The sequence below is a fragment of the Salvelinus alpinus genome, chromosome 14 (genome assembly GCF_045679555.1).
Source record: "Salvelinus alpinus chromosome 14, SLU_Salpinus.1, whole genome shotgun sequence".
NCBI classification, from domain to species: Eukaryota; Metazoa; Chordata; class Actinopteri; order Salmoniformes; family Salmonidae; genus Salvelinus; species Salvelinus alpinus.
Window position 1 is genome coordinate 14059335 of NC_092099.1, and position 235451 is coordinate 14294785.

General features: G+C 43.1%; 3 protein-coding genes across 6 annotated transcripts; 2 read left to right on the plus strand and 1 right to left on the minus strand.

Moving 5' to 3' along the window:
- Window positions 1-25299: 25299 nt before the first annotated feature.
- On the plus strand, window positions 25300-50210 carry xirp2b (xin actin binding repeat containing 2b). Its single transcript, XM_071340533.1, has 9 exons — window positions 25300-25460; window positions 33071-33311; window positions 34349-34477; window positions 35311-35403; window positions 35717-35777; window positions 35931-36019; window positions 36452-48038; window positions 48534-48664; window positions 48917-50210. The coding sequence occupies exons 2-8, from the start codon at window positions 33252-33254 to the stop codon at window positions 48623-48625; spliced, it is 12111 nt and encodes a 4036-aa protein (XP_071196634.1). The 5' UTR covers window positions 25300-25460; window positions 33071-33251; the 3' UTR covers window positions 48626-48664; window positions 48917-50210.
- A 16581-nt stretch (window positions 50211-66791) lies between these two features.
- On the plus strand, window positions 66792-199702 carry b3galt1b (UDP-Gal:betaGlcNAc beta 1,3-galactosyltransferase, polypeptide 1b). 3 transcript variants are annotated; one of them, XM_071340536.1, is made up of 3 exons: window positions 66799-66913; window positions 109217-109320; window positions 198435-199702. In XM_071340536.1, exon 3 carries the CDS (start codon window positions 198678-198680, stop codon window positions 199665-199667), a length of 990 nt encoding a protein of 329 aa, XP_071196637.1. In that variant the 5' UTR covers window positions 66799-66913; window positions 109217-109320; window positions 198435-198677; the 3' UTR covers window positions 199668-199702. The 3 variants fall into 3 exon arrangements, with proteins under 3 accessions (XP_071196638.1, XP_071196637.1, XP_071196639.1); XM_071340537.1 differs by lacking the exon at window positions 109217-109320 and having other exon boundaries at window positions 66792-66913; XM_071340538.1 differs by lacking the exons at window positions 66799-66913; window positions 109217-109320 and adding an exon at window positions 186231-186419.
- A 2153-nt stretch (window positions 199703-201855) lies between these two features.
- On the minus strand, window positions 201856-234809 carry stk39 (serine threonine kinase 39). Of its 2 annotated transcripts, XM_071340534.1 has the most exons (19): window positions 234461-234809; window positions 232795-232907; window positions 232362-232470; window positions 231892-232033; window positions 228715-228770; window positions 225406-225515; window positions 225212-225313; window positions 224922-225055; window positions 224571-224619; window positions 224401-224466; window positions 222218-222289; window positions 221685-221807; window positions 221080-221121; window positions 218821-218877; window positions 217924-217991; window positions 205980-206032; window positions 205768-205836; window positions 205366-205430; window positions 201856-203360 (listed from the first exon to the last, which is right to left on the minus strand). In XM_071340534.1, the coding sequence occupies exons 1-19, from the start codon at window positions 234564-234566 to the stop codon at window positions 203286-203288; spliced, it is 1611 nt and encodes a 536-aa protein (XP_071196635.1). In that variant the 5' UTR covers window positions 234567-234809; the 3' UTR covers window positions 201856-203285. The 2 variants fall into 2 exon arrangements, with proteins under 2 accessions (XP_071196635.1, XP_071196636.1); XM_071340535.1 differs by lacking the exon at window positions 222218-222289 and having other exon boundaries at window positions 234461-234807.
- Between the last annotated feature and the right edge of the window lie 642 nt (window positions 234810-235451).

A 235451-nucleotide genomic window follows, 5' to 3' on the forward strand; every position in this document is an offset into this window, starting at 1 on the left:
CAAAGACTCGGAACACATGGTTAATCACCAACTCAGCTGTTTCCTTGGCAGAAGGTAATTTGGTCAAGGGAACAAACCTGGCCGCCTTAGAAAACCTGTCGATGATGACTAGGATCGTAGTATTACCATGGGACGGAGGAAGGCCAGTAATAAAGTCCAACGAGATATGGGACCAGGGTCGGTGGGGAATAGATAAAGGGTGAAGGAGTCCTTGAGGGCGGAGGTGAGAAGATTTGCCCTGGCAGCACACGGAACAGGCCTTGACGAAAGTGGCAACGTCGTCCTTTATGGTGGGCCACCAGAACTTACGCTGGATGAACTCCAAGGTGCGACCTACGCCCGGGTGACAGGTGAGGCGAGAGGAGTGCCCCCACAGAAGGACTTGGGACCTTGCTGCCTTGGGAACAAACAACCGATTGGCCGGACCTCCTCCAGGACCCGGTTCGATGGCTTGAGCTTGTTTCACGGTATCCTCCACTTGCCACGAGATCGGAGCCACGATCTTAGCGGCCGGAAGGACAGTCTTGTCAATATCTTCTCGAATGGCAGGAGAGTAGATTCGTGACAAGGCGTCCGGTTTGAGATTCTTCGACCCGGGTCTATAGGTGAGGATAAACTGAAATCGGCTGAAGAAAAGAGACCATCGAGCTTGTCTGGAGTTCAACCGCTTCGCCTGCTGGATATACTCCAGATTTTTGTGGTCCGTAAGCACTTGAAACGGTTGAGAAGCCCCCTCGAGCCAGTGTCTCCATTCCTTCAATGCCATCTTAACCGCTAGGAGTTCACGATCCCCCACATCGTAATTCCTCTCGGCCGGGGTAAGCCGGTGAGAGAAGAAGGCGCAAGGATGAAGCTTCTTGTCTTCACCCCTCTGAGACAGGACAGCTCCAACCCCAACCTCTGATGCGTCTACCTCCACCACAAAAGGTTCATCCGCCGTTGGTAGTGTCAGGATGGGAGCAGAGAGGATGCGCTGCTTGAGTCCTTGGAAGGCCGTCTCAGCCTCTCTTCCCCACAGAAACCTTGTGTTGCCACCCTTGGTTACAGCTGAGAGAGGGGCTGCCACCGAGCTGAAGTTCTTGATGAACTTGCGATAAAAGTTGGTGAAGCCCAGGAAACGCTGAACTTCCTTAACGGACTTGGGGGTGGGCCAATCCGCTACCGCCCCTACCTTCTTGGGGTCCATCTGGACTCGACCGGGTTCCACTATAAATCCCAGGAATTGTACTCGAGAGGAATGGAATTCACACTTTTCCGGCTTAACGTACAAATGGCTGTCTAGGAGGCGTTTGAGCACTTGTCTGACATGCTTAGTGTGTTCTTGAAGGGAGCTCGAAAAGATGAGGATGTCATCCAAGTAAACAAACACGAAGATGTTAAGCATATCCCTAAGCACATCGTTTATGAGCGCTTGGAACACAGCCGGGGCGTTGGTCAGGCCGAAGGGCATCACCGAGTATTCGTAGTGACCAGTAGGCGTGTTGAAAGCGGTCTTCCACTCGTCCCCGGGTTTGATCCGCACAAGATGGTATGCGTTCCGCAGGTCAAGCTTAGTGAAGACAACTGCTTCCTGGAGCAGCTCAAAGGCTGTGGCCATAAGGGGTAGCGGGTAGCGGTTACGGACGGTTATGGCATTGAGTCCCCGGTAGTCAATGCAAGGTCGTAATCCACCGTCTTTCTTGGCCACAAAGAAAAACCCTGCTCCCGCCGGCGAGGTAGATGGACGCATGAGGCCTGCTGCCAGAGCGTCCTTGATGTAGGTATCCATAGCAGCTCGTTCGGGAGGAGAAAGGGAAAAGATCCGACCCCTGGGAGGACAGGTCCCCGGAAACAGGTCGATGGTGCAATCGTAAGGTCTATGGGGTGGTAGTTTGGTGGCCCTCTGTTTGCTAAATACCAGTTTGAGGTCATGGTAACACTCGGGAACTCGGGACAGGTCGATGGATTCTAGAGACTCGGAAGGGGAACTCTGGGAACTCGGGAAGATACAAGTGGCTTGGCACGTTGGACCCCACTGCTTGATAGTGCCCACAGACCAGTCGATGTGAGGGTTATGGCTGTGAAGCCAGGGATAACCAAGGACGAGAGGGAACTCGGAACAGGAGATCAGATGAAAGTTCATCACTTCCTGGTGTTGGGAAACTGAAAGTCGCAAGGGGGTAGTGGCACGAGTGACAAGTCCAGATCCCAAAGGGCTTCTATCCAACGTAGTAACCCTTATGGGGTCACTTAGAGGTTCAGAAGGAACGCCATTCTCCTTCGCCCAGACCCCATCCATGAAGTTACCTGCGGCTCCAGAGTCTACCAAGGCTTGAAGAGAAAACTCGTGGTCGTCCCAGGAAAGGGTAACTGGAATGAGCAGGCGGGAGTTGGATGGATGGGAGGAGGTTATGTTTCCCGTTACAGTCCTCCCAGGCCTGCACGGGAGAGTGCGTTTCCCTGGAGCCCGGGACACGTGGAGCGGAAATGGCCCGGTTTGCCGCAATATAGACAGCATCGCTCCCTCATCCGGCGGTCTCTCTCAGCCTGGGAGATGCGTCCAAACTGCATGGGTTCTGGTGGAGCCAGCGAGGATAAAGGTGGAGACTCGGAGCTGGAACCGATAGGAGCTAGGGTGAGCGGTCTACGGTTGAGTTCTCTCTCTCTGACGCTGGTCTATGCGTGAAGCTAACTTGATAAGGGACTCGAGGTTGTCCGGTGGTTCCCGAGTGGCCAGTTCATCTTGGATGGTGTCAGAAAGACCCTTCAAAAAACACACTGTGAGCGCCTCGTCGTTCCAGCCACTTGCTGCTGCCACAGTGCGGAACTGGATGGCATAGTCCGTCACGCTGCGCCGACCTTGGCGGAGAGTCAGGAGCTGTTTGGCTGAGTCAGGGCCGTTGGTAGGACCTTGAAACACTCGCTTGAATTCTTCAGCAAAGGTAGAGTAGCTGGCACAGCAGGGACTTTGGGCATCCCACACAGCAGTAGCCCAGGCTAGGGCTTTTTCCGACAGCAGGGTGATGATATATGCTATCTGGGACCGGTCGGTGGGAAACGACGATGGTTGCAGCTCAAAGGAGAGAGAACATTGGGTGAAAAACCCCTTACAAACACTCGGATCCCCTGAGAACCGTTGGGGAGGCGGCAGACGAGGTTCAGCCAGGGGGTTAACTGCCAGGGGCACTTGAATCGGATGAACTGGAGCAGAAGCGGTTGCCGGGGAAAGTCGATCCGAAATCTGCTTTATGGAAGTCAGCATCTCTGACAGAAGTTGAGAATGTCTAGCCATTAAGGCCTCTTGCTGAACCAGAGCAGCTTCGTGGCGTTGGACAGTCCCCTCGTGGTGGGACAGCATGGGAAAAAATCCTGGGTACTGGCTGCCTCTGGGTTCATTATAATGGCTCAGTGTTTCTGTCAGGACCCGGTGCGAGAAACAGTCACTAATAATCGTCAGAACCCAGAAGATGAGGCAGACACAGCAGTACTAGAGATGGTGGTTTAATTAAAGAACAAAATCTTCAGGCAAAGAAACTAAATCCACAATGTCCAAAAATAAAGCCAAGAGGCACAAAATGGAAATCCTCCAAAATACAAAAGAAACTCCACAAAGTGGTAAAAAACATCAGGGAAAAACAAACCTCAAAAGACTACTCAAATAATACTCAAGAACTAAACCAGAGAACCTCTGGAAAATCCAACAAGAGAAATATCTGTATAAAACAAGGCTTGGGCTGGGGCTGGGTGCTAACTTACAAACACTGAGCAAGGAACTGAGGAACACACAGGGTTTAAATACTAACAAGGGAACGACCCACAGGTGCAAACAATAATTAGAGCAAGAAAAAACAAAAGGTACAAAAAAGGTGCAATGGGGACATCTAGTGACCAAAACCCGAACAGTCTTGGCCAAAACCTGACAATCTCACTGTGTAGGCTTTTTTAAACTATCTGTAGAGTTAAATGCGATGGAAACTCGTTTTAAAAAATGTATTCAGTACATAGGAATTTAACAGCAAAAGTTATTTTTATGTGCACTAAGTCATCACGCACAGCCTTTTATCTGCAACAAGTCAATTTGATGGAAACGCATCTGGTGAGAAAATGAGCATATTGTTTTTATTCAGATTTAGAATATTCGTATGAAAATCTGTCGCCATTTGGATGTAAACCTAGCTATGGTCTCTTCTTTAATTTGTTAAGTCTTTTCATGAGAGAATGGACTGAATAAGGCTATAGGGTCAGAATGGTGTAGGACAGTATCTCACTTCTCTGGGCCACGACTACAGCTGGACGCCATCCTCGTGGTGTCTCCACGTGCTTTAGCACCTGGTTGCAGCCATTGAGTGGGTTGCAGCTCTGGGAGTGGTTTTGCACCTCTGTTGTAGTAGTGCTCTTGTTGCTCTTGTAGATGCTGCAGCATTGTTTGGTCACTTTGTGGTTGGAGGACTGTGCTGGAGCTTGGAAGAATGCTCCTGAGTACTTTACCCATGAGGATCTGTGCTGGGGAGAACTCCATACCTGTCACAGGTGTATTTTTCAATGTGAGGTGATGATCTGTGGCTGTTTGTTCAGCTTTCTTTAGCTTGTGTTTCACTGTTTTGACCATTCTTTCAGCCAGTCCGTTCTATTGTGCGTAGCCAGGACTTGAATGAGTCAGTTTTATACCTGAGGCAGTTGCAAAGCTTCTCATTTCAGTGCTTGCAAATGAAACATGGTCGCACACAAGTTCTCTAGCTATTTAATTTCTAGCGAACACTGCTTTCATTCTGCTGATGACTGTTTGTGCTGTTTTGCATGACTGTTCTCATTGTTTTGGGAATGATGATTCTGTCTCCTGCTAAGAATCTACTGCCACTGTGTGTACGATTGACCAGTATTGTTGCAGTCTTGGGTCAAGCTGCCTCCTGTGTTGTGGCCAACCTTTGCTGTGGACCTCGTGTAGCGGTTGTTTTCTTTTTGTGTTGCCTCACTGAGCTGTTTCAGCATGTCTTCACCCAGGGCGTCTGTTGTCTCCAGAGTGTAGATGGTTTTCTCATCTGTAGGTTCATCAGTCTGTGTGTTGACTCAAATCTCCACGACCGCTCGTGACAGCGTGTTTTCTGTGCTGCCACTAAGCTTCACACACGTTTGAATGTTTAATCCACCCACATCCTCGAGACCCAGGTATCCTTGGTGAGGGAAAGCAATATGCTCTCTGCCTCAGCATTAATTATTTCAACAAAAAGTAGTATCTTCAAGGACACCCTGTCGCAGACCACCACAATACAGTTTATTAGATAATACAATCAGGGGTTTTATACAGAATATGGAACATTGTTTGTTTTGCAGAACATATGTACTGTCCCTGCAGACATTGTAGAAAATTTCTGCCACACTCCACTCCCTGAGATCCACAAGCATGTTAGCGTTGTGAGGAACAGGTTTCAATTGCAAACCTCAGTAGTATATGAAAAAGTAACTGTGGTAATAACGCTCATGTTGACTAGGATTCTATTGCAACCTATTCATTCCTAATTTGATTGTTCGGGTAGAGTCGTGGATCCAGTTCGTTATACAGGTAATTTCCAAAATAATAGAAACGCTTGTGCTTCCACACAGGTGTGGTTCCTAAATTAAGCAGTTGACATCCCATCATGCTTAGGGTCATGTAAAAAATAGATAAATAAACATGTTTTTTTATTCTGACTTTTCAGGGGGTGAATGCAGCACCCTCAGCACCCCTACTTCCCGTGGCTATGCACAGGTGTCTTTCAGAGTAAAGTAAAAACCCACTAGGCACTCACTGGTTGAATCAACGTTCTTTACTCTTAATTTCAACAAAATTACATTGAACCAAGGTGGAATAGATGTTGAATTGAGGTCTGTGTCCAGTGGGGAGACATTTTCATAAATGGAGCCTGGTTTGTTGCCATGGCAAACTGAAATCAAGCTCTAGTGAAATAAATGGTTATAATGGGAACCTTGAAAGTAATTTCCGCAGCATGCATCAAGTGATCATTACAGGAGGATGGTCTAATTGAATATTCCGGTTCAAGAATGTCTAGGTAGCACCATTGTATTTCATCCACTAATTAGAGACACACACAACACTGCATTTCATTTGACCAAATAGTTGTAGTAGTAGTGTAGGGATGGCCTGGGTTGGTCATCTCACTGGTTGGTTGTCACAGTGCTTATTACACCCAATCTAGGGTGCTGTTTAATCATTTTGAAGAGAAAATGTGTGAATTATTTGAAATTGCTCATCCACCAGGCCAGTTCATGTCAGCAGGACAAAACATTTAGGTGAGGGGAATTTGTGGTTTTCATAGCTGAAGGAAAAAATGTTCTTCATAAATGTTTGAGTTATGGGATTATACATGAACAATTATCTATGTTGAAAAGCAACCTGGTCTCAGATCATTTTGTATTATTCTGTATGTAAATCCACAATCTGAGACACTCCATTTAGTATGATATGTTACGTTTTGTTAGGCATGTATTCATTTGTAGGTGTCCATCACTCATTTCGTCTATGTTATGTTACGAATTACAATTTGTATTATATGTTACGAATTAGCTAGCTGGCTAATGTTATCTAGGCTTGGGGTTAGGAATAAGGTTAGGGTTAAGTTTTGGAGTTAGGTTGAAGGGTTAGTGTTAGGAGAAGGGTTAGCTAAAAGGGTTAAGGTTAGAGTTAGGGGAAGGGTACGCTAACATGCTAAGTAGTTGCAAAGTAACTAAAAAGTATTAAGTAGTTAAAAAGTTGCTTAAATGCTAAAGTAGTCCTTGATGAGATTCGAACTTGCAACCTTTGGGTTGCTAGATGTCCGCGTATGCCGACCCATCCACCCCGACCTACCACTCTACTTTCATTTTTGGCCTTAACTAACCATCTGTCTTATGTAACCATACCAAACGTAACATACCATACTAATTTGAGTGTCATGGACTTACTTTTACTATATTATGTCTAGTCTATTAGACCAGGCTGTGAAAAGAAGACGGTGAAAGCTACATCCCAAACCTATGTCTGAGTTGATATGTCAAGCCATGTGGTAACAGCTCCATTATAACCACATTGTTTGGGGACATTGCCACTGCCAGTATACACAATAAATCCCAAGCTCTATTGTGCTGTTGTTATAAAGACCTCCCGTACCAATAATCACAAACACCTTTCTCCAACATATCAAAATGTGTTGGAACTATGTAGTGCGGATAGCATTTGCACATTGGGAAGGCGTTGCCGAGACATCAGAATGGAATGTTGATGCCTGGCCGGCGTATAAACAATGTAGAACTGTAGAATTTAGAATGTAGGTATCTGTGAGTCTTGCCAATTAGCAAACGATGTCTAAACTGCATCTTCCTGATGCATCATGTATACATCTGTTGGGCAGAGGTAACTATGGTATCTGAGTTTGTTGCCTCTTTCTCTCATACACCCATTTTCTATCACACAACCATACAAAGAACGGCTTGGCTATTTCTAAGACTCGTTATATGCTATATTGCTTCATTTCCTATTATGAAAGGAGTAAGCTACTAGCAAGCATTGTGACAACCAACCCCATACTGTGTGATAACCAACCCCGCGATGGGGCTGGTTGTCACAAGTGGACAGAGTGTGTTTGATGGCTTATAACGCCATGTTGAATTACGATAGGATGCTGAAAATGGTCCCCATTTCAATCCAAGACCTTGGTCTTTCCATTGAAGTTTAAAAGAGGCTTGTAAGATATACTGGTGCTAAGAAATACACACAAAAGTCAATCACGTGACAACCAACTCCGGTCTCCCCTAAAGCACAAAATATTTCCTCGTAGGTGTCATCAACATCATAATGTATTTGCCCAGATATACACTAAACCAAAATATAAACAAAATATGCAACAATTTCACAGATTTTACAGAGTTACAGTTCATATAAGGAAATCAGTCAATTGAAATAAATTCATTAGACGGTAATCTATGGATTTCACGACTGGGAATACAGATATGCATCTGTTGGTCAAAGATAACTTTTTTTTAAAGTGAGGGGCGTGGATCAGAAAACCAGTCAGTATTTGGTGTGACCAGCATTTTCCTCATGCAGTGCGATACATGTCCTTCGCATAGAGTTGATCAGGCTGTTGATTGCGGCCTGTGGAATGTTGTCCCACTCCTCTTCGGTGGCTGTGCGAAGTTGCTGGATATTGGCAGGAACTGGAACATGCTGTTGGACATGTCAATCCAGAGCACCCCAAATATGGGATATACAGTATGTCTGGTGAGTATACATGCCATGGAAGAACTTGGACATTTTCAGCTTCCAGGAATTGTGTACAGATCCTTACGACATGGGGTCATGCTGAAATATGAGGTGATGGCGGCGGAGGAACAGCGGATGAATGGCCCTCAGGATCTCGTCATTGTGTAATTGTGTTAATTGTCCATTAACTTATGCCTGCCCATACCATAACCGCACAGCCACCGTGGGGCAGGTACTCTGTTCACAATATTGACGTCAGCAAACCACTGCCCACAATATGCCATACATCTGCCTTCTGCCCAGCGCAGTTGACACCGGTATTCATCCTTGAAAGGCACACTTCTCCAGTGTGCCAGTGGCCATCGAAGGTGAGCATTTTCCCACTGCAGTCGGTTACGATGTCGAACTGCAGTCAGGTCAAGACCCTGGTGAGGACGACAAGCATGCAGATGAGCTTCCCTGAGACTGTTTCTGACAGTTTGTGCATATATTCTATAGTCGTGCAAACTAGAGGTCGACCGATTAGGATTTTTCAACGCCGATACCGATTATTGGAGGACCAAAAAAAGCAGATACCCATTAATTGGACGATTTTTAAAAATGTATTTGTAATAATGACAATTACAACAATACTGAAGGAACAATTATTTTAACTTAATATAATACATCAATAAAATCAATTTAGCCTCAAATAAATAATGAAACATGTTCAATTTGGTTTAAATAATGCAAAAACAAAGTGTTGGAGAAGAAAGTAAAAGTGCAATATGTGCCATGTAAGAAAGCTAACGTTTAAGTTCCTTGCTCAGAACATGAGAACATATGAAAGCTGGTGGTTCCTTTTAACATGAGTCTTCAAAATTCCCAGGTAAGAAGTTTTAGGTTGTAGTTATTATAGGAATTATAGGACTATTTCTCTCTATACCATTTGTATTTCATATACCTTTGACTATTGGATGTTCTTATAGGCACTTTAGTATTGCCAGCGTAACAGTATAGCTTCCGTCCCTCTCCTCGCTCCTACCTGGGCTCAAACGAGGAACACATCAACAACAGCCACCCTCGAAGCAGCGTTACCCATGCAGAGCAAGGGGAACAACTACTCCAAGTCTCAGAGCGAGTGACGTTTGAAACGCTATTAGCGCACCCCGCTAACTAGCTAGCCATTTCACATCGGTTACACCAGCCTAATCTCGAGAGTTGATAGGCTTGAAGTCAGAAACAGCAGAGCTGCTGGCGAAACGCACGAAACTGCTGTTTGAATGAATGCTTACGAGCCTACTGGTGCCTACCATCGCTAAGTCAGACTGCTCTATCAAATCATAGACTTATTATAACATAATAACACACAGAAATACGAGCCTTTGGTCAATAATATGGTAGAATCCGGAAACTATCATCTCGAAAACAAAACGTTATTCTTTCAGTGAAATACGGAACCATTACGTATTTATTCTAACGGGTGGCATCCTTAAGTCTAAATATTCCTGTTACATTGCACAACCTTCAATGTTATGTCATAATTACGTAAAATTCTGGCAAATTAGTTCGCAACGAGCCAGGCGGCCCAAACTGTTGCATATACCATGACTCTGCGTGCAATGAACGCTAGAGAAGTGACACAATTTCACCTGGTTAATATTGCCTGGTAACCTGGATGTCTTTTAGCTAAATATGCAGGTTTAAAAATATATACTTCTGTGTATTGATTTTAAGAAAGGCATTGATGTATATGGTTAGGTACAGTTGTGCAACGATTGTGCATTTTTCGCAAATACGCTTTTGTTAAATCATCCCCCGTTTGGCGTAGTTGGCTGTCTTTGTTAGGAAGAAATAGTCTTCACACAGTTCGCAATAAAGCCAGGCGGCCCAAACTGCTGCACATACCCTGACTCTGTTGCAAGAGAAGTGACACAATTTTCCTAGTTAACAGAAATTCATGTTAGCAGGCAATATTAACTAAATATCCAGGTTTAAAAATATATACTTGTGTATTGATTTTAAGAAAGGCATTGATGTTTATGGTTAGGTACACGTTGGAGCAACGACAGTCCTTTTCCCGAATGCGCACCACATCGATTATATGCAACGCAGGACACGCTAGATAAACTAGTAATATCATCAACCATGTGTAGTTAACTAGTGATTATGATTGATTGATTGATTGTTTTTTATAAGATAAGTTTAATGTTAGCTAGCAACTTACCTTGGCTTCTTACTGCATTCGCGTAACAGGCAGGCTCCTCGTGGAGTGCAAAGTAAGGCAGGTGGTTAGAGAGTTGGACTAGTTAACCGTGTTTTTGCAAGATTGAATCCCTGAGCTGACAAGGTAAAAATCTGTCATTCTGCCCCTGAACAAGGCAGTTAACGCACCATTCCTAGGCCGTCATTGAAAATAAGAATGTGTTCTTAACTGACTTGCCTAGTTAAATAAAGGTGTAAAAAAATATTTTTAAAATTGGCCAGATCGGTGTCCAAAAATTCCGATTTCCCGATTGCTATGAAAATGAATGACCTAATTAATCGGCCATTCCGATTGATTAATCGGTCGACCTCTAGTGCAAACCCACAGTTTCATCCAGTCCGGGTTGCTGGTGTCAGACAATACCACAGGTAAAGAAGCCGGATGTGGAGTTCCTGGGCTGGCGTGGTTACACGTGGTCTGCGCTTGTGAAGCCGGTTGGACGTACTGCCAAATTCTCTAAACCAACGTTGGATGCGACTTATGGTAGAAAAATTTACATTCATTTCTCTGGCAACAGCTCTGGTGGACATTCATGCAGTCAGCATGCCAATTACATGCTCCCTCAAAACTTGAGACATCTGTGGCATTGTGTTGTGTGACACAACTGCACATTTAGGGTGTTCTTTTATTATCCCCAGCACTAGGTGCACCTGTGTAATGATCATTCTGTTAAATCAGCTTCTTGATATGCCACACCTGTCAGGTGGATGGATTTTCTTGGCAAATGAGAAATGCTTAGTAACAGGGATGTAAACAAATGTTTGCACAAAATCTGAGAGAAATGCGCTCGTGCGCATGGAACAAAATTCTAGGATCTTTTATTTCAGCTCATGAAACATGGGTCCAACACTTGCATGTTACGTTTATATTTTTGTTCAGTGTAACAACAACCACATGATCTCAATGTATGTACTGTAGTACTAAAGGCCACAAACAGTCCTCAGACTTCCACTCTGACAATCCCATAAGCCCAGTTAGCCTACCCTCTCCCGTGCTTGAATGGTGGTAAAGCCCTAGAAGCCTGTTCAATGCAGCATTGAGCCTGTTGTGTCTGAGACAGTGGCAGAGCTGTCTCTGCAGCTCCATGGCTGATGCATGTAGGCAAAGACAGGATATCCTCCTGACAAAGCCTCCTGTCATCCATCATCAGTACTGACGGACAGTACACTTGGACCAGAGTGTGTCTCCAATTACCATCTCTCTCTCTCTCACATGCGCGCGCACATACTGTGCCTGGAGAAGAAGCAGACCTCATTCATGGTCCTTTGTCATCCCACTCCTCCTCTCACATCAGAAACAAAGAACTTCTGCCTCGGTTTCTGTCTCCCTCTCCCTCGTACAGGGAGGATAGTTGTGAGTCTGGCTGTGTGGAGTGTTGACGGGCGATCATGCCTTGCTGCCTGTGCCTGCGTGGGCTGGCTGTTCCAGGAGGTTCTGGTGATATTTTTTTCTTCTAGACACCTCTTCCCCCTGTGCATCAAAGGCCCTAAGCCTAATGGGGAAAGTGAGGGTCTACAGTTGGGGAGAGTTGAGTAAGTTGAGCAATTTTTTACATTCAGCACTCTGTCAAGGGAAATATACTATTTTTTCTAACAAAGATAACTACATATTTCGTGATGTTGTGCATACCTGGCAATAATCATAATTAATGTAAACATTCGTTTTGCAATCATAGCTTGGCACAACTTGGTATGGGTAAGTTGAACCACGCCACAGGATAAATTAAACCACATACACATTTCTGTACTGAATGAAATATTACCACTACCTTTTTAAAACCATATCTATCTTTATTTCCCAAACACAATTCAAAACAATCACAATCGCTTTTTTATCTTTTAATCATTTTAATTATCTCACATAAAAAACACTTCATACTTTTTTAAAACACTTAATTAGGCCAGGCCCTGTTACCTAATATCCCAGCGATAATGCCTTGCATTACGCCTGGGAAGAAAACACTTCAATTGGCTCAACTTACCCCAAGGCAAACATTTTGACCATATTACCCCACACCGCTACAAGGATGCACTTTCATACTAGGTTTAGGAGCTCATATTGAAGCTTATAGAGACCCCAAATGATGTGTGGAACAATCTTAAAATAGTCTACTTTGGTTTACATACAAGCATCATAAAACCTCTAACACAATATATTAATTTCGACTTGATGGAAATCTGTTTTTTGGACCTAACTTGCTTACCACTTTTTCCATGTTGTTTCTTCTTTCACAGACTACATGAAATGATGACCTCTTCCTAAACATTTGGTCATATGATTCATTTTGTGTATGGTTTCCTAGAAACAAGAGGGGCTCAACTTACCCCTTTGGCTCAACTTACCCCTTTGGCTCAATTTACCCCTTTGGCTCAATTTAACCTACTCTCCCCTAAAGACATAGAGCATCATAGTGGTGCTCCAATGCTCATGCTAATGTAGATTTTAAAAAGACACCTACGTACATTGACTGTTTTGCTCAGAATCAATATGGACAAAGACTTCTGCAATGCTTGAGGCTAGGTACTGCAAATCACATGAAAGATATATACTTGCAGCTTAATGTCCTCAGCTTTGATATCCATAAGACATTATTTTTCTGTCTGTGTTATCAACTGATCCTGGAATAGGCCTGTTGAATATGTCCACCTTTTTAGGAATAAAATTGATACTATCAACAGCAAAGACTTGACAGAGATTTGCAACAGAGAATGCTTCAATCCAGAAAACAATTGTGCAAGGCAGTTATGCACAAAATGATGAGCCTGAGAGAGAGACCTGGTATTTGAATTGAACAATCCTCTGAACACAGTCACGCATGAGCTGCCTCTGTCCATCAGCTTTTTCAAATGAGTCTTCCCCCAAAGGCCGTCCTTGCCAAGCTGGGAGGAAGAGATAGAGCTGCGAGCTGCTTCTCACATAAAACCCTGAGCTTCCTATCATCTGTGGTGCTCAACAGTCTACAGCAGCACAGTTTACATCTCAATCTGTTTGGCTGATCAGCGTAATCTCAATTGGAAGTCACCCCAAACAACTGACAGACAGATCCACACTGTTTGATACGTGGTGGTGGGAATGTCTTTCCCCAGGACTTGTTGACAGTGTTTGGTGAATGATACCATAGTGATTGCACCATGAGTGTAGAATGATAAGAAATGTTGCAATTGTGCTGATTATTTTAATAATAATAAATCATATTTCTATAGCGCTTTTCATTTGAATCTCAAAGCGCTTAGCATATTTAGTGTATTAATTCGACCATTTTAAAAACAAGCACACATAATACTTGAAAAAAACACAGAAAAGTAATCGAGTATAACATACAATAAAGTCTGGGACTTACAGTATTTACATTGTGGTCCTCTTGATAGTTCAGAAGAGTATGTGTATTGTCAGTGTATATTCAAACTGTTGCAGTTTAGAAACGGATGACTCGTTGACTAGGTAGGTGTATAGATGAGTAGTGAACGAACCTTGACCAATGTACAAAACAATGAAGTTTATTAGCAGACCTCAAACTACATGTTCATTCATCTGAAAGCTTCAAGACCAGAACTTCTTTCCAACTGCATGACAACCCTGTAATACTACACACTTGTCATTGGTAGTATGAGTGTGCCGTACTGTATACCAGGGTTTCCAAAACTCTGTCCTGGTGCCCCACCCTGAGTGCACATTTTGGTTTTTGCCATTGCACTACACAGCCGATTCAAATAATCAAAGCATGATGATGAGTTTTTGTTATTTGAATCAGCTGTGTAGTGCACCCATGGGGGACCCAGGACAGAGTTTGGGAAACCTTGCTATATACTACATCCCCCATTTTCACTCTTAGGATATCAACAAACATTCATGGAAAACATTCTTGTTCTTAAATAAACTCATGATTGAAAGTGTCAAATATAATTGTATAAAAGAGAACATATTAACTCAATGTTTCTATTCAGCATGAACATAAACACACATTTCATTCAACTCTGTGTTCTTCTGTTACAGGTAAGTTTCACCTGGTAACTTTTTCTCAACGTCAACAGCAATTCCTAACACTTGTGATAATGAACATTCTCTTTTCACATTCAGTTTCAATCTTTTCACTAACCAGTTTCCATCCAATCTTTTCACTAACCAGTTTCCATCCAATCTTTTTACGTGAGTAAATTACGTGTCGGATAAAAAAATGTCACTACAGGCCTGATGGAAACATCAGATTTGTTGGTAAACTTGACAAATGTCAACAAAACAAAATACGTAAAACAAGGTGGGATCTTTTTGTGTTGGTAAAATTAATTATGTGAGAAATGGCGGTGGAAACACTTTCATGCGCAAATAGTGATATAATAATCATCATATCGAAGTAAACATGGAGTCACGCGATGACATGTTACGTGGTCTCTCCACTACGACTCGGGAAAGCATGCAGTTTATTAGGCTGTAGATTAAATGATTTGTGATGAACTTCACAGGGTGGTGAATGTGCAAGTTGATGAGCTAGATGGTCCTTTCCAATAAATATTGAGGGTCTTATTCTGGTGACATGAGGATCGATGCTTGGCTGCCGTTTGACAAATATAAATGATCTCACTCTTTTGTCCATAATAATCTCATCAAGTGGGCTATACTCACACTGCATCTGTGAGCTGCCAATACCAGAGTGGGCACAGTCACTATCTAACTCAACTTTTTTTATTGTGACAAAACCATCAGTGGAGTTGAAAATACGATGGAAATGCATTACATTGTTTATGTGCACTACGTCATCACGCACAGCTTTTTATCCGCAACAAGTCAATTTGTTAAACACATCTCTGGTGGGGAAAATGCGCATGTTGTCACCAATTGGATGGAAACCTAGCTATTGTCTCTTCTCTCTTTTTTTGTTGTCTTTTCTTTTCATGAGAGAATGGACTGAATAAGGCTATAGGGTCACAGGTTACTATCACTTTACCCTTTGGTGGAGCTAAACCTTTACCGTCGGGTTACAAGGAAGTTTTTATACCTTACCGCTTACTGGTGGCTTGATTTCTATGCCACTTCTGGTGTGTGTGGTAATTGTGATGGGTGAGAGCTCTGTGTTCACACGCTTTTCTTCTGGAACTGTGGTGGGTGTGATGTGTGGCTCTTCTCCAGGTAAGTCAGTATCAGTGTGTTGCTTGATGTTCTTCTCAGGTGTCTCCTGTTGCGTCTGTACTGCTGACCTGATGACGATTCAATGGTGTGGGACCGTGGCTCACTTCTCTGGGTCACGACTACAGCTGGACGCCATCCTCGTGGTGTCTCCACGTACTGAGCCACCTGGTTGCAGCCATTGAGTGGGTTGCAGCTCTGCGAGTGGTTTCACACCTCCGGTTGTAATAGTGCTCTTGTCGCTCTTGTAGATGCTGCAGCGTTGTGTGGGAACTTTGTGCTATCGCAGGTTGGAGTAGTGTTGCCATAGAACAGTTCTGTATAGGTCGCAGGTATCCCAGCAAACCTGCAGTTTCCCGCTCTTCCTCCGTGACTACCAGACTGCTGACCCATGCAGTGGGCTCTGTCAAACGGTCGACAACATCAGCCTCCAGTAGCTGATTCAGTGGGCTTTTCAGTCTGTCTATTACTGCCATTGTAATCTTTCTGAAGCCATGTATGATAGGTGGGACGTCTGGGTTCACATGGATGTGAAAATGATGAGCCTCAGAGAGAGAGAGACCTGGAATGGGAATTGAACAGTCCTCCTGAACACAGTCACACATGAGCTCCCACACGTCAGATTTTTCAAATGAGTCTTCCCCCAAAGGCCAGCCTTGCCAAGCTGGGAGGGAGAGATAGAGCTGCGAGCTGCTTCTCACATAAAACCCTGGGCTTCCTATCATCTGTGGTGCTCAACAGTCTACAGCAGCACAGTTTACATCTCAATCTGTCCGGCTGATCAGAGTAATCACCATTTGGAAATCTGTTGGCACAATGCAAACAAGTGACAGACAGATCCACACTGTTTGATACGTGGTGGTGGGAATGCTTTTCCTCAGGACTTGTTGACAGCGTTTGGTGTATGATAACATAGTGGCTGCACCATGAGTGTAGAAAGATAAGACCTTTTTGAATTGGGCTGCTACTAGTTGAGATTGGAATGTGTACCTTCTGTGTATATTCTAACATATTGTTATATTACATTTATTTTAGGACTAACTGATTTAATTCAGTTCATTTAATTGAGTCCCAATGGCTGCAAATGCTATTTACTTTTATAAATATGTATGTTTTCCTTTTTAAGCATGCAGTAGCCAGATTAGGTGTGGGGAAACCACCTTTTCGGTTGAATGCATTCAGTTGTGCAGCTGACTTTGGTTTCCCCTTTCCCCTTTCCTTTCTACAGTGACCCAACACCCTCAGTGACCTAAATATATACGAGACAAACATAGATATGGACATGTTCCTGAAACCCAGACTCCAAACTTCCGTTAAAACCCTGCACGCTTAATCCTGCCTTCAAACGCAGCACACGTCTATATGCATCAGCATTGATCTGTCAGTAAGACATAGCACATAAATATTTTCTTTTGACCTCGCTGCAAGACGCAATAGAATGCAAGAATGGAGAGCAATCTGTGTTGTTTGCTATGAGCTGCAGTGTGGGATACAAAAGATCCGTGTCTTTTTGAGGTATGTTAAAGAGGGAAAACAGGCGTTCTGAGGAAAGTCAGGAAGAAGGCAGACATATGATCCAGAGGGAGGCTCCTCCTGAAGAGAGCTTCTTTCAATTCTGTTTTTCTTCCCTCTGACTGTTTAGCATTGCTGATCTTCCTTGGCTTCAAAGATTCCAGGCAGGCAGCGCACAAAGCTTTACGAGTGAGATTTGAGTTGCGGGTGCTGTACTGGTTGTTAGAGGTTTGGCTCTGTCTGCCTCCCCATTCTCTACCTAATCCCCCAGAGAGCCTGTTCGGAAGCGCTGTCAGGGGTGTATTTTATTTGCAAACAAATGTGAAAACAGGGCTGGTTAGCAGCTAGGAATATATACTCACAGCTTTAGTTTCTTGCTTTTATACAAAAACACGAGGTAAGCATATTTTATGTGTGATGTCTAGGGCTGTGACAGTCTTGTAATTTGAGGTTACGGTAATTGGCAAGGTACACGGTCACCAACATAACCGTTCGGGTTATAGTGCTACTTCACTATAACCATTAAACTTTGTTATCAGCAGGATTTCATTATTATTATTCAAGTTATTACCTTTTAATATTAGTCAAGTATACCAATTAAGAAATGTCAAATTGGAGAGGAATTCCGAAAAAATACAGCAAGTCCAGTGCATCTTTCTCTCCACTTTTCAGAACAATTTGTATAACGTCACCAACGCTGCTGCGGTCACTCTCAGTGGTGGAAAAAGTATCCAATTGTCATACTTGAGTAAAAGTAAAGATATGTTAATTGAAAATGACTCAGGTAAAAGTGAAAGTAATGTTTAGAGGGAAGGAGGAGACTTCACCTAAATTGGGGTATATATACTTGTGTTGGTGGGAACATGTCTTTGTCTGTTAAGCTGTCTGACCCATTGGGTGAATTAACTTGGTTTGAGCTTTAATAATCATCCGTGAGTTTTTGCTCGGTTCATTTATAACATAACAGTGAGAAAGGGACTTTACTGAAAATAAGGCTTTAACAAGATGAAATCATAACCGCGGCGTTTGTTTTAGGAAACTTTCTAAATGGACATATAGACCTATAGAGAGAATCAGCGAACTTACACACGCACACCCCCGTAAAAGGACCCGTCAATCAAAGCCACCAGTGTATATCAGAGACGAGCAAATATTTGAGCTTTCCTTGAAACGTATTCAAAAACCTAGGCTTACCAAAAGTAGGCTATAAGATAATGAATTAACAAGGAAAGTATGAAGGGGAGAGAGACAGCTATGTGAAAGTAGCATATGAAGATGAAATTGACAGTCATTAAAATTGAAACAATAACACACAACATGTCTATACAGTCGTGGCCAAAAGTTTTGAGAATGACACAAATATAAATTTTCACAAAGTCTGCTGCCTCAGTTTGTATGATGGCAATTTGCATATACTCCAGAATGTTATGAAGAGTGATCAGATGAATTGCAATTAATTGCAAAGTCCCTCTTTGCCATGCAAATGAACTGAATCCTCCAAAAACATTTCCACTGCATTTCAGCCCTGCCACAAAAGGACCAGCTGACATCATGTCAGTGATTCTCTCGTTAACACAGGTGTGAGTGTTGACGAGGACAAGGCTGGAGATCACTCTGTCATGCTGATAGAGTTCGAATAACAGACTGGAAGCTTCAAAAGGAGGGTGGTGCTTGGAATCATTGTTCTCTGTCAACCATGGTTACCTGCAAGGAAACACGTGCCGTCATCATTGCTTTGCACCAAAAGGGCTTCACAGGCAAGGATATTGCTGCCAGTAAGATTGCACCTACATCAACCATTTTCAAGGAGAGCGGTTCAATTGTTTTGAAGAAGGCTTCAGGGCGCCCAAGAAAGTCCAGCAAGCGCCAGGACCATCTCCTAAAGTTGATTCAGCTGCGGGATCGGGGCATCACCAGTACAGAGCTTGCTCAGGAATGGCAGCAGGCAGGTGTGAGTGCATCTGCACGCACAGTGAGGCAAAGACTTTGGAGATTGGCCTGGTGTCAAGAAGAGCAGCAAAGAAGCCACTTCTCTCCAGGAAAAACATCAGGGACAGACATAGATTCTGCAAAAGGTACAGGGATTGGACTGCTGAGGACTGGGGTAAAGTCATTTTCTCTGATGAATCCCCTTTCCGATTGTTTGGGGAATCTGGAAAAAAGCTTGTCCGGAGAAGACAAGGTGAGCACTACCATCAGTCCTGTGTCATGCCAACAGTAAAGCATCCTGGGACCATTCATGTGTGGGGTTGCTTCTCAGCCAAGGGAGTGGGCTCACTCACAAGTTTGCCGAAGAACACAGCCATGAATAAAAATGGTACCAAAAAATCCTCCAAGAGCAACTTCTCCCAGCCATCCAGGAACAGTTTGGTGACGAACAATGCCTTTTCCAGCATGATGGAGCACCTTGCCATAAGGCAAAACAAAACATCGGAACAAAACATCGATATTTTGGGTCCATGGCCAGGAAACTCCCCAGACCTTAATCCCATTGAGAACTTGTGGTCAATCCTCAAGAGGCGGATGGACAAACAAAAACCCACAAATTCTGACAAACTCCGAGCATTGATTATGCAAGAATGGGCTGCCATCAGTCAGGATGTGGCCCAGAAGTTAATTGACAGCATGCCAGGGCGGATTGCAGAGGTATTGAAAAATATTGACTCTTTGCATCAACTTCATGTAATTGTCAATAAAAGCCTGTGACACTTATAAAATGCTTGTAATTATACTTCAGTATTCCATAGTAACATCTGACAAAAATATCTAAAGACACTGAGGTGGCAGACTTTGAAAATTAATATTTGTGTCATTCTCAAAACTTTTGGCCACGACTGTAGTCTATAGTCTATAAATTAAGAAAAAGTTCTGTATCAAATGATACCATGCCAGGTTGGATAGGATTGGCATATTGTCCATTCAACACAACGGTAACGCATTATAGGCCTCAGAGCCTAGTCAGACACATCCAACCTTTTTTAAAAGAAGAAAGATATATTGATTTAATAGCAAGCAATGAAAACGTGCATTGTATAAATGAAAGTCCAAACATCCCCAAAAAATGTTCTACTGAAATGCCATAGCCTATAGGCTAGCGCTTCTACACCCCGCGTATCTAGCAGATCAGCTGTTTGAGTGTCAAACGAAAGTTGGAAAGAGGAGGGGATGTAGACAGAATTTAGCAAAACAATTGCTTATAATCATTAGTAAATACACCTGCTATTAGGTAGGTAAAGTTTATCTACATAAAAAATAAAGGAAATAAAAAAAGTGACTGTTTGCCTATTTTAAAGGGTTTTGACGTTTTTTTTTATATTCTTGCTGTCTTCATCCATAACCGTTAGTTACACGGTTATTCAATTGCATCACAGCCCTAGTGATGTCACTTATCTTCTCTTCCATGGCAATTAGGATACAGCTGCATCAGATCTGTTGCAGTGAAACATTTCTATCCTTTTGGGACATACCTCACAAAACCTGCTCCAAATTATGTATGGAATGTGAGTGGAATTTATCTGAATACAATTTGAACCAGTAAGTATATGCAAAAGACCCATCTTGCAGCAAGATTTGATTATTTTTAGGGTATGCTGTTAAGCCGGGGAGCAAGAATAGCGCTGCCATCATCACTCCTTGGTTGCCCTCACCCCCATCTCTCTCTTGCTGCACTGGGACACAAATGTCAGACAGTACATCAGCCATTACATTACAGACATGGGGAGACGTGTCTGGCTGGCCTGTAGGTCAAAGGAAAAGACCACCAGTGTGAGAGATGTCTGCATCCCAAATGGTACTGTATACCCTACATAGTGCACTACTTTTGGTCAAAAGGGTGCCATTAGGGTGCCATTTGGGACGCAAGCCAGAGAGTTTGCACGCTCTAGTGAGTACATCAGTAGAGTTTAGTGCCAGGGTTCTCTTGGTCATCAAAACAAAACTGCATTATATTTAGAAAATGTTCAAGTCATACACCATAACTACAGACGAGGTAGATACAGTACACTTCAGAAAGGAAACAGTTCATATATTAGCTTTATGAGTGTCAGGTGTGCCGGATTTCTTTAATGTTTATATCCTCTAGGGAAATTTGCTTTTACAGACAAAACATGAAAGTATGTCAGGAAAGGAAAAGCAAGGGAGTGTGGGCATACAGTAGCAAGGGATTGATTTAAAAATGAATGACGGACTTGGTGAGTTCTGACTTCTAATCTTGAAATGTTGTTAATCATCAGGTATCCTATGGCAAGGAGAAGGCCACAGTCTGGTTGTTACACCAGAAGTTAATGGTTATTTGTAGGAGGAATGTCCTTATTGATGAATATGTACGTGCTGTGTATTTCTCGACTCGATGCAGACAGCAAAATATGCATATTTTTATGTTTATTGTAAAAACGTCATCCAGTAGGCCAAATTAAATATTTAGCTAAAGGCTATAATTACCCTTTATACCCTTATCTGAATATATTTGAGTAGGCTACAGAACATTGTGCTTGTAATAATTTCCTTGATTTGATCTATTAACATAACATTACTGTAAAACGTTTCCACCACTGCAGTATTCCACCTTTTTATACAAGCAAACAAGGGATAAAACCAAAAATAATGAAACAAGAGGGAATAGTTATTTACACTTAATTTTAAGATCAACTCAGTATATCTTGTAGTGGTGAAAGACCTGTATAGAGTATTTTATTTATAGGACTATCCTCCCAGTCACCTTGTCCTTCCAGTGACTGGGTGTGAAGACTGAGGTCTCAACGTTTTGGGATTTGGCACAGATTCCAGTGTGTCCATGAGTTTGTGTGCACACAGCTGTCCTAGTGTCATGCAGATTAACAGAGTCCTCCTACAGTAGAGCTACCTTCAGCCCTCACATCTGACTGTGTGTGTACGTAGTACTTAGACACTGCACTAGCCAACTACACTACGACCATACACTACGTAGCAATCAGCCTCTCGTAGACAGTACTTAGACACTGCACTATCGCAGGAATGAAGCATGTACGTGTTGAGTAACCCGAGGCTCTAGAGAGAGTCATTTGGTACTATACTACGGCGTGTTTATGACTGCTAATGTATTAATGATAGTGTGGTGTCAATCGCAGTCATATAGTCAGATGTGTGTAATACTGGTTCATCGAAGACACTTTGTCGTTTCGTTTTCCATTTCTAATAGCATATGTAATAGCATCTCACCTCATTGTGATGCACCACACCGTGGTATCTACTGTATCTGCCTCTCGTCTGCCTGCCCTGTAGTGCTCAATGAACTGAGCAGTAATACCAGCAACACTCTCACTTCTAGACCCAGAATAAAAGCAGTTCTATTGCAGCAGCAATTGCTCTACAGACGCTGTGATGAGGCTAGTAAAATAGCTCAATGTGCCAACCAGTCTGGGAGAGAGGCCACGGCTGGACACGGGCAGTGAAATCCCTCTCTGAGGTGCCAGCTGTGGGCACTCTGTATTATGCTGAAGTGGTGTTGACGGGGATGCTAATTCCTTACACGGGGGTCAGTTGTAGACCACCAGATGATGGTATCGCTGAAACCCTGGAATTGAAATGGGCAACTAATTCCTTGCTCAGACATTATCTGCAGTGTGCAGGATCGTCACTCACTTCACATAAACCAGACAAGGGAAAGAGGTGACATTCAGGTCACAGCAATAAACAGCAGTGACGATACAGTAATTTCAGTTGATGTAGGTGATGGCAGGGCTATTTAATTAACTCTGGCAACATTCTGCATGATTCTCCAATGATTAAACTGTTGTACTAAAAGCACTGGAGGAAGGTTACATTCGTATTGTAATTTTAGAATGTCAGGAAAACATTAGCATTCAGTATAGAACAACAGTGTTTTTGTAGATCAACATTAAACAAACAAATGGGTTTTTATTAGCTAGAATATGATTATGTTTCGCAGCCTAAAACATGATCGTTACAGAGGAAAATGCTGCTTCCTGCACATTTTCATGCATTTATAATTTGGTCTGTGTCTAACTGTAAGCCAACTGTACAATTTATGCTAATAAAAAGACATTCATAAAATATAATTAACTAGCTTTTGCAGTTACCTACGTTACTGCCCACTCCTTCTTTCAGACAGAGTAGGAAAAGCTAGCAAATCAAGTAAAAAAGATTTGAGTTAAAAAAAAATCCCAGTGTGTTCAGTTAAATCGTGTACAGATTTAGACACTCTATTTGATGACTAACAGGATGTTAAAAAAAAAAAAAACATTACAAAAGGAGCAGAAATAATGTGCTTCTCTCAGGCAAAGGAGATTGCGCCAAAAATACATGAGACCAAGCTATTTGGTGGCTTGTGTGATTTTAATTTGTCTTAGCTCTGTCTGAACTCTCTTAACCCTGTCAGCAGAACCAAACATGTTGTGCTTTAACCAAGTGTCTGTTTATAGAAATATAGCTTGAAGACATGTTTCACTAGTCTCTCTTGAAAGGTACAGGATGTGTAGGTCTGTTCATCATCCCAACATGCTTTGCACAGAGCAGTCCTGGACTTTTCTCGTCTCCCTTGCGGAGGTCTTTTCTGTCACATAGAACATGTCCCTTATACATTTTCCCTCAAGCTCCTCTAGAAAGTACATGTATGTACATGTCTTTTGAAGATTTACATTGTCTTCTTTGCAGTAAATAGTCAACAGAAAGGAAAATGTATAGGAAAATATGTAAAGACATTCCTGTATGTAAAAGACAATGAATAGGCTCACGCTACAGTTTCTCTTGAGACCAGTCTAGATAGTTTTCATGTGTAAAATATTATGCATCATGTACTTATCTGTCCTCACTGGTAGCTTAATCTAAACATACACTTACATAATCACTCGTTACCTACAGTATGTACCTGAGGTTCTGATCTACTGTATACTAAAGCTGTCGGTAGAGAAAAACTAACTCATTGTAGCATATATCTGCGGGCAGCATGGATGACATCATGGCACTTCTCCCATGGAAATATACTGCCTCTGAAACAGTTCATTATTCCTCCTGTTCACTGTGACTGGGTCTTTCTCTTTCCTGGCACGCTTGGCATGTTCAGTGATATGTAAAGGCTCTAAGTGTCTGATGGAAGTCACTTCTTATCTCCAGTGAGGGGCTGGGGATGGGTCCACCTGATGAGCTCTGCTGGTGGGGAGCGGTGGAATGGCTCTGAGGCTGCCTCCTCTCCACCTCTCTGCATGACTTACCCCTCTGTTACGGATCAGAGAAGACAAAACTTGAAGCAGAACAAAAAGAGCTGCTATGAAAATAACATGAGGCTTAATCAATTCACTGAAAGTTGGCAGAATTTATTTCCATTGCCAGTTTATTTCACTCACTGAGATTGACTGGAAATACACCAACACCTCGGCACCTCCCTGCCCTTTAAGAGTAGTCTGACTTGTTGATTGGACATTTACTCAAGCCACGAAGAGAGACCTGTATGAAATGAATTCAGGCTGTCTCCATGATCAAGAATCCTCGGAGAGTGTTGTGTTTCTGAAGGATCTCCTTGCGTTTCAGGCTTCCGTGGCGGTAGGAATGCGGCAGACGTGGTTCTTTAGGGCAGGTGTGGGTTACACATGGGGTAGACAGCACTGCAGGGATGCATGTCTGCCACGTCTGGCCTCCGCACATCCCCAGCTTTCAGGGATACCAGAGTCAGCCTGGCGCCGCTGCTCTCCAGCTGGGCAAAAGAGGACAAGGGAGAGGAGCGAGAGCTCTCCGAGCCTCGGGTGTCTCTTGTGATGTCTGCTTTTAGCATTTAAAATCACCACTGACCCCATTCAAAACCCCTGGACGACACATCACATGGGACTGTTTTCTCTCTGACATTAACTGTCATCATTTCAAATGAGCAGCACTTTCCTAGAATCCACCAGCTCACGCTGTGAGGGGTAATTTAAGACTGTAGAAGGGTAGAGATACCTAAAGCATTACATATAGGACTGAATGTGTGTGGTTTTGGCATATAAAGATGGGTCATGACAGCTGTAGTGGCAGAGTGGACAGTGAGCTATGATGGAATCTGTGATGATGAAACTGCAGTGACCTGATTTATTAGTAGAGTGGCCTGTAGAAGATGGTGGCCTACAGGAAGTATTTACATGTAGATTTCGCAGACTTGACATGGACGGTACGAAGGCCTCACCCTCTAAAAAAAGGGGGCGGGGTGTCTGAAATAAAATCAGCTTGTCACCGTCTGCTCCTTGGACAGAGGTGATCACGTACTGCTGGAGCGGGACTCCAACACCAAAAGGGATTTGACTTGTGGTGAGGAAAGACGTCCTACGGGCCAGGGGTTTTAGTGGCCTTCCTGTGGGATTCTATCGTCTGAGTTATATTTTTCTATTCTTCACCGACCTGGTAGGTGGCATCTTGGAGCAACTGTGCCTGTGTTGTTTGGGTGGTCTTTAACCTCCTACATAATGTTGTTGTTCATCAGCTATTCAAAAGGGATTCATTGATGCATGCATAAATGCCACTGTTTGCTACTCTTGTACATCATAGGCGTTTTGACTCTCAATAAATGTAGCGTTCATTGATTTCAGTCAATAATATGCTGTCAGGAAGTAAAACAGTGCAATCAATATGGAGAAATAACAACGTGCTTTGCAGACCTGAGTTCTCTTTTCCCATGGGTTCATTATGTGCCAGTATTTGATGGTGTTTTTTAATGCATGGAAATAATTAGTAGTTAGAAGGAGAACTGAGGGGGGAGGTTTTGTTCTTGTGCCCCACTGAAAGCATTAGTATTGTCCTCACAAAGCAGACATTGTTATGGAGGTCCTGGCTCGGAAGTAATAGGCCAATCAGAAGTATTGTCATTTTACATTTTGGATTCAGACAGTAAGCTAACCTTGAGTAATGTAAACTCCATTTTTCCCTGGAAAATACTGGATTTGCCTCTGTAGCCTCATTGACTAAGGAGACAGACAGTCATTCCTTGTTTTGTCATCACTGATAGCAGTAGCTCTGGCATAGACCACAGCTTAGTTCAATATAGCTTTAGAGCTCTGCATATCAAAAGCGAGGCCCCGGTTTGTCTGATAACTGTTCCTCAGAAGGTAATTGCTGCCATAGACTACTGAAAGTGTTGAATGGCCAAAATAATTCAACTCACTTGATGAAATCGATGTATGAACATTATGGTATGACCTCGGACGCCACTATCGGTGCACTAAAGATTTGTTATATTAAGCCTAAGGCAGGACAGTGTCCGGATTCTGGAACTGGGTCTTCCAATCTTTAAAAATCTTGTCCTCACTGTTTGTCTCCAGCTCTTACTAAGAAATACGACTCTGCAGGCCAGCAACGTTTAAAATAGTGTTGATTTATTTTTGCAGGTAGTTGGCGCCTACATTACTTCACTTTCCTGTTATGTGAGCTCTCAACTGAACATAAAATGTCACAAGATCTCCCAAGATTGTTGACACATTTCTTGGCCTCAAAGTTTCACACATCCATAATAAACATTATAGCTGGTCTATGGTTGCAAAAGGCAATGGTAGACATTGAACTTTCTCCTACAGTATAAGAAACAATTTTCTTGTGGCGTCAAGCATGTTGAAGCTGCCAGGATTTATGGTTTTAGAGTAGGAAACCTATCTTATTTTGGGACGTATCTGTGCTTGTCCCCCATCCCTCTTTACAGGGTCATAGGTTTATACTAGCGTGCCAATCATGCCTAAAAATAGGCTAAAATAGATGGTCAGAGACTGTTTTGCCCTAAGACAGTCTTGTCCACACAATCCTATGACGCTGTACTGATCAACAGCATCAACCAGCAGCAGGACTATCTATGCCTATCAGCATGTTTTAATTGTCCTCTTAAGTGGTCAAGTGTTTATAGACTCAAATAAGGTTAGCGCATAAATAGGTTACTAGTCACTGTTAATTTAAGAGTATACTTATTTATTTGCGGCTGAAAAGCAGCAGATTAAAAAATAACTGATTTGACATGTTCCCGTTGACAGAGAACTTCACATCATTTAAAGCTATTTGATATAGGGATTCAATATGTGCTTTGCTGTCATAAATCATATTACGTAAGTGAAATATCATCTCCAGCCCGACTGCCTTTTTTGCTGACGGTGTTCTGCAGTTTTCATTCAGTTTGATAAAGTAGCATTTGAGGCTGTTCAGAGACCCTACTTTGTCTAATGCATGTTGAATCTGTTTTTAATTGGATTAATGCTGATTAGGGTTCACACCGCATACCAATTCAAAAACCTGAAATTATTGTAAATGAGGACTTTACTCTTAATGAGTGCCCCCTGTGGGATTCCAAAGCGATGCTTAACGGCTGGGTTTCCTAAACTCGGTCCTGGGGATCGTTTGGGTTTTTGCCCTAGCACTACACAGCTGATTCAAATAATCAACTAATCATCAAGCTTTGAAATTTGAATCAGCTGTGTAGTGCAAGGGCAAAAAACAAAACGGTGCTTTGATAATGTATGTTCTACAAACCCAAAATAATATTTAGTGCTTCTGTAGTGCAACGTGAAACTGTACGTCCACGCTTCCCTAAAACCAGAACACAAGAGCTGAGGTACAGCCATCCCATCACATCATGAGGTTTCCATGCTGGCTTAGTGCACATTAGCCTAGGTGCTATGTGTGGAGTGTTAACAGTCTGAGGTGTCAGAGAGTCATTACCCTAACCACGTTTTACACACAGACTAACATAAATCTGTATTCTCCCAGTCTTTAATTTACCATCCACTGGAATGGCTGTAATTGATTTTAATGATTCTCCTGTGTTGGAGAGGGACTGTCTTATTCACTAGAGCACCTGCATTCTCATGGAAAATATCATTGTGAATTCCCTTTGTACTGGGTGTGTGCTGTCACTGTATAAGAAACGGTTACAATACAGAACGACTCACCCACTATCCATGACATGATGTTGATTACAGAACACATTAATAGTCTACTACAGTGTTTCTCAAACTCGGCCCTCGGAACCCCAAGGGGTGCACGTTTTGGTTTTTGCCCTAGCACTACACAGCTGATTCAAATAATCAACTAATCATCCAGCTTTAATCATTTGAATCAGCTGTGTAGTGTTCGGGCAAAAAACGAAACTTGAACCCCTTCGGGTCACAAGGACCGAGTTTGGAAAACGCTGGTCTATTGTCAATGTCAGATTTAAAAGCTCATTTGACAGTCATTCATATGGATGTTTGTGTACCCTTATTTTATAATAATGGCTGTACTGTAAACTCCTTGTAAGGTCTTCAGCTATATTTAAAACATAGTTGCCTTTTTGCTCTTATGTATGTTTACAGTCAAAAGCATACATTTTATGTCCAACGTTTCGACAGACAAGCTGTCTTCATCAGGGTATAATGACAAACACTGCAGGGTGGCTCATTTATATAGTGTCAAAAGACACACACAGGTGTCTGTAATCATGGCCGGGTGTGGCCTGATGTCATTGGTTAATTCTCATATATTAAAATAGCATACAAAAAACATTAATGGATAGCGCACGATCATAGATACAATTAGGCTACATAAGCCTACAAACATTTACAATAGCAAAATCACAATAATCACAAGAATAGCTTCAGCTCAAAGTCTAGTTGAGACCAAAGGGAGCAAAGGTCTTTAAATTAAAGATCCAGGCAGCCTCTCGTTTTAACAATAAATTGTCTAGGTCACCCCCTCACCTAGGGAGGGTAACATGTTCGATGCCAATATAACGTAGAGACGAAATCAAGTAGTTTTCTTCCAAAAAGTGGGCCGCAACTGGGTAAGTCGAGTTTTTGCACCTAATGGTGCTACGATGCTCTGAGATACGTATTTTAAATTCATGCTTTGTTTTACCCACATCATTTTTACCACAAGGACAAGTTATAAGATAAATAACTGCCTTAGTGGAGCACATGATAACACCTTTGATTGGGATCTGCTTCCCTGTTTGGGGGGGTTTGTGTTACGTTCGTCTTCCTCCTCTTCTGAGGAGGAGTAGTTGGAAGGATCGGAGGACCAATATGCAGCATGGTAAGTGTTCATCTTGAATTTATTTAGAAAAGAGAACACTGAACGAACTAAACAAAAATAACAAACAACGAACGTGAAGCTATCGAATAATAGTGCTGACACAAAACACTACACATAGACAATCACCCACAACCCACAATGACAAAACAGGCTACCTAAATATGGCTCCCAATCAGAGACAACGACAAACACCTGCCTCTGATTGAGAACCATATCAGGCCAAACACATAGAAATAGACAAACTAGACATACAACATAGAATGCCCACTCAGATCACACCCTGACCAAACAAAACATACAAACATACAAAGCAAACTATGGTCAGGGCGTGACAGTACCCCCCTCCCCAAGGTGCGGACTCCGGCCGCAAAACCTAAACCTATAGCTAAAACCTAATAAAGGGCCCCACTGGACTGAGGAGCGCCTCTGGACTGAGGGGCCCTCTGGACTGAGGGGCAGCTCCGGACTGAGGGGCAGCTCACAGCTCAGGACTGAGGGGCAGCTCCGGACTGAGGGGCAGCTCCGGACTGAAGGGCAGCTCCGGACTGAAGGGCAGCTCCGGACTGAAGGGCGGCTCTGGCGGCTCCTGACTGAAGGGCGGCTCTGGCGGCTCCTGACTGACGGACGGCTCTGGCGGCTCCTGACTGACGGACGGCTCTGGCGGCTCCTGACTGACGGACGGCGCTGGACAGGGGGGAGACTCAGGCGGCGCTGGACAGGGGGGAGATTCAGGCGGCGCTGGACAGGGGGGGAGACTCAGGCGGCGCTGGACAGGGGGGAGACTCAGGCGGCGCTGGACAGGGGGGAGACTCAGGCGGCGCTGGACAGGGGGGAGACTCAGGCGGCGCTGGACAGGGGGGAGACTCAGGCGGCGCTGGACAGGGGGGAGACTCAGGCGGCGCTGGACAGGGGGGAGACTCAGGCGGCGCTGGACAGGGGGGAGACTCAGGCGGCGCTGGACAGGGGGAGACTCAGGCGGCGCTGGACAGGGGGGAGACTCAGGCGGCGCTGGACAGGGGGGAGACTCAGGCGGCGCTGGACAGGGGGGAGACTCAGGCGGCGCTGGACAGGGGGGAGACTCAGGCGGCGCTGGACAGGGGGGAGACTCAGGCGGCGCTGGACAGGGGGGAGACTCAGGCGGCGCTGGACAGGGGGGAGACTCAGGCGGCGCTGGACAGGGGGGAGACTCAGGCGGCGCTGGACAGGGGGGAGACTCAGGCGGCGCTGGACAGGGGGGAGACTCAGGCGGCGCTGGACAGGAGGGAGACTCAGGCGGCGCTGGACAGGAGGGAGACTCAGGCGGCGCTGGACAGGAGGAAGACTCTGGCAGCGCTGAACAGGCGGGAGCACCTGTAGTGCGGAGACGGAGGGACAGGAGGAAGACTCTGGCAGCGCTGAACAGGCGGGAGCACCTGTAGTGCGGAGACGGAGAGACAGCCTGGTGCGGGGGGCTGCCACCGGAGAGCTGGTGCGTGGAGGTGGCACCGGATAGACCGGACCGTGAAGGCGCACTACAGGTCTCGAGCACCGAGCCTGCCCAACCCTACCTGGCTGAATGCTCCCCGTAGCCAAGCCAGTGCGGCGAGGTGGAATAGGCCGCACTGGGCTGTGCTGGCGAACCGGGGACACCATGCGTAGGGCTGGTGCCATGTACCCCGGCCCAAGGAGACGCAATGGAGACCAGATGCGTTGAGCCGGCTTCATGGCACCTGGCTCGATGCCCACTCTAGCCCAGCCGATACGAGGCGCTGCTATGTACCGCACCGGGCTATGCCTGCCCACCGGGGACACCGTGCGCCTCACGGCATAACACGGTGCCTGCCCGGTCCCTCTCTCTCCACGGTAGGCACGGGGAGTTGGCTCAGGTCTCCTACCTGACTTAACCACACTCCCCGTGTGCCTCCCCCCAAGACATTTTTGGGGCTGCCTCTCGGGCTTCCAACCGCGCTTTCGTGCTGCCTCCATATACCACCGCCTCTCAGCTCTCGCTGCCTCCAGCTCTGCTTTGGGGCGGCGATATTCACCAACCTGAGCCCAGGGTCCTTCTCCGTTTAAAATCTCCTCCCATGTCCAGGAGTCCTGCGATTTCTGCTGCTGCCCGTTACCACGCTGCTTGGTCCTTTGGTGGTGGGTGATTCTGTCACGTTCGACTTCCTCCTCTTCTGACGAGGAGTAGTTGGAAGGATCGGAGGATGCAGCATGGTAAGTATTCATCTTGAATTCATTTAGAAAAGAGAACACTGAACGAACTAAACAAAAATAACAAACAACGAACGTGAAGCTATCGAATAATAGTGCTGACACAAAACACTACACATAGACAATCACCCACAACCCACAATGACAAAACAGGCTACCTAAATATGGCTCCCAATCAGAGACAACGACAAACACCAGCCTCTGATTGAGAACCATATCAGGCCAAAAACATAGAAATAGACAAACTAGACATACAACATAGAATGCCCACTCAGATCACACCCTGACCAAACAAAACATAGAAACATACAAAGCAAACTATGGTCAGGGCGTGACAGTTTGCAGGATTTACATTTACAATTGCCATTGCATTGAGCACAGCCATTACACTTGTAGTTTCCATCCAATAGGGGAGCAAATACACATTGTGCAGGGATATCTTGGGGTGGTAAATCAGAGTTTACCAATTGATCTCTGAGGTTTCTGCCCTGCGAGAATACGACCACGATACTATCGTCGGATCTTAGAATGTGCCAATGTTTGTGAACGATTCCCTTAATTTGTTCAGAGCACTTTGAATAGCGGGTAGTTAGAATGCAATGCTTCTTCCAAACATTTTGGGGCATCTGAGCTCCTAGACTGTGCGGCTCTCCTTTATTTTTTTAAGTGTTACACTCTGCTAGCCAGCACCTCGCCTAAATAGGTGTGCGTTTCTTTTGCCTCTAGATTACAGTCAAAAGCATGCCATGTGATTGCACTGTTCCAGTCATAAATGCACTCTGTAGCTGCAAAATAGATCTGCGTCTCTTAAATCTGTGTCCCCTATTTAAAATGGTGAGGGAGGTCTTGATATTGTAGCCTCGCAAGCCGCCTGACCTCGCAAGCTTACATGAATGTTGGCTCTGTGCAGCGGCTTGCGAGACTATTAACATAGAGTAGCTCAATGTAATGCACCTCTTTTTATAAGCATGTTTATAATTGCACCCATGGAAACTCAATGCTGGTCAAAGAGAACACTAGCTGTGTATAGTAAATGATCTACTGGTGATATAGGCTAGTCAAACCATAATATTGTGTATAGCAGTGTTTCACAAACTAGGGGTAGCAACCCCATGTGGGGTCACCTGATTTAAAAAAAATAATGGGATCAAGAGAGATCTCCGCCCAAAAATATTGCGCTTGGTTCAAAGAACCGGTTTATGTCAGTAACCTCCAATATAAGCTGATGTGGTTGTAATAAACAGAACGGTTTCTGTTTCCTGCCTACAGTGGCTCTGTCTTCTAAATGGTTTAAGATACAAAATAAAGATAAATGAAAGATAAGATTCTCAGTAAAAAGTATGGGTTTTCTGTTTCCCTCTACAATGCCCACAAGCCACGCAGGACACATTAGAAGAGAGTGGACAAGACCAGGCTCTAAATCGGACTGGGGGAAAAATAACATTATCAATGATGAGGTTAATTTTCTACACAGAATATCATACAAAATTATTGCCTGATGATCTTCTGAACTTCCCAATACCTTTCTGATGCATTACAGTCACTTCAAACCATACTTCCTTCAGATTGAAATACTGACAAAAGTACTGTCAGACTGATTTGTAACCGACTGTCATAGTACCAATTTAATTATTATTTTTTACATGGTGGGATGCAATTGTTTTTTGGGGATCAAAATTAAGTTGCAGGCCCAAAAACATTTGGGAACCCCTGGTGTACAACATAGGCTGTGGGGTAAATGTTATAATTAATGACTGCTGTTCCCTTAGCTGCTGGCAGCGCAGGTGTAACTACCAGGGTAGGACTTCTTGAGGAAGCTGTGAACCCAGAGGAACAGGATTCACTCTGAAGACTCAGATCCAATTGACAGGACCTACTGACAAGACCCACTGGCGCCGGGAATCCACTGACACCAGGAGCCACTGACACCAGATCCCACTGATCGTACCCATGGCCATGTACCAGCAGGCAGCTGTCTCCAAGCAGCAGGACAACACCTTCTCCAGCGTGGTAGGCAGACACACACAATACACTATGGATATGGTCATACATTTATCAATCTATTCTTCAATTACCAGTTTTAGCTCATAGACTTACTGACAAACATTCTAAACTTAGAAGCTTCTAACAATGTAGGTGATAAGATTTTTAAAAGTATCATTTATTTTCGATGATTGTCCAAGTGTTTGAAATCTTTGTGTCCATTCTAATGAGCTAAATGCATATTTTTTTTAATTAATTTTGTGTGTGTGTGTTTCATCATGCCTGTTAACCATGCCATGTCATGTGTGACTGTACGACCATTCCATTTTTAATGAGGTTGCATAATACGGGATATTTACAGTAGATAATTATGACCATGTTTTACAGTAGTCGCTGTCATGCAAAAAGTCAGAGTGGCCTGATTGTTGTGATAGCCACTGATGGCTTTGTGGTGCCATATTAGTGGAAAGTGATGACAGCTGACTAGTAGGAGAGTTCAGTGGCCCTGCAGGCCCAGGGAAGCACGACTCCTCTCATGGGGCTCAGAGTGGAAATGGGAGCAGACAGGCAACACAATGGGGTATCTGTGCCCCCTGCAGGATCCCATTAGTCATATTCTAGACCTCAAAGCTGTCAACTGGACTCTGCAGGGTGGGCAAAACAACTATCTGCCTGGACAACATGCTGTGTTGCACCACCCAAAAAGCAACCAACTAGAGAGATTGCTCTGCCATTGTGTAAACAAAATGCCACATGCTGTCAGGAGGCCTACATTGAAATGTGTGTGTGTGTGTGTGTGTGTGTGTGTGTGTGTGTGTGTGTGTGTGTGTGTGTGTGTGTGTGTGTGTGTGTGTGTGTGTGTGTGTGTGTGTGTGTGTGTGTGTGTGTGTGTGTGTGTGTGTGTGTGTAAACACACTGCAATCTAAGTAATGGCTGCTCCAGTATTTTCTATTAACTTGCAGAAGTCTGTAATGAAACCCAAGCTCAATAGCCTATTAGGCATCTGTCTGATCCCAGGCCATGTAGGAGTGCAGGCAGCTAATGATGTTCCACTGCTTCATTAGGTCATGGAGGAGTCTGAGGTCTGCTCTGTGCCTGGGGGGCTCGCCAGCGTCAGGGCACAATTCGAGAACCAGGAAACTGCACCATCGCACAATGTCTCCCAGTTCCACTTCCACCGCAGAGCTGTGCAGGTACTGTAATTAATGCAGGCAGGCTAATGTCAGACATGCGATGCATGGGGGAACGTGCAGATTTAGTATGACCTACGCTGGTCTAATTCCAGCCTACCATTCAGCTTTCCATCCATCCATCCACACCACTGTGTTCCTGCCCTCGTAACTTCCCCTGCTGAGTGGAAGTCACTCACTCAGTGAGCAAGCACACATCTTGGTGAATATTGAATGATTGAAGAGGCTGGGAAGATGCCCTCTACTATATTATCTTTCGCCTAGTCGTGCTCCAAAGGCTCAAGTTACAGATGTTAGATTTCATACAGATCCCTGTAGACTGTCTGTCAAAACCCTTGGATTTCCCACTCTAATTGCTGCTGCTTTGAATGGGACTGTTTCTATAGCTGGGAATCCTAAACTGAAGTGGCACAAAGGGGCATAAAACAAATGAAGTATTTTTTTGTCCCTTTATGCATGGTGACAGCTGCTGTGTGTGATTTAAGGTGAAACATCCATGGAATCGTCCTCCTCTCCTGTCATCCTTCCTTTGTCTGTGATTAGTATAATTTGACTGCAGTAGGCCATCTAATTATCAGCTTCTATCCCATATTGTTTTCAGTGATGCACAGTCTATCTGCTGCTGTTTGAGCATTCATTAAACTCAGCCCCTTTTAGTGCTGGGCTGTCAAAAAGTGGGAGCCATTCCCTGCTGTGTGTCTGTCTGTCTGGTCTGTCTGTGTTTTTGCGTGCGTGCGTGCGTGCGTGCGTGCGTGCGTGTGTGTGTGTGTGTGTGTGTGTGTGTGTGTGTGAGAGAGTGTACCTGTATGTGACACTCAATGTCTTCCATCTCTCAGGAAGTGCAATTGAACTCTGAGGTGACAATGAGGAGCAGTTCCAGAGAAGTCATCCCAGCCTCTCAGCAGGCTATTTTCCACCAGGATGAACAGGTACATTTTGACCTTCTGGATTTCTCTGTTTCATCACATGACAGTGAAGCTGTGCTGACTACCCAGATACGTTTGTCTTAGCTATATGTGTTAACAATTGTAAATCAGTGTTTTAAATCAGTTGTTCAGTAGACAAAAACTCTACAGACCACAGTCAGTACACTGAAAGACCTAGTAGAGAGTGGATTAACTCTAAACAGCTTGATTCGTTCTTTAGTTAATTGCCATTACATAACACAGATTCACTTTACATGTCCGCATACGTTTCAGAATAGGTGAGTTTTTTTCTAATAGACGTGCCTTTCTGATTCAGGTCACACATGAAGAAAACAACTTTACCTCCGTTTATGACAACAAGCATAATGATGAAAGAGGTAGGATGTTACTTCACTATGTGCTCATTATATTTTACACTCTACACCATCATTATGATCAATAGCACTGTTCAAGTGATTCTAAATTCAATCATGTGAAGTAGATGGACGAATCTTTAGGATGATGTTGTTCTGACGTTTTTGAATCTTTAGAGGAGGAAGGTCCTAGATTTACAACCAAGGAATTAAGAGATCACTTTGAGAGAACCATTGAAGAAGCTGCCCCAAGCAAGCCAATTAAGGTAATTGGACAAGGTTATTTAACATGCTTGGTCTTAAACACATTTTATTTCAACGGACAAAAACGGTATAATTTTGGGTTAGGTTACTGTACACAAACCCTGCTGCTTTGTAATCCCCATTGCTGAAAAAGTTATTAACTTTATTTGAATGGTAATTAGTAGCAGTGTAGCTAATGTGTAATTACAGCTTGTTAATTAAATAACACAGAAGTTTTCCCTTGTTTTCAAAATTCTAAAAATGATTTTATCAAACCATGTTCGGGCACCAATCCCTCAGTTAATAACGATGAGATTGAATATTGACAATTCGTGATAAACAAAGAGTCGGCATGCTTAAACAAGCTATACATGTCATGTTTGCATTTAAATGTTGTTTCTTAAAACATGTCGGGGACCTCTAATGACCCCAATAATTATTTTCTTCCCAAAAAGATTGGCCGAGCTGACATCAATAGGTCTCATTGGGCTTCAAATATATCCGAAAAACAAGTCTCAACAAGTGAGATACAAAATGTATCAAGTGCGATACAGAATTTCTCATCAAGTGAGATACATAATGTCTCATCAAGTGATATATGGAAAAATGCTGCTACTGAAGTGATAGAGGACACATCTGCTATTGCAGTTGACTACGAGGACACCGAATATTTCCCTCCACCACCTCCAGAAGATTTAGAGTACTTCCCACCTCCACCCCCAGACTTACTGCTGGTCCCATCAGAAAGTCCAGATATGCCAGTAGAGTGCTACTTATCACCTGAGCCCCCGGAATCAGCTTACCCTTCTAAACGTCCACTCAGTAGACAAGAATACTTCAGGCAGAGAAACCAGTATGAGTTAAAGCGCCTTTACAAGCATATCCATCCTGAGGTGCGTAAAAACCTAGAGATGTATAGTGATGTGGCTGAGTATGAAAACACCCAACAAGAGAGTCAGGAGGAGTTCACAGGGGAGACCAGGTATATATACGAGGATAACGGTAGCAGCCCCAACGACTGCATTAGCCCAGAAGAAGAATACCTGGAATGGGACGAGATCCTCAGAGGGGAGGTCCAATCAATGCGCTGGATGTTTGAGAACAAACCTCTGGATGCCATCAAAGACGACGCCTCAAATGAGGGTGACGCCCAAAACATGGAACAGGAGATGATTGTTGGGAGTGATGTAAGAAGCAAAGCATGGATGTTTGAGACCAAGCCCATGGATGCATTGGGATCAGACAACATAGCTTCAACTAAATATAGACACAAGTTCAATACGTTGGACAAAGGAGATGTCCGTGCTGCAGCCTGGTTGTTTGAAAACCAACCCATGGAGACCCTGAACAAACTGCATGGCGATGAAGAGCTAACCAAAGAGATAGTGTTTACCCAGGAAGATGGCAGCTCTACCATACACATGCTTGAATCTCAGTACATGGAAACTTTAGGCCATACTGAGACCATTGATGACAGTCACCTCCTGAGTCTGAGATCAGTGCTTGAGGAAATAAAGGGAGAAGTGAAGACAATCACAAGCACATTTGAGACTCGGTTTATGTGCGTCCTCATGGGACAGTCAGGCCAGATGTTGGAGATAACATCTATACGCAAAGTGGAGACTGAGAAGGTGGACACTAAAACATCGACCTGGCTTTTTGATACCCAAGCCCTGGACATGACTAATAAACCCGCTGCCCCAGTGAAACTTGTGTGTAGCCTGTCCATGGAAGACAACTATAAAGGAGATGTTCACCGGAGTAGATGGTTGTTTGAGACAAAGACCTTAGACTCCGTTAATGAAGATGAATGGGAGAGCTCAACCCTGCAAAAGGAAGAGATAATTGGAGCCGATGTTCGAAAGCATTGCTTAGCGTTTGAAACTCAGCCAATGAATTCTCTGAAAGATGACGCAAATGCTAGACCCCCGACTATCGGTGGTAATGTTAGATCTGCGAGACACTTCTTTGAAACTAGTCCCGAGGCAGCTTTGAAGGACCTCAATGAGGTAGGGAGCCTCAGAAAGTTAGTGGCAGCTGAAGAACAGAAGGGTGATATAAGACACCAAAAATGGATGTTTGAGAATGAACGACTAGAGAACATAAGAGACGAGAAGAAGGAGATTATTCGTACTGTGAACTTCGACAATCTCACTGAAGATCAAGGTACAAGCTACAACGCAGATGTCCGTAAGAATTGCATGGTATTTGAGACTCAGCCAATGGATACTTTGAAAGACGATTCAAATGCTAGAGCCTTGTCCAAGGCGGAAATTGTCAGAGGTAATGTCAGATCAGCAAGACATTACTTTGAAACCACTCCAGCTGACAATTTAAAAGACCTGGCTGAGGTTGGGAAACTACAAAAAATGGTGAGACTTGATGAAGAGAAGGGGGATGTGAGACACCAGAAATGGGTTTTCGAAAGTCAACCCCTGGAGCACATTCAAGAGGAAAAGAAGGAAGTTATTCGAACCATTAACCTGGAGGAAATCGATAAAGTGGATGTCTCAAACTACAAGCAAATATTTGAAACCACAGACTTAACCAGATGGGATGAATCTCAAAAGATACTCGTGGAGGGTGTAACATGTGGCTCTGTGAGATCTAACAAACATCTGTTTGAGTCTACACCAATGTACGCCATGCAAGACAGCTCTGGCCATTACCATGAGGTGAAAACAGTGCATCGGGAAGAGGTTGTCAAGGGAGACGTAACAAGCTGCAAATGGATGTTTGAAACATGCCCCATTGACCAGTTTGATGAAAGTATCACTAATTATGAAGTTATTAAGGGAATATCCAAAGAAGAAGTTGAGTCTGGTGATGTTAAAACTGCCAAGTGGCTGTTTGAAACACAGCCTCTTGATGCAATTAAATACTTCAGCAATATTGAAGATGAGGAAAGTACAACTAAGGAAAGTGTTGAGATAGTAAAAGGTGACGTTAAAACCGGTAAGTGGTTATTCGAGACTAAACTAATGAATGTCCCATATGAGAAGGAGGAGTTGAAGAGTGAAAATGAGAGTGAGGAGATACGCAAAGGAGATGTAAAAATATGCACATGGTTGTTTGAGACACAGGCACTTGACACTATTCGAGATGAAACAGAAACTGTTCTACAAACATGCACTGTGAATCAAGAAGATGTCCAGGGCAAAGATGTACGAATGGCTCGTTTTTTATTTGAGACGGAGAATCTTGAGAACATCACAGGGGAGGATGAGAGCTTTAAGAGGGTTACAGAGATTGACATTCAGTCAGGAGATGTCAATAGAATGAAGTATATCTTTGAGAATCAGTCCTCTGATATCATGACCTCAACATCTGAGGAGTTCATGCAAAGGCTCAAAACTACACAATCAGAGAACATCCAGAAAGGAAATGTGGTGAACTGCAAATGGCTCTTTGAGAACCAGTCCATAGATTCCATACGTGATATCCAAGAAGAGACTCTGTACACCCGCACTGTGACTGATGTACAAGGAGGTAATGTGGACAAAGGTCGTTTTATTTTTGAGAGGTACTCCTTAGACAAAATCCAGGAGGCTTCCTCAGAAATAGATATTACAAAGTTGCAGAAAATAACTTGTGAGGAGGAAGAGAAAGGGGATGTGAGGAACTACACCATGATGTTTGAAACTCAGCCTCTTTATGCCATTCAAGACAAAGAGGGCCATTATCATGAGGTCACCACAGTCACAAGCGAGGAGATATTGAAGGGTGATGTGATCGGGTCCCAGTGGTTGTTTGAAACCAAGCCTCTTGATTCTATCAGGGATACAGATGAGGTCTATATCATCAAATCTGTCACACAGGAGGATGTTCAGAAAGGAGATGTTACTTCAGCCAAGTGGAGATTTGAAACACAGCCACTTGATACGATTACAGAGGATATAAAAATGTCAGTTAAAACTGTTGAAGATATTCAAGGAGGAGATGTTAGAATGAATAAACAGCGTTTTGAATCTGATGAGCTGTCACAGAAGTCTGTGCGAACAGTTAATGTGAGTGAAATCCAGAAAGGTGATGTCAGGACAGCAAAATGGATGTTCGAAACTCAAACAATGGATAAAATACGTAGCCAGAGCGAAGAAAATTTAATAGAAACAGTCATGAAAGAGGAGGTGTTAAGGGGAGATGTTAGACAATCAGTGTGGCTCTTTGAACAGAATCCCCTTGACCATATAAAGGAGATAGATGAGGAAGATACAGTAGTTATTCAAGATGAAATCCCCAAAGCCGATGTAAAGACAACAACATGGCTGTTTGAAACAACTCCGTTCCATGACTTTAATGAGAACAATTTTGAGAAGTCGGAAATCCTGGGTAAAAGTATCAAAGGAACCCTTGAAGAACTTTATAGCCAGAAAATGGTTAATTCAAAAGGAGTACTCATTGAAGCAGATGAAATTGGGGACGTTAGAATGGCAAAATACCAGCTAATGAATAAGGATTCTCCAGAGATCCAAAGAGAGGAAATCATCAGCGGGGATCTGAGCAACATTATGATGAATCTTTTGAACCGTCGGGAAAGAATTGAGAGGGGAGTAGTGGTAGAGTCAGAGGAGAAGGGTAATATCAGTACAACAGTGCATCAACTGTTCAACCAAGAGAGGGGCATCAGTGTGGAAAAGGAGGAAATATTAAGAGGTGACATCCAGGAAGCTGTAAACAATCTTCTCAAGGAGGGAGGATCTGCTAAACGTGGTATACTCCTTCAAGAGGATGAGAAGGGAGATGTGCGAATGACTATATATTCTCTTCTAAATAAAGAAGAAGACATCAGTGTTGAAAAAGAGGATATAATCAAAGGCAATATAAGAAATGCACTCCAAAGACTATCCAACCCAGAAAACCAAGAGCAGATAAGGATAAAGGTGGATGAGAACGAAAAGGGAAACGTGAACTTTTACTCCACATGCATTGAATCTGGGGCGCTTGACTATCTCAAACAACTCCAGGTAGAGCCAGATGAGACTCCACCTGAAAGGGTAGAGAAAGAGGAGATTATTAGAGGAGATATAAAGGGGACAAAACTCATTCTTGACAGTAATCGAGCACAAATTGAACGTACAGTATATGAAGAGGACATAGTGCGCGGAGATGTTCACAACTCAGTCAAGGTTTTCATGACTGAACCCACACTCTCACTGGATGGCCTACAGAAAGAGGAAATTGTGAGGGGTGATTTGAAAGCCGCTATGAACTCGCTGTCTCAGTTTGTAAATCAGACAGTGGTTGTAGAGAAAGAGGAGGTGGTAAGAGGTAACATACACAAAGCCCGAAGGCACCTTGAGTTGGCTCAAAGACGGCCCAAGGAGGTGGAAAAGCCAGAGATTGTCCGCGGCAACATCAAAGGTGCATTGAGGTCCCTAGAGAAATCTGCAACCTCTAAAGTTGAAGTTGTCATCGAAGATTTAATACCTGGAGACATCAAAGGTACCTTAAAATCCCTGGAGCAGGCAAAGCAAACAGTCAGGGCGATCGAGAAGGAAGAGATTGTAAAGGGTAACATTCATACAGCCAAGCAATGTTTACAAGAGGCTTCTAATGACAGGAGGACATGCCAACAGGAAATGGATGTTCAGGGAAATGTGAGAGGCACTATTGAGCTCTTATTGGAACCACCAGCTTCTCCAAGATTGACACGGAGACCCAGCTTCGAGGGTGATGTGAAAATGTCCATTAAGTCACTCTACGAGACACATGAGGTGCAGGAGGCAAGGGAGGAACAAACTCAACCAGAGAAAGAGGAGGTGATAAAGGGTGATGTTAAAGGCACAATCAAATCCTTGCTGGAATCAGCTCAGCGTGCAGCTCCTAAAATCAGAGTGGGAGCTAGAAGGGTCAAAGTTCCTGTGAGCTCTCCATTGTGCTCACAGCAAGGAAGCCCTCTATTACGTTCACAGCAAGGTAGCCCTGAATGTTCTGTTGTAAACAAAACTGAGAGTGAGACACTTAAAAATAGGTCTCAAAGCATTGAAGCACAAAGAAACTTACGAAAAATAAAGACGGCTAATTCAGTCAAAACGGAGAGCTCAGAGAATCAATCCCTCTCAACTCAAACCACAATCAATACATCTGAATCACAGACTACTCAACAATCAACGGAAGTAATACAACACACAACCATCACTCAAAACCATGGTATTAAAACATTGGAGACTAAGTTCTGTAACCTCAATTCAAGTAGAAAGGGTTTGATCAGACTAGATAAAACCAAAGTGAAAACAAATGTTCTTACCCCAACACGGACATTGTCTGAGTCTGAACTTTCTCTCCCTCCCCCACCTCCATGTGATGATCAATCATCCCTAACCCCAGCCTCCTCTATCAATAGGCTGGACTTGGACCTTCCTCCTCCCCCAACTCCTCCTCCCCCACCACCTGTTGAGACTGATCATTTTCCTCCCCCACCACCACAGGATTTCCTTCCACCCCCACCCTCGCAGTATGAACTGGACTCTATGTCATCCCAGACACCTCATCAATCATTAGCTAAAGCCACAAAAGTTACTGTCAAAAAGGTGAAAGGTCCTGCATTGCACCAAGTGTCAAAACATGAGCCAACCGGTCAGATTCAGAAAATTCAACAGGCAACCTCAGAGAAACATACAACCATAGCCAACAAATCTGTGATGGAAATCAGCAAAACTCAAATTGAATCAACATCATTTTCATCAAAAACAGTTTCGTCAGAAATCCCAAAACCACCAGAATCACCACGACAATTAAAGAAAGTTTATGTTGCCCCTATAAGATTTACACATCCACCCTCTCCCCCTCCCTTCCTGAAATCCACTCAATTCAAAACTCCATTAATAAAGGCAGAGGAAAAGTACAGAAAACAGAAAGATGATAGTACATCGCCTGCTACACTGAGTCCCATTTTCATGCATGAGCCAGTAACTGCTGCCCTTGAAATGCTCTCCTCTGAGGAGACCAGAATGGAGCAATCAAACAAGAGCATGATGTTTGGTTTCACTCAAGAGAATGCTGAAAAGACTGTGACCAATGTCAAGTCAGACACACTGTCATCTGATTTTTCCAAGCACGCCCAAATCTCAGATACTCCTTCAAGCACGAATTTGATCTCTGCTGGGAATGGGCAAAATCTCCCTGAATCTGCTGTTACTTATGCAAATATACATCATATTGTCTCTAATGAAACATCCAAAGTCTCCTCCATTCAGCACCAGACATCTATTTCCTCCACAAAGCAACAGACAGTTACTGCAGCTAAACAACAGGTATCGTCAGCATACACAGAGCATTCACACTTTGCTGTAAGTAGCTCTCAAGTCCAGATCTCGACCAGTGATGCTAAAAAGGTTGAAAATATGAAAAAAGATGTCAGGAAAGATGTCAAAAACCTCAAAACCAACTCTCAAGTCCAGATCTCGACCAGTGACGATAAAAAGGTTGAAAAAGTGAATAAAGATGTCAGGAAAGATGTCAAAAACCTCAAAACCAACTCTCAAGTCCAGATCTCGACCAGTGACGATAAAAAGGTTGAAAATGTGAATAAAGATGTCAGGAAAGATGTCAAAAACCTCAAAACCAACTCTCAAGTCCAGATCTCGACCAGTGACGATAAAAAGGTTGAAAATGTGAATAAAGATGTCAGGAAAGATGTCAAAAACCTCAAAACCAACTCTCAAGTCCAGATTTCGAACAGTGACGATAAAAAGGTTGAAAATGTGAATAAAGATGTCAGGAAAGATGTCAAAAACCTCAAAACCAACTCTCAAGTCCAGATTTCGACCAGTGACGATAAAAAGGTTGAAAATGTGAAAAAAGATGTCAGGAAAGATGTCAAAAACCTCAAAACCAACTCTCAAGTCCAGATCTCGACCAGTGACGATAAAAAGGTTGAAAATGTGAAAAAAGATGTCAGGGAAGATGTCAAAAACCTCAAAACCAACTCTCAACTCCAGATCTCGACCAGTGACGATAAAAAGGTTGAAAATGTGAATAAAGATGTCAGGAAAGATGTCAAAAACCTCAAAACCAACTCTCAAGTCCAGATCTCGACAAGTGACGATAAAAAGGTTGAAAATATGAATAAAGATGTCAGGAAAGATGTCAAAAATCTCAAAAACAACTCTCAAGTCCAGATCTCGACCAGTGATACTAAAAAGGTTGAAGATACAAAAACAGATGCCATGAAAGATGTCAGAAATCTAAAAACTAAAGATTCCCATAAATCTGAGGACAAGAAGAAGAAGAAGGATAATTCTGCATCCCAAGGACCCGAAAAGGTTTCTGACCAGCCTACCAAAACAGAAAAGGTAACCCAAGAAACAATTGTCAAAGCAGCCAAATCACCCTTGGAAGACAAAAATAAATATGATAACTATGTATCACAAGCACCTGAGAAGGTTCCTAGTCAGTCAATTAAAGTAGAAAAGGTAACCTCAGAAACTACTGTCAAAATAGTCAAAAAGAAGGCCAAAGGGAAAGAAAAGCAAGTAGAAGTAAAAGACATGAAACAGCCAGATGAAACTAAGAAGGAAATAATTTCACAGGTGAAGGATGTAAAGGTGGAAGTGAAGGTTGTCACTAAGGTAAAGGTTTCTAGTGAGCAAACGCATCATGAGACTGAGGACAAAGTCAAGGTCAAGGAGGACATTCAGAAAGCTCTTGCTGTTAATGACAACCAACCAGCAACTCCAACTCCCGCAAGAAAGAAGAAGAAGAAGAAGAAGAGGTCAAAAGCCAAAGATGTGGCTGCCTCTGCAGAATCAACTAAATCTGTTTCTGAAAGTTCCACTCAAAGTCAGGAGATCACTGTAGTGCAGACGCACAACGCCCATCAAGAGGAGCACATTCAGGTACATAAGGAAGTGATTATCACTGAAAGCAAAGTTGAAAGCAAAGTTCATCAAAGTATCCAGGAACAAGGAACAGTGAAAGTCGAAAAACAAGTCAAGGCATCGCAAAAGAAGAAAGAGGTGACCGCAAACCAGCAGATTCAAGAGAAACCAACGGAGGAATACAGAAATGTTCCAGTGAAAGTGGAAAGTGGGAAAATGACAAGCCAGTCAGCACAAAAGGAACCTGCGAAGCCCTCAACAGGGAGCACTGAGGATTCTCAAAGACGAGAACATGTCCAGAAGTTAATCTCACATATAACAGAGTTAGAGGGAGCTACAGGACAAATGGATTCTAAATCTGTGAAGACATTGCTCAATACTATTCCAGAGTGGCTCATTGGTCCTGAGGAAACAATTTATTTGGAGGGAACTGCAGTTGAACATAATATACAAAAGCTTACAGAAATTGTTTCAAATGTGAAAAAACTAGCAAAAGCAAAGCTGATGTGTTTAGAGGGAACCCACACTACTCTGGAAAAGCATAAGAGTAAACCTACTTCTGAAAAGATCATTGTTGGTGGTGCAACTCAAAAAATACGTAAGATAAGTGTTGGCTCTTCGAAAGTTGAAAGTCAAAAGAAAGTTGTGGAAAGTAAAAAGACATCACATGAAAGCAAAAAGCAAGAGTTGAGTGTAAAATATATTGATCGTAGCGCACCCTCACCCTTACTACGGATGCGCTCACCCTCACCCACCTTTATTACCATTGAATCTACCCAGAGAACGGACTCACCTCGGAGAATAACCCCATCACCTATCACAACGCTCAGACCAGCCACTCCCCCAACGCCTCCCCCTCGCAAATTTGAACCTCCTACATCACACATCAATAGGGCTACACCCTCTCCCACCTTTCCTAGAGCAGAGAACTTGGCGTGGATAAAAGATACTACAGCCCAGCTTTCTTGTGGAGTGATGCCACCTCCAGTTCCTCTTCCTATGCAAGTCACAGAAAATAAATCTGACATTGTGGAATCCCCCGCATCATTCTATCGGCAGATCAAAATTGAGGAACAAACTGAGGAAACTTCTGAAATGTTAGCCAAGACAATTGTCACTGCCAAAAAACACAAAAAAGAATTATATGAAGAGGCTCAAAAGGCTGCTGTGGAGGTCACAGGTGGAAAGTCATTCCCTCAAATGGATAAAGAAGACATGGACGCTTCAGAAATCTCAGACTCATCAATGGTGACTACATCAGTGAGAGACAAGAGGGATTTTTTTGAAGAAGCACAAAAAGCTGCAGAAAATAAGACTTATGTGCGAAAGGATCCCATTGACATACCCGAGCGCTTGGGCCCAGACATGGAGGAGCCCAAAACAACAAACCAAGACAGTAAGGATGAAACACAAAGCACATATGAGAAAATCACAGAGAACAGCACTGAAGTAGTGGGATCTACAGAGTCAACCGATAAAGAATTGATGGAAGCTTCAAAAATGTCAGAGTCGTCAATAGTGACTACATCCGTGAGAGACAAGAGAGAGTTTTTTGAAGAGGCACAAAAAGCTGAAACAAATAAGACCTATGTACGAAAAGACCCTATTGATGTCCTAGAGCACTTAGGTCCAGCCATTATGGAGCCTGAAACAGAAAACCAAGAGAGGAAGGAAGATGTACAAAACACAACTGAGAAAATCCCAGAGAAAATCTCTGAAGAAGTGGGATTTATGTGGGATGACCAGTGGGAGTCAGCTGCCATAGAGGCTATGGAAACTTCTGAATTGTCAGACTCATCAGCAGTGACATCAGTAAGAGACAAGAGAGAGTTTTTTGAAGAGACTCATAAAGCTAAAGTAAATAAGACTTATGTGCGAAAGGATCCCATTGACATACCCGAGCGCTTGGGCCCAGACATGGAGGAGCCCAAAACAACAAACCAAGACAGTAAGGATGAAACACAAAGCACATCTGAGAAGATCACAGAGAACAGCACTGAAGTAGTGGGATCTACAGAGTCAACCGATAAAGAATTGATGGAAGCTTCAGAGTCATCAATAGCGACTACATCAGTGAGAGACAAGAGAGAGTTTTTTGAAGAGGCACAAAAAGCTGAAATAAGTAAGACCTATGTACGAAAAGACCTTATGGATATCCTAGTGCACTTAGGTACAGCCATTATGGATCCTGAAAGAGAGAACCAAGAGAGGAAGGAAGACGTACAAAACACAACTGAGCAAATCACAGAGAAAATCTCTGAAGAAGTGGGATTTATGTGGGATGACCGGTGGGAGTCCGTTGCCATAGAGGCTATGGAAACTTCTGAATTATCAGACTCATCAGCAGTGACATCAGTGAGAGACAAGAGAGAGTTTTTTGAAGAGACTCATAAAGCTAAAGTAAATAAAACTTATGTGCGAAAGGATCCCATTGACATCCCCGAGCGCTTGGGCCCAGATATGGAGGAGCTCGAACCAGAAAACCAAGAGAATGAGAAGCAGAACCTTCCAAAGGTGGACTTGTCTGGATTAGTCAACAAATTTGAAACACCAGAAGAGAAAGTTTATGTCAGAAAGCCTATCACAATGAGAGAAAGACGTGGGAGTGAGACGGAATACACAAAGTCTGACATAGAAAATACAGAAACTCAAGAGGAGGAAATGCTTACTTTTGACATCAAGGCTATTAAAAATGTTTTTGAAATGAGTGAGCAAAGTCCATCTTTCAAAGACAAGAAAAATCAACCAGATGAGCTGGAGTCAAACCTGAGTGAAAACACAACAGCCAGTTCAAAGCAGGAGAACACCCAGGAGACACAGAGGGGCTCCGGGCAGATTTCGCCCCTGCCTTCCCAGATAGAAGTGCAACAAATGTCAGCAGACCCAACAGACTCTGAAACCAAGTTAGTCACAGAGCATTTCCTGAACTTAGGTGAATTAGGCAACAAGACTATTGGATCACTGAGCAGCACAACTGTTTCCCAGCACTCAAAGAGCGTAACAACCCACCGTCCCCCCTTCTCATATGCTGACGTGGTAAAAAAAAAAGTTTCTCAGGTGACGCCGTCTGAAACACCTGATGAGGCTTCCACTGAAGAGATGCTGAGGAATTTCCACAAAACATGGACGGAGAGTGAGAGTGTTTTCAAGAGTCTCGGCTACAGTGTCTCGGAGGAGAGAACATCACATGTTGTGTCACATCAAATGAAGACTGTTGTTACTGGTAAAGAGTTGTGCTGCCTGCATGACAGAACTTAAACTAACTGTTAATAATGGCATGTAAAAATGCCCCCTCTGATATTCAATGAGACCTAACATATTTACATGTGCCTGCTTCAACATGGAGAGAGATTATTGCGAATGAAAAAAGAACAAATGCGTCAATGAATAAAACATGGCAAAAGAACAAGACCTAAGCATGTTATGATGACATGCCGGAATAGAATCTCACACATACAATATATTGTAATGATCCTATTTAAATACAACCGTTCTCATTGTTGACCTTCAAAACCAACACAAAGTACAAGATTGCATCAATAGTGTATATCAGTAAATCATGTTTTTTTGATTGTGCCTATAGTGTGATTGTGCCTGTTTGATGATTTACTATACTACGCATGGTCATGTAATTACGCCTTGATAACATTTCTTAATAACTGAGTCATTGTATGTTGTGATAAAAAAGGCTATAATGGTGTTCACTTTTCTCTGGCAGACTCGAGTACCCAAGTCGGAGCTTTGCACTGTATGTCGGAGGAGGGTCTATCCGATGGAGGCTCTAATAGCGGACAGAAAAAAATTCCATAAATCTTGTTTCTGCTGCGAGCACTGCAGAAATAAATTAAGGTAAAGTACATATCAACCAAACCAAGTGGAATTCAAAGTACTGTGAGTGGATTTTTGCTGTGAACTGGTAAGCAGTGCTTGAATGGTTGTGGTCCCAACAGTTTGTTGCTGCACATAAGACACCAATTCTATTGTGTTATGTTTGCAAATTAAGCAGTAAAAAGTTTGACATGTTTGTGGAATCTTGGAATTAATCGTAGTCCTTCTTCACACTTCACTGTTTTGAAAAATAATTAGTTCTGTCTCCTCCAGCCTTGGCAACTATGTCTCTCTCCACGGACATCTGTACTGTTTACCACACTACAAACAACTTTTCAAGTCCAAAGGGAACTACGATAATCGATTTGGTCAGACACTTCACAATGAAAAGAATGTCAATGAAAGTGGCAGACTCATCACCTCATCAGAGCAACTTGATTGGAGGTATTCAAGGAGCAGCATAGGCACAACAGAAAAGGACACCCTTGAAAAAGAATTTATGAAATCAATTGACGAGAACAAACTAAATTGTAATAAGATATCTGTTGTGTGGCCTCCACAAGCCCACTCCCCACAGAAAGCCTTTAAAGTAGAGGAGGACATAAAGCTGACTAAGCCACACTGGCCTCCACAGGACAATTCCCCAAAGTCACCCAAACAACAACATAGAAAAGCTATTTCCAGGAGCTCTCTTTGAAAGAGAGCATTCCCACCACCATCATGTATGCCACAGAAAACAGACGGAACCACAAGCAGTCGATGGTAAGGCAACCTATGAGGGCAAAAAGTTGGAATTGGGAAAAGTCTGAGATTGAAGGACAAAAGGACAAGTGCAGTTGATACGAAGGGAATAAATGGTAGAAATGGTATATATATTTATGGTGTGTGAGAGTGGAAGAAGATGGTTAGGAAAGTACTGAGGGTCAGAGAGAAAGAGGAGTAGAATGACAGATGGAAACACGGAATGTTATGCTTAGAAATGGCACAGCCTACCTCATTGGTCATTCAAGATTGATCATTGAAGACATTAGCTCTAGATTTCACATGGAATTGACTCAGATTACTCATGTTTACTTGATCTCTAAAATATAATGTTGATGTGTTCAATGGGTCTCAGAAATATTTGACTAATATATTTAGGGTAATGTACTTTAATTGGTTAAATGTATTTTTATCAATTAGTTTAAGTCCATGGAGAGAGTATTGTAGATTTTGAACACAGTCATTATTTTCTCTTGGCTATTTCTTTCAACATAAAGTATCAACATTTTTACATTGAACTTTTTCTAGCACCTGGTGTGCAGCCTAGTAAAAATGATCTTGGAAATACTTTCTTTTTAATAAAATACAGTATATATCCTGTTAATTGGTATTAATATGGTTTGTTTTGGACATTTGTATCCTATTTTAAAGAGCAAATATTTTGCAATGCACATTAGATTCTTTAGATTAGACTACCTTGCTTTGTACAAGATAATTCCTGATTCTTTCATCCTGTCAGGCTGGTTACTCAACAATTCTTTCAAATGTATTGCTGATCCAAGAGCAATAAAATTATTGAATTGGATAGTCTCAATTGACTTATTTTACATACATTTTACACAACATTCATACTAAATCTGTATAGAAACATACTATATGAAAAACAGGTTTTGCAAAAGTGAAGATTTCTCCACACGTACACATTTCATGAAGCTAAGATTTACACTATACATACAAAAGTATGTGAACACCCCTTCAAATGAGTGGATTCGGCTATTTCAGTCACACCCGTTGCTGACAGGTGTATAAAATTGAACACACAGTCATGCAATCTCCATAGACAAACATTGGCAATAGAATGGCCTTACTGAAGAGCTCAGTGACTTTCAACGTGGCACCATTATAGGATGCCAACTTTCCAAGTCAGTTGGTAAAATTTCTGCCATGCTAGAGCTGCCCCGGTCAACTGCAAGTGCTGTTATTGTGAAATTGAAACGTCTAGAAGCAACAACGGCTCTGCAGCGAAGTGGTAGGCCACACAAACTCACAGAACAGGATTGCAGAGTGCTGAAGCACGTAGCGTGTAAAAATAGTCTGTCCTCGGTTGCAACACTCACTACTGAGTTCCAAACTGCCTCTGGAAGCAACATCAGCACAATAACTGTTCCCATGGCCGAGCAGCCGCACACAAGCCTAAGATCACCATGCACAATGCCAAGCGTCGGCTAGAGTGGTGTAAAGCTCGCCGCCATTGGACTCTGGAGCAGTGGAAATGCATTCTCTGGGTTGCCAGGAGAACGCTACCTGCCAGAATGCTTAGTGGCAACTGTACAGTTTGGTGGAGTTGGAATAATAGTCTGGGGCTGTTTTTCATGGTTTGGGCTAACACAAAGCACGGTCCCTCAGTTCCAGTGAAGGGAAATCTTAACTCTACAGCATACAATGACATTATCAACGATTCTGTGCTTCCAACTTTGTGGTAACAGTTTAGGGAAGGCTTTTTCCTATTTCAGCATGACAATGCCCCCGTGCACAAAGCGAGGTCCATACAGAAATAATTTGTTGATCGTGTGGAAGAACTTGACTGAGCTTAACTGAATCGAACGCCTTTGAGATGAATTGCAATGCCGACTGCGAGCCAGGCCTAACCACCCAACATCAGTGCCCAACCTCACTAATGCTCTTGTGGCTGAATGGAAGCAAGTCCCCGCAGCAATGTTGCATCATCTAGTGGAAAGCCTTCCCAGAAGAATGGAGGCTGTTATAGCAACAAGAGGGGGACCAACTCCATATTAATGGCCATGATTTTGGAATGAGATGTTCGACGAGCAGGTGTCCTACTTTTGGTCATGTAGTGTATGTGTAATAAAAATGTAACTGCTGAAGAACCTGACTATAAACACTTAACTGATAAATACTGCAGTTTACTCCTAGACAGCCCAAATAACATGTTATCTGCTACAGAGGAACTCACATATGTCAGCTATTGATAGGTTAAATGTTTGCTGAAGGAAAGGGTGCTTTAACAAGAGATCATCCTGTAAGTTAACAACATGGTCCATACTGTTTTGAAGCTTTTACATTCCCTATAATGCTTATAAGTCACATTGATTGATTAATTGATTGATTACTAGCCTACTATCATCAAATAATTACTTAGACTATGTTAAACCTTTGTTTCAATCCACTCGGGACAACACAGGCTTTAAAGGCATGGGGGTTGTTAAGTCATTATCCATTTGGCAGTTTTTTATTTAACCTTTATTTAACTAGGCAAGTCAGTTAAGAACAAGTTCGTATTTACATTGACAGCCTACCAAAAGGCAAAGGCCTCCTGTGGGGACGGGGGACTGGTATTTCTTTTTTTTACGACAAGTGAGAACACACAACACGACATAAAGAGAGAACTAAGACAATAAAATAGAAAGGCAGCAACACATGACAACACAACATGGTAGCAACACAACATGACAACAACATGGTAGCAACACAACATGGTAGCAACACAACATGATAGCAACACAACATGGTAGCAGCTCAAAACATGGTACAAACATTATTGGGCACAGACAACAGCACAAAGGGCAAGAAGGTAGAGACAACAATACACGACGCAAAGCTCCCACAACTGTCAGTAAAAGTGTCCATGATTGAGTCTTTGAATGAAGAGATTGAGATAAAACTGTCTTGTTTGAGTGTTTGTTGCAGCTCGTTTGTCACGCCCTGACCTTAGATATCTCTGTTTTTCTATATATTTTGGTTAGGTCAGGGTGTGACTAGGGTGGGTACGCTAGTTTTTGTATGTCTCTGGTTTTTGTATGTCTATGAGTTTTTGTATGTCTATGTTGGCCTGATATTTAGGTAGTCATTTCCCTTGTTTGTGTTGTGGGATCTTGTTCTATGTTTAGTTGCCTGTCTGCACTATTCGTATAGCGTCACGTTTCGTTCGGTTGTTTGTTGTTCTGTTAGGTGAGTTTCAGTTGATTAAAATTATGTGGAACTCTACTCACGCTGCACCTTGGTCTCATCTTTACAACGATCATGACAGAAGATCCCACCGAAAATGGACCAAGCAGCGTGTACAGAAGGAGTGGACTTGGGAGGAGATCCTGGAGGGAAAAGGACCCTGGCCAGGGAGTACCGCCGACCTAAGGAGGAGATAGAGGCAGCAAAAGAGGAACGGCGACGATATTAGGAGATAGCTCAACGGAGCAAGCACTAGAGGCAACCCCAATAAAAAAATTTGGGGGGGGCACATGGAGCAGTGGGCGGAGCCGAGGAGCGAACCAGAGCCAGTCAGGGAGTCGGATGAGGAGCTCGACGCAAGATTCCGTAGAGAGGTGCTAGCATTGAGAGCGCTGCAGAGCGGGAGTGCTGAGGTGTGTGTCATCAGCGCGGTGTCACCTGTACCGGTCCCACGCATCAGATCTCCAGTGCGCATCCACAGTCCAGTACGTCCTGTGCCTCCTCTCCGCACTCGCCCTGAGGTGCGTGTCATCAGCCCGGTGCCACCTCTACCGGTCCCACGTATCAGGTCTCCAGTGCGCCTCCACAGTCCAGTACGTCCTGTGCCTCCCCTCCGCACTCGCCCTGAGGTGTGTGTCATCAGCCCGGTGCCACCTGTACCGATCCCACGCATCAGATCTCCAGTGCGCATCCACAGTCCAGTATGTCCTGTGCCTCTTCACCGCACTCGCCCTGAGGTGCGTGTCATCAGCCCGGTGCCACTGGTACCGGTCCCACGCATCAGGCCTCCAGTGCGCCTCCACAGTCCAGAGCTTCCGGCGACAGTTCACAGTCCAGAGCTTCCGGCGACAGTTCCCAGTCCAGAGCATCCGGCGACAGGTCCCAGTCCAGAGCTTCCGGCGACAGGTCCCAGTCCAGAGCTTCCGGCGACAGTTCCCAGTCCAGAGCATCCGGCGACAGGTCCCAGTCCAGAGCTTCCGGCGACAGTTCCCAGTCCAGAGCTTCCGGCGACAGTTCCCAGTCCAGCGCTGCAGAGCGGGAGTGCGGAGGGGTGTGTCATCAGCGCGGTGTCACCTCTACCGGTCCCATGCATCAGGTCTCCAGTGCGCCTCCACAGTCCAGTACGTCCTGTGCCTCCTCTCCGCACTCGCCCTGAGGTGCGTGTCATCAGCCCGGTGCCACCTCTACCGGTCCCACGTATCAGGTCTCCAGTGCGCCTCCACAGTCCAGTACGTCCTGTGCCTCCCCTCCGCACTCGCCCTGAGGTGCGTGTCATCAGCCCGGTGCCACCTGTACCGGTCCCACGCATCAGATCTCCAGTGCGCATCCACAGTCCAGTACGTCAAGTCAAGTCAAGTTTATTTTATATAGCCCTTCGTACATCAGCTAATATCTCGAAGTGCTGAACAGAAACCCAGCCTAAAACCCCAAACAGCAAGCAATGCAGGTGTAGAAGCACGGCGGCTAGGAAAAACTCCCTAGAAAGGCCAAAACCTAGGAAGAAACCTAGAGACGAACCAGGCTATGAGGGGTGGCCAGTCCTCTTCTGGCTGTGCCGGGTGGAGATTATAACAGAACATGGCCAAGATGTTCAAAATGTTCATAAATGACCAGCATGGTCAAATAATAATCAGGAATAAATGTCAGTTGGCTTTTCATAGCCGATCATTAAGAGTTGAAAACAGCAGGTCTGGGACAGGTAGCACGCCCTGTGCCTCTTCACCGCACTTGCCCTGAGGTGCGTGTCATCAGCCCGGTGCCACTGGTACAGGACCCACGCATCAGGCCTCCAGTGCGCCTCCACAGTCCAGAGCTTCCGGCGACAGTTCACAGTCCAGAGCTTCCGGCGACAGTTCCCAGTCCAGAGCATCTGGCGACAGGTCCCAGTCCGTTTCACAGTCCGGAACCTCCAACGATGGTCTACAGTCCGGAACCTCCTGAGACGGTCTACCGTCCGGAACATCCTGAGACGGTCTACAGTCCGGAGCTTCCAGTGACGGTCCCCAGTCCGGAGCCCCCAGCGACGGTCCCCAGTCCGGAGCCTCCAGCGACGGTCCCCAGTCCGGAGCCTCCAGAGACGATCCCCAGTCCGGAGCCTCCAGAGACGGTCCCCAGTCCGGAGCCTCCAGCGACGGTCCCCAGTCCGGAGTCTCCAGCGACGAAGCCTCCAGCGACGGTCGGCGGTCCAGAGCCTCCAGCGACGGTCGGCGGTCCAGAGCCTCCAGCGACGGTCGGCGGTCCAGAGCCTTCAGCAGGGGTTCTCAGTCCAGAGCCTCCTGCGACGATCTACGGTTCGGTTCCTCCGGCGACGATCCACGGTCCGGAGCCTCTGGCGACAATCCATGGTCCGGGGCCTCCAGAGACGACCCACGGTCTGGAGCTTCCAGCGCTGCGTCCAGAACCGGAGCCGCCACCAAGGGTAGATGCCCACCCAGACCCTCCCCTATAGGTTCAGGTTTGCGGCCGGGAGTCCGCACCTTTGGGGGGGTACTGTCACGCCCTGACCTTAGATATCTCTGTTTTTCTATATATTTTGGTTAGGTCAGGGTGTGACTAGTGTGGGTACGCTAGTTTTTGTATGTCTCGGGTTTTTGTATGTCTAGGGTTTTTTGTATGTCTAGGAGTTTTTGTATGTCTATGTTGGCCTGATATGGTTCCCAATCAGAGACAGCTGTTTATCATTGTCTCTGATTGGGGATCATATTTAGGTAGCCATTTTCCTCGTTTGTGTTGTGGGATCTTGTTCTATGTTTAGTTGCCTGTCTGCACTATTCGTATAGCATCACGTTTCGTTCGGTTGTTTGTTGTTCTGTTAGGTGAGTTTCAGTTGATCGTTCCAGTCGCTAGCTGCAACGAACTGAAAAGAGAAGCGACCCAGGGATGTGTGTGCTTTGGTGCTTTGGGGACCTTTAACAGAATGTGACTGGCAGAATGAGTTTTGTATGTGGAGGATGAGGGCTGCAGTAGATTTCTCAGATAGGGGGGAGTGAGGCTTAAGAGGGTTTTATAAATAAGCATCAACCAGTGGGTCTAGCGACGGGTATACAGAGATGACCAGTTTACAGAGGAGTATAGAGTGCAATGATGTGTCCTATAAGGAGCATTGGTGGCAAAACTGTTGGCCAAATGGTAAAGAACATCTAGCCGCTTGAGAGCACCCTTACCTGCCAATCTATAAATGATATCTCCGTAATCTAGCATGGTCATCTGAATCAGGGTTAGTTTGGCAGATGGGGTGAAAGAGGAGCGATTACGATAGAGGAATCCACGTCTAGATTGAACTTTAGCCTGCAGCTTTGATATGTGCTGAGAGAAGGACAGTGTACCTTCTAGCCATACTCCCAAGTACTTGTATGAGGTGACTACATCATGCTCTAAACCCTCAGAGGTAGTAATCAGACCTGTGGGGAGAGTGGCATTCTTCTTTCCAAACCACATTAAGGGTAGAGAAAGCCACTAAGAAATCTTTGTTGTGGAGTGTTTGACACAAAATCTGGGGAGGAGCAAGCTGAGTATAAGACTGTATCATCTGCAAATAAATGGATGAGAGAGCTTCCTACTGCCTGAGCTATGTTGTTGATGTAAATTGAGAAGAGCGTGGGGCCTAGGATTGAGCTTTTGGGTACTCCGTTGGTGACAGGCAGTGGCGGACACAGCAGATGTTCTGACTTCATACACTGTGCTCTTTGAGAGAGGTAGTAAGCAAACCAGGCCAAAGAACTTTATGAGACACCAATACTCCTTAGCCGGCCCACAAGAATGGAATGGTCTACTGTATCAAAAGCTTTGGCCAAGTCAATAAAAATAGCAGCAACAAATTGCTTAGAATCAAGGGCAATGGTGACATCATTGAGGACCATTTAAGGTTGCAGTGACACATCCATAACCTGAGCAGAAACCAGATTGCATACCAGAGAGAATACTATAGACATCAAGAAACCAATCAGTTGATTATTGACAAGTTTTTCCAACACTTTTGATAAACATGGCAAAAATAGAAATAGGCCTATAACAGTTAGGATCAGCTTGATCTTCCCCTTTAAATAAAGGACGGACGGTCGCTGCCTTCCAAGCAATGGGAACCTCCCCAGAAAGGAGAAACAGGTACAAAAAGGTCAGAGATAGCTGCCCCTATCATCGCCAAGCCTATCTTAAAGAAGAAAGGGTCTAAACCATCTGACCCAGATGTTTTTTGGGGGGTCAAGATTCAGGAGCTCCTTTACCACCCCGGACTCAGTGACCGCCTGCAAGAAGAAACTTTGTAGCGGGGCAGTGGTAAAAGAGGGAGAAGCGTTGGGGCTAGTCCCATTAGAATGGGTGGGAGATAAGGAAATGTTGGACGGGCAAGGAGGCATGGTTGAGTCAAATAGGAATCCTGACTTCATGAAGTGGTGATTAAAGAGCTCAGTCATGTGCTTCATGTCAGTTACAACCACATCATCAACTTAAAGGGACATGGGCAGCTGTGAGGAGGAGGGTTTATTCTTCATGGTGTTAGACCCACAGAGAGAGAACTGCTCCTTAAAGTAACTAACTTTGGCCTTCCGGATAGCCTGAGTGCACTTACTTCTCATTTGCCTGAACAAGAGCCGGTCAGCCTGAGAATGCGTGTGCCGAGCCTTTCGCCAAATGCAATTCTTGAGGTGGAGTAACTCCGCAAGATCACAGTCGAACCAGGGGCTCAACCTGTTTTTAATTCTCATTTTCTTTATGGGGGCGTGTTTGTTAAGAATACCGCTGAAAATATCAAAAAATAAGGTCCAAGCATCTTTGACAGAAGGGATCAAGCTGATTCTTTACCATTTTACGGTTAACATACAGTACCAGTCAAAAGTAGTTTGGATACCATTTTACGGTTAACATACAGTACCAGTCAAAAGTTTGGACACTCCTTGTCACGTCCTGACCATAGTTCTTATGTGTTTTGCTTGTTTTAGTGTTGGTCAGGACGTGAGCTGGGTGGGCATTCTATGTTGTGTGTCTAGTTTGTCTGTTTCTGTGTTCGGCCTAATATGGTTCTCAATCAGAGGCAGCTGTCAATCGTTGTCCCTGATTGAGAATCATATATAGGTGGCTTGTTTTGTGTTGGGGATTTGTGGGTGGTTGTTACCTGTCTCTGTGTTTTCTCTGCACCAGCTAGGACTGTATCGGTTTGCCACTTTTTGTTATTTTGTCATTGTTAAGTGTTCACTGTTTTTCATAATTAAACACGTTGAGCACTGGCTACGCTGCGTGTTGGTCCGATCCCTGCTACACCTCCTCTTCTCGTGAAGAGAAGGAAGGCTGCCGTTACACTCCTACTCATTCAAGTTTTTTTTTTTTTTTTACTATTTTCTATAATGTGGAATACTAGTGAAGACATCAACACTATGAAATAACACATATGGAATATTTTTTAAATCAAAGTAGCCCTGTTGGTGTCACGTTCTGACCTTTATTTCCTTTGTTTTGGTAACCATACATGCCGAGATCATCCGTTCACTTACTCTGCGTCTCACAAAGACATGGCGGTTGGAACCAAAAATCAGACCAAAGGACAGATTTCCAACGGTTTAATGTCCATTGCTTGTGTTTCTTGTCCCAAGCAAGTCTCTTGTTATTATTGGAGTCCTTTAGTAGGGGTTTCTTTGCAGCAATTCGACCGTGAAGGCCTCATCCTCACCAACCTGCCCTCCAAATACACCTCTGCTGTCTTCAACCAGGATCTTAGCGATCACTGCCTCATTGCCTGCGTCCGTAATTGGTCTGCGGTCAAACGACCACCCCTCATCACTGTCAAACGCTCCCTAAAACACTTCAGCGAGCAGGCCTTTCTAATCGACCTGGCCCGGGTCTCCTGGAAGGATATTGACCTCATTCCGTCAGTAGAGGAAAAAGTGCCTTCCTCACCATCTTAAATAAGCATGCCCCATTCAAAAAATGTAGAACCAGGAACAGATATAGCCCTTGGTTCACTCCAGACCTGACTGCCCTTGACCAGCACAAAAACATCATGTGGCGTACTGCATTAGCATCGAAGAGCCCCCACGATATGCAACTTTTCAGGAAAGTAAGGAACCAATATACACAGGCAGTTAGGAAAGCAAAGGCTAGCTTTTTCAAACAGAAATTTGTTCAACCTCTCTTTCATATTGTCTGAGATCCCCAAAGATTGGAAAGCTGCTGCTGTCATCCCCCACTTCAAAGGGGGAGACACTCTAGACCCAAACTGCTATAGACCTATATCTATCCTACCCTGCCTTTCTAAGGTCTTCGAAAGCCAAGTTAACAAACAGATCAACGACCATTTCGAATCCCACCGTACCTTCTCTGCTATGCAATCTGGTTTCGGAGCTGGTCACGGGTGCACCTCAGCCACGCTCAAGGTCCTAAACGATATCATAATCGCCATCGATCAGACACAATACTGTGCAGCTGTATTCATCGACCTGGCCAAGGCGTTCGACTCTGTCAATCACCACATTCTTATCGGCAGACTCAACAGCCTTGGTTTTTCAAATGACTGCCTCGCCTGGTTCACCAACTACTTCTCAGACAGAGTTCAGTGTGTCAAATCAGAGGGCCTGTTGTCCGGACCTCTGGCAGTCTCTATGGGGGTGCCACAGGGTTCAATCCTCGGGCCGACTCTTTTCTCTGTATACATCAATGATGTCGCTCTTGCTGCTGGTGATTCTCTGATCCACCTCTACGCAGACGAAACCATTCTGCATACTTCTGGCCCTTCTTTGGACACTGTGTTAACTAACCTCCAGAAGAGCTTCAATGCCATACAACACTCCATCTGTGGCCTCCAACTGCTCTTAAATGCAAGTAAAACTAAGTGCATGCTCTTCAATCGATCACTGCCCACACCTGCCCGCCGGTCCAGCATCACTACTCTGGACGGTTCTGACTTAGAATATGTGAATAACTACAAATACCTAGGTGTCTGGTTAGACTGTAAACTCTCCTTCCAGACTCACATTAATCATCTCCAATCCAAAATTAAATCTAGAATCGGCTTCCTATTTCACAACAAAGCATCCTTCACTCATGCAGCCAAACATACCCTCGTAAAACGGACTATCCTACCGATCCTTAACTTCGGCAATGTCATTTACAAAATAGCCTCCAACACTCTACTCAGCAAATTGGATGCAGTCTATTACAGTGCTATCCGTTTTGTCACCAAAGCCCCATATACTACCCACCACTGCGACTGTATGCTCTCGTTGGCTGGCCCTCACTTCATATTCGTTGCCAAACCCACTGGCTCCAGGTCATCTATAAGGCTTTGCTAGGTAAAGACCCACCTTATCTCAGCTCACTGGTCACCATAGCAGCACCCACCCGTAGCACACGCTCCAGCAGGTATATTTCACTGTTCACCCCCAAAGCCAATTCCTCTTCGTCCGCCTTTCCTTCCAGTTCTCTGCTGCCGATGACTGGAACAAACTGCAAAAAGCACTGAAGCTGGAGACTCATATCTCCCTCACTATCTTTAAGCACCAGCTGTCAGAGCAGTACACAGATCACTGCACATGTACATAGCCCATCTGTAAATAGCCCATCCAACTACCTCATCCCCATACTGTTATTTATTTGATTTATTTTGCTCCTTTGCACCCCAGTATCTCTACTTGCACACTCATCTTCTGCACATCTATCACTCCAGTGTTTAATTGCTATATTGTAATTATTTTCCCACAATGGTCTATTTATTGCCTTACCTCCCTTATCCTACCTCATTTGCACACACTGTATATATACTTTTTTTCTATTGTATTATTGACTGTATGTTTGTTTTTTCCATGTGTAACTCTGTGTTGTTTGTGTCGTACTGCTTTGCTTTATCTTGGCCAGGTCGCAGTTGTAAATGAGAACATGTTCTCAACTAGCCTACCTGGTTAAATAAAGGTTCAATAAAAACATTTAAACATTTATTCATGCAGTCTCCTCTGAACAGTTGATGTTGAGATGTGTCCGTTATTGAACTCTGAAGTATTTTTTGGGGCTGCAATTTCTGAAGCTGGTAACTCTATTGAACTTGTCCTTTGCAGCAGAGGTAACTCTGGGTCTTCCTTTTCTGTGGCGGTCCTCAAGAGAGCCAGTTTCCTCATAGCACTTGATGGTTTTTGTGACCGCACTTGAAGACTGACCTTCATGTCTTAAAGTAATGATGGACTGTCATTTCTCTTTGCTCATTTGAGCTGTGCTTGCCATAATATTGACTTATAGGGCTATCTTTTGTGTACCACCCCTACCTTGTCACAACAAAGCACACATGTTAATTGAAATGCATTCCAGGTGACTACCTCATGAAGCTGGTTGAGAGAATGCCAAGAATGTGCAAAGCTGTCATCAAGGCAAAGGGTGGCTGAAATATAAAATATATTTTGATTTAACACTTTTTTTGTTACTACATGATTCCATGTGTGTTATTTCATCATTTTGATGTCTTCACTATCATTCTACAATGTGGAAAATAGTGAAAATAAAGAAAAACCCTGGAATGAGTAGGTGTGTCCAAACTTTTGACTGGTACTGTATGTGATTAAGTAGAACTTAAAATCAATCCCCAGGTGTGCCAGAAAGACGTTCAATGTAAGATGTCACTCCCCTGACGGAAAAACCACATGATTTTACATGTGAAAAATCAAATATGAAAATGTGTTTCTGGAACACTTCACGTGACATTTCACATGTGAAAACGTGTTTTTGGAATGCTTCATATGTGACATTTCACATGTGAAACCATGTGTTTTCAAATCGTTATCATACACACCCACAGTGCCTTTAACACAGTGTTTTCATCTTACATTTTTGACACACTTTAACATACAGTACTAGTCAAAAGTTTAGACACACCTACTCATTCCAGGGTTTTTCTTTATTTTTTACTATTTTCTACATTGTAGAATAATAGTTAAGACATCAAATCGATGAAATAATGGAATCATGTAGTAACCACAAAAGTATTAAACAAATTTGAGATTCTTCAAAGTAGCCATGGCATTGTCTCAACCAGCTTCATGAGGTAGTCACCTGGAATGTATTTCAATTAACAAGAATTTAAGCTTTCTGCCAATATCAGATACAGTTGAAGTCGGAAGTTTACATACACCTTAGCCAAATACATTTAAACTCAGTTTTTCACAACTCCTGACATTTAATCCTAGTAAAAATTATCTGTCTTAGGTCAGTTAGTATTTGGTAGCATTGCCTTTAAATTGTTTAACTTGGGTCAAATGTTTTGGGTAGCCTTCCACAAGCTTCCCACAATAAGTTGCGGGAATTTTGGCCCATTTCTCCTGACAGAGCTGATGTGACTGAGTCAGGTTTGTAGGCCTCCTTGCTCGCACACACTTTTTCAGTTTTGCCCACAAATTGTCTGTATGATTGAGGTCAGGGCTTTGTGACGGCCACTCCAATACCTTGACTTTGTTGTCCTAAGGCTATTTTGCCACAACTTTGGAAGTATGATTGGGGTCATTATCCATTTGGAAGACCCACTTGCGACCAAGCTTTAACTTCCTGACTGATGTCTTGAGATGTTGCTTCATTCCTCATGATGCCATCTATATTGTGAAGTACACCAGGCCCTCCTGCAGCAAAGCACCCCCACAATATGATGCTGCCACCCCCGTGCTTCACGGTTGGGATGGTGTTCTTTGGCTTGGAAGCCTCCCCCTTCTTCCTCCAAACATAACGATGGTCATTATGGCCAAACAGTTCTATTTTTGTTTCATCAGACCAGAGGACATTTCTCCGAAAAGTACGATCTTTGTCCCCATGTGCAGTTGCAAACTGTAGTCTGACTTTTTTATGGCGGTTTCGGAGCAGTGGCTTCTTCCTTGCTGAGCGGTCTTTTAGGTTATGTCGATATACGACTGGTTTTACTGTGGATATAGATACTTTTGTACCTGTTTCAACCAGCGTCTTCACAAGGTCCTTTGCTGTTGTTCTGGGATTGATTGCACTTTTCGCACCAAAGTACATTCATCTCTAAGAGACAGAACGTGTCTCTTTCCTGAGCAGAATGAACCAGAATTGTGGAGGTCTACAATTTTTTGTAGACCTCCACAAGGTCTTGGCTGATTTATTTTGATTTTCCCATGATTTCAATCAAAGAGACACTGAGTTTGAAGGTAGGCCTTGAAATACATCCACAGGTACACCTCCAATTGACTCAAATTATGTCAATTAGCCTGTCAGAAGCTTCTAAAGCTATGACATAATTTTTGGAATTTTCCAAGCTGTTTAAAGGCACATTCAACTTAGTGTATGTAAACTTCTGACCTACTAGAATTGTGATACAGTGAATTATAAGTGAAATAATCTGTCTGTAAACAAATGTTGGAAAAATGACTTGTGTAATGCACAAAGTAGATATCCTAACCGACTTGTCAAAACTATAGTTTGTTAACAAGAAATTTGTGGAGTGGTTGAAAAACTACTTTTACTCCAACCTAAATGTATGTAAACTTCCGACTTCAACTGCATGTCTATGTCCTGGGAAAGGTTATTGTTACTTACAACCTCATGCTAATTGCATTAGCCTATGTTAGCTCAACCGTCCCACAGGGGACCCACCAATCTTGAATAAGTTTTTAAGGACACCAATAAGAAGAAGAGACTTGCATGGGCCAAGAAACACGAGCAATGGACATTAGACCACTGGAAATCTGTATTTTGGTTTGATGAGCCCAAATTTTAGATTTTTGGTTCCAACCGCCGTGTCTTTGTGAGACGCAGGGTAGGTGAACGGATGATCTCGGCATGTGTGGTTCCCACCGTGAAGCATGGAGGAGGAGGTGTGATGGTGTGGGGGTGCTTTGCTGGTGACACTGTCTGTGATTTATTTTGAATTCAAGGCACACTTAACCAGCATGGCTGCCACAGCATTATGCAGCGATACACCATCCCATCTGGTTTGCATTTAGTGTGACTATAATTCGTTTTTCAACAGGACAATGACCCAAAACACACCTCCAGGCTGTGTAAGGGCTATTTGACCAAGAAGGAGAGTGATGCAGTTCTGCATCAGATGACCCGGTCTCCACAATCACCCGACCTCAACCCAATTGAAATGGTTTGGGATGAGTTGGACCGCAGAGTGAAGGAAAAGCAGCCAACAAGTGCTCATCATATGTGGGAACTCCTTCAAGACTGTTGTAAAAGCATTCCAGGTGAAGCTGGTTGAGAGAATGCCAAGAGTGTGCAAGCTGTCATCAAGGCAAAGGGTGGCTACTTAGAAGAATCTAAAATCTAAAATATATTTTGATTTGTTTAACACTACATGATTCCATATGTGTTATTTCATCATTTTGATGTCTTCACTACCATTCTGCACTGTAGAAAATAGTACAAATAAAGAAAAACCCTTCAATGAGTAGGTGTGTCCAAACTTTTGACTGCAATGACTATATTGTGTATATTTATTTATACAGTTATTCTTATTCAATGTGTCCTCACCTGGGATTTGATCTCACAACCTCTTGGTTCACGGCCTTCTGATATTTCTGCTACATCACCACGCCTGTGTCAATGGCTGATTTTACCTGTATTCCGACACTTTGGACTTCAAAGCACAGTGCCTTCAGAAAGTATTCACACTCCTTTACTTTTTCCACATTTCTGTTGTTTACAAAGTTGGATGAAATTGCATGTAATTGTAATTTTTAGTCAACAATCTACACACAATACTCTGTAATGTCAAAGTGGACATTATGTGATGGGAATGTGATGAAAGAAATAAAAGTTTAAATAAATCATTCTCTCTACTATTATCTTGACACTCACATTTTTTAAATAAAGTGGTGATCCTAACTGACCTAAGACAGGGAATTTTTACTAGGATTAAATGTCAGGAATTGTGAAAAACGAAGTTTAAATGTATTTGGCTAAGGTGTATGTAAACTTCTGACTTCAACTGTATGCCCCACTAACATTAGACAACGTTACAGAAAACCCTCAAACTGCTGAAATAATTAAATTAAATCAATAATGAGTGAACTGTCAGATTAACTGATAACTAAAATAGCAGTGCAGATGGTACTATTTTGCTACAGTATGTGAAGAGATTTGTATTATAGGTAATGAGTGTGTAGCATACTGCTACAGACTTTGTGGTGCAGTAGAAAGATCAGCACGCCTCAAATCCAGAGGTTGAAAGTTCAAATTCCAGGAGGGGTCCTATTTTTTATGAACAGTGTACCACTTACTTTAAGACCACCATACTATTACTTTATTTATAATGGTTTGGGACCATCTGGGACCATCATGTGAGCTCCTGATGACTGGTAAAACAAATATCTTGAGAACGTCTTACAAAAATCTTAACATGATCCTCACCCTTACGGGAAAAACCACATCAATTTCACATGATCAGTTGTTTCACATGTGATCTCATGTGATAAGTGAAGCGATGACATGACATGTAAAGTATCATGTGACGGCATGAAACTAAACATGTGAGCACGGGATAACATAGAGGGACTTCTATTAACCTGAGCTGCGGTGCACCTGGCTATTGCCCGTGACTTGAACAGGCAAAAGTGCTGAGGGAGGAGCGCCCTTCTCAAATGGAACAGTAATCTCTGCCGCTCGTTCATGTTGTCCACAAGAGAGCATAGCGCATCATCCACAAACATACATCTCTTTTCCATCAAATATATGTTAGAATTTTCAAACTAGTTGTTTTCATTGGCAGATAAAGCGTTTTTTTCAAAAGCAATCCCTTTTGCTTGTTAAAACGCAGAATCCGACTATTTTCTCCACGTGCTGAATCTAAGTTACTTTGGTTTTGAGCCGACTTCGCCGTGGGCTTTGAACGGGGAACCTGGCTCACGCCCGAGAGGCGGCCCGATTCCAAAATAAAAAATGCGATCACTTTTTACATTTTCACCTGGTGCAAACTCCTCCCACCGGGGAAACCTATGCCAGATAATCCCATCCCCTCAATATCTCATGTGAAGTCTTCCAAAAAAGTGTTTTGCACATGATTTCACATGTGAAATTTCACATGCAGTTTTATAGTATCACATATTGAAAGTTTCCAACCCAATGTTGTCATATTTATTTAACATCAGACCATGTTCTCATGAGATCACGTGTTCACATGTGGAATTCATGTGGTTTTTCCTATAAGGGTCACACTCAGATTTAAAAATATATATTTAGAGGATTCAAGAAAGGCAAGATATTTGTGAAAAATGCATGTGCTGTTTCGATAGCTCATCATATAGCCAACACCCCTGTCTTAAAATATGTGCAACTACCATTTTAAAGTAGACTTATGACCAAATGTAGCAGGTCATCCATCCCCTTCCTCTCCGCTACCTCCTTTGGCATGGCTCCATTTGCGGACTCCACCCTGTTTAGCCATTCCATCCACACCGGTCAATGTGCAAATCCGTTTCTATTTTTCAACACCCCCAGACCTGTGCTGTGGTGGTACATGTATCATATATCTGCTTCTTCTGTGAGTTTAGTCAATCTCTACATCAATTGAGCATGATCTAATTTACACATTTTACACAAGCTATTATACTCAAAGTTATTATAGCCTAGTCATTTTTTACTTATACAGAGTTTAAGCTCTTTTAATATAGGCTATTAAATATAGCCTAATATAGGCTATTCTTACTTGTTACAATAGACCGTATATGAGATTTTTTCCCCAGAAGTTTTCCCCATGCTGATCTTTGGCTTTTCGAGCAGTTTTTCCCCTGCCTGCCTTGCAGGTAAATTACATTTCTGGTAGGCTGCATTTATATGTCATTAATCCTGTCTGGGGATGAGCATTGAGTACTGTATGTGCTAAGAGGTCTGTAATGTGGTTGCCACTGTGGTACAGAAAGGAAATCTAGGATTTGCCTCACCACATTTTTACACTTAAGAAATAGGAGTGAATATAATGTCCCTCTTGTGTAGTTATTTTTTGTTTCTTGTCTTGTTATTTCTTTAAACATAAAAATATATCCAGTTTATCCCATAAGCAAGTAGTTTAGCCTAGCCAGTTGGTGTTACAATTAAAGAACTGGGCTATAAAGCCAGTCATTCCGCAAATTCATAACAATTGTTGGTTGAATGGAAATACCCTTATAACGTCAATCTACCTTGCTACAGTATGTAAAGTAGCTTTCTTTCTCTCAAGTGGATTGGCTACGACTCCATCGGATTACTTTCTGATTGGGCCGGTCTCTTGTCAATGTATGAGCTCTAACTCCAGGCACTACGATCTTTTTTCTTCGAGACAAATAGCGTTTCGCTTTAGGATGCTGAAGGCACCGCTCTCGCATCAGGACCAGAAGTCTGAATGGGATGGAGACGATAAAATAGGTAGGCTCAGCTTGCTTGTTTCTGCCGTCTATTGTACTGTTTCAGAGCCACTTTAATCAACTGTTTAGTAGCCTATGCCGGGGATTTGACTCCATGTAAATGAGTTTACCCTAATATTTACACGGTTGCGTTCACGGTCCCAACCAGCTCATATCAGGCTACTGTTCAAATCTTTTTTTATTCAGTCGCGAGGTATTTCCTTAATTAACTCCTAAAAATCCACAGTGTAGCTCTAGCATCTGCGTGTTCCTGTACCCTCCGCTGGACGCGAGCCCACTGATAATAGATTTAGTATTTCTACTCAATTGTGCAGCACTGGGCAACTCTTGATGGGGGTTATTTTGATAATGACAGTGGACTAGCCTGCTTCAAAATGAACTGCCCCCCCAAAGTACACTTCATTTTGGCGATTAGAAACTTGGTGTGAAGAAGTCTTCTAATAATCAAAATAAACGGGCAGGTTGTCTTACTGTATGTAGCCCTGTTCTAGGCACTGTTGTCTATGTGGCATGTAGTGTCTGTGTAGTTTCTTCTGATATCTCTAAAAACTCCTGCTGTCCTCTTGGCTGTACAGAGGCATATTCATCTTATAGTACCATCATGTCTGTTATATCTCCCGTCCTATGTCCAACCTCCAGAAAGATGAGAAGACTGAAAGACAGGAATGCCTATGGGCCAATGTTAGCCTAGACACAGGTATAGGAGTTACTTAATTTAAAGTGTTACCATAAAGTTACATACTCTGTGTCTGTGTACAATACATTATGGCAATTTGGCTAAATTATATTGCGTTGCAGTTAAGTCATTTTAATAGTGCGTTTATTAAATCGTGCTGTGCCCACGCACATGATGCATCCCATATGGCCATGCATATGATTATGCGTTTAGGCTTACTGTAGCTTAGGAACATGATATATGCCAATTCTCTCTGTATGATTTGTCTGATACTAAAAAGCATAATTGTGATTTGAAACATAACCATGATAATGTGATAGGCAGCATATCAACAATACAAAGGCATAGCCTACACAATCTTCTTTTGGCAGAGATTTAGGTGTTTACAGAGAAAATGAAAATGTCAGCCTTTGACTGCAATCACTTTCATTTATGTAGTTTTGTGCTGCTGTCAAAGAGTTCTGCTCCCTTACACGTTGAGAGCCTGTAGGTCTCTCGTCAGTGCCGTCAATGTGACTGCCTCCTTTCAACAGGCGCTCACAGGCTTACATTCATGTTGAATATGCTGAGTCCTTGGTTTTTGCCTTTTTGACCTCAAATATGTGGTGAATTTGTTTAGCACATCTATTTTATTATATGAGATTCCTCTTGAAGTCTGCAAAGGGGGACTGCTTATATAAATGTTCTCCCTTTGGCTTTTCATCCCTGGCAGTCATGTAGTTGTAGGTTCTGCCTTAACCTTGATGTGGAGTGTGTGGTGTCCAATTTAATTTCAGTTATTGGTTTGGTATCTAACAAATGCTACTGTGCATCTCATCCATCTTCCTTAGAGCTCCACTGTAATAATCTTTGTCCTTGCCATTTTGCACTCGATTGGATCACATAATCCCTTTAGCCAAAGCATCAATATAAATCAAAACTCTTGCTCATCCTACCACACACGCACCAATAAAACATGCACATCTGCAGAACATATAGACACAGGTGTGTGAACAAATCCTGGCAGGCACAGGCTCTATCGCATCCCCATTTCTGCCTTATGTCTTAATTACAGCTTTGAATCCAGTTCCTTGACATTGATATATCGATTGCAGCTTCAATAGACGTGGGAGTTAATTTATTCAACTTTTTGCATTGACATACTGTGACATTTGCTGCACCAGGAGGCCAAATGGGGAACCACACAACAATTAATGTGAAATGTATTCCAAGGAATGATTTTCAAAGATGGGTCTGGTTGGGTTCACTACTCCTGCAGAATTTCTAGTGGAAAATATAATGCCAAGGAAATCATTTAAGTGGGTGAATATGAAAATCTGCAGCCCTATAATTAAAACAATAGGACTTGGTTTGTAATACATCTATTCAGAACAGATGAAGCCATTTGAAGCAGGTTACCAGTAGGTAAATCTGTTAGATATTTGTTTCATCGCCCAATATCTTTTCATGATATTCTTCATTCCCAAACATCTGAAAGATGGGGGCAAAATAAAATAAGTATTTTTGCAGGAATGGGTGTTTTTGCAGAGCTTTAGTAAAGCTTTAGGAGTTGCCTTTACCTGTTCCCTTTGGGTGGTGCATTATACAGTGGGTAGAAGAAGTATTTGATACACTGCCGATTTTGCAGGTTTTCCTTTTGCATACAATTTTGCATACAATGTAATTCTAGACGGTTCTGTGCTTCCAACTTTGTGGCAACAGTTTGGGAAAGGCCATTTTCTGTTTCAGCATGACAATGCCCTCGTGCACAAAGCGAGGTCCTGCACAGAGCCCTGACCTCAACCCCATCAAACACCTTTGTGATGAATTGAAACGCCGACTGAAAGCCAGGCCTAATTGCCCAACATTAGTGCCCGACCTCACTAATGCTCTTGTGGCTGAATGGGAGGAAGTCCCTGCAGTAATGTTCCAACATCTAGTGGAAAGCCTTCACAGAAGAGTGGAGGCTGTTATAGCAGCAAAGGGGGGACCAACTCCATATTAATGCCCATGATTTTGGAATGTGATGTTCAACGAGCAGGTGTCCATATACTTTTGGTCATGTAGTGTACTTACTGAAGGCACTGTATGTCACTGTTGTGCATCAGATTTTTCACAAGGGGGCACCTTTCTTTCATTGGGCGGCCGTTTAGGAAATTATTGGCAAAATTTGAGTATACAGTGGGGAGAAGAAGTATTTGATACACTGCCGATTTTGCAGGTTTTCCTACTTACAAAGCATGTAGAGGTCTGTAATTTTTATCATAGGTACACTTCAACTGTGAGAGACGGAATCTAAAACAAAAATCCAGAAAATCACATTGTATGGTTTTTAAGTAATTAATTTGCATTTTATTGCATGACATAAGTATTTGATACATCATAAAAGCAGAACTTAATATTTGGTACAGAAACCTTTGTTTGCAATTACAGAGATCATACGTTTCCTGTAGTTCTTGACCAGGTTTGCACACACTGCAGCAGGGATTTTGGCCCACTCCTCCATACAGACCTTCTCCAGATCCTTCAGGTTTCGGGGCTGTCGCTGGGCAATACGGACTTTCAGCTCCCTCCAAAGATTTTCTATTGGGTTCAGGTCTGGAGACTGGCTAGGCCACTCCAGGACCTTGAGATGCTTCTTACGGAGCCACTCCTTAGTTGCCCTGGCTATGTGTTTCGGGTCGTTGTCATGCTGGAAGACCCAGCCACGACCCATCTTCAATGCTCTTACTGAGGGAAGGAGGTTGTTTTTTCCAACCCAAGGAGGTTGCTTTTCCAACCCAAGGAGTTCCCACATATGCTGAGCATTTGTTGGCTTATTTTCCTTCACTTTGCGGTCCAACTCATCCCAAACCATCTCAATTGGGTTGAGGTCGGGTGATTGTGGAGGCCAGGTCATCTGATGCACCACTCCATCAATCTCCTTCTTGGTCAAATAGCCCTTACATAGGGGCCTTCCGAGTGGCGCGGTGGTCGCAGTGCTAGCTGTGCCACTAGAGATTCTGGGTTCGAGTCCAGGCTCTGTCGCAGCCGGCCATGACTGGGAGACCCATGGGGCGGGGCACAATTGGCTCAGCGTCGTCCGGGTTAGGAGAGTGTTCGGCCGGCAGGGATGTCGTTGTCCCATCGCGCACTAGTGGCTCCTGTGGCGTGCCGGGCACAGTGCACACTGACACGGTTGCCAGGTGTACGGTGATTCCTCCGACACATTTGTGCGGCTGGCTTCCAGGTTAAGTGGGCATTGTGTCAAGAAGCATTGCGGCTTGGTTGGGTTGTGTTTCGGAGGACGCACGGCTCTCGACCTTCGCCTCTCCCGAGTCCATACGGGAGTTGCAGCGATGAGACAAGACTGTAACTACTAATTGGATACTACGAAGTTGGGGAGAAAAAGCGGTAAAAAAAAAAAAAATTAAGTAAAATTTACCTTACACAGCCTGGAGGTGTTTTGGGTCATTGTCCTGTTGAAAAACAAATGAAAGTCCCACTAAGCGCAAACCAGATAAGATAGCGTATCGCTGCAGAATGCTGTGTAGCCATGCTGGGTAAGTGAATTCTAAATAAATCATCGACAGTGTCACCAGCAAAGCACCATCACACCTCCTCCTCCATGCTTCACAGTGGGAACCACACATGCATAGATAATCCGTTCACCTACTCTGCGTCTCACAAAGACACGGCGGTTGGAACAGATTTGGACTATCGTTTCTCTTTGCTTATTTAAGCTGTTCTTGCCATAATATGGACTTGGTATTTTACCTAATAGGGCTATCTTCTGTATACCACCCCTACCGTGTCACAACTCAAATGATTGTCTCAAACGCATTAAGAAGGCACACCTGTTAATTGAAATGCATTCCAGGTGACTACTTCATGAAGCTGGTTGAGAGAATGCCAAGAGTGTGCAAAGCTGTCATCAAGGCAAAGGGTGGCTACTTTGAAGAATCTCAAATATAAATAATATTTTGATTTGTTTAACACTTTTTTGGTTACTACATGATTCCATATGTGTTATTTAATAGTTTTGATGTCTTCACTATTATTCTACAATGTAGAAAATAGTCAAAAATAAAGAAAAACCCTGGAATGAGTAGGTGCGTCCAAACTTTTCACTGGTACTGTATGTAAATGAGATTTAATTACATTTTCTATAAATTAGCACCATTTTCTAAAAACATGTTTTCACCTTGCCATTATGGCGTATTGTGTATAGATGAGTTCAATATATATATATATATATATATATATATATATATATATATATATATATATATATATCCATTTGGAATTCAGGCTGTAACACAACAAAATGTGGAATAAGTCAAGTGGTATAAATTCAATATATATATATATATATATATATAAAAGTATGTGGACACCCCTTCAAATTAGTGGATTCGACTATTTCAGCCACACCCGTTGTTGACAGGTGTATAAAATCGAGCACAGAGCCATGCAATCTCCATAGACAAACATTGGTAGTAGAATGGCCTTACTGAAGAGCTCAGTGACCTTCAACGTGGCACCTTCATTGGATGCCACCTTTCCAACAAGTCAGTTAGTCAAATTTCTCCCCTGCTAGAGCTGCCCCAGGCAACTGTAAGTGCTGTTATTGTGAAGTGGAAAGGTATAGCAGCAACAACGGATCAGCCGCGAGGTGGTAGGCCACAAAAAACAGTACAGCTGAGTGCTGAAGTGTGTAGCACATCAACATTTTCTGTCCTCGGTTGCAACACTCACTACTGTTCCAAACTGCCTCTGGAAGCAACGTCAGCACAAGAACTGTTCGTCGGTAGCTTCATGAAATGCTTTCCATGGCCGAGCAGCCGCACACAAGCCTAAAATCACCATGCACAATGCCAAATGTCGGCTGGAGTGGTGTAAACTCGTTGCCATTGGACTCTGGAGCAGTGGAAACGAGTTCACTGGAGTGATGAATCACAAATCTGGGTTTGGTGGATGCCAGGAGAATGCCACCTGCCCGAATGCATAGTGCCAACTGTAAAGTTTGGTGGAGGAGGAATAATGGTCTGTGGCTGTTTTTCATGGTTCGGGCTAGGCCCCTTAGTTCCAGTGAAAGGAAATCTTAACTCTATAGCATACAATGTAATTCTAGACGGTTCTGTGCTTCCAACTTTGTGGCAACAGTTTGGGAAAGGCCATTTTCTGTTTCAGCATGACAATGCCCTCGTGCACAAAGCGAGGTCCTGCACAGAGCCCTGACCTCAACCCCATCAAACACCTTTGTGATGAATTGAAACGCCGACTGAAAGCCAGGCCTAATTGCCCAACATTAGTGCCCGACCTCACTAATGCTCTTGTGGCTGAATGGGAGGAAGTCCCTGCAGTAATGTTCCAACATCTAGTGGAAAGCCTTCACAGAAGAGTGGAGGCTGTTATAGCAGCAAAGGGGGGACCAACTCCATATTAATGCCCATGATTTTGGAATGTGATGTTCAACGAGCAGGTGTCCATATACTTTTGGTCATGTAGTGTACTTACTGAAGGCACTGTATGTCACTGTTGTGCATCAGATTTTTCACAAGGGGGCACCTTTCTTTCATTGGGCGGCCGTTTAGGAAATTATTGGCAAAATTTGAGTATACAGTGGGGAGAAGAAGTATTTGATACACTGCCGATTTTGCAGGTTTTCCTACTTACAAAGCATGTAGAGGTCTGTAATTTTTATCATAGGTACACTTCAACTGTGAGAGACGGAATCTAAAACAAAAATCCAGAAAATCACATTGTATGGTTTTTAAGTAATTAATTTGCATTTTATTGCATGACATAAGTATTTGATACATCATAAAAGCAGAACTTAATATTTGGTACAGAAACCTTTGTTTGCAATTACAGAGATCATACGTTTCCTGTAGTTCTTGACCAGGTTTGCACACACTGCAGTGTTTGCACACACTGACCAGAGAATCTTGTTTCTCATGGTTTGTGAGTCCTTAAGGTGCCTTTTGGCAAACTGCAAGCGGGCTCTTGGTCACCTCTCGACCAAGGCCCCTTTCCCCCGATTACTCAGTTTGGCCGGGCAGCCAGCTCTAGGAAGAGTCTTGGTGGTTCCAAACTTCTTCCATTTCAGAATGATGGAGGCCACTTTGTTCTTGGGGACCTTCAATGCTTCAGACATTTTTTGGTACCCTTCCCCAGATCTGTGCCTTGATACAATCCTGTCTCGGAGCTCTACTGTCACACCCTGATCTGTTTCACCTGTCCTTGTGATTGTCTCCACCCCCTCCAAGTGTCGCTTGTTTTCCCCAGTGTATTTATCCCTGTGTTTCCTGTCTCTCTGTGCCAGTGTATTTATCCCTGTGTTTCCTGTCTCTCAGTGCCAGTTCTTCTTGTATGCTTCCAAGTCAACCAGTGTTTTTCCCGTTCTCCTGCTTTTTGCTATTCTCCTTTTTCTGGTCCTCCCGGTTTTGACCCTTTCCTGTTTCTGGACTCTCTACCTGCCTGCCTGACCATTCTGCCTGCCTTGACCTCAAGTCTGTCTGCCACTCTGTACCACCTGGACTGGTTTTGACCTTTGCCTGTCCACGACCATTCTCTTGCCTACAACTTTTGGATTATTAAACATCTTAAACTTCAACCATCTTCCTCCTGTGTCTGCATCTGAGTTTCGCCTTGTGTCATGATATCTACAGACAGATCCTTCGACCTCATGGCTTTGTTTTTGCTCTGACATGCACTGTCAACTGTGGGACCTTATATAGACAGGTGTGTGCCTTTTAAAATCATGTCCAATCAATTGAATTTACCACAGGTGGACTCCAATCAAGTTGTAGAAACATCTCAAGGATGATCAATGGAAACAGGATGCACCTGAGCTCAATTTCGAGTCTCATGGCAATGTTCTGAATACCTATGTAAATAAGGGATTTCTGTTTTACATGTTTAATAGATTTGCTAAATATTCAAAAAAACTGTTTTCGCTTTGTCATTATAGTGTATAGTGTGTAGATTGATGAGGGACTTAAAAAAAAATCCATTATAGAATAAGGCTGTAACGTAACAAAATGTGGAAAAGTGAAGGTGTCTGAATACTTTCCGAATGCACTGTACCTATATCCCCCACTACGCCACAGCTGAGTATTGTTTCAGTAACACATCTTCAGTTGCTTTCATGTTTTTGGTATCCAAACAGAAATATACATTTTGTAAATGTGGCAAATGCTAGAGGGTTGTCTTTTTGGTTTTCCTGATATTGTCGTTTTGATTGTATCATTCACTAAATTTGATGGCATCATTGTGAACCAACTCTCTATACTCATGTGGCACATTATCACTATACTGATTAGCCCTGGTCTCATGTCTTGATTCCATAGTTGGACCCAAAATCTGATTAGGAAGTATGCATTGTATCTTCTGATAACATTAGAAATGACTTTTTATCTTATCAGTATGCAGGATAGTATTTTGCATTCTCAGTGTTTCATCTATTTTATGCAATCTACAATTTCATGGGCAAGTGATTTCACTTTAGATAGAATCCCAGATTCCCAGTTTAGCCTTGTGTGGTACTTTGAATCACTGCACAGAACTGTTTTTAGTAATTTGGATTTCAGTAACGCTATTATTTAATATTTTAGTACATGTTTTTTAAAATGAAAACGTTGAAATGCAAGTATTCATAGGAGATGCGTATGGTGTATGGTGAGAGGTGTTGGAGTGCATTTAAGTCTTGCTGTAAGCATCCATCAGTTGGCTCCTGTTCGTATAATATACCCTTTTACTAAGCCATCCAAGTACATGGGACCTCAAGATACGTCTAGGAATTCAGATTTTGATTAAGCAGAGTATTCAGGTTTACAATGTTGAAATGTACCATGCTATGTTACTAACAGGACATGACACAAAAGATTGTTCCAGTATATAAACCCAGGCAATTTACAAGCATAAAAACAAACTGAAAGAAATGTGCTTGAATTGTAGGATTAGTGTCCTACCTTTACTCTATTTACTTATTTATCTCTTTAAGCTGCCCCAATATCTCATCGCAGTGAGAGTGCAATCAATGCTCAGAGAGCTGCATAGTGCTTAAGAGATGGAAAACAATCCCTGTCCCAGCTTCCCGCTCCATTTCTGACACCTCTCTGCTACAATATTGGGCATCGTAATTTTTGGGGGAGGTACGTGTGGATGCAGCAGTTGTCTTAAAATCAAATAAATAACTCTCTGTGCACAGCAAAAACAAGCTCTGAATACTTCCCAGCCTCTAGACAATATCCCAGGCTTACTTGCTCTCAGCTGTTTGTGTGGCTGGCTGGCTACTGCATCCTGGTTTTATGCTCATTCTGTTGTTAGCATTCCAATCCCCCTGCACAGGTCTCATTACTTGTCTCTTCCGTCTTTAACGGAAGGTCTCTGAAGGAAACATTAGCAATCAAATGAAACTCTGGAGCATACACCGCAGGTGTTCCTCTCAGTGCATACTGATGAGCTGCTGCTAACTGACTGAAACACTGCACTTGTACACTGCTATCCAAAATGGCAGCAGACAAAGACATGGTGTTGAGTGGGAACTTTGTTGTTAACCAGTAAGTGTTGTATAGGAGAGATGCCAGTAATCATCCATGGAAACGTTTGTCTGGTTGTTTACCTCAACACCGAAGTCAGTAAACAAAGCTTGGAGTAGACACTCTTTTCCTGGTCCTTATGCTTGAATGTCATCCAAGTTTAGATGTATCATTCTTTTGTAATAAGCCACTGTATATGCTGTTTGAAGCCACAACATGCAAAACATAATTATTGAAATGCGTGGCCGCTCCACAAAATGTTTAATATTATGTAGAGACTTAAATCATTGATCATTGTTTATCTTGCTTTGTTTTTCTATGATTTTGCCTGTACACGAAGATGATTGACAACCAGCTGTAGAAACTGCATGTATCACTTGCAACCCGTTTATTTAGTAATCACATTTTACACAGAATTATGTATGAACATTTCCTTCCTTCTCCAGTCGGTGATAAATATGCAAACGTTCACAAAGAATGGAGGAAATTTCAAAGAAAACAATATGGGAAAGGAGCAATTGCGGAATATTGGTCTGCCTCCCTCCCTGTCCCAGCTGCCTGATAGGAGAAGAGTGGTTCTGAGGCCTCTTGAGAATTTTACTTGATTTCCCTTGTGATCAGGGCATGTTTTCAGTGATTTCACAAAGCTTTCCCTTCCATGTAGTCAACTGAACCCATGACCTTGAGATGACGGGAAGTCTAAAGGCAGCCATGAAAAGTAGGGCTAGGAATTGCCATGGACCTCACCATACAATATTATCACGATACTTAGGTGCCGATACAATATTTATTGCGATTCTCACGATTCTATATGTATTGCGATTCGATACTGTGATGTTATTGCGATTTGATGTTCCAAACATATTGCTCACTATAAAATGCATTTGGAAAGTATTCAGACCCCTTGACTTTTTCCCCATTTTGAATAATTAATTACATAAGTATTTAGATCCTTTGATATGAGACTCGAAATTGAGCTCAGATGCATTCTGTTTCCATTGATCATCCTTGAGATTCTTCTACAACTTGATTGGAGTCCACCTGTGGTAAATTCAATTGATTGGAGATGATTTGGAAAGGCACACACCTGTTTATATAAGGTCCCACCGTTGACAGTGTTTATCAGAACAAAAATCAAGCCATGAGGTTGAAGGAATTGTCCATAGAGCTCCGAGACAGGATTGTGTCGAGGCACAGATTAGGAGAAGGGTACCAAAAAATGTCTGCATTGAAGGTCTCCAAGAACACAGTGGCCTCCATCATTCTTAAATGGAAAACGTTTGGAACCACCAAGACTCTTCCTAGAGCTGGCCACCCGGCCAAACTGAGCAATCGGGGGAGAAGGGCCTTAGTCAGAACCCGATGGTCACTCTGACAGAGCTCCAGAGTTCCTCTGTAGAGATGGGGGAAACTTCCAGAAGGACAACCATCTCTGCAGCACTCCACCAATCAGGCCTTTATGGTAGAGTGGCCAGATGGAAGCCACTCCTTAGTAAAAGGCACATGACAGCCTGCTTGGAGTTTGCCAAAAGGCACCAAAAGACTCACAGACCAAGAGAAACAAGATTCTCTGGTCTAATGAAACCAAGATTGAACTCTTTGGCCTGAATGTCAAGCGTCACATCTGGAGGAAACCTGGCACCTATGATGAAGCATGGTGGTGGCAGAGTCATGATGTGGGGATGTTTTTCAGTGGCAGGGACTGGGAGTCTAGTCAGCATCGAGGGAAAGATGAACAGAGCAAAGTACAGAGAGATCCTTGATGAAAACCTGCTCCAGACCACTCAGGACCTCTGGGGTGAAGGTTCACCTTCCAACAGGACAATGACCCTAAGCACACAGCCAAGACAATGCAGGAGTGGCTTCGGGACAAGTCTCTGAAGGTCCTTGAGTGGCCCAGCCAGAGCCTGGACTTAAACCTGATCGAACATCTCTGTAGATATCTGAAAATAGCTTTGCAGCAACACTCCCCATCCAACCTTACAGCGCTTGAGAGGATCTGCAGGGAAATAATGGGAGAAACTCCCCAAATACAGTTGTGCCAAGCTTGTAGGGTCGAGGCTGTAATCCCTGCTAAAGGTGTGTCAACAAAGTACTGATTAAAGGGATTTGCTTATGTGCTTATGTAATTTCAGTTTTTTATTTTTAATACATTTGCAAAAAGTTTAAAAACGTGTTTTTGCTTTGTCATTATGGGGTATTGTGTGTAGATTGATGAAGGAAAAAAATAATTTAATACATTTTAGAATAAGGCTGTAATGTAACAAAATGTGGAAAAAGTCAAGGAGTCTGAATACTTTCCGAATTCACTGTATGTCTGCTGCAGAGAGACGAGAGATCACGAGAAAACGAGTTTTGATCAGTCATGGAATGGAAAGTGCTGAAAACATGTTTGCTCACTATTTAAAAAGAAAATGGAGAACAAGCTATAGGATAAAAAAAATACCTAGCAATTTATTTTTTATCGATACTTGGAGTCAAAGCATCGATATTATATAATCCAAAATAATATTGCGATATTTAACTGTAGCGATCCCCGTCCGTCCGTCCGTCCGTCACTAATGAAAAAACAAATGGACTGTTACAGTGTTGCAACTGTAATATACAATAATAACCCCATTTTAGGGGGTTGATGAGAGAAACACAGATGTTGTTGTTTATGTTCTGTTCTTTCTAGTGGCGTTTTAGACATGCTGCTAGAGCCCTGTGTGTGGAATAAAGGGCTGTGAAAGACAGGATTAGTTTTCTGCAGTGCACTGCACACATAATCATGTAAACCTCAGTCTGCCGCTCGCTGTCTGGCTGTTTAGGATTAAGCTGGGGAATCCAACTGGAGCAGTTTGACTTTTCAGCTCTTCTGCTTTTTGAGCCAGACACCCCATTGGAATAATTGCATTTCCTCCTATTTTCCCCTCAAAAACCTACCTTTTAATATTAAAGTCCTTTTACACTATCAATAATCTTAGTCATATACCGAAATATGCTGAGTTGTATAGCTTATGTGTTGTTTCCATTGTAAGCGCAAGGACTACAGCAACCTCATCTATATGTCTTCACAATTGATTACGACACTTCAATCGAATGATAAGTATTTCACAAATTCATTTAAAGGTCAATGGTTTGATTATGCATTCATGTCCCTTTTATCTATAACTGATGTCCAGGCAATGATGACAATGACTATAGGAGTCTGCTTATAGGAATCTGCATATCAGTCTTGTTATACGGTGTGCCTTTAGACTTACTAACAGAGCCTTGTTGTAATCCCCTCTAGACTCGACTTTCTCTTGCTGACAATCTGTCTCAGTCAGACGAGCAACTTCCCAGCCCTCCCTGTCTGAAAGCTGAATTTAAATCTGATTTATTCTGTCCTTCCGTGCTGTCCTTCTGTGCTTCCGTTTTGAAATGCCTCAAAAGTCAGTTCACCAAAACCTTACTAAATCCAGGCATCTCAAGAGAATAAATATTTTTCAACCCCCAAAAATTGACTTAACATATTATACTGTCAATTTGTTTAGTTCCCCTGTAAACAACCAAAATAAATGTGCATTCTCTACAGTTTAAAGCAATTGAATAACATCGACTTGATTTTTAAATACTCGTCTATAGTGTCGTGCCAGTATATTGATGATAATGGTTTATTTTTGCTGACATGTTTGTCATAGAGCTTCAGAGGAAGTCTATGTGGGATATGAAGGAGAGCAGTAGCTCTGTGGATAGTGTCCTTCTGCTTTGCCTGTTTTAGGTTTTGCCTCTTCATCAATACAAAATTATGCTTTCGGCAGTCGTATGCAAACAACTCCACTGTACAATGAACAAAGTAACACAGTCCATTTTGATCTTCCATTGCATAACTGTGCAGAGGACGAGCCTATATATGTAGGATCTTAATTTGATCCCTTTTTTGTTGCTGAGAATTTTCCTGCACTGCAGGAAATGCAGATGAGTTTTGTGATTTACATAATTTCACTGAATGCCGACACAGTTATATTAACAGTATTGCACTTTTCATGTAGCCTATTTTTGGCCAGCTAATGGCCCAACCACCGATCAAGCAACATTATGGACTAAACGTTCAAATTCTGTTGCTGCAGGATTACTTTGCTCTGACAATATAGGTCAAATTAAGATCCTACATCTGTGTCACCGCAGGGAACTGGGTTGGCATTTTCAAAGCGGCACTGTACCCACATCTAGAAGTATAGAAATCATTTTTGCAGAGATAGATCTTCTTTAGTCCCCTGTATTAATCACATAAGTTCTTGCTGATAGTCAGACTGATATCTTCAACCTTTTCTTGAACCCTTCAACCGAAGGACCATAGTGTATTTTTTATTTTCAGATGATTACAGATGTTGTGTCTTTATATCTTTTGTATTAGAAGTTCACTGTAATGTCCAGAGTTCTCAACAGAAATGTACATGTATTGTACATGTTGTCCATTTTTTGTATGTAATATCAAGACTCTGGATGATTCATATTGACTATACAACTAGAAATATACCATATCACTAACATTTCCCAAAATTGAGATACATGGTTCTTTCATTGAAGGGTTCAATTGAGCTTATTGGGGTGGTGAATTCTACAAAGAGGTGAGAGCAAATCCCTGAAGGTCAATAGTCCTACAGCTAATAGGTGAATTAAGGTACAGTAAAGTTCATTGGAAATGCTGAAAACCCTTGCTCTCTTTCCTGCCCCCTCTCTCTGACCTTCCACCGCCTCATAAAAATTGGGCTTGAGTTACAGCCTTCGGAAATTATTCAGACCCTGTGACTTTTTCCACATTTTGGAAGGTTACAGCCTTATTCTAACATTGATTACATTGTTTAAAGAATAAACAGAAATATCACATTTACATAAGTATTCAGACCCTTTGCTCAGTACTTTGTTGAAGCACCTTTGACAGCGATTACAGCCTTGAGTCTTCTTGAGTATGACGCTACAAACGTGGCACACCTGTATTTGGGGAGTTTCTTCCATTCTTCTCTGCAGATCCTCTCAAGCTCTGTCAGGTTGGATGAGGAGTGTTGCTGCACAGCTATTTCCACGTCTCTCCAGAGATGTTTGATTGCATTATTTTAGAAGAAAAACGTAATCTAGTGCAGAAGAGTAATTTGTGAAGTCATGGAGTAAATTAGCTCTCTATCTGAGAGGATGGAGTGGTCCAAATGTATTTGGGTCCCCTCATTTAAACTGCATGCCACTAAAGTTCCAGCAGAGGAAGGGCTCGGAGGACTCACACAGAGCTTAGGTAAATATTGTATACAGCACGCCTCAGTGCCCAACTTAACCAGAGAACTTCACTCTTCACACATTTAACATAATCAAATCAACCACTTAGAGTATTTTGACTCACTACTGAAACAGATGACGTGCTTAACTGTCATAAGGCCATTTATTTTTAACCTATTTTGGGCAGTTTTTCTTCTGCTCATGTCATTACATTTTGGGGGGCTATTCTCTAGTCTTCTTTGTGAGATTAGATTCATAAACTGTAGTTGTTGTTCTGGATAGGGTTGCAAAGGGATGGTATAAAACATTCAAAGTTTACCAGTAAACTACCAGAATTGTTCTAACTTATGTAATTTATCACAAGTGATCTAGTGGCCCTTTAGGGTAATTCATATTATCACAGGTGTCTGTAATTATATCTGTCCCTCATAAATTATCATAAATATAAACCATTGGTGTTTAATATGTGGGTTTCAACATGAAATATCCTTTAAATTGTTTTTACACAATAAAAAAAAAATGTCCATATGTCTTTGTTATACATATTTTGTCAAGGAATTGGTTGCAGTTGTGTGTAACGATTCTCGTTGGTGGAAGGAGAGGAGGACCAAAATGCAGCGTGGTCCGTCATATTTAATAGAAACTGAACACTACACAAAACAACAACGAGGAAAAAATGAAAATGAAACAGTTCTGCCAGGTGAACATACACTAAACAGAAAACAATCACCCACAACACACAATGGAAAACAGGCTACCTAAGTATAGCTCCAAATCAGAGACAACGATAGACAGCTGCCTCTGATTGGGAACAACACCAGGCCAAACACAGAAATAGACAACCTAGACATACAACATAGAATGCCCACCCACATCACACCCTGACCAAACAAAACATAGAAACATACAAAGCAATCTATGGTCAGGGCGTGACAGTACCCCACCCCCCCCAAAGGTGCGGACTCCGGCCGCAAAACCTGAACCTATAGGGGAGGGTCTGGGTGGGTATCTGTCCGCGGTGGCGGCTCTGGCGCGGCGGACGTGGATCCCACTCCACCATAGTCTTAGCCCACTTAGGTGGTGCCTTTGGAGCGCCGACCCCGGACTGGGAACCCTATCAGCGGGCCCCGAATAGACGGGAGACTCCGGCAGCGCCGGAGTGAAGGGCGGCTCCGGCAGCGCCGGAGTGACGGGCAGCTCCTGACTGATGGACGGCTCCTGACTGACGGCCGGCTCCGGCTGCACCGGACAGGAGGGTGACTCCGGCTGCTCCGGACAGGAGGGAGACTCCGTCTGCTCCGGACAAGAGGGCGTCGCTGGAGGCTCCGGACTAGAGGGCGTCGCTGGAGGCTCCGGACTAGAGGGCGTCGCTGGAGGCTCCGGACTAGCTTCCTTCGTTGGAGGCCTCATGCCATGGATCCTCACCGGAGGCTTCGTGCCATGGATCATCACTGGAGGCTTCGTGCCATGGATCATCACTGGAGGCTTCGTGCCATGGATCATCACCGGAGGCTTCGTGCCATGGATCATCACTGGAGGCTTCGTGCCATGGATCATCACTGGAGGCTTCGTGCCATGGATCATCACTGGAGGCCTTGTGCCATGGATCATCAATGGAGGCTTCTTGCCATAGATCATCACTGGAGGCTTCGTGCCATGGATTATCACTGGAGGCTTCGTGCCATGGATCATCACTGGAGGCTTCGTGCCATGGATCATCACTGGAGGCTTCGTGCCATGGATCATCACTGGAGTCTTCTTGCCATGGATCATCACTGGAGGCTTCTTGCCATGGATCACCACTGGAGGCTTCTTGCCATTGATCACCACTGGAGGCTTCGTGCCATGGATTATCACTGGAGGCTTCTTGCCATGGATCATCACTGGAGGCTTCGTGCCATGGATTATCACAGGATTGGAGAGACACACAGAAGGCCTGGCTCTGGGAGAAGGCACAGGACTCACCAGGCTGGGGAGACATGCAGGAGGGTTAGTGCTTAGCACAGACACAGAACTCACCGGGCTGGGGAGACATGCAGGAGACCTTGTCCTTGGCCGAGGCACCGGATGCACTGGACCGTGGAGGCGCACTGGCGGTCTCGAGCGCAGAGCTAGCACCACTCGTCCTGGCTGGATCCCCCCTGTAGCCCGGCAAGTGCGGGGAGTTGGAACAGGCCGCATTGGGCTGTGCTAGCGAACTGGAGACACCATGCGTAGGGCTGGTGCAGTATACCCCGGGCCGAGAAGACGCACTGGAGACCAGATGCGCTGAGCCGGCATCATCCCTCCTGGCTCGATGCCTACTCTAGCCCGGCCGATTCGAGGAGATGTGATGTAGCGCACCGGGCTATGCGTGCGCACTGGGGACACCTTGTGCTTCTCCGCATAACACGGTGCCTGCCCAGTCACTCTCTCGCCACGGTAAGCACGGGGAGTTGGCTCAGGTCTCCTACCTGAGTCCGCCAATCTACCCGTGTGCCACCCCCCAAAAAATTCTGGGGCTGCCTATCGTGCCCGTTACCTCGCGCCAATTCCTCGTAGTGGCGCCGCTCCGCTCTAGCTGCCTCCAGCTCCTCTTTCGGACGGCGATACTCCCCCGGCTGTGCCCAGGGTCCTTTGCCGTCCAAAATGTCCTCCCAAGTCCAGGAGTCCAGAACCCTCTGCTCCTGGTTACCACGCTGCTTGGTCCTTGGTTGGTGGGTGGTTCTGTAACGATTCTCGTTGGTGGAAGGAGAGGAGGACCAAAATGCAGCGTGGTAAGTGTCTGTCATATTTAATAGAAACTGAACACTATACAAAACAACAACGAGGAAAAAACGAAAATGAAACAGTTCTGCCAGGTGAACATACACTAAACAGAAAACAATCACCCACAACACACAATGGAAAACAGGCTACCTAAGTATAGCTCCCAATCAGAGACAACGATAGACAGCTGTCTCTGATTGGGAACCACACCAGGCCAAACACAGAAATAGACAACCTAGACGTACAACATAGAATGCCCACCCACATCACACCCTGACCAAACAAAACATAGAAACATACAAAGCAATCTATGGTCAGGGCGTGACATTGTGAAAAAAGTAAATAGTTGGAAGAGTTGCAGTTAATTGAAATGAATTCCATTGTTGATTAGATACTTTTTTTCATTAATTAGGTTATTTTCTCTTGAACCATATGGTCTAACCACTAGAAACTCATGGACAATATGGACACAATTATGAATACTATATAGGAATACATTTTATACTGTAGTATTTGCAGTTTACTATAGTATAAATACTGTAGTAAAAATTATTTTGTAAATACTATAGTAATTACTGTAGTCTTTTTTTGTGGACTGTGGTATACTGTATCAATCAATCAAATATATTTCTAAAGGCCTTTTTACATCAGCAGATGTCACAAAATGTTTATTCAGAAACCCAGCCTATAGCTCAAAAGAGCAAGCAATGCAGATGTAGATGCACGGTGGCTAGGAAAAACTCTAGAAATGCAGGAACCTAGGAAGAAACAGAGAGTAACTAGGCACTTCTGGCTGTGCCTGGTGGAGATTACAAGAGTACATGTCCATTAAGGCCAGATCGTTCTTCAAGACGTTCAAACGATCATAGATGACCAGCAGGTCAAATAATAATCACAGTAGTTATAAAGGGTGCACCTCAGGAGTGAATGTCAGTTGGCTTTTCATAGCCAAGCATTCAGATGTCGAGACAGCAGGTGCGGTAGAAAGAGCGAGAAGGAGCGAGATAGGGAGAGAGAGGGTCAAAATAGCAGGTCTGAGAAAGGGTAGCATGTCCGGTGAACAGGTCAGAGTTCCATAGCTGCAGGCAGAACAGAAGAAACTGGAGCAGTAGCATGACCAGGTGGACTGGGGACGGGGACAGCCAGGAATCATCAGTCCATGTAGTCCTGAGGCATGGTCCTAGGGCTTAGATCCTCCAGGAGGGGAGAGAGAAAGCGAGAGAGAGAGATGGGAGAATTAGAGGGAGCATACTTAAGATCACACAGGACGCCAGATAAGACAGGAGAATTACACCAATTAGGACAGACTGACCCTAGCCCCCCGGCACAGACTACTATTGCAGCATAGATACTGGCGACTGAGACGGGGGTGGGGAGACACTGTGGCCCTATCCGACGATACCCCCAGACAGGGCCAACCAGGCAGGATATTTATTTTGTATTTTTATTTAACCTTAATTTAACTAGGCAAGTCAGTTAAGAACAAATTCTTATTTACAATGATGGCCTAACAAAAGGCAAAAGGCCTCCTGCAGGGACGGGGGCTGGGATTAAAAATAAAAATACTTTTAACAGAAATAGGACAACACACACATCACGACAAGAGAGACAACACAACACTACATGAAGAGAGACCTAAGACGACAACATAGCATGGCAGCAACACATGGCAATACAGCATGGTAGCAACACAACATGATAACAACATGGTAGAAACACAACATGGCAGCAGCACAACATGGTAGCAGCACAAAACAGGGTACAAACATTATTGTGCACAGACAACAGCACAAAGGGCAAGAAGGTAGAGACAACAATACGTCACGCAAAGCAGCCACAACTGTCAGTAAGAGTGTCCATGATTGAGTCTATGAATGAAGAGATGGAGATAGAACTGTCCAGTTTGAGTGTTTGTTGCAGCTCGTTCCAGTCGCTAGCTGCAGCAAACTGAAAAGAGGAGCAACCCAGGGATGTGTGTGCTTTGGGGACCTTTAACAGAATGTGACTGGCAGAATGGGTGTTGTATGTGGAGGATGAGGGCTGCAGTAGATATCTCAGATAGGGGGGAGTGAGGCCTGAGAGAGCTTTATAAATAAGCGTCAACCGACGGGTATGCAGAGATGACCAGTTTATGGAGGAGTATAGAGTGTAGAGTGCAGTGATGTGTCCTATAAGGAGCATTGGTGCATAATCTGATGGCCGAATGGTGAAGAACATCTAGCCGCTTGAGAGCACCCTTACCTGCCGATCTATAAATTATGTCTCCGTATTCTAGCAGGGGTACAGTGGTGGAAAAAGTACTCAATTGTCGTACTTGAGTAAAAGTACAGATACCTTAATAGAAAATTACTCAAGTAAAAGTGAAAGTCACCAAGTAAAATACTTCTTGAGTAAAAGTATCTGGTTTTAAATGTACTTAAGTACTGGTGTAAAAAGTACTCAATCATCATACTTGAATAAAATAAAAAGTAAAAGTAAATGTTATACAGTTTAAGTCAGAAGTTTACATACACCTTAGCCAAATACATTTAAACTCAGTTTTTCACAATTCCTGACATTTAATCCTAGTAAATATTCCCTGTCTTAAGTTAGTTAGGATCACCACTTTATTTTATGAATGTGAAATGTCAGAATAATAGTAGAGAGAATGATTTATTTCAGCTTTTATTTCTTTCATCACATTCCTAGTGGGTCAGAAGTTTACATACACTCAATTAGTATTTGGTAGCATTGCCTTTAAATTGTTTAACTTGGGTCAAACGTTTCGGGTAGCCTTCCACAAGCTTCCCATAATAAGTTGAGTGAATTATGAACCATTCCTCCTGACAGAGCTGGTGTAACTGAGTCAGGTTTGTAGGCCTCCTTGCTCGCACACGCTTTTTCAGTTCTGCCCACACATTTTCTATAGGATTGAGGCCAGGGTAAAGTGATGGCCACTCCAATACCTTGACTTTGTTGTCCTTAAGCCATTTTGCCACAACTTTGGAAGTATGCTTGGTGTCATTGTCCATTTGGAAGACCCATTTGCGACCAAGTTTTAACTTCCTGACTGATGTCTTGAGATGTTGCTTCAATATATCCACATAATTTTCCTCCCTCATGAGCCATCTATTTTGTGAAGTACACCAGTCCCTCCTGCAGCAAAGCACCCCCACAACATGATGCTGCCACCCCCGTGCTTCACATCTGGGATGGTGTTCTTCGGCTTGCAAGCATCCCCCTTCTTCCTCCAAACATAACGATGGTCATTATGGCCAAACAGTTCTATTTTTGTTTCATCAGACCAGAGGACATTTCTCCAAAAACTACGATCTTTGTCCCCATGTGCCGTTGCAAACCGTAGTCTGGCTTTTTTATGGCGGTTTTGGAGCAGTGGCTTCTTTCTTGCTGAGCAGCCTTTCAAGTTATGTCAATATAGGGCTCGTTTTACTGTGGATATAGATACTTTTGTACCTGTTTCCTCCAGCGTCTTTACAAGGTCCTTTGCGGTTGTTCTGGGATTGATTTACACTTTTCGCACCAAAGTACGTTCATCTCTAGGAGACAGAGGGGGGGGGGGGGGGAGAAAGGACTCCTGTATACTTGGGGATGGTTGTAGATGTAACAGGACTGAGTACAGTTTTTGATCCCCACAGGATACAGCAAGACCTAGAGCCAAGAGGACAGTATCCGGGAGAGGGTCTCTTGGGGGACCTATTCTTTTCTTTTGAACGATTATTTTAATGAACACCTTTGAAACTGAGCTAATCCTACTCTGTCTGATCTGTGTAAACGTTTTGACCCAACCCCCTGGTCTGCCACAGTATGTAAACTTCTGACCTACTGGAATTGTGATACAGTGAAATAATCTGTAAACAATTGTTGGAAAAATTACTTGTGTCATAAACAAAGTAGATGTCCTAACCGACTTGCCAAAACTATAGTTTGTTAACAAGAAATGTGTGGAGTGGTTGAAAACAAGTTTTAATGACTACAACCTAAGTGTATGTAAACTTCTGACTTCAACTATACATATTCTTGGTACCATTTGAAAGGAAACACTTTGAAGATTGTGGAAATGTGAAAGGAATGTAGGATAATATAACACAATAGACCTGGTAAAAGATAATACAAAGAAAAAACCAACAGTTTTTTTTTTTTTTTCATAATCTTTGAAATGCAAGAGAAAGGCCATCATGTATTTTTCCAGCCCAGCTGCAATTTAGAGTTTGGCCACTAGATGGCAGCAGTATGTGCAACGTTTTAGACTGATCCAATGAACCATTGCATTTCTGTTAAAACTTTTGTATCAAGACTGCCCAATAAAAAATAGCAGCACAACATTGCTTAGAATCAAAGGCAATGGTGACATCATTGAGGACCTTTAAGGTTGCAGTGACACATCCATAACCTGAGCGGAAACCAGATTGCATACCAGAGAGAATACTATAGACATCAATATATATCCCCACCCACTTTGCCAAAGCACGGCCCCCACACCACCAGCAGGATATCAACAGACCATCAATGTACTAACCTGAGACAAGGCCTGAGACAAGCCCTCAAAGATCTCCCCCGCCGCACAAGCACGAGGGGGTGCAAAACTGGACAGGAAAATGACGTCAGTGACTCAACCCTCTCAAATCGAGTATAGCGGAAAAGCCTGGCACGACGTGATGCACCCATTCTAGGGACGTTATGGGAGAGCACTAGCAAGCCCGTAACTCAGCCCCTGTAATAGGGTCAGAGGCAGAGAATACCAGTGGAGAGAGGGTAGCCGGCCAGGCATAGACAGCAAGAGTGGTCCGTCACTCCAGTGCCTTGCCGTTCACCTTCGCACCCCTGTGCCAGACAACACTCAATTATAGGACCTACTGAAGAGATGAGTCTTCAGTAAAGACTTAAAGGTCGAGACGAAGTTTCCGTCTCTCACATTGATCGGCAGACCATTACATAAAAATAGGAGAAACCCCTACCTTCAGCTGTTTTCTTCGAAATTCTAAGAACAATAAGGAGGCCTGCGTCTTGTGACCGTAGTGTACGTGCATGTATGCACAGCAGGACGAAATCGGAGAGATAGGTAGGAAGGAGCAAGTCCATGCAATGCTTTGTAGGTCAGCAGTATTTTTTATATGTTCATCATAAGAGAGATCAAGGTCCAAATACCGTAGTAGTATTTACTAGTGTTTTTGCGGACTGTAGTACGGTATATTGTAGTATTTACTGTAGTGTTTTTGCCGTCTGTAGTATACTGTAGTATTTACTGTAGACTTTTGGGGGATATTACTATCGTATTTACAAAAGTTTTTTGTTTTAATATCTTTGACATAGAAGTGGAGGGCTTTCTCCTTGAGGAAAACTACTGGAGAAATACTAAAAGAGCAAATGTTCCATAACCTGTAGGTACTGTAGGTAGGACTGTGTTCTGAATGGAGAGTTCAAAGCTTCTGCTCTTTTCTATAACCATAGGGAACACAATATATGGTCTATACTTGGCATGTAGGTTTTTCAGTTACTGGTGGCACAAATTGGGGATGGAATGGGCAGGGTATATGCAAATGAAATGTCTGAAGCTCACTAGTCCCTATGAGGTGTCTAGTGATAGAGGTTATGGGCTCTATTGGCGATTAGTTGTTGGTAGCGGAATCGAGGGAACAAGCAGGGTTGGACATGAACACGCTATTATCCCATACCCAGTCTCCTTGGTTCATATGAACCCCCAAATGAGCTGTCTGTCTCCAGCTCAACGCTTTTCATTCCTGGGAATTAGATTCAATTTCGAATCGCCCCTGTCTGTTACCACAGAAAGGGTACATTTTTGAGAGCTATCTGTCCCATTCCCAACTAGGTTACAAAGGGCTTTGTCACCAGTACCTACGACTAGTCGGTAGGGTGACCTCCATGGTAAAAAAATGCCAAGGGTCTGTTTTTAATACTGCTGTCCAGCGCTGGGTGCCAGCCGGGTACCGGAACGTATCTTATCGCCTCGGAGTTCCACAGTGTTCACGGGTGTTAAAAATGTTGTCTCCCGTATGTGAGTTCAATGAAAAGAGTTCCTTTTCCATGTTCAGAAACACGATTGTCAAGAGTGGTGGAAATGTAAGAAGAACCAATTTCTCCCAGTCCACAAAATGGAGTACCTCCCCTTCAGATAGCACTTCACGGGAGTCTCGCTGTCTGCTCCAACCAGGGCAGACAGTGACATCAGGGTACAGTTTGTTGTGCGTCCCCCACACTTCAGCAGCGTCATCCCGTCGACTGTTCCTGAGTGCCGGTTTTGAGGTAGGAAATATCCTTCTATCTCCAGAAGCAGGCAATCCGAATGGTTCCTATGTTGAAGAACCGGGACTGCTGGTACAGCTGGTATTCCTGGTTACGAAAAGGGATGGGACTTTGCAACTGACTCTAGACCTACGTGCCCCCAACAAGCATCTCAGAGTCTACAAACTCTGCTCATGAGCTGAATGCTCACGAGCTGCCGGCTATTACAACGATTGGCTGGTAGCGGCGGAGACGAGTGGCAAGCAGTGTTCCACACATCCATGCTACTGTCATTTATTCAGTTTCTAGACTTAATAAGAAACCAGAAAAAGAGCTGTCTGACTCCATCTCAGCGCATTCTGTTTCTGGGTCTCGAGCTAAGCTCAAGCTAGACTCAAGCTATTGTATGTTCCGGCTCTGCTTAGCCAAATTTTGTCTCGGTCACAAACTGCGTTTTTGCCAGTGCCTATGCCTACTGGGGACGATGGCTTCTGTGATAGAAGTCGTTCCTGTAGGGCAATTGTTGATACGGCCCTTACAGCGCTGAGTGGTAGCCACTTACCTGAACGCATCTCACAGCCTAATCCAGTTACGTTGGATGTCCCTGTCAGGGCTACGGGCCATGGCCCAGTGTTGGGACCCTCTGCTATTGTCAGGGGGCTCATATGGGCTGAATTGTATCCCGCAATGTGATCACAACAGACGCATCCCACAGACGCATCCCACCGCTGTACGAAGGCAACTTGATTCGGGGGCTAATGGACACTGGTGCGGAGCGCACTGCAAGTCAATTAGTATCTGGCGCTCAGCTCCTTCCCCAATATTTTAGTGATGGCGTGCATCAACAGATGGGGAGAGACTGCCTCTCTCCCTCCTAATCTTGGCTCGTTCCCTATTCCTGGGGAGCAGTGTGCACATGCTTTCTCTTTGAGCGACGCATGTCCCTGGTTGCCTCAACTCGGGTGCAGATATTATATCCAGGTGTGGGACCCTCTCTCTCTCAGTAGTGGAGGCTCTCCCAGGAATGGGATATTTTCGTCAGGGCCGACGTAGATCTTTACGCATCGCGAGAAAACACTCAGTGTTGTCTCGATGAGGGACCCGATTGCCCTATTGGGAACGGACGCTCTGGTGCACTAGTGGCTTCGACCCTCCTTTACGTGTTTCCGCAAGTTGTTCTGATTCAGTCCACGTTGGAGTGGGTGCACCAGGAGGGCTAACCATTGATTCTTGTGGCTCCCCATTGGCCCAGGCACCATTGGTTCACCGAGATCATTCACCTTTTAGGCTGGGACCCGTGAAAGCTCCCATTACGCAGGGACCTGTTGTTCCTATGGGCCTGGCCACTAAGAGGGCCAATCTGATGGCTAGCGGTTTACCTCCGAATGTTATTGCTACCATTCAGTATGCAAGGGCATCCTCCACGAGAGGGCTGTATGTGAATAAGTGGCAAGAGTTTGAGCTCTGGTGCCAAGATAAAGGACTTGTCAGTGCTCATGGCTTTGGCTGAACGTGCTGGGGACCTCCACGCATTATCCATACATCCTTCCTGTGCTCAGTTCGCCCAGGCAACTCTATGGTGACGTTTCATCCAAATGCGGCCTTCATCCCGAAAGTCATGGCTGTGTCCTACAGGTCCTTAGCTTTTGAGCTATTTCCCTTTTTCGCCTCCTATTTTTTGCTTTACAAGACAGAGGTTACATGCCCTTTGTCTGGTGCGAGCTTTACGCACGTACATTGAACAGACTGTGGATATCCAGTTATGTGACTAACTTTTTGTCTGTTTTGCTAATCCAGCTAGCGGCAGGGTGCTCTTTAAGCAGCGTCTCCCCCACTGTTTTGTGGAGGCTATCTCCCTAGCATATAGCAGCAAGGGGCAAGGGTTACCTAGGTTTTATCCCTTGGATGTCACTGCTCCCAGTATTGCACACAGTGTGCTTACAGCTGGGAGAGGGGAAAGTCACTAGGCAGCGTGACATGTGCGCAGTATCCAGACTGCTGCATCTGGCGGGGTCAGGACCGGGTGGACCGTTTCATTTAGTATCCGTTGGGGTCAGCTTGGGGCGTGATTATATTTCCCTATAGTATGTTGTACCAAAGTTGACTGACTGAAAGGGAAAGTAACTTTTTGTTATGACTAAGTACTGTTCCCTGAAGGAGGGAAAAGAGGCACCGCCCATTCCTGGGCTCGGTGAAGAGCGGTATTAAATTGAAGGAATGAATCCTAGCCTCACGCTTATCACCTGTGGAAGACAGGGCTTGCAGCAAGGCTCGTATTTAACTTGCCTTGTCACGCATGATTGTATATCCTTCAACCAAAGTCGCAAGAGTGCGACTCCCCCGTAGTATGTTGTACCTTGTTTTCCTCCTTCTGGGAACAGTAGTTATAGTCATAATGTTACGTTTTTGTGGACTGTAGTGTTTTTGCGGACATTTCTGTAGTATTTACTTCAATGTTTTCTTTATAATACTGAAGTATTTACTATGGTATTCCACAGTACACTATAACATTAAAAAGTACTACACATGATCAAGGGATACTACAGTATGTAGTATAGTATTCTACAGTATACTACAGTTTAATACAGAATTATATATTATTCTATTGTAATTCTATAGTGTTTTGTTATGTGGGCATGCTCAAGAACATTTTGATTACTAACTTACGTTTGTCTTACCACCTTGTGTAGATTTCACCCTATTGACACATTTCTCTACCAACTCAGAGTGTTGGCAGATGAACTGTGTAGAAGAAAGGGTACCTTCAAAGCAGGAACAATTCTTTCCTAGGCAGTGTTTGTATGATCCTGGATTGAGGCAGTTGGCTTTGTTTGAAACTTTTGAAACAGACACCTAACCTCGTCTTGGGTGCAAGCAGCAGGCTTGAGGTTCCTAATAACCCTTTTAGTTTCTCAAGCACTGTTTACACACCAGTTCAACGAAATATAAAATAAAAACTATAGCTGAGATTAGCAATGAACGGCATTTACATAATGACAGAAAGGACACAAGATCAGTTGGATAACAAAGCAAGCACTCTGTCATGTAGGAACTACCTTCCTTTATGTACAATCAGTGAAAGCATGACCATGTTTATCTCTCTACCACAAGAATGACGCAAGTGAAGTTTAGTCTAGTTTGTGTAAATTATTTAAATCTCAGTTGGTACTCTCCACATTAGCTTTCTAAAATAGTTCAACTACACTCAAAGCTGTAATACGCTGACGAGCAAGCGACAGGACTTCCGGTTTCCGAAAATATCCACTTTTCAGTATGTTCAGACCACATAATAGGGCAACAATATGTGATTATACAGATATACAAATCACAATATTTCACATTGTTTGTCTGTATAATATAAGTCTAACATTCATTTGCATGAGACAAAGTCTACTTGATCAATAGTTATTGCTCTAGGACCCTATGGTGCCACTGGTGCCAATGACATCTATAGTGCCACCAACTGGTCTGGTGTAGCCACCTGAGGTTGCAGTGAATTTATATTCACACAGCTTCCAAGGACATATACATAAGGTTTACATACCAAATGTCATGGCCCCATGTCCATCGGTTCAGTTCTTATATCCCTGGTGTGATATGGTGCCATCTAGTAGTTTAGCGTGGCCCACTTTGAATGCAGCAACTAATCATTCTCAAATTCATTAGAGGCTAATTCATTGAGTCTATGTACCACATCTGAAGTCAATCTGATGTATGATTCATGAGAAGATTTTTAAAGTATTTTTAGCGTTAGCATATGTGCTAGTGTGCATCTGTAGGTACAGTGCAGTCATATTTGAATGCAACAACAATAATTTCTCAAAAACATTAAATACTGAGTCTAAAAACAAAATCGGACATATGATCCATGAGGAGAAGATGATTGCAGATGATTTTAAGGATGTGTTACTGTACATATGCAAATAATTAGTTGTTAATAGTTTCCTTGTTTGAGATATAAATACCAAATTCAGTGTGGTTCATTTTAGTGACGTCCATGATAGCTAACAATTTCACAACAATACACACAAATCTAAAGTAAAGTAATGAAATTAAGAATATATAAATATTTGGGCGAGCAATGTCAGAACGGCATAGACTAAGATACAGTAGAATAGGATAGAATACAGTATATACATATGAAATGAGTAATGCAAAATATGTAAACATTATTAAAGTGGAGAGTGATTCCAAGTCTGTGTATATAGGGCAGCAGCCTCTAATGTGCTAGTGATGGCTATTTAACAGTATTTAACATTCTGATGGCCTTGAGATAGAAGCTGTTTTTCAGTCTCTCGGTCCCAGCTTTGATGCACATGTACTGACCTCGCCTTCTGGATGATAGCGGGGTGAACAGGCAGTGGCTCGGGTGGTTGTTGTCCTTGATCAGCTTTTTGGCCTTCCTGTGACATCGGGTGCTATAGGTGTCCTGGAGGGTTAGGTGTTCTGGAGGGATAGGTGTCCTGGAGGGTTAGGTGTCCTGGAGTGATAGGTGTCCTGGAGGGTTAGGTGTCCTGGAGGGTTAGGTGTTCTGGAGGGTTAGGTGTCCTGGAGGGATAGGTGTCCTGGAGGGTTAGGTGTCCTGGAGGGATAGGTGTCCTGGAGGGTTAGGTGTCCTGGAGGGATAGGTGTCCTGGAGGGATAGGTGTCCTGGAGGGTTAGGTGTCCTGGAGGGATAGGTTATCACAGCTTCGCTGTGAACCCCAAAATATTAACAGAACTAAATTGGTCATCCGCAAACATTCTCCAGTCACTCCGAGAATGTAATCACATTGTCAAATAGCGGTTTACTCATTGTTTACTCTCTATTCCTATTGGTAAACACATTATTATTATTATTATTTTTGTACTTTTTACCCCATTTTCGTGATATCCAATTGGTAGTTACAGTCTTCGCTGCAGCTCCCGAATGGACTCGGAAGAGGAAAAGGTTGAGATCCATGCGTCCTCCGAATTACAGCCCTGCCGAGCCCCACTGCTTCATGACACACTGCTCGCTTAACCCGGAAGCCAGCCACACCAATGTGTCGGAGGAAACACTATACAACTGGGGACCAAAGTCATCATCAGGACAGGGACAACCCGCTGGCCTAACCCGGACGACGCTGGGCCAATTGTGAGTTGCCTCATGGGTCTGCCGGTTGCGGCCGGCTGCGACACAGCCTGGGATCACTGCGCCACTGGGGAGGCTCCCCTATTGGTAAACTTTTGTTCCCTCTGTAGATGTTCAGACCGTCAACACACCACTTCAACCAAGTTATTGCAGTGGGCTATTTTCATTGCTGTGAGATTAGGTCTAAGACACTTTGCCAATCTCCATCAGTTGACAATGATCACACAGAGCACCTTTTGATGGCACTAAAAACCTACCTTTATCATTACTACTGCGGGCACTGTGAATGTGACACTGTTACAGTCAGCGACCTGCACTGGGCATGCCAGAGTCTATCTGTACTGTAATTGATATTCCCAATGATCCCTAGCGAGTTGCCAATAGAAAGGCTTGTGGCTGACTTTGCAGAAAATTCACTTGGCATGGCTCAAAGGGGATGACAGGAGTTTTGGTCAGGTGACATACAGTGGGGAGAACAAGTATTTGATACACTGCCGATTTTGAAGTTTTTCCTACTTACAAAGCATGTAGAGGTCTGTAATTTTTATCATAGGTACACTTCAACTGTGAGAGACGGAATCTAAAACAAAAATCCAGAAAATCACATTGTATGATTTTTAAGTAATTAATTTGCATTTTATTGCATGACATAAGTATTTGATACATCAGAAAAGCAGAACTTAATATTTGGTACAGAAACCTTTGTTTGCAATTACAGAGATCATACGTTTCCTGTAGTTATTGACCAGGTTTGCACACACTGCAGCAGGGATTTTGGCCCACTCCTCCATACATACCTTCTCCAGATCCTTCAGGTTTCGGGGCTGTCGCTGGGCAATACGGACGTTCAGCTCCCTCCAAAGATTTTCTATTGGGTTCAGGTCTGGAGACTGGCTAGGCCACTCCAGGACCTTGAGATGCTTCTTACGGAGCCACTCCTTAGTTGCCCTGGCTGTGTGTTTCGGGTCGTTGTCATGCTGGAAGATCCAGCCACGACCCATCTTCAATGCTCTTACTGAGGGAAGGAGGTTTTTGGCCAAGATCTCGCGATACATGGCCCCATCCATCCTCCCCTCAATACGGTGCAGTCGTCCTGTCCCCTTTGCAGAAAAGCATCCCCAAAGAATTATGTTTCCACCTCCATGCTTCACGGTTGGGAGGGTGTTCTTGGGGTTGTACTCAACCTTCTTCTTCCTCCAAACACGGCGAGTGGAGTTTAGACCAAAAAGCTCTATTTTTGTCTCATCAGACCACATGACCTTCTCCCATTCCTCCTCTGGATCATCCAGATGGTCATTGGCAAACTTCAGACGGGCCTGGACATGCGCTGGCTTGAGCAGGGGGACCTTGCGTGCGCTGCAGGATTTCAATCCATGACGGCGTAGTGTGTTACTAATGGTTTTCTTTGAGACTGTGGTCCCAGCTCTCTTCAGGTCATTGACCAGGTCCTGCCGTGTAGTTCTGGGCTGATCCCTCACCTTCCTTATGATCATTGATGCCCCACGAGGTGAGATCTTGCATGGAGCCCCAGACCGAGGGTGGTTGACCGTCATCTTCAACTTCTTCCATTTTCTAATAATTGCACCAACAGTTGTTGCCTTCTCACCAAGCTGCTTGCCTATTGTCCTGTAGCCCATCCCAGCCTTGTGCAGGTCTACAATTTTATCCCTGATGTCCTTACACAGCTCTCTGGTCTTGGCCATTGTGGAGAGATTGGAGTCTGTTTGATTGAGTGTGTGTACAGGTGTCTTTTATACAGGTAACAAGTTCAAACAGGTGCAGTTAATACAGGTAATGAGTGGAGAACAGGAGGGCTTCTAAAAGAAAAACGAACAGGTCTGTGAGAGCCGGAATTCTTACTGGTTGGTAGGTGATCAAATACTTATGTCACGCAATAAAATGCAAAGTAATTACTTAAAAATCATACAATGTGATTTTCTGGATTTTTGTTTTAGATTCCGTCTCTCACAGTTGATGTGTACCTATGATACAAATGACAGACCTCTACATGCTTTGTAAGTAGGAAAACCTGCAAAATCGGCAGTGTATCAAATACTTGTTCTCCCCACTGTATGTGCTTTAAGGCCAACATCATCTCAGTTGTTCAAGTGGTTACCTATACAGAATGCACAGTGCCTTCAGAAAGTATTCATAACCCTTGGCTTATTCCACATTTTATTGTGTTACAGCCTGAATTCAAAATGGATTAAAATTCTGTTTCTTCTACACACAATACCTCATAATGACAAAGTGAAAACATGTTTTTCGAAATGTTAGCTAATTTATTTAAAATGAAATACAGAAATATCTAATTTACAGAAGTATTCACACCCCTGTCTTCTTGGTAAGCAACTCCAGTGCAAACTTGTCCTTGTGTTTTAGGTTATTGTCCTGCTGATAGGTGAATTCATCTCCCAGTGTCTGGTGGAAAGCAGACTGAACCAGGTTTTCCTCTAGGATTTTGCCTGTGCTTAGCTCCGTTCCATTTCTTTATTTATCCTGAAAAACTCCTCATTCCTTAATGACTACAATCATACCCATAATATGATGCAGCCACCACTATGCTTGAACAACTGGAGAGTGGTACTCAGTAAGGTGTTGTATTGGATTTGCCCCAAACATAACACTTTGTATTCAGGACAAAATGTTAATTGCTTTGCCAATTTTTTTTGCAGTATTACTTTAGTGCCTTGTTGCAAACAGGATGCATGTTTTGGAATATTTTTATTCTGTACAGGCTTCCTTTTCACTCTGGGTGACTGGGTGTCACGTTCTGACCTTAGTTCCTTTTTTATGTCTTTATTTTAGTTTGGTCAGGGCGTGAGTTGGGGTGGGTATTCTATGTTTTTCTATGTTGTGTTCTAGTCGTTATATTTCTATGTGTTTGGCCTAGTATGGTTCTCAATCAGAGGCAGGTGTCGATCGTTGTCTCTGATTGAGAATCATACTTAGGTAGCCTGTTTTCCCACTATGGGTTGTGGGTAGTTATTTTCTGTTTAGTGTTTTTGTTTGCACCTTTCAGAACTGTTCGTTTGTCGGTTTGTTGTTTTTGTTCAGTATTCATTCTTTATTAAATTATTATGAATACGTACCACGCTGCACTTTGGTCCTCTTCTCCTTCCACCAACGACAACCGTTACACTGGGTGTATTGATACAACATCCAAAGTGTAATTAATAACTTCACCATGCACAATGATCATGTTAAACACTATTATTGTACACAGAATGAGTCATGTAGCTTATTATGTGACTTGTTAAGCAAATTTTTAATCATGAACTTATGTAGGCTTGGCATAAAAAGGGGTTGAATACCTATATCCGCTTTAATCCCAAATTCAGACTGTAACACAACAAAATTTGGAACAACTCAAGAAATGTGAATATTTTCTGAAGGCACTGTATATCCTGCAGTGTGGGAGCTGTCACAATCAGGGTTGTTTGAAACAAATATTTTTGTACAGGCGTGAGTGAGACTCATTGCTGCTATGAGGGCCAGTGGGGATGTTACTGAAGAAAAGACGTCCCTGCACCACATTATCACTCCCCTCCAGTTTTCGTCAATAATTTTCTTCCAATTGTCAAGTGTGGCTGTGCCTTGACATGTTTCTTTAGTAAATTCCACACTACAGCTGCATCTTTCAAGCACCTATATTAGCATGTCAATTATGTTGAATGTAAACATAATGTATATTATTTATCCAATTTCTCTTGAGCTTTTTACATTATTAGGAAACCTGAGCAGAATGATTGATGTCCACAGAATTTGTGTGGCAACACCTCTCAGTACTGAGACAATTTCACACAGGAGAGAAGAAAAGCTCAACTCTTCAGCACCTTTTGGATTATGTTTATTGATGTGTGGCTAGCAATATCACAGACAGAGACCTCTATCGGTTCTGTCAAGCTGCAAGAGTAAATTGCTCTCCCGTTAGGCCAGTTTAATGAGAAAATTTGACTGGTATTAGCTGGGACCTAGATTAACTATTGATTTTTTTTGTGGGAGACTGTAGACTTGCAGTCAAAAGAATGTGTTGTTTCAGGTCTGTCCACAGAAAATCTTAAGTAATGTGTTTGGCTGGGATGTTCTTATCTAAAACATGAGGAATGCAATCACTGCACAGTGTTAACCACACCTACTCACCCAACGATCAGAAAGCCATGTAGTCATTAACAAGCTGTGTACATTAAACAGGCTGGGAATGTGTACATTGTTGATCTGCCCCTGTGGTGTGGTGTTTATCCCTCATCATAACGCTATCCTATTTTCAGCTATTCTCTCAAGGTAGGCCAGTAATTGCATCAATTAGCGGGGATAGCGAAACAAAAACACACGAGCAGCCCCCTTAACAATAGGTAATGGTTGCATTTTCAAAGACAGAGACAGAGATAAATGCTCTGGATCTTCCAGCTCCATTAGCGCCCATTTTATCCCAAGATTAAAGGGCGTCTCGTGGAGGGTCTTGATGCTTGGAACAGGGCAATATTGGTCAGGAGTGGATGAAAGGATCAGAGGTAGAGAGAGAAAGAGCAAGGCAGTCCTGCAGTGGTGGAAAGTGATGAAGATTGAACAGCCTGCAGCGGGGTGAAGAGGCCGCTCCACAGGCCAGTGAAATTCGCAGCAGCAGAACAGACCTGCTTTTGGGAAATCAAAGGAATTTTCATCAAGGGAGAAGGTCTCTTTATCTCTTAACTATGATAAGGTACGGTGCTAATGGACGTGGGAGAAGGCCACTGTAGACACAGGCAGTGGAAGAACGAGCAGGGTGTGGATCCATTGGAAACTAAGGGAATATATATATTTATCGCTCTGGTGTCTGCCTGAGATGTCATTAGTCAGAGCAATTCCATTCAGCCATAGACTTTTAGGTAAAGGGTTAGGGGACACTTAGTCAGTTGCAAATGTTAATGCATTCAACTGAAATGTGTCTTCCGTATTTAACCCAACCCTTCTGAATCAGAGCGGCGCGGGGGGCTGCCTTAATCGACGTCCACGTCATCGGCACCCGGGGAGAAGTTGTTGTTGGGGGTTAACTGCCTTGCTCGTATTTGATGGATGCATGCTGGGTTCCAACTGGAGGAAAGAAGTATAGCAGCAATAATTAGATTTTGCAGATTTTTTGATTCTTTTCAGATGAAGGACAGATTTCTTCCTCCGGGTTTGGTTTTCTTCTCAGGAGCTCCATGTGACTATTTCAGTGGGTGTTCCCTGTCTGGGTCCTCTTGAGGGTGGTGTGTGGGTGCTTCATATAGGTATGGAAATGGATGGTTTGATTTTTCTGAGACTCACATGTTAAAGTAAATGCCAACTGTAGAATAGTAGATAATCTACTAAGAACAATATTTTCACCTGCTTTACTTAGTCTTGCATACACTCACTGGCCAGTTTATTAGGTACACCACCCCGTTCACGAAAATGGTTCGCTCCTACAGACGGTGAGTCACGTGGCCGTGGCTTGCTTAAATAAAGCATTCGTTACTGTTTGATTGAACATTAGAAAGGGAAAACGAGTGACCTAAACGACTTTGTGTGGTATGATCGTCGGTGCCAGGCACGCTGGATCCATATCTCAGAAACGGCAGGCCGTCCTGGGCTATTCACACACGGCAGTGTCTGGGGTTTACCGAGAATGGGGCGACAAACAAAAAACATCCAGTCAGCGGCAGTCCTGTGGGCGAAAACAGCTAAGAGATTGAAGGAGAATGGTAAGAATTGAGCAAGCTAAAAGGAGGGCCACAAACAGACAAATAACGGCGCAGTACATTTACATTAACATTTTAGTAAGCAGTGGTGTGCAGAACGGCATCTCGGAAAGCACAACTCGACGATCCTTGTCATGGATGGGCTATTGCAGCAGACAACCACATCGGATTCACTCCTATCAGCTAAAAGCAAGAACAAGCGGTTCCAGTGGGCACGTGATCACCAACACTGGACAATTGAGGAGTAGAAAAATATTGCCTGGAACATGACAGTGAGTTCAGTTTACTTGAGTGGCCTACGCAGTCCCCAGACCTAAACCCAGTACTAATACATCTTTGGGATGATATGGAACGGACTGTTCGCAGCATGAATGTATTGCCGTCCAATCTGCCGCAACTGCGTGATGTCATCGAGTCAGCATGGACCAATATCTCTGTGGAACATTTCCGACACCTTGTAGAATGCCCTGAAGGATTCAGGCTGTTCTGGAGGCAAAGGGGGGTCCGACCCGGTACCAGATGGGAGTACCTAATAAACTGGCCAGAGAGTGTATATGTTGCAGATATTACAGACTCAAAAGTAGCAACAGTTGATGTTAAAATGGCAGAAATATGTCTTAAATCGAATCATACAAAAGTACTAAGACATATTCACACTCGTACCCATATACAGGTTGAAAATGGATGAATTGGACATGGATAAGCATCTAAATTGGAACGCAGTGGCTGTACAGCAGAGTTCCACAACTAGCGGCCATGTTGGTTTTATTTGCCCCCCCAAGTCCTCTGAGCAAAATTTTTTTTAATAATACTGTTACGGTTTATTATTATTTTGTTATTATTTAGAATTTTCTTTGTTGGACATAAGACTGTAAAAACACCAGTAAGTGATTATAATTTTCTAAATCTGTTCCCAAGTATTCCCACGCATAATACAGAGACACGTGATCATATACAAATGTAAGACAAGTTTGAAATGTACCTTTACATGCTGACCACACCGCTCGTGTCGCGTGTGTGAGCTTTGCAAAATAAATGTACACATACACGTTATTCAATAATTGCACCCACACTGCTTGTGCACGTCAATGAGCGTCTGCGTAGCCAGGTGCTAAAATAGAACTTGGTTTGTGACGCTTGACGCGCTGCAAGTCCCGCCTGTCCAATCTCCTCATTGGTTTTTAGGAGCATATACCCACGTGGGTGATTGAAAGATGAAGTGAGGTTCACACTCCAGTCCAGTTGGTGGTGGTAATGCACCTTAAAGTTGATGGCCACCCGCTATATAAAGGCCAAAGCAGAAGAAGCCTAAAGGAGGAGAGATTACTAGAAACAAACTCGATTTACCCTTTTTTCTGTGGATTAACTGTCAGAGTAGAGGACCTTGTGCATTTCAGGTAAAATAACAACCCAAAGTTTATATCCCAGGACAAATTAGCTAGCAACAGCAAGCTAGATAGCTACATTGCCATAAATGTTTAATGCTTTTTGACCTGTCCCCAAATAAATATAGTTGATCCAGAGTTTGTTTTGATAGTTCAACCTGTATGTCCTGATCACATCTGGTGTGGGGGGACTAAATCAACATGCGCGTGATGCCGGACGCACTCGCGCGAGTGGTCTGATCAGCATGTTGGCCTAATCATTTTCCCATCATCTCCAAACTATTCCCCTTTAATTGCTATCATGGTTATGCATATGCCCTATCCATATAGGCCCATTCCCATGAGTGTAAGGGGTTTTAATAATTGCTCATGGAAATACATCACATGGAAATTTCTCGGAAAGAAAGGGCTCCTTTTTCATTTCATTGTCAATGTTGAGGTGTATCATGTCTGTAACACGCTCCGGTGCACTGCAGGGAAGATTTAGAGGGGGAGGTACGGCACTTCAATCACAGGATTATCTGTCACGTGCACGTCTCTGTGTCTCTCGGTGTGGGTGGAACTGGTAATGTGCGTTCACATCTGATATCGAGTGAGTGTTGAGGTGTTTGTCTCTGAGGGGATTTGCTGGGTCGACTGTTGTTTGACCACACTAAAGAAGTGCAACCGGTGTGAGACAGCTAGCTAGTTAGCGGTGAGACCTTGAAGTAGTTATTTCCCTTGGGCCGCGGCTTTTGTGAAGCGATAGGTAACGATGCTTCGTGGGTGACTGTTTTCGACGTGTGCAGATGGTCCCTGGTTCGAGCGCAGGTTGGGGCAGGGAGAGCGACGGAAGAAATACTGTGCTAATGAGCACTCAGAGAGACTAGTCTATGTAGTAGAGCTCTGCTACCCGACCTACTCATGACTAAATTGATCACTAGCTAATATTTTGAAGCTGAGTTGTTTGCTCGTGCTCTTTGGTGCAGTGTCTCTGTATAGTCATATCTTACTAAGATCGTAACATGGTGTCAGAAGTGCTTCAACATCGTCAAATATAAGACCAGAACATTGTCCAAGTCGACAGGAGAGATTATTTCACAGACAATAATAGTGTTCCTTAAGTTTTGTCAAAGTTGAGAGTGACGAAAAGTAGCTAGCTAACTTCAGACTCTCTTCAGACTCTTTCATGTCTTGAGAGCAGTCCAAGCAGAGCCGTTGCTATGGATATTCACATGCTGGAGCGGGAGCAGCGCAGGGAGCAGGGGGAAGATAGTATGCATTAGCTACTCATTTCTAATGGAAGACACTTTTTCTGATTTTGGATTCGTGCAATAACTCAGTGCTCATCTATTACAAAAGCAATCGGGCTCGGGTAGGTTAGGGCCTGAACATCATGGGCATGGGTAGGGCTTGGTCTTCAGATTCATGTCCGTGCAGGGCTCTACTGTGCAGGCCAGTCTGTGGTGGAGTGTGTGGCATCAATAACCCAGTGCTCATCTATTCATTACTGCTTCTGAAATAACAGGTCATCCAGGGTCCCTGGAGGTCCCTGGAGGTCCCTGGAGGTCTCTGGGTTAGGACTGAGGCGTGTCGCTGAGAGGTGACCTGACGGTGCTGATCAAACCCTGGCTATCATCAAAGCCTAATTGCAATTAAAAGTTTCCTGAATACCATCCACTGTGGGGCTGGGGATTGCCAGGGAACACACGATACAATATTATAATGATTCTTAGGTGCCGATATGATGTGTTGCAATTCGATACTGCAATTTCTTTTTTTGTTGCGATTTGATGGTCCAAACATATTGCTCACTATACAGTATGTCTGCTGCAGAGAGACAAGAGAGAGCCATAATAAAAACCTGTTTTGATCAGTCAGGGAAATAAAAGTACTGAAAACATGTTGGCTCACTATTTAAAAAGAAGATGGAGAACGTGCTATAGGATGAAAAATACCAGAGTTTTGGCGCAAGTACAGCCGACTAGCACTAGCTGACTCAACCTGAGTCAAATATCAATATATCATCAAAAAAGATTGCGAGATGTAACTGTATCGATTCCCCCCCCCCCCCCTCCCTGCCGCTAATCTACTGGCCTCAAGGGGGTCTAGTCAAGTAGTCTAAAGTCATTGTCACGCCCTGGCTATAGAGAGGCTTTTTATTCTCTATTTTGGTTAGGCCAGGGTGTGACTAGGGTGGGCAGTCTATGTTCTTTTTTCTATATTGTTGTGTTTCTATGTGTTTGGCCTGGTGTGGTTCCCAATCAGAGGCAGCTGTCTATCGTTGTCTCTGATTGGGAGCTATACTTAGGTAGCCTGTTCCAATCAGTGTTTGTGGGTAGTCGTTTTTTGTTTCGTATCTGTACCAGACAGTGCTGTTTCGGTTATTATTTTTGTCATTTTCGTGTTTAGTGTTCGGTTGTTATTAAATTAATTATGAACACGCACCACGCTGCACCTTGGTCCTCATCTTCTTCTCTTGAATGCCGTGACAGAACTACCCACCACAAACGGACCAAGCAGCGTGGTGAGGAGCAGCAGCATTATCTGGACTCATGGACATGGGAGGAGATTTTGGACGGAAAGGGACCCTGGGCACAGACTGGGGAGTATCGCCGTCCGCAGGAGGAATTGGAGGCAGCTAAGGCTGAGCGGAGACACTATGAGGAGTTAGCACGGCAGTGCAACAGGCACGAGAGGCAACGGGGAGAGACCTGAGCCAACTCCCCGTGCTTACCGGAAGCGGCATGGCACTGGTCAGACACCGTGTTATGCGATGAAGCGCACGGTGTCGCCAGTGCGCGCTCATAGCCCAGAGGGCTATATGCCAGCCCCCCGCAAGTGCCATGCGAGAGTGGGCATCCAGCCAGGGCGGATTGTGCCTGCGCAGCGCGTTTGGTCTCCGGTGCGCCGTTTTGGTCCAGGATATCCTGCGCCGGCGCTGCGTACTGTGTCTCCAGGGCGTTGGGAGGGTGCAGTTCGCCCTATGCGAACTGCACCGGGCGAATGTGGGCCGGGCGAATGTGGGCATTGAGCCTAAGGGAGAGGTGCGTGTGCTATGCACCAGATCTCCAGTGTTCCCCCACAGCCTGGTTCGACCTGTGCCTGCACTCTGGATGGTCCGGGCTAAAGTGGTCATCCAGCCTGGAGGAGTGGTACCAAGGCTGCGCACCAGGGCTCCAGTGCTCCCCCACAGCCCAGTCTATCCGGTGCCTCCTCCACGTACCAAGCTTCCTGTAGGTCTCTCCAGCCTGGTGGGCCCTGTGGCATCTCCACGCACCAGGCTGTCTCTCCGTCTCCTCCTTCCAGGTTCGCCCTCCAGTCCGGAGCCTCCAGAGCCGCCCGTCAGTCCGGAGCCGCCAGATCCGCCCGTCTGTCCGGAGCCGCCAGAGCCGCCCGTCAGTCCGGTGGCGCCCTCTACGAGGGTCTTCAGTCCGGGGCCCGCTGTGAGGGAGCGGGGTCCACGTCCCGCACCCGAGCCGCCCCCGTAAAGAAGGCCCACCCGGACCCTCCCCTTTAGAGTCAGGTTTTGCGGCCGGAGTCCGCACCTTTGGGGAGGGTACTGTCATGCCCTGGCTATAGAGAGGCTTTTTATTCTCTATTTTGGTTAGGCCAGGGTGTGACTAGGGTGGGCAGTCTGTGTTCTCTTGAATGCCGTGACAGTCATGGTATTAACCAATGGGGTAAAAATGGCTTAAGTGACAAATGTCAACGTCTTTTCAACCAAAAATACGTATTTTAAATGTCTTGTGCTCATAGGGACCCTGGATTGAAATCTATTTGACAGAACATAGGCTACGTGATGTTCCTACTTGTTTAATGTCCATTCTTGAGAGCGTCTTTGCACTAATGATGTCTGACAGGCTTTTGTGGGGACGTTTTGAAGCTGAAGGTTAATGGCTGTGTATCCTAGAGCTCTGAGAGAACCAGGCAGTATCTTTCAGCTGCTCTGCTGCTCTTTTGTATTTAGAAACCGTATCCACAGTTACCTGTTTCTCACTATAATTGGTGTCCAGGAAGCTATCGTTACAGGACATTTAGACAAAATAATGGCTGATGTCGTAAAACCTAAAATCGCATTTTGTTGCTTTAAAGTCAATATTGTTGATCAAATGTTATGAAAGGGGTGAAAATGCATGTTTATGTATGAATGTAATAATTGATGTATTAATGCAAAGCTTATGCAAATCTATTTCTGTTTAGTTTATTGTGTATCCCTCTATTTGGCATGGGCAAATGTAATTTAGTTTTCAGTCAATAATTCCTGGAACACAAGATGACTGAGAAGGATGTTAATTTGGACTTGAGCACTTAATTGCCTAAAGAACCTGTCAACTTATTACCATTTTTAAGCTCTCACGTCCAGCAGTGTTTTGGAAGGGAGAGTTAAGTGAATGAAGAGTTGCAGAGAAATGCTGAGAAGAGGGACACACGACCACACATGAGCACACACACACACACACACACACAGTAGCATGCCAGCAGCAGCCCTCCCACTGCGATCCATCACTTTACATATCAAACTGCTGTAAATAATGGTGAAATCTATTTTCATGTTAAACCGAGTTGTGCTTCCAAACCAGGCTTATTAAGGGTTTTACAGGTTTTCGCAATCGCGTACAAGCATTTTTGGGGGGGGATCTGTGTTGAAACGTATCTATGACAGAACAACAAATGGTCAAATGCATTTACAGAACTTCTGATAATTTTATTGCCTTTGTACCCGAGTTGCAGATCTTAGACCCCCTTTTACAAAACTTTAAATAGAAATGTCAACAGTGAAAAGACAATTCACTGATAAGTGTTTTCTTCACAGAATATGAACACATTGTTTTCATCAGAAGAGAAATGTGAGCAATTGTGTTCACTGTTTTCAGCAATCAGTAAATACTAGAGCACAAAAAGTATATCACCAAATCACTGTCATACCATGTAATATATAGGGAAAGATCTAGGCAATGGGGAATGTCTATTTGTTATGATTCTTTACAATATTGCGGACCTGCAGAGATCCAGAAAATGAAGTCATCAACTCCAACATTGTGATCTTCCATTATATAGCTTTGCTTTGGTGTGGTTTGAGGCCTATAAATTCATATCAGTTGTGTTCCTCCATTGTATTCACCTTTCCTTATTTTCTATTGTTTGATTTTGTTTCTGTGTGCCAAAGGAAAGTCTACAAAACTATGCACAAACCAACCTATGTATTGAGTACATGAAATTGGATTGTGATGAATGAATCCTGTACACACTGTGCTTATTTATTTATTTTACCAGGAATAATATTTAATTTGATGTGTATGAAATTGTTTGGTGAAATATGCATAAAAGGACAGTAATTGCTCATAATTCTGCTCCTTTGGATAGTTGTACTTCCAATTTTGATCATTATGATTTAGTGACGGCAAAGAAAATCTATTGATCTACTGGGATTTTAAAAGAGAGATAAGTACGGAGATAAGTATTAGTGCATTTAATCTTTTTGCAGACAGCTGTGTTCTTTTTATGAATGTATTTGAAATGTTGAAATTATAATATAGTTGTGATGAATGTATTTATGTTTTGAGAAGGTAACTACATTTTTAAAACACATTTACTGTTTTGCAAAAGGCCACAGAGTTCTGTGTCTTCTGGACTCTGTTTTGAAAATCGACAACATTGTTCCTAATAATGCTTGTACACAATTGAGAAAAACTGTAATGCCATGCCACATCAAGTGCCAAGCTACAGTGGTGCACAAACGATGCATATTATTCACACTAATCTTTACAGTTGCTGTTTATGTGGGAAGGTGAATTGAGATGTTCTTGATTTGCTATCTAATATGTTGCTAGGTAGAATTAAAGGAATAGGGATTGCTCACATACAGTATTTCACAGAGTAGCAAATGCGCTATTGTCATTGTATTTTCCCCCAATAAGGTGTCAGGTTATTAGGAACATTCAACCCACCAAATTCAATTTCCATCTTCATTTTCTGTGATGAGCACAGATATTTGGTTATACTGGGGGAAATTGACTTGTAAGCAGTAATATGGGGTTAGTTTCACTAATGGCCCATGGTGTACACTTCTGAAAAGTGAGTGGTGGTCATTGCATGATTGGTCAATTGACCTCTGACCTGGGGCATATGGTTCATTGGTGATATAAGTGTGACAGGCTACCTATGGCTATGGCCCCTTCGATTGCTATTGAGACACCGTCAGCTAAAGGGGACTGTGTTTCAGCAGGGATCAGAATGATTATTTTCTGTTTTGGCCTTTGAGTGTGAATAGAATAATTCCTCAGTTACCACAGACATTGTCCTCTTACACCTTTTCACCCGCTAGTGAAATCCAGGGCTGCAATGACATATCTCTCAGCTGTCTGGGCTCACCCAACGAACTGCCCACCAGGATTACCTCCTCTCGCTCTCTCTCTTTACCATGACACCCTCTCTCTCCATCTCTCTCTTGCTCTCCATCTCTCTCTCGCTCTCCATCTCTCTCTTTCTCCCGCTGTCTGACAGCATGATTATAGGACTCTATACCTACTCTAGGACAGACTTGTGCTGCTGCTCTTTGGTCTCCAATAAGTTCTCCCCACAACTCTGGCAGGTGCTTGAGACGGCATTATGTAAACATCCACCTTGGTGAATATTCTAGCACTTTGCTGTTTACCAACTGATGTGATACTGAGAGAGAAGCTGTACTGTCTTCTCATTGCCACTTTCTCTCAATCTAGATCTGGAGCTGAGAAACATGCCATGAGTCAGAGTATTTCCGTTCTGTATCTGAGAGGTCTTAGCAAGCCAGCCAGGAACCTGACATCAAAAGAATGCACACAAGGTACTAAATTAATATTATTAAGAAAAGTGTCAACACTGTTTATTGTGTGTAATATCCACATCTGAATTCCATAGTTAACTGCTTCCTTTTCCCTTTACCAAACAGTCATTCAGTTTTTACTATGCAGAAAAATGTGCTTCGCTTATTAACACAGGACTGGTTGAATAGGAGTTTATAGACACCATTTAGTTTCCTTTCAGTTTTATTTATGGTCTTCTGCAACCTCTTGCACGTTCAACCATTTGCGATTAGAGGAAGTTTATTCTCAATTGGACTCATCTGAGAATCACAGTCACATCACTGTGATAGAAGTGTGGACAGTAAATATGATGAATGTCCCTCTGTAATTACACTGCGATTCCATTTCACTAGTCATTAACTCTCTGCGTCAATTAATATCTGTAGAATGACTCATCCTTTTGGCAAAGTTAAGTATTGAAATGTGACCTACTGCAAATGCTGGGTTGTTGGATAACAACATCATTTACAGCTGATGTCTTACAACTAACAAATACAAATGTATGGTCGAGCATGTATTTTCATTGACAGAAGGCTTTCATACAAAGAGCTCTCATGGCAAATCAGATGACACATGTTGAAATGCACAACCGCACACAAACTCTTGATGATGACATCTTCGATATGGGAGGACAGATCAGCGTCCCGTCAACGGGACAGTTGTAAATCATGCAGCGTGTTATGTCAAGATCGCAGATTTTAGAGAAACAACAAATGTCGGTACATATAAGTGTCTTATATCAGCCGAGAGCTTAACTTCTTGTTAATCTAACTGCACTGTCCAATTTACAGTAGCTTTTACTGCGAACAAATGCCATGCTATTGTTTGAGGAGAGCTCCTAACAACAAAACACTTTTTTCACCACGATAGGTTTGATACATTCACCTCTGAAGGTGAAATGTGTACTTACATTCTGAAATCTTGCTCTGATTTATCATCCAAAGGGTCCCAGAGATAACATGAAGTGTTGTTTGTTAGATAAAATCCTTTAACATATCCTAAAAAGGTCCATATAGCATGCACAATCGATTTTGTATTTCCACTCGTTCAATTTGCAAAGAAAGGAATCTTGAAAATTTCACCCTAAATCTTGTTTCAACGAGTCAAATCACGTTTGTATGTATTCCTCAGAGATCCTAGAAGGTAACAATACTTCACTATATCAGTAGGGGTGTAGTATATCCTATAGGACACCATATTTGGTCAGAGAGCGACGCCTTCATATCACGCCGATGACGCGGGCGGTCATCTCTTGAACAACTATCTTTGTTAAATAAGCACCAATCGGGGTCAAACAAAGCTAGTTAGATAGCCAATGAGCTGGGCTTTACGGGAGTATCCGGAAACCATGTATATGTCGTAAAATGTAGCTACTAACCTTGTACGACAGCATGCCTTTTCATTTTGGACAAAAACTTGTTATGAAGATATGAAAACTGGTTGTTTTGCAAATGTTGAACTTATAATATGGCTACTAACACTTGGAAAGCTAAATCAAAGTCCAAGTATACAGATTTGACGATATTCTTGCAGAAAAAATGTTATATGAATGCGAATGTCTCCTTCACAATTTGCCCAAATGTACCTGGGGACTTCACACTAAGTCTTGTAGTTCACTCATACTTCAAGTTATCCATCTGAAACTTTGCACATACACTGCTGCCATATTGTGGACACTATCGGAACCAGCGTGATGGCTAGAACTGTGAACTTTCTCTTGCATTTCAAAGATGGTGGTAGAAAAAGACCGGTTGGTTTTTTTCTTTGCATTTTCTTCTACCAGATCTATTGTGTTATATTCTCCTACATTCAATTCACATTTACACAAACTTCAAAGTGTTTCCTTTCAAATGGTACCAAGAATATGCATATCCTTGCTTCAGGGCTTGAGCTACAGGCAGTTAGATTTGGGTATGTCATTTAGGCGAAAATTGAAAAAAGGGGGATATCCCTAAGAAGATATGGGAGGACAGATGACAGGCCTGATGAGTATATGAGTAAACACATTGCCTTTCACAGAACCATCTCAATTCATTCTCTTGAGCTAGATTGTCAAATCCATTGATGAGTGAATAAATATATACACTGATGAGTGGATTTGATGCCTGTCAATGCTGTCAACCATGGAAACATCCTAATCAGGTCAGAAACACTTTCATAAGAGAATATTCCATGATACTAATATCCCATAGAGGAGCATGCATCAGTACGTTTACATTTTACAGTACATTGGCTAAAAGAGAAGTGAGATGCTGCCACAGCTTTGAAATGAAACCATTTATAGCAATTAAAGAGCATGTTCTGTAATCAGTGTCAATTAAGATTTGGATGAGATGACAATATCAACCGTATGTAGTCTATTCTTAATGATGTATTCATTTAGTAGTCAATATTACAACTTAGGCCAACGTCTACCTACCTTGTAATATGATTTAGAAGATCAGATCGCCTGATGATGAGCAGTGTATAGTATGGGCCAAGAACAGATGCTTATGCAGTTGACCTTCAAATTGTGACGATTTTGCATCTGTGCAACAGAGTGGAAAGGTTACTCATGTGCTGGCATCAGTGTAAATTCAAGATGCATTATATTCTCCTTCAATTTGTAATGCAGTGGAATTACCGCTAGGCATTGAACAGCCTTGTTCCCATTGCACACAATTATAGTTTCCCGTCGGGAAACATTGAATTTATATTATTGAGTTAAAGGCTATGTGGTGAGCATTTTCCACTAGTGTTATTTGAAATGCCCTATAATGCCTAATGGTCTTTAATTAACATGCTGAATTCATGAAGTATCAATAATAATGAATTACATTGCTAATTCATATACCAATGGTCTGGCTAAGCCTTAAGGTCTTCGACAATTAATTTGTGACCATTTAGCAATTAAGTGATAGCACATTAATTATTTTTATTGAAAGAAAAAATAATCATGTTCTGTGTTGAAATCATGTTCTGTGTTTGTGGTGAAGAGTTTGACAAATTAGTCTGTGGTGAATTTGCCTTGGTCTGAAAATTATCTCAAGTATGAATAAAAATTCAGCCTGAGGAGGATATTGGAGTTTGATCTCTGCTTCAAAAAAGGAACTATTTGTATTCATCACAACATCAATTACTTTGTAGCTTGTGATCTATAATACCTGCAATGAGCTCTGATTTCCCTGTTTCTGTCAATAGCTCTTTAGTCCACTGGAAAAATAAGAATTGATTTACATGCATTTTCGGTGAAATACTGTGAATCTCCTGGAACGATTCATAGGATCATCTTTGTTTGACCGCTCACCACAAAGACTCAGGTCTACAGATGAGGCTTTATATTGAATTTATGTGTAGTAACTTTTCTAAATGATATACATTAGGCCTACTAATATAAATAATGTAAATTGATACCCTTTTATATTTTGTAAAAATCTGAATAATGTTTGTGAAGCTCAGTATAAATCACCCCAGTGTCACTCAAACCTGGCAATGAAACTCTGATGAATAACTTTGACCTTAAGGAATGACTATGTTAATACAGTGTGATCAATCCAGCCTAGAGAGAATAATAAAAGGTCACCAGTAGCTAGGTTTCCATCCAATTGGCAACAGGTCTTCATGCGACTATTCAAAAATAAGCTCATTTTCCCACCAGTGTTGTTTTTCCACCAAACAGACTTGTTGCCGATAAAAATGAGTGTGTGATGACGTACAGTGGTGCACACAAAATGTACTTTTTCAGTTACCCAAAACAAATACTGTGTGTTCCATTGCTTTTTCAACTCTACCAATAGTTTTGTCACAAAAACTGTTAAATAGCAAATGTGCCTAATCTGGTTTTGACACGTATGCTCTAGCCAACAGCTCACAGGTAGGCTGCGGGAAGGCTGGACGGGTAGGGTTGTCTACATGATGAGATTATTATGGATAAGAGCGAAACTATTTGTATTTGTCAAACAGCAGTCAAGCATCAATCACCATGTCACCAGAATAAAACCCTCTGTATTTATTGGACAGGAGCATCAAGATCCCCGTGCACCATCCTCTGAAGTTCATGATAACTTATTTCATCTGTAGCCTAATAACCTGTTTGGTTTCCCCCAGTCATAGTGGGAGGACCACACACCATATAATTGTGTGACTCCAAGTTTACTTCGATATGATGGTAATATTTGTACAAAGTTTCTCGCATAATGCATTTTTTCTGACACAAAAAGATCCCACCATGTCGAATGAACAAATTATTTTATAAAATTGTACCGAAACTACCTGTTTCCATCACAGCTGTCATAATGTTTTTGACACAGTATGACTACTCGCATAAAAACTGTGGATGGAAACGTGGTTAGTGTTTTCGAGATTTCCAAAGACCTTTTGAAGAATGTTCAAAGCCGTATTCAAATGCCATGTGCAGTTACGGTGTCTCTTCCATAATTATTGTCATTAAAGTATAGAGGTCGACCGATTATGATTTTTCAATGGCGATACCGATTATTGGAGGACCAAAAAAGCCGATACCGATTAATCGGCCGATTTTTTAAACATTTATTTGTAATAATGACAATTACAACAATACTGAATGAACACTTATTTTAACTTAATATAATACATCAATAAAATCAATTTAGCCTCAAATAAAAAATGAAACATGTTCAATTTGGTTTAAATAATGCAAAAACAAAGTGTTGGAGAAGAAAGTAAAAGTGCAATATGTGCCATGTAAGAAAGCTAACATTTAAGTTCCTTGCTCAGAACATGAGAACATATGAAAGCTGGTGGTTCCTTTTAACATGAGTCTTCAATATTCCCAGGTAAAAGGTTTTAGGTTGTAGTTATTATAGGAATTATAGGACTATTTCTCTATAATTTTGTATTTCATATACCTTTAACTATTGGATGTTCTTATAGGCACTTTAGTATTGCCAGTGTAACAGTATAGCTTCCGTCCCTCTCCTCGCTCCTACCTGGGCTCGAACCAGGAACACATCGACAACAGCCACCCTCGAAGCAGCGTTACCCATGCAGAGCAAGGGGAACAACTACTCCAAGTCTCAGAGCGAGTGACGTTTGAAACGCTATTAGCGCGCACCCCACTAACTAGCTAGCCATTTCACATCGGTTACACCAGCCTAATCTCGGAAGTTGATAGGCTTGAAGTCATAAACAGCGCAATGCTTGAAGCACAGCGACGAGCTGCTGGCAAAACGCATGAAAGTGCTGTTTGAATGAATGCTTACGAGCCTGCTGGTGCCTACCATCGCTCAGTCAGACTGCTCTATCAAATCATAGACTTAATTATAACATAATAACACACAGAAATACGAGCCTTAGGTCATTAATATGGTCGAATCCGGAAACTATCATCTCGAAAACAAGACGGTTATTCTTTCAGTGAAATACGGAACCGTTCCGTATTTTATCTAACGGGTGGCATCCATAAGTCTAAATATTCCTGTTACATTGCACAACCTTCAATGTTATGTCATAATTACGTAAAATTTGGGCAAATTAGTTTGTAACTGAAAACTTGAAATCGGCCCTAATTAATCGGCCATTCCGATTAATCGGCCGACCTCTATTAAGGTAATATTTCCTCAACAGAAATGATGATGATTATCCACATTTTTGTAGTTACGAGTTGAGTCCTAGTGTCTAATGTTGCTTGGAACTCTACCAGTGCATGATTTACATGACTGTTCAAGTCCAGTTAGGATTCAGTCCGACAATTTATGAATGGTCATATTCCCTTCTCTAGACAAAAGGTGTCAGGACAATTAAGTGGTGGCCTAATCATCTAGGAAAGGCTTTTGTGTGACAGTGGTTCTCCTCAAGCCCAAGTAAAGCTCAGCCACCGGAGCTGCTAAATTAATGACCTTTTTACCACAGCCTTTCTCATTTTTATTAATCAATATCACCAATCAATTGGGTCTGAATTATAGTGGGTAATTAAGAAGATGCACCATTAACACAGGCCTCAGGGACTCCTTGTAGCTAGAGGGTGGATAAAGCTTGGTTGCCCACAAATGTGTCCATTACCCTAAGCCTACAAGAATGACTCTAGTTCAAGGGTTCATTTGTGGGATGTGGCTTACTGTATACAGTGAGGGAAAAAAGCATTTGATCCCCTGCTGATTTTGTACGTTTGCCCAATGACAAAGAAATGATCCGTCTATAATTTTAATGGTAGGTTTATTTGAACAGTGAGAGACAGAATAACAACAAAAATATCCAGAAAAACGCATGTCAAAAATGTTATAAATTGATTTGATTTTAATGAGGGAAATAAGTATTTGACCCCCTCTCAATCAGAAAGATTTCTGGCTCCCAGGTGTCTTTTATACAGGTAACGAGCTGAGATTAGGAGCACACTCTTAAAGGGAGTGCTCCTAATCTCAGCTTGTTACCTGTATAAAAGACACCTGTCCACAGAAGCAATCAATCAATCAGATTACAAACTCTCCACCATGGCCAAGACCAAAAAGCTCTCCAAGGATGTCAGGGACAAGATTGTAGATCTACACAAGGCTGGAATGGGCTACAAGACCATTGCCAAGCAGCTTGGTGAGAAGGTGACAACAGTTGGTGCGATTATTCTCAAATGGAAGAAACACAAAAGAACTGTCAATCTCCCTCGGCCTGGGGCTCCATGCAAGATCTCACCTCGTGGAGTTGCAATGATCAGGAGAACGGTGAGGAATCAGCCCAGAACTACACAGGAGGATCTTGTCAATGATCTCAAGGCAGCTGGGACCATAGTCACCAAGAAAACAATTGGTAACACACTACGCCGTGAAGGACTGAAATCCTGCAGCGCCCGCAAGGTCCCCCTGCTCAAAAAAACACATATACATGCCCATCTGAAGTTTGCCAATGAACATCTGAATGATTCAGAGGACAACTGGGTGAAAGTGTTGTGGTCAGATGAGACCAAAATGGAGCTCTTTGGCATCAACTGAACTTGCCGTGTTTGGAGGAGCAATGCTGCCTATGACCCCAAGACACCATCCCCACCGTCAAACATGGAGGTGGAAACATTATGCTTTGGGGGTGTTTTTCTGCTAAGGGGACAGGACAACTTCAACGCATCAAAGGGACGATGGACGGGGCCATGTACCGTCAAATCTTGGGTGAAAACCTCCTTCCCTCAGCCAGGGTATTGAAAATGGGTCGTGGATGGGTATTCCAGCATGACAATGACCCAAAACACACGGCCAAGGCAACAAAGGAGTGGCTCAAGAAAAAGCACATTAAGGTCCTGTAGTGGCCTAGCCAGTCTCCAGACCTTAATCCCATAGAAAATCTGTGGAGGGAGCTGAAGGTTCGAGTTGCCAAACGTCAGCCTCGAAACCTTAATGACTTGAAGAAGATCTGCAAAGAGGAGTGGGACAAAATCCCTCCTGAGATGTGTGCAAACCTGGTGGCCAACTACAAGAAACGTCTGACCTCTGTGATTGCCAACAAGGGTTTTGCCACCAAGTACTAAGTCATGTTTTGCAGAGGGGTCAAATACTTATTTCCCTCATTAAAATGCAAATCAATTTATAACATTTTTGACATGCGTTTTTCTGGATTTTTTTGTTGATATTCTGTCTCTCACTGTTCAAATAAACCTACCATTAAAATTACAGACTGATCATTTCTTTGTCAGTGGGCAAACGTACAAAATCAGCAGGGGATCAAATACTTTTTCCCTCACTGTATATACAGTTGATGTCGGAAGTTTACATACACTTAGGTTGGAGTCATTAAAACTCGTTTTTCAACCACTCCACAAATTTCTTGTTGACAAACTATAGTTTTGTCAAGTCGGTTAGGACATCTACTTTGTGCAACAATTGTTTACAGACAGATTAGTGGGTCAGAAGTTTACATACACTAAGTTGACTGTGCCTTTAAACAGCTTGGAAAATTCCAGATAATGATGTCATGGCTTTAGAAGCTTCTGATAGGCTAATTGACATCATTTGAGTCAATTGGAGATGTACCTGTGGATGTATTTCAAGGCCTACCTTCAAACTCAGTGCCTCTTCGCTTGACATCATGGGAAAATAAAAAGAAATCAGCCAAGACCTCAGAAAAACAATTGTAGACCTCCACAAGTCTGATTCATCCTTGGGGAGCAATTTCCAAACGCCTGAAGGTACCACGTTCATCTGTACAAACAATAGTACACAAGTATAAATACCATGGGAACACACAGCCGTCATACAGCTCAGGAAGGAGACACATTCTGTCTCCTAGAGATGAACGTACCTTGGTGCGAAAAGTGCAAATCAATCCCAGAACAACAGCAAAGGACCTTGTGAAGACGCTGGAGGAAACCGGTACAAAAGTATCTATATCCACAGTAAAAGGAGTCCTACATCGACATAACCTGAAAGGCCGCTCAGCAAGGAAGAAGACATTGCTCCAAAACTGCCATAAAAAAGCCAGACTACGGTTTGCAACTGCACATGGGGACAAAGATCGTACTTTTTGGAGAAATGTCCTCTGGTCTGATGCAACAAAAATAGAACTGTTTGGCCATAATGAACATCGTTATGTTTGGAGGAAAAAGGGGGAGGCTTGCAAGCCGAAGAACACCATCCCAACCGTGTGTCATGCCCTGACCTTAGTATTCTTTGTTTTATTTCTTTATTTTGGGTAGTTCAGGGTGTGACAAGGGTGGTATGTGTGTTTTTGAGCCGCCTGAGCCACCCTTCAGTCCAGAGGCGCCTGAGCCACCCTTCAGTCCAGAGGCGCCTGAGCCGCCCTTCAGTCCAGAGGCGCCTGAGCCGCCCTTCAGTCCAGAGGCGCCTGAGCCGCCCTTCAGTCCAGAGGCGCCTGAGCCGCCCTTCAGCCCAGAGGCGCCTGAGCCGCCCTTCAGCCCAGAGGCGCCTGAGCCGCCCTTCAGTCCAGAGGCGTCTGAGCCGCCCTTCAGTCCGGAGCTGCCCCTCAGTCCGGAGCTGCCCTTCAGTCCGGAGCTGCCCCTCAGTCCGGAGCTGCCCCTCAGTCCGGAGCTGCCCCTCAGTACGGAGCTGCCCCTCAGTCCGGAGCTGCCCCTCAGTCCGGAGCCGCCCCTCAGTCCGGAGCCGCCCCTCAGTCCGGAGCCGCCCCTCAGTCCGGAGCCGCCCCTCAGTCCTGAGCCGCCCCTCAGTCCTGAGCCGCCCCTCAGTCCTGAGCCGCCCCTCAGTCCGGAGCCGCCCCTCAGTCCGGAGCCGCCCTTCAGTCCGGAGCCGCCCCTCAGTCCGGAGATGCCCCTCAGTCCGGAGATGCCCCTCAGTCCAGAGACGCTCTTCAGTCCAGTGGGGCCCTTTATTAGGGTCCCCAGTCCAAGGTCGGTGGTGAGGTTTCCCGCTCCAGAGACATTATGTAAGTGGGCCGAGTCAGAAGTGGAGCGGGGTCCACGTCCCTCACCAGAACCGCCACCGTGGAGTTTAACCCACCCAGACCCTCCCATATAGGCTTAGGTGTGCGGCCGGGAGTCTGCATCTTTGGGGGGGGGGGGGGTACTGTCACGCCCTGACCTTCGTATTCTTTGTTTTTATTTCTTTATTTTGGTTAGGTCAGGGTGTGACGAGGGTGGTATGTGTGTTTTTGTCTTGTCTATGGTTTTTTGTATGTCTAGGTGTGTGTGTCTAGTATAGACATATGTAGGTCTATGGTGGCCTAGATTGGTTCCCAATCAGAGGCAGCTGTTGATCGTTGCCTCTGATTGGGGGATCCTATTTAGGTTGCCATTTTCCAGTTTGGTTTGTGGGTTATTGTCTATGTGAAGTTGCATGTCTGCACTCATTGTTTATAGCGTTCACGTTCGTTTTGTTGTTTTGTATTAGTTTGTTTAGTGTTCTTCGTGTTCATTCGTCTTACATTAAAAGTATGTATTCACATCACGCTGCGCTTTGGTCTCCTCACTACGACGAACGTGACACCGTGAAGCACGGGGGTGGCAGCATCATGTTGTGGGGGTGCTTTGCTGTAGGAAAGACTGGTGCACTTCACAGAATAGATGGCCTCATAAGAAAGGAAAATTATGTGGATATATTGAAACAACATCTCAAGACATCAGTCAGGAAGTTAAAGCTTCGTCGCAAATGGGTCTGCCAAATGGACAATGACCCCAAGCATACTTCCAAAGTTGTGGCAAAATGGCCTCAGGACAACAAAGTCAAGGTATTGGAGTGGCCATCACAAAGCCCTGACCTCAATCCTATAGATAATTTGTGGGCAGATCTGAAAAAGCGTGTGCGAGGAAGGAGGCCTACAAACCTGACTCAATTACACTAGCTCTGTCAGGAGGAATGGGCCAAAATTCACCCAACTTATTGTGGGAAGCTTGTGGAAGGTTACCTGAAATGTTTGACCCAAGTTAAACAATTTAAAGGCAATGCTACCAAATACTAATTGAGTGTACATAAACTTCTGACCCACTGGGAATGTGATGAAAGAAATAAAAGCTGAAATAAATAATTATTAGGAATTGTGTCAGGAATTGTGTCAGGAATTGTGAAAAACTGAGTTTAAATGTATTTGGCTAAGGTGTATGTAAACTTCCGATTTCAACTGTATACACACACACACACACACACACACACACACACACACACACACACACACACACACACACACACACACACACACACACACACACACACACACACACACAGTCAAAAGTTTGGACACATCTACTCATTCAAGGGTTTTTCTCTATTTTTACTTTTTTCTACATTGTAGAATAATAGTGAAGACATCAAAGCTATGAAATAACACATATGGAATCATGTAGTAACCAAAAAAAGTGTTAAACAAATCAAAATATATACGCTTGGCATTCTCTCAACCAGCTTCAGCTGGAATGCTTTTCCAACAGTCTTCACGGAGTTCCCACATATGCTGAGCACTTGTTTTCCTTCTCTGCGGTCCAACTCATCCCAAACCATCTCAATTGGGTTGAGGTTGGTTGATTGTGGAGGCCAGGTCATCTGATGCAGCACTCCATTATTCTTCTTCCTGGTAAAATAGCCCTTACACAGCCTGGTGGTGTGTTGGGTCATTGTCCTGTTAAAAAAAATATTATTGTCCCACTAAGCGCAAACCAGATGGGATGGCATATCGCTGCAGATGCATAATGCTGTGGTAGACATGCTGGTTAAGTGTGCCTTGAATTCTAAATAAATCACAGACAGTGTCACCAGCAAAGAACCCCCACACCATCAAACCTCTTCCTCCATACTTCAGTGGGAACCACACATGCGGAGATCATCCGTTCACCTACTCTGCGTCTCACAAAGACACGGAGGTTGGAACCAAAGATGTCAAATTTGGACTCTATTTGGACACTATCAGAACAAAGAACAGATTTCCACCAGTCTAATGTCCATTGCTCGTGTTTCTTGGCTCAAGCAAGCCTCTTCTTCTTATTGGTGTCCATTCGTAGTGGTTTCTTTGCAGCAATTCGACCATGAAGGCCTGATTCACGCAGTCTCCTCTGAACAGTTGATGTTGAGATGTGTCTGTTATTGAACTCTGTGAAGCATTTAATTGGGCTGCAATCTGAGGTGCAGTTAACTCTAATGAACTTATCCTCTGCAGCAGAGGAAACTCTGGGTCTTCCTTTCCTGTGGCTGTCCTCATGACAGCCAGTTTCATCATAGCACTTGATGGTTTTTGTGACTGCACTTGAAGAAACTTTCAAAGATCTTGACATTTTCCATATTGACTGACCTTCATGTCTTAAAGCGATGATGGACTATCATTTCTGTTTGCCAATTGGAGAGAAAAAAAACACTAACCCTCTAAGACTATGTGAAAAATACCTATGTACTTTTCTCTACTCCAAGCAAAATCACACATGTGAAAATCGCAAATTCACACGTGAGGAGTAAGTAACAAAACTCCACATGTGACATTGAGAATTTCACATTTGCATTTTCATATGTGGAAATAGTCCACATGTGATTGTTTTTCACGTTAACTTGCAATTCCACATGTGAAAGTGATATTTTCACGTGAACGTTTTTCATATTTGAAACTGCAATTTGATTTATACGTGTGTGTCATGTTTTGTCTTTGATCATGTCTTGTCCCTGTGCTTCCCTCTGCTGGTCTTATTAGGTTCTTTCTCTTTCTCTCTCTCTATCGTTCCGTTCATGCTCCCAGCTGTTTCTCATTCTCCCTACGACCTCATTTACTCTTTCACACCTGTCCCCTATTTTGCCCTCTGATTAGAGTCCCTATTTCTCCCTCTGTTTTCCGCTCCTGTCCTTGTCGGATTCTTGTTTGATGTTTGCTGTTCCTGTGTCCTTGTTTCGCCCTGTCGTGTTCTTTGCCTTCTTCAGATGCTGCGTGTGAGCAGGTGTCTATGTCAGCTACGGCCAGTGCCTTCCTGAAGCGACCTGCAGTCTGTGGTCGCGTCTCCAGTCGTTCCTCTCTATTGACGAGAGGATTTCAGTTCCTGTTTTGGATTGACCATTGATAATATCCAGGAGAATCATTATTTGTTTAATACTGGAATAAAGACTCTGTTACTATTACGTCGCTTTTGGGTCCTCATTCACCTGCATAACAGAAGAATCCGACCAAGATGGACCCAGCGACTATGGATTCTCTCAACACTGCCGTCGGGTTCCAGGGAGCAATGCTCGGCAGACACGAGCAGGAATTGTTTGCTGCTCGTCATGCCGTTGAGACCCTGGCCGCTCAGGTCTCCGATCTCTCTGGACAGTTTCAGAGTCTTCGTCTTGTGCCACCAGCTACTTCCTGGTCTTCCGAGTCTCCGGAACCTAGGGTTAATAACCCACCATGTTACTCTGGGCAGCCCACTGAGTGTCGCTCTTTTCTCACCCAGTGTGATATTGTGTTCTCTCTCCAGCCCAACACGTACTCTAGTGAGAGAGCTCGGATCGCTTACGTCATATCACTCCTTACTGGTCGGGCTCGGGAGTGGGGCACAGCTATCTGGGAGGCAAGGGCTGAGTGTTCTAACGTTTATCAGAACTTTAAGGAGGAGATGATACGGGTCTTTGATCGTTCAGTTTTTGGGAAGGAGGCTTCCAGGGGTCTGGCTTCCCTATGTCAAGGTGATCGATCCATAACGGATTACTCTATAGAGTTTCGTACTCTTGCTGCATCCAGTGACTGGAACGAGCCGGCGTTGCTCGCCCGTTTTCTGGAGGGACTCCACGCTGAGGTTAAGGATGAGATTCTCTCCCGGGAGGTTCCTTCCAGCGTGGACTCTTTGATTGCACTCGCCATCCGCATAGAACGACGGGTAGATCTTCGTCACCGAGCTCGTGGAAGAGAGCTCGCGTTAACGGGGTTTCCCTTCTCCGCATCTCAACCATCTCCTTCCATCGGCTCAGAGACTGAGCCCATGCAGCTGGGAGGTATTCACATCTCGACTAAGGAGAGGGAACGGAGAATCACCAACCGCCTTTGCTTCTATTGCGGTTCTGCTGGACATTTTGTCATGTCATGTCCAGTTAAAGGCCAGAGCTCATCAGTAAGCGGAGGGCTACTGGTGAGCGCTACTACTCAGGTCTCTCCATCAAGATCCTGTACTACCTTGTCGGTCCATCTACGCTGGACCGGGTCGGCTGCTTCCTGCAGTGCCTTGATAGACTCTGGGGCTGAGGGTTGTTTTATGGACGAAGCATGGGCTCGGAAACATGACATTCCTCTCAGAGAGTTAGGGAGGCTCACACCCATGTTCGCCTTAGATGGTAGTCCTCTCCCCAGTATCAGATGTGAGACACTACCTTTAACCCTCACAGTATCTGGTAACCACAGTGAGACCATTTCTTTTTTGATTTTTTGTTCACCTGTTACACCTGTTGTTTTGGGTCATCCCTGGCTAGTATGTCATAATCCTTCTATTAATTGGTCTAGTAATTCTATCCTATCCTGGAACGTTTCTTGTCATGTGAAGTGTTTAATGTCTGCTATTCCTCCTGTTTCTTCTGTCCCCTCTACTCAGGAGGAGCCTGGTGATGTGACAGGAGTGCCGGAGGAATATCATGATCTACGCACGGTCTTCAGTCGGTCCAGAGCCAGCTCTCTTCCTCCTCACCGGTCGTATGATTGTTGTATTGATCTCCTTCCGGGGACCACTTCCCCTCGGGGTAGATTATTCTCTCTGTCGGCTCCCGAACGTAAGGCTCTCGAGGATTATCTGTCTGCTGAAGGCATTCAGATGGATCCCGCTAAGGTCCAGGATGTCAGCGATTGGCCCGTTCCTAAGTCACGTGTCGAGTTACAGCGCTTTCTCGGTTTCGCTAATTTCTTTCGGCGTTTCATTCGTAATTTCGGTCAAGTGGCTGCCCCTCTCACAGTTCTGACTTCTGTCAAGTCTTGCTTTAAGTGGTCCGGTTCCGCCCAGGGAGCTTTTGATTTCCTCAAGAAGCGTTTTACATCCGCCCCTATCCTTGTTACTCCTGACGTCACTAAACAATTCATTGTCGAGGTTGACGTTTCAGAGGTGGGCGTGGGAGCCATTCTGTCTCAGCGCTTCCAGTCTGACGATAAGGTCCATCCTTGCGCTTACTTTTCTCATCGCCTGTCGCCATCGGAACGCAACTATGATGTGGGTAACCGCGAACTGCTCGCCATCCGCTTAGCCATAGGCGAATGGCGACAGTGGTTGGAGGGGGCGACCGTCCCTTTTGTCGTTTGGACTGACCATAAGAACCTTGAGTACATCCGTTCGGCCAAACGACTTAATGCACGTCAAGCTCGTTGGGCGTTGTTTTTCGCTCGTTTCGAGTTCGTGATTTCCTATCGTCCGGGAAATAAGAACACCAAGCCTGATGCCTTATCCCGTCTCTTTAGTTCTTCTGTGGCTTCTACCGACCCCGAGGGGATTCTCCCTGAAGGGCGTGTTGTCGGGTTGACTGTCTGGGGAATTGAGAGACAGGTTAAGCAAGCACTCACTCACACTGCGTCGCCGCGCGCTTGTCCTAGTAACCTTCTGTTCGCTCCTGTCTCTACTCGTCTGGCTGTTCTTCAGTGGGCTCACTCTGCCAAGTTAGCTGGCCACCCCGGCGTTCGGGGTACGCTTGCTTCTATTCGTCAGCGGTTTTGGTGGCCTACTCAGGAGCGGGACACGCGTCGTTTCGTGGCTGCTTGTTCGGACGGCGCGCAGACTAAGTCAGGTAACTCTCCTCCTGCCGGTCGTCTTAGACCGCTTCCCATTCCTTCTCGACCATGGTCTCAGATCGCCTTAGACTTTATTACCGGTCTGCCTTCGTCTGCGGGGAGGACTGTGAGAGCCGCCAATAGACGTAGGATTAAGAGTCCTAGGTATTGTCGCGGTCAGAGAGTGTGGCTTTCCACTCGTAACCTTTCCCTTACGACAGCTTCTCGCAAGTTGACTCCGCGGTTCATTGGTCCGTTCCGTGTCTCTCAGGTCGTTAATCCTGTCGCTGTGCGACTGCTTCTTCCGCGACATCTTCGTCGCGTCCACCCTGTCTTCCATGTCTCTTGTGTCAAGCCTTTTCTTCGCGCCCCCGTTCGTCTTCCCTCCCCCCCTCCCGTCCTTGTCGAGGGCGCACCTATTTACAAGGAACGGAGGATCATGGACATGCGTTCCCAGGGACGTGGTCAACAGTACTTAGTGGATGGGGAGGGTTTCGGTCCTGAGGAGAGGAGTTGGGTTCCATCTCGGGACGTGCTGGACCGTTCGTTGATTGATGATTTCCTTCGTCGCCGCCAGGGTTCCTCCTCGAGTGCGCCAGGAGGCGCTTGGTGAGTGGGGGGGTACTGTCATGTTTTGTCTTTGATCATGTCTTGTCCCTGTGCTTCCCTCTGCTGGTCTTATTAGGTTCTTTCTCTTTCTCTCTCTCTATCGTTCCGTTCATGCTCCCAGCTGTTTCTCATTCTCCCTACGACCTCATTTACTCTTTCACACCTGTCCCCTGTTTTGCCCTCTGATTAGAGTCCCTATTTCTCCCTCTGTTTTCCGCTCCTGTCCTTGTCGGATTCTTGTTTGATGTTTGCTGTTCCTGTGTCCTTGTTTCGCCCTGTCGTGTTCTTTGCCTTCTTCAGATGCTGCGTGTGAGCAGGTGTCTATGTCAGCTACGGCCAGTGCCTTCCTGAAGCGACCTGCAGTCTGTGGTCGCGTCTCCAGTCGTTCCTCTCTATTGACGAGAGGATTTCAGTTCCTGTTTTGGATTGACCATTGATAATATCCAGGAGAATCATTATTTGTTTAATACTGGAATAAAGACTCTGTTACTATTACGTCGCTTTTGGGTCCTCATTCACCTGCATAACAGTGTGATTGTTTTTCTCATATGAACTTGGAATTCCACATGTGAAAGTGAAAATCTCACTTTCACATGAAATAAAATAAGAAATTAAATCCAATTGATTTTTTTTTGTCGCATGCACCGAATAAAACTGGTGTAGACTTTACCGGGAAATGCTTGCTTACGAGCCCTTCCCAAACATTCAGAGTTTACAATAAAATAAAATAGTAACACAAGAGGAATGAAATACAGTACACAAGAATGGAGCTATACTGTATACAGGGAGTACCAGTACCAGATCAATGTGCAGAGGTATGAGGTACAGTATTTTTGAAGGCAGGATAAAGTGACTAGACATCAGGATATACGGTACAATAATATGAGTAAAATAAAGAAGTGTAAAAGTGAGTATGTGTGAGTGTGCGTGTGTGTGTGTGTAATGTGGATGTACAGTATGCGTGTTTTTGTTGTGTCAGTCTGCGTGTGTGTGTTGTGTATGCGTGCGTAGTGTATGTGAATGTGTGTGGGAGTGTCAATGTAGTGTGTGTGAGTGTATGTATATATAGTGTAGTGAATGTGCATAGGGTCAGTGCAAGAGAGTCATAACAGATAGTTTGGGTACCATTAATTTATTCATTATTTAGCAGCCTGGCTATTTAGCAGTCTTATGGCTTGGGGGTAGAAGCTGTCTCGGTCCTGTGGTTAAGGGCAGTGCATTTGCCATACCAATCGGTGATTCAGCCAGTCAAGATGCTCTCGAGGGTGCAGCTGTAGAACTTTCAGGATCCGAGGGCCCATGCCAAATCTTTTCAACCTCCTGAGGGGGAAGTGGCACTGCCGTGCCCTCTTAATGAGTGTGTGGGTGTGTGTGGACAATTATAGTTCCTTACTGATGTGGATGCCAAAGAACTTGAAGCTCTTGACCCACAACACTGTTGATGTGGATGAGGCTGTGCTCTCCCCTCTTTCTCCTATAGGCCACGATCAGCTCCTTGGTCTTACAGACGTTGAGGGAGAGGTTGTTGTCCTGGCATCACACTTATAAGTCTCTGACCTCCTCCCTGTAGGCTGACTCATCGCCGTAGGTGATCAGGCCCACCACCGTCATGTCGGCAGCAAACTTGATGATGGTGTTGGAGTGGTGCATGGCCACGCAGTCTTGGGTAAACAGGGAGTACAGGAGGGGACTAAGCACACACCCCTGAGGGGCCTCCGTGTTGAGGGTCAGCGTGGCGGAGGTGTTGTTACCTACCCTCACCACAGGGTGCTTTCACGCAAGGCACAGTTATTTTCCTTGAAGCGAGTTATTGTCTGCTAGCCCTGCCACATACAACAAGCATCGGAGCCGGTGTAATAGGATTCCACCTTCCTCCTATATTGTCCTTTTGCGTGTTTGATGTCTCGTCGGAGGTTGTAGCGGGCCTTCTTGTAGGTATCCGTGTCCCGTTCCAAACCAAAAAACAGTAGCTCTAGCCTTTAGCCCAGCACGGATGTTGCCTGTAATCCATGCTTTTTAGTTTGGATATGTTCTTATAGTCACTATGAGGACGACATCATCTATTTACTTATTAATGAAGCCCATGACTGTTGTGGTAAACTCCACAATGTGATTGGCTGAATCGCTGAACATATCCTAATCTGTACTAGCAAAACAGTCTTGTAGCCTCCGTCTGCTTCATCCAACCACTTCCGTTTGGCCTATTTTTTAACAGGAAGCAGGAGAACGGAGTCATGGTCAGATTTGCCGAAGGGAAGACGAGGGAAATGCAAGTTCACATGTGGGATTGAAATAATGTGAAAAGATGGCATTAATATGTTGCAGTAGCAATGTTTCCACCGGTAGAATTAGGGTGACCACATCTAAAAATCCCAAATGCGGGACAAGGAAACGATTTTGTGGGACATTATTGGAACAGTGGACAGAATAAATGTTTTGGGACAGGTTAATGGATCACGTTCAAATGGCGACATAGTTCTGCACTATGAGGGTCACTGTTTGTTAAAAGGGCAATCCTTAGTTACTACATCCATTTTTGGACTTATAATTAATGATACTGTATGTACCCATTGATTCTTTAATATAACGTATACATGCCTCATGAGCTGTCTTCAAATGTCGTACCCCATCAGAACCCATAATATAAGCTTGTTTTACTCCAAACAAAATAAATGTAAAACAATAGTCGAAAAACATGGTTAAAAAGCTATAATTTTGATATCATGGATGGTCAGTCCTTGCATCCATAGCATCCATAGTATATGGATTTGAAAGTGGTTGCATTTCTCCAGCTCCATCCCTCCACTTGTTAGTGATACTGTAGTGGGGAGAGTACTTTGTTATGGTTCAATTAAGGATTGCTGTTTTAAACACCTTTAATGCAGTAATAATAGTGTTATTATATGGTGCAATCCTCTAGTGAGTGAGTTGCTTTTGTTCCAATATCAAGCAAAACTTCTGAAGTCGAAAACAAAATTCTTAGTATTCTGAACAAAAATAATGATATTGAAAGCAAAACATAAACAAAAGTATTGATATTAAAACACAATGTATTGTAAATGGATGCAAAAAAAAGTGTTTTGCGATTAGGCTAAATAAAATGCCTCCCTCTTTCCTGCAATTTTCCCTATATTTGGTTATGTTACCCTAGCCTTTGCTTTTGCTGCATTTTTTCCCCAGTTGCAAGTTTTGGCACATTCATTCCAGCAAAACAGCACCCTGCTGGTTTTCTTCTGAAGCTAACCAGGGTTGGTCCTGGTCAGTTCCTGGATGGGAGACCAGATGTAGCTGGAAGTGGTAAGAATAAATGTGTGAAACTCATGTGTCTGACCCATGTCAAGATTAAAAAGGAAAAAAATGCATTTCTGCACTTTTTTGTTGTTGTAAGGGCTGTCTTATATTCCTATGAGAACTCAATATTTTTTTATCAGTCACTTGCAGCCAGGCATTTTGGAATTGACAGACTAATATGTTTATTGGAGCTCATTCGTTTTGGCAGTAGTTGAAGGCTCTGCGTGTAGATGTGAGAGAGAAATCGTTTTTCACTCGACAACTGTATCATGCTGCTTTTGCATTTACTGTGCCAAGTACAGAGCCAACATGGACAGTCTCTTAACATCACTGAGGTCTAGCGTTTATGGTGGACAAAAACTCTTAGTGAAGCTATTGGCGGTTTAAGCCAAGTAGACGTAATTCAATGAAACTACAAGTGCATCCTATGGGAAGTTGTTTATTAGCAAAAACATTGTGCTAGAAGCACTCTGCTGGCCTGTAAGAAAATCCACAGTGACGAAAAGGATGTTTACATTACAAATCAATACCTAAATGGGGCTAAAAATCTATTGATTTATTTTCCTACAAACTACTGTGATAATGTATGGAGATGAATCCTGACATCCCAAGCATAATTCATACCTAGCATTGCAAGTTTTGCTAGGTAGTAGCAAAATTAAGTAGTAGTGTTAAATGGTAGCAACCGCCATAAGATCAACCAAACGTCAAGCCCATTGCTGAGGTTAATAGTCGTCCAGAAAGTAATAAATAGCTAAACTGATACAGTGTCTCACATGATGTAATGGTATTATAAGAGGAAATTGCTGCTGGCTCAGAGCAGTGCAGTTAAAGAAATGGCTGGGGTTTGATGTGTACCATATCTTTCCTGTTGGAGTTGCTTGTGTAACATTAAAGATAATTGTCATTGACAGCTACTACTTTCTTTGTTTTCGGCATGCCTCACAGCTAAAAAGCAACGCTGAAGAGGAGCAGCGTAACTTCCATGACAAAATGAATAGTCTTAAAACTTAAGTGAAATAATAAACAAACAAAGATCCAACATTTATTCAAGTCTGTTGAACTCCTCAGGTACTGTCTTTTTCATTTCTTTGCTGATTGGAATGCTAGGGTTATACTTTTATACCTCATCCAAGAGAAAATGGAGTGAAACACATGGTTTTGGGTGCGGCATTTGCCGTGTCCTCCCTCACTTCCCCTTCCATTCATCACTTGAGAACGTGTGTCCATTGAACTGAGTATGGGGGCTGAACAAAGCTCGAGACGTTATGAGCTCCCTGTGATGTGGTGAACATAAATCACTGTTTGCCACCGAGAATAAAGATAGTATTGATTTTATATCAAACATTTTAGCTAGCAGTGTTTCGCTCCATGAATGGTGTGAATAGCTTTGAAATGACTGGAGTGAATAGCTTTGATATGAATGGAGTGAATAGCTTTCAAGGCCATGCACTCTTTTATAGGATTATGTATGCCTGGGGCGCTAAAGTAGTTGGACTGTTAGAGGGACAGTATTTTTCCCATTCCTGGGGCACTGCCTCATCGACATGCCTCAAATGCTACAGCCAATCTCTGTACCTCTGGCGTAGGAGTTGGAGCCGTTTCAGCTTTGCTACTCTGCAAAAAGTTTCCACGTCATATCATGTGATGATATTGAGTCAACGTGGAAAACTGATTGGATTTGCAGAAAGTCATCAATGTAAGGGATTTTTTTTATTTGAACCTAAATCCAATGACAGGGTTTCACATTGAATCAACTGAAAACTCAACCAAATGTGAACTGATGTCTGTATCCAGTGGGCTGCATTGGTTGCTGTGGCCATCTGTTAATAAAGAGTAGTCATACAGTATCAATCAAAAGACTGACCAGTGAAATTACATGATTAGCATACTTTATGTAAATTATACTGTACCATGCCATTATTACAGTGCATTGGGGAAATACAATATTTGAATTGATGTGTTCAAATTAACATATATTGTACAACCAAATCACATTATTATGCAACTCTGGCTGTGAAGCTTTAAACTCTGGCTAAAAGTGTCCACCTTCCCACATCTAAGCAAACTTTAGGTCCCATTTCCTGTCCCCTAACTCACACATTATTTCACAGTACTGTGATTTGGCTGTAAGTGAAATTTCAAAAAAGTGCTTTGAATTTAAGCAGGGATACATTTCCGCCTGCATCACCTCATTTTACCCTGCAATGCTTTAGGAGCTGGCTCCTTAGATGTCGGATATTAACTTGATCACTCTTTTGTTGCGAAGAATTTTCCTGGAATTTTCCAGGAAATTCAAATGAACCTCGCGATTGGCTAAAAATGAGCAATTCTCCTTCTCTCTATGTGGGGGCAGTCGAGTCATTGGGATCTGGGTTCGCTATCTTAAAACAATGTTCTCTCTCGCTCAAGCGCTGTAGGCCTAGGTCCTATTACTGCAACATTCAAATGTTCAAAAATGTATTTGAAATGCAGCCATACACATCAACAACCGTTGTTCTATATAGCTTAATAACACAAGATAGATATTGGTCTCCACTAGGCTACGACATACAAGTGTCTACTGTATCCTAAGGTTATGTATGAACTGTCAAAATGGAGTTCAGTTGTGGCCTGGGTTTGTCTAGCGGTTAGGGCCGCTGCCTTCACCGTGTCGGCATGGGTTCGATTCCGGCCCATCTGGCACAAATAACGCTATGTCCCAATTGACTTGTAGTAGTAACACATTTAAAATATGGACAGTCCAGGCTTATTTTACCCCTGATCTTGATAAGAAATGACCAAACAAGACACTTTGGATAAGATAAATAGTAAACAAATAAAATAATAATAGTACAGCAACATTAGTTTCCATTCATACAACGTTTCGGATAAATTGCCACAGTAGATTGGCTGTGGTAAACGAGGAAATACACTGCTCAAAAAAATAAAGGGAACACTTAAACAACACAATGTAACTCCAAGTCAATCACACTTCTGTGAAATCAAACTGTCCTCTTAGGAAGCAACACTGATTGACAATAAATGTCACATGCTGTTGTGCAAATGGAATAGACAAAAGGTGGAAATTATAGGCAATTAGCAAGACACCCCCAATAAAGGAGTGGTTCTGCAGGTGGTGACCACAGACCACTTCTCAGTTCCTATGCTTCCTGGCTGATGTTTTGGTCACTTTTGAATGCTGGCGGTGCTTTCACTCTAGTGGTAGCATGAGACGGAGTCTACAACCCACACAAGTGGCTCAGGTAGTGCAGCTCATTCAGGATGGCACATCAATGCGAGCTGTGGCAAGAAGGTTTGCTGTGTCTGCCAGCGTAGTGTCCAGAGCATGGAGGCGCTACCAGGAGACAGGCCAGTACATCAGGAGACGTGGAGGAGGCCGTAGGAGGGCAACAACCCAGCAGCAGGACCGCTACCTCCGCCTTTGTGCAAGGAGTAGCAGGAGGAGCACTGCCAGAGCCCTGCAAAATGACCTCCAGCAGGCCACAAATGTGCATGTGTCTGCTCAAACGGTCAGAAACAGACTCCATGAGGGTGGTATGAGGGCCCGACGTCCACAGGTGGGGGTTGTGCTTACAGCCCAACACCGTGCAGGACGTTTGGCATTTGCCAGAGAACACCAAGATTGGCAAATTCGCCACTGGCACCCTGTGCTCTTCACAGATGAAAGCAGGTTCACACTGAGCACGTGACAGACGTGACAGAGTCTGGAGACGCCGTGGAGAACGTTCTGCTGCCTGCAACATCCTCCAGCATGACCGGTTTGGCGGTGGGTCAGTCATAGTGTGGGGTGGCATTTCTTTGGGGGGCCGCACAGCCCTGCATGTGCTCGCCAGAGGTAGCCTGACTGCCATTAGGTACCGAGATGAGATCCTCAGACCCCTTGTGAGACCATATGCTGGTGCGGTTGGCCCTGGGTTCCTCCTAATGCAAGACAATGCTAGACCTCATGTGGCTGGAGTGTGTCAGCAGTTCCTGCAAGAGGAAGGCATTGATGCTATGGACTGGCCCGCCCGTTCCCCAGACCTGAATCCAATTGAGCACAACTGGGACATCATGTCTCGCTCCATCCACCAACGCCACGTTGCACCACAGACTGTCCAGGAGTTGGCGGATGCTTTAGTCCAGGTCTGGGAGGAGATCCCTCAGGAGACCATCCGCCACCTCATCAGGAGCATGCCCAGGCGTTGTAGGGAGGTCATACAGGCACGTGGAGGCCACACACACTACTGAGCCTCATTTTGACTTGTTTTAAGGACATTACATCAAAGTTGGATCAGCCTGTAGTGTGCTTTTCCACTTTCATTTTGAGTGTGACTCCAAATCCAGACCTCCATGGGTTGATAAATTTGATTTCCATTGATAATTTTTGTGTGATTTTGTTGTCAGCACATTCAACTATGTAAAGAAAAAAGTATTTAATAAGAATATTTCATTCATTCAGATCTAGGATGTGTTATTTTAGTGTTCCCTTTATTTTTTTGAGCAGTGTAGTTTATTTCTGTTGTACAGAATTCTTGTCAAATAGATGAATTGTCCTTAGTCTGTTCAAAAAGGACAACGTTTTTCCCATGACAATACAAACCAGAGGGTGAACAAATCTTGAAAGATTTTGGTTGCAAGCAGGACTAAGTCAGACCGGAAGAGGCGGAACGAAAGGGCTCACTCTTGGCAAAATAAATCCAGAATAAGCCCAATGCGTTTCTATGGGCTTAATATGCAGACCTAAGCTTGTCGCCTGTATTCCTGGCTTTGGGACAACTACCATTGTTAGGGCGGAGACATGAGTGTCTCATAATTATTTACAGATCTCTGACTAAGGTAACATTGACATCCACTTTTAGGGAGCAGTAATGATGTGACCAATTATGGTTGCAATTGAGATCAGCAGTGCGGATAAATGTTGCACATATTGATGGTTTAACGAGATATCAGTTGGCGATAACCCTCTAGTGCCATCGATGGTTACAATAGGCACTTGTTAAATCACTATATAGAGTACCACAGTATGAGTCATAATACCCATAAAACCTAGCAGTCAAACAGGGAAATGGTTCCAATCATTTTTCCACCATTCATTTTTCCCATAGAGGGTTTTAGAAACACTTAAAATAAGGGCTGTGTTTTGTGTAGACTTACCCTGGCGTTACGTTTTGATAATAGTCTAAATCTCTCTAGGACAAGGTGACTTTCAGTAAACTTACTAGTTACAAATTTTGTTTGGTAATTTTTTACACCTTATGGTAAACTGTGAATGCAAACAAAAAGGACAACAACTTTGTGCAATTGATTTGACATTCATTTATTATTAAAGCCTGCAATGCTTGCAGATGTCCCCCCGCACACGTAGTCTCCAATAGAGACTGACATCAAACAAAGTCAATAGGCTGTACAGTTTCAATTAAGGTAATTCAATGGTGACTTACGGTTGAAGTCGGAAGTTTACATACACCTTAGCCAAATACATTTAAACTCAGTTTTTCACAATTCCTGACATTTAATCCTAGTAAAAGTTCCATCTTAAGTCAGTTAAGATCATCACTTTATTTTAAGAATGTGAAATGTCAGAATAATAGTAGAGATAATTATCTATTTCAGCTTTTATTTCTTTCATCACATTCCCAGTGGGTCAGAAGTTTACATACACTCAATTAGTATTTGGTAGCATTGCCTTTAAATTGTTTAACTTGGGTCTAACGTTTCGGGTAGCCTTCCACAAGCTTCCCACAATAAGTTGGGTGAATTTTGGCCCATTCTTCCTTACAGAGCTGGTGTAACTGAGTCAGGTTTGTAGGCCTCCTTGCTCGCACACGCTTTTTCAGTTCTGCCCACAAATAGGATTGAGGTCAGGGTTTTGTGATGGCCACTCCAATACCTTGACTTTGTTGTCCTTAAGCCATTTTGCCACAACTTTGGAAGTATGCTTCGGGTCATTGTCCATTTGGAAGACCCATTTGCGACCAAGTTTTAACTTCCTGACTGATGTCTTGAAATGTTGCTTCAATATATCCACATAATTTGCCTACCTCATAATGCCATCTATTTTGTGAAGTACACCAGTCCCTCCTGCAGCAAAGCACCCCCACAACATGATGCTGCCACCCCAGTGCTTCATGGTTGGGATGGTGTTCTTCGGCTTCTAAGCCTCCCCCTTTTCCTCCAAACAGAGTTTTGATGACAAGCTACACTATATATACAAAGGTATGTGGACACCCCTTCAAATTTGTAGATTCGGCTATTTCAGCCACACCCTTTACTGACAGGTGTATAAAATCTAGCACACAGCCATGCCATCTCCATAGACAAACATTGGCAGTAGAATGGCCTTACTGAAGAGCTCAGTGACTTTCAACATGGCACCGTCATAGGTTGCCACCTTTCCATCAAGTCAGTTCATCAAATTTCTGCCCTGCTAATGCTGGCACGGTCAACTGTAAGTGCTGTTATTGTGAAGTGGAAACGTCTAGGACCAACAACGGCTTAGACGCGAAGTGGTAGGCCACATAAGTTCACAAAATGGGACTGCTGAGTGCCAAAGCACGTAATACTCAAAAATTGTCTGTCCTCTGTTACAACACTCTATACCGAGTTCCAAATTGCCCCTGGAAGCAACGTCTTCACAATAACTGTTTGTCAGGAGCTTCATGAACCTGGTTTCCATGGCCGAGCAGCCGCACACAAGCATAAGATTACCATGCGCAATGCCAATCGTTGGCAGGAGTGGTGTAAAGCTGCCGCCATTGGACTGTGGAACAGTGGAAATGCATTCTCTGGAGTGATGAATCAAGCTTCACCATCTGACAGTTTTGGGGAAGGCCCTTTCCTGTTTCAGCAGGACAATGCCCCCGTGCACAAAGCAAGTTCCATACAGAAATAGTTTGAGGTCGGTGTGGAAGAACTTGACTGGCCTGCACAGAGCTCTGACCTCTACCCCATCGAACACCCTTGGGAGGAATTGGAACGGCGACTGCGAGCCAATCACCCAACATCAGTGCCCGACTTCACTAATGCTCTTGTGGCTGAATGGAAGCAAGTCTCCACAGTAATGTTCCAACATTTAGTGGAAAGCCTTCCCAGAATAGTGGAGGCTGTTATAGAAGCAAAGGGGGACCAACTCCAAGACAATGAGATGTTCAACGAGCAGGTGTCCACATACTTTTGGTCATGTAATGTATTTTGAATACATTTCATTGGTCAAGGGGTTGTGAAACGTTCATACAGACATAGAGGAACATAAACTCAGCAAAAAAAGAAACGGCCCGTTTTTAGGACCCTGTCTTTCAAAGATAATTCGTAGAAATCCAATTAACTTCACAGATCTTCATTGTAAAGGATTTAAACACTTTTTCCCATGCTTGTTCAATGAACCATAAACAATTAATGAACATGCACCTGTGGAACGGTCATTAAGACACTAACAGCTTACAGACGTTAGGCAATTATGGTCACAATTATGAAAACTTAGGACAGTAAAGAGGCCTTTCTACTGACTGAAAAACACCAAAAGAAAGATGCCCAGGGTCCCTGCTCATCTTGCGTGAATGTGCCTTAGGCATGCTGCAAGGAGGCATGAGGACTACAGATGTGGCCAGGGAAATAAATTGCAATGTCTGTACTGTGAGACGCCTAAGACAGCGCTATAGGGAGACAGGACGGACAGCTGATCGTCCTCGCAGTGGCAGACCACGTGTAACAACACCTGCACAGGATCGGTACATCCGAACATCACACCTGCGGGACAGGTACAGGATGGCAACAACAACTGCCCGAGTTACACCAGGAACGCACAATCCCTCCATCAGTGCTCAGACTGTCTGCAATGGGCTGAGAGAGACTGGACTGAGGGCTTGTAGGCCTGTTGTAAGGCAGGTCCTCACCAGACATCACCGGCAACAACGTCGCCTATGGGCACAAAGACAGGACCAGACAGGACTGGCAAAAAGTGCTCTTCACTGACGAGTCGCGGTTTTGTCTCACCAGGGGTGATGTTTGGATTCGCGTTTATCGTCGAAGGAATGAGCGTTACACTAAGGCCTTTACTCTGGACCGGGATCGATTTGGAGGTGGAGGGTCCGTCATGGTCTGGGGCGGTGTGTCACAGCATCATCGGACTGAGCTTACTGTGCGTTACAGGGAAGACATCCTCCTCCCTCATGTGGTACCCTTCCTGCAGGCTCATCCTGACATGACCCTCCAGCATGACAATGCCACCAGCCATACTGCTTGTTCTGTGCGTGATTTCCTGCAAGAGAGGAATGTCAGTGTTCTGCCATGGCCAGTGAAGAGCCCGGATCTCAATCCCATTGAGCACGTCTGGGACCTGTTGGATCAGAGGGTGAGGGCTAAGGCCATTCACCCCAGAAATATCGGTGAACTTGCAGGTGCCTTGGTGCAGGAGTGGGGTAACATCTCACAGCAAGAACTGGCAAATCTGGTGCAGTCCATGAGGAGAAGGTGCACTGCAGTACTTAATGCAGCTGGTGGCCACTCCAGATACTGACTGTTACTTTTGATTTTGACCCCCCCATTTGTTCAGGGACACAATATTCAATTTCTGTTAGTCACATGTCTGTGGAACTTGTTCAGTTTATGTGTAAGTTGATGAATCGTGTTATGTTCATACCAGTATTTACACATGTTAAGTTTGCTGAAAATAAATGCAGTTGACAGGGAGAGGATGTTTCTTTTTTTGCTGAGTTTATAATACAAATTCAAAAATGGAAATCACCAATTTTGGTTGGGAAGTTTTCACCTTACACCGGCAATTTATTATAAATCGATGTAACTGAAGTGATTTGGTAAAATGTAACGGAGTAAAAAGTAAGTTACTTCCTTCAGAAATTACTTGAGTAAGAGTACAATTACAGCCCACAGAGAGTAACTACAAAAGTACTAGTCGCTCCAAAAATTTCAGTAGAGGGATGGATTTGAACCCATGGCATGTGTGTGCCGTTGTCAGTAGCAGTACCGGCAGGACCACACAGGTGCTGCTAAATGTATTTAGCCTAATGCTTGCCTTGAACATATAATAAAAAATAAAAAACGATTTTCCCCTAACAAGAAATCTACCCCAACAAATATTGTCAATTTATTATAATCCAAATAAGAATTCACACGAGAAATGCTGTAGCCTACACAGGCTACTTGAACTGTGGCGCACAGTGGACCTGCAGTTTAAGTTATTGTATAGCATACAAACCCCCCTGGCAGTGATTCTAAATATTAAATATCCTTTATTTTCCAGGATTATTTTTCTACTGCGACGACATGGGTCATATTAAGATCCGACATCTGTTCATCATCCCACAGCAGCCCAAACTTAGTTGAAGCTCCGAATCCTCCATAGAAAAACGTGTCCTCTGTCAATGTCTAGCGGTGTGACAGTGAGGAATGGCCCCTGAGCTGCAGACTCACTATCCTGCAGGCCCTCTGGCTCTCTGGAATGGCTCTGTTGGGGCCTCGCAGCTCTCACTGCTGATCTATCACCTCTCTGACACTGCACACACAAACACACACGTAAAAAGTTAGAGGGCGAAATTTAATGGAGCATTGGAAAATTTGTCATCTAAACCAGACTAAAAAAATGTGTCATACTGTCTCATTGTCAGCCCCCAACTTTCTATGATAATCCCCTTCAATTATCTCTAATGATAGTAATTCCATGTTTTGAAAAGTGCAGTAGTGTAAGTGAATATTGTTTTATCCAAAAACATAGCAGAGCATACCTGGAATGAGAGGGGTTGATTTGAGAGAGGATGTGAGTGGACAGGGGAGGGGAAGGGAAATGGGGAGGCAATCTAACAGTAAAAGTGTCTCATCTTCATAGGCTGGTGATCAATGGAGACAAAAGGTCTGAGCAGGTGACAGACTGACTTGTGGTGGCCCACTGTAATTGTGTTTGCTTCACAGCTTTGCCTGGAATCATAAATTATAAACGGAATGCTGTTTGCATTAAAAGGGTCAAGGAAAATATAGCAGGTTTTATCACATGGGAATGGCAGAGAGAAAAGGCCTTCTCCCGTTCTGTTTCTGATCCCTAGCCCCTAAAACATATTGACTCTGAAAGCATATTTCATCACAGCATTTGGGAGAGAATGAGAAATGAAAAGGTCAAGGAGAGGGGCACTTTGAGAAGGCTGCAGGCACACACACACACATAGTGTGTGAAGCAGGATCATTGCAGTTGCGTGATTGGGGCCAAGTTCTCTCTGTGTGCTGTTACATACTGTATACTGAATTTGTCTATAAAAAGTGTATTAAAATCACACACCTTGATTTGTGATCTCAGTCACTAAAGAATGACCTACTTTTGTTCAATTTCAAATATACCAGTTGCTCATCACCAATACTGATTATTGCTTGCGAGTTTGGATTTGGAGAGTTTAATAGTTTATGACAGGGAGCTTTATGTGAGTCAAACCTTTATTGAATGTGAGTAGGGCATTATAATACCGGTATTCTTTTTGACTTTGTTTTGAAATGCACCTCTAGTCATTATTGCCCTTTAAGTGCTTGCATGTCTTCATATGTCTATTTCTTGTTGCCGAAGGCTAGCTACTGTTCTGTGTAATATCCAGGTTCCATAAACAAGTATCCATGTGCCAAGATTAATCACAAAGGTTCCGTAATGGCTTATCCTCTGTGAATGGCAGCTTTTATCTCACACCCATGGGAACTGTATCTTAGCAGAAAAACATTGATAGAATAAAAGATAAGAATTATGCTTAAGATAAAATAAGGCTTTTCATTCTAAGATAATTCTAATCTAGAGTAACTTTAACTTTTCTGCTTGAGTATGCAACATACAAATGAATCTGTTTCTAGAACACAAATGCTAGGAAATACAGAATGATACAGTATGATACATAAGTTGTATACTTATGGGCCCTTCGCACATAATCAATGTGTTTTGTGTATGGAAATGGAAATTATGGGGAAATCATGTTATCATGGTTATCATGTTATCATGTATTACAGTATACTTCAATGTGATAAATGTTTCATGAATTAATTTCAACCTATTATTATGTACTGTTTCATATTTTCAAACATGAGTCAGGTATAATTCCTTTTGGCCATGCATTTAGAGGCTACAAGGGGAGACGTTGTAAGCCTTTAACGGTGTGCAGAGATGAGGAACCTTAATTACCTTCCCTCCCATCTCCAGGTTCCATGGCTGCTCTTATTCTGCCAGACAATGCATCCTGCCTGGGTTCATCAACTACACATTATCTGACCCCAATGAACCTGTTTATGAGCACCCCATTCGGCCATTGGTTAACTAAGATTGCCCAATCACATCAATAGATCTTTGATTTGTGCCTTTGTCAGACATGTGCTCTTAAATAGACTTAGTTGGTAGTCTCATGTCCAGATGTAATCATCTGTTGTCTGTCAGCATGTGATCATCTTTACCCTGCACTTTGGGTTGTACTCTTCTGTGATCATCAATTGGAGTTGATATGATAATGATGGCTTAAATTACTTTAAGGCAATTTGGCATCTGTATAACAATAAACTGTGCCTTTGGAGGCATGTTTTAATCACAGATTGATGTTTTTTGTCTTGAGACTTGTCGCTTTCTGCTAAATTGGCCAGCTGCAAAGTCAAAATAGTCTATATTGTAAAAATTCATGAAAACAAAAATGTGCTTTTTGGTCTCAAGTTAGGGTTAGGCATTCGGGTTAGCAGTGTGGTTAAGGTTAGGATTAAGGTTTGGGTTAGGTTTAACATTTTATAAATTTGTGGCTGTGCCAACTAGTGACCTCTCTGCAGAGCTGCCTATAGAACAAGATTCATGACAAAAAAAACGTTAACCTGCATTTTAATCACACAGTCTCTTTGCCAGAGGAAATTGTGTCATACTGATATTCACTTTGATGAGATGGTGGTGGCTACATCTTATCATACCTATCATCTTCCGGTTTCTTTGTGTTCTCCCCTCTCAAATATTCCCTTTGATGATACTAACGGGAGAACCAGAGTCAAACAAGTGCCCAATTCCACTTTCAAAGTTCTGTCTGACATTCCGCCTATCCAGCTAATGAGAAGGCGTTCTTCAGTATCGCAAACCTTTGTCTATGTTTCTTTCATCTCTTATTGGGGTGTGTTTGGACGTTGTAGGGTTGTAGTTTGTCTTTGTTCACCTTTAAGGACCAATTGTTTATGTGAGAGGACAACCTAATTAGTGAGCTATCCTCAACATTTTTCATTTTGATTTTCAAGTTATATGCACTTACATTGTTTTTAAATGTGGTAACAAATCTATAGGAATGTTAATTTAGAGCAAATTGCATAAATATTTGGTTTAAACATGTTTAAAGTAATGTGTTTTCAAAGTCACACTATCACAGTCACAGTACAATGAAGGGGCTCTGAATACAACATCAACTGAGTTTTCTGAAAATAATTGAGGGAGCTAAATGGAGAAAGAAAAACAAATGCAAATATAGCCTCAAGCAGCCATGTCGGCATTCAAGCTTTGGCCCCACAGCGCCACCGTCAGGACAAATTGGACACATCACCCTTGGATAAGCTACTTCTGAACTTCTTACCACGCTTGCCAAATATCAGATCTCAAAACCAAACAGATCATGCAATATGCTTTTGATGGTTTTGGGGGAAAAATTATGATGTTGACTACTTTAAAACATCTTCTACACCAGAACCGATTGACACCAAATGTGGTATATAGCATCTTTATACAACAGGTGAATCCTGAATGTTGACTGGTTAAAACCGAATTCCAGTCAGTGTCTATTCCACAAGTTACAACTTGCTAAATCTATGATGTTAAAATGCCTATTTACTCTGTTCCATCTGATTGCGCAATCTACTGTCTTTATATTTATAAACTTGCTCTCCACTATAAAAAGCATCTAGACATTGTCTCATATTTCTTTAAGACTAACATTTCGTTTTCAACAACGGAGATTTGTATAATCCTTGCCATCTGTCTCTCCGACATTTGCAATATTGTTCCAAATAAATGTTACTAGAAAACAGCTTAAACAAATGCAAATGCTGCTACATTTCTGTTATTCTGGCTGCACTTTTTGACGTGACTGTAAGTTAGCCGTAGTTGGCTAGCTAGCAAGCAAGGGATAAGAACGTTGCGAGTCAGTATGGCAATGGAACATTTAGAATGAACGACTGGGTCACGTCCATAGAGAAAGAACAAAAAGACTGAACGACTGGGTCGCGTCTATAGATGCAGAACAAAAATACTGAACGACCGGGTCGCATCTAGCAACCGAACCGATAGAATGAACGACCAGCCGGCTTGGGTAGCAACCCTAGATTTGTGTCAGGACTATATCTTGTGGAAGGATGAAATAGTATGAATAAATTCATCCAAATAATGATTTTAATTAAAATATGTCAAACATTATTTGAATATGTTGGTAACTCGTTGTATAAAAGTGATAATGCCCTCGAAGCCGGTGTTTGGATGGATATTGGCACGGTTTGCCGGCCCGAGACGAAACACCCGTGCCAATATATCCTCCAAACACGACTTCATGGGATATTATCAGTTAAATAGACCCACACAATATTTTCCAAATCTTTAGTTCAAACATGGCCGTTATAAGCCAATGAGCTTGCCTTAAGGGTTATTCCCGTGCAACAGCGCCGCCATGACGCCAAACAGAACTATGCTCTACAGGTTAGCTAGACTCACATTGCTTAGCATGTGTGCCAAATCCGCATGTGAGTCAAACAGATCAAGAGATTTAAATATGTGCCTATTATAGTGCACTATGTGGTGGATCTTATTGTTCTTGAATATGTTAAGTCTTGACAGTGTTTGGAACATGTGCATCATATTCTGTTTCAATACAAATACCTGTCTGATTTATGCATGTATGTGCCAAGTCACACCCACATGAATGTTTATTAGTCAGTAGCAGCTACAATATGAATACCCATCATCTACCCTGATTGAAGTGGATTTAACAAGAGACGTCAATAAGGGATCATAGCTTTCACCTGGATTCACCTGGTCAGTTTATGCCATGGAAAGAGCAGGTGTTCATAATGTTTTGTACACTCACTGTATATCAGTTTGGCTCCGAACTGTCAAAATGAACTCCAGAATTGACGTGTTTCAATGGAAAAACATTTCTCATGAAAGTTACTCTTTAAGTGCCAGTTTAGTGTCAGTACTTGTTATTTTTTTATTAAAATGTTGCTCTGATAAACAGTACTGGAGTACATGGATTAACTGATGTGTTAATCAATGGCAAGCAGTGTACATTCATTTACATAACAGATATATCCTCTCTGCATGAATACTTGCTTTCATAATTATCCAAGCACATCATTGGACATCTAAGCACATCATTGGACATTGAGAATTGTACGTAATTCAGATAACAGTTTTACCCGACTGCTGAGAGGATCATTGCCTGCTGTGAAAGCCCTTGAGCCTCCCTCTGCTCTGCCTCCTGATGGGAGACATTATGAATGCAGAACATGATAACCTTACTGTGAAATTGTAATCAATTTGGCACAGATGGATTTTAGTCCTCTGTCCATACAGAACATTTTGAAGTCTTGTTACTGAGGAGATAAGAAGGCAGGGAGAAGCTAAACATTTATCTCAGATACAATTTTCTCCACCTTTGATATTTTAATACACGTCTTCGCAGTTTGGAAGCGTTTGCTTTCTCCGTCTTTGACATCTTAATTGTATACACTTTAGTTCAACTCAATTTGATTGATTGATATCTTGATTGATTGCATGGCAATTCACCTACATTTATGGACAAGATAAGACAGTCATGGTAGTGTTGCACGAGCACAATGAAGCCTCGAGTTGTTTCACTGTAAAAGACGATGGACTGATTACTGTAGTCCTCACACCCTTTCTCTTGATTGGACTGTGCGTTCCCCCCTGCTGCGGCAGAGATCCAATACTGTATGTGATGAAGAAAGATCACCAGCATAAAGACCAATCAACAGAAGCACCATCTGCCATGTTAATGACAGTACCTTGGCATGTTTGGTTGGAGAGATCTCTTCTCAAACAAACATTACCTCTTACATGTGCTCAGGCTCGCGTAGGGATCCCGACCTGCTGCTACAGGAGAGAGGAGCAGATGCTAAGGGCTGTCTGATTTAAAAACACACGCAGAAACACTGTTTTACTCTTCACTGGGACAGTGTACTGCGTTTATAGTGTGCAGCAGTATGCAAATACCTCCACCATTGCAATGTTATGTGGTAATTGCTATCGTTTTAACTGTCAAATATTTCAATGGATTTTCATAGTTTTGATGTCTTCACTGTTATTCTACAATGTAGAAAATAGTCAAAATAAAGAAAAACCCTTGAATGAGTAGGTGTCCAAACTTTTGACTGGTACTGTACATAAAATCTCTTGTTGTTTTGTTAAGAGTGGGAGATATTGCCAAAATATCATATCATAGCATGATATTTAAAAAAAAAATGACAGTATTTTATGCTTTCGAATAATAAAAGTTCTAAATATGCTTCATGAGTAATTCAGTTTCCTAGTTTCAGTGCCTCTGCAGGCAGGCTGCCCTCTAAAGTGATGATGGTGCAATGCAGACAGAACATGCTTTCCATCCGTTCCTGCAACCTCCTCTACATGTAGGCCTTATGATTTTGCTTGCTCTGGACTTCAGAGAAGTGACATGATACTGTATATCCCTAGTTGATATTGGCTGCTAACATGAATGACTTCCAGCTCCAAATGCATCTTATTTCTGTAGCCTATCTTACATTTTGAAAATGTGTCACCGTTTATGGCTGTAATTACAGGCTACATTTACACAGGGTTTGTGATGGCATGTTCGCGTGTGCACATGTGCGGGGGTTGCACGTTTTGTACCACTCCTTTTTGGGGGTCGCGGGTCAAAAAGTTTGCAAACCACTGGGATACATGATAGTGGCAACAAATGGAATTGGGTTGGATATAGTCATGACATGTTACAGTATTTCTTAAAATGTTATATTTTTACTGGAATTGTGTTGGTCTTTACAGTTCAAAATAGTTTTGCAAAGTACTTTAAAACGGAGTAAACTGTAAAAATGGACATTACACATGCGTATCACATTTAACAAACCAAACATGGAAATACCTTTATGGAAGGTCAAGTAAACACACAAACCGGTCCATCCATCAATACCGGTATATATTCAAAGCCTAGTCCAACTTCAGAGTTTAACCTTAAACGGCGCCTGCACTTCCTGAGTTGCCTTGATTTAGATTTGGTTCATGAAATCCTTGTTCACATTGGCAGTTCGATGTGAATCACATAATTTTTTTTCTCATATCTGATTCGAATCTATAATTTTTTCCTGCAGTCTGAACAGCCGGAAAGCACATGGAATCAGATATTTCAAGCCACATTTCAGATACAAATCCGATTCCTGGTTATGTGACTTTTGTCTAAATGGTGAAATCTGATGTATTTTTCCCTCAAGTGGTTTTTAGACCGTTGTTTGGCATATCTTGTTGCTTGCTAGCTTCTCCCCAGTGGCCATTCAACATGATTAAGATGTCTTTTACTGGTTGAAATCTGGTCGGGATGTCAGTTGATATGTTTTTTGGTTGAAATCTGATTGGACTACTGACCAGTTATCTAAATGCTACTCAATTAAAAGACACCAATCTATATAAACATGTGCATAGTGCTTGTGGGCCTTGCACCCATTGCATATAAGATACTAGAACCATTAAAATTATTAAAATGGGAGTAATGTTATTTTTCAGTAGAGTTTGAGTGATTTAGTTTAGCACACTTGGCAAACAGCTGGCAGAGCACACCAAAGTGAGTTACGATCTCATGGCATACTACCAAGACAACATGGTCTGGCTTATTTTTTTAGGCCGGGTGGGCATTTGAGGCTTTTATTCGGCAGGTGACATGATATAGAAATGTGAAATATTTCACCTCCAAATAAAATGTGGGACAGTCTCTGCGGTCCTATAGTTATCAGAGATGGTCCATAATTTAGAGAATCTCCAATGCTATAAGTGCTTTTGCTACAGGCTATGGCAGTGTTTTCATAGTTGCAGTCCACCCAATTGAAAAGTGCACATTCACTTTCGTAACATTTGTTCTAGGTTAACAGCATGTAAGATAAACATGTACAATAATACAGGATACCTTTACAAAAATGCACTGCCGTTAAAATGCAGTAAAACTGCAGTACAATAAAAGTGGTTCTTTAATTAATGATATCTGGTATCTTGCTGTCTCTCCATCTCTTTGTAATCCTTCTTAAATAGCTAGTCTATGTTAGCTAATTGCATGTTAATTGTGCTGCACATTATATTTTGTTCCACTGAATGCTGTTTTGATGTTCTATTATGACTAACACAATTTGTTTTCAGACTTTAACAAATAACAGGTAGGTGTCACGTTGTCTCATGATTGGAGACAGGCACAGGAATACTAATAGTTTTTAAAAAAATTCTCCATCCAAACAAAAGAGCGAGGTGTAAACCTCTAAATAATACACGGGACGAGACCCGTAACACAAATACACGTAGCATGGAAGCCGATACACCAGCACAGGGACTCACTGGACCAACGGACATGGTAACAATAACCGACAAGGACAATGGGGAACAGAGGGCACATATATAACATACTAATCAGGGAGAATGGGAACCAGGTGTGCGTAATGAGACAAGACAATCCGGTGTTGGTGGTAATCAATCCAGTTCAGTGACACCTAGAAGGCCGGTGAAGTAGACCTCCGGGGCTGGTGAACGGAATGGCAGCAGTACCGAGGGGATCCGTGACAGTAGGCGATGTATTTTATTTCAATATCCTACTACAGTCCACCAGGATTTACAAAACACCATTTTTATCGCATTTATTTCCATCAATAATTAGTCCAAAATTATTGCACCTGAATTTGACTTTATTTTAAACAATTAACATAATGCGTGCAATAATTGTATTTTAATTTCAGTAGCTTAATAAGGAGGTAGGCATATCAGTTCCAGCTAAAAAATATGTGCTTCATGTGCAATAGATCTCTGCTTGCATGCAGCCTGCTGGCTCGAGTGCATCAGTCAACCTTCCATAAGGCAGTTGGGACAGAGCGCAGCTAGGCTACACAACACAGCTGGAAAACAACGACAGTTTCTTGAAATCTACACAAACTCATTTAAAAATATTTGTCTGCTAAGTGGTAGTTCCTGTTCTCCTGCATTCTTGTTTTACTTTTGTAAGTAAAGCGGTGATTTGTTGGGGAGAAGAACGTCAAGGAAAGATTTTCTAGCTAGCTAACGATAGCTAACTTAGCTGGCTAATTTTAGCTAGCTAACGTTAGCTCGCTGGCTAATCCTCCATGGAAATGGTAAGTTAACATTTGTAGTGTAGTGTAAGTAGATCCAATTGAAATAGCACCTTTTCTAATAATATAATGAACATGTGATAGGTGGCTAAATTGTTAATTGTTTACAAACAAATTAGTGCATGTACTACTAAGCTAAATACATCCTTTGAAATGAATGAGACAAATGAATGGACAATAACATGAGCTTAGTAATGAGGAGAATGTATCTAGTGGAGTTTCACTGAAGGTCTGCTGCTCTGTCTATGAGTACAGTGTATAAGCTCAATGATGAAAAGCTATCTTGCATGTTTTTAAAGCCGGTATTCATATGTTATTATCTATTCTAGAGGTCGACCGATTAATCGAAATGGACGATTAATTAGGGCCGATTTCAAGTTTTCATAACAATCGGTAATCGGCATTTTTGGACAACAATTATGGCCGATTACATTGCGCTCCACGAGGAGACTGCGTGGCAGGCTGACTACCTGTTACGCGAGTGCAGCAAGGAGCCAAGGTAAGTTGCTAGCTAGCATTAAACTTATCTTGTAAAAAATTCTATCAATCTTAACATAATCACTAGTTAACTACACATAGTTGATGATAATAATAGTTTATCTAGCTTGTCCTGCGTTGCATATAATCGATGGCGGTGCCTGTTAATTTATCCTCGAATCACAGCCTACTTCGCCAAACGGGTGATGATTCACGAAAAAAGCACTGTCGTTCCGCCAATGTGTACCTAACCATAAACATCAATGCCTTTCTTAAAATCAATACACAAGTGTATATTTTTTAATCTGCATATTTAGTTAATATTGCCTGCTAACATGAATTTCTTTGAACTAGGGAAATTGTGTCACTTCTCTTGTTCTGTGCAAGCAGAGTCAGGGTATATGCAACAGTTTGGGCTGCCTGGCTCATTGCGAACTGTGTGACCATTTCTTCCTAACAAAGACCATAATTAATTTGCCAGAATTGTACATTATGACATAACATTGAAGGTTGTGCAATGTAACAGCAATATTTAGACTTAGGGATGCCATCCATTAGATAAAATATGGAACGGTTCCGTATTTCACTTAAAGAATAAACGCTTTGTTTTCGAAATGATAGTTTCCGTATGTATCCCCGTCTCAGATATTTTGAGAACCAATACATTTAATTTCTAATGATCCATTTCCTGCCTCATTTATCATAATGTCATGATAATAAAAAATAGAAAAAAATAAAAAACAAAATAAACACAGCTAATCCTACATCGTTTCAGCATTCGCTACATTCGTTGTCAGTAATATCTAACCTCGTCCCCAGGCTAATTGCTACCCCATATATCAACAGAGAGATCCGGCTGGTGAATGAGAGTACCTGCTATGTGTAACTAGACCAGGAAAAAGGGCCCTTCAAGTCAGCCTATTCAGTCATACAGTGGGATTCCCTGCAGCCCTAATGCATGAATAAAACATTACAGGACAAAGTGGGTAACGTAATTATCATCTTTTCCATTTCCCACTACATCATCCCATTCCTTCCGTACAGTGAGGATCACCTACACAGTATGTCATCTCCATGTCCTGTCACTGGCTACGGTCCAATACACATTGTAGTATTCTAGTATGCACATTAGAACAGCTGTGGCTAGCCAAAAAGGCCTTGTTTTGAAAGCTGGATCATCTTATCTTTTGAAGCTTTAAAAGTGTTACACTATGGTTTTGAACATTCAAAGCAAATGGGAAACGTCCATGGCAGGCATTGTCACCTTAGCTTGCTACATAACTTCTGAGTGATAGGAAGCACCACCACCAATTAGCCTGATTATGCCCTAATTGGAAAGAAAAATACAATCTCTGACCTGCCCTTCTATACAAAGCATACTGCTGCTTGGTATTCTGCAGCATGCAGGCACTTTGGCCATGTCAGAAAGAGTGGAATCACTAATGGTCGATAGATCTTGGTATTTAATGAATAGGAGCCTTATAATCGACTCTTCACCATTAACACCTACAACAATGGCACGGTAATGATTCATGGCCAAGAAGCTGCACTTATCCTATTCACATGAGTTTCCATCACTGAAAGAGCTAGCAGACACCTTGAAAGAGAATGACACTAGCTGCTACACTTCAATCAGAATATAGACCTAATGAGAAATCAGTTATTTCCAAAAGTCTCCCCACCCTCATATCATACCAAGCCACCCAGGCAGAGATGTCCCAACTGTCCCAGGCTTTAGGGAGCATCTCCCTACTGGAGGTAGGGGGGACAGTTCTGATGCAGGAAAAGGAGGAGCTGAGAGGGAAAACTGGCAATGGTCGAAAGCATTATAAGGAAAGAGGTAGCTGACATCAGGGAGGAGCTGTCATAGAATTTTTACAACACAGAGACACCCCCATCCACACTCTTAACATGCTGACCAGACCGGCTCCGCACACGTGTCTCCGTGCGACATCGTGCTCATGTTGATTTTGTCTATTCCCATCAGATTTGTTCGTGACACACAGGTTGAAATACCAAAACCAACTGTGAACCAACTTATATTAATTTTGGAACACAAACGAAACATTCATGGACATTTAGCTAGCTTGTTGTTGCTAGCTAATTTGTCCTGGAAAATAAACATTGTGTTCTTATTTTACCTGAAATGCATTTTTTTATTTAAAAAAAATCCTATTTCACCTTTATTTAACTTTATTTAAAAATAAAGCAAAGCAGTGCGACACAAACAGAGTTACACATAGAATAAGCAAACGTACAGTCAATTACACAATAGAAAAATCTATATACAGTGTGTGCAAATGTAGTAAGATTAGGGAGGTAAGGCAATAAATAGGCCATAGTGGCGAAATAATTACAATTTAGCATTAACACTGGAGGGATAGATGTGCAGAAGATGATATGCAAGTAGAGATACTGGGGTGCAAAGGAGCAAAAAATAAATAACAATATAGGGTAGTTGGGTGGGCTATTTACAGATGGGCTGTGTACAGGTGCAATGATCGGTAAACTGCTCTGACAGCTGATGCTTAAAGTTAGTGAGGGAGATATGTCTCCAGCTTCAGTGATTTTTGCAATTCACTCCAGTCATTGGCAGCAGAGAACTGGAAGGAAAGGCGGCCAAAGGTGTAGTTGGCTTTGGGGATGACCAGTGAAATATACCTGCTGGAGCGCATGCTACGGGTGGGTGTTGTTATGGTGACCAGTGGGCTGAGATAAGGTGTGGAATTACCTAGCAAAGACTTATAGATGACCTGGAGCCAGTGTGTTTGGAAACGAATATGAAGCGAGGGCCAGCCAACGAGAGCATACAGGTCGCAGTGGTGGGTAGTATATGGGGCTTTGGTGACAAAACGGATGGCACTGTGATAGACTACATCCAGTTTGAGCAGTAGAGTGTTGGAGGCAATTTTGTAAATGACATCACTGAAGTCAAGGATTGGTAGGATAGTCAGTTTTACGAGGGTATGTTTAGCAGCAAAAGTGAAGGAGGCTTTGTTGCGAAATAGGAAGCCGATTCTAGATTTAATTTTGGATTAGAGATGCTTAATGTGAGTCTGGAAGGAGAGTTTACAGTCTAACCAGAGACCTAGGTATTTGTAGTTGTCCACATATTCTAAGTCAGAACCGTCCATAGTAGTGATGCTAGACGTGCGGGCAGGTGCAGGCAGCAATCGGTTGAAGAGCATGCATCTTGTTTTACTTGCATTTAAGAGCAGTTGGAGGCAGTGTTGTATAGCATTGAAGGTCGTGAGGAGGTTTGTTATCAGTGTCCAAAGGGCCAGAAGTATACAGAATGGTGTTGTCTACTACAACACAGAGACACCATATAGTCCTTTGTGGAATTTTTACCCATCTTGAGGCATACAAAAATTGTGTGTTCACTACTCGATAAAAAAGGGGAAACCTAGTTTGTTTTTTGCCTCATTCATTCCTCTTCTTCTTCTGTGGTTTTTATATGGTGGTTGGCAACCAACTTTAAGGTGCATTACCGCCACCAACTGGACTTGAGTGTTGAGCTCGTTCATCTTTCAATCACCCACGTGGATATATTTTCCTTAAATCCAATGAGGATATGGGAGAAGCAGTTTGGATGAAATTAATGAGTAACATATGTGTACATTTATTTTGCAATGCTCACGCACCCAACGCGGGCTGTCTGGTCAGCATGTAAGAGAACAACTGGAGCCTAACACAACCCTCACTTCCACATCCCCTCATTGGCAGTACCACTGCTTCTCATAGTGAACCTCCGGAACTCACAGACTCAGCACAAGAGGTCAGTAACTAGACCCAGTACAACTCCTCCTCCCACACCTGCACTGACTAGACCTCCCCAAGATCCTCACATCCTAGCCCCAGAGCACCAGTGCCAGCAGAGCCATTCTGGGAAACTGCTATTTCCTGGCATTTCCATCAGAAAGCAAGTGCCTTGAAAAGTCTGTCAAGCAACAAATTAAATGGGGCCAAAGATATTATAATTCACACAGGTACTAATGATTTGATGGCAATGGGAGGACATGTAGCCCCTGCATTGCAGCAAGTGGCAGCCAGAGCTGCAGAAAGATTTCCTAACACCAAAATCACTATGTCCACCCTATTGCCACATGGCGATGTGCCCTTCCACATTATTCAGGGCAATAGCTGTGTAGAGGCTTTGCTCTCTTGAACATAGTTTACCTAGCGAACCACCATGACCCCCCCCCCCCCCCCACCCCCGGCTGATGTACAACCTAGTACACTTGAACAAGCAGGGTGTCAAGGTGTTTGCTAGGAAAGTGAAAGAAACTGCTCTAGGACAAAGCAAATTATAACATTTTTAAATAAGAGGAACCCTTCCATATATCCTCCAAGATCCCGACCACCAGCTCCCACCCAGAGAGACCAGCACCATCCTACACCACCAGGCCACATCCAGAGGCCAGCTCTACCCTGCAACACCTGGCCCTATCCAGAGAGGCCAGCTCCACCCTACACCACCAGGCCCTATCCAGAGAGGCAAGCTCCACTCTACACCATCAGGCCCTATCCAGAGAGGCCAGCTCCACCCTGCACCACCAGGCTCCTCCCAGAGATGCCAGGTCCACCCTACACCACCAGGCCCTATCCAGAGAGGCCAGGTCCACCCTACACCACCAGGCCCTATCCAGAGAGGCCAGCTCCACCCTACACCATCGGGCTCCACCCAGAAGAGGCCAGCTCCACCCTACACCATCGGGCCCCATCCAGAAGAGGCCCAGCTCCATCGGGCTCAACACCACCCTGAACCATCGGGCCCCTTCCAGAGTGGACAGCACCCCCCACCCCCTCCCATGCTAACAGGACAACATCCCAATCAGAAGAGACCAACAGTCCAGCAAGACAGCTATGCAGAAGTGGCATGAATAGAGCACCCTACTGCAGCCGAGCTAAACCAGATAAGGCATCTGCTGAACATAATCTGCTAAAAATCTATTATCAGAAATAGAATGATTCGAAATACAACCTATTTACATTAAGAGTTCAGTTTTATATAAGATACCCAGGAAAGGGTTCATATAAATATACAGTATGTAGATTCACTAACAAAATTCATCAGATTAGTAATTTGCTTATCTTAGATAATATTCATATATTACCCATTACTGAGACTCACTTAGACAGCACATTTGATGTTACAGCAATAGGCATAGAAGGATAAAACATCTATAGAAAAGACAGGAATGTCTACAGGGGAGGTGTTGCTGTATATATATATACAGTTGAAGTCGGAAGTTTACATACACTTAGGTTGGAGTCATTAAAACTAGTTTTTCAACCACTCCACAAATTTCTTGTTAACAAACTATAGTTTTGGCAAATCGGTTAGGACATCTATTGTGTGCATGACACACAATCACAATTCCAGTGGGTCAGAAGTTTACATACACTAAGTTGACTGTGCCTTTAAACAGCATGGAAAATTCCAGAAAATGATGTCATGGCTTTAGAGTCAATTGGAGGTGTACCTGTGGATGTATTTTAAGGCCTACCTTCAAACTCAGTGCCTCTTTGCTTGACATCATGGGAAAATCAAAAGAAATCAGCCAAGACCTCAGAAACAAAATTGTAGACCTTCACAAGTCTGGTTCATTCCAAACACCTGAAGGTACCACATTCATCTGTACAAACAATACAGTTTGTATAAACACCATGGGACCACACAGCCGTCATACCGCTCAGGAAGGAGACGAGTTCTGTCTCCTAGAGATGAATGTACTTTGGTGCGAAAAGTGCAAATCAATCCCAGAACAACAACAAAGGACCTTGTGAATATTCTTGAGGAAACAGGTACAAAAGTATCTATATCCACAGTAAAACGAGTCCTATATCGACATAACCTGAAAGGCCGCTCAGCAAGGAAGAAGCCACTGCTCCAAAACCCCCATTAAAAAAGCCAGACTACCATTTGCAACTGGACATGGGGACAAAGATCACACTTTTTGGAGAAATGTCCTCTGGTCTGATTAAACAAAAATAGAACTGTTTGGCCATAATGATCATTATTATGTTTGGATGAAAAAGCTGAGAATACCATCCCAACCGTGAAGCACGGGGGTGGCAGCATCATGTTGTGGGGGCGCTTTGCTGCAGGAGGGACTAGTGCACTTCACAAAATAGATGGCATCATGAGGCAGGAAAATTATGTGGATATATTGAAGCAACATCTCAAGACATCAGTCATGAAGATAAAGCTTGGTCGCAAATGGGTCTTCCAAATGGACAATAACCCCAAGCATACTTCCAAAGTTGTGGCAAAATGGCTTAAGGACAACAAAGTCAAGGTATTGGAGTGGCCATCGCAAAGCAATGACCTCAAAATAACCCGACTCAGTTACACCAGCTCTGTCAGGAGGAATGAGACAAAATTCCCCCAACTTATTGTGGGAAGCTTGTGGAAGCCTACCCGAACGTTTGACCTAAGTTAAACAATTTAAAGGCAATGCTAGCAAATACTAATTGAGTGTATGTAAACTTCTGACCCACTGGGAATGTGATGAAAGAAATGAAAGCTGAAATAAATAATTATCTCTACTATTATTCTGACATTTCACATTCTTAAAATAAAGTGGTGATCCTAATTTACCTAAGACAGGGAATTTTTACTAGGATTAAATGTCAGGAGTTGTGAAAAACTGAGTTTAAATGTATTTGGCTAAAGTGTATGTAAACTTCCGACTTCAGCTGTATATATTCAGAGCCATATTCCTGTAAAGCTCAGAGGATCTCATGACAAATTCAGTAGAAGTGCTGTGGTTGCAGGTTCACCTGCCTCACCTGAAGCCTCTTCTTTTAGACTGCTACTATAGGCCATCAAGTGCAAACTGTCTCTGATGCTAACAGAGACATTTGTTTTCTTGGTGACCTGAACATTGACTAGTTATGATCTAGATGTCCTCTCAAGAGGCTGCTTCTTACTGTTACTAATACCTGTAACATGACCCAGGTTATCACTCAACCAACTAGAGGATATACCAAAAGTGTTGGATCTGTGACATCCCCTTGTGTTGATCATATCTTCACCAATGCTGCAGAGCTTTGCTCGAAAGCAATATCAGTTTGTCTGTAATGACCATAACATTGTGGCAATAACAAGGAAAGCCAAAGTACCAAACTCAGGGCCTAAAGTGATTTACACTCCATTCGGAAAGTATTCAGACCCCTTCCCATTTTCAACATTTTGTTACATTACAGGCTTTTTCTAAAATGGATTAAATTATTTTTCCTCATCAATCAACACACAATACCCTATAATGACAAAGCAAAAACAGGTAAACATTTTCACAAATATATTCTAAATAAATCAAACAGAAATATCTTATTTACATATGACGTGGTGAGGTTGGACCCAGGTGCAGAGAAGACCAGACGAGGAATCAGTGATTTAAGGATAAACATAATACTTTATTGAGAAACAGTAGCCGCAGGTTCACAATACACCAACAAAAAAACACCAATACCACCACCACCACCACCACCACCACCACCACCACCACCACCACCACCACCACCACCACCACCAGTCTTGAAAACTCATTCAGGAAATGACCGCACACAGTAAACAATTCATGCTTCTGCAAAGGACAACAGAAAACACACCTCTTTTAACAGGGAAATCATAATGAGTAAATTGAACACACCTGAGTGTTGTTAATGTCTCTTGGATGGTCTCTAGCACCCTCTGGTGACAGGTGGAACCATGACAACCTAAGTATTCAGACCCTTTGCTATCAGACTCGAAAATTGACCTCAGGTGCATCCTGTTTCAATTGATCATCCTTGAGATGTTTCTACAACTTCATTGGAGTCCACCTGTGGTAAATTCAATTGATTGGACATGATTTGGAAAGGCACACACCTGTCTATATAAGGTCCCACAGTTGACAGTGCGTCAGAGCAAAAAACCAAGCCATGAGGTCGAAGGAATTGTCTGCAGAGCTCCGAGACAGGATTTTGTCGGGACAGATCTGGGGAAGGGTACCAAAAAATGTCTGCAGCATTGAAGGTCCCCAAGAACACAGTGACCTCCATCATTAAACGGAAGAAGTTTGGAACCACCAAGACTCTTCTGAGAGCTGACCGCCCGGCCAAACTGAGCAATCGGGGGAGTAGGACCTTGGTCAGGGAGGTGACCAAAAACCCGACAGCTCCAGAGTTCCTCTATGGAGATGGGAGATCCTTCCAGAAGGACAACCATCTCTGCAGCACTCCACCAATACGGACTTTATGGTAGAGTGGCCAGATGGAAGCCACTCCTCAGTAAAAGGCACATGACAGGTGGCTTGGAGTTTGCCAAAAGGCACCTAATGACTTTCAGACCATGAGAAACAAGATTCTCTGGTTTGATGAAATCAAGATTGAACTCTGGCTTGAATGTCAACAGTCCCGTCTGGAGGAAGCCTTGCACCTCCCTATGGTGAAGTATGGTGGTGGCAGCGTCATACTGTGGAGATGTTTTTCAGCGGAAAGGGCTGGGAGACTAGTCAGGATCGAGGAAAAGATGAACGCAGCAAAGTACAGAGAGATCCTTGATGAAAACCTGCTCCATAGCGCATAGGACCTCAGACTGGGGTGAAGGTTAACCTTCCAACAGGACAACGACCCTTAGCACACAGCCAAGACAACGCAGGAGTGGCTTTGGGACAAGTCTCTGATTGGCCCTGAATGGCCCAGCCAGAGCCTGGACTTGAACCCGATCTAACATCTCTGGAACGACCTGAAAATAGCAGCGCTGCTCCCCATCCAACCTGACAGATCTTGAGAGGATCTGCAGAGAAGAATGGGCGAAACTCCCCAAATACAGGTGTGCCAAGCTTGTAGCGTCATACCCAAGAAGACTCAAGGCTGTAGTCCCTGCCAAAGGTGCTTCAACAAAGTACTAAGTAAAGGGTCTGAATACTTATGTAAATGTATTATTTCATTTTATTTTTATACATTCGAAAAATTTCTAAACCTGTTTTTGCTTTGTCCATATGTGTCACGATCATTATAAGGAGTGGACCAAGATGCAGCGTGGTATGTTTCCATCCTTTTATTTGGAAGAGAACAAACTAAACGTGAAGCTCAGAGTGGTGTTCACAGGCAACTATACCTAGACAAGATCCCACAAAGCACAATGGGGAAATGGCTACCTAAATATGATCCCCAATCAAAGACAACGATAAACAGCTGCCTCTGATTGGGAACCATACCAGGCCAACATAGACATATAATTCCCCTAGATAACCCACCCTTAATCACACCCCGACCTAACCAACATAGAGAATAAACAGCTCTCTATGGTCAGGGCGTGACAATATGGGGTATTGTGTGTAGATTGATGAGGGGGGAAACTATGTAATCTATTTTATAATAAGGCTGTAACGTAACAAAATGTGGAAAAAGTCTGAATACTTTCCGAATGCAAAAATGTTCTCAGAACTATTTTGATGAAGATATAAAAATATATGTTTGCTGTACTTAGTAAACTTATGGAGGGAATTGTGTTTGAACAAATGTTGTTTTTTTTACCTTTATTTAACTAGGCAAATCAGTTAAGAAAAAAAATCTTATTTACAATGGCCTACCTGGGAACAGTGGATTAACTGCCTTGTTCTGGGGCAGAACAACAGATTTTTACCTTGTCAGCTCGGGATTCGATCCAGCAACCTTTCGGTTACTGGCCCAACCCTCTAACCACTAGGCTACCTGCTGCCAAATACAATTCTATATTTTAAAGAACAAGTTAACTACTGACTTTCAATATGCATATAGGGAAGGGCACTCAACTTGTACTGCACTGACTCAGATGACTGATGATTGGCTAAAATAAATGGATAATAAGATGTTTTGTTGTATTTCAGTGCAGCCTTTGACGTTATTGATCATAATTTGTTATTGAAAAAAATCCCCTGCCATCACATGGTTGGAGATTTACTTATCCAATAGAACTCAGAGTATTCTTCAATGGAAGCTTCTCTAATATCAGATATGTACAGTGTGGTATCCCTCAGGGCAGTTGCTTTGGACCGTTACTCTTCTCTATTTTTACAAATGATATGCCACTTATCTTACAAGAAGCTCAAATAACTATGTATGCTGATGATTGCACACTCTACACAACAGTACCTACAGCCAGTGAGTTCTCTGAGACTCTTAGCAAGGAGTTACAGTCAGTGTCAGAATGGGTAATTAACAATAAACTGGTCTTAAATACATCTAAAACTAAAAGCATTGTATTTGGTTCAAAACGTTATCTTAGACCAAAACCTCAACTGGAGTTGTGCATAAAGTGTGTGACCGTTGAAGAAGTTGAACTCTTAGTAACGTTGGATGGTCAGTTATCACGTTCAAGTCATATTGACAAAGTTGTTGTGAAGATGGGGAGAGGTATGTTTGTTGTAAAAATATGTTCTGCGTTTTTGACACAAAGATCAACTGTATTAGTTGTTCAGGCTCTGATCTTGTCCCATCTTGATTACTGTCTGGTAATACGGTCAGGTGCAGCAAAGAAAGACCTAGCAAAGCTGCTGCTGGCTCAAAACAATGCAGCACACCTGGCCCATAACTACACACACACAACTAATATCAACAACATGTATAATAGTCTTTCATGGTTGCGGGTTGAGGAGAAATGTACTACTTCTCTTCTAGTCTTTTTATTTGTATAATCTATTTGCCTTCATTTAAAAAAGACATCCAAACCAAAAACAGATTTAATGCATCGCTCAGTTTCAGTATGTACAGTATGTCATCCTGGAATGCTCTGCCACCAGAGGTTTCTCAGATAAAAAGCAAGTTTAGCTTTACAATGTTTTTTAAAATGCTTTTTATCACAGAGCCACTCCTCTTTCTAAAGATCTAATTTAACTGTACTGTATATAACAATATTATATGAATAGTGTGTAAATAGTATTTTTGTTGTCTCAGTGTCTTTGCTATATATACTCTTATTTAATTTTTTTATTTCAATGTTTTATTTAGTGTAATATCTTATGTTGTTATTGTCTATTACTGTTATGTACTTTGTCATGTATTTATATGTTTTATGTGGACCCCCAGGAAGAGTAGCTGCTAAACACCACTGCGCACACACCTGTCATTACTATGACAACTAGTGTAGCCATGACAGCAAAAATCTGATTTTGTCACTTGTAACGTGCTGTTTAAACAGTCAGTATTCCAAAACGGATTTGAAAAACAAACCTGATTTGAGCATTAAGGCCTGCAATGTGAACAAGGCTTAAGAAATGCTAGCAACCTTGACTAAATTCAAACGTGATTTGGTTTTAGGATGTGGTTAGATGTCGATGTCTCTTGTGTGTGTTTGCAAGGGGAAAGAGTTAGCCAAATTATTTCGCCAATTAGCTTCAGCCGGCTGGTGCGCGCCCAGGGTTCAGAAGCTTACTCTCAAAATGTAATCTGTTACGGTTACTAGTTACCTGACCAAAATTGTAATCAGTAACATATCTTTTGGATTACCCAAACTCTGTAACGTAATCAGATTACTTTCAGTTACTTTTAGATTACTCTCCCCCTAAGAAGCATTAGAAGAAGAAAAACATTAATATTACCAATTGAACAACATATATTCCAAGATAAATCAATGTTAGAGTTTACATAGGTGGTCATAAATGGATGTTGCATTTTACTTTATGGGTTGGTTTTATGTAGGTTTCCTCTAACCCATTGCTTTCTACTACAGATACTAATACTATTAGGTTATATCTTTACATTAAAAACCAAAGTTTGTCACATTTCTAGTCATTCCAATTAATTGAATACCCCTTGATCTTCAAGAATAGGACTTGTAAATATGGAGAGAGAAAAAATTATCAGAGCACAACTGGCCTCCCAAGTGGCGCAGCGGTCTAAAGCACTGCATTGCAGTGCTCGAGGGGTTACTACAGACCCTGGTTTGTTCCCAGGCTGTGTCCCAACTGGCTGTAATTGGGAGTCCCAGAAGGTGGCGCACAATTGGCCCAGCGTTGTTAGGGGACGGTGTAGGATGTCATTGTAAATAAGAATGTGTTCTTAACTGACTTGCCTAGTTAAATAAAGGTAAATGAAAAAAGGACTTCTCTGTTGTAAATTTTGTTATTGTCTTGGGGGACTGATTGGGCTAATTGCTTTGAGTTGAAAAATAAATGCTGCTCTCATGGAATGGAATGCTTTGAGCACTACCATAAAGTACTATTTGCATATGAAAATGAATGCCACATGCTGCATTTGCTATAGGCCTATTGTTTACTTTTCAGTTGGTGACACTTTGATATCTTGATCATTTGCAGCTGTTTAAGTCTATCAAAAGTGTGTGAGTTTGAGCCTGTGTCCGTTTTTAATCAGCACAAATTAGATTGAGCAATAAAATCCCCACTCGTGGTCTTCTTCAATTAAACTTGTTTTTGACAGTATGTGGAGCACAATACCACGGAGGAGTTTAGAACGGAGGAACTCCCTCAAACTTCTATTCCATAGGCTGGGATCCGCACTATGCAGCTTTTGTAAAAGCAAATTCTTTCACTGGTTGCAAAAACAATGATTCATAAGCAGCTTAAACTTCTTCAATTCAACCATTATCGGGTTAAAATACACATATAGATTTGTGAACATCCATCCACGCAAACCACAATCCATCAGGCGCAAATAGCTAAATGAGAAAGCAGCAGTGTGATTCATATCATTGCGCGATGTAGATATCAATAATAAGTGATATACGTTAGGGTTAAATAGCGGGAACCCGGTTACCGAGATTTACTGAGATTTACCGCCAAAACCACTCCCTTTTCCCGGGATAAATAACTGCGAGAAACTGGTAAATTATAATAAATGATTTATATGAACAGCATGACGTGAAATGGAACTGTTAAATTATGCGATGTTTAAGTCTGGCTTCGCTACGGCCTCTGCATGATGAATCATCAACGCTCAGGGTTGGGACAGACAGCCCATCTCAGTATGATGCGCAGTTCACAATGCATGTAGACCTATCATCTCATCATGGTAACTTTTTTTCTTGTGACCGGTAGGCCTGCATTTGCTGCAGCATAGTCTATGCTAATGTCACGACTTCCGCCAAAGTCGGTGCCTCTCCGTGTTCGGGTGGCAATCGGTGGTTGGCGTCACCGGTCTACTAGCCATCGCCGATCCACTTTTCTTTTTCCTTTGGTTTTGTCTTTGTTTTCACAGACCTGTTTTCCATTTCACAATTATTTGTTCCTGTATTTAAACCCTCTGTTTCCCCCATGGTGTTGTGCGGGATTATTACATGTTCAGTTAGGTTTATTTTGATGGCTGGGATTTTGACGGGTGCTGTGTTCACCTATGCGTTATCTTTACCGTCTTTGTTTTGGTCAAGTGTAGTTGTTACCTTGTGCCTTGTTGAGTAAAGTACGTTGCTCATTCATTCTGTTCTCCTGCGCCTGACTTCATGCACCAGCTACACTCACCTTCTGACAGAATCCCGCAACAGAGATATGGAGTCAGCAGGAGCAGACAACCCCGGATTTGGGGTCGACGAGCGCGTCCAGCAGCAGGCGGATATGATACAACATCTTGACATCACCATGGATCGAGTCCTGCAGAATCTGGAACGCTGGGAGAGAAGAGGAGTTCCTCCAGCGCCTCCAACAGTACCACCAACGACACCTCTACTCACCCCTCCTTCACCCGGTCCCGATTCGGCTCGCGCTCCCGAGGGAATATGATGGGACGGCTGCCGGATGCCAGGGGTTCCTACTCCAGCTGGAGCTCTACCTGAGGACCGTCCACCCGGCTCCTTCGGGGCATGAGAGCGTGTCCGCCCTCGTCTCCTGCCTCTCAGGCAAAGCCCTGGAGTGGGCCAACTCCGTATGGAGTGAGGGAGACGCGGCGTTGGACCATTACGCAGAGTTGATGAACGTCTGTTCCATCGGGTGAATGTCTGTTCCATCTGAGGCAGGGGACGAGGAGCGCGCAGGATTTCGCCTTGGACTTCCGGACCCTGGCCGCCAGCGTGGGATGGAACAACAGGGCCCTGATCGATCACTACCGGTGCAGTCTGCGCGAGGACGTCCGTCGGGAGTTGGCCTGCCGAGACACCACCCTCACATTGGACCAGCTGGTGGACCTGTCCATCCGGCTGGACAACCTGCTGACTGCCCGCGGATGTCCGGATCGGGACCTGTCAGTTCCATCCCCCAGCACCTCCGCTTTGATGCCCATTGAGCTGGGAGGTGCTGCACTTAGGGCGACCGGAGGAGGGGCCACTCCCTGCACCATCTGTGGCCGCAGAGGGCACACTGCTGGTCGGTCCTGGGGGGTTCCTCAGGGAGTCGAGGCAGCAGGCAGGGCACTATCGTGTCACCCCAGGTGAGTCGGCACCGGCTCATCCAGAGCCCCCTGTTGCTCACATGTATGTGTTTTTTTTTCATTTCCTGAGTTTTCCCCGCATTCCCAGCATAAGGCGCAAATAGATTCAGGTGCAGCTGGGAATTTTATTGACCGTTAATTTGCTCATAGTCATAGGGATTCCCCTTGTTCCTGTGGATATGCCCTTCCCTGTGCACGCCCTAGATAGTCAACCATTAGGGTCAGGGCTGATTAGGGAAGCCACTACTCCACTTGACATGGTTACGCAGGAGGGTCATAAGGAGAGAATCAATCTCTTCCTTATTGATTCTCCTGTGTTTCCCGTGGTGCTGGGCTTACCCTGGTTGGCCTGTCATGACCCCACTATTTCGTGGGAACAGAGGGCTCTCAAGGGATGGTCATGACAGTGCTCAGGGAGGTGTGTGGGGGTTTCCATCGGTGCGACTACGGTGGAAAGTCCAGACCAGGTCTCCACCGTGCGCATCCCCTCAGAATATGCCGATTTTGCTCTCGCCTTCTGTAAGAAGAGGGCGACTAAATTACCACCTCATCGACGAGGGATTGTGCGATAAATCTCCTGGTAGACGCAGCACTTCCCAGGAGTCACGTGTATCCTCTGTCACAGGAGGAGACGGCGGCTATGGAAACATATGTCTCCGAATCCCTGGGGCAGGGATACATTCGGCCCTCCACTTCACCTGCCTCCTCGAGTTTCTTTTTTGTGAAGAAAAAGGATGGGGTCTGAGCCCGTGTATTGACTATCAAGGGATCAATCAGATCACTGTGAGGTACAGCTACCCGCTGCCTCTCATCGCCAGTGCGATCGAGTCAATGCACGGGGCGCGCTTCTTCACAAAATTGGATCTTAGAAGCGCTTACAACCTGGTGCGTATCTGGGAGGGGGACGAGTGGAAGACGGCATTTAGTCCCACCTCAGGGCACTATGAGTACCTCGTCATGCCGTACGGGTTGATGAATGCTCCATCAGTCTTCCAGGACTTTGTTGACGAGATTTTCCGGGACCTGCACGGGCAGGGTGTAGTGGTGTATATCAAGGACATTATGATATACTCCGCTACACGCGCCGAGCATGTGTCCCTGGTGCGCAGAGTGCTTGGTCGACTGTTGGAGCAAGACCTGTACGTCAAGGCTGAGAAATGTCTGTTCTTCCAACAGTCCTTCTCCTTCTTAGGGTATCGCTTTTCCACGTCAGGGGTGGAGATGTAGAGTGACCGCATTTTAGCCGTTCGTAATTGGCCGACTTTCACCACGGTAAAGGAAGTGCAGCGGTTTCTGGAGTTTGCCAGCTACTACCGGAGGTTTATCCGGGGTTTTGGTCAGGTAGCAGCTCCCATTACCTCACTGCTGAAGGGGGGACCGGTGCGGCTGCAGTGGTCGGCTGAGGCGAACAGGGCTTTGGTCACCTGAAGGCTCTGTTTACCTCTGCTCCCGAGCTGGCTCAACCGGAGCCCTCTTTGGCGTTCATAGTGGAGGTGGACGCGTCCGAGGCTGGGATAGGAGCCGTGCTGTCTCAGCGCTCGGGCACGCCACCAAAGCTCCGCCCCTGTGCTTTCTTTTCGAAGAAGCTGAGCCCGGCGGAGCGAAACTACGATGTGGGGGACCGGGAGTTGTTGGCTGTTGTCAAGGCTCTGAAGGCGTGGAGGCATTGGCTTGAGGGGGCTAAACACCCTTTTCTCATCTGGACTGACCACCGCAATCTGGAGTACATCGGGGCAGCGAGGAGACTGAACCCTCGCCAGGCAAGGTGGGCTATGTTCTTTACCCGTTTTGTTTTCACTCTATCCTACAGACCAGGTTCCCAGAACGCTAAGGCAGACGCACTGTCCCGGATGTATGACACAGAGGAGCGGTCCATGGATCACACTCCCATACTTCCGGGCCTCTTGCCTGGTGGCACCGGTGGTGTGGGAGCTGGACGCGGACATCGAGCGGGCGTTACGCACAGAGCCCACTCCCCCCCCAGTGTCCAGCTGGGCTCCTGTACGTTCCGTCTGCTGTCCGCGACCGTTTGATCTATTGGGCCCACACGTCACCCTCCTCTGGTCATCCTGGCATCGGTCGGACGGTGCGTTGCCATAGTGGGAAGTACTGGTGGTCCACCTTGGCCAAGGACGTAGGGGTTTATGTTTCCTCCTGCTCGGTGTGCGCCCAGTGCAAGGCTCCCAGGCACCTGCCCAAAGGGAAATTACAACCCCTACCCGTTCCGCAACGGCCGTGGTCGCACCTGTCGGTGGACTTCCCGACGGATCTTCCTCCCTCACAGGGCAACACCACGATCCTGGTCGGTTTTCTAAGTCCTGCCGTCTCCTCCATTTGCCCGGTCTCCCTACGTCCCTACAGACTGCGGAGGCCCTGTTCACACATGTCTTCCGGCACTACGGGGTGCCTGAGGACATAGTTTCTGATCGGGGTCCCCAGTTCACGTCCAGGGTCTGGAGAGCATTCATGGAACGTCTGGGAGTCTCGGTCAGCTTCACCTCAGGTTTTCACCCCGAGAGTAATGGGCAGGTGGAGAGAGTAAACCAGGATATGGGTAGGTTTCTGCGGTCATGTTGCCAGGACCGGCCGGGGGGAGTGGGCGGCGTTCATCCCCTGGGCAGAGATGGCCCAAAAGTCACTCCGCCACTCCTCCACTAACCTCTCTCCTTTCCAGTGCGTACTGGGGTATCAGCCGGTTCTGGCACCTTGGCATCAGAGCCGGATTGAAGCTCCTGTGGTGGACGAGTGGTTTAAACGCTCGGAAGAGACCTGGGACGCCGCCCATGTGCACCTACAATGGGCAGTGAGGCAGCAAAAGGCGAGCGCCGACCGCAACCGCAGCAAGGCCCCGGTGTTTGCACCGGGGGACCGTGTCTGGCTCTCGACCCGAAACATGCCCCTCCGCCTGCCCTGCCGGAAGCTGGGCCCGCGGTTTGTGGGGCCATTCAAAGTCCTGAGGAGAATAAACGAGGTGTGTTACAGGCTACAGCTTCCCCCCTATTACCGTATTAACCCCTCGTTTCATGTGTCTCTCCTCAGGCCGGTGGTGGCTGGTCCACTAAAGGACGCTGAGGTGCGGGAGGTTCCTCCGCCCCCTCTGGACATCGAGGGGGCTCCGGCGTATGTAGTTCGGTCTATACTGGACTCGAGGCGTCGGGCGAGGGGCCTTCAGATCTCGTGGACTGGGAGGGGTACGGTCCGGAGGAGAGATGCTGGGTGCCGGAGGAGGACGTGTTGGACCCTTCGATGCTGCGGGAGTTCCACCGTCTCCATCCGGATCGCCCTGCACCTCGTCCTCCGGGTCGTCTCCGAGGTCGGTGCGCTGCTGGAGCCACACGTCAAGGGGGGGGTACTGTCACGACTTCCGCTGAAGTCAGTCCCTCTCCTTGTTCGGGCGGTGTTCGGCGGTTGACGTCACCGGCCTTCTAGCCATCGCCGATCCACTTTTCATTTTCCATTTGTTTTGTCTTTGTCTTACACACCTGGTTTCAATTCCCCAATTACTTGTTCATTATTTAACCCTCTGTTCCCCCATGTCTGTTTGTGAGTAATTGTTCTTTGTAAACCGGTCAGGTTATTGTGGGCTCGTTATATTGCTTTATATTTGTATATTTTTGAGTCAAGTATGTTGATTACTCATATCTCAAATCAAAATCAAATCAAATCAAATTTTATTAGTCACATACACATGGTTAGCAGATGTTAATGCGAGTGTAGCGAAATGCTTGTGCTTCTAGTTCCGACAATGCAGTAATAACCAACAGTAATCTAACCTAACAATTCCACACTACTACCTTACACACACACACAAGTGTAAAGGGATAAAGAATATGTACATAAAGATATATGAATGAGTGGTGGTACAGAACGGCATGGCAGATGCAGTAGATGGTATAGAGTACGGTATATACATATGAGATGAGTACTGTAGGGTATGTAAACATAAAGTGGCATAGTTTAAAGTGGCTAGTGGTACATGTATTGCATAAAGATGGCAAGATGCAGTAGATGATATAGAGTACAGTATATATACATATGAGATGGGTAATGTAGGGTATGTAAACATTGTATTAAGTGGCATTGCTTAAAGTGGCTAGTGGTACATTTTTACATAATTTCCATCAATTCCCATTTTTAAAGTGGCTGGAGTTGAGTCAGTATGTTGGCAGCGGCCGCTAAATGTTAGTGGTGGCTGTTTAACAGTCTGATGGCCTTGAGATAGAAGCTGTTTTTCAGTCTCTCGGTCCCTGCTTTGATGCACCTGTACTGACCTCGCCTTCTGGATGATAGCGGGGTGAACAGGCAGTGGCTTGGGTGGTTGTTGTCCTTGATGATCTTTATGGCCTTCCTGTGACATCGGGTGGTGTAGGTGTCCTGGAGGGCAGGTAGTTTTCCCCTGGTGATGCGTTCTGCAGACCTCACTACCCTCTGGAGAGCCTTACGGTTGTGGGCGGAGCAGTTGCCGTACCAGGCGGTGATACAGCCCGACAGGATGCTCTCGATTGTGCATCTGTAGAAGTTTGTGAGTGCTTTTGGTGACAAGCCGAATTTCTTCAGCCTCCTGAGGTTGAAGAGGCGCTGCTGCGCCTTCTTCACAACGCTGTCTGTGTGGGTGGACCAGTTCAGTTTGTCCGTGATGTGTACACCGAGGAACTTAAAACTTTCCACCTTCTCCACTACTGACCCGTCGATGTGGATAGGGGGGTGCTCCCTCTGCTGTTTCCTGAAGTCCACAATCATCTCCTTTGTTTTGTTGACGTTGAGTATGAGGTTATTTTCCTGACACCACACTCCGAGGGCCCTCACCTCCTCCCTGTAGGCCGTCTCGTCGTTGTTGGTGATCAAGCCTACCACTGTAGTGTCATCCGCAAACTTGATGATTGAGTTGGAGGCGTGCATGGCCACGCAGTCGTGGGTGAACAGGGAGTACAGGAGAGGGCTCAGAACGCACCCTTGTGGGGCCCCAGTGTTGAGGATCAGCGGGGTGGAGATGTTGTTACCTACCCTCACCACCTGGGGGCGGCCCGTCAGGAAGTCCAGGACCCAGTTGCACAGGGCGGGGTCGAGACCCAGGGTCTCGAGCTTGATGACGAGTTTGGAGGGTACTATGGTGTTAAATGCTGAGCTGTAATCGATGAACAGCATTCTCACATGGGTATTCCTCTTGTCCAGATGGGTTAGGGCAGTGTGCAGTGTGGTTGCGATTGCGTCGTCTGTGGACCTATTGGGTCGGTAAGCAAATTGGAGTGGGTCTAGGGTGTCCGGTAGGGTGGAGGTGATATGGTCCTTGACTAGTCTCTCAAAGCACTTCATGATGACGGAAGTGAGTGCTACGGGGCGGTAGTCGTTTAGCTCAGTTACCTTAGCTTTCTTGGGAACAGGAACAATGGTGGCCCTCTTGAAGCATGTGGGAACAGCAGACTGGGATAAGGATTGATTGAATATGTCCGTAAACACACCAGCCAGCTGGTCTGCGCATGCTCTGAGGACGCGGCTGGGAATGCCGTCTGGGCCTGCAGCCTTGCGAGGGTTAACACGTTTAAATGTTTTACTCACCTCGGCTGCAGTGAAGGAGAGCCCGCAGGTTTTGGTAGGGGGCCGTGTCAGTGGCACTGTATTGTCCTCAAAGCGGGCAAAAAAGTTGTTTAGCCTGTCTGGGAGCAAGACATCCTGGTCCTCGACGGGGCTGGTTTTCTTTTTGTAATCCGTGATTGACTGTAGACCCTGCCACATACCTCTTGTGTCTGAGCTGTTGAATTTCGACTCGATTTTGTCTCTGTACTGAGACTTAGCCTGTTTGATTGCCTTGCGGAGAGAATAGCTACACTGTTTGTATTCGGTCATGCTTCCGGTCACCTTGCCCTGGTTAAAAGCAGTGGTTCGCGCTTTCAGTTTCACGCGAATGCTGCCGTCAATCCACGGTTTCTGGTTTGGGAATGTTTTTATCGTTGCTGTGGGTACGACATCGTCAATGCACTTCCTAATGAACTCGCTCACCGAATCAGCATATTCGTCAATATTGTTGTTGGACGCGATGCGGAACATATTCCAATCCGCGTGATCGAAGCAGTCTTGAAGCGTGGATTCAGATTGGTCGGACCAGCGTTGAACAGACCTGAGCGCGGGAGCTTGTTGTTTGAGTTTTTGTTTGTAGGCTGGAATCAACAAAATGGAGTCGTGGTCAGCTTTTCCGAAAGGGGGGCGGGGGAGGGCCTTATAAGCGTCGCGGAAATTAGTATAACAATGGTCTAGTGTTTTTCCAGCCCTGGTAGCACAATCGATATGCTGATAGAATTTAGGGAGTTTTGTTTTTAGATTAGCCTTGTTAAAATCCCCAGCTACGATGAATGCAGCCTCAGGGTGTGTGGTTTCCAGTTTACAAAGAGTCAGATAAAGTTCGTTCAGGGCCATCGATGTGTCTGCTTGGGGGGGAATGTATACGGCTGTGATTATGATTGACGAGAATTCCCTTGGTAGATAATGCGGTCGACATTTGATTGTGAGGAGTTCTAGATCAGGTGAACAGAACGACTTGAGTTCTTGTGTGTTGTTATGATGATCACACCACTTCTCGTTAATCATAAGGCATACCCCCCCGCCCCTCTTCTTACCGGAAAGATGTTTGTTTCTGTCGGCGCGATGCATGAAGAAACCAGCTGGCTGCACCGACTCCGTTAGCGTCCCTTGAGTTAGCCATGTTTCCGTGAAGCAGAGCACGTTGCAATCCCTGATGTCTCTCTGGAATGCTACCCGTGCTCGGATTTCATCAACCTTATTGTCAAGAGACTGGACATTGGCGAGTAGTATGCTAGGGAGTGGAGCGCGATGTGCCCGTCTCCGAAGCCTGACCACGAGACCGCCACGTTTTCCCCTTTTTCGGCGTCGCACAGGGTCGCCGGCTGGGATCAGATCCATTGTATTGTGTGGAAGGCAAAACACTGGATCCGTTTCGGGAAAGTCATATTCCTGGTAGGAACGATGATGAGTTGACGTTAATCGTATATTCAGTAGTTCCTCCCGACTGTATGTAATGAAACCTAAGATTACCCGGGGTACCGATGTAAGAAATAACACGTAAAAAAACAAAATACTGCATATTTTCCAAGGAACACGAAGCGAGGCAGCCATCTCTTTTCGGCGCCGGAAGTCTGCTGTCCTGCGCCTGACTCTCTACACCAGCTACACACAGGACCTTTACACAGCCTATCACTCGACATCGTTGCTTTAAATAGAGTGCACGAGCAAGGGCTCTCTCGCAGTCTTTCTCTCTCTCCATCAACTCCCTTCAAATTGCATCCAAAATAGATAATCTTGTTGTAGATTGATATATAGCCCTAAATATACAGTGAGGGAAAAAAGTATTTGATCCCCTGCTGATTTTGTTCGTTTGCCCACTGACATTGAAATGATCAGTCTGTAATTTTAATGGTAGGTTTATTTGAACAGTGAGAGACAGAATATCAACAAAAAAATCCAGAAAAACGCATGTCAAAAATGTTATAAATTGATTTGCATTTTAATGAGGGAAATAAGTATTTGACCCCTCTGCAAAACATGACTTAGTACTTGGTGGCAAAACCCTTGTTGGCAATCACAGAGGTCAGATGCTTCTTGTAGTTGGCCACCAGGTTTGCACACATCTCAGGAGGGATTTTGTCCCACTCCTCTTTGCAGATCTTCTTCAAGTCATTAAGGTTTCGAGGCTGACGTTTGGCAACTCGAACCTTCAGCTCCCTCCACAGATTTTCTATGGGATTAAGGTCTGGAGACTGGCTAGGCCACTCCAGGACCTTAATGTGCTTTTTCTTGAGCCACTCCTTTGTTGCCTTGGCCGTGTGTTTTGGGTCATTGTCATGCTGGAATACCCATCCACGACCCATTTTCAATACCCTGGCTGAGGGAAGGAGGTTTTCACCCAAGATTTGATGGTACATGGCCCCGTCCATCGTCCCTTTGATGCGGTGAAGTTGTCCTGTCCCCTTAGCAGAAAAACACCCCCAAAGCATAATGTTTCCACCTCCATGTTTGACGGTGGGGATGGTTTCTTGGGGTCATAGGCAGCATTCCTCCTCCTCCAAACACGGCAAGTTGAGTTGATGCCAAAGACCTCCATTTTGGTCTCGTCTGACCACAACACGTTCACCCAGTTGTCCTCTGAATCATTCAGATGTTCATTGGCAAACTTCAGACGGGCATGTATATGTGCTTTCTTGAGCAGGGGGACCTTGCGGGCGCTGCAGGATTTCAGTCCTTCACGGCGTAGTGTGTTACCAATTGTTTTCTTGGTGACTATGCTCCCAGCTGCCTTGAGATCATTGACAAGATCCTCCTGTGTAGTTCTGGGCTGATTCCTCACCATTCTCATGATCATTGCAACTCCACGAGGTGAGATCTTGCATGGAGCCTCAGGCCAAGGGAGTTTGACAGTTCTTTTGTGTTTCTTCCATTTGCGAATAATCGCACCAACTGTTGTCACCTTCTCACCAAGCTGCTTGGCAATGGTCTTGTAGCCCATTCCAGCCTTGTGTAGATCTACAATCTTGTCCCTGACATCCTTGGAGAGCTCTTTGGTCTTGGCCATGGTGGAGAGTTTGGAATCTGATTGATTGATTGCTTCTGTGGACAGGTGTCTTTTATACAGGTAACAAACTGAGATTAGGAGCACTCCCTTTAAGAGTGTGCTCCTAATCTCAGCTCGTTACCTGTATGAAAGACACCTGGGAGCCAGAAATCTTTCTGATTGAGAGGGGGTCAAATACTTATTTCCCTCATTAAAATGCAAATCAATTTATAACATTTTTGACATGCGTTTTTCTGGATATTTTTGTTGTTATTCTGTCTCTCACTGTTCAAATAAACCTACCATTAAAATTATAGACTGATCATTTCTTTGTCAGTGGGCAAACGTACAAAATCAGCAGGGGATCAAATATTTTTTTCCCTCACTGTAGATGTCCTAGCCTACCTCTTTCAGGTAATACATTAAATTCAGTATTAGCCTTATATTCAGCGAATTTATGATGGGTTATGCATAATAAGCTTCAAACTTATAGCCTCTGTCTCTTGAGAAATACACACGCACCTGTGCTCAGCTGGCCTCTCCTTAAAAATGCTCCTTATCTCTTGGAGTCCCATGCAGGACATTTTTGTACTTATACCAATAGACTATTCGAAGAGGGACGCAAGCTTTTGTTTGTTGAATGTTAAATACAACAGCCAATAGAACTCACGGGTAGTTTGAAAGAAGAGTGAATGCGCAATGGCGGTAGGCTATAGCAGTTATTTATTCAGACCCATAACCATTCAATCTTCGTGAAGAGAAGTGAAAGCCTTCTCATCCCCACAGTGACTGTACGTACATACCCCAACCAGAAGCCATGGATAAGAGGCAACATCCGCACTGAGCTAAAGGGTAGAGCTGCTGCTTTCAAGGAGCGGGAGTCTAACCCGGAAGCTTATAAGGAATCCCGCTATGCCCTCCAACGAACCAGCAAACAGGTAAAGTGTCAATACAGGACTAAGATCCAATCGTACTACACCGGCTCTGACACTTGTCAGATGTGGCAGGGCTCGCAAACTATTACAGACTATAAAGGGAAGCACAGACGAGAGCTGCCAAGTGACAGGCGCCTACCAGACGAGCTCAATTAATTCTTTGCTCACTTCGAGGCAAGTAACACTGAAACATGCATGAGAGCATCAGTTGTTCCGGACGACTGTGTGATCACACGCTCTGCAGCCGACGTGAGTAAGACCTTTCAACAGGTCAACATTCACAAGGCCGCAGGGCCAGACGGATTACCAGGACATGTACTCCAAGCATGCGCTAAGCCAACTGGCAAGTGTCTTCACTGACATTTTCAACCTCTCCCTGTCTGAGTCTGTAATACCAACATGTTTCAAGCAGGCCACCATAGTCCCTGTGCCCAAGAACACTAAGGTAACCTGCCTAAATGACTACCGCCCCGTAGCACTCATGTCTGTAGCCATGAAGTGCTTTGAAAGGCTGTTCATGGCTCACATTAACACCATTATCCCAGAAACACTAGACCCACTCCAATTTGAATACCGCCCTAACAGATCCACAGATGATGCAATCTCTGTTGCACTCCACACTGCCCTTCTCCACCTGGACAAAAGGAACACCTATGTGAGAATGCTATTCATTGACTACAGCTCAGCGTTCAACACCATAGTGCACTCAAAGCTCATCACTAAGCTAAGAACCCTGGGACTAAACACTTCCCTTTGCAACTGGATCCCAGGTGGTAAGGGTAGGTAACAACACATCCGCCACGCTGATCCTCAGGGGCCCCTCAGGGGTGTGTGCTCAGTCCCCTCCTGTACTACCTGTTCACTCATGACTGCACGGCCAGGCACGACTCCAACAACATCATTAAGTTTGCTGATGACACAACAGTGGTAGGCCTGATCACCGACAACGACGGGACAGAGACCTGGCCTTGTGGTGCCAGGACAACAACCTCTCCCTCAATGTGATCAAGACAAAGGAGATGATTGTGGACTACAGGAAAAGGAGGACCGAGCACGCCCCCGTTCTCATCGACAGGGCCGTAGTGGAGCAGGTTGAGAGCTTCACGTTCCTTGGTGCCCACATCACCAACAAACTAACATGGTCCAAGCACACCAAGACAGTCATGAAGAGGGCACGAGAAAACCTATTCCCAATCAGGAGAAATATTTGGCATGGTTCCTCAGATCCTCAAAAGGTTCTACAGCTGCACCATCGAGAGCATCCTGACTGGTTGCATCACTGCCTGGTATGGCAACTGCTCAGCCTCCGACCGCAAGACACTGCAGTGGGTAGTGCGTACGGCCTAGTACATCACTGGGGCCAAGCTTTCTGCCATCCAGGACCTCTATACCAGGCATTGTCAGAGGAAGGCCCTAAAAATTGACAAAGACGCCAGCCACAGTCATAGACTGTTCTCCCTGCTACCACATGGCAAACAGTACTGGAGCGCCAAGTCTAGGTCCAAGAGGCTTCTAAACAGCTTCTACCCCCAAGCCATAAGACTCCTGAACATCTAATCAAATGGCAACCCGGACTATTTGCATTGCCCCCCCCCCCACACTTTACACTGCTGCTACTCTCTGTTATTGTCTATGCATAGTCACTTTAATAACTCTACCTACATGTACATATTACCTCAATTACCTCGACTAACCGATGCCCCCGCACATTGACTCTGTACCGGTACCCCCTGTATATAGCCACGCTGTTGTTATTTTACTGCTGCTCTTTAATTATTCGTTACATTTATTTCTTATTCTTGTTTTTTGTAGGTATTTTTTTAATAATTTTTTTTTAACTGCATTGTTGGTTAGGGCTTGTAAGTAAGCATTTCACTGTAAGGTCTACACCTGTTGTAACATTTGATTTGATATGTAGGTTATTGGATAATGGCACAGTCATTTGGGCTTTTTTGGGGTTTGGGCTCATTAAATGTCTTTAATGTAGGGCTCAGAAAATGTATATGGCTCAGGTAGCATCAGGCTTGATTTTTAAAATCAAAGCTCTAATCAAATCCAGACATAGGCCTATTTACAGTATATGCTTTACAATGCTTTTGAATGACACTTCCGGTTTTGGCAGGAAATACCGGGTTAGGCGGGAGAAAAGGGATTTATTCTCAGGAGGGAACATTTGTGAAATACATACATATCGCTCATAGGCTACACCACTGCTGTCGTCATTACCTCCAAGCGTTTATTCAAATTGAATATATAATCTTTGGATCCCGACAGCAGTCGCACCATTGGAAGACATAGCTTGAAATGTAGCCTACACAATCTTATTTGTGCTCTTTTCCCAGGATCCATCAAACGCATTTGGTGTGTCATCATAGTGGTCTCTGACTTGTGGTCAGACTCCCTCAGGCGGAACAAACTTAAACTTGCGCCTTTTTTCAATGTTGATTTCAATGTCAGAAAACAAAAAGGTGTCAACAACAACAACATCTTAAACATCCTTTCTGAACTTAAAAGTAATCCTAGAAGTAATCATCTAGTTTTTCAAAAGTATCTGCAATCTGATTACAATATTTTTGCTGCTAATGTAACAGATTGCAGTTACAGTTTTCTTTTAATCAGTACTCCCAACCCTGTGTGCAACTGTGACAAAATTGGTTTGACTTTGGATAGACTATCCCCGGAGCTAGTTAGGAACCTTCAACACAATGTAAATTAGACAATATTTACATGTTGCACACCTTTTAGTTTCCTTATTAAATGCTTTCAATATTTGTATATGAATTTCTACAATTTAAAGTTAGTTTTAAGTTTTTAAGCATTGCAATTTGAAGCTATTGGAAGTTTTACATATTGTCCCATGTACTGTGTAAATTACAGATGGTCCCTACCTAGCACCATAGGGATATCCAAAGTAAACCAAAATGTATCATGGGCGTTACGATTGGGTCACATGCATCTGCACTCTGAATTGATGATTAATTGTCTGCTGCCAGCTGTGGGTATGTGGGCACGATTGAAACAAACCCAACCTTCATTTACGTTGTGATGCAGTCACGACCACAAGTCTCACAAAACGTTGTTTTGGACAAGACTGACTTTATGATCAAGATTATCATATCTACACGTTGTAGTCAATTTTGAAAGTAGAATGAAAGTTTCCGACTCATATCGAAATGAGAAGTTGTCAAGCAAACACAGTTTGGGGCAATTTTAGGGGCAATTGCTCTTCAATATTTTATTTGAAATTATAGACTAACTACTAGTGAGAACCTAAAGTCAAGGCTGGTATATTAACATCTGGAAGTTTGGCAAATAGTGATTTTTGCATGATTTCCTTTGGAGGAAAGCAATATTCTGAAGATTAAGTTGTCACGTCACTCAGAGCAGAAACTGTGTTTGCTTGGCATTTCAGGAGGGATTGTCATAATGTTGACATTTCCAGGAAGATTAATATTTGCATAATATCTTGATAGCATACATTTGTCAACAACCTTCAAGCTGTGATGTGTTATTGCACAGGAAATCATTTGGCCATGATGTACATTTCCCCACTCACATTTGAGCCATGCTCATTTAGACAAACATTCAGCTCATGATATTTTGACTTGGGTCCGTGGGTAGGCTAATGCATATTAGCGAAATTGAGCTTGAAAAACAATAAACAAAGGTTCTCTATAAAATGCCACTCATGAATACCAATGTCACACCACAAGCCTGGACAATAAATATAAACTACAGTATTTCTATATGCAGTCTGTATGATGTGTCTAGATCATGTTCACTTCCCTGAATTGAGACACTAGAAGCATGTTGTGTCCAATGCCTTTTATGATGCTTTGTACTTGCTCTTACTCATGTCCAACACTCATCTTCACCCCTAGTGAGCCAGCCATCTGTAATAGAATACCAATAATGGGTTTAGTTTCACTTTGGCAGTACTGTCCCTGAAGATAACATAGCAATTAATGTGCAGGAAGAGAGAGAACCAGGGATTCCGTTCTCTCCTCATCCGAAAGCTGTCAGCTTCTGACAGATGTCGTTTACGCCAATTACATTTCAAAAGAGAATTTATTGCGCTCATTTGCAATGGCATCTGTAGTTGTTTGCGTACGGTAGGATGTTTTTCCCCTCCTCAGAATAGGGGAACCATAACCATTCTCAGACGTGGTTCATGGGCATTTACCGCAGCAGCTGCTGTCTCCCATACACCAGGGTCAATAAATTCCTGTCATGGTAGGTTCACTCCAGAGGTTTGACTGATTAGCATAGTTTGATGGAGTTCTGAAACCAGGGTTTGTCTCATGATTTTCCATATTTTAGATAACAAGTTATACAAGTTTGGCAGGCATCACCTGGGCTGACACCTCAGAACAAATTAGCTTGTCGTGACTTAACTGTGTTTTAGGAATCATTTGCAAGGCTAGTGGCTAGGCTTGCAAAAACTCCCCTATCTTTATTTAAATTTGATCTGTTCCCTTCTTTTCAGAAATAGCAATTATGGGGACAGATGGAGAACCTAAGAGCAGATTAACTGAAAGTAGAAAGGAAAGTCTCTATTAATCTAATTCTTAAGTAACTACACAATCCTCTTTCTAAAACGAACACCTCCTAGCTAATGATTACCACTATCTCAGTGTCAGCAACTCAGCTTGCCTCAGACATGAAAGGCTTGGCTAGATTGATCTGAATAACTTTACCTCCCCCACGAAGAAGATGTCAGTATGGGCCAGTCCTTGCCATTCTTCCGCCCTAGGCAAGACCAGAAAACGACAAACCTTCAAAAGTAGAAAGCAAAATTATGTTGAAAAGACATCTATCTACAAGACGTATTTTCCAGACGTTGAAATCATGTTCATTTCAGTTCTGAATGAAAGTTGAAAATACGTATTTTCCGGATGTTGAAAATACTATTTTCCAGACGTTGAAATCAGGCTCATTTTTGGTTCTGAATGAAAGTTGAAAATAGGTCATTTATAGTCATCTATGTTAAGGCCAAATCAAGGTTGGTCCAGATAAAATCTGAACCGAACATAGACGTTGGCTTCAGTCCGTGCTTACTGGGGTGTAGCCTACAGTGTTGCCTGAAATGGAATTTTATGAATGCCCATCTAATATGTGGTAAGCCTGTGGTAAGCGCTACAAAAATACTTCCAAAAGACGTTGGCTCATGCTTACTGGGGTGTAGCCTACCATGTCAGCCCGCAATGGAATTTTATGAATGCCCATCCACTGTGGTAGGCCCACAGTTTGTAAAACAGGTCATTGCATTGGCTTTGTTATTCCTGATTCTTGTGACTAATCAATTTGGATATTTAAGCTCTGCATATCAGCTACCCAACTTTATCAGGAGTTTTCGTTAGCCTATTTGGAATATGTTTACATGGCGCGCGTGAAATGCAGAAGTATTTTCTTTTTTGCTATGATCAGCTTGTCAAAAATTGACAGATACAAACTTGAAACCACTGATCATGACAATGGGGTGAAACTCCTCGACAACAGTTGTGATTGTCCATTCCATATTGTCAATTTTACTTTGACCTGTCCTGTTTTTAGGATATGTAAATCTTGGTGGGGCAAACGTTAAAAAAAATGTGGGGGATGCATGCCAGCAAAGCCACAACACAACACTAAACAATACATGAATTGCACTATAAAGGTGACAAACAGTGCCCGCAAACTGGTAGGGCCTACATAAAGCTGTCCCAACAGCAGAGCTTTATTTTCAGCACCATGGAGTGAATCCTTACCACTTCTACACCTGGCTATCATCAGAGACTTGACTGACAGTGAAACACTTAATTCAGCCTCATTTACTGCCTTTTAAAAAAACATAGATGATATGGCTGACTTGCTTAAACAAATGTAGTTTCTACTGACAATTGAGATGTACAAACTATAGCATAAAGGGACGACGAGCGGATAAGAGGAAATCTGTAATGATTAAGACATTAATGAGCGAGCTAGGGCGGATGTAATTAATCTAACTATTTGTTCAGCACTTTTGAAATGTACAGCGGCAGAATTCAGAACATGGTGGTTCTTACAGTATTCTCACTGTACACCAAGTCAGAACCGTAGGATAAATAAAGGGGGCATATACTGTAAGCAAACAATGAAAGCTCTTACAATATTCAATGATTACATTTCTCTAAAACAGGCTATAGGCTACATGTGCACCACCAAGTCAGAACAGTAGCCAAATTAGGAGGGGGAAAGGGACCAAATTGTTATGGTGAGGCACATGGGCTACTAACAGCTTACTACACAACATACACTTAGTATTACTTTCTTAGCTACAGTACAGTATACATATCTCCCTGGCATATTACAAAATGTATACAGAAGCATACAAGACATTTTTGGACTCACCTTGTTGTGTTGTGCTCACTTGAACAGGAAGGTGGCACGGCGGTCCTTCGTGGGCAAATTTTGGCATCAAAGTCTGGCATTCTCTGGATTTATGGTGCTTTCAAGACAACTGGGAACTCCGAAAAAACAAGGACGAATCATGATGTCAGTGATTTTCAGGTCAGAGCTCTAGAAAGAGGCCAAAGTTCCCGACTTGGAATTCCAAGTTGGATCATCGTATTTTCCCAGTCGGAGCTTGTTTTTTTTCCTGAGTTCCCAGTTGTCTTGAACTCACTGACGTCTGAGATTTCCCAGTTCCGAGTTTCCAGTTGTTTTGAATGCGACAGAAGTCATGCTGGATTGACAGCATGGCCAATGTTGAATGTTTATCCTTTTAAGCTTGGAAAAGAGACCCTTAAACCCAGACTTGGACCACACAACCACTCAACTGAATAGTAGGCTAGTGATTGCTTTTCAATGCTTGCAGTTAACCACTGATTCCTTCCAAACCACTCATTGTTGAATTTGCGATTTCCAACTTGTTGTGTAATATTTATGTCCAAAGGCCGATGAGCACCGATACGTTTTATCTATAGTTTCTCTTAAGAATGTCTCTTCATATGACAAGGATTGAAAAGGATTTGCCAGCAAATTGTCTTGATTCACGATGATGACTGCTAGCTTGCTAGCTAAGATTTTGGATCAGTCCAATCAAAGCTACTGTAGATATAACGTGATTTGACATCATTTTATCTGTGGCCAATGAATTTGAGCGTTCTTGGATGGGCACTTCTAATGTAACTCTATGCCAGCATCCAAGGGGCTTGAATTTTCGAGCTCTACCCATAGACCATAAGTGACAGAACACGGAGCCAATCACGGCGCAACTAGAGAACTTTACCAACCCATATTTTTCGCTGGCTGCCCCACCACCACAGAAAGCACTGAGCTAGGCGGAAACACCTGCATTTTGGAGCTGCGTTACTCAAGAAAGCAAAAAAGAGACCATACCTCTAATATTATTTTGTTTTACATTATTTGCAAACTGATATGTGACATGTATTAATCCCAAAATAACATGCAAAACAGGCACACAAAAATAAATATATATATTTTTTTTTTTTTGCTAAACAGATGGAGCTCAAAACAGCCTGAATGACGGGTCTTGGTCAGTTTAGCTCAGAAAATGCCGCCCTCAACAATCTGCCGCCTAATCCTGAAATTTACCACACGCTAGTGTAAACGAACTGTAATGAGCGGGCAGGCCTTGAGTCTGGCCTCATTTAGACATCCATCATCAGCATGATGGGATATACACAGAGCATAAAATGAACACCCGCCACCCACCAAATGCGGGTAGATTTTGGTATTGGCTGTTAAGAATGTCTATTTTAACCAGCCACGTTGGGGGTGGTCAATTTGCAGGGCTCTAGCGAGCGTTACATTCTCTAATAAAAATAGTCAAAAGTCAAGTATGAGCACGTTTTCAAAGTATTTCTGCTGTTTTGTTTCATAACTACTAATCGCACAAAGAAATATGAATCCTATATCCCACCTTGCGTAGGAAGACTGTCTAGCAAGGGAGCTGTGTGCACAGAGTGGTGCTGATGATAGATTTTTGGAGGCACTGCGCACAGGAAAGAAAGTTGGTCTAATTTAGTCTAAAGTCTACAAAGTGAGACTGTCCTCGTGTTTCTTGGCAATTCACAGTGCCTTCGGAAAGTATTCAGACCCTTTCACTTTTAGCACATTTTGTTACGTTACAACGTTATTCTAAAATGGATTAAATTAAAAATGTAAAAATCTATCTACACACAATACCCCATAATGACAAAGCGAAAACAGCACCTTTGGCAATGATTACAGCCTCGAGTCTTCCTAGGTATGACGCTACAAGCTTGGCTGTCACGGCCGTTGGAAAAAGAGGACCAAGGTGCAGCGTGGTGAGCGTACAATTTCTTTATTGAATAAAAATGACGCCGAACAAAAACAACAAACACTACAAAAACAAACCATGAAGCTACAGGCGATGTGCCCTAAACAAAAGTCAACTTCCCACCAAGACAGGTGGAAAAAAGGGCTACCTAAGTATCAGTATACTTAGTATACCTAAGTCTCAATCAGAGACAACGATAGACAGCTGCCTCTGATTGAGAACCACACCCGGCCAAACACAAAGAAATACACAACATAGAACATAGAATACCCACCCCAACTCACGCCCTGACCAAACCAAAATAGAGACATAAAAAGGATCTCTAAGGTCAGGGCGTGACATTGGCACACCTGTATTTGTGGAGTTTCTCCCATTCTTCTCTGCATATCCTCTCAAGCTATGTCAGGTTGGATGGGGAGCGTCGCTGCACAACTATTTTTAGGTATTTTCAGAGATGTTTGATCGGGTTCAAATCTGGGCTCTGGCTGGGCCACTCAAGGACATTCAGAGACTTGTCCCCAAGTCACTTCTGCGTTGTCTTGGCTGTGTGATTAAGGTCGTTGTCCTGTTAGAAGGTAAACCTTCGCCCCAGTCTGAGGTCCTGAGCGCTCTGGAGCAGGTTTTCATACTTTACTCCGTTCGTCTTTCCCTCGATCCTGACTAGTCTCCCAGTCGCTGCCGCTGATGAACATCCCAGCAGCATGATGCTGCCACCAGCATTCTTCACCGTAGGGATGGTATTGGCCAGGTGATGAGCGGTGTCTGGTTTCCTCCAGACATGACCCTTGGCATTCAGGCCAAAGAGTTCAATCTTGTTTCATCAGACCAGAGAATCTTGTTCTTATGGTCTGAGAGTCCTTTAGTTGCCTTTTGGCAAATTCCAAGCGGCTGTTATGTGCCTTTTACTAAGGAGTGGCTTCCGTCTGGCCACTCTACCATAAAAGCCTGATTTGTGGAGTGCTGCAGAGATTCTCCCATCTCAACAGAGGAACTCTGGAGCTCTGTCAGAGTGACCATCGGGTTCTTGGTCAGAGTGACCATCGGGTTCTTCGTCACCTCCCTGACCAAGGTCCTTCTCCCCCGGTTGCTCAGAAGAGTCTTGGTGGTTCCAAACTTCTTCCATTTAAGAATGATGAAGGCCACTGTGTTCTTGGGGACATTCAATGCTGTAGACGTTTTTTCGTACCCTTGCCTAAATCTGTCCCTCGACACAATCCTGTCTTGGAGCTCTACAAACAATTCCTTTGATCTCATGGCTTGGTTTTTGATCTGACATGCACTGTCAACTGTGGGACCTTATAAAGACAGGTGTGTGCCTTTCCAAATCATGTCCAATCAATTGAATTTACCACAGGTGGACTTAAACCAAGTTTTAGAAACATCTCAAGGACATCTCAATGAAAACAACAAGTCTCATAGCGAAGGTCCTGAATTCTTATGTAAATACGTTTTTTCTGGGTTTTTTATTTTATAAATTTGCTAACATTTCTAAAAACCTGTTTTCACTTTATCATTATGGGGTATTGTATGTAGATTGATGAGGAAATGTTTTTATTTGATCCATTTTAGAATAAGGCTGTAACGTAACAAAAAGTGCTAAAAGTGAAGGGGTCTGAATACTTTCCGAATGCACTGTCAATTTTCATCTACCTGCCAGAGTGGCTGGTGGACCAAACAGTTAAATAACGTCCTGAGAACATGTTTTGATAAGACTTTTAATAGCACTGCTAGCTTAGTTTGGGTTAAGTGTTTTGAACTCTAAGCACATATAGAAATTAATTTGCCTAGGCATTAATCATGCGTTTTTATTGTGGCACGGCATCAGGGATATTGGAACCTAGGATCTTCTGTTCCCTATCCATGAAATGAGTCCACAGCACCACCAGGATGGAGCTAGCATGCCATGTTTTTTTAACTCATACAATGTTGTTAATGTTAGTCTATTCAAAAAGACCCCATTTAAAAGAAACAAGCACTCATTAAGATCAGGTGTTAGTGGGCATGGCCAACACACCTGAACACACTTAACAAGATAGAGGATAGAGAGAGCTTTGTTGATGCTGAGAATGGAATGTACAGTATATGTGTTTAAATAACATTCTTAGAATGTTCTTCAAACATTACTGATGTTTTTTTGTGGTATTTATGGAAAGTTTTCTTAATGTTCTGAGAACATGACTTTAAACAGAACCATGAGGAAACCTGCAAAAAAGTACTGAAATTCCCACAGAAGAACGTTGTTTAACATTTTCTGAACAATTTGAGAACATTACTTTAAATAGAACCATGAGGAAATCTGTAGGAAACGTTATGCTGAAGTACTGAAATCCCCACCTAAGAAACATATGGTTCTCAGAACGTTATGTGTTAGCTGGGTAATGTCTTCACATATAACCATCTGTCATCATCCTGTTGTAATTATAGAAATTTAGTTATTATGGCGTACAGTGCTTGTCTCTTCATTAAGTTGAGCAGTGCATGGTGGGTAATTGCACAGGGCACTAGTAATGATGAAAAACTTAGCTGTTCATTTCTCTAGCATGCTGTTGTTTTCCCTTGGAGTAATATGCTACAGTTCCCTGCAGTGGTCTGGGCTTCCTCTTGTCAGGCCAGCGGTGCATTACGCTGAGACAATACTCTACATAGGCCTACACTGCTACACACAGCCTTCACCAGAGTCCTGTTATTATAAAGTAAGATCAAATTAAAGTATGATATGTGCCACAAATGTTCACTTGTTGTAAGGCCATTCAGGGCAGACAGAAGAGAGAGGTGGAGTGGAGAGGTGTACTGTCAAGGTGAGCTCTACTATTAATAAATAGGATGTCCATGACACCTCTTTTGGCTCGGTGCATTTTTGGACACAGTAGGCCCTGGGGGAGGAGAACAAAGATCAGTGGGCAGCAGCACAAGTGTTGGCCTCATCCCGGCAGGGATCCAGCTCTGTGTTTGGAAGCAGGTCTCCACAGAGCAGCTCAACCCTGGTGGAAGGAGAACAGCAGATACAATATGTCACAGGCATCTGATACCAGAGGGTTAAGGGGGTTGATAAAGGGTTTATAGGTTCTCTTACGCCAGAAGCATCCCACCCTACATCCCACTGCTGGCTTGTTTCTGAAGCTAAGCAGGGTTGGTCCTGATCAGTCCCTGGATGGGAGACCAGATTCTGCTGGAAGTGGTGTTGGAGGGTCAGTATGAGGCACCCTTTCCTCTGGTCTAACAAAAAAAAGAATATCCCAATGCCTCAGGGCAGTGATTGGGGACATTGCTCTGTGTAGGGTGCTTTCTTTCGGATGGGATGTTAAACAGGTGACCTGACTCTCTGTGGTCACTAAAGATCCCATGGCACTTATCTTAAGAGTAGGGGTGTTAACCCCGGTGTCCTGGCTAAATTCCCAATCTGGCCCTCATACCATCATGGCTCGTTCTTCCCCACTCCACTGTAACTATTCCCCAGGTTGTTGCTGTAAATGAGAATCAAATCAAATTTATATAGCCCTTCGTACATCAGCTGATATCTCAAAGTGCTGTACAGAAACCCAGCCTAAAACCCCAAACAGCAAGCAATGCAGGTGTAGAAGCAGGGTGGCTAGGAAAAACTCCCTAGAAAGGCCAAAACCTAGGAAGAAACCTAGAGAGGAACCAGGCTATGAGGGGTGGCCAGTCCTCTTCTGGCTGTGCCGGGTGGAGATTATAACAGAACATGGCCAAGATGTTCAAATGTTCATAAATGACCAGCATGGTCAAATAATAATAATCACAGTAGTTGTCGAGGGTGCAGCAAGTCAGCACCTCAGGAGTAAATGTCAGTTGACTTTTCATAGCCGATCATTAAAAGTATCTCTACCGCTCCTGCGGTCTCTAGAGAGTTGAAAACAGCAGGTCTGAATGTGTTGAAGAATGTGTTCTCAGTCAACTTACCTGGTTAAATAAGGGTAAAATAAGAAGGTCTGGGAGTTTGGATCTCTGACTCATCTCTCCAGACAGACAGAGCGGTCTCCAGCACACAGCTCGACACCACCACCTGTCCCACAGTGCAGCCTGGGAGATGAGCCTTATTGTTTCAGACGTGCCTAATGATTTATTTACAGCCTCTGCTGTGCCATGCTTAAAATTAGCAACAACAGATTTCCCACCAAGTGGGTCTTGATAGGATCTGCATGTTCTGCCTAGCATCGTGGCTGAATAAGTGATGCTGCTGGGGAGGGAATTTAATAGCCCCACTCATTCCACTTAAAGAGGATCCTATCTGTGGGTCCTTTGTAGTTGTGTGTAGAAGCTTATTTAAGAGGATTAAGATTTATTCACAGTGATGCATCGAATAACTAACTGACAGACTTTGATTTAAGCCAAGCCATGCCCCTGTTCTGTGTGTATTTTGAAATACGTGAATAAAAAGGGCAAGTATGAATAGGTATGTCCAATACTGTAGACTTATCTGTACTGAAGACTTATCTGCACTGCAGTCAGATGGTACCTGATCCCCAAACTTTTCAGACATGCTTTTATGTTTCACTCTTGTTTTACTTTGAAGACCTGACTTATGCAAGGTGATCCTAAAGAACATACCTTCTGATAGGTGTGTTTCTGGGCATGCTCAGCCAATTAAATATTCTCTAGGGATTGTGTCCAGCTATTAGATTGCTGAGGCTGTGAATTGACTACTGTACTGGGCTCTCAAGTGAACATATTATATTATATTATAGTCTCTCTTTGTGTGGTTGGTCTTAGCCTCCTGCTGCTAGTCAGCATGGGTAGCGAAGGTGGTTCAACATAAGTAACCTGACACCTGAAGATGAGTTACCTTGGCTGAGACCTAGGCTTTAGCGCGATGTGCTAACCTGGTCTTAGTATTTTATTACTCTTCCTGGGATCCACACAAAGCATAAAACATGACATAATACACAACATTGATAGACAAGAACAGTTCAAGGACTGAACTACACAAATATATATACAGGTGAAGTCGGAAGTTTACATACACTTAGGTTGGAGTCAATAAAACTCGTTTTTCAACCACTCCACACATTTCTTGTTAACAAGCTATAGTTTTGGCAAGTCGGTTAGGACATCTACTTTGTGCATAACACAAGTCATTTTTACAAAATTGTTTACAGACAGATTATTTCACTTATAATTCACTGTATCACAATTCCAGTGGGTCAGACGTTTACATACACTAAGTTGACTGTGCCTTTAAACAGCTTGGAAAATTCCAGAAAATGATGTCATGGCTTTAGAAGCTTCTGACAGGCTAATTGATATAATTTGAGTCAATTGGAGGTGTACCTGTGGATGTTTTTCAAGGCCTACCTTCAAACTCAGTGCCTCTTTGCTTGACATCATGGGAAAATCAAAAGAAATCAGCCAAGACCTCAGAAAAAAATTGTAGACCTCCACAAGTCTGGTTCATCCTTTCCAAATGCCTGAAGGTACCACGTTCATCTGTACAAACAATAGTACGCAAGTATAAACACCATGGAACCAAGCAGCCGTCATACCGCTCAGGAAGGAGATGCGGTCTGTCTCCTAGAGATGAACGTACTTTGGTGCGAAAAGTGCAAATCCATCCCAGAACAACAGCAAAGGACCTTGTGAAGATGCTGGAGGAAACAGGTACAAAAGTATCTATATCCACAGTAAAACGAGTCCTATATTGACATAGCCTGAAAGGCCGCTCAGCAAGGAAGAAGCCACTGCTCCAAAAACCGCCATAAATAAGCCAGACTACGGTTTGCAACTGCACATGGGGACAAAGATCGTACTGTTTGGCCATAATGACCATTGTTATGTTTGGAGGAAAAAGGGGGAGGCTTACAAGCCAAAGAACACCATCCCAACCATGAAGCACAGGGGTGACAGCATCATGTTGTGGGGGTGCTTTGCTGCAGGAAGGATTGGTGCACTTCACAAAATAGATGGCAACATGAGGAAGAAAAATCAAGACATCAGTCAGGAAGCTAAAGCTTGGTGGCAAATGGATCTTCCAAATGGACAATGACCCCAAGCATACTTCCAAAGTTGTGGCAAAATGGCCCAAGGACAACAAAGTCAAGTTATTGGAGTGGCCATCACAAAGCCCTGACCTCAATCCTATAGAAAATGTGTGAATAGAACTGAAAAAGCGTGTGCGAGGAAGGAGGCCTACAAACCTGACTCAGTTACACCAGCTCTGTCAGGAGGAATGGGCCAAAATTCCCCCAACTTATTGTGGGAAGCTTGTGGAAGATTACCCTAAATGTTTGACCCAAGTTAAACAATTTATAGGCAATGCTACCAAATACTAATTGAGTGTATGTAAACTTCTGACCCACTGAGAATGTGATGAAAGAAATCAAATATGAAATAAATAATTCTCTCTACTATTACTCTGACATTTCACATTCATAAAATAAAGTGGTGATACTAAATAAGACAGGGAATTTTTACTAGGATTAAATGTCAGGAATTGTGAAAAACTGAGTTTAAATGTATTTGGCTAAGGTGTATGTAAACTTCCGACTTCAACTGTATATTTTTATTTTTTTAAGTTCCCACTGACAGTTACACACATTGGTGACAGTTACCCAAACATCAGTACATACACATCTGCCTAATAGTTATTTAGGAGAGAAAGGGGAGAGGCGTTGTGCTGTTGTATTTGTTTTTAAAGCTAATTCTGCTGTTTACTTGAGTAATTTCAGATCCGATCATGGCTCTGTATAATACCATGACTTGCCTTGAATTCATTCTGGATTTGGGGACTGTCTTGAGTCATGCAGACGGTTAGGTTGGTGCTTGTGACTCCCATCACCCAGTTGATGTGTATCAGCAGCTGGGGTGGCTGCAGGGAGGAGAAGGTCACTGACAGGAGTGTAAGTGTTGTGGAGATATTTGAAACCCAGTCAGTAAGTTACACATTTCCTCCCTTGGTTTCCTTTTCCATTTAGAGGTTCTAGTTGACCTTACACTTGCTAATTGATACGGTCGTCCTGTTTTTGCACTTCGTTATACAGAAACATACAAGCAGTGGTTGAAATGCGCTGGTGCTCGCGTGTACAGTACATAAAACTGGCACCTCTCATATTTTTTACTACTTGAATACCGTCATTTTTTAGAGAATAATGGCTCTAAAATAGGAACCAACCCTGGTGGGGTAGAATCACAGTGAGTATTGGTACCTTTTCCATTACGCTTCAAGCAGTGCTAACAAGTCACATAACAAGCATGTTGATGGGTTTGTTATTAGTTCAGACTAATAGCCGTTGTTATGGCAGGCCTTTTAGCATGAATATTGTACCATAAAGAGGGGTTCCATTCTGGAGTGTACCAGCCTCAACTGAACGCTGACTAATTCACCTCGGGGCTTTACAGTAGGGGTGGCAGAGATGCAGCACAGCGGAGTGCCAAGCTTTTAAACTGTCATAAACTCTCCTCCAAGATGAATATTGCCTGTGAGACTTGAATTATCTCTGTATGGAATAATGTAACAGTGATTCCAATTTTATGAGCTTGTTTTTCTCAGTCTTTTGCGATCAATTTCATTTAGCTTTATGTGGCTTCGCTAGTTTAATTGCCTGGTATATTTTCCCTCGTGTTTTCCGTGCTGTAAGCATAAAATATGTAAATTATAATATTTCCCTAATATAAAAGTGATAGAGCAACAAATAAGAGAGGAGGGTTCATTTTTGAAGACGGTGATATTGATAATTTGATTCACATCGTATCTGAACGTCATTAGTTTTGCATCCCTTCCTCTGAGTGTATGGTAGAGGTCTTCTCAGACGCGGACCCGAACGGACCCGATAACAATCAAACCCGATTGGACCCGAGTGACAGCAAAGACTTATCAGCAAAGTTGCTCTTCTGTTTAATGAATAGGTCTTTATAGATGGGTTGGTTGTTTAGCAACAAAACTGACATATGCGCAACTATGGGGCAAAACAGACGGGATCTGCTTAGATTGTTGACAACATGTAAGCTATATTTCGTCTCCAATATTGATTGAAAACACACATTTGCACAGTGAGCACATGTTGTCTTTCAAATACGTCATTACAGTTGGTGGTTAGCTGGCCAGAGAATTTTTATCATATTAGCATTGACATGAAATCCGTCAAAACACCTCAAAACAAGAGATGGTATCAAGAACAAGATGAAACGAGCTGAAACGAGCCACTTGCGATTCTCCACATGGCAGCTTCTTGTCATTCTTGCTGGCAATCTGGCCATCCAGAATCACAACATCATGCTGTCTTCTGCCCCATGAAAGTGCGTACATCGTTTTCATGATGTTGTCAGCTAATATGTTGGCTAGGCCTTCTATTAGTCAATAAATTCACCTTATTAGCGTCAAATAACTATGCTATAGGATATGCAGGCCGTGGTCTGTTAGACAGCTGGGTCTATCAGCTGTAGTTACATAGACCCAAGACCCGATGACGATTAAACAGGACCCGACCCGGACCCGAGGGAAAAGTTTGGATCCTGGGTCGGGTCTCGGGTATTCGTGTTCGGGTGGACCCGTGAAGACCACTAGTGCATGGAGGGGGCAAACAGAGAGATCATCATGTTACCCAGACGTGTAGTGTAATATGACACAGTGGAACATGGAGCGAGATGTCATTTTAAACGTTGTGCATATTTTTCGAGATGTCCATGTACACTCAAGAAAACATAAACCACTACCTGCTCTATTGATACCCTTAAACTTCACGTTTCAGAAGTTTGATGACAAATAACCTGCCGTCCAGTCCATTGTCAGAACGTACAATACACTGACAGATACACAGAGATAAAGCTACCGTCATCATTTCATGACTGCTGAAAGTTGCAACTCAAAGCACCAGCACAGTCAGCTGTGTCACTGTCACGTTCTGACCATAGTTCTTTTGTATTTTCTTTGTTTTAGTGTGGTCAGGGCGTGAGTTGGGTGGGTAATCTATGTTTTCTATTTCTGTGTTGGTTTTCTGTGTTTGGCCTGATATGGTTCTCAATCAGAGGCAGCTGTCAATCGTTGTCCCTGATTGGGAACCATATTTAGGTAGCCTGTTTTGTGTTGGGTTTTGTGGGTGGTTGTTTTCAGTCTTTGTGTGTCTGCACCAGATATAACTGTTTCGGTTTTCACCTTTGTTGTTTTTGTATTTTGAGTTGTTCACTTCCATTAAATAAGATTAACAATTACCACGCTGCGCATTGGTCCTCTGATCCTTCAAACTTCTCCTCCTCAGGCGAGGAGGAAGACGACAGCCGTTACAGTCACTTTCTTCAGAACCACGTTCAGCTGTCTGACAAAACGTATTCCACACCAAAGCCATTTATCTCACCAGGAACAATAGATTTCACAAGGTCTGTCTATTGGAACATTTGTAGACTGTGATGGAATAGGCTGTGGAATCAGTTCTATTCTGACCCCTTGACTTTTTCCTCATTTTGTTACCTTTCCACATTTGGTTGCTGAGCTCAGTTTTCGAGTCTCATAGCAAAGAGTCTGAATACTTATGTAAATAAGGTATTTCTGTTTTTTATTTTGAATACATTAGCATTATGGGATATTGTGTGTAGATTGATGAGGAAAACAATTAATTTAATCAATTTTAGAATAAGGCTGTACATAACAAAATTTGGAGGAAGGGAAGGGGTCTGAATACTTTCAAAATGCACTGTATGTGACGCAGTACGCGATTTTCGGGGACCACCTTTAGCTTGTGGGCCCTACTTTCAGAACTACTGGCTAAAAAGTATACAAAAGTACCAGATAATCTCTTTAAAACTCACCACATGCTGTGCTGCACCCTGTCAACTTCCATATAGTTTTTATCACATCTCTTCTCTGCCAGGCTGTTTCGCCATCAGTATTTCATACCAGTAATCATCCAATTATGTGTTATCATGAGAAAACACAGAGCCATGTATCATGCCAGTAGTCTTATCAACACAATTTATATTCAAAATTCTGAAGAAAAATTATAAATACTGTAGGAATCCAACCCTGAGAAAGACCTTCATACATCATGTTATATCAGGAGAGCTGGTATAATGCTTTGATGTGTAAATGTAAAGCAACAGCCAGGCTCACATGGAATTGTGATACACAATGATTAGAATGGAGGATAGAGAAATAGCTGGAAAACATACTCATGAAAACAGGTCCTGTATATAATTGACAGTCTGGTTCGATCGACAAAGTAGTTTCTGTAGGTCCTTTGAAAAAAGATTGTGAGAAGAAAGGTGGTCAAGAAAGATTTAGGTGCAACCTTTCCCTGTAATGTGTGGACCAGTTAATAGAATCTGGCACCTATTAGAGAGAGACGTGGTTATTGCAAAAACATTCGAAAGTTGTGTCCATAAATCTGCATGGGGCTATAAATCAAGTAATGACTTGTTGTGTACAGAGGACTGTATAATAGCCCTTTTTACAAACCAGTGTTCAAAACACTCCACCTGCAGCCTGGGAGAAAGGCATGTCACTTTGTGATGAATGGTCGCCTTTGTATTGCGTTCCTAACACAGATTTACCCCTTGTTATAAAAGAAATCTTGATAAATTGAGTCTATTTTCATTGCTTTGACTAATTATTTCACAATTTTGCTTGAGTCTGTGAGGTGTTGCCTACCGGCTCCATTCCAGTTCAGTATGGTTAAAGCGCCTGCAGCAATGTGTGTGTCTGTGTCTAAACAGGAAAGAGTTGTCTTTTTCTTATAGTGTCCTCTCTGACAGACAGTCAGCCGCCTGGTCCAGTCATATAGCAGACATTATGATTGGCTCTCTGCATGACATCCAGCATTATGGAGATGGATTGGAGTAATAAACTCTGGCTGGCTGCCCACGCTACACGCTACAGTAATCTAAACAGAGACTAATACACCGACACAGACCGGACAAACATACAGCAGCAGAAAACATACCAATGCATACAAACAGGGGAAAATGCAATGCCAGAGAATCTACTATACAAGCTGTTCTGTTATTCGTTGTTTAGAACCCCCTGCAAAGTCGTATTGATTCGAAATGGTGGTGAAATGGTTGAAATGGTGGTGGATGCAAAATTGTCCATGTTTTGGATGACTTGAAATGCTATAATGAAAACCCCTGTTAAGAAATCTAGAATGAGATGACAGACTCTGATCTACCAGTAGATCTATCTGGCTCAGGTCTGGTTGAAGAAATACTATTGCCACAGGAATTGGCATAAGTTTTGCTAGGTTTTCACAGTACAGAAAGTTCTTCCTTGGTCATTTCCGAAAAATGCTGGTAAGGCACATTTACTTACTTTTTCCATTTTGGCCCCCAGTCTCCAAACACTTAGGAGAGTCAATGACTGAGCCATGAATGTAAAAGAGCAACCTTTTATTGCCACTTTACTTAATCAACTTAAAATGGCAATGTGTCACCGGTAGGCATTGCTTAGTGAAGTGCAGTGGCGCTGGAACACATAATTACACTGTAGGACTGTTAAAGTGAGTCTTTAAGAGCTGTTCGGATCATTCTGTATAAGTGCTGCTGGGTACTCTCTCTCAGATTCATGCCCCCTAGCTTACCCCCTTTTTGCTGTTGACTTCAGCATGCTGCCATGGCAACTAAAAGCCTCTGTCTCTCAATCAAGCTGGATTTGATTTTAGACATTCTAAATGTGGATAGATCCCTTCAATTGTAGAAATTATGTGTGTATTCAAAAACACTATCGTGGCTAATATTATGAACACAGTGTAATTTGCCTGCTGAGTCACGTACATCATGCTTGGAAGTTGGCATGAGTATGGGCTGTAGTCACTCAGGCTCTCTACATCTGCTAGCAAGGAACTATTTCATGGCTGGACTACTAATGCGACCCTGCACAGTTCAGCCTGAGATGCATTGGATATTACTCTCATTGAATTAGGTCTAGCATTGCACATTGTAGTGCCATCTTACTGTAACTAAGCACATCTATCAGTGAATTATTAAGTAATTGAAAAGACAATAGTTTTTCTGTTGCAACAAATCACTGACAGCAGATTCAGGGACAATTCAATGATTTTAATGCACAGGGGCCGAATGTAGCTGGGAAATGGTTCCATGCGTACAAGTGTGTCGGGGAGCATTGCAGGCAGACCTTGTGCTACTGGGATGTCTTTGTCCAGACATTCTTTGCGTTAACTTTTCAGGTTGACGAGAGATGAGATGTACTTCTATGTTTTATAGCCAAGAAAGAATGGAATTTACAAGCTGAAAATAATCGGGTCCGTAACTACATGTGAAGACGCCGAGGTGCAGACCGCTGACATGTTTTATAATAAAATATATATACTGTATATTGTATACATTAAAGAAAATCAATTACGGGTCAACATCTAAATATTGCTTCCAGAGTTGATCAAAGCACAGAACGCTTATATTCTTGATCGGACTAATCGCGCCTGCCTATTTGCGAACGATTGGAATCATGAACAGTGGTTATTTGGTTATTTATTGGTCACCTGCGTCCCCTGGATTTGCCTCCCGGACATGAAACAAACTACCCGTCTGCTCAAGTAGAAACGCTGCTGACAGTGTGTTTGCGAGATGCCGGACAGAAGGCAATTTTAAAACCGCCCGCGACTCCTGACGTGTCTACAGACATCCCCCAAACAAACAAAAAAATACTCTCGGAGAACGAGCGCACAACTGGTAATACAGTAGATACACTACATGGCCAACAGTATGTGGACACCTGTTCGTCGAGACCTCGCTTTGTGCACGGGGGCATTATCATGCTGAAACAGGAAATGGCCTTCTTCAAACTGTTGCCACAAAGTTGGAAACACAGAATCGTCTACAATGTCATTGTATGCTGTAGCTTTAAGATTTCCCTTCACTGGAACTAAGGGGCCTAACCCAAACCATGAATCACAGCCCCAGAATAGTATTACTCCTCCACCAAACTGTACAGGTGGCAATATGCATTCGGGCAGGTAGCATTCTCCTGACATCTGCCAAAGCCAGATTTGTACGTCAGACCTCCAGATGGTGAAGCGTGATTCATCACTTCAGAGAACTCGTTTCCACTGCTCCAGAGTCTAATGGCGGAGAGCTTTACATCAACTCCAGCCAAAGCTTGGCATTGTGCATGTTGATCTTAGGCTTGAGTGCAGCTGTTCGGCCATGGAAAACAATTTCATGAAGGTCCCGACGAAAAGTGCTGACGTTGCTTCCAGAGGGAAGTTTGGAACTCGGTAGTGAGTGTTGCAGTGAAGGACAGATGATTTTTACACGCTACACGCTTCAGCACTCGACAGTCCCACTCTGTGAGCTTGTGTGACCTACCACATCGCGGCTGAGCCATTGTTCCTCATAGACGTTTCCACTTCACAATAACAGCACTTACGGTTGACCAGGGCAGCTCTAGCAGGGCAGAAATTTGACGAACTGACTTGTTGGAAAGGTGGCATTCTGTGACGGTGCCACGTTGAAAGTCACTGAGCTCTTCAGTACGGCCATTCTACTGCCAATGTTTGTCTATGGAGATTGCATGGCTGTGTGCTCAATTGTGTACACCTGTCAGCAACGGGTGTGGCTGAAATAGCCGAATCCACTAATTTGAAGGGTTGTCCACATACTTTTGTATATATAGTGTATGTCAGTCAGATAGCTAGCTGCCAGCAGAAACTTATATTGCAGTAACGTTGAAGGACTCAATCAGCAAGAAGGAAGAAGTAAGAAGCCAACGTTATACGGAGCCTACCTCAGCAGTAGCAAAACATTGGCTACTAAGTTCTCATAATAACTTTTAGTTACAGAGAGTAGGCTAGTGAGAGACAGTGAAGTGGCGCTCAGTGGTGAGACTGAGGTAGGCTGCAATGCATGCAGGAGGAAGCAGAGATTCAACCTGTAATAGAGAATGCTGGGAAATATGATAATAATGGGCGTGGTTTTGAGCAAAGATACGTTTGTAATTTTACTCAACAAGCTTGTTCAAATTCAGCTCACTTTGAGCGGAGTTTGTTGAGTAAACAATCGTTAACACACAGGCTCAAGTTCTTGTCCTTTTGAAGTCCACTCAACTCGCAGAATAACGCTGATTAAGCAATTGGTTCAGTTGGCTTTTTAACATTGAAGGCACATTTATTCAATAAATAGGATGTATGGAATGTAAACAGGCTGAAGAACTCAGTGAATAGAATAGTGTCTCCACCAGAAATAGCGTATTTGCAACACACTGAGAGCCTTTAGACTGATGCTTTGTTACTGCCAGCTTTCTCAATCTCAAGAAAATCCTCAGCAGACAGCTGGACAAGAGGAAATCAGGGGGACAGAGGGAGATTCAGAGTGTATTTTTCATAGTGAAAGAAGAGAATGAGAAATGATTTAGGGGAAAGAATGGAGGTACAGTAATGACTTTGTGATGGAGGGATAGTGAGGATAAGGCCGATATAGATTAGAAAGATTGAGATTGAGGGGGTTTTCTGACGGTCATGGCTGCCAAAAAGGAAATATATACTCTCTGGGGTTCTACCAGTGGTGTGACCAATTAAAAACAAATTGTCTTTAACAGACATGGAGGACAAGGAGTATATTGAAGAGTACAGCATGCACAGTACATTATATGTGAACACACTCCATCCACTGGTTTTAGTCATCGTCACTATCTACTGATATGAATTAGCTTTATTCTCACGAGAGGCTAAAGTTGACCATCATCTTGATGTGAATTCTGAAATAAGTTTGGAATGTTTTGACAGTACCTAAAGCTTTTGTACTTTCTACATGGAATCGGTTATTTTACAGTTTGAAACCGGTTTAAACCAGGTTTCACAGACTTGCTTTAGTAGAATAAAATATATTTCTAATTGTGTGATAAAGCTGTTGATTCCCGGTGCCTATGGTAGAAAACTGCAATACTGTGCAGCACACCAACGACTGTAAACGAGCACACCCCAATCTCACCATCTTCCACCATCTTGTGTGTTTTATTTTATTCCTCGTGTTACTATATTCTTTTTTAAATCTGCATTGTTGGGCAGGGCTCGTGAGCAAGCATTTCACGGTAAAGTCTCAACAGTTCTATTCGGCGCATGCGACAAAATAAAATTTGATATGTTATTTAGTTAGGTCAATATGTTTGTCTGGAAGGCTGGACTCTGTCTCTGTTTACAGGCAGAAATACTGTATGTCAAGAAGTTATCAGAATACCCATCACACAGGCTTGGATTTGCCTGAATTAAACCAACCTGTGACCAACCTGGGGTTCTAAAGCATTGATAATGCCTTGATATGCTATCACCTATGACGCCCAGTGTGGGTTGGAAAAAATATCACAAATGTAAGAACCCTTATGTGCTATAGCACCAACCACCTGTTCTAATGCATAGATGCAAAAGGACACCACAGTCTAGTACCTCCACACCATCTAGACATCTCTGAATTGTCCCAAAATATGAGGGTGTTATACAGTACATAGATGTGAGATTTCAGTAGGCTCAGTAATAGCACCATGATAGCAGTGTATTATTCCCCCCATAGATGATAGCATTTCCACTCCAGGAGAAAAGCTTATTACTGAGCGATGTTCCCCTTCACCAGCATATCTGTGTCATAGAGTGCAGTCAGACAGAGCACTGCCAAAACCAGAGCTGCTCTGGACCCGGGAAGACAGAAAGCTCACACCATCGGTACCTCTGTTCTACTTGTCATAATATTTTCCACCTGTCTTATCTTTAAAGGGACGTTTGTCCATGCAAGTTTAATGTGGAGGATTAGTGTGGACACATGGTGGCCTGAGATAAATCTGTTCTCAAACAGTAGGTATAGGCCAGACATTTAAATTGATTCCATAAATGTGGAGCCATGTAGTAAGCTGTTGTAGTAGCTTCTTCTACACACAGCTCTATACAGCACATTCGGAAAGTATTCAGACCCCTTGACTTTTTCCACATTTTGTTACATTACAGCCTTATTCTAAAATGGATTACAAATAAAAAAACTCCCTCATCAATCTTCACACAATACCCCATAATGACAAAGCGAAAACAGGTTTTTAGAAATGTGTTATTACCATAATTATTCAGACCCTTTGCTATGATACTCGAAATTGAGCTCAGGGGCATCCTGTTTCCCATTGATCATCCTTGAGATGTTTCTACAACTTGATTGGAATCTACCTGTGGTAAATTAAATTGATTGGACATGATTTGGAAAGGCACACACCTGTCTATATAAGGTCCCACAGTTGACAGTGCATGTCAGAACAAAAACCAAGCCATGAGGTCGAAGGAATTTTCCGTAGAGCTCCGAGACAGGATTGTGCCAAGGCACACATCTGGGGAAGGGTACCAAAACATCTCTGCAGCAATGAAGGTCCCCAAGAACACAGTGGCCTCCATCATTCTTAAACGGAAGAAATTTGGAACCACCAAGACTCTTCCTAGAGCTTGCTGCTCCCAGCCAAACTGAGCAATCGGGGGAGAAGGTGTCTTGGTCAGGGAGGTGACCAAGAACCCGATGATCACTCTGACAGAGCTCCAGAGTTCCTCTGTTGAGATGGGAGAACCTTCCAGCATTCCACCAAACAGACCTTTATGGTAGAGTGGCCAGACGGAAGACACTCCTCAATAAAAGGCACATGACAGCCCACTTGGAGTTTGCCAAAAGGCACCTGAAGGACTCTCAGACCATGAGAAACAAGATTCTCTGGTCTGGTGAAACCAAGATTGAACTCTTTGGCCTGAATGCCTAGCGTCACGTCTGGAGGAAACCTGGCACCATCCCTACGGTGAAGCATGGTGGTGGCAGCATCATGCTGTGGGGATGTTTTTCAGCGGCAGGGACTGGGAGACTAGTCAGGATCGAGGGAAAGATGAACGGAGAAAAGTACAGAGAGATCCTTGATGAAAACCTGCTCCAGAGCACTCAGGACCTCAGACTGGGGTGAAGGTTTACCTTCCAAGAGGTCAACGACGCTAAGCACACAGCCAAGACAACGCAGGAGTGGCTTCAGGACAGGTCTCTGAATGTCCTTGAGTGGCCCAGCCAGACCCCGGACTTAAACCCGATCTAACATCTCTGGAGAGTCCTGAAAATAGCTGTGCAGCGACGCTCCCCTTCCAACCTGACAGATCTTGAGAGGATCTACAGAGAAGAATGGGAGAAACTCCCCAAATACAGGTGTGCTATGCTTGTAGCGTCATACCCAAGAAGACTACTGCAATCGCTGCTAAAGGTGCTTCAACAAAGTACTGAATAAAGGGTCTGAATAAGTAGCAAGTAGCCGAGTGGTTAGAGTGTTGGGCCAGTAACCGAAAGGTTGCTAGATTGAATCCCCAAGCTGACAAGGTAGAAATCTGTTGTTCTGCCCCTGAACAAGGCAGTTAACCCACTGTTCCTAGGCCTTAACTGACTTGCCTAGTTAAATAAAGGTTGAAATAAATGTGTTTATTATATATTGATTTTTTTATTCATTTGCAAACATTTCTAAAAACCTGTTTTTGCTTTGTCATTATGGGGTATTGTGTGTAGATTGATGAGAAAAGAAAAACAATTTAATACATTTTAGAATAAGGCTGTAACGTCAAGGGGTCTGAATACTTTCCGAATGCACTGTAGATGCTGTTGACTTACACTGTAGTCATTTAATCAGTTTGATTTCAAGGGGGCTGTTTAACCCCAGGTTTTGATTCCATGGAGAATAACCAAAGATGCAAATTGTGAGGGGCTCATTCTGGAGCATTTGCTGTCATCAATAGCATGCAGAGATGTGTCCTCAGCTCACTGCAGTGTCATTAAACAGGTGCTTGCCAAGGTCGCTTATCATATGCAGGAGCATAACAAAGAGCCTGTAATGTCTCTGTCTGAGGCACAGATTTACATTAAGGATTACACAAACAAGCAGTTTGAAGTAAGCACCTTCCTCAGCGCAGCTCTGAAATAATAAACAGTTATGTCAGGAGATCTTTGTTCTGGTTCTTTTTTCTCTGTCCCTTTCGCTTTTTGATGGATACAAAGTAGATCAGACAAATCCTTAAAACGCTATGCCTGGATAAATGGACCTTGTAAAATGTTTTTTAGTGACAGGTGGACAAAAATATCAAGACAAGATCAATTATGTTTATTCTGCTTTCTCTTTTGTTGCTTCCGTGTCGCCAGCATAGTACAGTACTCTAGTAATGATATGTCCTTTAATGTGCCACGTTCAATGTCACTACTTTAATACGCCTTTGTACTGCAGATTTCATTTCAGAATGTGTATCTCGGTTATTGTTATAGCTACCATAGGCATTAAGTATGCTATGTGGTCTTGTTTAATAGATAGTCCATTATGTTAATTAGATTGAAATTGGAAATGTGTGCAGCAGAGTCTTACCATTTACTACCTCTGGCCCGTCATTGCAGTGTTTTATAAAGCACAAGGGTCTATAAAGTGGGTAGCTGTATGCCAAGTATGCTGTGTGTAGCCAAAGCACTAGCAACATGCACTTTGTTAGGACTAGCAACATGAACTTTGTTAGCACTAGCAACATGCACTTTGTTTTAGTCTGTAATAGACAGTAATTGCCCAATTATGCCAACTCCAGAGATTTCTAAACGTATCACTACCACTAATTAATAAGAATATTATCTTTATTACTGTACCAACAACATGTAGTGTCATTTTTTTTGTGTTTGGTGAAGGTATATCAGGCTTGGTGTCAGAGTTATATTAATACACTGAATGGAGATGGACTCTTTCTAGACCTATAGGGAAAGATTATGGCACTTTGTGGTTGGCAGCATTTAGCCATTTCCTAAATGCATTAGTCTGAGTCTAAGGCCTTGTGTGAGAGATACTGATTACATCAGACTGCATTACTGTACAATCTGAGTAGATTCTCTCACGGAACTTCTGATACAGAAATGTATAGACTTTTCAATTATCCAAAATATCAAAATACTTTTTCAATGTCCCCGAGCTGGGTTTTTGAACAGCTGAGAACTCATACAATTCTGTATTAGTATTTATTTTATGGTGCACCCTACTGTGTGAAAGCTACGCTTAGTCTAGAGGCAGTACAAAGATAACTCTTATCAAAAGCTGCTGGTTATAACTGCTGAGTGCTGATTTTAGAGAAACTCTTAACACTACTTGATAAAACTTTATATTCTTTGATTTAGCAGACGGGTGTGCTTGCTGAACCTATTAAGACCTATCTTTTTGTTCTGGCGTTAACATGTTATTTCTCTATTTTTCAGATGTAAATGGAGATGCACAAGTGTCAAGAAGAAAAACAGGACATCTGCACGGTTTCAAACCGGATTTGCGTTAAAAGGCAAACAACGACATCCCATCACTTTCCTCTAAAACAATCCATTACTGACAATTAATGTCAAGCAGCACATCAGTGCAGCATTATGCTGCCTTGCTGGAAGGAACACTGCTAATGGAAAGAAAGCCTTTTAAGATTCAATACATTAAATACATATAAATGCACCAGAATGCCTTCAAAAGTCTCATGCTTGTACGTGTTGACGGTCGTTTGCTGGGCAAGTGCTCTTTGGTACTTGGGTATATCCCGGCCGACATCCTCCTATGTCAGTGGGCAGATGTCTTTGCCGATCCGGAAGACTGTGAAAACCCTTAAGAACACTACGTTCAGCAACATCCGGACGCGAACGCTGAACCCCCACGCCTTCGACTTTGTCATCAACGAGCCTAAGAAATGTGAGACCAACACGCCCTTCTTGGTCATCCTGATCAGCACCACACACAAAGAGTTCGATGCCCGTCAGGCCATCCGGGAGACCTGGGGCGATGAGAGCACCTACAGCGACATCCGCATCATCACCCTCTTCCTGCTGGGCCGCAACACGGACGCTGTCCTCAACCAGATGGTGGAGCAGGAGAGCCAGATCTTCCACGACATTGTGGTGGAGGACTTCATAGACTCGTACCACAACCTCACCCTCAAGACCCTGATGGGCTTGCGCTGGGTGGCCACCTTCTGTTCCCAGGCCCAGTACGTCATGAAGACAGACAGCGACATTTTCGTCAACATGGACAATCTGGTCTACAAGCTTCTGAAGCCCACCACCAAGCCCAAGAGGAGGTACTTCACGGGCTACGTCATCAACGGAGGTCCCATCAGAGACATGCGCAGTAAGTGGTACATGCCCAGAGACCTGTACCCCGAGGCTAAGTACCCCCCGTTCTGCTCGGGCACGGGGTACGTGTTCTCAGTGGACGTGGCTGAGCTGATCTATAAGACCTCTCTGCACACCAGACTGCTCCACCTGGAGGATGTGTACGTGGGACTGTGTCTGAGGAAGCTAGGCATCCATCCCTATCAGAACAGTGGCTTCAATCACTGGAAAATGGCCTACAGCCTGTGTAGGTACCGTCGTGTTATCACTGTCCACCAGATTTCACCGGAAGAAATGCACCGGATCTGGAACGACATGTCCAGCAAGAAACACCTCAGATGCTAGCACCTGAGGACAACTTGGACCCTTCTTCTGTTTTTTTTTAAATTATCTCTCAACCGGTGTGCTAACAAAGTTGTTTTCATTTTCTGACAACATTAGTTCTCTATAGGCTACTAGTATACTTCTACTGAATCCAATGTAGCTGTTGGGTGCATGAGGCTTGTAAAGTGCATGTTCTCATTCAAACACACACTAAGATAGTGTTGTTACTAGTCATTTTGTAATCTCTGGTCTAGAGCTATAGACTTCAACAACTCATTTTGATGAACATTTACTCTGTACATTTACAGGTGAAACCAGAGAGGTATTATTGAAAGAAAAAATGATGTATATGTCAGTGTAAGTGTCTATCTACTTTCTGCCAAGTTCTCATGCTGTTTTGGGGATGGTACTTCCTTACAGCGGGACAAAGGCTCAACCACATCATGTCTCATCCCTCCTACCAGACTTATGGATGGTCAACAGTTGTAGGCTACACCATAGAACATGCAAATAATGCTGCAACAATGACAACAACAATATCTATATTCTGCAAACGTAGACCAAGTGCGAATGTTAATTGTTATTTTCTATTGTTGCCATTTAATAAGAAATGAATACATCTCTGCTGGATGTACTTTATCACTATTGATAGTGATGTTCACTATTACCCAGTGTTCAAACTACATGTGTGGTTCAAACAGATGTTATAAATGTGAATTTTCTTGGATATCTTTGTTTACATATTGGTGTAAATGTAACTGCCTCTTCATCTGAGAAGAGACAGGATAATGCTTTTTACATTTAGATGTCATTTATCATTTTTACTCAAATTATTTTCTTACAGTGTACTTTAAGTATTTAATGGTGTCATGCTCCATGCTTCTGATAAAACTGGCTACTATTACTGTACTCTACGTAGTAATGAATGAATACTGTACTCTACGTATTCATTACCACTACCAAGTATCAACAGACATTACATATCATCTTGTGCAAGTGACAATTTACATAGTAACTTTTATCTAAATTCCCAAGTGAATCTATTATAATGTGTATTTGGCATATCTTTACTGAATCACTGCTATTGAAATAATGGGAAATAATTCAATTTTCTGGAACTTGGATAGCTGTTATGGCCCAAATGTAATTTTCAAGTGTTTATTATTATTTTTTAAGTATTTAGTATTATAAGCTATTGTGACATTTGACTGTGAAAGTATAAAGATATATCCTGAAGGAGGTTGTTGTGATATAAAGTATGTTTTTTACATAAAAAATATTCATACTTGAAAAGTAATGAAACCTATTCAATGCCTTGTATATTTGGTGACCCTTAAGAGAAAGGGGATACCTACTCAATTGCACAATTGAATACATTCAACTGAAATGTGTCTTCTGCATTTAACCCTACCACTCTGAATCAGAGAGGTGCGTTAATCGACGTTATCGGCGCCCAGTTGTTGTTGGGGGTTAACTGCCTTGCAAAAGGGTAAAACCGCAGATTTTCTCCACCTTGCCAGCTTGAGGGTTCAAACCAGCAACATTTTGGTTACTGGCCCAATGCTCTTAACCACTAGGCTACCTGCCACATTCATGTTGATTACATTTGTTTAGGGGTTAGATTTGTTGAATTACTGCTACTTGTATGGATTTTCATGTTCATCTAATGTTATATTCATCAACAAACTCGAGTACCATCCACAAAATTACATCCAGCAGAAAATATTTTCATAGTTCCATGTAAAAGAGGGCATTTGTAACATCCACATCAGTGGATCTAGCCAGTTCAATTCACCTTAGGTATCTTCCAAACATCAACATGCCAAATACTGTAACTTGTATGTAATAAATGGAGACACTATTTGGCTGAAAGGACACCTCACCGCCTTTTCCATACAGACTCGGGAGAATTGACCTTCACAAGGTTGCTTAACCTGTTCTAATTCACATTAGCACATTGTAATGTTAACATTTACAGTTTAGTAATTTAGCACTCTTATCGAGAGCGACTTACAAGAGCAATTTTGATTAAGTGCCAGATTTTTCACCTCGTTGGCTCGGGGTTCTCTTCGTAACCGCTAGGCTACCTGCCACCCATGTTTTGTATTATGACACTCCGCTTTGTACAGAATTACTTCAGTTAGGTAACGTTTATGAAAATCAACATATCTATTGCAGCTAAATCAATACCAAATCAACTCAACACAACTTTAGTTTTAATAATATCAATTTTATTTGTTGCTCCTCTGCAGGAATTCTTTTATCAGCCGATTACAGAAAGGGAACAAAGATAATATGCGTAAATGGTACAACTACTGTACATAGAAAACACAATAACTTACCTTTTAAAATAAAGTATTTAGAACAAGTTAATATTTATTTACCACTTCAATACTTTAGAAAATAATTTAGAGCTACTGTACTTGTTTGGACAAACGAATGGCTCATCAACCTTTCAATAGTTTCCTTTGGGTTTCGTTTGCAGATGCGTTGTTAAACAGCACATTTCAGAGAATAATGTGTAGGAAAAACCATCTTGTAGTGCAGTAAGACAGAGCAAAAAACTGCATTTTTCACGATTTTATCAATGAATTTGGCTTTGGAAAACACATTAACTGAAGCATATTACAGAATTAAGGTTTGGGTTATGGTTCAAATCACCATTATGTAATGACAAAGAATACAGGTTAAATTCTCATTACAATTCATAACACAAGTCTCCCAGGGCTAAGCATTGTTTTGTCAGGTGCATATACTCTGCCCCAAAAGTGCATTGTAGCTTGTCCTTAACTATTGACTTGAGAAAATCCTACCATTGAGTTGTATCACTGCTGGAATATAGGCATGTATGTTTGTGAAATGGTCCAAACAAACCAACATGAACAAGTTCTGCTGTTCTCGGTCTCACACATTACCTACGTTCTTAGGCACAGATCAATGAACAAGGCACCTCTAGCATTTTTAAGCATCAACACTGTCTTATGAAGAGGCAGCACATTTTACACGTCAGCAGGCTTCCGTCACTTTCACCGAAAATGGGTCCCATAAATGTATTGGTTTACTATCATCTATACACAGTACAGTTAATTCCTTTTAAAACATTCATTATGTTTATCACAAAAATGTGCTTTTTTTCCATCAATAAAATAAATTGTACATTCTGAACAGGGACTACAATACAGACCTCTGAGGAACAGTTCTTTATCTCAAATGAGTGGTCTGAAATGGAAGTTGAAGAATATATTTTTCACTGTGAAAACACAACAGTGAGAAACAAATAAAAGGCATTCTCAATGTAATAAATAATAGTAAGAGCCAGAGGTAACATGATAAAAATTAAAAACACAACTCCTAAGCCACTTTGTTTTATCCTCAGCTACTACCGCCTGTGTATATCTTTAGTTTCCTGGGCTGAAACCTGGTCCTTCCGCTGGTCTGGCCTGGGTGGGGGTTCTTGGCGGTGGAATGTCGTCGGGGAGAGGGGGCTAGCTGAACTGTGACAAAGCTGGGCATCAGGGCAGGGAGGGGAGAATGGAAGAAAGGGAGAAAGGGGTGTGTCTGGTGCTTCTCGGTCTGTCTGTCTGTCTGCTCTGACCCACCTCCTCCATCTCAACCGCTTTGGCCATGATGAGGGGGGCATCAGCTAACACTCAGCTGGGCGAAGCCGATCAGCTTCACGTCGTCTGCGATCTCCGTGTCGTCACAACCAGAAACCTGATGGAGGAACAGATTAAAAGGGTTGGCTGGGGACCATAAGATCCTACCAGCCACCTACACAGCAAGATCACCAGACATAATCCAACACCCAGTGAACAGCTGTACCCTAACAATAAGGATCGGTTTTGTCACTGATCCTACTTTAAGTAGTAAGCTTCTGTTTAACGGATTCATATTATTTGTGACGTGTTTGGTCTTAAATCCTTTACAGCCAAGAACAAAAGTTGAGCACAGGAGAGATGTGTCCTCTTGTAACAGGACACGAGAGCACGGTAGAGGAATTACTGTCCTTCAAAAGATGATACGCCAATGAAACATTTATGGAGAGAGCTTTCGCAGGTATCTACAGTATTTTTCCCTACAGCCAAGATAGAACAATGTTATTCATCCATTTAATAATAGAACACGCCTCATATCCTCAGAGATGGCGTCTTAACAGCTCTTTCAATTACTACATCAAGTTATTTCCCATTACTGTTGTGACTAGAACCATGTCTCTAGACATCATGTGGAACAAACGATGCAAAACGCACAATGATAATTGCCCTTCAGGTATTCATTTCATCGATTCATTAATAATAGTATGATGCGACAGCTTTCCACTGTGACTGGTTGCAGAACAATCCACAGCACTCTTCTGTGTTATGTGCGTTATACTGAAAAATAATGTTCTTTGTTAAAAGCTCTATGACTATGTGGTACAGGTCTCTGTTGCGTTTAATTAGGATGATATGGGCAGTCCTTAAAACAAGGCTTTTTATAAGTACAGGACTTCTAAAAAGATGGTTATAGCAGGCATGCCTTTCTTTTTTTTACGAAACACATAATTACTTTGTCTGCACTTGCGTCACTGGCACTGATTACTCCACTAAAGCCCTCCAAAAACGAGAGAAAAGCGCTGATGAAATACAAGTTGTATTTTATCGACAGGTTCACTTGAGAGAGAGTTTCTACTGCTAAATTCTAAACTAATTATGCTCCTATGCTTGCCCCACAAGTAGGCCTTATTACTGGCAACATGCATTCAGATTGGTTTGAATGGAGTCCCTGCGAGCAAATCGATATCTCTTTTTCACTTCACTATCCCCCCTGGAAGTGGTACAGTGTGAGTCAGTGGCCCAATATCTGCCCGCCTCCAGCAATTTACAGCGGAGCATGGAGAGGGGCTCTGTCTCTCCCCGGCGTCTGTGGCTGCAGCTGTCTGTGTAGAGGCCGCAAACATAATTCAGTGTTTCTGGTCGATATTTGGAGTTGAGTGGCTCTGTGTGACTTTGTGCCGCCTGGACTAGAGCAGTGTGTTAACAAATAGAAGTGGGAAAGTGCTCTGGCCAATATATATATATACACACCCGGCCAGGCCCCAGCCAGCAGCACAGTCTGCCTGCTGCCCCACTAAGTCCTCTGATGCAGTTCTGCACTCCAGAGAGTCTCCAGCGACATTCACCATCTGCCGATAAGACATGGCAGAAAGGGCGGACAGTGATGTACTGTGACCCACCGCACAGATGTTGTTTACCACATCCACGCCATCTAAAAGGGCGGTAAAAAAATAGCCCTAACACTACGGCAAACCACCCGGGATTGTCATTAATTGCTTCCTTTTAATTATTCTCCGTAGAGAAATTGAATTGTTTTGCTCGGTGTGGATCAATGTAAATCCCATCGCGCCGTGCACGGAGGAAAGCATACGTGCAGATTAGGAGCGTCACCCATCAGTTACTCCACTTAAAAGGACAAAGCCAGTTCTGCGACACGCCTGTCATCACAGATTTCTCCCCTTCTCTAGCACCACTGCTCATTTGGGATTTGAACGGTGTGCCTATTTCCAGACATCACAACCCTAGAGCATTGTCCTTTAATACACATATTATGACGGTCTATTTTCTCAAATCAATCCGTCGGTGTGATGTAACGTTGTGGTTTTCTGGAAGCATCCCTCTCTTATTTCACGCAGCTATCTTGAGACATGAGGTGGTGTGACATTTATCATCTGGGTACTCACCAGTTTAAAGGTCAACACTTTGTAGGTAGTCGGGTCATCTACAATCTTCTGAAGGTTAGCAGCAACTGCAAGTTAATGTTATATATAAAGAATGCAAGCGTTAATAGTGTTATTACACAGTCACATCAGATAATCACAGATCATAGTAATGAATCAAGACCGTACGGCGCTGCTCTTATGCTTCACATTGACTTTGAGAGGGATATGATTCTTTTGAAAATACCAGACCGGGGTCAAATACATTTGTCAAATCCCTTCCAAATACTTTTAACTGTGCTTGATTTAGTTTGCCCAGTAAAATAGTCCCAGACGTACAAACTCCAAGCTAAATCAAGCACACCTCATGCGGAAAATACACCCTAAGCCCTGCAGTATAACAGAAAACAAGGATGAGACATTTACCGGCAGCAACATCGTGTCCATTGACAAGACCAGCTGAGAAAAGTTCCTGGGAAACCCCAATAGCAGTGTCTATGGAGAGACACACAGTAATAGAACCAGGTGAGAAGTAAACATGTGACCAACGGTACTATAGTACACTTAATACCAAATACAATAAGGGGCACTAATAACAACATTATAACATGAGCTTCTTCACTTTGTGCAGCTTTTACCTCGGCCAGGAGTGAACTCAAACCGGATGTCATTCAACTCCTTCCTGGAGTTCCTAAGAAGAGAGATGAGAAGCTGATTAGTATAAGATGTGACCATGGAACCCAACAGGCTGTCCTCCATAGGAACAGACAGGAGGTCCAGGACCTAGTTAGTCTGGTCCCAGATCTGTTTGTGCTTTAAGACAACTATGGCATGACAATAGTCAGATGAGCTGGCTGCAGCGCAAACAAATCTGGGACCAGGCCAAGAGTCCCTGAACGGTCTATTTCATTTAGACTGTCTGAGGAGGCTCCTGACAAGCGGACCCCAAGGAATAGTGGAATGGAAAAAGACAGCCTGGCTGCCACATCCACACTTTAACACTACAAGTCTCTAGGCTTAACACACTGGGTCATGTTAAGCAGATCAATGTTGTTTTCTTACTAAGTCAGTGTTACTACTAGCTACTGTAATATCATCCTGTATTTACTGACAACACAGTTGGTGAAGAATTAGTGCGGAAATGTTAATCCTTGCATGTGTCTTGTGCATATTAAATAGGCAGCATTGTAAGCTCAATAAATACATGATTTTATGATGCATTGTAAGTCTTGTGTAGGGTTCCAAAGAACAGCTGACTGATGGTTACAGTAAACACCATGTTTATAGTGCCTCGGCCAAACCCTCACTCTGCTCTGTGTACCAGTGGGGCACATACATACAGTATATAGCCTTTTGCGGTGACAACGTCATCAAACCAGCAGGTGAAATGAATATCTTAGATGGCAGAAATGCAAATGTAGAAGTTCTCTCTGCACAGGCAATAGAAGGCTAACATGATTATGCAAAATATATATATATATCAGCAGGAAAAGAGTCCATTACAGAGAATGTCAATGGGTTCCATGAAGTAGATATTGTAACTGTGCTAATGCAATCACGTACTTGCGACTGTGGAAGAGTGACAGATTTGGACATTTGATTTGAAGTGTTCTTGCAGTGGAATGACCAGAATAAGGAAATACATATTTCCAGCAATATCTCATGCCCATTTGAATCACTATGGTTACATGTACTATGTTTAAAGTCACTCAAACAGTGTAATTGTTGTTGTCCGTCGAAATACAAAAGTCCGAACATATTTTAGATGACCGACAAACATGTTCACCAGCCTCCTTTGAATTAAACCATAATTACATTTTCACAAGGACTTGAAGTCATTGGTAAAGCTAATATGAGTTATAATTAATAAAAGCATGTCTGAGGTACACTACTGCCTGAAGTGTTTCCACAATCTCAATGTCCTTGACCTTTTTATATAGCTCTGGTTTAGGAGAAGAAAACAGATGAATTCCTCCATGAAGGCGATCTGGGGGATTTTCATATTTGTCACCTGTACATGATTGATCCTTTACGGAGGTCAGATGAAGTGTTGGAACGCAGCTGAAACAGAGAATATTGAAGCTCAGTTGCAATTGTATTATTGGTCTTATGTAAAACGTGTAGAATCTTTTCTTCATCCAGAGGGTGATAGAAGTAAAATAGCAGAAGGTTGGCTGAGGATAATGGTGTAAAAAGGGCTTTAGTAGTTCCGCATTTTAATGTAGAGCTCACATATGGCTCAGAACTACCGCAGCCTATTCATTTATACAGCTTTCTTATGCAGCAACTTCAATCCAGCAAGACAAGATGACGCCTTTCCTAAGAAACTGTATGATAGGACACATTAAGTAAAACGTCCATCCGCATGTCTATCCTGTGTTAATATACGCTGTGCAACCCCCGGGGTAAATTCTCTCTAACGTTTCCATTAATACAGTACATGGTGAATTTAGTCCTAAAAACTACTCCCTACACAATGGCTGATGGGTGTGACAGATTTTGTACACAGTGTCGTGGGAGTGGATTCATTTGGGCTGTAATTATGCTGCATAAATCCCATCCATCTAAACCCACCTGCTAGCCCCTGATTCACATTACACAGGAAATGTTGCATGTAAGGAACATGCTCCGACACATCATTGAGGGCTGATTTAGTTCTGAGAGAGAGAGAGAGCGAGAGAGAGAGAGAGAGAGAGAGAGAGAGAGAGAGAGAGAGAGAGAGAGAGAGAGAGAGAGAGAGAGAGAGAGAGAGAGAGCGGATTCCCATCAGCTGCCTGTGAGTCAACTTTACTTGTCCAATTCTGCAGATTCGCAGCTAGAGAGAGGAAGTCAGGGGCGAAACTTGAGCTTAGCAGATGGATGTAGGATGTCTGCAATCTCTCCATTTCATCCACGGACAGTGTGAGAGCGTGCTGTAAGGGATGCTGTAACCACATCTGTGTCAGAGGGCCTGAGCCCAGCGTCTCTATTTGCCTACTTAGTCCTGCTCCAGAGAGATCGGCAGCAGATGCCTGGAAAGTCCCTGTCAGATTATATTGTGGGAGGTAAATAAACCGCACACACAGATTGAGAAACCGTTTAGAAGTTTTAGGTATTTAATGGGCTTCTTTTAAAACTTCAATCTTCCAGAGTCTTGCTACCAGTGTTAAGATGTTCCTAAATAACTGTGTAAAGTTTTAAGTTTCAAGTTTTATCAGCACAGGGACAGAATAAAACCATGATTTTGCTCAGTCATCTTCAAATCCCAGCATACCACACCCTCCAAATGAATCACCAGAGATGCCAGTGGGCACTAGCAAGCATTAGGGAGATAGGAGTGTTTACTAGGTAAAGCATGAACTTCAATAATTCTTGGGTGTATAGAGGGGTGTTCTATCTGCTAAAACAGATTTCCCCTGGTAGGCAATGGGAGCTCAGGCAAACACTTGCCTGGCAAACACTGGGACTAAGGACTTACTCAGACTGAAAGAGAAGTGACAAATTCACAAGTTTATATTACAGTAAAAGGTCTTGCCGAGGGTATTTTCGCGAAATCTCTAGGCAATCTCTCGTAGTGAAAAGAGGCTCTGAGAGAAACTTCCAGTTTCAGGTCCCTTGAGTACCTCAGGTAATGTTAGTCTAAAGAACACATTAACACTTCTGAACTGCACTCTGTAACTGAAGCTGTTTACAGTCTGTCCTGATCAGAATTATGATTGGTATGTTGGGGAAAGTTAGGTGTAAAGCTCTGAGTATTTACCGCAGTTCAAGACCGAGGCCAGGTAAAACAGCGGTCTGTTGTGTATCGACTACACAAGAGTCCTCTAAATCCTGTGTAGCAGTGACAGGGGGGTAATTTCTTAACACACCAACAAACACAATCAATACACACACCTGGGGGTAAACTGGGGAGTGTTTGGAGTCCGATGAAGAGTACTTAAGCGCTTTAGCCTAGAAAATGCCTACATGAATGGGCCCACAATGTGAGAGGAGACAGTGTTAATGTGCCAGTAATTCATTTGGGATGGATTGTGCTGGCATGTAATATTGCGTTCTCATATTTTGGCTTCCTGGTGGAGGAAAGTATAGCTCATAGTTTTCTATATACAGTGGGGAGAACAAGTATTTGATACACTGCCGATTTTGCAGGTTTTCCTACTTACAAAACATGTAGAGGTCTGTAATTTTTATCATAGGTACACTTCAACTGTGAGAGACGGAATCTAAAACAAAAATCCAGAAAATCACATTGTATGATTTTTAAGTAATTAATTTGCATTTTATTGCATGACATAAGTATTTGATACATCAGAAAAGCAGAACTTAATATTTGGTACAGAAACCTTTGTTTGCAATTACAGAGATCATACATTTCCTGTAGTTCTTGACCAGGTTTGCACACACTGCAGCAGGGATTTTGGCCCACTCCTTCATACAGACCTTCTCCAGGTCCTTCAGGTTTCGGGGCTGTCGCTGGGCAATACGGACTTTCAGCTCCCTCCAAAGATTTTCTATTGGGTTCAGGTCTGGAGACTGGCTAGGCCACTCCAGGACCTTGAGATGCTTCTTACAGAGCCACTCCTTAGTTGCCCTGGCTGTGTGTTTTGGGTCGTTGTCATGCTGGAAGACCCAGCCACGACCCATTTCAATGCTCTTATTGAGGGAAGGAGGTTGTTGGCCAAGATCTTGCGATACATGGCCCCATCCATCCTCCCCTCAATACGGTGCAGTCGTCCTGTCCTCTTTGCAGAAAAGTATCCCCAAAGAATGATGTTTCCACCTCCATGCTTCACGGTTGGGATGGTGTTCTTGGGGTTGTACTCATCCTTCTTCTTCCTCCAAACACGGCGAGTGGAGTTTAGACCAAAAAGCTCTATTTTTGTCTCATCAGACCACATGACCTTCTCCCATTCCTCCTCTGGATCATCCAGATGGTCATTGGCAAACTTCAGACGGGCCTGGACATGCGCTGGCTTGATCAAAGGGACCTTGTGTGCGCTGCAGGATTTTAATCCATGACGGCGTAGTGTTTTACTAATTGTTTTCTTTGAGACTGTGGTCCCAGCTCTCTTCAGGTCATTGACCAGGTCCTGCCGTGTAGTTCTGGGCTGATCCCTCACCTTCCTCATGATCATTGATGCCCCACGAGGTGAGATCTTGCATGGAGCCCCAGACCGAGGGTGATTGACCGTCATCTTGAACTTCTTCCATTTTCTAATAATTGCGCTAACAGTTGTTGCCTTCTCACCAAGCTGCTTGCCTATTGTCCTGTAGCCCATCCCAGCCGTGTGCAGGTCTACAATTTTATCCCTGATGTCCTTACACAGCTCTCTGGTCTTGGCCATTGTGGAGAGGTTGGAGTCTGTTTGATTGAGTGTGTGGACAGGTGTCTTTTATACAGGTAACGAGTTCAAACAGGTGCAGTTAATACAGGTAATGAGTGGAGAACAGGAGGGCTTCTTAAAGAAAAACTAACAGGTCTGTGAGAGCTGGAATTCTTACTGGTTGGTAGGTGATCAAATACTTAAGTCATGCAATAAAATGCAAATTAATTACTTAAAAATCATACAATGTGATTTTCTGGATTTTTGTTTTAGATTCCGTCTCTCACAGTTGATGTGTACCTATGATAAACATTACAGACCTCTACATGCTTTGTAAGTAGGAAAACCTGCAAAATCGGCAGTGTATCAAATACTTGTTCTCCCCACTGTATGACTCATTGAAAGGGGTTTAATTAAGCAATAAGGCCTGAGGGGTGTGGTATATGGCCAATATACCATGGCTAAGGGCTGTTCTTATCCACGATGCAACGCAGAGTGCCTGGATACAATCCTTAACCATGGTATATTGGCAATATACCACAAACCCCTGAGGTGTATGGCCAAATTACTTGCCAGCACAATCCATCCCAAATGAATTACTGGCACATCATAGTTTTCTATATATGACTAATTGAAAGGGGCTTAATTAATCAATAAGGCCCGAGGGGGTGTGGTATATGGCCAATATACCATGGCTAAGGGCTGTTCTTATGCACAACGCAATGCAGAGTGCCTGGATATAGGCCTTAGCCGTGGTATATTGGCCATATACCACAAACTCCTGAGGTGCCTTATTGCTATTATAAACTGGTTACCAATGTAATTAGAGCAGTACAAATAAATGTTTTGTCATACCCGTGGTATGCTGTCTGATATAACACAGCTGTCAGCCAATCAGCATTCAGGGCTCGAACCACCCGGTTTATAATTTAGTTTAAACACTACAAAGCACAATATCCACATATGCCTGGAGCACTGTTGGTTCATTGGTTGACTTCTATCCTCCCATCATTACATATACAGTGCAATCAATCAGCAAACAATTGCCAGTGAGGATGACGTGTCAAATGTACAAAATAAAAATGTTCAACACCCAGGTCGTTCAAAAATGTCCTGTTGTTCTTATTGTCTTTTCATTTCAGTTTCCTGACGGTTCAAGTCCCCCAGTGTGTCTGAGATCCGTTCTCTGTTTCAGACATACATCAACATCCCATCTGACTACAGTTCTCTAAAGAGCCTTCATCAACGGGTTCACAATAGCATAAATCCTTTTCTAATCAGCCTTAACACCCTCATCAGTTTTGGGAAGAGAATTGATTGTGCTGTGTTGTTCTTTCAGATGCAATTAAGTTTTCCAATTAGCTTTTTATTTTTCCCAAGAGAGCCACCACCCCAATACCACCAGAACTCTGTTCATGATTTTAGTCTTCGGCGAGGCAATTGTTGAATTAAACCATAATTACGTTTTAATCTGCATTGATTATCGTGATTACAAAGCGGAAAACTTTGCAATGCAAGTCTTTTGGAAAAACAACAAGATAAATCTTATAATCATTGTATGGAGGAGTATTAGTAACAGGCTAAAGATCAATCACAGATTAAAATATTAAGATGTATCCATAAGAGAGTGATTACTGTAATGCCATTGTGACTGGAGAGAGATATAGCTGGCACTGTTCCATGTGGGCTTTAATAATACTATAGGTTTCAGGTTGAATCAGGTCGGATAACTGCAATACTCCTGCTAATCCCCCTATGGACATTAACCCCCCCACCGACTGTTACTCTGTCCCCACCCCAACGACATTCATCACTGTTGCAGGTGTTAGTATTATTTTATTATTAAAACGTTTATTGTTTTTATTTCACTCAATGCTCATGCTGCTGCTTCCCCCATGTTCATTCCACCCCACCCCCTCAACAGTCTTTACTCTGCCTCCACCCTAATAGACATGTATCACTTCTGCCTCTACCCTAATGGACATATATCACTGCTACAGTTGTTATGATATACATGGTGCTATTTCTATTTCAGTTTTTTATGACAAATTTTCAAATTTTCACTTCACTTAGTCCTGCATGTTGGAAGCCTAAGATTTCCCACTGTACCCTGCAATCCCACCTGCAACCCTATACATGTGACTATTAAACACGCTGGATCTCGTTCCACATCTGTTTTCCCACAACACAAATGAGATTTGAATGGAAATTAACTCCAGTGACGTCACTTGTCCTCCCATTATGTTAACTAGATAGCAAGCAGAGAATTGCGAAATAATTGTAAGAATTCCCAACCTCCGTTGGGATGCCCTATAAAACACGCAAAATAACGTTCATTTCTGTGATTCCTTTGCTCCCCCTAACATGCATATTCAGTACCCTCAGCATGTTTTCTACACTTAGACCTTTGTACTTCTTCCTCTCTCCAACTCTTGACTTTTCTTCAGTTTAGCCTTAATCCTGCTGTCAAGCGCTCAATAAATCCAGACTTAAAGTCTGTCCTCACAAGTATGGTTGCATCACAAATGACACGCTTCAAAAGTAGCGCACTAGGAATAGGGTGCCATTTACCTCCCTGCACTGTATCTGCTAAAAAGGACCTACTGTTTGTCACACACATATGAAGCCAGTGAATGTGACCAGTGACCATGTCATCTCCTGATCCTCTGGGGACTGTGTACAGCAGACCTCTTTAGGCTGGTGTATTACAAACTGTAGTGACATGGGGGTTTTCTGAAATGAGACGATGAGTGCACATGATAGCGTTATAATGTTCCCCCGTTGTATCACTGCACAGTTTACAGCACATTCACAAGCTGTGAAATGTGACCAATGTTATTCACCCCTGTACAAAGGTACTGTATCTTCCCAGCGAATCGAATGTAATGTAACGCTCTGTCAAGTGCTTCCAGAACTACTTTTACAGTTCATGGACTAAACAGGGCTATAGAGAAACCTCTATGCAAATACATCTACATCGTATTTCTCCATAATGCGTGTCAAAACCGATTGCAATAGAGCCCCATTCATTATCGCTCTATGGGAGATTGGGAGTTGCATTTGAGTTTATCTGAAGTCCTTCGGGCTAAAAGAGGACTTGAAATTGAGAGGCCTGATAAATGAGCTGCTCTCTGTTGGCTGCTGCCAGACAGGGACTGACTGTTTCAGCACAGATCAGAGGTGTGGATCTTGTCAGTTGACTTTTGACTTAATCTACCAAGACACGTCACTGAAATCCATTTGCTGTGGCGAGGCTGCCCTCAGCGCAGAGCAGGATAGGTTTAATACATAGCACATACAGCTAGCCACTTTATCTCTCCGAGTTTGGGCTGAGTTTTGGCTGATTCTACAGTACATCGCTACCCATACGCTACAAAGAAAAACAGGCTCAAAACGCCTGCAATGAATGCAACTCTGGCCACTGAAAAATAGCTACAGCCCCACTGCTCACAGAAGCATCCATTTATTTACATGTCAGGGTTAGAATAATTACACTTCTCTAGTAGCCAACCCTCTAGTTGGCCTGCTGGTGTGCAGTGGAGGGGCAGGCTTTGTGTGTTGCGCAGGGGGCCTGGGGAGGCCCCTTCAGATGCTGACTGTTATCTCATCGACCCAGAGCCTACTCTGCACCCAGCGCTGCATTCAGCCCATCGGGGAGCAAAACTGTCCAGAAACACTTCATTGTCTATGTCTGGGGCAGACATCTTTGCGCGCACGCGCACAGTTTTGCACATTTGCCTCGCATATCCTGCTTTCAGACAATGTGTTTAAATCTGCTTCCATTTTGCTGAGGGGGAAGTAAAAAGGATCTAAATTCAATGCAATAAATATAAACTACGTTCTTCTTGGGAAAGGATTTGAGTGCTTAGAGGAGTGTGAGGCCAAATCAACACTAATTATCATATCATAAAAAGGACCACATATAAAAAACAGTGATAAGTCTGAGCCGAAATCTAATCCTAAACCTATTCCATATTAGTCACAAGTCTTGCTACAGCCTTGAATTGTTTTCTAGCAATAGGTCTTTAACCTGGCCAGTGGCTGAAAGTGTCTGGACTAGCTGAAATGAAGGTTAAGTCAGGTCAGGTCAGGGTTGGTAAGTCTGGTGGCAGCGCAGGTTATTAACAGCCCTCTAATTCAGGGATGGGCAACTGGTGACCCGCGGATCTATTCTCCCCCCCACCCCAACAAAATATATACACTGAGTATACAAAACATTAAGAACACCTTGCTCTTTCCATGACAGACTGACCAGGTGAATCCAGGGGAGAGCTATGATCCCTTATTGATGTCACTTGTTAAATCCACTTCAATCAGTGTAGATGAAGAGGAGGAGACAGGTTAAAGGAGCCTGGAGACAATTGAGATGTTGATTGTGTCTGTGTACCATTCATAGGGTGAATGGTCAAGACAAAAAATGTAAGTGCCTTTGAACGGGGTATGATAGTAGGTGCCAGGCAAACCGGTTTGTGTCAAGAACTACAGCGCTGCTGGATTTTTCATGCTCAACAGTTTCCCATGTGTATCAACAATGGTCCACCACCCAAAGGACATCTAGCCAACTTTACACAACTGTGGGAAGCATTGGAGTCAAATTGGGCCAGCATCTCTGTGGAACGCTTTCGACACCTTGTACAGTCCATTTCCTGACGAATTGAAGCTGTTCTGTGGGCAAAAGAGGGAGCTGCAACTCAATATTAGGAAGGTGTTCCTAATGTTTGGTATAGTCAGTACTGAACAAAAATATAAACACAACATGTAAAGTGTTGGTCACATGTTCCATGAGCCCAAAAAATTTATAATTGAAGAAATGTTCCATATGCACAAAAAACGTATTTCTCTCACAAATGTGTTTACATCCCTATTAATGAGCATTTCTCCTTTGCCAAGATAATCCATCCCCCTGACAGGTGTGGCATATCAAGAAGCTGATTAAACAGCATAATCATTACACAGGTGCACCTTGTGCTGGGGGACAATAAAATGCCACTCACTCTATGTGCAGTTTTGACTAACAGCATAGTGCCACAGATGTTTTGGCATGCTGACTGCAGGAATGTCCACCAGAGCTGTTGCCAGAGAATTGAATGTTAATTTCTCTACCATAAGCTGCCTACAATGTCGTTGTAGAGAATTTGGCAGTACGTCCAACCTGCCTCACAACCGCAGACCACGTGTAACCACACCAGCTCAGGACATCCACATCTGGCTTCTTCACCTGCGGGATCATCTGAGGGGGGGGGGGTGGAGGGTGCTGAGGAGTATCTCTGTCTGTAATAAAGCCCTTTTGTGGTGAAAAACAAATTATATTTGGCTGGGCCTGGCTTCCCAGTGGGTAGGCCTGGCTGCCAAGTGGGTGGGACTATGCCCTCCAAGGACCACCCATGGCTACACCCCTGCCTAGTCGTGAAATCCATAGATTAGGGCCTAATGAATGTATTTCAATTGACTCCAACTCAGTAAAATCGTTGAAATTGTTGTTCAGTATATATATAAAGAAAAGTCATCTCACTTTCAACTGCGTTTATTTTCAGCAAACTTAACGTGTAAATATTTGTATGAACATAACAAGATTCAACAATTGAGACATAAACTGAACAAGTTCCACAGACATGTGACTAACAGAAATGGAATAATGTGTCCCTGAACAAAGGGAGGGTCAAAATCAAAAGTAACAGTCAGTAACAGTCAGAACGGCCCTTGCCCTCACCCTCCGATCCAACAGGTCCCAGACGTGCTCAATAGGATTGAGATCCGGGCTCTTCGCTGGCCATGGCAGAACACTGACATTCCTGTCTTGCAGGAAATCAGGCACAGAATGAGCAGTATGGCTGGTGGCATTGTCATGCTGGAGGGTCATGTCAGGATGAGCCTGCAGGAAGGGTACCACATGAGGGAGGAGGATGTCTTCCCTGTAATGCACAGCGTTGAGATTTCCTGCAATGACAACAAGCTCAGTCCGATGATGCTGTGACACACCGCCCCAGACCACGACAAACCCTCCACCTCCAAATCGATCCCGCTCCAGAGTACAGGCCTCAGAGTAACGCTCATTCCTTCAACGATAAACGCGAATCCGACCATCACCCCTGGTGAGACAAAACCACGACTTGTCAGAGAAGAGCACTTTTTGCCAGTCCTGTCTGGTCCAGCGACAGTGGATTTGTGCCCATAGGCGACGTTGTTGCCAGTGATGTCTGGTGAGGACCTGCCTTACAACAGGCCTACAAGCCCTCAGTCCAGCCTCTCACAGCCTATTGCAAACAGTCTGAGCACTGATGGAGGGATTGTGCATTCCTGGTGTAACTCGAGCAGTTGTTGTTGCCATCCTGTACCTGTCCCGCAGGTGTGATGTTTGGATGTACCAATCCTGTGCAGGTGTTATTACACGTGGTCTGCCACTGCGAGGACGATGGATTTTTACGAATTATCTTTGAAAGACAGGGTCCTGAAAAAGGGACGTTTCTTATTTGCTGAGTTTATATATTTTTTAGGAACTCAGTCGGGGTCTCAACTTACTGTTGCGACATTTGGTTGTGCATCAGCAGTTTCTCTCTTGTTAGGTCAGTCACTGATAGTCAATGAAATAGCTAATTTCAGCATTATTTTTTTTAGATTGCTAAATTAGTTTAGCAGTCAGCTATCTAAACTTGTTATCATGGTTTTATTACCGGCCAGGGTCCCCAATTGATTTTGTTAGTAATTCTCGCTCCCATATAATATTCAAAACTGTAAACATTTTCTCCACCCTATGGCAAAATGTGTATAATTGCAGGAAAATATTTCTAAAACAGCTTATTTTCCTCTCCACCCAATGGCAAAATGAGTCCAATTGCACAAAATGAACTCTAAAACTTCATTTCTCTCCACTGTCAAGGGGGCCACTAAAATATTTTGCTGGCAACGTGGTGGGGTGGGGGGGGGGGGGGGGGGTATGGATGTGACTACGCAGACCGGCTATCAACTGCAGCCCCTCATGATGAGTTCAGATTTTTTTGTGGCCCCCACCCCCATCAAAGTTGTCCATCCCTGCTCTAATTCAATCCCTGAGAACACAGAAATGCAGAGCGGAGCAAATGGAGAGTCAATGGAGTGTAACACTCTCCTCCCTCCAACACAACCGCTCAGCCAGATTAGAGAGAAACGGTCCTTGGTTCTGTCAGATGATCCCATTAGAGGGCCAAGACATCATTAGGTCATCATTAGGTCTATTAGCAGCAGGGCACATCTGTTGGGTGTACCGGATGCAAGAAGGAGGACAAATTCAAACTCTGCTTACCTTAGCCTTAGGACCATATTCAGAGCAACTTGAATATAGGGCCCTGTGTTCTTCTCAAACGGTTGAACCTATAAGTAAAGAGTGAGGCTGGTGAGTCAATAAAGCCAGCAAGTCCTCAATATCTCCTGGAGTATAGAAAATATATATCTGTATCTCGCACTATGCTGAAATTATTAAACTACAAAACCAACAGAAAAATACATGAATTAAATCACACAAAATATATTCAATATCTACAGTGTATATACTTCTATTGATGTCTTCTGACAAGATTATTGAGTTCTATTTGTGAGGAGGCACAATCAGATAAAAAAAAATACATTTAACCTTTATTTAACTAGGCAAGTCAGTTAAGAATAAATTCTTATTTACAATGACGGCCTACCCCGGCCAAACCCTAACCCCGGGAGACGTGGGCCAATTGTGCACTGCCCTATGAGACTCCCAATCACTGCCGGTTGGGGTACAGCCCAGGATCGAATCAGGGTCTGTAGTGATGCCTCTAGCACTGAGATGCAGTGCCTTAGACCGCTGCGCCTCCCGGGACCCTTGACGCTGACTAGATCCTGACTCAACAAAGTAAGAACCGCAGTAGCACTTATGGCCTCCATCATTGTCGGACACGGGGGGTGAACCTCAAACTACTCTGGCTCATTTCTGAAATGACAATGGCCAGTGAGAGAATGACACAGGGCCTTTTAGATGACTTTAGAGCTGGCAGTATCAGCAGGATGGCCATTTACTCAGAGTTATTACCTGCTGAAAGGGCCCCTCCAGGAGCCACTGGGAGACTGGCACATACTCACACATAATCAGTGGGGCATCAAGGTCACTGAATCATGACAAATTAACGTCTGCCTCTGCTGCTGGTGGTGATGATGATACTGAAACCCTCACCTGGGGATGCTGAATGGATAGCCCTTCAATGGGAACACTATTGGCATTCTCCTCATCCTGTGGCACAAAACGAAAAGCATTTTGTAAACTATATATTTTTGTGTGCTATGGAAAGGGTGTTTAGTGGGTGAACATGGTTTAGAATAGCAAATATTTGCCCAAGATCAAGGTCATGGTCAAGGTCATTGCTCAACTCGGTCAGCAAATAGAGAAAAGTCAATAGAAAACAATCAATATGTAAAACATTTAGTTGTTTTGTTTATGAACATTCAAATAGAGAAAGCATCTACAGTTGAAGTCAGAAGTTTACATACACCTTAGCCAAATACATTTAAACTCAGTTTTTCACAATTTCTGACATTTAATCCTAGTAAAAATTCCCTGTCTTAGGTCAGTTAGGATTACCACTATATTTTAAGAAAGTGAAATGTCAGAATAATAGGAGAATTATTTATTTCAGCTTTTATTTCTTTTATCACATTCCCAGTGGGTCAGAAGTTTACATACACTCAATTAGTATTTGGTAGCATTGCTTTTAAATTGTTTAACTTGGGTCAAACGTTTCAGGTAGCCTTCCACAAGCTTCCCACAATAAGTTTGGGGAACTTCGCCCATTCCTCCTGACCGAGCTGGTGTAACTGAGTCAGGTTTGTTAGCCTCCTTGCTCGCACACGCTTTTTCAGTTCTGCCCACAAATGTTCTATAGGGTTGAGGTCAGCGCTTTGTGATGGCCACTTCAATACCTTGAGCTTGTTGTCCTTAAGCCATTTTGCCACAACTTTGGAAGTATGCTTGGGGTCATTGTCCATTTGGAAAACCCATTTGCCACCAAGCCTTAACTTCTTGACTGATGTCTTGAGATGTTGCTTCAATATATCCACAACATTTTCCTGCCTCATGATGCCATCTATTTTGTGAAGTGCACCAGTCCCTCCTGCAGCAAAGCACCCCCACAACATGATGCTGCCACCCCTGTGCTTCACGGTTGGGATGGTGTTCTTCAGCTTGCAAGCCTCCTACTTTTTCCTCCAAACATAACGATGGTAATTATGGCCAAACAGTTCTATTTTTGTTTCATCAGACCCGAGGACATTCTCCAAAAAGTACGATTTTTGTCCCTATGTGCAGTTGCAAACTGTAGTCTGGCTTATTTATGGCGGATTTGGAGCAGTGGCTTCTTCCTTGCCGAGCGGCCTTTCTGGTTATGTCGATATAGGACTCGTTTTACTGTGGATATAGATACTTTTGTACCCGTTTCCTCCAGCATCTTCACAAGGTCCTTTGCTGTTGTTCTGGGATTGATTTGCACTTTTCGCACCAAAGTACGTTCATCTCTAGGAGACAGAACGCGTCTCCTTCGTGAGCGGTATGACAGCTGCGTGGTCCCATGGTGTTTATACTTGAGTACTATGGTTTGTACAGATGAACATGGTACCTTCAGGCGTTTGGAAATTGCTCCCAAGGATGAACCAGACTTGTGGAGGTCTACAATTTTTTTCTGAGGTCTTGGCTGATTTCTTTTGATTTTCCCATGATGTCAAGCAAAGAGGCACTGAGTTTGAAGGTAGGCCTTGAAATACTGTACATCCACAGGTACACCTGCAATTGACTCAAATGATGTCAATTAGCCTATCAGAAGCTTCTAAAGCCATGATATCATTTTCTGGAATTTTCCAAGCTGTTTAAAGGCACAGTCAACTTAGTGTATGTAAACGTCTGACCCACTGGAATTGTGATACAGTGAAATAATCTGTCTGTAAAATAATTGTTGGAAAAATTACTTGTGTCATGCACAAAGTAGATGTCTTAGCCGACTTGCCAAAACTAACGTTTGTTAACAAGAAATTTGTGTAGTGGTTGAAAAATGAGTTTTAATGACTTCAACCTAAGTTTATGTAAACTTTCGACTTCAACTGTATATACGTTCGACCTTGCTAAAATCCATGAGTCAGAGAAACTGTGGGGTAAGATGTACTAGGTTTTTTAAAGATTTCATAACTGATACATAACCTGCTCCCTGTTAAGGCAGACAATTAGATTTTCCAATGAAGCCCTTTGTAAAGTAATCAAATTACACAGAAACAGACAGAGGCAAAGTAAGTCAATTATTCTAGTCAATGTGCAGGTTTACACACTCACAACAATCTTACTTCACCCACATTACACCTAAGCGTCTGTCTCTATGATATTAAAAATACTTTAACAGTGACAAATCATGTACTCCATATTTGTTTATAGAACAGAAAAGAGCTAACTTACATCTTCGCCCTCGTCTTCGTTGTCCTCTCTGAGCCTTCGCGACTGGAAGGTAATATCAAACACAAACAACATTATATTCTCAGTCTTGACAAATCTAAATATGACTGGCAGATGTAGAGCCCAAACACCTTAGAACGCAATCCCTGCAGAATAATTATCATAATGTAGCGTAGAGGAAACAAACAATTAAAACTGACCAAGGTAGAATATCATTATCAGCATTTTATTTGTTGCATCTTTGCTTTGTGTAATTCTCCCTGTAAGAGACATCAGGTAAGGCATCTATGTCAAAGAACCTTTTTATATTTGATCATAGCTGTCTCCCCGCTCCATCCTCAGCCCCCTACAGCTATCTTCAAACCCTTACCAATTACCTTTAGCGACATGTCACAGGCCCCTCTCTGAAACAAAGCTTGCTCGCTGCTTTCACAGAAATACATTCAGCTAGAGAATGACTGTACAAAGGCAAAACAAAAAGGAAGGATCAAGCTAGCCAAAGTACAGGTAAAAAGAATAGAGAATTGCCCTCAACATTAGTTGTTGCTTTTTTCCCCAGCCCATGTGGCCAAGTTTTGATGTGCATCTCTTGTCATGGTCTCACCTACCCTGCCTTGATTGACAGCAGCCTTGCCCTCCTCGCTCCCTACGTCGAGCTCGTCATCGCTCCACTCCCAGTCTCCGTCCTCCATCTTGTGCAGGTGGCCGCTGGAACCTGGAACTCTCCTCACCTAGGCCAAACACAGCACAAACGTTTAGACATCCCATCAAACTGTAAGGTTGAGAGACAAAACACATTTAGTAGCCCACACACCTTCTAATGTTCTCTCAGTAAGGTTAAAACCAACACAACATTAAATGGCATTTACTTGGCCTATATGAGCTGATGAGATTTTTGAAATATTTCATAAAAAGTGCAGGTGGATACCAGTAAGCATTGCACAAACACTTAGGCTCGGATTCCTCTCAGAGTTTATAAGGTCTACAAAATGGCTGCTACGAGCTAGCAGAGAACAAAAGAACAAAATAGAACAAAAATGAAACGAAGAAAAGGAAACACACACAACTCCTTAAGCAGCTAACTCTGGATGAATCTAAGTGGAAGCCCCAGCATTCTAGGGCTAAGTCAAAGAACATGTACCCTTCTGATGGCATCAAGTTCTTTTGCTGAACCTGACACAGAGCCCATGCTCCTGGAATTCTGCTCTGGCTCCTTGAGCAAAAAAAAAAAAAGCATCAGTCCACTGTGAGTGGATGCATGTGACAGTTCAGTGGCCTGTATGTCTCTTTACACACAAACACGGTACCATCAAGCTGCCAAAGCATGTGAACAACTACATTTAGTATTTAATATTAATAGGAACATTTATGAGCATGCACACTTAGAGAAACGCACAAAGGGAAAAGATGGGATGAAGGAGTACATACAGGCAAATTACAGGAGCAATCTATAAATGCTCTGAATCGATACTGTATCCTCTGTGTACTAGCGTAGCAAATCAATCTCAGTATTATATCAGTATTATTTTCCAACTTTCAATTACGTAGCACATCAATGACTGCTGCAACGCACAGTAATCTTTGATCAATACCTATTGCAGGTCGCCCTACGAAGAGATCAACTAAGGAGCAGGGCTGCCCTCTTCTGGCCAATGAACAACTGCATAAATTCTGTCATTTGCCTAGAGATACATGTCTAGAATATTACTATTGTGTATTAACTCTGGTTGAATTAATACACCTGCAGAGGAGGAGGGAGTCTCCGGGAGGAAGGGAGATAGACAGAATGAGGAAGGTGGGCAGGATGGGAGGGAGAGTGAGGGAGAGGGTAGTAGATAGACGGACTGAGTAAGGGGGTCAAAGGGGAGAGAGTCTGATCTGGTCGGTGATGTGGACAGGTTACAGAGTACAGGTTACAGAGTACTGAGATGACCATGTTTCTGCAAGGCTGCCTCTCTGTGCAGGCTAGCCTGTGTCTGCTGAGTGGATAATGTGGGTGATTCTCCATAGGTCAGAACAGCACACCAACAGTTCTAGTGGTGAAACAGGACCAGAAGACAGACAGTGATGTGCTTGGTGGATCAGGGTTGGCTGCAGAGGGTATCATGATTACATTGCAGCCTCAGAATGGAATACTAATCATTCTACAATCAACCATAATCTCTCATTAAAGCTGCAATATGTACGTTTTTGGGACACCCAACCAAATTCACATAGAAATGTGAGTTATCGATCTGTCATTCTCATTGAAAGCAAGTCTAATATGTGGTAGATCTGTTGCTCTATGTGAGCTATTTCTATGCTTCCCATCTTTTAGTTTAGTTTTTGCGTCTTTTACTTTCGGTTTTGTACACCAGCTGTAAACAGCTGAAAATACAATATTTTTGGTTAGGGAAAATATATTTCACAGCGGTTTAGATGGTACAATGATTCTCGACAATATACTTGCTGTTTTGTCACATATACTGAAATTAGGCAACTATTAGAATTTTACCAACCGGGAAATGGCAGAGCGATTTCTGCATAGTGCACCTTTAAACCATGTTTACCAAATTAGTCAACCCACCCACACACGATCTGAATGATTGTGACTATTCTGACCAGCATACTGTTCTCCCCTCTGTCTGACAACTCTGTCACGAGTCATTTCCATCTCTATTGACATTATGCTCTGCTAAATGACTTGGTCACGCGACACCTCCACAGTCCCCCATGTCCTCCAGTCACCCATGTCCTCCAGTCACCCATGTCCTCCAGTCACCCATGTCCTCCAGTCACCCATGCCATGTCAGTGAATTTCCATCCAACTCGATCACCCTGGCCTTTTTGCCTTCTGGCAATAGGGTCTTCGCACCCATTACTTCAGTAATCCACATGTAGGACGATGGCAATCCAATATCAACTTTTCCTGCCACACTGCTGCACTCATGCCCAGTTCACTGTGACCGCAAGGCAAACTGAGCATGCAAATGGTATGTTTAAGTGCACCTCCCCATTACCTAACTACTCACATTAAATTCCATTTGTCTTTGTCTGCCACTTGCAGTGAGCGTCTGAGCAACGTTACGGACCACTAATGCATGAGTTGTAAGCACATCTATTCTGCATGACTGATATTGTTCCAGGAGTGGCCCATATTTGCAGAACAGTTTGATCACAAAGTGAATGAAGTGTTGATCAGTAAGAGAGAGAGGGAGAGGACACTCAATGTCTGTTGACTGGTGGAGTGTGCTGCCAACCCCTATCATCTTACCATACTTTGTTCATAATGTTCAGTCAATAGTGGGGCTGCTTTACTGGGAAGGATGTTTGTTTAGACATTACCCTTTTGGCTCTCTGGGTTATGTTCGGTGCTCTGCATAGCAGCTTTTCGATCAGATATTCTCTGTTCTGCAAATGAAAATCACAACCCGCGTTAAACAAATCTACATACAAATTCTTTAAGCCTCAAAAAAACAAAAAGAACAGGTCAAATCCTGGAGGTAAAATCATACCTTGGCTTTCTGGAAAAATTTACATTTCAAAAGTTCTGCTGCTGTAGGCCTGAAGAGAAGCAAAATACATAATGATATAAGAACACGTTCCAATCATTGGCCTAGAACTGAATGTACAATTCCTCAAATCTGTCTGTGTGAGAATAGATATTCTTGGGTGGGTGGGTATGAGTGAGCCCACTAAACATGAAGACTATATTTCAGGACTCTCCTGAAATGTGTCTGACATTCTACAGAGACTCGATCAACTCCCAAGGCCATCAGATTTACTTCATCATCAACCAGTGACAGACTCTACAGATTTAGAGAGTAGGCCTAATGTAGTTCACGGAATGGCAGACATGTACAAACCTCTTGGCGGGCTCCTTCTGAAGGCACAGGGTTATTAGCTTCCTAAATGATTTCCCATATTTTTTCAGCATCTCTTTGTCCTCCACACCCGTGTCTAGGGTGGGAGGATCGTTCTGTAAGGTCAGCATTAAGACCTGGGAAGAGAAGAGGAAGGGTCAAAGACATTCAAGTGTTCTCTCAGAGGTTACATAGACACAGGGTAGTAATTTGCCTTTTCATGGTTTATTAGTTAAGATGTAGGCCTATTCCGCTTCCTGTCTGGGATCTAGATATGCAGTGATCAGGCTCACCTTCATCGGTGGGTATCGGTGGTAAGGTGCAGACCCTGTGGCTAACTCTATGGCAGTGATTCCAAAACTCCAAATGTCTGCTTTGAAGTCATAGCCTCGTACCTGTGGACATAGCGGAGCTACTGTTAGTGTTGTACAGTCTATGTGAAAACAGCTAGTATATGTTACTAAAACTGGCCACAAGATAGTCTCACCTGTTCCATCACCTCAGGGGCCATCCAACATGGTGTGCCCACAAAAGTCTTCCGTACTTTGTTTCTGGTCATATCTCCTCCAGTGGCCAAAAAGGCACTAACTCCAAAATCTATGAAGAAATATGGATAATTCAGATGACATGTATGGATGTAAATGTTAGACCTCATTAACATCTTATAGAAAGGGATAATAATGTGTTGCGGTATTTGCTCAAATATACTCAAACCATTAAGAGGTCTTTCACAACTATTTCATGTTATACACCTTATACAAACTGTGCGCACTCCAGCTCTACAGTTGCATTCATGTTAGAATGGTTCTCCTTGCAGTGTTTGTAGGCTAAAGGTCGTCCAAGTACATGAAAGAGTGTAGGCCTCCAGTGATTTATGTTGGGGGACCTGTTTGACTACCTTTATGTTATTCAGTAAATGGGTCGTTCCACCAATTCGATGCCCTTTGAGATGTGTAACTTTGTGGGGAAAACAATGTCACCTAATTGTAGCATTCTGTCATAAAGAGCACATGCTCAACTTAATAAAAAAAACGTTTTCCCATCTCAAGAGGTTAAATTACAGAAAATACAATAGTAAGTGTCTATTAAGTGCCAAATAAAGGAACAGGGTTGACTGTAACATGCTTGAATGCAAGCTTCACAAAACAAATTGAATAGTTCAAACTTTTCTTGCCAAGATATTCTTGATCTACCAGTTTTCCACCACAAAAAAAAAAAGGCAAAAAAAGAGTGCTTTTAAACTATGATTTTACTATTAGATGTTCATAGCCTCTTTTGAAAAAAATATTTAAAAGGAATAGTTTTACCATATTAAAACAACAGTTCAGTTCATGTAACAGCGTTGACCTTAAAATGAGGAACAGGTTTTGACCTTGAAATGAATCAATAATCATATGAAATAAAAGGTATCTTCAGAAATTACTTTGTCAAAGCAACACAATAACTATGGCTTTACAATGTTGGTGAAAACTTGCAGAAATGTTGGGGTTAGGGGGATTAAAATATTCCTAGAAATCACTGAGGAGGGTAATGTCAACATGCTGAAATTTGGCACTTTAGCAAGTCTTTATTTATATAAAAAATCTGATTTATTGAATTCTCCATGTGGTCTATATTAAAAGCCACTTCATTGAATATAACAGGGTCAAAATTGGTGCACAATTTAAAATATATATATATATATATACACTGTATATAAAAGGGATGCAAAAGGCACTCATTCTGTGGAAAGACCCAAATATTGTCAACCCCATGTTGTAGAAATACAAGAAATGTCTGTTTCGTGCAGAACATACTGAGTTGAACTAAATGCACTTATGAACTGGTACAGTTGAAGTCGGAGGTTTACATACACCTTAGCCAAATACATTTAAACTCAGTTTTTCACAATTCCTGACATTTAATCCTAGTAAAAATTCCCTGTCTTAGGTCAGTTAGAATTACCACTATATTTTAAGAAAGTGAAATGTCAGAATAATAGAAGAGAGAATTACTCATTTCAGCTTTTATTTCTTTCATCACATTCCCAGTGGGTCAGAAGTTTACATACACTCAATTAGTATTTGGTAGCATTGCCTTTAAATTGTTTAACTTTAACACCCACAATATGTTCGGTGAATTTTGGCCCATTCCTCCTGACAGAGCTGGTGAAACTGAGTCAGGTTTATAGGCCTCCTTGCTCGCACACGCTTTTTCAGTTCTGCCCACAGATTTTCTATAGGATTGAGGTCAGGGCTTTGTGATGGCCACTTCAATACCTTGACTTTGTTGTCCTTAAACCATTTTGCCACAACTTTGGAAGTATGCTTGCGGTCATCGTCCATTTGGAAGATCCATTTGCGACCAAGCCTTAACTTCCTGACTGATGTCTTGAGATGTTGCTTCAATATATCTACATAATTTTCCTGCCTCATGATGCCATTTATTTTGTGAAGTGCACCAGTCCCTCCTGCAGCAAAGCACCCCCACAACATGATGCTGCCACCCCCGTGCTTCACGGTTGGGATGTGGTTCTTCGGCTTGCAAGCTTCCCCCTTTTTCCTCCAAACATAACGATGGTCATTATGGCCAAATAGTTATATTTTTGTTTCATCAGACCAGAGGACATTTCTCCAAAAAGTATGATCTTCGTCCCCATGTGCAGTTGCAAACTGTAGTCTGGCTTTTCTTATGCCGGTTTTGAAGCAGTGGCTTCTTCCTTGCTGAGCGGCCTTTCAGGTTATGTCGATATAGGACTCGTTTTACTGTGGATATAGATAGTTTTGTACCTGTTTCCTCCAGCATCTTCACAAGGTCCTTTGCTGTTGTTCTGGGATTGATTTGCACTTTTCGCACCAAAGTACGTTCATCTCTAGGAGACAGAACGCATCTCCTTCCTGAGCAGTATGACAGCTGCGTGGTCCCATGGTGTTTATACTTGCGTACTATGGTTTGTACAGATGAACATGGTACCTTCAGGCGTTTGGAAATTGCTCCCAAAGATGAACCAGACTTGTGGAGGTCTAAAAAAAAATCTGAGGTCTTGGCTGATTTCTTTTGATTTTCCCATGATGTCAAGCAAAGAGGCACTGAGTTTGAAGGTAGGCCTTGAAATCCATCCACAGGTACACCTCCAATTGACTCAAATGATGTCAATTAGCCTATCAGAAGCTTCTAAAGCCATGACATAATTTTCTAGAATTTTCCAAGCTGTTTAAAGGCACAGTCAACTTAGTGTATGTAAACTTCTGACCCACTAGAATTGTGATACAGTGAATTATAAGAAAATAATCTGTCTGTCAACAATTGTTGGAAAAATTACTTGTGTCATGCACAAAGCAGATGTCCTAATCGACTTGCCAAAACTATAGTTTGTTAACAAGAAATTTGTGTAGTGGTTGAAAAACGAGCTTTAATGACTCCAACCTAAGTGTATGTAAACTTCCGACTTCAACTGTATATCTACATTAATGTTGTATTCCTAGCAAATAAATAAAACACTTATAAAATACTAACTTTTTAATCTCAGTATTTTGAGTGGGGCTGAAAGTTCATCAGGACAGGAAAGAGAAACACGCAGTCAATATGTAAACTACTGCGTATTCGCTAACTTCAAAAATATATTCATCTTTGCCATTTTACAAGTATATTCCTACTTTTGATTGGTGAAGTCTGGCATTATGTTGATTAGGCTGTTGAATTAACTGAATGTGTGGAAGCATCATTAAAAAAGTACTATCTTTGTGGCAGTCAGTGAGCTGTGAGAATACAATTTAACAGGTGAAGATGAGGTGAGGGAGTGACATTACTCACACACCTGCAATCTGAACAGATCCGTCCTCTCCCAACAGAATGTTCCCAGCCTTCACATCCCTGAGGTCACACACACACAGCAAAAACACCCCAGTCATGCCCAAACAGTATCTATCGACGTAAGTGGAGCAGGATCAATTGCATCCATGTGTACAAATTAGTTTTGCAGCCTGCTGTCATTTGGAACACTGCCCAAGGGGGTAATAGTTGTTTAGTTCTTTATGCCCTTGACATCCAGGCAAGTTCAAAGAACACAATCTGTCAATAAATTACATTGAAACAGTAGATAATGTCATCACAATTTAACTAATACCATGTAACTCTTAGATTACATTTTATAGATGAATACTATGTAACTTTTAAATACACTCTTTTAAGGAAGACCCTGTGCAAAGAATTAATGTCGCAAACTCCAGGCAGTGGAGGCTCCTCCGAGGAGGGAGGGGAGGACCATCCTCCTCAGTGAATTTCATAAAAATAAAAATAGTTAAACATTAAAACAGTTACCTTTTTTAGATAAAACTATACTAAATATATTCAGGTCACCAAATAATTGATTAAAACACAAGGTTTTGCAGTGAAGGTCTACAGTAGCCTCAACAGCCCTCTGTAGGGTAGAACCATGGTGTCGCTGGAGGACAGCTAGCTCTGTCCTCCTCTGTGTACATTGACTTAAATACAAAACTTAGGAGGCTCATGGTTCTCACTCCCTTCCATAGACTTCCAGAGGATGTCCTCCAACCTATCAGAGCTCTTGAACTGACATGTTGTCCACCCAATCAAAGGATCAGAGAATGAATCTAGTACTGAAAGCATAAGCTACAGCTAGCTAGCAATGCAGTGCATTACATATTGTGAGTAGTTGACTCAAAGAGAAAGACAATAGATGAACAGTTTTGAACAAATTCATATCTTCAAAAATTAAGGAGAAGTAAGAGAGAGAGAGAGAGAGAGAGAGACTTATATTTTGTTGTATTTTTTTTCAGTTTCACTTACTTAGCTAGGCAATGCAGCTAGTTTAGCCTACTCAAACACCCGGATCAAACAGAGCGGAAAGCTATGTTAGCTAGCTGGTTATGGCTATCCAACTCTGGAACTCTTCCAAGTTAAGGTAAGATTTTGGTTTTATTAATTTATTGTAACTGCTAAACTGGTTGCTGCTGACTGTACACTGCACTGCATGATTGTAGGGGGTTTACTAACGTGTTAGTTCTTGTAGCTATGTTGACTATGACGTTAATATGGTGACAATGATGTAGGATGTGTGTAGCGGTTAGCGGTTATGATATGAAGGTTTGGCTTGGAAGGGTTTATTCGCCTGGTCACAGAAAACGGATGTGTTGTGCACTGAAGTTCACAAGCAAAGGGAAAAGGTGAGAGGAGAACACGTAGTTTCGAGAAAGAATAAAACTATTAAAGGGATCATGATTTTTTTAGTTGAGCAGTCTAAAATACATTTTTGGGCACATGAGACAACCGTCTGACTCACGGGGATGGCACACCAGTATCACCAGTAAAACATTTACCAATAATTTACATCATTTCTAATCTACAATGTTAGTTTTGTTATGGTCATAAATGTTAATGCATTAAATATGTTATTATTACAGTCTTTTACCGTTCTCATTGTCGGAGTGGACATGTTGTTTGCTGACCGCACAACCTAGGCTACACTTGTGAACAAGTTTTGGTTTATTTCATTCCATTTAGGAGTTGTCCATTTGTTAATTGTGGTTTATTTTGTAGCGCTCCTTTAAATGTTGAGTAAGGACACGTACCTGATTATACATAGAAGTAGGCCTAGGCTACCTGGCCTGCGCCCAAATGCAGGCCTATAAATGTACACATTTGGGGGATCTGGTAGTATTTCTGATTGTCTTAACTCAGCACCACTGTGGAACTTCATTTTTTCTTCACCTCAAACACCAAGTAAACAAAGTATGTTTTTACATCCATTGAGAATGACAATAGTTCCTCAATGTAGCCTATTTCAAAAATCTTTCCAGTGCTCTTTCGATAACCGTTTGGCGTGAAAGGGGGGGAAAAAATGTAATGCTCTGATCAGGTGGAGGAAACATCATAAAATAGGCCTACCTGATTAATTCTTATCCCTTGTGCAAATATACTACAGCTATGTCTTTCTGGGGCTCACTGGATCTGGAAACTCTGAGGTCCCAGAATATTGTATACAATGTTGCAAGTTCAAGCTTCAGGCTGGACCCAAGTTAATAGCTTATACAATGTTTCTAGTTCCTTGCAGACAGGCCATGAGTAGCCAATGTGATTAATAGGATATTCATTTTTATCAGTATATTTTCTAACTGCTGACTGCAATGTTTTTATTTGTTGGCTTTATGTAGGCTAATTTGACATAGTTGGCAATGGCAATATAAGTTACTTTAAGAATTGTTATTAACCATATGGTAATGATTTTGAGATACATAGACTTTATTATAAATTAAATGAAACTGTCCCACGAAAATGTGCATATAAAAATCATAACTGGCACACAGATTGGCAGAAATGGTAAGATAAATTGGCACTCCAAATGGAAAAGGTTGCCGACCCCTGGTGTAGCCTATTAGGAGCGTAACAGCAGGAGCGTAACAGCAGAATCTGTGAATGCCAGCAGAAGCAGGAGGAAGAGGGTCGGGAACAGGTTTCTTTTTCTTCTGGTTAGGCTATCTTGATCTCTGTCTCCCTCGAGTCATTTGTGTGTCTTATCATTTAATCACAGTGTGCTTAAAGCATCAGACAAGCTCAGTAGCCTACATACAGTATAGTTGATTTTATTAAAACACATAGGGTGTGTCTATGTAGGGAAAGATACACATTTTAAAATGTCTTCCCATCAATTGGTCGAAAGAACTGACGACTCTAGGTCTAACAAGATTTGTTTTAGTCGGGGACAGCCCTACTAAAATGTTTCTCGACTGTGCACCTACGTTGTAAACTTTCATTAATAGCCTAGGTTGTAGCAACCTCATGATAGGTATAGGGAAAAAAATTGAGTATCATATTGTAGCCTAAACCTATCGATGTTACAATGAGCTGGGTGAAGGGAATATGAATGACAGTCATCAAATATGCTGTAATAGAAATAAGGCTATGCTCATAAAAAAATAATCGTCCTCCCTTATCTTAAACGGCACCGACCGCCACTGACTCCAGGGTATCTTACCTGTGAATCTGTCCGTTTCTATGCAGGTAGTCCAGCCCCTCAAGGACCTCTTTTAGTATGGTTGCAATGATGAGCTCATCTAGAACTCCATTTTTGTGCTCTCCTCTGCTAAAGGTATGCTTTATTATATCCAACATGGATCCTAAAAAGAGGAAGCAGACAGACAAACAGTGCCCACAATGCCCAATGCTGGTATGTCAATTTCTACATAAGATCCTTCCATGTCAACTGTTATATTTACCCATTCTATGTTAAGCAAGTTTGTTACAATGTTCGATATTCATCCCAGCCATATATTGTACATGGTGTGATAACACTTCACTTTTAATGCCACTGCACATAGGTCTACAGTAAACTGATCAAAAGGATGGACAATTGCTTGTTAGATGTCATGATTGTTGACATTTTATGAGATCAATGTCATGACTTAGCAGTTCTATTTTGCTAAGTTGGTGAAGGTCAAAGCTTACCTCCACTCAGAAGTTTCATGACTAACCAAAGTTCATCCTTTACCACAAATGAGGTGTAGTAGGTGACAACATTTGGATGGTTGCATTGGCTCATGGCTTGAATTTCTTTCTATTGTATGAGAGGAAAGAGGCTCATATGAGAAACAAATTAAAGTTAACATCTTTTGACAACCTTTCTTATAACAAAGATTGTTCATAGGTAATTTGCGTCTCTAAAATGAAGTGAACAAACGCTGTAACTTATGGCTAATTTATTTTTCAAATGGACACTTGAGTGTAGCACAGCCCTCCTACTCAGCCTCTAATAGACACACACAAGAGAGAACAGCAATGTCAAATTACAGCCCAATCAAGAAAGTATGGGCCAGAGAGGGCCCGAGGCACTGTGGTCACACACAATGAAAATATAGCCTTTATTTATTGTTGCTCTCACCAATAGCTCATCCATGCTGGTCTGGCATTTCTCCAAGTTGATTCTCTTTATGGCCACGCGTTCCTGTCTGGGGGTGCAGAGGGCAGCCTGCACTACGGCTGTGGCCCCACTGCCTGGTATCACAGACAAATAGAGGTGCAATTATAAAACAGGGCAGGAGACAGTACAGTAACATTAAATGTGACCAAGGTGAACAGCATACGGGATCATTGAAACATGCAGTATCATTGTGTGTCTGTTTGGGATATTAAACGTTTTTTTGTGACATTTAAATAATAATTCATATATATTCCATGAAAGTTCAGAACAGAATTGAACCAATACAGTATGTGCAAACATATTTCCAATGACATGTTAATTCCTCTGCATAACAGTCAGTGTATCCAAAGACAAAGTTATGAAGAGGGGTTTATTTAAGAACCAGGCCATGCTAGGCTATAGTTGTCTTGTACTAAGAATGTGACATAGTACACACCATGCCAACTGCCGGTGACAGATAAGGATGAGAGGAGATCGGACTGCTCAACAGTTGATTATAAGCACAAAAAAAGATGACTGACTAGCCACAACAGCTCATGGTTGTAGTGCTATCACTTATCAGCACTGATATGGCTTTCTTTAGCTGTCAGTGTCAGCTCAAATGTCTCCCACCGTTCACAGGTGCCGAAATTCTTAAATGAGCAGAAAACCTTGAGTACTTGGGGAATTACTGTGAATAACTGCATTATAGGCCTACCAAACGAGGTCTGGCATTATTAGCAGTAGAGGAAGTGGAGAGTGACACTCAGTATTGTTACAATGTAACCAGTTCTATAACTCCTTGATGTAACCTAATAGAAGTGAAAATAAACCTTGATGACCTATGAAACTTGACTGACCTGCTGAAACAATAAACTAAACATTCTTATCCACTGTAATGTTTTATCTATGGATTATAAAATAAAAACTATATATTGCTTACAGTGAGGCAAAGCAACATCTTAAAATGTATATAATTATTTTTACAACTATTATAATACATTGACAGAAGAAGGCTCATAAATGATGTCTATAGGCTTGTCTTTGTCTTTCCTTTTCCAGAGACAATTAAATCCTCTGTGACAACATTCTTACTAAGTAGACTATTTTTTGCATAGCCTTATACCCATCATAATCATAATAAGTATAATAACGTTGGACTTTTATTAAATCTGAATGTTACTCGTGTTTACTTTTTTTCATGTAGCCTAACAGTAGATCCTCTTACTAACTTCAGAGTGGCATGCAATTCAATATCCCTTCTCTACCGAAGGATAACATGCCATTCCCGTGAGGACTGCATCCATGCATAGACTCATCTATTTAAATATTAGCCTACTGGACATGTGCCATAAAGGAGCATCGTTCAGGATTGCATAAAAAAACGCATTTACATTAAATTCCTACCCATACGAATACAACTTTACAATAACTATAAATATCTCTCAATATGATGAAATAAGTGGTTTCCTCTAACAAGAGCAAGCAAATAGAGGTTGTTAACATCCGCATTGCAAAGCGTTAAAGAGACGCTGTTCAATATGAAAAAGCCGGTAGGCCCTCGTCGTCATTCACCACTGATAACCGCCCGAGCCATATCCATGATAAAACATTATATCATTACACTATAGAAAGGTAGCCTACTAACCTATGACTTCCTGTAACTCGTACGACTCCCTGGTAATTGGCCAGCTCGTTGTCAGCACTGGTTGCGGATTCTGGACAGGAGCCGGAGATTCGCTTTGCTCCGCCATGATGCTGCTGCTGCTGAGCTAGCTACTTAACGACCACAGACTGTAAAATGTGCATTCACTCCTGACTACAGAAGTGTCAGCTGCTGCAGAGCATTACTACGGTTAGTGCTACCCTGAATCCTTGGGACGTCCCTAAACCCTACCCTAACCCTAACCATAAGAATAGCCCTTACCATTACCATTACCATAACCCTTACCCAACCTTAACCCTACCTTAACTCTTACATTAAGCGTTTAAAACGTCAACTTCAATAGGGTGACGTCAGAGTTGGGACGTCCCAAGGATCCCGTTTAGACTTTTCCGCATTACTATCGCTTGCGATGAAAACATCAGGAAAATACAGGGCCACATTCATTGTGCAACTTTCACCACAACGGCAATGTGTCATTTGACTTTATTATAACCTATTATATTAAAATGTCTACCCTATATGGTTTTTAACAACAACCAATAGGCTAAATATGAAAATAAATGATGTTCATATTTAAGATTGCCTATCCTATTTCTCTAGATTATTCGTTGAATAGGCTGAATTCAAATATGAGGCCTAATCATGCTGAAAAAAAACACCTGAAATGTTGTGATAGGCCTATTAAAGTTGACATTTTTCAAACAAAAGTAAATTCCAACTGAAAGTTGTCTTTGTTAGTTGCCAAATCAAATATAATCAAATGAATTGCCTATTATTTGATTAATAACTTAACTTGAACAAATTCATTCGTTTTAGGCCTATGGCGTTGGTTACAGTTTAGCCTGGATGTTTTGAATGACGCAGTGATGAACTGTCGTTGTGGTGAAAGTTGCACAATGAATGTGGCCCTTTATTTTGTATATTACATTGTACCCTGGATGATAAAAGTTGCTACAAAGTATCACAGCGCGCA

Bases quoted from the DNA above. Each gene is read 5' to 3' on its own strand.
- stk39 (XM_071340534.1), bottom strand. From the start codon at position 234,566: ATGGCGGAGCAAAGCGAATCTCCGGCTCCTGTCCAGAATCCGCAACCA. The intron at 225,516-228,714 runs GTGTGTGAGTAA...ATTTCTTCATAG, and splicing joins CGGATCTGTTCAGATTGCAG to ATTTTGGAGTTAGTGCCTTT. The intron at 225,056-225,211 runs GTGAGCCTGATC...TTCTCTTCCCAG, and splicing joins ACCGATACCCACCGATGAAG to GTCTTAATGCTGACCTTACA.
- xirp2b (XM_071340533.1), top strand. From the start codon at position 33,252: ATGGCCATGTACCAGCAGGCAGCTGTCTCCAAGCAGCAGGACAACACC. The intron at 33,312-34,348 runs GTAGGCAGACAC...CTGCTTCATTAG, and splicing joins ACAACACCTTCTCCAGCGTG to GTCATGGAGGAGTCTGAGGT. The intron at 48,039-48,533 runs GTAAAGAGTTGT...TTTCTCTGGCAG, and splicing joins AATGAAGACTGTTGTTACTG to ACTCGAGTACCCAAGTCGGA.
- b3galt1b (XM_071340537.1), top strand. From the start codon at position 198,678: ATGCCTTCAAAAGTCTCATGCTTGTACGTGTTGACGGTCGTTTGCTGG.